This window comes from Vulpes lagopus, chromosome 23 (genome assembly GCF_018345385.1).
Source record: "Vulpes lagopus strain Blue_001 chromosome 23, ASM1834538v1, whole genome shotgun sequence".
NCBI classification, from domain to species: domain Eukaryota; kingdom Metazoa; phylum Chordata; class Mammalia; order Carnivora; family Canidae; genus Vulpes; species Vulpes lagopus.
The window spans coordinates 61,817,891-62,106,248 of NC_054846.1; the positions used below are offsets into that span (position 1 = coordinate 61,817,891).

The following is a 288,358-nucleotide window of genomic DNA, read 5'->3' on the forward strand; positions in this document are numbered from 1 at the left end:
TTTTGTGCAAAATGCTGAACCTCCTGTCATCAATCACAGTGGTCAACTAGAAGCAGCAGCAAGCAAAATTCTCAGAACCAGTGAGGAGCAGGCAGTCAGGGGTAAGCAAGCACCTTGGATTATGGTCCCCTGGGGTGGCTGCAGCAACAAGATGCAGAAGGTTGGCTTCACAAGTTCATTCCCTAAATCCTGAGACTTGAGAAGCACATTCTTTCATTCACAGGAAGTTATCATATGTAAAGATTTGCATTTTGCAATAAATAATGTGATAAATTAAAATCCAAGCCATGGGGGGCCTGGATGGCTCAGTCAGCTGAGCATCTGACTCATGATTTTGGCTCAAGTCTTTAACTCATGGTTGTGAGTTTGAGCCCTACATGTAGTGCTCTAAACTGGGCATGGAGTCTACTTAAAAAAAGAGAGAGAGAGAGACAGAGACAGAGAGAGCCCCCCAAGCCTGTTAGTCCCAAGTGTTTTCAGCTTCACGTGAAGAAATAGGCCAATAATATGACCCTCTGCTGTTTCATACAGAAATGCATTGATTCACCCCAAGAAGAGTTCTGTCAAGAGTTTGTGGGCCTAAGAAGAATAAAAATAAAGTATAAACATTGTGAACCAGTCTCACTTTGCAGTTGTTTTGAAGGATTGTTCAGTGGCTTCAGAATCTGACTTACTTAGTTGACATTTTTGAGTCTCTGAATCAACTTGATCAAAAATTGTGAGAATTAGGCAAAAGTACATTTGTGCAGTAATGGGTTAGCTCAGCAGGACTAGGTTCCCCAAACTCTGCACATTCCAAAGATACTTAGGACTAACCCTTAACCAGCTCTTGGAAGATGGCCTCTGAGCCCTTAGACCATGGTCCATGATGCATTAGTTTAATATGCAGAGATATGGAGATGGGGTTGCTAAGGCCAGTCAGGTGGGTGCTGCATCCCTAAGTGACTTAACCCAAATTAAAAACCCTGGACAGGGCAGCCCCGGTGGCGCAGCGGTTTAGCGCCGCCTGCAGCCCAGGGCCTGATCCTGGAGACCTGGGATCAAGTCCCACATCCGGCTCCCTGCATGGAGCCTGCTTCTCCCTCTGCCTGTGTCTCTGCCTCTCTCTCTCTCTCTCTCTCTCTCTCTCTGCATCTCTATGAATAAATAACTAAAATCTTAAAAAAAAAAAAAAAACAACCCTGGACACCAAAGCTAGCTGAGCTTCCCTGGTTGTCACCACTCTGCCTGTGTGTTCACATATCATTGTTGGGAGAACTAGGGCCTCTCTGGGTGACTCTATCAAACTAGGAGCTTGTGCCTAGTTTCTCCTGGACTTCTTCACCCAAGCACCTTTTTCCTGCACTGATTTTCTTCTATGAATCCCCTAGCAAATCAGAGCCTAGGGGCAGTCTTGGGATTTCCCCTCCAGTATTAATACACGTTACCAATGTTTAGGGACAAAGAAAAAGACTTTACCTTCAGAGAAGTGAAATTACTGGTGAGCTAACTTGGAATTATGATTTGAACCCTAAAAAGAAACTACTAAGACTGGTAGAGCAATGTCTGTGTATTCTGGAAGAAAAATTCATCATAATTTTAAAATACTTGACTTGAGAAAAGTACCATTGTATTCTAAAGCCCTTTATATTATTACCAGAAATTTCAACATTACATGTTGTCAACCAAAGAAAAAGCAGAACTGTTAGCTTTTGAGAACAATTGACTCATTCAAGTAAAATTCAAAGGATCCTAATTCTATTAAGAGTAAGAAAGGAGTTTCTGACAGTTGGAGGGGGAAAATTAGAGATGTTGCTGTCACTCACAGTATCCTCTTGTGAAATGTTTCTTGTCAATGGTGATGATCATGAATTAGAAGGGAGCATAATTGGAAAAACACAGTCAGAAATATTGTGGCCATTTCCAAGATAGAATCTAAGAGAAAACGTTCATAAAAGCAAGCTGAATTCCTATCTGACATTTGAAGAGACTTTGTTTGGAAGTTTTATTCTATTAATTTAAATCTATTAATTAATTTTACTCTATTAATTTAATTATATTAAATATTTACTATTTTCCTAAATACTTTGTATTTTATTTCCTTTCATAATTATGTACCATGAAGAAAATATAGTATTTTCACCAAGTTCTATATCAATAGCCCCAAATCTTTTTTTTTTTTTTTCAAAGGGAGAAATTTAATATGCTTCAAATGCTGGATACTTTATTGATTGAATATTTACATTATTTTTATTTTCATACAAATTGTATAATCTGATTATTACAACTGGCATTTTTTTTTTTTTATTTATTCATGATAGTCACAAAGAGAGAGAGAGACAGAGGCAGAGACACAGACAGAGGGAGAAGCAGGCTCCATGCACTGGGAGCCTGACGTGGGATTTGATCCCGGGTCTCCAGGATCGCGCCCTGGGCCAAAGGCAGGCGCCAAACCGCTGCGCCACCCAGGGATCCCCCAAATCTTGAGTATATTCTGATACTCCCTATAAATACTGCCATTTCCTATACGTCCCATGATGTGGAACATGTTTGGGAAGCACTGAGTTAAAAGAATTTGACTACTGTAAAAAGACTCAAATTATGGGGGCTTAAAAATACAGAATTATAGGGGCGCCTGAGTGGCTCAGGCAGTGACTGACTCCTGTTTGCAGCTCAGTTGATCTCAGAGTCCAGGGTCAACTCTCAAGTTGAGGTCAACTCTCAGCTCAGCTCAGAGTCTGCTTGGGATTCTCTCTCCCTCTGCACCCCCCCCCCCATGCTCTCTCTCTCTGTTTCTCTCTCTCAACTAAGTAAATAAATAAATCTTTAACAAATACGGAGTTGTATTGCCTCGTCAGGTAATGGTCCATCCGCAAGCAGTTCTGGGATGATGTGTTGGCTCCTTGGGTCATCACTTGAACACATGCCAGCCAGTAAGAAGGTGTGAGTTTGACCTTTGTCATTGTTGCATCCAGCAGGGGATGTTACTGATCTTCCTACCTGTCCTGTTCTCCTATTGACCACAGGCTTTCAGGGCAGGGAGCATCTCTCATTGGATGAAGCATCTTGGAGCCAGACAGACATGGGTTCAAACCTCATCTCTGCTGATTACCAGCTGGGGACTTGGGCAGTACTCATCGTTTCTTACTTTCAGTTTCTTCATCCATTACAATGGGGAGCAGAGAATGAAACTCAAAGGGCTGTGGGGAGAATTAAATGAGGAAGGCGGGTCAAGCACTCAGTATGGCATCTGGCGGAGAGCGAGGGCGATAAGGCTCAGGATTTGTCTCTACCTGGTACCTAGCCCGGAGCCTCGAACTGGTGGGCCTGCATCAGTGTTGGATGAGATGAAGGGGACTGAGAGCTCGGGGGAAGGACGTTAATCCTCCACCACGTCAGGTCTGCCCTGTGTGCACAGAGGTTCTAGGAGCCACAGGAAGCCCTAGGCAAAGATTTTTGGGACTGGACAGTGTATAGTCAAGGTAATGTGCCCTGGAGGGCTAAGCACATGGGCCAGGTGATGACAATATTGGCTACACTGGATGTTGCCTTTTGTTTTGTTTTGTTTTTAGATAGAAATGTCTGGGTGGACCCTACCTTTTGCCTGGAATGGGGAAGGAATGTTATGAGAAGCGGGCAGTGGTGATTATCTTCTAGGCCTTAGGTAGCAGCCTAGCTGTGGTGGACTTGTGGTTATCTGGCCCCCCCCACCCCCCCAATTCTATTCTCTGCTTCTCCTTAGTAATAAGAGCTTCCCTGTGCAGATGGTCACCCTGCTAGAGGGGACATTCCCTGGCCTTACCTACAGCCCACATGTGGCCCTCTGGCTCAGTTCTGACCCATGGAATGGGACAGAAAGACTGCAGGCAACGTCTACATTATTTTTTTTTTCCTTAAGATTTTATTTATTTATTCATGAGACACACAGAGAGAGAGGCAGAGACACAGGCAGAGGGAGAAGCAGGCTCCATGCAGGGCCCTACACGGGACTCGATCCCAGGATCCCGGGATCACAGTCTGAGCCAAAGGCAGTTGCTCAACCACTGAGTCGCCCAGGCACCCCAACATCTTACATTATTGCCTCAAAGGAAATCGTTGTCCTTCCCGTCCTTTCCGTCTCTGCTCCTGGCCGATGTGAACACAGACACTGCAGGAAGCCAGCCTGGCCCAGGCGGCCAAGGACGACGAAGGCAGAGTAACAAGTTGGCAGGAACCTGGGTCCGGGGTGGCTCAGGAGTCGGCCACCACTCGCCCTAAGGCTGTGATGCCGGGAGAGATAAACCGCCTCTTACTGAAGCCACACAGTTTGGGGTTCCCGGGGGTGAGGCGGTCCCCGCTGGAGGCAGGAGAGCCCCAAAGGGCCGTGCGGGAGCCTCCGGGGAGTGCCGGCAGGTGCGCTGGCCCAGCGCGGGGGCCCAGCGCCGACGCACAGCACGTGCCTGAGGAGGCGACCGAGGCGGCCAGCTGGCCAGAGAGGGGACAGGACATCCAGGAGCGTGTCCTCTCTGGGGCCCGTGATCTGCGGAAGGGACAGAGCCCCGGCTGCCGTAGGAGGCGCACGGCGGTGTTTCCTTCTCTGCCTTATGCCACCTGAGCGTGGGGGGCCCCGCATGGCTCCCTGGTGCCAGTCTGGCCTCCGTGCCCATGGTGCACCCCCGTGCCCAGGACTCCAGGCCTTACTTCCAAGCTGGGTGAGCTGGGGCTGCGGGTCCTATACCCCTGCCCCTGGAGGGCTCCACACGGGGGGCTGCAGATGAGCTGCCTCGAAGCCTGGGCAGCCCGAGTGAAGCTGGGACCACTGCTCTCCCAAGGGGGTTCTGGTGACCGATGGACGCCGAGGCGCTGGGTGGCTTCCAGCTTGTCCTCTGCTCCTCGGCCGGTGCCCCTGCTCCAGGGCTTACTGGCCCTGCTGACCATGGGGGCCCCAGGCACCCACCCCCCAGGCCTGGGTGCCCCCCAGAGCTCCCCTTTCCTGTGGCTGGCTTTTCCACAGCCCAGCCTGGATGGTTTTCTTTCTTTCTTTCTTTCTTTCTTTCTTTCTTTCTTTCTTTTCTTTTCTTTCTTTCTTTCTTTCTTTCTTTCTTTCTTTCTTTCTTCTTTCTTTCTTTTTAGATTTTTAAAAATATTTATTTATTAATGAGAGATAGAGAGAGAGAGAGGCAGAGACACAGGCAGAGGGAGAAGGAGGCTCCATGCAGGGACCCCGACATGGGACTCCATCCCAGGTCTCTAGGATCAGGCCCTGGGCTGAAGGCCGTGCTAAACCCCTGAGCCACCTGGGCTGCCCTGGATGGTTTTCTTCACAAGGATTCGTTAGTGACCCTTCTCTGATCGCCCCAGTCTTCCCACCCAGGGCCTTCACTTCCCTAGCTCCCCTGACAGTCTAATTCCCATAGCAAATCCCTGGAGCCTCAGCAAGTCAAGGTGACTCTCGATGCTTCCTCCACTGGCTGGGCTCTCGGCTTCCTTGAGTCTCTTAGGTTTTCACTCAGTCATCTGATTTCTTGCTGCCAGAGTTCCCCGCCAGCCCACCACCCCCCTCATCTCTCCTGCTCTCCTGGCTTTATACAGATTAACGGGTTTTTATTTGTATTTTTTAAAGATTTATTTATTTTTGGGGGTGGAGTGGGGAGGGCCAAATGGAAGAGGGAGGCAGAGAAATCTCAAGTGGGCTCCAGGGCTGAGGGAGGCTCGATCTCATGACCCTGAGATCATTCATTACCTGAGCCAAAAATCAAGAGTCAGACACTTAACCGACTGAGCCACCCAGGTGCCTCTGGATTAACGTGTTTTTAAAAACTTTTCTTTAGTGGAGTTATTTTTAAATAAAGATTTTTTATTTATTTGACAGAGAGAGAGCACAAGCAGGGGGAGTGGCAGGCAGAGGGAGAGGGAGAAGCAGGGTCCTCCCTGAGCAGGATGTGGGGCTCGATCCCAGGACCCTAGGATCTTGACCTGAGCCGAATGCAGATGCTTGACGAGCAGAGCCCTCCAGTCGCCCCTCTGTATTGTAGTTTTAATGAGGTTTCTTCAGTGGGGAGGGAAAGTTTGGCGTGTTTGTTCAATCTAGTGTTGTAACCCCGAAGTCTTCTCACCACTGAGGCCTTCGCAGGGAGCCAGCCTTTTACAGCTTCCTACCAGGATCTGTGACAGCATGTGAGGCCCTCCTCTGACCCCTCCGTCCCCCACCTCGCCAGCCTTAGAGATGCTGCTCTGGAAAGTTTTTTTGACATCTGGCTGCGTAAGGTGCCCCTCCATTTCCCCCAATCCTATCCTGACCTCGGTATGGTAATTGTTTTGTGACCCAGGCCCCTGGGACAGTGCCTGGCACATGGGGGAGGCCAATACAGGCGTCAGTGAATGAATGAAGTAGATATTTATTTTGCTGACTTTTTTGCTTTGTTTGCATAAAAGGAAACAGAGGAAGATGACTTGTTTACCTAAAAAGGAAGAGGATCTGGCATGGAGGGGGGAGAGAGGAGACAGCTACAACTTAAAGGAGCCGAACAAAATGTTGATTCTTGAAAAAAATAAGAGCTTTGGTAGATGAGCCTATTATTCCCAGTTTAGCTTTAAAAAGAGCCCGGAGAAAACTAATCTGTCTTGTCAAAAGTCAGGGTGGTGGTCATGCAGAGGAGGTGGGGGCTGAGGGACACAGAACTGGTAGCTAGAGGGGAACGAATGAGGGGGCCTTCTGGGGTGCTGGTAATGTTCTGTTTCTTAGTCTGGGTGCTAGTTTCATGGATGTGGTTGTACATTTATGACCTTTACAATTTTTTGTAAGTATGTTATACAAAATATATTTTTTAAAAGATATTTTTAAAGGTTTTATTTATTTGTTTAAGTAATCTCTACACCCAATGTAGGGCTTGAGATAAAAAATCTCATGCTCTTTTTTTTTTTTTTTTAAGATTTTTAAAATTTATTCATGAGAGACACAGAGAGAGGCAGAGACACAGGCAGAGAAGAAGCAGGCTCCCCTCGGAGAGCCTGATGTAGGACTCGATCCCCAGACCCTGGGATCACAACCTGAGCAGAAAGCAGATGCTCAACCACCCAGGCACCCAAGAGTCTCATGCTCTTCTGACAGAGCCAAATGGACTCCCCCAAAATAAAGTTAAAAAAAACAAACAATAACTCATCCCCAAACTTCTTCTTCCAGAATAACATCACTTCTACCTACCATATCAGCCTCATCCATCTTTCCAGTTATTTAAACCCACAAACATATGGGTGTTTCCCCCATACCTCCTTGAGATCAGATTAGCTAAATGTGTGTTGAATGCAGGTATTTTAAAAGGTTGAATCATTTTTAAAACTCTCATCATGTGCTACAGGAATCGAAGTGTTAATTATGCAAACGTGGGAGTTGTTGGAGATCTACATGAGTTGTCCCTATTTCCCCCCAGGTTTAAAAGGTGCCTTTCAAGTGATCCTGGCACTAAAGGCAGGAGTTGTTCTTGGAGACTGAAATAGATCTCTTTGAGAGATCGAGATACAGATGTCTGGAGCCTGGCCTCAGAACTTGAAATTATAGCTATGGAGTTTTATACACATATATGGCTCCACTGAGTGCTTCCTGGATGCAAATCTTTCTAAATCTCTCAAACTCCTGACTGTCCATCTTCTTTGTGCCAATTGATTAAGTCACTCAACTCTGTGGCAGCTGGGAGAATGCTAGATGCCCAGTGGGAGTCTGGAGAATATTGACATATTGACCCCCTTAGTGATTCTCAGTCCACAAAACACCTTGAGGCAACACTGCCTGGAAACATTTGAGTCGCTTGGATTACTGAGCTGGGCTGAAGTTGCTTTCGTGGTGTCTTCCCAACTGAAGTATAATTGGTTTTCTTGCAAGAACACTCATTTGTCTTGAACAAATAGGTGGGGAAAGTCCACACCATGAGAAAACTGAACATCACAAGGTTAATTTCATAATTTTAATTCAGCTCGTCAAATGTCTATTGAGGGCTTGCTATGTGCCAAGCACTCTGCTAGGCACTGTGGACAGAGCGCTCTGCCTCTAGAGTTTTCATACTGAAAGGGTGTAAGGGCCGCAGTTTGGTTGGAAACAAGTGGCGGGAGCTTGTTCTGAAGCTCTGTTTGCACAACGAGTGCAGATTTTTTAGGTAGATTAGATGTTTGAGGTGGTTCCGGGGGGCTTCTGAAGCTTGAGGGAGGCTTTGCCACCCCTTCCTGCAGCTACTGCAGCTGAAAAAAAGGCCTTTTTTTTTTCTCAGTCTAGAGAGAAGCAAATCCAGATAATCTCAATATAATGTGGTAAATGCTGGAATAGATGAATAAGAGCGTGCTCTGTAGATCAGAGGAGTAACAATCAACTAGCATGGGGAGCTGGGAGGGGTGCTAAACGGTGAGGAGACTGGAAATGAGTCCTGCTTGCCATGTTCTCTGAACCCAAAAGTCAAAATATATGGTCTGAAAAAGTAGTCACTTTCTTCTCTGCCTATTTATTTGCATTGAAAGTCTTATATGAGTATAAAAACAAAATGACATTCAGTTACACATGTAACACATTACTTTTCTTAAAAAGAATAAAGAGTAAAATTCCAAGAAATCAGAAGTGTCTTTCTGAATCTGGGATAGGTGGTGATGTCAGCTGTGTAAACGTATTTGTCAACTAAGAATTCATTATTATGCTTGCATAATAACATATAAGGTGTTTTTTACTTTGTCTTTTACTATGTTTTTCCCTAAACGTGTTATTGAGGTACTAGTGTATGATCATAGCATAGGATTATACATAGTACTAATGCATATTATTATATGCCCTATATGAGACAGATGTCTCCATCAGATTATAACATCCCATCATATTCTCATGAAGGACATCAATTAATTCTGAGGTAGATATGAATTTTACCCCAAGCTCAAGTAACTGTTGAAAGCCTTTGATTGTAACATGAATAGCTTTGTTCCATGTCTCTCTCAGAGTGTAATCATCGCCCCTTTCAATCTACCCAGCACTCAGGTTCGAGAACTTTCTTTATAGATGAGCACGAGAAGAGGCTTCATAATTTACTTTTGAATAAGCCAGGTTTTCCAGTGGCTTCTCCCCCCACACTGCATACTCTTGGCATCCTGTTGGCTCTCAGCAGAGCTGCTTTGCCTGAACTGCACTTTGCGGCACTGCCATCAGCCCTTATTGAGAATCATTCTAGGGAGGAGCCCTGTGACCAGAGGTCTGCTGTATGGGTGTGATTGAGACATTTTATCCATGCATTACATATCCTGCGTCCTCTCCATGAAGACTCTGAGAAGAAATTGATTTCTGATCTTAGTTACAGAAATAAAAGTCCTTTTAATTCATTCGGGAAACATTAACTGAGCACCTACTACTTGCAGGCAATGTGAGAGGTGCTGGGATATACTCCTAGATGAAATACAGTCTAGTAGAGAAGACATACATCAAATAACTAATTACCCCATCAGTTGTTATATTTTTGATAAATGCAACCAGGGAAAAATAGTGTCGGGGGCCCTTACGGTTGCCAGTAGGAGGCTCTAGGGGGGTAGCGAAGGGTTATATTTCTTCTGAGCAACTATTATACGGTTTTCTATAAATCATATTGACCCTTTTCATTTTGGCTACTGGGAAGTAAAAGTCAAATTTGTGACTCACCTCTAGAAAGCTTATAGGATTTGGGATCTAATTTAATTTCTAGATTCATTTATTTGTAGGGGAAAAATATTTTCCAAATGTGCACCATGTGCTGGGACCAGCTAGGCACTGGGCATATACCAGTAAATCACATAAACAGGTCCCACAGCTCAAGAGCTTGTAGGTAAGGGGGAGATCTGGACATGGAAATGAACTGTCAAAACGCGACTCGTAGGTGTTGTGCTTGGAGAGGTCCAGGCAGCAAGAGAAGAATGGAGAAGTGCTAGACCCAGCTTGGGGGAGGAAGGCTGTCCAGGAAAGTTATCTGGGCAAGTGAAGGCCAAGCTGCAATGTGACATTAGTAAGGCAAAGGGAAGGGGGTTTTCCAACAGAGGTCTATGCAAAGATCCAGCTGTGGGAAAGAGAATAAATGGCATATTCAGGCAACTGAAAGAGTCCAGCATGACTAGTGCATGGGGTGGGTCATATGGCTGGCGAGGTAAACTGAGGCCAGTTTGTGGGCAGCCTCATTAAATCAAATTATGATTTTGACTTTATCTTGAAGGCAGTGAGTGCCACTGAAGAGAAAAAGTTCCTACCTTAATTTTCTCTTTGCCTCATTTTTCTCACTCGTATTTTACACACAGACAGACAGACAGACAGACACACACACACACACACACACAGAGCTTTTAATCTGTTCATGTCCAAGTGAGGGTATAACCACGTAATTCACTAACCATCATTAAAGAAAACTGGCTCAAGTGAGGAAAATCCCGCATATCACAATTGTATGAAAATAATATATAGCCAGTAAGAGAGGATACAGACTATGCACAGAGTATCTCTTGAAAGACAAATAAGAAACTGGTAATACTGGTTGCCTCTGGGAGGAAAACCAGGTGGCCGGGGAATAGGTATGTGGGGAAAGCTTTTACTGTGTGTTTCTTTTTGCCTTCTGAATTTTGTACAATTTATGTATTTTTTAAAAACTAAAACAACCTTTTTATTTTAGTATAAGTAGCCCCCATCTGGGCAAACTATACAAATTTAAGTCAGCAGTTGTGGGCTCCTTCCTCCTCCGCAGCTCACCCAGATAATGTTTTTTAAAATTATTATTATTTATTTGAGAGAGAGAGAGAGAGAGAACAAGCAGGGGGAGTGGCAGGAGGAGAGGGAGAAGTAGGCTCCCTCCTGAGCAGAGAGCCCAATGTGGGGCTCGATCCCAGGACCCCAGGATCATGACCTGAGACAAAGGCAGATGCTTAACCGACTGAGCCACCCAGGCGTCCCTCACCCAGATAATATACTAGAACACTTGGCCAGGGTGACAGCATATTGATGTGAAAGTAAAGAAAGTCACTCCAAGGAGCCTTGGTGGGGAAACAATTAGCAAGATTTGGTGATGGGTGGGGAGGGGGGTGCTGAACAGAAAGGAGTCAAAGTGAACCTTCTTCATATGTGCTCTCAGGAGGGCATTTTTACTTTTCACTCCCAGTTTCGTGTCACATGGGATGTAGTGATAAGGATGGCATTTGCATCACAGGGTAGTAGTGGGAATTAAAGTTTTTATTTTTTTTATTTATTTTATTTATTTATTTTTTTAATTAAAGTTTTTAAAAGGTGAACAGGAATTATGTCTGATAAGGGATCTGAGACACAGAAATGTGAAGCAGTCTCAAAGAGATTACAATCGGGTGGGGAGGAGACGTCCAAGTAGACGAGCAATTTCAGCACCCAGCTGAATAAATGTCTTAGGGAAGCAGTGAGCGCCCCGTGGGAGGACCTGTAGGAGAGGCGCTGTCCTAGATCCCGTTCCGTAGAAACCAAGACTGAGATGGGGTTCTCGTGTAAGGGAATGCTCACTTTTCACTTGAGCAATGCTCACAAGTGAAACCCATAAGGGGGAGGCAGCACAGGGCAGCGAGGGAGCTAGACAAGACGAGGGGTGTGTTTAGTTCAGGGGTTGGCAAACTGTGGCCTTCAGATCTATTTCCATTTTTGGTGGCGCTTCTTTTGTTCAGGGATGACACTTTTTGTGCTACGAAGACAGAATTGAGTAGCTGTGACTCTGTGACCCCCTAAAAGCTTAAAATATTTATGATCAGGCCCTTTTCAGACAGTTTGCTGCCCCCTGGTTTAGGCCTCCCAGTGGGAGCTCTAGAGCAGGAGCCAGTATTGCAGAATTGTCCTACCTGGAGACAAGGTGCCTGTTTGTTTGAGCCGGTGACTTTCATGCTTAGAAGAGCCCCAAACCTGGAGGTCAGGAGACAGATCCAGGCTGGAAATACCAATGTTGGAGTCATCAGGGTATAGATGGTACTTAAAATCGGGATGAGATCATGTAGAGAATGATTACAGATGGAGACGGCATCTTTTGAGCCCTGGGGCATAGCAATGTTTACAGGTCAGGAACACGAACGGCTCTAGGAAGGGGCACCCAGAAGGAGAGCCCTATGAAATAGAAGAGAAACAGAAAAAGTGGTTTCCTAGAAGCCAGTTTTTTTTTTTAAAGATTTATTTATTTATTTATTCATGAGAGACACAGGGAGAGAAGCAGAGACATAGGCAGAGGGAGAAGCAGGCTCCCTGCAGGGACCCCGATGTGGGACTCGATCATGGGATCCCAGGATCATGCCCTGAGCTAAAGGCAAACGCTCAACCACTGAGCCACCCAGGTGCCCCAAGAACACGTTTTAAGGAGGGAGTAACTAGTTGTGACAAATGCTGTTAGGAAGTGTTCAGTTTAGGAGCAGGATCTGGGGGCAGTGCAGCTGCACCCACAAGCCCCCGGGGAGTCTGTGAGCTCAGGGCTGGGGGGGAGAGCAGCCCAAACACACACACACACACACACACACACTCACACTGTGCAAGTACAGCCACACTGGCATCTTTACCCGGGACTTGTGAGTCTAGCCTGGACTCCAGAGGTCTGGGAACACAGAGGTTAATTTTCGACAAGCCCAGTTTCATTGGAATTTCGTGAGCAATAGCCTGATGCGAATGAGTCCCAGAGACAGGGAGGAGACTAGAGGCAACAAGTACAAACAGCACTTTCTGGAAGCCCTGCTGAAAAGGGACACAGAGACATGAGGGGTAGCCAGAGAATTATGTACAGTTAAGAGAGAGCCTTTAAGATGGGAGAAATGGCATCATGCTAGTGGAAATGATCTGGAGGGGGGGACCTGACTGCTGATGCACAAGGGGAGAATCACCAGGGTGACCTTCCTGAGTTGAGGAGAAGACAACTATGGGGATAGTTTGTCCACAGCGCCGGGGAGAGCCAGAGCTCGTGCAGACAGAAGGGGGCTGGGGGACACGGCAGTGGGAGCTCAGGGGGCCTTTCCTGATGGCTTCTACTTTTCAGTGGAATAGGAAGCAAGACCACTGCTGAGAAAGAGCATCGGGCAGGAGAAGGTGGAGGTTCGAGGCAAGCAAGGAAAGGGTAAACTGATGATCTCGAATACAGCGTGGCTCATTCTCGGGTCTCCTACAGCACCTCGATTACTTCAGTGGGTATGTTCTCAGTGTCTATCATGTCCCAGCGCTAAGATAAACACCAAATGCTTCTCGAAAGAATGTGTGGCCATAGCACATCCTCAAACACATCCCAAGCATGTTTTCGATTTGGAGCTGAGTGCAGCTTGGGTAGCTTGGCAGGGTAGGAGCAATGGTGATCCAGATTTTGAAGAAGCCAGAAGCTCTCTCTGGGCCACTGCAGAAGCCTCCTAACTGGTTTCTTGGAAACCATTTGTTTGAGTCGTTTTCCTGAAAACAAACGTGATCATGTCACACCTTCCGTTTGAATCTTTCAATGAAGATTACAAGAGCTTGTGACAAATTGCTTCTAGGGAAGAAAACAGGAACGTTGGGGTACAGAGGTGAGATTTTCGAGTATATCTGGTGTAGTGTTTGAAGGGGCAAAAAAATTACCCATCTGCATGTATTCGCCATTCGAGAGGAAAACAAAATCCCCTCCTCAAAAAAATTTCTATGGCTTTCCACAGCCTGTAGGACAGAGAAAATCCGTCACTTGGACTATATAATGCTCTGCAAGGTATGGCCACGCCCGCCTCTCCAGTCTGGTCTCATAATCTCCCTTCCTTTGGCTCTTCCAATGCTGTTACGCTGGCCTTCCCATGCAGCTGTGCTGGGCTCTTCTGGGCCTCAGGGCCTTTACACTTGCTTTTCCTCCTGCCTCAATCATTCTCACTCCCAACCTCTCCCTTCCCTTTCGTTGCCAGTTAATGTCAGTTGTCAGCTTTAAACTACCTTTTCAGGGAAGACTTTCTTGCCTGCATCCCCGACCCCCACCAGGCTCGGTCAGTTCCCGCGCTGGGCACTCCCGCAGCAAGAACTTCTGAGAATCACGATGACCTGCAACTAGCTGATCGCTTTGCCCCACTACGTCGTCACGCCCAGGAGACGGGGTCCTCTGGAGCCCGGCCCAGCGTGGGGCACTCAGGGGGTGCCCAATGAGCGTTAGCCGGCTGGAACCCCGTCTCTGGAGCCCTCTCCGCCCAAAGCGGCCGCCCTCAGGTCGGATGCAGCTGCAAGGGAAGCCAGCTGCGGGGAAGGAGCGAGCGCCCAGGAGTCCGTCCTTCCGGGCTTTTGCATTCAAAGGCCAGCGGGGGTGGGGTGGGGTGGTGACACCGCCGCTGTGCCCCGGTCCCGAGGGCGTGGCGTGGCCGGAGAGAGGAGCTGCGGCCCGCGGCCGGCAGCCGTGAACCTAGTGCTCGCGAGGTCGATCGGTTCAGAGACGCGGTGTGACCATCTAGCCTCGCCTGGGAGGCTGCAGGAGCCCGGCGACAGCCTTGCCAGGTTGGAGAGCCTCCCCGGCGAGAGAGGCAGCCGGCCCCAGCCACCGCCGGCACAGCAGCGCCGCCGGGCCCCGCCCGCACGCCGCCCCCGGGCCGAGGAGCCCGGCCGCCCCGCGCCTGCGCACTCGGGCCGGCGCAGGCCCCGCCCCGGGGGCGGGCCCGCGCGCCAGCCCCGCCCCCCGCCCTGCGTGCGCACCGCCGGGAGCCCGCCCCCGCGAAAGACTGCCGGGCGCATGCGGCGGCGCCGGCTCACTGGCTGCCCGCGGCCCCGCGCGTCCCTCGCCCAGCGCCCCCGCGACGGCAGGCCTGCAAGCCGGCCTCAGGTAGGCTGCCTGCGGGCCCCGGGGGAGCCGTTCTCCGGGCGGGAAGCGGCGAGCGCCCGCCGAGCGCCGCGCGGGACGGCCACACCGCCGGCGGACAGACGGGGCTTCGCACCAATCAGGGAGAGGTGCCCCGCGGGCCTGGCCAATGGGCTGCGAGCCTCGCGGAGCGGGGCGGGCGGGCGGCCGGGCCGGCGAGGAGCCGGCTCCCGCGCGCGGGGCCGCGTGGCGGGGCGCCGCGAGCGAGCGGGGCCGCGGGGGGCGCGGGGGGCGCGGGGGCGGGGGGACGCGCGGGAGCCCCTACGCCCAGCCCTGCCCGAGCAGCCGCGGCGGCCCGGGAGCACGGCCTCGGCCCGGCCGGGGGGCGCCCCGGGTCCCGGAGGCGCCGCCGCGCGGGGGATGGGCTCGGCGCCCCCGGCGCGCCCCGACTCCCGCGGGCCGAGGGGCCTCGCAGCGCCCGCGCTCCGGGCTCAGGATGCGGCCCCCGCTGCCCCGCGGCGGACCTGCTGCGTTTTGCAGAAGTTCGCTACGTCTGCGTGGCCCGCTTAGGTGCACGCTCGTTGTAACGCCCAGCCCTCGGCCGCCCCGGTGACGGCCCCTGCGGGGCATTCTCACCCCATTTTTACCAGCTGTGAGGACCCGGGGCGGCAGGCAGCTCGGAGCAACCCGATGGGTCTCAGTGCACAAAGTGCTAGGGCTGGAGGTGGCTCTCAAACACCAATTTAACCAAAAAAAGCTTTCTTTCTTTCTTTTTTTCTTTCTTTCTTTCCATCTTTGTTGAATTCCCCTGTGCATTTTTTATCTAAGATTTTCTTATTTTTAAGTAGTCTCTACACCCATTGGGGGAGCCCAGACTCACAACTTGGAGATGCAGAGTTGCTTCCTCTACCTAGGTAGCCAGCCAGCGGCCCCTGAAGCATCTTGATTTATGTTAGGTCTGTGCTTGAGAACTCCCTGATGTGTTCACTGCCTTCAGAGTGAAGTTCAGATAGGACCTTCAGGTTTCCAAATGAATTGGTCCCTTGCTTACATTTCCAGCTTATTTCCCACCGTGTTCCCGTCCTCCCTTTCCGTCTTTCCCACTGTCTCCCTATCTCTCTTCTTGGCCCTACTTCTGTTTTCTGTAGATGGCCTTCACCTTCCTGTTCACTCTCCTCCCTTCCCGGTGCTTTATATCTGACAGTCAGTTCTTGAAGACTCCCTGCAAGTCTCAGGTCAGCAAAACAGGAGCAGTCTGGATCCTCTCCCTGCCTTAATTTTCTCACACCTTCTTCTGCTGGGCCACGATCTCTGCCCTGGTCTTGCCACTGAAAGCTTTCTGCTCCGCCTTCTCCACGTATGCCTTTCACATGTTGTCCCGGTTTCCCACCATCACTGGATTACTCATTATCTGTAACTGTTTTGTCTCTAACCAAACTGCCAGCAACTTGAGTTACGAGCCCAGATGTGATTAAGTTTTGTGGTCCCTGCTCTTCCTGTGAGTGGCCTGAGACGATCTCTGAAAATGGCTCGCTATTCACTTGACCCAGAAAACCCTACAAAATCTCGCAAATCAGGAGGTTCGCATCTTCGTGTTCAGTTTAAGAACACGCGTGAAACTGCTCAGGCCATCAAGGATAGGCATATCGAAAAAGCCACCGAGTATCTGAAGGTTGTCGCTCTGTAGATGTACTATGTGCCATTCGGTCATTACAGTGGTGGAGTTGGTAGGTGTGCCCAGGCCACATGATGGGCATGCACACAGGGTCGGTGGCCCAAAAAGCGTGCTGGATTTTTACTACATGTGCCTAAAAGTTCAGAGAGGGCTGCTGAACTTAGGGGTTTAGAGGGGACAGAGCAGTGTCCCCCCTAAATGTGGTCATTGAGCACATCTAGGTGAACAAAGTCCCCGAGGCGTGGTGTAGAATTTACAGGGCTTATGGCCGGATTCACCCATATGTGAGCTCTCTATCCGTAGTGAAAAAGAGCAGATTGTCTTTAAACCAGAAGAGGAGGTTCCCCAGAAGAAACTGAAGAAACAAAAACTATGGCCTGGGAGTAAATTTTGCATAAAATAAATGCAAATAAAGGTAAAAAAACCAACAAAACAAAATGGTTTTGTGGTTCCCAAAGTGTCCAGCACAGTAGCACCTACACATCAGTGTCGTGCATCAGGGTGAGTGAGTGGGTCCTGTCAGCCTCTCCCTCCTGGTCTTTGGGCACATTGGAATCTTTATTGTCAGGCACTGTGGGAGCCCGCAAGAATCATCCCTCAAGAGAGATTTAACCCTCTTTGAATAAAGTTGGGGCAAATCAAATGCAAATGGATGAGATGGGTCTTCTGTAAAAGTAACCTACTCTATAACCCACTCAGGGTGGCCGAGGAATTTCTAGGGACGTCGAAAATTGAGTCTGAGACTGGATATAGTGTCAGGGATATACCTGATTAGAACGCATCTAAAATGTAGCCAAGTCTGATATTTATGTGTCCATAAGGAGCCATTTGACTTCTGATATTTGTGTGTCCATAAGGAGCCATTTGACTGAGGTGACAGTAGCAGCCCCTCCCCCCACCAGGTATTAGGGACTTGGGAAGAATGCATACGTATACCCATTTGGGGAGATCACAATGTGCATTAAGTTATTAAAGGCTACTGGAGGTCTGGCATTAAACCAATTGACTGTTAAACAGCATTTCTCTGATTTATAGGTCTGTAGGCCGCCTTGTGGGAACCCCATATACGTTGTGCAGAAACCAAGGAGCATGCTTTTGGAAACGCTCTAACAGGATAGATCAAGTCCTATTCTAAGTGTCTTCCTTGAGGTCCAAGGGGGAAGTCACGTTGAGCGGTCTTACTTTGCCAAGCGTATTCATTCCTGCCTCGGGGAGGAGTGGGGCGGGGAATGCTTCAAGCAGAACTCCCCTGTTTCCTTGTTCTTTCTGAGCTTATTTTTATTATAATCTGGCTTCACATGAAGTGTTCCCGGAGGAGGAAAATGTCCTGACCATGCCAAAGCAAGCATTCTCTTCTGCTTGGTGATTGTGTGTCTCCCTTTGGTCACATTTGGATTTACCAACCACATGGTGTGTCTGGGCCTCTGGAGCTGGGGGGCCAGTGATAATTTCTCCCCGGCAAGCCTGTTGCTGTCGCCTCACCTCGAGCCTCTGCTCTTCCTGCGTGCATCTACCCCTTTTATCTCTCACCGCATCTGTTCCATTCCCGGCCACAGCTGCGCTGCTCTTTGGATTTAATCAAATCTGCCCTCCCTTTGCATCCTCTGCGCATTGTGTGCTTCAGACCGGGTGGGCATCCGATGTTCCTTCCCTGCAGTATATGCGCTTTCTCTTCCTGGCCCTACCTGGGCGAGACTGCTGGCAAGGAGTAAGTTATTCGAAAATTACAGGAGAGAACCACCTCTGATGAAGAGTTTGAGGCTTCATTGCGCCTCCTTTTCAACGTTGAAACTCTCTACTGTCTTCCGTAACCTAGAGAAGTTGTGTTTTCTTGGTGATACGTTGTAGGTTGGCCAGAGACGTTCTCTCTTTCGTGGCCAAAGTGCTCATCCAAGACTGAAACCCTTTCCACTTCCACGCAGGGAAAATAATGAGGCATCTGCTTCCAAACCCTGGGTCCGGTGACTATGTCAGCCAACGTTGGGGGCATAGTGTTCTCTGTTCACAGAGGTGTTGTTAAGTTTTTACATTTTTTTTTTTTTTAGGTTGTCTCTCAAGGTTGTTAGTTGTCCGAGCCTTCAACAAGAGCTTCATTATTTGATTAAGCGAGTTGTCTTTTTGACTCCCGTTTCACTAAAGCCATTCAGTGATTCCCAAGAAGTATTTGTTAGGGTCCCACCTGACAACCTTCTAGAGTGGTGTGGCTGATAGGGAAATAGGCTCCTGGAGGGTGCGTAGCCAGTAAGAGGCAGAGCCCTTGAGCCCAGATACGCATGCTTTGTGGAGATATACTTTATCTGAAATTTTTCCTTCTCCCACTCCCAGGTCAAAAAGTAAAATGAAGTACATTCTAGTCACTGGTGGTGTTATATCAGGAATTGGAAAAGGAATCATTGCCAGCAGCGTAGGCACCATACTGAAGTCATGTGGTTTACATGTAACTTCAATTAAAATTGACCCATACATTAACATTGATGCAGGAACATTCTCTCCTTATGAACATGGTAAGCACGATGCATTTCTTTTCTTTGATTAACATAATGATGGTGGAGTATATAGAAGCACATGTCAGCCTTTGGAAATTGTATATATTTTACATAAACATAACTTGCATTTCCTTCCTTCCAGAAAAGTCCTTAGTGTAGTGGAATATGCTTTTCTCACCTGAACAGAGAGCAGGAAGCAGAAATCTAAACAGGCAATGTCATGAGGAGAGTCTAGAGGTTTCTGAAAGAGAAAGGTCTTTCAGAAGGCCTCAGAGAGGTCTCTGAGGGTGGAAAAGAAGACATTTTTTTCTTTTTCCCATTTTTGAGCTCTTCTCCTTTTGTGATGGTGAGAATGAACCATCCTGGGCAGAACTTCTAGAATGACGTCTCAAGGAATGAATGTTAAACAAAGGATCGGGGGAAACTTTGAGTTTCACAACTTTGTTTGGAACCAAAGTGTAGCCCAGAAGTTGGTTTTTCTGATCAACAGGATCTTAATATCCGGCATGAGTTCTGAAGGAAATCATGCTTTGATCACATCAGAAACGTTTTTCTGTAGGAGGCTTTGTTGAAAGTTCTTTCTCTGTAGGCAGCAGATAGCACACTCCTGTCAAGCTCCCCGTACCCACCGCCCTTGAGGCTATGATTTCCTTCGTTCCTCGCCCTCTCATTACTTCCTGATTGAGACTGAGCTTGTTGATAGACTGGAAGTATCCTATTACCTTTTGCAGAATGGTTGGTGATTTTTCTTTCTTTTGTGTCATGTTTAGTTTTCTAGAAATAAATTTCTCTGCTTCGTATCAAGGTAATGCAGACTTTGTTCTGCTTAAGTGTTTATGTTTTGAGACTCGCGTTTGCCATGACATAACGTGTTTTTCACTTACCCTGACCATTTCCGCCGTTCATCACAGGTGAGGTTTTTGTGCTGGATGACGGTGGGGAAGTAGACCTCGACCTGGGGAACTATGAGCGCTTCCTTGACATCCGCCTCACCAAGGACAATAATCTGACGACTGGAAAGATCTACCAGTACGTCATTAACAAGGAACGCAAAGGAGATTACTTGGGGAAAACCGTCCAAGGTAAAACTGGGTTTGCCTTCAGGGTATAAACATCTTAACCAATTTGCTTCCTTTTTTTTTTTCCAATTTGCTTTCTTTTTCTTTTGTGTGTAGAAATTTACTATCTGTGCAGTTGTAGCCAGAAGTGTCAAGGTATTGTTACTGAAATATGCCTTCGGTTGAAAATTCAGAGTTGTGCAGCTGTTTACTAAAAAAAAATAAATGTGAAGAAGCCCCTGCTGTTCTGAGAATGACACGGAAGCTGTGAGTCCTGTGGCAGGATTTGAGTCCAGAGAGCTGTTGTTCGTACGCAGTGATGGGTGTGAATTAAGGACGGCAGCTAGGCCAGGGCAGCAAGCCAGGTGGTGTGTGTATATGTCCAGCATCTGGGATGGATTTCGGCAGTGGTAGGAAAAGAATGTCCTTCGTGTTCACTGGTTTGCAGGCTGCTCATTGGCGCACATGGGCCTGGGCGAGTCTGAGAGGCCGGTCTCTGGGTCCTCCTGTGCTTTCATCAGCCGGCTTCACCTGTGTCTGTCTGCTGCCCTGGGGTTTCGCACAGCACTCTTTTGAGAAAATTGCCACTCTTAAAAGGTGGGGTTCAAAAACCACTGGTTTAGTGTGTAATGGCCGAAGTCTAGATTGGGGGTGGCGTGTGTGTTATGAGAGTGACTCTCCTCTTGGCTTTAGACTTTGCTAAGCCGAGGGTCAGGCTGACAGGCTGCTCTAGTCTGGGGCCGCCCTGGTAAGATTCGGGGCTATCGGGGTCATGTGTTAGAGCCTTAGCCCTGCCACTTCCCAGCGGTGTGAAGGCAGGCTGATACCTAACCTCTGAGATCTGGTTCCCTTTTCTGGGAGATGGCGATAAACTACCTGCCCTTCCTGATTGTTCAGAGGGCAATAAAACTCTGGGCTCCTGACACAAGGAAAGGGGGTCAATTAGGAATTATGACGATCTCGATGATACAGTTAGTTGTTCTAGGCCTCCGGGGTATTCATTCGTGTACACATTAATTCGTCACATATTTTTTTTTTTTTTTCCGTCACATATTTTTTGAATCCTAACTGCAGTCACACCCGCCCTGGGGCTATGTGATGAACCAGACCAGTGAGCTCGTTGCCCCCATGGAGGCGGAGGCTACTGAGTGGGAGACACAAAAATACATGAAACACGGCATCTGATAAGAGCTGTGGAGGAAATAAATAGTGAGGAGAGAGTATGTGGAGATAGCCCATTTGGACAGGTGGCTAGGGGAAGTCTCCCCAAGGGGCATTTGTGATGAGAGGCCAGCCGGGGCCCGAGGGGATGGGGCACTGTACACAGAGGCCCCGGGCTGCAGGGGCCCTGTCATAGAGGTCAGGGGGTGGAGGGTGTCTTGCAGAGTGACCTGTGGTTGGGGGGATAGGATGCGTGGAGGGGGGGTCAGGTGGCCTGCAGCCAGGTTAAACAGGACCTTCTGGGCCATGGTCCCCGAGTTTGGATTTCAGAGCAGTGGGAAGCCGTAGAAGAGTTTAGAACATGGGAGCCGAGGAGCTCTGTTTTCCATTTTTAGAAGATCCCTTTGGCTGCTGTGTGTGGAATAGATAATGAGTATCCTTGTGCCCGAGGCACTGCTGGTTAAACACGAGCCAGTTAAACAGTAATCCCTGCCCCTTAGGAGGCTGCCTCCCGAGTCCTACAACTAGGATTTTAACAAGTGTTTAGCTTGGTAGCTGGCTCTGCTGAGCCCTGGCATGCAAGGCGCTCCGCCTAGCATCTTACCAGTGGTGTCGCTCACAATTTCCACAACTTCATGAAGTTGAAGCTCTTACTGCCCCTGAGTGGATAGGGACATTGAGCTTAAGAATAGTTCAGTCATTTGCTCAAGGATCCGTACCTAAGGAGCGGTGGAACTGAGGTTTGAATCCAGACATTCAGGCCCCAGATGCTGTGCTCCTGACCACCCTGCGGGACCCAACTGTCTCTCCTCGGGGGATTGTTTATCCTTCTGTAAACCGGAACACAATGGAATGGGGGCCTGGGAAGCCCCCGGGCGTGAAGCAGCCGCCTTCCACAGTCAGTGGTGTGGGGCTGAGTTGTGGTGCTGCCGGGGTAGACTCTGCACAGGGCCACAGTTCAGGATGCACGCTTGGCCTTACCCTCTTGTATGTTCAGCCACAACTTGGGAACCTGGAAGGGAGGCTGTGGGAAGTATGAGGAACCTAAAGATTTTTCAACGCCATCTCGGAGCTGTGTCAAAAATATGTTTATGACCCCATCACCACTCCAGGCAAAGCCTGCAGCACTTTATTGTCCTCGTAAGCATGTCTGCCTCCACCAGCACTGACAGAAAAGTTTAAGGTATGTATTTTTTTTCTCTCTTCCAGTTGTCCCTCACATCACAGATGCAATCCAGGAGTGGGTCATGAGACAGGCATTAATACCTGTGGATGAAGATGGCCTGGAGCCTCAAGTGTGCGTTATTGAGGTTTGTATGTCTCTTCTTTTTTTAAAGGTTTTATTTATTTATTCATGAGAGACACAGAGAGAGGCAGAGACACAGGCAGAGGGAGAAGCAGGCTCCATGCAGGGAGCCCGATGCGGGACTCGATCCCCGGACCCCGGGATCATGACCTGAGCCGAACCAGACACTTGACCACTGAGTCACCCAGGCGCCCAGTATGAATCTTTTCTAACCGAGTGTACATATTCCTCCCCTCAGGCCATCAGCTCCTGATAAGAGGTGCCCTGTGAGGCCCTTGACCCTCCTCACTGCAGGGGGCGGGTAAGGGCACAGTCATGGGAGTGGCCACACCACTGCGAGCAGTACTCTGTGCAAGCATGTGTCCATTCACTCTTTGTGGACAGTACCGCTGAGAGCGGCAGGACATGTTTTCCTCCATCTCTTGAGAAAGTCAGCTCCTTCAGCCCTCCTCTGGTAGGAATGTTGATCTCTCTCAGTGAGCCCCATTGCTTTCAGTTTCTTTACTCCTGCTCTGATGGTCCTAGATCCATGTTCCCACAAAAGTAGGGGACTCAGAAATTCCAGCAGTTTATGATTGATACATTTTTATACAAAAGTTATTTACAGCTAACCAAGTAGATAAGATTTAGGTTTTCTTTGCTTCGCAACTTTGTGCAAATAAAACCTCTAGTACATTTTTTCACCCAGTCTTTTTCTTGGCCAGATCTATAACCTTGGGAAATGGAGAGCCTGTCCAGGAAAGTAACCTTTCAGCATAAAGAAATGTCAGTTACTGCTTAGTGACATTATCTGGGCTCAGAGAGTCCACATTATGCTGTTTCTGATCACAGAGCTGAGCTGATGAGGTGCAGTGTTAGAAAACTAACCCACGAGAAAAAGGCTTAGTGCTTGACCTCTACGGTACCTTTGTTCTTGTAGCTCGGTGGAACAGTGGGAGATATAGAAAGCATGCCCTTTATTGAGGCCTTCCGTCAGTTCCAGTTCAAGGTCAAAAGAGAGAACTTTTGTAATATTCACGTCAGTCTGGTTCCTCAGGTAAGGCATTTAAGTTTTACTTTGGGGAGGGGGGGTTGTGGAAAAGAAAGAGAAGAGGATGGTTTTCATTCCTTATCTGTTTTAGATATGTGAGGTGAAGGGAATAAAGACCTTCTTTGTGGATTTAAAATTATTGTAATCCTACTTTTTGAAAAGATCGGATGGAAAACATTTAGAAGATTTTCCAGGGAAGCTGCAGTTGAGGATGGTGGATTGAAAATATTCGTTTGTCTCTACTACATGGTGAAAGCCTGCTACAACTAGAGTAAAGGGAATTTTTTTTAAAGAAAAATTCACAAAGATAATGCGAAATAATCAATGGGAACAAAACGTAGGCGGCCAGAAAGCAGGTGATGTGTACAAAGTGACATAGCAGAGGTGGGAGCAGAATCCTAATCCTGGAGCAGGGCCAGCTAAGAAGCAGCCCTGTTTGCCCTGCAGAAGCCTCAGGGCCCAGGCAGGGGCAGTGCCAGGTGCCGTGAGGGCTGGGGGGCGGATCATGGTAACTGCTATTTGAGAAGCAGCTAGAACCCAGCATCTCCTTCCCTAACATGCATAACTGGGCATCAGTCCCTTTCCCACCTAGGCAGAAGACTGAAGCTTTTTCTCTGGAGAGGAATTCTAGACGAGCAGATATTAGGAACAGTGAAGAGTGGTAATACTGAACTAAAAACACAGGGGTAAAGCTCACTTCTATGCTGTTGGGACACCCTGCCTTCTGTCCCTCGGTTTCCAGAATCATCATATCCAGTCTTGGACCATTTCCCACAAGGTTCATGATAGGGTATATGACTCGCCCAAGAGAAAACATAGTGCCCTTCGAGGCTCCCCAGTGACACAAGTGAGGACCCCAGGGCACAAGTCCACTCACTCAGAACTTCAAGTTAGCTTTTAAATGTCAACTGGCAGCCAGTGCTCACCAGACATTTGGGAAAAGCACCTAACTTCACAAGAAATCAAAACGGCAGGACAAAGGGGGAACTTAGAGGAAATTTGGGCTCTGGAGGAAGCTGAAACCTCCTAACTTGGAAGCCAGAACAACCTGTCGTTAATGTCCTCAGAGAGTCAAGGGGTCAAGGGGAAATAAACTGCATCCATGAAACAAGAATTGGGCCTAAGAAGGGGGCATTCAGAGAATAGAAGAGAATTCTTGGAAATTAAAAATGGGATAGCAGGAATGAAAAAGAGAGAAAGAAGGTGGAGGAACTACCCCGGGGAGTACACAAGAAGATCGAGAGATAGGAAATGTGAGAGAAGGGGTAAGAGAACGAGAGGACTGGGCTAGGATTTCCAGAAAATAATAGAGAAACGGAGGGGACGTGTAATCAGAACCAGGGGTCAGCAAACTGTGCCCACAGGCCCAGTCAGCTCACTGCCAGTTTTTGCAGATGAAATTACATGGAACTACAGCCCTGCCCACGTGTTTATGTGTTGTCCGTGGCGACTTCTTTATTTAAAACAGCAGAGTTCGAGTCCTTGTGACAGCCTGTATGGCTCACAAAACCTAAAATATTATCTGGCTTTTACAGGGAAAGTTTTCTGATCCTTTGATCTAAATGATTCAAGGAGATCTAAGGACATTAGTTTCTAGATTGAAAGGACCCACCAGATGCCCAGCATATTGAATGAGAAATGACCCACAGCAAGACACATCACTGAAATTTCAGAATAATGGGGCAGACATTCGAAAAGGCTCTAAAGAGAAAAACCAAGAGTCAGTAAGGCATTACACTTTCTCAGCAGCAATACTAGAAACTAGAAGACTATTGGAGCTATGTCCTTATATTATAAGTGCTCAGGGAAAAATGCTTTCCAACCTAGAATTCTATACCCAGCAAATCTGCTAAGTGTGAGGGGAGATAAGGGATAATTTAGTGCTTAAGAAACTCAGAATACCAAGAAAACAGAACAAAACAAACACCAAAAAGGAAAACAAACCAAATTTGGACAGAAAGGAAAAGCATGGTGCATGATTTATGGTGGGCAGTATTTAAACACTCAACACACGTAGCACTGGAGAGGTATCAGGAGATGGGTTGTAGCCAGAGGACAGGTGCATATGTAGTAGAGAGAGAAGGTTTCTCCTCTAACAGGGGAATCCATAGGAAATGTCTTAAGCTACAAATCAAGAAGTAGCTCAAAGCCTACCAGAAGGATCACGTAAGAGTGGGAGAGGGGCCGCCTCTGGGAATTGGGGAAGGGGAGTGGTTCAGCGGGCACCAGTACGCTGTCCTTAAAACAGACTGTGGAGCTCTTTGACTCTAAAATACATGCACATGTGCCTTTGACCAAAACAAACAAACAAAACACCACTAAATTAGATAATGGTCAATAAAAGGGGTACAGAGAACAATCATACCTGAAAATTCCTTATCAGAGAGAAATTAACTTTCTTCCTTTTGTAAAATAGCCAAGTTCAACAGGAGAGCAGAAGACTAAACCCACCCAGAATAGCGTGCGGGAACTCAGAGGGCTCGGGCTTTCTCCAGATCTGGTAAGATTTTTATGATTCCCTGGTTTCAGGGTAGTCTTGTGTGCCTAATTAAAATCTCTTCTCCATGTACCCTGTGACTTAACTTGGAATCTAAAAAACAAAGCAAACAAAACGCAGAAGCAGACTCATAAAGATAGAGAACAAACTGGTGGTTGCCAGAGGGGAGGGGAGGGAATCGGCCAAAGGGGAGACACAGGCGTCCCGTGAGGGAGTAAGTCACAGGGAAGAAGGGCACATCACAGGGCATGAAGTCAGTTGTGTTGTGTTGGCGTCACCTGGTGAGCCAGCTGCACGCCTGGTGGGCATAGCGTAGGGTATAGAGTCAAATCACTGTGTCGTACCCCTGGACCCCTGAACCCGATGTAACCTGTGTGTCAACAATACTTCAATTTAAAAGAAAAAAAGGCAAGAAAATCTTTGCTCCATGGCACATTGAAATCTTGTTTTCTTGGCATGCTTTTCGTTGATGGTGGGGAAACAGGGTTGGTGCTTTGCGCTGGGGCTGTCTCACAGAGATGTCCTCAGGGACAAGCATGAGGTCATGCCTGGTCTCTCCCCTCCGTCCATCATTCACTGTCCCCTCCCTCGCATCCAGGACTTAAACTGAGGAAAGCCCCAGTTCCTCGGTTCCAGTAGTTCCTTATCTGTGTGGTTGTCTGTCCCGCCCTCCAGTTAGTTGCTCCAGACTGAGATTTAGGAATTTCAATTTTGAAAAACGGGTTATATTTAAACAGTGGGTGTGCATTGTGCTAGAGTTAAAATGTTTTGATCCGGCTTCAAAAGGTGATGTTTATTTTAACTGTAGTCAGGGAAAAACCACAACTTCGTAATCCCTTTCTTCTGTCTGAACATCTTCCTCTGTTTACTGCTAGGTTGTGTGCAGGTGCTCAAACCCTCTTGACACGTCAGTGAAAGAGAAAATATCGATGTTTTGCCATGTTGAACCTGAACAGGTAAGTAGCAGTTCCGCCTTCGTGTAAGTCGTGCTTTGTGTCTAGTTATCCTGAGGTCTCCCAGCCACTTTCGTGAGGCTCCTGGCATTTCATAATTCGAGACAGCAGACTGTCCGCTAGAACTGATGTCTGTTGGCCCCGTGATTCTCATCACCTTATCGCTTGTGGTTTTCTGGACACACCTGACCTCTCCTGCCACTTCTCTCCCTTCTCCTTGTACTCTTTGCTCCAGCCATGCTGAATGGATGTCACCCTCCCTGTTGGCCTGGCCGTCTCCTATTCATTTTCATCCTTCAGGGCTTAGCCAGGACACAGGATTGTCCGTGAAGCTTTACTGGTCAAACTGCCTCACCCTCAGACCTCAAGGTGGATCCTCAGGGTGGATCCTTCTGGGGTGACCTCTGTCTCAGGGGTGCTGGTGGTGGGCCTGTTATACTGCCCCTCAATGTGTGTGTGTGTCCCTGTCCCCATATTTGTCTCTACTCATAGGCTTTGAACTTTTTTTTTTTTTTTAAGACTTTATTTATTTGACAGAGTGAGTGCATGCACATAAGTAGGCAGAGGGAGAAGGAGAAGCAGACTCCTCGCTGAGCAGGGTGCCTGACACAGGCTCCATCCCAGGACCCTGGGGTCATGACCTGAGCAGAAGGCAGATGCTTAACCAGTTGAACCGCCAGGTGCCCCCAGACTTTGAGCTTCTTCAAGGCAGGGACCACTTCATTCGGCTTTATATTCCTGGTGCCTGGTATTTAAGGTGGTGTAGGCTCTAAACGTATTTTAGTCGTTTTCATTACCTGTGCTAACGGAGGGTACCTATTAAATAGGAAATTCAAGATTTTGGGACCTCTCATCTGTCCAGTGTGGGGCATGGTAGGGGAGTCCTGGTGGTGGTAAGTTGAGATGTTGGCTGTAGTCAGGTTCGGCTGAAGGAGGGGAGCAGGGAAGTTGAGGTCAAGGAATTTGTGGTTAGGTTGTGAGTAGTTTGCTTTGCCACCAGGTTACTGAGGGTCAGTAGATGAAGCAGGAGAGCCTGGCTGGCCTAGTGAGGAGAGAAGAAAGCAGCAGAGTTGAAATAAGAGGAAATCCTTTTACAAAACTACAAGGAATACAGAAGTGAGGGCCCAAAAAGTTAAAGTCACTGGCATTGGAGTGAACAGAGCAGGACAGCCTCTGACCCGCAGCCACCCCCCACACCCCCCACACCCACCCCCCGGTCTCTGCAAGCACTCAGGTGTCAGCGTGTGAGCCTGGCCCAGGGCCTGAGATCAGTGTTCCCGGCGTGCTTCCGGAGCTGGGAGCTCTGGCTCAGGAATTCCTCTTCCTACTAAGTACAGATCTTGCTTGCCTTACGATGGGCTAAGTCCTAATACACCTGTTCTGAGGTTGAAAAAATCCTAACTTGAAAGGTATATTCTGAATAGAAGTCTTCTATCAGATACAGGATTTGCACATTTTCCTCCAAGTCCATGGCTTGTCTTACTGTTTTTGTACTCATTCATTCATTCATTCACTTATTTATAAAGATTTGTTTATTAGAGACAGAGAGAGAGAGGCAGAGTCACAGGCAGAGGGAGAAGCAGGCTCCATGCAGGGAGCCCGATGGGGGACTCCATCCCGGATCTCCAGGATCAGGCCCTGGGCTGAAGGTGGCGCTAAACTGCTAAGCCACCTGGGCTGCCCTTGTCTTAACTGTTTTAATGGTGTCTTTTGGAGCACAAGCTTTTACATTCTAATGAACTCCAGTTTATCCAATTTTTTTCTTTGTAATTGTGTTTTTGGTATCATCCAAGAACTCCACTTAACAAATGCCACAGAGATTTTCTTTTATGTTTTCTTCTAAAAGTTTTGTTAATTTGGGGCTTATATTTAGGCTTGGGATCCATTGTCAGTTAGCTTTTATGTATAGCAGCTTTCTAGTAAAAGTTGAAATTCATTTTGCCTGTGATAGCCAGTTGTTCTTTTTTTTTTTTTTAAATTAATTTTTATTGGTGTTCAATTTACCAACATACAGAAAAACACCCAGTGCTCATCCCGTCAAGTGTCCACCTCAGTGCCCGTCACCAATTCCCCTCCAACACCCGCCCTCCTCCCCTTCCACCACCCCTAGTTCGTTTCCCCGAGTTAAGAGTCTTTATGTTCTGTCTCCCTTCCTGATATTTCCCACACATTTCTTCTCCCTTCCCTTATATTCCCTTTCACTATTATTCATATTCCCCAAATGAATGAGAACATACACTGTTTGTCCTTCTCCGATTGACTTACTTCACTCAGCATAATACCCTCCAGTTCCATCCACGTTGAAGCAAATGGTGGGTATTTGTCGTTTCTAATTGCTGAGTAATATTCCATTGTATACATGAACCTCATCTTCTTTATCCATTCATCTTTCGATGGACACCGAGGCTCCTTCCACACTTTGGCTATTGTGGACATTGCTGCTAGAAACATCGGGGTGCAGGTGTCCTGGCGTTTCATTGCATCTGAATCTTTGGGGTAAATCCCCAACAGTGCAATTGCTGGGTCGTAGGGCAGGTCTATTTTTAACTCTTTGAGGAACCTCCACACAGTTTTCCAGAGTGGCTGCACCAGTTCACATTCCCACCAACAGTGTAAGAGGGTTCCCTTTTCTCCGCATCCTCTCCAACATTTGTTGTTTCCTGCCCTGTTAATTTTCCCCATTCTCACTGGTGAGGTGGGATCTCATTGTGGTTTTGATTTGTATTTCCCTGATGGCAAGTGATGCAGAGCATTTTCTCATGTGCATGTTGGCCATGTCCATGTCTTCCTCTGTGAGATTTCTCTTCATGTCTTTTGCCCATTTCATGATTGGATTGTTTGTTTCTTTGGTGTTGAGTTTAATAAGTTCTTTATAGATTTTGGAAACTAGCCCTTTATCTGATATGTCATTTGCAAATATCTTCTCCCATTCTGTAGGTTGTCTTTTAGTTTTGTTGACTGTATCCTTTGCTGTGCAAAAGCTTCTTATCTTGATGAAATCCCAATAGTTCATTTTTGCTTTTGTTTCTTTTGCCTTTGTGGATATATCTTGCAAGAAGTTACTGTGGCCGAGTTCAAAAAGGTTGTTGCCTGTGTTCTCTTCTATGATTTTGATGGACTCTTGTCTCACATTTAGATCTCTCATCCATTTTGAGTTTATCTTTGTGTATGGTGCAAGAGAGTGGTCCAGTTTCATTCTTCTGCATGTGGATGTCCAATTTTCCCAGCACCATTTATTGAAGAGACTGTCTTTCTTCCAATGGATAGTCTTTCCTCCTTTATCGAATATTAGATGACCATACATTTCAGGGTCCACTTCTGGGTTCTCTATTCTGTTCCATTGATCTATGTGTCTGTTTTTGTGCCAGTACCACACTGTCTTGATGACCACAGCTTTGTAGTACAACCTGAAATCTGGCATTGTGATGCCCCCAGCTATGGTTTTCTTTTTTAAAATTCCCCTGGCTATTCGGGGTCTTTTCTGATTCCACACAAATCTTAAAATAATTTGTTCTAACTCTCTGAAGAAAGTCCATGGTATTTTGATAGGGATTCCATTAAACGTGTAAATTGCCCTGGGTAACATTGACATTTTTACAATATTAGTTCTGCCAATCCGTGAGCATGGAATATTTTTCCATCTCTTTGTGTCTTCCTCAATTTCTTTCAGAAGTGTTCTATAGTTTTTAGGGTATAGATCTTTTACCTCTTTGGTTAGGTTTATCCCTAGGTATCTTATGCTTTTGGGTGCAATTGTAAATGGGATTGACTCCTTAATTTCTCTTTCTTCAGTCTCATTGTTAGTGTATAGAAATGCCATTGATTTCTGGGCATTGATTTGTATCCTGCCACGCTACCAAATTGCTGTATGAGTTCTAGCAATCTTGGGGTGGAGGCTTTTGGTTTTTCTATGTAGAGTATCATGTCATCGGCAAAGAGGGAGAGTTTGACTTCTTCTTTGCCAATTTGAATGCCTTTAATGTCTTTTTGTTGTCTGATTGCTGAGGCGAAGACTTCCAGAACTATGTTGAACAGCAGTGGTGAGAGTGGACATCCCTGTCTTGTTCCTGATCTTAGGGGAAAGGCTCCCAGTGCTTCCCCATTGAGAATGATATTTGCTGTGGGCTTTTCGTAGATGGCTTTTAAGATGTCAAGGAAAGTTCCCTCTATCCCAACACTCTGAAGGGTTTTGATCAGGAATGGATGCTGTATTTTGTCAAATGCTTTCTCTGCATCTAATGAGAGGATCATATGGTTCTTGGTTTTTCTCTTGCTGATATGATGAATCACATTGATGGTTTTACGAGTGTTGAACCAGCCTTGTGTCCCGGGGATAAATCCTACTTGGTCATGATGAATAATTTTCTTAATGTGTTGTTGGATCCTATTGGCTAGTATCTTGTTGAGAATTTTTGCATCCATGTTCATCAAGGATAATGGTCTGTAATTCTCCTTTTTGGAGGGGTCTTTGTCTGGTTTCGGAATTAAGGTGATGCTGACCTCATAGAACGAATCTGGAAGTACTCCATCTCTTTCTATCTTTCCAAACAGCTTTAGTAGAATAGGTATGATTTCTTCTTTAAACGTTTGATAGAATTCCCCTGGGAAGCCATCTAGCCCTGGACTTTTGTGTCTTGGGAGGTTTTTGATGACTGCTTCAATTTCCTCCCTGGTTATTGGCCTGTTCAGGTTTTCTATTTCTTCCTGCTCCGGTTTTGGTAGTTTGTGGCTTTCCAGGAATGCGTCCATTTCTTCTAGATTTCCTAATTTATTGGTGTACAGCTGTTCATAATATGTTTTTAAAATCGTTTGTATTTCCTTGGTGTTGGTAGTGATCTCTCCTTTCTCATTCATGATTTTATTAATTTGAGTCTTCTCTCTCTTCTTTTTAATAAGGTTGGCTAATGGTTTATCTATCTTATTAATTCTTTCAAAGAACCAACTCCTGGTTCTGCTGATCTGTTCCACAGTTCTTTTGGTCTCGATATCATTTAGTTCTGCTCGAATTTTAATTAACTGTCTTCTTCTGCTGGGGGTGGGGTCTATTTGTTGCTTTTTCTCTATTTCCTTTATGTGTAAGGTGAGCTTTTGAATTTGAGTTCTTTCCAGTTTTTGAATGGATGCTTGTATTGCGATGTATTTCCCCCTCAGGACTGCTTTTGCTGCATCCCAAAGATTTTGAACGGTTGTATCTTCATTCTCATTAGTTTCCATGAATCTTTTTAATTCTTCCTTAATTTCCTGGTTGACCTTTTCATCTTTTAGCAGGATGGTCCTTAACCTCCACGTGTTTGTGGTCCTTCCAAACTTCTTGTTGTGATTAAGTTCTAATTTCAAGGCATTATGGTCTGAGAATATACAGGGGACTATCCCGATCTTTTGGTATCGGGTCAGACCCGATTTGTGACCCAGTATGTGGTCTATTCTGGAGAAAGTTCCATGTGCACTTGAGAAGAATGTGTATTCAGTTGAGTTTGGATGTAAAGTTCTGTAGATATCTGTGAAATCCATCTGGTCCAGTGTATCATTTAAAGCTCTTGTTTCTTTGGATATGTTGTGCTTAGAAGACCTATCTAGTATAGAAAGAGCTAGATTGAAGTCACCAAGTATAAGTGTATTATTATCAAAGTATTTCTTCAGTTTGGTTATTAATGGGTTTAAATATTTGGCAGCTCCCACATTCGGAGCATATATATTGAGGATTGTTAAGTCCTCTTGTTGGATAGATCCTTTGAGTATGAGATAGTGTCCCTCTTCATCTCTCACTATAGTCTTCGGGGTAAATTTTAATTTATCTGATATAAGGATGGCAACCCCTGCTTTCTTTTGAGGACCATTTGAATGGTAAATGGTTCTCCAACCTTTTATTTTCAGGTTGTAGGTGTCCTTCTGTCTAAAATGAGTCTCTTGTAGACAGCAAATAGATGGGTCCTGCTTTTTTATCCAGTCTGAAACCCTGCGCCTTTTGATGGGGTCATTAAGCCCGTTCTCGTTCAGAGTTACTATTGAGAGATATGAGTTTAGTGTCATCATATCTATTCAGTCCTTGTTTTTGTGGATTGTTCCACTGAACTTCTTCTTAAAGGGGAATTTTAAGAGTCCCCCTTAAAATTTCTTGCAGAGCTGGTTTGGAGGTTACATATTCTTTCAGTTCCTGCCTGTCTTGGAAGCTCTTTATCTCTCCTTCCATTTTGAATGAAAGCCTTGCTGGATAAAGTATTCTTGGTTGCATGTTCTTTTCTTTTTTTTTTTTTTTTATTTATTTATGATAGCCACAGAGAGAGAGAGGCAGAGACACAGGCAGAGGGAGAAGCAGGCTCCATGCACCGGGAGCCCGACGTGGGATTTGATCCCGGGTCTCCAGGATTGCGCCCTGGGCCAAAGGCAGGCGCCAAACCGCTGCGCCACCCAGGGATCCCTGCATGTTCTTTTCATTTAGGACCCTGAATATATCCTGCCAGCCCTTTCTGGCCTGCCAGGTCTCTGTGGAGAGGGCTGCTGTTACCCTAATATTCCTCCCCATAAAAGTCAGGGACTTTTTTTCTCTTGCTGCTTTAAGGATCTTCTCCTTATCTTTGGAATTTGCAAGCTTCACTATTAAATGTTGAGGTGTTGAACGGTTTTCGTTGATTTTAGGGGGGGATCTCTCTATTTCCTGGATCTGAATGCCTGTTTCCCTTCCCAGATTGGGAAAGTTTTCAGCTAGGATTTGTTCAAATACATATTCTGGCCCTCTGTCCCTTTCGGCGCCCTCGGGAACCCCAATTAAACGTAGGTTTTTCTTCCTCAGGCTGTCATTTATTTCCCTTAATCTATCCTCATGGTCTTTTAATTGCCTGTCTCTTTTTTCCTCAGTTTCCCTCTTTGCCATCAACTTGTCTTCTATGTCACTCACTCGTTCTTCCACCTCGTTAAGCCTCGTCGTTAGGACTTCTAGCTTGGATTGCATCTCATTTAATTGATTTTTAATTTCTGCCTGATTGGATCTAAATTCTGCAGTCATGAAGTCTCTTGAGTCCTTTATGGTTTTTTCTAGAGCCACCAGTAGCTGTATACTAGTGCTTCTGAATTGGCTTTCTGACATTGAATTGTAATCCAGATTTTGTAACTGTGGGAGAGAGGGCTGTTTCTGATTCTTTTTTTTTGAGGTGAGGTTTTCCTTCTAGTCATTTTGCTCAGTGCAGAGTGGCCAAAAACAAGTTGTATTGGGAAAAGGAGAAAAAGAGAAGGAAAGAAAAGAGAAAATGAAAAAAGAAAGAAGAAAAAAAAAGGGGAAAAAGAAGAAAAAGAGAAAGAAAGGAGAAAAAAGAAAAAAAAAGGGGAGGGTGGGGTGGGGGAAGCAATCAGAAATCAAGAAGAAAGAAAGAAAAAACACAAAACAAAACAAAAAACAACAACAACAAAAAAACACACACAAAAAACACGGGGGAGTATCTTCCGATTCTGTGTACTTTAAGTCCCTTGACTTCCTCTGGAACTGGTCCGTCTCGCTGGTCTTCTGGGGAGGGGCCTGCTGTGCTGATTCTCAGGTGTTAGCACTTGGGGGAGCTGCTCTGCCCCTGCCTGGTGCAGGGCTCAGTGGGGGTTGTTCACCCCGTGAGGCCCCGGGAGGAAGCCACAGTGGCGGGGGCAGCTCTGGGACCCTGGAGTCAGCTCCCGCAGTAACTCCGGGGCTCTCCGTCTGCAGGGCCTGGGGGCTCCGGGGCGGGGCCGCTGATCTGCTCAGCTCCAGGCAGGAGCGTCCTCGCTGTCCTGGGCCCTCCCGGCCTCTGCCTGTCCCGGGGGAGGCCGGATCCTGGGCTGTGTCCCGGCGCCCTGTGCTCCGGGGCCTGCGCTGTTGGATTGGCTCCCGCCCCGCAGCCCCCTCCGCGGAGCCGCCGCCTGAGCCCTTCCGAGCTGCTCCCGGAGCCGCGCCGCCCCCTCTGCGGAGCTTCTTCCTCCGCCCGAGCCGCCGCCGCTGAGCTGTTCCCGGAGCCCCGCAGCCCCCTCCGCGGAGCCGCCGCCCGAGCCCCTCCGAGCTGTTCCCGGAGCCGCGCAGCCCCCTCTGCGGAGCTTCTTCCTCCGCCCGAGCCCCTCCGAGCTGCTCCGGGTCCCGCCGAGCGCTGCAGCCCTTAGGGAGCTCGGCGCACTCTCCCGGGGCGCAGGTGCCTGTTAGTGTCCCCGGGAGCCCGAGGGCATCCCCGCCCTCCTGGGTCCTGCTCTAACTCCCTGCGGGCCCCTTTCCGCCCGGGAAGGTTGGTGCAGCTCCTGCTCCTCCGGGACGGGGCTCTCCTGTCCTGGGGACACTCGCCCCAGCCTCAGCCCGGCTCCTCGCGGGGCCCCTCCCCCTTGGAGGCCTTTTGTGTCTTTATTTCTTTTTCCCCGTCTTCCTACCTTGATAGAACCCGAACTCTTCTCACTGTAGCGTTCCAGCTGGTCTCTCTTTAAATCTCAGGCCGAATTCATAGATTTTCAGGATGATTGGAAGGTTTTCTAGGTAATTTGTTGAGGACAGGTGACTTGGAGACCCTACTCTTCCGCAGTCTTGCCCCTCCCCCGCCAGTTGTTCTAACTCCATTTGTTGGAAGGACTGTCCTTCAATAGTAATCTATACTTTTCTTTATAAAGGTGCTTTTTAAGGATTATCTTTGTAAGGTTTTAGTCTAGATTTATTTATAGCTATTCATAATTTTTGTAACTGTATGAATGGTGTATTTTTAATAATTATATTTCCTAGGAGCACCTGGGTGGCTCAGTTGGTTGAGCATCTGACTGTTGATCTCAGCTCAGGTCTTGATCTCAGGGTTGTGAGATCAAGGCCCATGTTTATCTCCATGCTCAGCATGGAGCCTACTTAAAAAAACAAAATTATATTTCCTGGGGATCCCTGGGTGGCTCAGCGGTGTAGGGCCTGCCTTTGGCCCAGGGCGTGACCCTGGAGACCTGGGATGGAGTCCCACATCGGGCTCCCTGCATGGAGCCTGCTTCTCCCTCTGCCTGTCTGCCTCTTTCTCTGTCTCTCATGAATAAATAAAAATCTTTAAAAAAAAATTGTGTTTCCTAATTAGATACAACCTATGTATAGGAACCCTTCTGACTTCTACTCATTGATCTCAAGCTTAGCAGCCTTACTAAAATTCTGCTAGTTCTGATTATTTACCTATAAATTCTCATGGTTTTTATGGATAAGTAGTAATACTGTTTGTAGTTTTTGGCAGTATTATTTTCTGGTTCGTGTATATATATATATATTATTTAATGGTAGTGGCTGATATCTCTAGTACATTATTGAATAGCAGTAGTGATGGTGGCCAGTTTTACCTTGTTTCAGAATTTAAAGATTAAGCGTTAGTATTAAATATTGAGAACCAAACGAGGGGTTTTATTTTCTTTCTATTTTTTACATTTTCCCTCTTGGTCCTAATTCACCAAGAATTTTTTCGGTGGATTGGTTTTGAATTTTTATTAGATCTGCGTCAACTGAGGTGACTGTTTTTCCTTCTTTAATCTATTTGTGTAGTGAATTCCACTGTTAAGTATCCTAATGCAGTGGTTCTCAGACTCAGCCTGAAAAACTACTTAGGCCTGCCTGCTTCCACCTAGAGGTTCTAGTTTAAGTGGTACGAGGTGCTTTGTAGACTTGTGAATTTTTTTAAAAATTCACCTAAGTGATTCCAGTGTATAGCCAAGTTTGACAGCTGTTGTTATTGGGACAGATCCTACTTGGATAAGTGAATTTTTTTCTTTTTTTAAACTACATTTGTGGTTTGGTTTGTGTTTTTTTTTTTTTTTTTAATATTTTATTTAGAGACTGAACATGAGTGGGCGGAGGGGGGGAGGGAGAGAATCTCTAGTAGACTCTGCACTGAGTGTAGAGCCCGACTTGGGACTTAATCTCATGACCTGAGTGAAATCAAGAGTTGGATGCTTAATAGACTGAGCCACCCAGGCACCCCTGATTTTTTTTTTTTTAAGAATTTTTGCATTCATGTTCATAAGGGATTGGCCACTAGTTTTTTATTCTTGTGTTGAATCAGTGTTGGTAATGTATATTTTCCTAGAAGATTGCATTTCAGATTTAGAAGTTATTTTTTGAAGGTGACATAGCCAGTAGGAGGCTATCAGCCTGGTTCGTTTTTGTTTTTATTGAATAACCTTTGCTCATTTTTATGCAGGTGATCTGTGTCCACGATGTCTCATCTATCTACCGAGTTCCCTTGTTATTGGAGGAGCAGGGGGTCGTAGACTATTTTCTCCGGAGACTTGACCTTCCAATCGAGAGGCAGCCACGGAAAATGCTGATGAAGTGGAAAGAGATGGCAGACAGGTTTGCCTCTTTATGAGGAGCTGGGAGACCGGGCCTTTATTTCTCTTTTCCGGAGGGTTGCAAGGAATTTGCCTGTGCTGGCAGCTCATGCTAGGAAAGGACTTTGTGGTAAGAAATGCAGAGACAGGCTCTCCGCCCTCAGGTAGTTGCATTGGGGATGAAGAAGTCCTGGTGAGCTGAGTTCAGATCACACACCCATTGGCCTTGTGTCCCCCTGACTAGAAAAATCAGTATGAACAGGTGTCTAGTGGTGGAGGGCGAGCACTCCTATGCCAGGCCTGCCTGGATGGCACTGCTGGGTCCCCTGCAGATAGCTGAGCTGTGGTTTGGGCATGTGGCACTCCCCGCCCACCAGAAGAGGATGAGCAGGGGGTCCAGTCTTGTGTTACTACTGCTGCCAAAGCTCATCACTTCGAGGACCGTCCCCCTTCCTCTGAAAGTTGGGCGATGCTCTGGCATCACATCAGAAGTGTTTCCGCAGTGCCTGAGAGCACTGGCTGTGCCCCGCTGAAGCTGCACAGGGGAGGCGCTGCTCTGGCTCTGATACTCCCTTTCACTTTGACATTCTTCCTTTCAGTCTTTATGTGTTTCCACGTACATCCGTAGGTAGCCACTAAAATGCACACGGCTTTGTGATCTTTTTTTCATGCAGTATTAAAACGTTTTTGCTCTGTTATTAATTATGCTTTATAATGAACATTTTTAGTGAATATAGACAATTGTGTTAATGTCCTGTAATTTATTTGATTGTTTCCTTCATCAGGTTATCTCTTTTGAATTGTCTGTTACTTTTCTTTTTTTTTTTTTTTTTTTTTTGCTCTTTGGGATTTTAATTTTTTTTTTTTTTAAAGATTTTATTTATTCATGAGAGACACAGAGAGAGAGGGGCAGAGACACAGGCAGAGGGAGAAGCAGGCTGTATGTGGGGAGCCCAATGTGGGACTCGATCCCGGGACTCTAGGATCACACCCTGAGCCAAAGGCAGATGCTCAACTGCTGAGCCACCCCGGCCCTGGGATTTCAATTTTTAATTTAATTTATTTATTTATTTGGATTTTAATTTAATAAAGTTTTTGAGATTTTGAAGCCATTTCTTCATGCATGATTCTAAAATCCTCCTTTCTTTCCAGTCTGCTACATGGATTTGAAAGTTGCTTCCGCTTTACTGTTCTGTCCATAGAATTCAGATCATCCCTAGTCCCATTATATTTCTTCCCAGAGATGTTTTTCTTTTTAGAAAGCAATTTTGATCTCACGGTAGGTATATACATTCTAAATAATTTGGTGGTTCTTGGCCTTTGATAGATATGATCGCTTGCTGGAGACCTGCTCTATTGCCCTTGTGGGAAAATACACCAAGTTCTCAGACTCCTATGCCTCTGTCATTAAAGCTCTGGAGCATTCTGCACTAGCCATCAACCACAAGTTAGAAATCAAGGTAAGGAGAGGTGGCACGTGTACAGCCGAGGCATGAACAGGGAGGGCTTTTGTATTCTCATAGATGCTGCAGGCATATCTGCTATGTATTCCTGGAGCTCAGAATTTCTTTTTTAGAAATAAAATGTACTCATGGTTGGCCCCTGGCTTTGAGAAAGAACAGTATAACATTTTCAGGAAACAACGAACGGGAGAGATGATCAGAGTAGTAGTTGAGAAAGAGCAGACGGTTGAATCTGAGCATCAGATGATCAAGTAAAATTGCCCCACGAGAACAGGGGAGCCCTGGTGGGCCAGAGGCACATTACTATTCCCCTGACCTTATCTGTGAAGTGGGAATGCTAATCACCACCTCCTAGAGCTCAGCAGTTTCTTTGAAATGTGTGTTCAGTTGTCTGGCCAGTGCCTGGAGGATGGGTGGCACCCAGTGAATAGTACTTCTTGTGTTCTGCTCCATGACGTGATGTGCAGAAGCCGAACTGATGGAATGTCAGGGCCTGGCCCCTGCCTGTCTTCTTCAGGCGGTGAGGTCTTGAGGTTCAGGGCTCAGATTCTGGGTGTCCTCACCACTGGCATTGGGATTGGCTTCCTCCTTCTCCAGGTGTTTCTCTGTGCCATCACTTAGTTTGCTTTGTGCTGGCGAACAGATTACTGTATAATGACCTAGTGTATACGTTTTAAGAATTACGGGAGCTTATCACACTTCCCTGACTGACTTTTGCTAGTTATTTGGCTCATTCATCTGTTATATCCACTTGGACGTAATCTGTTAGATGATGGAGGCCAAGTAGGGAATGAGTCAGTGAGGTCTCGAAGGTGTGAAGGGAGCACGCAGGTGTGAAGTGGGGAATGAGTCAGTGAGGTCTCGAAGGTGTGAAGGGAGCATGCAGGTGAACCTGTCTGGGTGGATGTGTGAGGAGGGCCAACTTCCTCGAGGAGGGACTCTGGGAGAGTTTGGGATGATGGGTGAGGCGGAAGGGAAGGGATTCAGACAGAAGGTAGAGTATATCCATGGGCTTGGAGGCGGGGCTGGTTGGGCACTCAGTGGATGGAAAAGGGTGAACTGGAGGATGCCTGGAGACAGGCCTGTGAGATCCTGAGTCCCGTCAGCTGGGCCGCAGCAGGTCTTACCCTGAGGTTCAGGGAAGTCGTCGCAGGGTATTGGGCAGGAAGGAGTGGGGAAAAAGTTGAACCACATCATAAGAAGGTGGGCAGAAGATTTGAGGGGACACATCCCTAAATGACACACCTGATGTGTGTGGAAAGACAGTCAAATTCAGCACCTTTGGTTGTCAGGGAAACAAATGCAAATTAAATCACTGTGAGTCACTAACACACACCTGCCAGGGTGGCTAAGGGTGCTGGTGAGGGTGTGGGACTCGCAGCCTTGCTGGTGGGCCTGTGAGGTGTCACAGGCACCTTAGGACCCACACGAAGGTAAACTTTCATACACTTACTCCATGACCCTCAGCACTTCCACTGCCAGATGATTACCCTGAGAACATATGGCCACGAAGCATATTTTTATACAAGAGAACTATTAGGACTACTATTTTGATATCCAGAATCCGGGACCAGTGCAAATGTCCAGAATGAGTCCGTTTACATATGGTCCTCTGTTTCTATGGTGGGAAACCGCCCAGGGGTACAAAGGAATAAACTCGTGACATGCACAGCAATAGGATGATGAAGCTCAGAGACATCCTGAGCCAAAAAAGCCAGACACAGAAGGCTGCATGTTGTATGTTTTTATTTCTGTGAAGTTCTGAAAGAGGCATCTGCGGGGATAGAACGCCGAGCCAGGGGCGTCCGGGGCAGGAGGTGGAGAGGAGGCGGTTGGCAGGAGGGCAAAGCGAACTTGCTGGAACGACAGCCATTTTCTTAATCTTTGATTGAGCTGGTGGTCACACCTTTGTGTGTATGTCAGACACAACTCATTGGAGCGTATACTTAAGATGCTTGGATTTTGTCGTACGTGAGTCACGCTTCAGTAAAGGTGCAGACGTGGAAAGCCATCTAGGCAGGAGATGGGCTGGGGCCATGCATTCCAAGCAGAGCAGACGCTTTAGACTCCCTCCAGTGGGCTGAGGATAGGGCCAGTGGGGAGCCGGATTGGGGGGGGGGGGCACGGACTTTTGAAGGCAGCATTTATATTTTAGAATATAAGATTTTAAAGTTGATTTGAAAATTATTAAGTTAAAATATCTGAAGATTATGATTTTAGAAGTTTATTTTCAAGTCAAGGAAGATGGGGCATTGAGAGGGTTATGTGGGAGTGAGCAAGAACCCTGACCTTCTCTCTCTCTGTCTGAATAACCCCCAGTACATAGATTCTACGGACCTGGAGCCGAGCACGTTGCAGGAGGAGCCCGTGCGCTATCACGAAGCGTGGCAGAAACTGTGTAGTGCTCAGTGAGTGGTGCCCCCTGGCTTTGGGTGGGGGGCAGTGGAGGGCCGCAGCTTCCACGAGCACAGCGCTATGCTCTCCCGTGCCGGGAATAGGTTATCTCCCTTTTTTTAAAGATCTTTTCATTATGGCAAAGGCCACAATGTGTATGATGCCAGCCTCACAAAAACGTGGCTTATACACAGTTGGGTGTAGTTGAACCTGAAGAAAACATGTTCTGATTTTATTGACGTTTGCCATACACATCTACCGATGAGGCTTATTTAAAGATTTTCACCTGGGATGTTGGATAAGGGCCCATCAGCAGAATATTTTGGTTTGTTTTCAGCAGCTGTTATTTATAATGGTAAGAAATTGGCACGACAGCCTCAATGGCTGGAACGGTGGGGTGTTTCAGAGCCCTGCAGTGTAACTGAGACCGCCGCTCAGCAGGCACGCTCAGTTGACAAGGAGAGGCTCCCCTTCCGCTCAAGGGAGCACTTTAAGCCAGGAAGTAACAAGTCGCATTCTTTTTTTTTTTTTTTTAAACAAGTCGCATTCTTAACATATTTTTTACGTGCATTTTTAACATATGTTAATGAGAGAATCCACGTGTACCATTTTTTTTTTTAACTTTAAGCATTTTGTAACATCACTCAAAAACATTTAGTGCATGTTTTCTAAGTTCATAGTGTTTATGTACAGCTCACTGGCGATCTCGAAATCACCGTCAGAGCCCCAGTAGCAACACACACAGAGTGACTTGGTGGCACCAGTGTCTTGGGAATGGCTCCTTGGGTGGTGACTGCGAGTCAGGCTGGCGGGCAGGGCCAATTGCCTTGTGGTGTGCTCTCTCGTACAGTGGAGTGCTGGTTCCAGGGGGATTTGGTGTTCGGGGGACGGAAGGAAAAATCCAAGCAATCGCCTGGGCTCGGAAACAGAAGAAGCCTTTTCTGGGTAAGGAGTAGCGGAGATCAAGAAAAGGTGCCACGTGGGAGCCGGGGAATAAAACAGCCAGGTTACTGAGACCGAGCATTAGGTGCCATCTTTCTGGGTAGCAACTCAAGTAGAAGCATTTTGGTTCCTTTTGGGAGAAAATCAGACCGTCTTACCATGAAAAGTTTTAAGTTTTTTTTTTCTTTTTTTTAAGATTTTATTTATTCATGTGAGACAGAGGCAGAGGGAGAAGCAGGCTCCATGCAGGGAGCCTGACGTGGGACTCGATCCCGGGTCTCCAGGATCATGCCCTGGGCTGCAGGTGGCGCTAAACCGCTGCACCACAGGGGCTGCCCACCATGAAAAGTTTTAAGAGCTTGTACAACCCCGTGTAGGCGTCCTGGAATTTGGGGAGAACGGAATAGCAAGCAGGAAGTCTTGGCCCCTCGCTGGTCCCAGTTGCGTGGCAGGACACGTAGTGCAGAGTTTCACGTTGTCCCTTGGAATCGGGCAGAGTGGTTCTGGATGCTCTCTGGTGCTGCAGATTTGAATAATTTTCAACATGATCGGTTGTAAATGGGGATGTCACGAGAGAGAGGAAAACTTGAATTTTTTAGTATGAATAGAATATTGCTTAATTCTAAGTGGAATAGCTTCTAAAACCTGGAATCTTCATATGAGAAGTTTTTGAGAGCTGAGACCCCCAGTGTTTGAAAGCTGATACAGCGGGGGTGGGGGGCTTGTTTGTGGCAGGAAAGTATGAGAGTTTGCAATTGTCCTCCTGGGAGCACCAGGCCGCAGGGGCCAGGGCAGGTTGGGGGCAGGGGGGAGCTGCCTTTTCGACGGAGCTTCACGTGTGTTTTCCCTCCACCTGCAAGGTGTGTGCTTAGGAATGCAGTTGGCAGTGGTTGAATTTTCAAGAAATGTGCTGGGATGGCAAGGTAAGTGTTCGTTAAAAACCTTGCTAAATTCTTGCCGAAGCGTTTCATGGAGGGTCTGAAGCCTGGCGCCCAGAGGGTGACGGGGGCCGTGGAGGGGGCCCGGCCTGGCTTCGCGGGACGTCGTGGGGGCACAGGGAAGGGGAACCGCCGGGTGCACCGAGGGAAAGCGCGGCTCCTCCAAGCCTACTGACTGCAGGAAGGGGGGACCGCCTCGGCTCTCTGCCTGTGTTTCCTGCCCTGGACGGAGTGGCCTGCACCCCCCTCGCCGTAGCCACCGTTTCTGAGCTGGTGCCGAGCAAGGAAGCTCTGGCCTCCCTGAGGCTGTGCGGTTATTAAGAGCTCGGGCCCCGGAACTGGTCAGACCTGGGCTCACATTTGACTCTGCCTCGTTGCGGGTGACTTTAGGTAACTCACCTAGCCTTTCTGGGCTTCTGTTTCTTCCGTCAAATGGAGTGATGCTGGCCCCTAGTTCTCATGCTTGTAAGAAGGAAATGAAAACGTGTGTAAGTAGTCCCAGCATGCTGCGTGGCAGACAGGAGATTCTCTGTGCCTCCAGCCCACCCGAATGCTCCGTGGCCTCCCACCACGTTGTATCAGGTATCACGAGGCTGTGGGGCGACTGGGCTCAGCAGGCTGGTTTCCTGCTCCCGGTCGTGCATCAGATCACCCTGCCGAGCATTCAGCCCTGCCCAGCAGGGACATAGAGATGCTTCTCTCCACTCAGCGAGGCTCATCATTCACTAATTCAGCCGCAGCCTCTCACAGCATGGCGACCTACCAGCCTCCAGAATCGCAGGCCCGGTGTGCACGCGCTCAATGAGCTTGCTAATATCCCAGGGCCAAGCGTGGTTGGCGGGGGAGGGGACCACAGTGCCCCTGAGGGGCGAGGTGCTATGGGACCACCGATGAAGAGCCCCCACAGCCCCTCTCGTCCCCGCAGCCCAGCCGACAAGGTTTTCAGAAAGACCTCATGAGTTGTAAGAAAGAAACCAAGCATCCTGAGGAGCGTAAGCAGTGGTCCTGCTCCACAAAGGACAGGGGCTATCCTGTTAGGGTTGGGCTCCTTGTATGCCTCCCAGGTACCCCGAGGGGCTGGTGGCCGTTCTGTGGGCAGCACCACCCTTTAGCTGTGGCTCCCGAGCCCCTGGCAGCCGGTGTCCTGACCACCCACCACCCTGGAGCTGGCCCTCTGGGCCCCTGGACCCTCCCAGCCACGCTCCACCGCCCACTCGGGGTCCCAGGTGGGTGAGCAACCCGGTGACGAGCCTCTCTTCAGCGGGGAGCTGGCCCTGCTGAGGCCCAGCAGGGAACGGTACCCGGCCTGTCACACAAGGGGCCGGGCAGGACCAGGAACTGGGTCCTTTTCCTTTTAGTCTTTAGTGGTTTTGCTCACAGCTGGACCATAAATTCAGTAAAGGAAAGGGAGGTCACAGGGTTCTGGGATCAATGACTTCCTGCTGCACGAGGCAGTTAGGCAGCGTGAGGTGCTGCGGATGAGAGACGGCCTGAAACAAGAAGGGGAGAGTTGAGGCACCCGCGTAAGAGCTGCCGTACAGAACTGTTCCCTGAACAAACATGACGAGGTTGTGCTGCTGGTTCTGATTTCCCCATTTTTGCAGCTTGGCTCCAGAGAGCCAGCAGGTGGAAAACGTTCCCCGCGTTTGTGCGCTCGGTGCCTCGGGCCTTCGGGTTACCCCTGGTTTCATTGCGATCGCTGAATGGTCACGTTGAACTGGGGAGGGCATTTGTGGTTCAGAGCCAAGGAAAGACCCTTGGAAATCATCAGTGTTGTTGGTAACCGTTGTCGTAACGTAAGGTTTTCGATTTTTCAGATGCCAATTCTACGGAGTTTGACCCTAAGACCAATCATCCTGTGGTGAGTCCAGTGTTTGAACCTCACCAGGGCTCAGAAGGGCGTGGATGGGGGCGGTCGCTGGAGCCGTTAATGCTCAGACACGGGAAGGGGACCGCTGGGCCCATCCCTGGGACCCTCAGCCCGACCGGATGGGAAGAACTTTCCATTTTCATTGCGTGATCTCTCACTTCTCTTCCCAGTTTGCAACAGAAAAGGTTTAAGACAGGTAGCAGCCCGGTGGTTCCCAGCTAGGATAACGCTCTGTCCGCTCCCCCTCGGGCCCCATGAGGCTGTAACACCACTGCTGTAACGCAGCTGCACCCAGTGCACACTCGCGGGGCACCCAGTGCGCCATGCGCTGCCCTCACCCCTCTAGAGACCTCACCCCCTCTAGAGACCTCACCCCTCTAGAGATGCCCGTTCGTTTCATCCTCGACAGCCCGGGGGATGGGCAGGTTATTCGAGAGCTGAGAATTGTGGTTCTGACGTGCTTAGTGGTAACCGGAGCCCATGGGGGCCGCATGCCTCCTGTGATTGGGGCTCCGGGGGAGGGACAGTGACTCTGGTCCTCTTCAGACTTCGCCAGGGGGTGACAGGTCTGCTCTTGATGACAGCAGCGATGCCGTGATACAAGGTGGTCAGAGCTCTGGATCTCAGGGCATTTAAACACCATCCGTGTGCGTGTGTTGGCCTGAAACTGAACTTTGCTCACGTGAAGAGCTCAGGAGAAGAGTGTAGGGTTTGAGGTGTGCAGCCTCTCGGCGGTGGGAGAGCAGGGCCCAGAGACAGTCCTCAAGGCCGGGAGGTGCCCACGGGAGCCCAGAGGAGCCCGGGACCGAGCTCCGCACTGTCCTTCGAGCGGCTCATCAGTCCAGGAGAGGAGACGTGTGTTCGAACCTATCCCATCTCGCATCCGTGCTGCTGTGTTAGGCTCTAGAAGGTGCTGTGGCCCAGCAGCCCTCATGATCCAGAGTGCTGAGGGCCGGAAGGGCCACGGGCGAGGGCCGCTGTGTTCCTGCAGCCCAGGGCGGCCGCCTGAAGGCTTAAGCCCCACCCAGCACGGGGTAGAGAATGCCGAGAGGGAGGCCTTTCCCCAGCAACGAGTGTCACACCCCACGAGTGTCACACCCCCGCCACGCAGGGAGATCAGAGCTGCTCACAGGCCCCGGCCCCTGGGCAGGCGGCCTCTCTGCCAGCGGAAGCAGAGTGTGGTAGCGTGTGCTTGTTTTTCGGATGCCTCCAGGTCATAGACATGCCTGAGCACAATCCCGGGCAGATGGGCGGAACCATGCGGCTGGGCAAGAGGAGAACCCTGTTCCAGACCAAGAACTCGGTCATGAGTAAGCGCTGCCTCCCCAGCCCGCCTGTAGCGGGCACGTCCAGGACGCACGTCTGGGGCTGCTGCTGGGCTGCGAAGGGCCAGGCTGAGGCGTCTTGGGTTTTCTCACTTGGCGAGTTCTTTTCTTCCCCTTCCTACTCAATAGCCGAGGAAGCGGCGTGGCTCTTAGCCCACGGGTGGTGCGGTCAGGGGCCTGGGGGCCTCGGGTGCGGGTGGGCCGGGAGGGGGCAGTGATAAAATTACTAATCGGTGTTAAAGATGTAGGGAAAATTGGGGGAGAAAGATATTGAGAATTACTCCAGCGTCGTTTCCTTGCTCACTGGGAAAATTCTGTCCCAGTGTCTGTCGTAGTTCGCGTCCCTGGAGTAGGCCACCTTGCAGTCTGGCTGCGAGTCCGCGGGCTCGGGGCCTCCCCCGGCCGCCTCCTGAGCAGGTGCAGCGCTGGCGCCAGGGCGCTATGCGGACCATCGCTTAACTGCACGGCGCTCCCCAGCCCCCGGGTCCCTGAGGCCATCACCGTGGCTCTGGGAGTGTCTCTGTCAGGGCTTAGCTGTTGGACGTGTCGGTGGGGGCGCTTCCCAGGCAGTTGCCAGGAGGAAAGGGCTTCATACCCCAGTAGTCCCGTGTTGGGAGCTGGTGATGGGAACGTCTGTTTTTGTTACGGTTTTCCTGGCGTGGTCAGTAAAACTAAGCCCGAGAATGAGCCTAAGCTGCGCTGCTGCGAGCAGGCAGCCGGGGTTGGCGGGAGCTGCCGAGAAACGGCCTCCAGGGGCCTGGCTGCTGGGTGACAGCTGTACGCTGAGAAGCAGGTGCGGTCGCGAGTAGCTCGTGAGCCGGGATCCCCTGCATTGGTGTGCTCTCTCCTGTCAGGGAAGCTCTACGGAGACCCGGACTACCTGGAAGAGCGGCACCGCCACAGGTTTGAGGTGAGGAGGCGCTTTGTGACCTTTAACTGCTTCTCCTCTGGAAACACAGGAAGCCGAGAGGTCTGCCAACTTCCTCTTCACGTGTCCGCAGGTGAATCCAGTCTTGAAGAAGTGTTTGGAAGAGCAGGGCCTGAAGTTCGTTGGCCAGGATGTTGGGGGAGAGAGGATGGAGATCGTGGAGCTGGAGGGTGAGCGCGGCGGCCATGTGGGGGGGGGGGTCAGCGGGTACCGGGCACAGGGGTGTGAGCACCCAGCTGGTGGCTGGACGGTGAGCGCGGGCAGCCCTGCTCTGCGGGGGGTGGTCTCGGGGACCAGGCCTTGGGAGCTGGGAGCCCGGCCTCGGGCCTCGTTGTCTGGAATGAGGGCTTGCACTTGCTGCTGCTCGGAGGAGCTGCGCACTTGGTCCTGTGGCAGCGCCAGCTGGGGTGGGCTCCCTGGGAGGGGGGCAGGCTCCCTGGAGGGGCGGCCTCCTGAGCCCTCCGGGCACCAGCGGGCAGGGCCAGGGCATCGTGTGAGCCCCCTCCGTCTGTGTCCCACCCCCCGCCCCCACTTTGTGGCTGCCTTCACCCAGGTCCTGATTACGATGCTATTTTTAGATAATTGTAGGGTCTGTAGGAACAAACGTTGGACGGGGTTTGCTCCTTTTCTGTGTGGATACACAGGACAAAAGTGCTTTTGCGTCTGTTTCAGATCATCCCTTTTTTGTTGGGGTTCAGTACCACCCGGAGTTCCTGTCCAGGCCCATCAAGCCTTCGCCTCCGTACTTTGGGCTTCTGCTGGCCTCCGTGGGGAGGCTCCCACATTACCTCCAGAAGGGCTGCAGGCTCTCGCCCAGGTGCGGTCACTCTTCTCTGGTCCGTCGGGGTCCCCGGCTTGTTGCCGTGGGCGTGCTCTCCTCCCTGGGGTCCTTGGGCTGCTTGTGTGCCTCCTGGCCCTCATCTGGCCTCTGGGATCGCAGGTGGTGGGAGCACCCTGGGGTCCCCTTCCCGCTGGCAGCCACAGCCCCGCCCTGGCGGGTCTCCTGCCCCACCACCAGCTTTATCCAGGCCCAGTTACTACTCATGCTGAGCTGGTGGTTAGAGTTTCAGGGGTGAAGTAGAAATCGAACGTGTATCTCATCTAACCAGAAGCAGAAAATGCCTCCTCCGCATCTCTGTGCTAAATACGTGGTGCAGGGGAGCATCTTTCCAACTCCTGCTGCGTGCGGACCATGTCCCTGTGGTGCTGGTGGTTGGGAGGATGGAGAGGAAAAGCATGTCTTCCTTTGGTGGGAGACAGTGAATAAACTGCCTGAATTCCACAGGGACACCTATAGTGACAGGAGTGGCAGCAGCTCCCCGGACTCTGAAATCACTGAGTTGAAGTTCCCGTCCATAAATCACGACTGATGGTCACGTAAGTGGTGTTCCTCATCTCTAGTATTTGCGTGCGTTGGTTTTAATGGCGGTAACGCTGGAGTTAAGATACCACGAAAGTTTGGCGTTGAGAGCTTTACCTGCCGGAGGATGTGGGTGGTAAGATCCGTGTGGGCATCAGGTGGGTGAGGCCGCTCTGGGTGGCGGCGGTGCACCTGTCCCCGGGGGCTCCAGTCACCGGGCACTGGTCTTGTCGCCGCTACATTCAGGTGCCGGTGTGACCTAATCCCAGGGGAACTGGGCTCTCAGACCTGGGTACCTCGTGTAGCCGCGAACTCGGAGGTCTTGAGGGAGGTGACCACGGAGACAGAATGGTCACATTTGCAGCCACTCGGGCATCTGTCAGGGAGTGCTTAAAAACTGACACAACACACAACACTTTTATGTTGGTTGCTATTTATTCTGGAAATCCCCTAAGATCCGGACAATCACCGGGCGTGCTTTGAACGTTGATCTTTACGTTGACAGGGTTCATATGCTTATGACATGGGGTAGCTGTGGGCACTGCCCTAAAATTATGCTAAGTATTGTGACAGTGGAGCCAACCGTGTTGGCCGCCTGCTGTGAGTGCACCTCCTGGTGGGCGTGGAGGGAGGGGGTTGGGGTGTCAGCGGTCTGTGGGGTCTGAAAGGAGAAGCAGGGATGTGGTGTGGGCCCATGTGGGGGGGTCCCACCACGGGCGGGGAAAGCTCCCACCAAGCGGCCCGGGCGCGCGGCCTCCTGAATCCCGCACACCTCGCATTGACCACGGGGCCTCTGGCTGCGTGCATGGTCCCACAGGCACACACCTGTGCCCTCCTGCCCTGGACACTGAGCCCCCTGGCCCGTGGGTTTGCCCGGAGGAGGGCCGTGTTGTGTTGGCACAGATGCACCCCGTCTCCCCACCGGCGGTTTGCTGCCTGCGAGTCGGAGAAACCGCCCTAAAGAGAAAGCGAACGTTGTCAGGGGCTGGATGGTCGGTGGAGCCTGGATCCTCCTGCGTCGCCACATGGGGGCCTCCGTGCTGGTGGCCGTGAGGACGCTGATGCGTGGACAGGAGTGCAGGCATCGGGTGGAGGAAGGAGCCTTGTGAGATTTGGAAAATGTGTGATTGTGCAGGAATTACAGATTTAGCTTCTAATTATTCATATTAGGCTCCCACCACTGGCTTTCACCGGGGGCGGGCGTGGTTTGCGGTAGCAGCTGACTGTAAACTCCCTTTCCTACCTGAACGTGCATCACGTAACTGCTCTTTTTGTTCTTGTTTTAAACAGGGGCGATCTTCGGGAGAGCCTTCGGACTCTGAGAGTTTACAGCTTTGATTTTACACTCAGCTTTTGACACTTCCTTTAAATTATGTTTTTATTAAGATTATTTTATTATGGGGCAAAGGTATTTGGAAGACTTTGTGACTCACGTGGCCCATCCTGTGTGTCGGCCCCTGGACAGTGTGCGCCCGGCATCCACACCCCACGTGGGCCGAGGAGGAGGAAGAGGAGGAGGAGGAGGGCGGCCCCTGGGCGGGAGTGGAGGATGCCCCTGCTGGGGGAGCGCCCGTCGGTCACCTCGTTTCTCCAACTACCTCCCGTCGTCGTGGATTCATGTGGGTAGCCGTGGTTTCCCTGGAAGGCCGAGGCCGAGGCTGTAGGAGGCGTTGTGCAGACCCAGTGCCCGAAGGGGCAGCTCGGGATGCTCGGTGCTGGTAGCCGGAGGGCAGCGCCGCCCCCGGGAGCAGTGAGAGGACCGGGGCCTGGCCGGCGGGGCGGTTCATTCACTGCAGCGTGGTTTCCGAATCCCCATCCTCTGGCCGCGCCTCTCCTCCTGGGGCTGGGCCATACTCCTTGCATCAAGGGGTTGCTTAAAAAAAAAAGAACAAAGCATCTTTGGGGGAAACTGCCTCTAGAAGCCTCTCCTGTACTGACAGCTTTGCCTGAGGGGAGCTCTTGCTTCCAGAACGATGTTACTGCAGCTGAAACGCAATCCGAAAGCTATTTTCTTATCGTGGTGCATCAACAGGCACCGCGGTGCCCGCTACCCCTAGCCAGACTCCGTGTATTCTCTAACTTAAGAAATAAATGATGCAGAATGGGACCCACTGCGTGTGTCGTGCTCCTGGCGTGGGACGTGGCCGCGTGCCCCGGACCCTCAGCACCTGCCTGCCCTCTGGTGGGGCGACCTCAGTGGGGGAGCCGAGCTTTGCTCAGAAACCGAGAGGAGCCTTTCCTTCTTCCAGGGCTCGACGCCGGCAGGACGGCTTTATCCGCCCCAGGTCCTCCTGTCCTGGCCTTGTGCGTCCTGGGCCGAGTCCATTCCCTGCATGTGCAGTGACCTTGGCATCCACCCACCCACTCTCTGGCTGCTGAGCCCACGTGCTGGCGGCAACATGGTGTGCGGGGCAGAGGCTCAGCCTGCACCGCCTTTCCTCGCAGCCGGGAGAAGCCGGGTCCCCAGGTTGGGGAGAAAACCGTTTCTTTGTTACCGTGTGGTGCGGTTCCTCCGTGGATCCAGAGGAGTGGACTTCCCCGGACGCCTGTCCCCGCTGGGGCCCCAGAGCTGGGGTCTGCCCTCCCCTGGCAGGGGCAGCCGCGCCCCCTCTGTCCCCATTCCCATCTCCCCAAGCCAGGCGTGTCCCAGCCCGTCACGCCGGCCTCATACCTCGACTGCCTCGACCGTGGCTGATGGGGTGAATTCTAAGCCTTGCTGCCCCGGGGTCGCATCACACAGTCGGGATGGTTTCCGAGAGAGCCGTTCCCCACACTGAGGCTCTGACGACAGCTGCGCGCCCTGCAGCAGCGGGGCCTCGGCTGGGCGTGGGGTGGTCTGCAGAGCCCCGTGGTGCGCTGATGTCCTGCCCGTGCCAGAGCGTGCCACAGCTGACCCGCCATCGGGTACCGGCTCCCCGGGCCTGGGGGCCTGAACAGCCCTGCCCCCTGCCCACCCCCCCCCCACCAAGGTGGCAGAGTCGGGCCGGTTCTGAGCCCCACATCCGGGAGAGCTGCCCTGGACCCAGCGCGCCTGCGACTCTGGCTTCCTGAGCAGCACCTCCTCTGTGCTGTCCTCACGGAGCCTCTGCAGACCTGTTCAGGCCCTGGGCCGGGGTGACCGGGGACCCAGGGGCCAAGGAACAGGAGGCAGTAGGTGACCAGTCAGGACACATGTCCATTGTCTGCATGTCTGGGAAGCAGTGGGAGCGTGGCGCCAGCCCTGGCAGCTGCACAGCCCTGGGGCCCCGGGAGGGGCAGCTGTGCATTCCGGGGCCCTGGGCGGTGCCCTGTTCCACCAGGTTCCGTATTTCCCCGTGGTTCAGACCCTGAGTCCAGGGGCATCCTTGTGTGTTTCCCCTACTACCTGCCTGATGTAGGTTCTGGACGGCAGCCGCGACCCGACGCCCCCGCTCCCTGAGGTCTGGAGCCTGAGCTGGGCGAGGGGGCAAGGAAAGGCTGCAGAGCGCGATGGCCGGCGCTGTGGCAGGAAGCTGGAAGCAGGAAGGGGAGTTCGGGGGGCTCCTGGAAGCAGGAAGGGGGTTGCAGTGGGGCAGGGCAGGGGGAAGTTGAACCCAGAGCGAGCAGGCTCCTGCAGCGTGGGGAGGGGCCCTCCGGGGGGGAGGCGGCCAGTCAAAGGCCCTGCCGCAAGTGTGTTCAGGGGACGGGGTGGCCGTGTGGCCGTGACGCGGGCGAGGGGCAGGAGGGGGCGAGGGCAGAAGGGCCGGGCTGCGGAGTTGCGGGCCCGCTGTTCCGACTTTGCCTCTGGTGGAACGGGGGCTCCTGCGGGGCCCTGTGCCCTGACGCCACCCGACGTTCGCTGGCCATCTCCGCTCTGTGTGTGGACCTGACGGGGGTGGCCTGAGCGGGGATCCTCGCCCGGGGCTGGAGGGAGCCTGGCGTGGAGGTCAGACCCCTCCTGGCAGGCGCTGGTGGTGCTGGGGAGACACGGGCATCAGTCTGATGGTGACCGTGGGCCCCCGCCCGTGCCCATTTCCCATCTTTCAGAGGAAGAAACTGAACAGCGGGAGCACTTGGCCACCGAGGGCCCGTCTCTAAGGCCAAGCGCACCTGCCCGGGCCCCACGCTCTGGGCGGGAGGAGCCCCGCGCTGGCTGGGCCTCGTGGATGGGGGCGGGCACGGGATTCCCCACTCAGCTGCGCGCAGCGGCTCACCGGGCATCCTAGAAAGAACCATCCTTGTCCCAGGTGCGTGGAATTTATTAAAGGGCTGTGATGGTCACAGGTTCCAGCAAAGGCCGCAGTGGGGGCTGCAGAGTGGCCTGTTGGCCCCGGAGCCATGTGACCGAGTGGGCCCTCCCCAGGCTTTCCCAGTGACACATTCCTTCTGGTGCGTCTCGGCTGCATCCGAGACCCAGGCCGGGCAAAACCAGCCTCCGAGGAAGCAGGGCGGTCCTTAGAGCTCGGCCCCAGGGTGGCTCCGGCCAATTTTAGCAGCGCTTTCTGGAAGCACGGTTGCTGGGGTTTCGTGCGAAGAGCCATTTCTCGGCTCCGCGGACCTGGATCTGCTCAGGCTCGAGGCCCCCGCACGGGCGGCCAGTGGGAGGCCATCGGGGGAGCGCCCCCTCCAGGTGGAGCTGGCCTACGCCCGACCGCCGCCGGGACCCTCACAGGACGCAGCAGGTGCAGGAGATGGGCCGGCGCCGCTGCAGCTGCTGCTGGAGCTGCTCCTTCTCCGCCATCAGCACCTTCAGCCTCTGCTCCAGGTTGCCCAGCTCGGCCGCCCACTTCTGCGGGCACCACAGAGCCAGAGTCCACGGTGGGGCCGCCTGGGGGGGCCTCCTCCACCTGGCCTTGAACCGATGGAGGGGGTCGAGACCCAGGGGCCCCGGGTGGGGGTTGAACCGATGGAAGGGAAGACCCAGGGGCCCAAGGTGGGAGGGTGATTCCTGGGCCACTGGGAGGCACGCCGTCCCCTCGAGGTGGGAGCCAGTCCCTGCTGTGCCATACCCCTGACAAGTCAGGCTTGAGTCTGGAGGGAAGCCACCTGACCCGACTCCCGCCAGCATCCCAGACCCCGGCCCACCCAGCCTCTGGTGCCTCCCAGTTCCGCGCCCACGTGCCCCCCTTCGGCCATCAGCCCCTTGTCCCTCTCTGCTTTCCTGCGCCCGACGTGGGACTGAGTCCAGCACTGACTCCCGTCGTAAGGGCCTCCCCCAAACGCAGTACAGTCTTCGGGTGCTCCTAAAACTTCTCACCAGGCCCCCTCCCCTGGCTGGCCCAGCCCACGAGTGCGCACACAGGGGCGGGGTCACAGCCCTCAGCCCCTGGGGGTGGGGAGGGGCGGGTGCGGGGCCGGGGAACCCACCGGCCCTCCCTGGAGCGCACCTGCCGGCACCACTCCTGGATGGCGTGGACGGACAGCGGGCCCTGGATGCTCCCGTCCCGCCGCAGGAACACCTCACCCTGGTCGGTCTCGTAGAGCTGCGGCTGTGCCGGGGCCTGGGGGCCGTGCACACTCAGGCGGATCACCTTGGGGGGGCGACAGCAGCTCTGGCAGGCTCCTCGGGGTGCCTGGGGCCACCTGGGGGGGCGGGGGGCTTCGGGGCCCTCCTCGGGTCATGGCCCCACCCCTGCCCTGCCCAGCAGGGTTGAGGCCCGGATGGACCTGGACCCTTTCCGGGGGGCCCACCTTGAGGGGCGTGCTGGCGGCCGAGGTGCTGACCACGGGGATGAAGGAGAGCGTGTAGGCATCGGGGAAGACCTGGGGCCGGAAGCCCTGCAGGACCGAGTCCACCAGCAGGCGCACGCGGTCCTCGTCGCGGTGGCCGCAGCGCACGCCCTGCACCAGGCCGCTGTCCTCGACGCCCACCAACAGGCTGCCGCCCCCGCTGTTGAGGAAGGCGCACGCATAGCGCCGCAGGTGGTGCTTGAAGGCCAGGCTCAGGTACTCACCGCCGCCGCGCTTGAACTCCACGCTGCGCGTCTCGCTGCCCAGGAAGGCGCCCTGGAAGAGGCGCTCCTGGCCCAGGATCTCCTGGTGCGCGATGGCGCTGTCAGAGCGCGTGCCCCCCGCCTGGCCCCGGGACCCCCGCAGGGCCCGCCCTGGGGTGCTGCTGGGGGGGCTGGGGCAGGGGCTCGGGCCGCTGTCCTCCTCCTGCGGGGGGCGGGGGTGAGCCGGGAGTCAGCAGCCCCGAGCCCGGCTGCTCCCCCGGGCGGGGAACCTGCGGGGTCCAGCTCTGAGCTGCCCCTGCTCCTTCCTGCCAGGCCGCGGGTTGTGTGGCGGGTCCGACGGGCTCCCCCGCCTGCGGTTGGCACTGCAACTCCTGTGGCCAGTGCCTTCCTACTAGGGTACAGACCCGGAGGCCCTGCGACAGCGAGTGAGGGCGCTCCCAGAAGCCCGCCCCCTCCTGGTCTCCCTGGGATGCCCGCCTCTTGCTTTCCGGACCACGGACCCGTCCCCCGCCCCCGAATCTCCAGCCTCCTCCGGACCCCTGACTCCACCGTTTCTGCTCTGTTCCGCTGGCCTGGCCCGGGCCTCCTCGCGGCCTCCCTGCCTCCCTCCCTCCAGGCCCACCCCCCCATCCACCCTCATCACTGACCCTGGGATGCAAGGGGACTCTCTGTCCTCCCTAACGGGGTTCTCTGCTGCTGTCCCTGGCTCCTGGTGGCCTCCAGTCTCCAGCCAGTGTGTGTGGGGGGCTTGGTGGCGAGGGGCACGCCCCCACCCGCCCCGCAACCCCCAGAGAAGACAGCTTATCAGAAACCTGAGGAAACTGTCCCGCACACGTGCGCACGCGCCTTGAAGTGCCAGCCACAGAGCTGTTTGGCTCTGCAACAATCTAAACACAGAGCTTTCATCCCAAAAGAAAAGGAAAACCAAGTGCCCTGGCGTGGCCGCTCCCACCCCCGTAGAGGCCCCGCTGTGGCCCCTGGGGCCTGGCTCTTGCCCCCTGGCCCAGCTCTCCTTCAGCCTGAGCTCTGGAGGCGCCAGATGGCTTGTCCTTATGCACGCAGGATGGTCCCCCCGCCTAGGACGTCCTTCCACTCCCTAGTCCCCACTGGGGCCTAGGTCTTGCGTATCTGTCCCTACAGCTCTGTGACACCCGCAGCTTTGTGACTCGCTGGGTCCGGCTCTGCTCCGAGCTGGGGGCTCCTTGAGGGCAGGGCCGAGCAGCCCACGCTCTCCTGCCCGCCGCAGCCAGCATGGATTCTGCCCCGGAGTGGACAGTGCATACCCTAGGGCCTGGGCTGGCCCGAGGAGGATGGACAGGGGGCCCAGGGAGGATGGAGAGGGGGGACCCAGGGAGGATGGATGGGGGGCCTCAGGGAGGATGGACAGGGTGCCCGGGGAGGATGGACAGGGGGCTCAGGGAGGATGGCCAGGGGGGCCAGGAGGATGGACGGGGGTCCCAGGGAGGATGGACAGGGGCCCAGAGAGGATGGACAGGAGGCCCGGGGGGGATGGACAGGGGGCCTGGGGAGGATGGACAGGGGACCCCGGGAGGATGGACAGGGGGCCCGGGGATGATGGACAGGGGGCCCGGGGACGATGGACAGGGGGCTCAGGGAGGATGGATGGGGGGCCCAGGGAGGATGGACGGGGGCCCAGGGAGGCCCTGCGCGGCCCCTCTTCCAGGCTGGAGCTTCCAGGCTGCAGCCAACGACCGCCTTGTGCTGAGGGGGCAGCGTGCAGTGCCAGCCGCAGGCTGTGGTCATTGGGGTAGCACATCCAACCCTGGCTCCTCAAAGACACACCTGTACCCCCGCCCCCGCCCCTCCCCCAGGGCGAGGCTCTGGAGTTCGCAGGCCGCACTTACCTCCCTGCAGTTTGGGGGCCTCTGGCCCTCCCCCAGCACCAGCTCCTTCCCACGGGCCGCCAGCTCCTTGGGGATCTGCTGCTCCTCCCAGGCTGTTTGTAGGAGCCGGGGGAGGGAGGCCAGGGTGTCCTCAGGAGCCGACACCTGCACCAGCGCGTAGGCCCTGCGCGGTCGCCTCACCACCTCGATGTGCTCCCGTGGCACCCTGCAGCTCCAGCCGCTCCAGGGTGTCTCGCAGCAGGCAGGTGAGCACGGGCACGGAGAACTGGGGGTTCAGGTGGCCCACGTAGAGAATGTGCGTGCCGGGTGCGGTCTTGAGGCCCGAGTCCTCGGGCAGGGACTCGTCCCCTGGGGGCTCTTGCAGGGGCTGCTCGCCTGGGGGCTCCATGAGGGGCTCCTGCCACTGTTTGCGGCGATCTCTTCCTGGGGGTCTCTGGAGAGGTCTCTCTCAGAAGGGCTTCTGGGACTCCTCACTGCCGCCTGTTCCTCCCAGGACCGCCCAGGGGGCGCAGGGGGCACTGACACTCCTGGGAGGTTCACAGATGGGCAGAGCTGGCTGGGCAGGAGCAGAGGGGGGGAGGGTGGAGGGCCAGCCGAAAGGGGCCTGCGCCCCGCTGAGGCGCAGGAGAGGAGAGGGGAGCCAGGGCCGAGGCGGACAACAGAGCGTGTGGGCCTGCCCCTCCATCCCACAGAGGGGAAGACGGAGGGGATGTGCCCCCCAGAGGGCAAACGGCCCAGAGCTCAGGTCTCAGGGCCCTGCCACGCCCCTTCACGGGCCCCAGGTGTCCTGTCTTACCCCCCAGTCCACAGGCTGGAGGGAAAGCTTGGGATTCCCTGGCTACCAGAGATTCCTGCTGCCTCCAGACCTCAGGGAAACCTTTTCAAGGGGACCTCGGAGAAGCAGCCGCCACCCAGGGGTCTGAGGACTGGCAGCAGCTGCAGTGCTGCTTGCCCTTGCCTGGTCTGAACCTGGTGTGAACCTCGTGAACCTGGTGTGAGCCTGCTGTAAACCTAGTGTGAACCTGGGGTGAGCCTTGTCTGAACCTGGTGTGAACCTGGTGTGAGCCTCATCTGAACGTGGTGTGACCCTGGTGTGAGTCTCATCTGAACCTGGTGAGCCTTGGCTGAACCTGGTGTGAACCTGGTGTGAGCCTGGTATGAGCCTGGTGTGAACCTGGTGTGAACCTGGTGTGAGCCTCATCTGAACCTGGTGTGAACCAGGGGGTTTTAGAGCAGACATCTTTCTGCTTCAGGCAGGCACACTGACTGCCCCTCCCCAGAAAAACGGCCTCCACCCATACATAGCTAATTTGAGGCGGCTGTGGCCCTTCTTAAGAGCTCCTGGTCTAGACGGAGGCCTCCGATCTTGGTCCGGAGAGCATAAGTGAGGGGGGGCAGAGCCGGGGCCCTGAAGTACGCCCCTCCCGCCGGGCCAGGGGCCTCACTCCTGAGCTGTGCCCTGTGTGGCCCACAGCAGCACCTCCACTCACCCCCACACGCCTGGCCTCTGCTCTGTGTGGCGGGTGCCACCGGCCTGCATCTTTCCAGAGTGGATCCTTGGGACAGTCAGGGCCGGGGGAGCAGTGCGGCTGGGGTGGGGGCGTTCAGGACCAACAGGAACAGGAGGAAAGGACATGACCCTCATGTCCTGATGTTCCTGGGGGAGCGTGGGAGGTGCCAGCCCTCAGCTCCCACAGACCCCTGACCCCCAGCCAGCAGCTCCTGGGGACCCTTGGGGGCTTGGCGGGGCAGCCAGAGGGAAGTTGGGGGGAAGTGGGCGGGGCCAGGCACTGCCTGTGATCTCACAGGAGTCAACAATGCCTTCCTGGCCGCCTCAGGGCTGGGGGCCACAGGTTCCCACCTTCCTCTTTAGTCCCCAGTCCCAGGCTTCAGGAGCGCAGATGGCCCAGCTACTACCAAGATGAAGCAACGCGCACGGTTGGTTCCAGGTCCTTCTCCCTGCCCGGGGAGGAGGCTGGTGGCCAGAAGTGCCCCAAGAAATAGGTCAAGAATTGCCATTCCCTGTCAAGGACAGGCCTGTCACCTGCTGCTCGACCGGGGCCTGAGACATGGGGGATACACGGCCTCTGCTAGTGCAGCTGGGGGTGGGGGGGGCAGTAAATGCTTCCGCTGTGCAGATGTGGGTAGCCCAGTCCACGCAGCTTCCGGAAGCCCTGAGTGGGCGGCCGAGGCTTCGGCCGGGGAGCCTGTGGGGCCGTGGGGGCGCCCCCTCTCTGCACAGCCATCCCAAAGAAGCTAAGGGCATCTTGTTTCCCCTCGGGATGGAGGAGAAGCTTGGCAGGGGAGGCGGTGTGAGGTGCCGGGGCATGGGGGTGAGGGCCGCGGCTTGCCCTGCCCCGTCCTGGGGGCCATCCGGAGCCACTCAGGTGGGGACCGTGTGGCCTGGCTCTGCTGCCGGGGAGGGAGGCCCTGGCGCTGGGACCTGGCGGGCCTGGCCGGGGGTGCGACTGCGCAGCGTGATGCTTGTCCCAAGGCCCGTGGACAGGCCACCTTCTGTGCGAGGTCTGCACCCCTGAGTCCCTGAACAGCCCCCGCGCTTACTGGGGTCCCTTCGAACACTGGATCGCGTGTTTCCCGGGATCTCTCCTCACCTTATGTGAGAGGAACGTCCGTTCCACGTCCTTGTGTGGGGAGGGCGCGAAACGGTCACCGTCAGCACTGAATACATGTAGGAAATAGGATTTCAGACGCTGGAGTGTACTGCAGTGTAACCGGGTTATTTGCAGCATCCGCTTCCTAACTGCAGTGGCCGACATGGGCTCGGTGTTCCAGGACAAGCAGCCCCACGTCCCCTCACCGGAGGGCTGTGACCTTCCTGACACTCTCTACTTGGCACCTAGAGGGAAACAACTCTTGAATTTAAAGTTCAGACCGTGAGTGGACCCAAAGCTGAGGGAGAGGGCAGCTGCGGATACAGCTGTCTTCGTGCTACCTGGGGAGTGTCCACTTGGTGGCCCCACGTGGTCGTGATCCCCGAAAGCACAAGGATGGGTGCGTGAAGGGGCAGGGGCAGCGATGGCACCTGAGCTCGGCCATTGGGTGGGAGAGGCCAGGAGAGCAAACTGGACCTCAGGGGAGAGGTGGTGTGGACACAGGCCTTGGCCACCTGGGCCCCGGCACTCCGGCCTGTCTTGAGCCCTCCTGTTGCGTATGGGCACCTGCCTGTGGATTCCCACCCACGTCCCACAGGGCCCAGCCCCATCCTCCCACAGGAGCCTTGGGTCCAGTGTCTTCACCCTGGGACTTGTCACCTGTGGGCTCCTGAAGCACCCGCAGTGGCTGTGGTGTCACAGGCCGGGCATTAATTAATGCAGTTATGACGCTTGGTTGCTGTGGTGCCTGGACTGGTTTCCAGCTGTGGAGCTTCCTGATGACTGGGGTGACCTGGGGTATTAGGGTAAGGAGGTTGCACAAAGCTGAGGGCAATGGAGGGAGGGGAGTCTGGGCTCTCCAAGGCAAGAAGGTTCTCAGCTTTGATTGCAGGGAGGAGGGGGGAGCCACCTTCCAGCTCTTCCGAGGAGGGGTCCACGTGCACCACCACAGCTGCAGCCCATGGAGATCTTGGGTGGTTTCACGAAGGTGCCAACGAGAAGGGCTGTGGAGGCTCCAGCCTGACTGCAGCGGTGACAGGGACGGCGTGGCAGCGGCAGGGAGCGGTGCAGATGGTTCCCTAAGTAGTGTCTAGACTCTACTGTCCTGATGGTCCTCAGCGCTGGAGCCAACGTCCTGTCCTTGTCATGGTGGGGGGCGGGGCACGTGGAGCTTGTGTCAGGAGGCCTCTGTCCCCCAGTCCCAGAGGCCTTCCCGTCTCGTGGGTGGCTGGACTGGTGGGGTTGCTGGAGTGGTGTCCCCCGCCCTGCAGCACGTGGGTACGGGCCTGCCAGAGGCCACTTCAGCCGCTCCGCATGACTGTGGGTCACTATTAGAAGGCTTGGCTTCAGGAGATCATTTCAAAAGTGTTTTTTTTCTTAGAAGACATTCAATTCTGATTCCAGGGGTGAGGGCAGAGTGAAGGGGGAACAGATCCTCTCCCCTCCTACAGCAGCTGACGTTTGGTTACCTCTCTAGTTCGGTTCCCTTGGAAACCAGGTAGAAGTGGGATGCCAACCGCTTCAAGGCGACGTTGCTTACGGTGAGTGAACCCTCCCTGTAAATCACCTGGATGGGGACGCTGGCTTCAAAGCCACGGCCCTGGGCCTCCCTATGCAGAGGCTCAGTGGGCCCGGGCCTCGCAGGGACCCGGAAGCGATGCCTCCAGAGTTGTTATGCCTACAAACTAGGGAGTTACGGTCCCTCGGGGCGTGATGCTGCTAGGCCAAGGTGAACCCCGCTGCTCCCCTTGCACCTGAGCTGTCACCTGGATGATGGTGGGCTCTGCAGGGACTATCCCAAACAGGACTGCTTCATGCTGTCCTGCGGTGGCAGAAGTTTCCATCTCACAGCCTTCAAGGTGGCCTGTGGAAGCCCTGAGTCTGACTGGTCAGCAGGATCTGGGACGGCGGCCCGGGAGGGTGTGACAGGCACCCCTGATAAGCTGTGGAGTTTGGGGTCAAGTAGCTGTCCAAGCTGTAGCTTCCCCCCTTGAAAAGGGTGTGTGGGGGTGCGGGCACGGTAGTCCCTCAGGGTGACGGTGAGGTTTAAACAAGACTGTGCATGAGTAAGTCAGCACGAGCAAGCTGGTACACTATGCTCTTGGCGACCAGAGGGCAGGAGAGGCAGGAGCTGGCCGGCTCCACCAGGGCAGCCCTGCAGGGTGTCTGGCCTGCCTCCACGTGCTGGCACTACCTCCAGTCCCTGCGTCTGTCTCTTGGGGAAGGATCACACCCAGAAGTTCATTGTCAGGGGTCAGTAAGGCTGTCTCTGGACGGACGGCACGCCTACCACACCCCACGTCCAGGAGCCTGTGAAGAAGACGGTTCTGCTCTGGTTCGGGAGCCTGGACCCAGACCGCACGACCGTGGTGAGAACTCACAGGGGCCAAGTGTAAAAGACATTATAAATTACTCCCCATGTTGGCGCCAGCCATGGCGAGAATTGGCAGGGCCATCATCTGAAGCCCTCATGGCCACGTGGGCCCAACAAAGGGAAATGACCCAGCCAAAGCCTTACAATAAACACACTCACTAGAACTTCAACCTTGGCCTTGGTTTCAGAGTACTTGGCTCAAACACCTGCTTTGGTGCTTCCTGGGACCTGACCTTACATTTCCTCATCCAGAAGATGGGTTTGCTGTGAAGATTTAATGGGCCAATTCTAATTCCTGTGGAGTAGTTCACGGGCCCACAGTGACACAAGAGTGTCAGCTATTATCAGATTTTCCTGCATGGCGCCGCTGCCCCTACACCACCTCCGGTGACCCCAATAGAAATGAGGCCATGTGGCCCTGGACTGGAGTGTCTGGCCCCAGGTTGCCACAAAGGGTACAATGCAAGCTGGGCGAGCCTGCATCTCACCTCAAGGCGGTGACGATGAGATGAACCCAGCCACGGAGGTTCTCAGAGCTGCTGACCCAAATACTGTTCTTCCTTTTTCCCCCTTTTTTCTTTTTAATACTGTTCTTCCTGCTTGGACGTTGTGTGGCTTCTGTGCTCCCCACTGTCTTGCTGCACCAGAGTGCAGCCCTCTGAGGGCAGGAACGAGCTCCACACGGCCTTCCCAGTAGGCATCGGGCAGACAGTCTGCTTCTGGGGACTGCTGGAATCAGAAGGACTCTTGGGGATCACCTTGTCCACACACCTCCTTTAAGAATGAGGAAACTAGGGCAAGAGAGGGGAGTGCTCTGCCATTGGAAGTGCAGTGCTCTGTCGACTGATTAAAACCACACTGGCATCTATATTGGTTTTTATTTATAAACAGATTGACATAAAAGAAGTCTGGATGGCAGCAGGGGCAGCTGTGCTGCTGACTTGCTTATAAAGGAAGCATCTGGATGACGGAGAGGGTACAACTAGACTCCAGCCTGCAGACCCTTCCCTTCCATCCACCTTACGGCCTTCGTGACCTAAAATCATGGGGCCTAACCTCCTTCGGCAGTAGTTCTGGCCAGGCCAAGGAGCTATGGGGCAGGGGACTCCCATTCCCACAGTGGAGGTCCAGGGCTAAAGGGCCCAGAGGCAGAAGAGGGAAAGGTGACAGGGACCCTCTCCTCTCCCTGCTGAGTGATATGGTTAAGGCCCGAAGGATCTGTCCATCCTACAGACAACGTGCCCTCGGGGGATGGCCCTGATGGCCTCTGAAGAGGGCCCATGTCTCTTGGGGACCAGGGCCAGGCAGTCTCCCTTCTCCTGAAGCCCAGTGTCGGGAGTGAGAGGAGTATGAGCTGGAGGGCTTGCCCAAGTGCCAGAAACAATACATTTAAACAATAAGAAAAGATCTTTTTTAAAAAAAGGTAGAAGTCTGCACCATGAGTTTGGAGTCTGGGGCTCTCATGAAGTGGTGGTGGGAGCTGCGGGGCAATGGGGTGCCACGCCAGGCCCAGCAGGTGGATGGGCCCAGGTGTCAGTCGAGGGCCCCATCCACTGAGGCCTCAGGGGTCTGCCCCTTCCTCCATCACCTGGAAGGTGTTCAGTCTAAACACCCTGTGAGAAGCCAACCAGGCTTGAGAAATAAATACAGAGGGACCTCAGAGCTGAGGCAGGGCTAGGGGAAGAGAAGCGCCAGCCCTGGGCCTGCACTCTCCCCTTGGTCCTTCATGGAAGGACATATCATGGCAGGAGGGGGAGCGGTGGTGGCTCCGCACAGCCTCCAGAGTCCTGAGGCGGCCCTGAACTCCACTGAGGCGCCGGCAGTGGGCTGCTGGCCCCCCTTCCGGGGAGAAGAGTGCTGGCCCGTTCTGGGTGACCCCTTGGTGGTCTAGGCTGCGTCTCCCGGTTCAGAACTTGCCCTGCTTGAGCCGGTCAATGTGGAAGGAGAGCTTGAGTGCTGGCCCCAGCTTCAGCCCCATGTACTTCATCATCATGTCGCTGCGCAGCAGGAGCAGGGCCTTGCCGTCGATCTCCTGTGGGGGAACGTGCCATCAGAGGCCTGGTGGCCTGACCCCCTGGGAGGTGCCAGGCCCATGGGGCCCAGTGAGTCAGCCGCCGCCCCGCCCCCCCACCCGCCACTCCTCCTGAGCCCAGTGGGTGCTCCTCACAGCTTTACTGCCCTGCTGCAGCCTGAGGCAGTGTCCCCGCCCTCCCAGCGGCTGATGGCTGACCACTGATGGCTGACAGGCTGACCTCTATGTTCCAGTTCCTGGGAGTCCCCACCCCCCCAGTCCTGTGCTGGAGCCCCTCTCCCAGACTGTTCCTCTGGGAGCCACCTTCTTCCTGGGGGGCAGGGACTCCCCTGTGTGAGCTAGGCCCAGAGCAGGCCTTTACTGAGCAGCTGTGAGACTTTCAGGCTTGACCCAAGGGTACCCCCAAACCCACCAGCACGGAAAAGTGAAATGATTCATGAGAGGCAGCACATCTGTTCTGAGCGCCCAAAGGGCAGAGCAGCACCAAGCAGTGGGGGCTGTGGGGAAAGGGGTTTGCACCCCAGATCAGGAGTATGGTCGCTGCTGGCGGGTCCGCAGCAGTACCTGGCTGCACAGCCAAATAGTCACAGAAGAGATGCTGCAGGCTCACAGAAGAGCAAGGACAGGATGGGGGCTGAGGAGGTCAGACAGTGGGAGCCATGTGGCAGGAACTCTATGTTGGGCTGAGGCCCCTGGTTCTCAGGCCATGGCAGGCAGATGTGCGAGCAAGCACTCCTAGGAAAAGAGGAGAGTCCTTGCTCTGGCCCTGAGGCCCCTGGCCATGCAGCCAGCAGGAATGTGACACTACAGGCACAGGCTGGACTCGGTGCCCAACCAGGGATGCTTGAGACCCAAGATTCTGGCTCTCTTTTCATCAGGGGTCAACTGTGCTCAGTTTCATGGGAGCTTTAAGCGTCTACAAGTTGCGGAAGCAAGGCTGGGGACTGGTCGGGCAGGGGTACCTACATGTTTGCGAAAAAGGTCAGCGTGAGGTCCAAGCTGAGGATCAGCTTCCCGGACAAACTGCATCACGTCCTCCACTGTCCATGAGGAGGGGTCCCGGCCACTCAGTCGAGAGGTGTCCCGGCTTTCCAGGTATCGGTCCGACCCTGCAGGACAGGAGGAAACCTGCCATAACGGGTGGGGACTGGTTTGTAACGCCCCACCACTCTCCGTGGTGTGTCCCAAGGGCCCTGTGGGTGAGGCTCGTGGCAGTGCCAGAGCAGAGGAACTGGAGGTGACCGAGGGAGGGATGGGTTTTTCTGCAAAGGGATGAAGCTCTGAGACTCTTCTTCAGTCAACTCTTTGTTCTTTTAGATCTGATTTTGGAAAGGGTCAGAAGGAATTTTACATTAAGGTTGTGAGTCAGCCTAGACCCGAGTCTGGTAACAGTGAGTAAGGGGATGACTTGGGTTCACTGGGGGCCTGGTAGGGAAGGCTGCTTTTGTCCTGGCTCTGGAGACCATTTCTGGGGAGACTTTGGGAGATGGGGAAGGTTAAAGCCAAATCCTTGGGATCTAGGGAGAAAAAAAGTGGTGGCCAATACCCTGTGCCTCCTCCAAGGCCTGGAGAGTAGCTAACCTCGTCACAGCCTGATGATGCACAGAGGAAGAAGACAGTTTTGCCTGGGCTGCGAGGAACCTCGTTAATGTAGTGCTCTGCTCAGAGCTTCTGTATCAGTCTTGGCTCAAGTACAGATCCTCTCCTTTCCCTGATGGGCTCTCTGAAATCTGAACTCCTTACCGCATGCATGGTCTAGAAGGAACCCCATCATCTGGCCCTTTCTACCTCTGACCGCATCTCAACCCCCTACTCCCACCCCTTCCTTTCCACACTCCAGACACGCTGGCTTTCCTCCTGCTTCTTGAATAGGCTATGCTTTTATTCTTTGACCTTTAATTTCCTCTGTCTGCAATGTTCTTTTCCTAGGACTTTGCATATCTGATTCCTTCTCAATATTTATCTCAAATATCAATTCCTCAGAGATCGTCACTGACCTCCTAGTAAAAGTACTCCATTCCCCCCAGAGCCATTCTCAATCCAATTACTCTTCTGTTTTCCCAGCACGTATCACGACCTAGAATAATTCATGTATTTATGTTTATTGTCTGTAGTCTATTTTCTGCCCTATTTCCTGGTGATACTGTGATTTTTTTAAATACACTATTTTTTTTAAAGATTTTATTTATTCATGAGAGACAGAGAGAGAGAAAGAGAGAGAGAGGCAGAGACACAGGCAGAGGGAGAAGAGAAGCAGGCTCCATGCAGGGAGCCTGACGTGGGACTCGATCCTGGGCCTCCAGGATCACACCCCGGGCTGAAGGCAGCGCTAAACCGCTGAGCCATCCGGGCTGCCCGATACTGTGATTTTTAATAAGAAACATACACATGTGGTCTTTGTCCTGTTTCTGGCACAGAACCCTAAAATTCTTGGCATTTCCTAAATGGTAAGAGAAATAAAGATGTCTTTTACTATGTGTAATAAGCCCCTTTCAGTCGCACCTATGTTCATGAGCTCACTTCTGGAAAGCCCCTGAGGATGGGGGCTGGTTGCTGACCTCCCTGGGAAGAAGTATCTATCGCCAATGACTTCATCAATTGTGCCTGTGTAATGAAGGTTCCATAAAAAAACAAAAGGACAGGGTTTGGAGAGCACCTGGGCTGGTGAGCACATGGAGGTGTGGGGAGAGCAGCACCCCGGGGCGGGGCAGGGTGGGTGGGGCGTGGAGGCCTGTGCCCCCCCTTCAAGCCTTGCCCTGGGCAGCTCTTCCATATCCTTTCATAAAAAGCTGGTCACCTAAGTAAGGAACGGTGTTCCTGAGTGAACCCGAGGAGGAGATCGTGGGAACCCTTGATTTACAGCCAGTCAGAAGAACAGGTGACAACCTGGAGTGCTGTGTGGCCTGGGGTGGGGGGGGGGCAGGCTTGTGTGATGGAACCCTTACCCCGTGGGATGGGACACTCTCCCAGGTGGAGTGGCACAATCGCTTGGTGTGTGGAGAACCCCCATGTCTGGTGTCAAGGGTGAGGTCCTGCTGAGTAGAGTACTAGGAGTAGGGGAGACACAAGGAGGCGCAGGGTCTTCCTTCACGGTCCCCAACACGTGAAAGATGCCTGGTCTGCCGTGGCAGATGTTCAAACAGGTTTGTTCAATGAATGAATGACCGCACATAATAGTTACTTGTGTATTTTTGTCTCCCCCACCAGACTACGTCGGCGTTGAGGCAGAGACCTTGCCCTGCTCATGTCTGTATCCTCACCACCCAGGAGATGCGGCACACAGCTGAGAGGTGGGCTGAAACACAGCTAGGAAAGCAGAAGGGTGCACTCTTCACCTATCTCTTACAAAGGCTAAAAATCTCCTCCATTTCCCTTCACTCTGGGTCCCAGGTCTAAAAGTTGAAGCACACTTGGCTTGGCCTGCTCCGTGGGGAAGAGACTCCAGCATGTTCTATCTTAGACTTCTAGCTGGGCACTGGCCAGGGGAGAGGTGTGCTGGAGCAAGTAGGGTGTTACAGCCACAGAGACTCCAATGGCCTTCATAGCTGGTGGTCGGCAGGAAGCTGGAGGGCTCTGTGAGCCAGCCACTTCTCCTGGCCCGCCCTCACAGTCCACCGTGACGCTAACAGAGAAACCAGCTAGAGGTCACGGACAGCAGAGAGAAGATACATCTTGGGTGTGTCCTTGGACCATCTCAGCCAATTCCTAAGCCCCTGGGGGCCAGAAATAAACACACACTCCACAGTCACATATACTATACTATTATATATTATGAATTTGTCTGTCAGCCTTCTTCTGTTAGAATACACGCCCCAGGAGGGCAGGCGGCAGGTTGGGAGAGATATCTCTGAAATGATGATACCTGAGCAAGACCCTGAGGCAGAAGAGTGACTGGTACGTGTAAGGTGGAGCCAGGAGTAGAGTGAATGAAGAGAAAGGGGTAGGGGATAACATCTGAGAGGCAGTGTGTGTGACGGGGTGGGGGGCCTGGGGGTGCAGGTAACAGAGGACCTTGTAAACCACTGAGAAGCCCTTGGCTTTTCTATGAAGTAGGTCGGCTCTGAGCAGAGTGACTTGAATCAGCTCACAACGGAAAGAATCACTCTCAGAGTCCATGCAGATAACAGGCTTAGACTTTGGGCAAGGGCAAAGTGGAGACCGGTACGCTGCTGTCATGGTCCCAGCGAGACATGGCTGTGGCATGCCCCAGGTGGTGGTGGTGCCGGTGGGGAAGCAGGGTCTGAATGTGAACATCACCAAGGAACCCTCGCCCCCACTGTCAGCTTCTTTGCCCCTTAAAACATCCCTTGAAGGAAGTAGCATCATCTTCAGTTTGGAGATGGGGAAACAGAGGCCCAGAGAAGTGAAGTGACTTTCTCAAGACCACACAGCTAGGAAGAAGGCAGGTTGGTGCCCTGAATCTGTCTTTTCCCATTCCTATTTCTACACACAGACTATAGCGGGCCTCTCCCCCGCTGCCCAGTGAGTACGGCTGCCCCTCAAGGAAGAGAGGGAGTCTGCGTCTGAGAATGACTAAGGCAGGTGAGGTGCATCTAAGGCAGGACACCAGACTAACAAACTGATGCCTACTCATCCTCCATTAGTGAAATAAGAGGGACAGACAGACTCAACAGCCGAATACTTTGAGGGAAAAAATCCTAGTGCCAAACGTGGAATCCTTCATAGCCTTATGAGGTTCTTCGAGGTCAGAAGAGATGTAGACCATAACCTGGTCAGCAGACTCAGGCATCCCACAGGGGGAGTGGAGGTGTCCTGGAGACAACAGTGGCCTCTGAGGCCAGTGCTGCACAGGGCAGCAGTCAAGAAGCACGGCTAACAGAGAGGGTCCTGGGAGGCAGAACACGGACAGTAATCCTCACACCTGGGCAACGATTAAGCTTCCCGAGGGACCCCATATCCCTGCTTCCATCGTGAAAACACCAGGCCACTATCAGCACGTCTGCTGTGCATGAGAGGAATGTAGGGGCCTGAGAGGGGAGTGGACGTCCCTCAGACTCAAGGCAGGGACTGCAGAGCTCCCCACGTTGCCTTGTGGGGTGAGGGCTAGGGGGTGTCCCAGCCTCTTGCCACCCTCCTCCTGCTCAGTCTCCCTGAAAACTCTCTCTCCTGAGGCCACTTCTCTCCTCTGCAGGCCTTGTCAATGGAATCTTCCCCCTGTTCCACAGCTGGAGCTGCAGGAGGCCACAGCGGGGGTGTGGAGGTGGCATTCTCCTGTCTCTCCATGGCTGCTTTTAGGCTGTTCTCCTAGGAAAGTTCATGTTCTTCAGAGGCCAGATATGTCCCCAGCCATCTGCTCTTCCTCATCACTGCTGCCTGCAGACCCCTGGGCTTCTATCCCTTGCTAAATGAAGACTGTTTGCTACACTGGTCACTCCCTCGTGCTCCAGCCAGGTCCTATCATCATCTTCAGAGGCACACACCATTAAGCCACCGTGCCTCCAGTGACCTTCACCTTGACTCTACTTCATTTTTTTAAAAATATTTTATTTATTCATGACACACACACACAGAGGCAGAGACACAGGCAGAGAGACAGGCAGGCTCCATGCAGGGAGCCTGATGTGGGACTCGATCCCGGGACTCCAGGATCATGCCCTAGGCCAAAGGCAGGCACTTAACCCCTGAGCCACCCAGGGATCCCCCTCGACTCTACTTCAAATACCTCCTGCTAAGGCCACTGTCTGCTTCTTGCCATCACTTGGAACAGACCCACTTCAGAAATTCAAACATCCCTTTCTCTGATCCCAACCTTCCATCTCTGCAACTGTCCTGGATGTAAGTCCGCTAAACCCGTCACCTCACAGGGAGATTTAGCACACCAGACTTACAAACTCCCCCATCCTTCAGCCTTGTCCCAGCTGTGCTTCTTCCCTGCCCGGCCCAAATCCGGTGCTGCTAACCTAAACAACTGTCCCTCCATTGCTATCACTCCTTCGCACACTCCCTCAACCCAGCCCTCTGGCCCTCCTAGCTCAACAGAAAACTTTAATTCTCAGGCTTTTCTAGGTTTCTAAGAACCATAGAGGAAAATCACCTCTCTTGCAAACTGGCAAACTAGTGTCCAAGCACAGCTGGGCCTTTGGTATTTCCTGCAGGCCATTCCCTTCTCCTCACTCCATTTCCTCCCTCTTCTCTTGACCAGTCCACTCTGGGGGCACCTCTAAGCCCTCTCCTCCTCGGCCCCCTCTCCATGCCCTTGTGGCCACCGTCAATCTTCCCTCCAGTCTCAGAGGACAATGCTTAAGACTGACCCATCTTTCTGTCTGTACCCTTGATCCCTAACTCTTCCCACCACATCCATACCTTGCTCTCTCCTCTTTCCTGTATCTCTTCTTCTTGGAAGGCTCAACTTGTCTGCTGATAGATTCACCCAATGCACTCCTGCTCTTGAAGACCTTCTTTTGAAGGTCCCTAAACCCTCCCTAATAGCCCGCCATGCAACCTGTCCTCATCGCCTTCCACCACCATCAAAGCTGCTCTTGCTAAGGCTGTCAGCTGCCCTCTAATCTCCACATTGCAGGGGCGGGGGGAATCCTTGCTTTACCAAACCTTTGTATGGCTGTGCTATCTTTAAAATACTCTGTCATCCTGGCCACTGCCATATCAAATTTTGATTTTCCTCACATTTGGTTACTCCTTTGTTTCTTTCTGGGATCCTCTTCCTGAACCTTGTTGGCCCCCAGGACCTTATCTTTGGTCAATTGTTCTTTTCATTCTACAATAATGCTCCTGGAAAGTGGCTGTCATTCACCCTACAGCTTCAACTACCATCTAGATGCTGATGACTCCCAAATATTTATCTTTGATTCGGTCCACTTCCCTGAGAATCAGACCTGCAGAGCCAGTGCCTGCTGGGTATCATCTAGATGACCCATGGCCTCCTTCCCCTTCTTTCTCTTCTGTGGTTGGTCTCCTCTCTCCAGTGAGGGGCACCACCATCCCCCCCTGCCACCCTCTAGAAACCGAGGAGACAGTCCTGCTGCCTTCTTTCTCACAATCCTTAAATCTGTTTAAATATACCATGTGAATTGTTTTTTAATCGATTCAATCTTCTATAAATCTATCACCATCCTAGTCCAGGCCTTTATTTGTTCTGGTTTGGTCCACTCTACAACCTCCTAACTGGTTCTCTGATCTGTCCTTCCTTAGATGCACCTTCAACACAGTAGCCGATGATCTACTGAAAACACAAACCTGTTTAGGTCTCACCTCTAATTAGAAGCCTTTAGCAGCTTCACATTGCCTGCAGGATCCACTCCAAACTCTACCATGGCATTTGGGTCCTCTATGAAGTAGCCTCTGACCTTTCAGGCTTTTCTGCTTGAAGTCCCAGTATGACATTTTATGTTCAGCAATACCAAAGTGCATGCAGTTCCATGCACACCACCTGTACCGGTTCTTATCCCTTTGCCCTTGTTCCTGCTACACTCTCTTTCTGGAGAGCTCTCTCTCCCCTACTACCCTTGAGATCACCATTCATACAGTCAAGCTTTTAAATCAGAGATGGTGTCACTTCCTCAAAGAAGCTTCCCCTGGACACCAAGCTTGGGTTAGGTGATTCTTACAGTTTTCATACTACTCACAGCATATCTCTGAATTCAAGATGATGTTTTACAATTACGTGTTGAAGTACTGTTTGTTTCTCCCCTAAGACTGTGAGCTCCTTAAGGACAAGAAGTGATCCATTTTTGCATTCCCATGCCAAACACAGATGATGTTCAAATAAATGGGTAATAAGTGAATGTGTATCCTTCCCTATCCCTTTGATTCTAGGTCTTTGGCTCTTAGTTTCCATTATTCTCAAGCCAATTCCAGAGCTTCAGTTGCCCCCCAGATACCTAGTCAGACACAAATGGTAAGTCTAGACCCGAGTCCAACTACCAGATGAGGGGCAATCAGATCTGAGTGAGGAAGAAGGAAAGAGTGAGGGAGGGTGGGAGTGCCGGAACTCTGGTCAGCTTACCCCTGGAGCACAGCCTGCGCACAGCTGAGGCAGTACTCAGTGGGAGGCCACAGGATGGAAGCAAAGGCCGGTACCCATGGGTTCGAAGGTTTTGGGAGCCGCTGACAAGGTTGGTGGGATTCAAGGTAGAGTCCATTGAGTCTGAGTGTGGTTCCAAAGACCGAGTCAGACTATTCCCCAAGACAAAGCTTTCACCTGGAAAACAGTAAAGCCAGAGTTAGAGCAGGAACTACCCTGGAATGATTGGCAGGGTGCTGGCCTCCCAGGTACCTGTTTGGAGCAAGAGGCAGCAAAACAGGAAGCCCTGGGCTGTGTCTCAGGTTCTCACTAGGTGGCCTTGGTCAAGCCCAATGCCACTCTTTGGGCTTGGATCTCCTTAGAGATTCTTCGTTTTAGACTAGTGGTCTTTGTAGTTTCTTCCAGACTGGCTGTCTTATGCTTTTTATGGATAAGGAAAACCTTAAAACAAATAGAGCTATTAGGAAGAGGCTGCCTCCCTGCACATGAGATGCAAGTGCAGGGGACTGGTGCTGGAGAAGAGATACACTTGCTTAGATGAGGGTACTTTAGAAGGTGACCCTCTCAGCCAGCAGGACATTTAATGTTGCTCTTCAATGCCTGGCTAAAGGTCTATCTGTGAAAGGTCTGCTCCTATGTTCCCTCCCCTCCTTTCTTATTTGCCTTGCTCAAGAGAAACACTCCAAGGAAGCCAGGTTTCTGCAATTGTGAGAGTAGGGCTGTGGAGATCAGAATCAGGGTTAAAACTTGGCTCTGGCACTGAGTAGGCAAGGTGCTTCTCTAGGAGCCACACTCTCATTTAGAACACGGGAAGTGCCTTTCTTTTCTTCTGAGGTCCAGCAGCAGGCAGCAGCCCCTGACAGTGCACTCCAGAACCTGAAGCAGGTTCCCTCTCATGACTGGGGTCTACCTGCAACAGGCCAGTTTCTCACCCTGGTCACAGCATCTCTGCCTATGGAGGGCATCCTGGCTCCTGGGGCATCATACCACTGTCCTCTGTGGTTTTTCTTAGAGGTCTCGGCTATTTAGGTAATGCTTGGGACTCACTTAGGGCCTGTGGTCAACACTACGGTTGAGCACAATGTCTGGCACATAGTAAGACCTCTGTGGATTCTAGGACTACTTTCTAATACTCCCCTGAACTTGCTTGGTAACCAGGGGCATAAAGTCAAGTCTAGCAGGAGAGAGCTACTGGCCCTTCTCTCAGGGACTGGGACTGATGAAACCCTTCCCCAGAAATGCTTCTGAAGAGAGAAGCTTTGGGTACCCGAACCACAGCCCACCCCTTTTTGCAGATGAGCTTTCAGATTCCTGTTTTCTAGAAGAGATGACCATAGCAGCATCTCATTTTGAGACAAGAACAGGAGCACAGACCCTCAGACAGGAGGCCAGCATTCTAGGCCTGAGCTCCTGCCTTTCACTAGGTATTTGACCCCAGGCAAGCTGTGTTTTCTCAGCACCAGCTTCCTCATCTGTAAAATGGGGGGAAAAAATCACCCTTTGTCATGCTGAAAACATCAGATGAGAAGATGCAATGGGACGGACTTTATCAAGGTGGGGACCTGCCATTTTATTTATTCTTCACTCAGAGTTAGAATGGCAAACCCAAGTCCTCTGCAGTAACTCAAGAAAAAGCTGACATCTAGTTTCTGCATGTGTTGGCAGGGTGATATCACCTTTCTAGACCTCATCTTACCCGGCAAAGCCTGGGGCCAGTACCACTTGCCTACCCTGCGTTAACAGATGTGAAGAATTATTATGACAGTACCAGGGCCTCACCAGCTGCTGATGGAAGTCAGTGTGTCTTCCTCTCAGCAATGCTAGGAATGGCACCTGAGCCCTGGAGTCTGAATTGAGGGGCCTGGAAATCTGGATGGGTAGCACCTAGACTGGCAATGTCATCAAACCTCCACTAATGAGATGTAGTGGCCAAATGGAAGAATCATGTCTAGGGCTCTGGGAGGTTCTAGTCCACTTAAGGCCAACTGAACAAGGCCCTGGCTGCTTCAGTAAGACAATGCTGTATAGAACACTGCAGTGCTTTCAAACTGCTCCACAGAGCCCTGAGGACTTCCACAGGGAGGCCAGCTTCTAGCAGAATAGCTCTGGTTTTAACTTTTATAGACCAGAGTTCTCATATAATCTTAACTTTGCAAAAAGGAGTTCTACTATGGAAACAAAAGAAACTTTGCAACCACTGGCCCAGGGCTCAGAAGTTAGGGCTGAAAGACTTGAGTTCAATTTCTGGCCTGATCACTGGTTGGTGATCACTGCCTTTTTTCTGGGATTCAGTTTGGCCATCTATGAAAAGGTGCCTCATAGGGTCAATTTATATTAAATTTGCTATGGATGTGCTAGAGACATGAGAAGAGTCAGTATGAGAGGGAGCTCATTCCTACATTCAACGAACATTTGTGTACTAGCTGCTATGCTAGGGAGGGGGTGTGTAGAGGTAAACAGACAGGTAAGGAGCTTTCCTTACCCACTGATTTTCAGTTAGAAGCAGATTTTCTCTAAGTATCACCTTGCAAGGCTACCTTAAAAACTAGAGTTCCCAGGGGAAGATGGCAAGACTGGTGGGGAGAAGTCTAGAAATCATGCAAAGGAGAAAGAGCCTGGGAATATAGAGTCTGGAGAAAAGTCAGGGGAGACAAATACCCTAATAGCAGTCATAGGAAGGGAAGAGAACTGGAGGCAGATTGGCCTTTTTGAAAGGCAGAGAGTAAAATGGGGGAAAGGAGTTATAAGAAGACTGATTTTGGCTCAAAAGGGAAGTCATTTTAGCTATCAGAAGTGTTCAACAAAATCGACTGCCGAAGGTGAGGGTGAGCAACCTGTCATCGGGAGCACTTAAGCAGAAGTCAGATAACTACCCTCATCTGTTGGGCTAGACGCTAGATCACCTCCAGAGGACTCTCCACTTGAGATTCAAGGACTCTGTGCTCACAACCACGCTTTCCTCTTCCAGGGGTGAAATGAATGAATGGACTTGTGCTATGTATCTAAGAAAATTCTTCCACCAACACAGGACCCAGAGTTCTTGTGTATGCTTAAGTTTGTCTCATTAAAAAAGAATCCTTCTCTGAACTGTATGTCTGACATTCTCTACTACACTTTCATTCAACAAATATTGTTAAATACTTGCTATGTGACAATGATGGATATGGAGAATGATGCAAAAACCAGATACTGTCCCTCCCCCTCCTCATGGAATAAGTAACCTAAGTGGGAAGGATGACAAGCACAAGTTTATAAAAAGTGAGAACCTACTATAAATATTACTAAGCAGGGCAGCCTGGGTGGCTCAGCAGTTCAGCGCTGCATTTGGCCCGGGGAGTGATCCTGGAGACCCGGGATCGAGTCCCACATTGGGCTCCCTGCATGAGAGCTTGTTTGGAGGTTCTAGCAGGGGAGCGCAGCTACTCGTATACCCTTGACGAAAGAACGGTCCTCCTCTATCGGGGATGGTTGTCCTCTTCGACCAAGCATGCAGCTTCAGGAGGGACGCACATGGAGCGGTGAGGGAGGAAGGGGACACCCGCCTAGCTAGCCAGATTAGCCAAATCAACCCTGGCGATCAATGGGGTGACAGATGTTACAGCCAGATCGTCCTCACATCCCGGGTTCCCTGCATGGAGCCTGCTTCTCCCTCTGCCTGTGTCTCTGCCTTTCTCTCTCTCTTTAACTCTCTGTCTCTGTTTCTCATAAATAAATAAAATCTTAAAAAAAAAAGCTCCCCTTGTTATTTTCTGTCTTAATATCCTATTCCTTTGCTTAGTAATATATTTTTTAAAGATTTTATTTATTCATTCAGGAGAGACAGAGAGGGAGAGAGAGGCAGAGACACAGGCAGAGGGAGAAGCAGGCTCCATGCGGGAGCTGGACGTGGGACTCGATCCCAGGTCTTCAGGATCCCACCCTGGGCTGACAGTAGCACTAAACCGCTGAGCCACCAGGGCTGCCCAAAGGGAGTTTTTTTAAGATGAGGAGACCTTGAGAACTGTTCCTGACAAATTGATGTTTAAAAGCTGTGGCCTGAAGGAGAGTCCAAGTGGAGGTGTGCTAGACAATGCTTGGTTTTAGGATTCACTGGTGGCCCCAAAGAATCCCAAGAATTACCTAACCACTTGATCCCTAAGAAAAATTGCAAAGGACAGAAGCATGACCCAGGATGCCAACGAGAACAAAATCATTAAAAAAACAAAACAAAACACACACACACACACACACACAAAACACAACTGGATTAATCCACAGGAAGGCAGAAAAAAAACACAGGATAGATGGAATAAATCTCTCCACCAATAGCTTTTGTCTTTGTTCTTTGAGTTGCTGAAAGTATAGATCTGTGGGCTACATGGTTCTTTCATTTATATAATTACATTGTTTTATTTATATAATTATGGTTATGAAAGACAAGGTCAGGGAAAACAGAGACCAAAGGAAATGAAATGATTGTGTATGATAAATTAATTTGGAGTTGCCTGCTGGTAGCTGGAAAAGGAGGAGGATGGAAGGAATAGAAAATAGAGAAGAAAATCCCCCAGGCCCAGAGTGGGTCCTGGAAATGGCAGCAGACTGAGGCCTAAGGTGAAGGAGGCCAGTAAGATATATCCTATAATAGCTATAGACATTAAGTTTTTTTTTTTTGAGGGGGGTTTGTTTCATTTAAGAGAGAAAGAGAGAGGGGCACCTGGGTGGCTCAGTTGGTTAAACGTCTGCCTTTGGCTCAGGTCATGATCCCAGGGTCCTAGGATGGAGCCTCACACTGGGCTCCCTGCTCTGAGGGGAGCCTGCTTCTCCCTCTCCCTCTGCCTGCTGCTCCCCCTGCTTGTGCTTCCTCACTCTCATGCCCTCTGTCTAATAAATAAATAAAATCTTAAAAAAAAAGAAAGAGAGAGCACATGAGTGTAGGGGGAGAGTTAAAAGAGAGGGAGAGGGAGAATCTCAAGCAGACTCCCACCTGAGTGCAGAGCCCAATGTGGGCCTCAATCTCATAACTCTGAGATCGTGATCTGAGCTGAAACTAAGAACTGGATGCTTAACTGACTGAATCCCCTAGGTGCCCCACTGATAAACATTAAGATTAAAACAAATATGTTAAAATGCTTTCTGTTCTTTGTGACAATTCTTTTTTACCTCCTGAGCTTCAGTATAAGTTTATTACACTTAGCAGCCTTGTATTCATTTTCCCTTAGGGAAATGAAGGCTGAGGAACTGGATCAAAAGTTGGGACAAAGGAGCTTAGGGAGAGATGGTCAGCTCTGAGAGTGGTCAGGGAAAGAAGAGGATAAGAATTGAGTCAGAGCAGGGAACCTAGTCTGAATTACATGGGGTGGGGATTCATTTTATGTTATTCAGATTTGGATATCAAAGGAAAGGATCATCCCCAAATCTAATAGGACTCACAGATCCACAAAAACCTCCAGCCAGTCTCCCTGCCTACTGTGTCTCTCCACACCAAGCCATTTACCCACACAGGATCCTGAGTGACCTCTCTGAAGCACAGGACTGACTGTGCCCCTTCCTTGGGTCCTCACTGCGCAATGAGGTAAAGCCGCTAACGTGGTCAGTTAGAGCTTTTCCAACTCGGCTGCTACCTCCCTGCCACTGTGGTTCCCAGCCCTACAGACACCCAGTTCCTCTGACCTGGGTTGTGCTCCCATTTGTCCCTCATGGTCTCACGTGCTATTGAGTCAACCGGAGCATTCTTCCTCACTCCCCTCCTCCATCTCCTTGGGTCTGTGGCATCTTCACCTGATTATCTTGCTCCTTCAGGGCCAAGCTTAGATATATCATTTCTTCTGGAAAGTCATCCCTGACATCTGGCTTGAACTGCTGAACTCGGAACTTGTCCTATTAAAGTATATCACCACAAGTTCACTGTTCACTTGTTTGTTCCTCTTCTTTACTAGGCTGTAAACTTGGTGTAAGGACCTGGACACCTAGTTTACTGTGGAACTCTCTGTGCCTAAACCAGACCTTGGCATTGTGCAGTGAATTCTGATTGACCGACTGATAGGGTAATGGACTAAATACAGGTTTAATGAATTATGTGTCATCTTAGAATTGACAGTTCTACAAGGAAACTCTGTATGGGGATGAAGGGGCATCTTAACAGAGTTCACAGTTATTTGGCTTTAATCCTGTGAATGTTAGGATTTTGAAGGAGAACCACTTTATAAGCTCAGAAGACCTGGCATGGCAATTTAGAAAGACAGGCACAGGGAGCTTACCACCATGGGACAAATGAACCCCTTCCTCCAGCAGAGAGGAATCTGGGCAGTCTCTAAATAGAAGACCTAGAGGTTAATGCTGGGTAGTTGTAATAAGATTAAGAGTCTGTAGGACCAGCTATATTAGCTATCTCCTGTCTCACTCAGTCTGTTCTGAGGGCTGGAAGGAGCTCCTTGTGACCTCACCTTCACAGGCCTCTTACCTGACACTGCACCCCTAATCTGGCACTGCCTCCCCCAGGAACTCTTTTTAACCTCTTCTTTCACCTTGCCCATTGCTCATCATTCCTGGCTCACACCACAAGTATGTCTACCTATGCCTCTCTCTCAGCTGGCACGCTTTCAGAGAGGGGATGGAGTCTGTTTAATCTCTGGCTCCTCAGGATCTGGCACAGAGTGTTTGACAACCAGCTTGGACTTGTAAAAATGCCAGTGTCATGTTATGGAAGGTAGAAAACAGTTTGGAAAACTGCTGTAGATATAAGGGAACTAGAGATAGAACAACTAAATGTAGTGGATGACCCTTCACTGGATCTTGGATTAGGGGGAAAAGTAGCTAAAACTACATTACTGGGACAACTGGGGAGACTTGATACAAACCATATATATATCAACTAGTAGAGCTGATTAACGTTACATTTCTTTTTTTTTTTTTTTTAAATTTATTTATTTATTTATGATAGTCACAGAGAGAGAGAGAGAGAGGCAGAGACACAGGCAGAGGGAGAAGCAGGCTCCATGCACCGGGAGCCCGATGTGGGATTCGATCCCGGGTTTCCAGGATCGCGCCCTGGGCCAAAGGCAGGCGCTAAACCTCTGCGCCACCCAGGGATCCCTAACGTTACATTTCTTGAGTGAGATAATAGTACTGTGTTCCCTACTCCTAGGAGATACATAGGAAAGTTATTAAGGATTAAGGCTCTCATCTGCAGTTAACTCTCAAATGGTTCAATAAATAAAAATACACAGGCACTAATATATGTGCATGTACTTAGAGAAGCAAGTACAGTAAATATTGCAAAAAGTTAAGTGGTAAATCTAGATGAAGAGTGCATGGTTGCTCACTCTACTATTTGTACAGCTTTTCTATAGGTTTGAAGTTTTTCAAAATAAAACACTAGAGGAAAAAAGTGAAGTCTCAACTTAGATATGGAAGCCTAATGGGACCTGCTATACCAGAAATGCATGGTCAATCAGGTCCAAACCCTGAGGGCTAGGGTAGTGTGGAGACAAGCTGTAGAGAAGGGGAGGGGGGGCTCCAGTAAGTACGTAGATAAGAGAGCTGGTAGCTTTGGGTGCTGAATTAGTAGAAGTACGTAGCCAGGTAGAAGGGCAGCAGTGATAAACTCCAGATCCAAGGGGCAAAGCAAAAGACCGCCCTGTGCAGACCAAGCTGTTTGGCAGAGGCTGGGGTAAGTAAACAGGAAAGTACAAGAAATAACAGATGATCAGAGGTGGAGCACAGGGTCAGTAAGGCAGGCAGGCAGGTAAGCAGGCAGGAAAGATAAGCAAAGGAGCATAGAGGAGTGAGAAATCTAGGCAAAGCTCTGGCTTGTCTGGGCACAATTAGAACGCTCACTTCAGGGAAGTAAACAGAAACTGGGGTGAGAGCAGCCAAGTTGCTGAGCACCCAGGATGGGCCACAGAAGTTAGAGAGTGGGCAGAGGAAGAAACAGAGTTGGCTGAATCATCTGGAAATGAGGGCAGGAATAGGGGCAGCCAGTGGCGGAATGTGATAACCCTGGTCTTTGTCTCTTAGTTGATGAGGCAAGAGGGCAGAGTGGCCAAAGCTTGCTTTTTCCTATCTGGCAGCTGAATCAGAGAGATGCAAATTGAAACAATTCCCAGGAAATACCAGGCCTTGATTCCAAACTCCCTCCATGACTGCAGGCCCAATACACCCCTCCTGGCTTCTCCATGCTGCTACCAGTGTGATTCTCTTCACTCTTAGTGACGATACTCCACTTAAAAATTCTGGATTCCTGGTTCTTTGAGAAATCTCTTTAGACTAGCAGCTAGCCTTGGTGTACACTATCTCCTCTCATGATATTCATCTTCCAGAATCTCAGGTAGGCTTCACTTTCATTACTGAGTGCAGCTCAGATTTCCTGAAGGCCACCAGCTAGGGATATTTAACAACTGCCTTTATCTACCCCCCTCCCCGCCATGCCCAGCCCAGATCCCAGTGCAATATGATAAGAAAGCTCTTTTCTGTTCTCAGATTCTAATGATGAAAGCAAGTAGGGGAAGAGGTTAAAGAATAAGTTTCCTCCCAAGAAATGGATCAGTGAGGGGGGCACAGACATGTCTGCAGGACCAGATGGTCTGGCCCTCCCAAGGAGTACCTGAAATTCAGCTTGTCTTTTTGCCCTGCAGGTAAGTCATATGAGCAGCGGTCTTTGGGGTGCACAGACATAGATGAAGGCAGGTTTGGGGAGCTGGGTGAGAAGTCACTTCCCCAGGCATGTTCTCTAGAAGTGGCACTTTTATCAGGAGTGACTCCATTAAGATGACGATAAAAAGATGCTGTGGAACAAGACTTGGGCAGGTCAGAGGGGTGGGCACCTCTCTGACTTTGGCTCCTTCAGCAATGAGCACAGCCCTGGCACTGATGGCACCACCTCTCTGCTCCTCTGCCCAGGATGAGTTCCACGAGACTCTTCTCAAGGGCCTTTGCTCCCTCTCTCCACAGTGACCTACCTCACTATGTGTGGGGCCGAGTTCTCCTCCCCTCCGTTCTGTGTCCGGGGCAGCAGATAAGCGATGCTGATCTCCTTTCCCTCTGTAACCTCTCTTGGAAGTGCTTAGTCACTGATCTGGCCAGGGCCACGTGGCCTCCGCCTTCCCGCTGTGGGTCTGCTCTACTAACTGAGAAAGTTATTTTCCACCTCAGGTCGAGATGGCAGGAACTTGAATTGACTTGCTAGACAGGCAGTGCTAGAGGAGCTAGGGCCACGCGCCAAAGGAAAGAGTGAACGGCCAATCACGAGGGAGCGCATTTCTCAATCTGTAGCCTGAGACTAAACCTTCCTGTTGGCAAGGGAGAGCTCCCTTAGGCCTTTGCTGCCGGCTTCACCCTAGGAGGGGTGCTGTGACTTCATGGTGGCTTCACGTGCTGCGTGGGGCTCAGAAAGGGAATTGTGAACCACCATTTTCTAGGGATAAAAATCCAGAGGAGAGAAGGTTAATCCTAGAGATAGGAGACAAAATCCTGGAAAGAACAGAGTTTGGAAGAGACCAAGGAGTCCCAGGAATGGCAAAGGCAAGGAACAGAAGGCCAGGTCTCCGGAGCATAGGTACCAGGCTGGCAGGTGTGAGGGCCGGCCCCAGGGCCCTCACTGGCGCTGCTACCAGCTAGCCCTGTGCCCCGTTCTTAGCCCCGGCCCCATCCCAGCTCCTACCTGGTAGGTACCTGTCGTGGCTGTGGCTGTACTCAGCGGTGGTGAGTGGCAAGTGAGTCTGTGTAAAGGGCTGGTTGCCAAACAGATTGTCACTGCGAAGGTTGTGGCAGAGTTTCTCCAAGAAGCGCAGGACGTAGGTGATGCTGTTGACTGCTGGGAGGTTGAGAGTATGCTGCTCACGGTCAAACACGGCTGTGGAATTAAGGAAACAGGGCCGAGCACGTCAGCCTGGCAGTGCAGGGCAGAGCGGGGCAGGAAGAGCCCAGCCTACTGCTTGCCTCCGGCTTACCTGGTTACACAAAGCAATCAGTGCCCAGGATTTTCCCCTCCCTCCCTCAAGGGTTTGGTTTTTGCCTCCAACTCCAAAGGCCTGACAGTAATGGGAGTGGCCAAGCCAGGTCTGTTGCAGGGGCTCTGGTGTGATTTCACTCCACTTGTGAAAATGACTGTGAACATGACTCTATCTGCTCCATCAGCTGGCTGGGCCTCCTCCAGGAAATCTGCTCATTTCGGGTTCTATTTCCCTAAGAACTGCCAGAGAACAGAGAAGCTGGGCAGATGAGAATACAGCTGTTGCCAGTAATGGTTTAGGTGCACAATCTGATCTGTATAAGGGTGCTAGAGTTTCAGTAACATTTGGAAGCATCCCACGCCTGGTTTTATTTTACTCCCTATCTATTTCTATTCAAGAAGTATCTGTATAAGCCTTACAAAGCAGGCTTTTGCATTTGTCTCTAAGGGCAGCAAGGTAATGAGGAGATAGGCCATTCCCAAGAACCAGTTTTGGAGCAGAAGAGGAACCCTAGAGAAGGTGTGGGCAACAGTAACTCCACAGAGGTAGCAGGGAAGGCCGGGTTCCCGCAGACTATACGGCACAGAAGTCTTCCTCAGAAGGAGGCTTGATTTCCCAGCAGTCCCTCAGGCTTCTAGAACAATGCCTTTCATGCCTGCTCCCATCCTCCACACAGCCAACTGCTCCCTAGCCTGGGCTCCCACACCACCCTATACACATTTCTCATACATCAGAACACCTCTCACCTATCATCTTTCCTTCCTCTCCCCTGGCCAGGATCTGGCAATAACCTCAGACATATAATAAACGCTCACTAAAGGTTTGCTAACAAAATAATTATTTATGGGGTCTTCTAAAAGAATACAGGTATTCATGGAGTCTTCCATGATAGCTGGGTTTCCTGAAGCTGATACTGCAACTTGTTAGAGGGAAGGGGTATGAGACTATGTAGTATCATGCGGTTGAGACTGAAAGGCTCCAGGTCAAATCTTCATGGGTTTGATGGGTAAGGAATAGGGTTCTGGACTTGGAAACACTGAAACAGAACCAGGGCACAGGAGAAAAAGTGAATATTCTCAATGACAACAAAAAACACAGTGCAGTTGAATCAGACACAGCAGGAGAAAGAGAGGAAATGGTTTTTCCCACTCCGCCCTGGGATTCAACTTCCTTGTAACAGGGCTGGCTTGGGACCGGGTGGCTAAGGAGTCAGAAGCACATGACAAGAGTCCTGTGTGGTCCCTCCAAGGCTAGGCAGGAGGCTGTGGCAGTCTGGAGAAGCTCCTGTTGCCACAATGCAGCCTCTCTGGATTCTTTCTTCTGGAAAGCAATACACATCTACTTTCTGTATGCAGGGGCTGAGCAGGTAGCAGGACGGGAGTCTGCCCAGGGGCTTATAAGCAGAGTCTATGTGGGTATTCTGCTTGGCAGAGGTGTGTGTAACGCTCAGAAGGGTCCCAGGAGTTGAAAAGCAGGACTCTCAGAGGAATGGAATCCCTTCCCATTTCAACAGAGCCTACAGGCACGGAGTAGGAACCGGGATACTTTGCCAGAAATCAGCCAGTGGAGAAGGCCTGCCCCTCTGACTAGGAGGCCACACTGGCCCAAGGGCACTTACCTGAGATAACTTCACCACCGTGGCCCTGTTTGAGGAAGCTGAAGACGGTTTTCTGATGATACGCACAGTCGATACAAGCCTGGACAGCCTGCTGCAGCACCACGGAAGCGCGGGCCGGCCCAAAATGGTCAGGGAGCAGCTGGACCTTCTTCTTATCTAAGTGGGGGCCTGGGCTGCCATTCTTGTTCAAGTAAATACAAACTGCAGGAGACAAAGAGCCAAAGCAGCTTACAGAGCGTCTGGGTTACAGAAGTGATAGAACAGTGCTCTCTTCTGTCTCTTGCACTCTGGGCTCTGGTCCCTCGCAAGACTCTCAGCTGCTAGGCTGGTGGAACACCAGGAGGGGGGTGGGGGTGGGGGCCTGCGTCCAGCTGCAGCCATCCCAAAATGCATGACCAAAGGCTCTGGGAACACAGCCTGCTGGAAGAACAGTCCAGGCCAAAAGCCAAGGCCCAGAACTTGTACTTTGTCTTCTGTGCACGGAAAAGGGAATCTAAACAATTCCTGCAGATGTATGCACTTTCATGTTCAATACTTGGTCACCTCACACATTCTTTGGATCTCTTATGTTATGTGTGTCGGAGTGGTAGGGACCATGGCAATGTTAGTGTGTGCTTGTGTGTGTTTGGCCTTGCACTTAGAATGGTCATGCCACAGGTCACCTGCCTTGATTTTTGTTCTGGGGCTGGGAATCTATTTGTTATCTTCTGCATTAGTAGTCAGGCCCAAAGAAAGTGGTAAAATAGACAAATATGGGAATAAAGAAAACCATGGAAAGGGCTAGAGGGTCCCATGTGGAGAGTGTTGCTCATTTCAGGAGTCTCTCCTGTCAGGCCAGCAGGGCTCTCTCCTACTGCAGCCCTCTACCTGGCATGGTGCTAGGCAGGGAACAGAGTGGGCAATGGAGGTACTTTCTTGGTCTCCAGAGGGGACCCACGGCAGCCTGGTCAGTTATGACATTCCCTCTTCTGATGTGCCTTTAAGGCCCCATTTGAGCAGGGGTACTCTGCTTTCTCACACTGCCATGGATCACTAACTAAAGGAGGAGGTGGGCAAAGGGCCTTTCTTGCTATTAAAGGCAAAAAAAGCTAAGCGCATAGCTGGGTTGGCTATGGATGGACCACCGTTCTCATGCAGGGGGGCCTCAGCTTTAGCTAGCCTCTGGAAAGTGAGGGGGCTAAGCCATGTGCTGTCCGAGGACTCCTCACTTAATTCTAAGGCAAAGCAAGATGAAGAGAAGGAAATGGAAAATAGCGAGAAAGGCAGGGTGTGGAAGGTGACAGGTGGAAAAAGAAGAAGGAAAAAAGGTAAAAGGTAAGCAAGAGGAATTGAAATACACATTCAACTCCCTTCTCTCCTAAAACCCTCTAAAGTGAGTCAGACAATAAGGGAGATAGCTAAAAACTTTGGAAGCTGGAAAGCAGATAAACAAAGTAGCAATTGACTGAGTGACCCCAAAAAGCGGAATCCTTAACCAACAATGGAGAAAAATAAGAATCAAGCTGTTTTTTCTTATAATTCACAAAAGACCCAAGAATAGGCAGGTGCCTCTGGAGGTGGGTGTGAGGCAGATCTACTGAAAGTAGCAGGTAAAGTGGGTGATATGACTCTCACTGCAAATAAAACAAGTAAAAATGTAGGAACTCAAAGGAGTAGGAAGAGTAGTTAAAATAAATGAAGACACAGATCTATGAAAAGACACCCATAAGAATGGTCATAGCAGCTTAGTCATAACAGCAGAAAACTAGAATCGACTCAAATGTCTGTCAACAAGAGAATACATATACAAATTATGGTGTATTCATTTATCAGAATAGCACTTAGCAGTACAAAAGAATGAACTATTGATAGGGTGCTTCTCAAAAACATTATTTTTAGTGAAAGAAAGATACAAAAGGTATATATAATTCTATTTATATATTAAGTTGAAGAATAGGAAAATCTAATCTACAGTGATAGAAATCAGAATAAAGGTAGGAGAGAAGGCTGGTCATAAGGATGTATGATATGACTTCTAGGGGCAGTAGAAATGACTTTTATTTTGATTTGGGTTGTGGTTACATGGTGCTTACACAGATTAAAACTCATCTAATTGTACATTAAGATACGTACACTTCACTGCATGTAAATTTTACTTAATTAAAACATATGAAAAGAAAAAATATAACCAGCCCAGTGATGATTATAGAGAGAAATTCTACATGGACTGAAGTGTGAAATACAAAACGCAAACTATAAAACCTTTAGTATTATTTTTAAAGATATATTTGTTTATTTGAGAGAGACAGAGTCAGAGTGAGTGAGCATAAGTGGTGGGGAGGGGCAGAAGGAGAGAGAGAATCTCCAGCAGCCGAAGTCTGAAACTGGGCTTGATCCCACGACCCTGAGATCATGATCCGGACCGAAGGCAGATGCCTAACTGACAGAGCCACCCAGGTGCTCCTAAATTATAAAACCTTTAAAAATGTGGCCCTCCCCACAAAACAACTTTCCACTTTCTTGGGACATTCACTCTTAGAACCCAACTACCATGTGTGAGTAGAACCCACCACCTTGTGGTGAAGTCTACGTGGAGTGAAATCCATAGCTACAAGTGACTTGTTAGCCACTTGGTGGAAGTGGGTCCTCCAATCCTTGTCAACCATGTCAGCTGACACTGCGTGGAGCAGACACAATTGGTGGTGATTTGCTGTGTAGCAAAGGATTAGTGGAAGGGACTGTGGTACCAGAAATAGGGTGCTGCAGTAATAAAAGCATAACACACATGGCTTTGGCTTTGGGACTGGGAAGCAGAAAGCAGCAATACAGGGCCATGAAAAGGGTAGGAGTGAAAGCATAAAGGGCTGAAGCAGAAGCCTGTAGAAGGTGGCGGAATCAAAGGATTCTTTTTGTTTTGTACTGTTTCTGTCCCTGATAATGCTTTTACCAGAAGGCTTCTTTTAGAAACTTGAGAGTGGAAGCCTACAAGGTTTTGAGGAGGCTGCCAGTGAGCACTTAAGGCAAGTGACGAAAATCTTATTGGAAGATGAAGGATGGGAGACACTTGCTAGGTAGTGATGTAGAGTTTGACAACACTGTCACCTGCAGTAACGTGGAACCAGGAAGTAAGTGTACCCGGTGGACTCAGTGAAGTAGATAGAGATTTCCAGACGAAGTAATTAAAGTGCCAGGTGGCTTCTTACTGCCTATGATAAAAATGCAAAATGAGAGAGATGAGTTTAAAAAAAACATAAAAAATAAAAAAGCCCAGGACTCATAGATTCCACAAATAAAAGTGCTTCTCATTTCTAGTCCTTCCAGAAGACAAACAATTCTAAATTAAGAAAGGATCAAATACGGAGTGGGGCAATAAAATAATTTATTAAGGGGCTAGAATGACTTAAGACTATGCTTCATAGATTCCTTCTGACCAAAAGGCCCTCCAGGAATCTTAAGGATCAGCTTTGCAGATTCTTTCCCTTAAACGGTAAGTTTTTAAGAATCTTAAAGGCATTGTCTCCTAGCAGCCATATTGGAAGCCCAAAGTAGGGAAGGGCTTACCTTTAAAAGATTCAAGGTTGTGACTTTTGTCTAATGAAGGAAATCTCAATGGTAGTCACAGAAAACCCCTCAAGTTTCTAAGAGAATCATTCATAAACACTGTCAGCTCAGATTAAAAGGGACAGAAATGGTACAAAATGAAAGAATCCTTTAGACCCAAACCTTTTCCAGATGGGATGAAGACCAAGAAAGCAACCTTAGTTTTCTTATGGAAAAGGAAGGATGATTCAGAAGACAAAACTAAGACCCATGGAAAACCCCAGGAAAGTAGTATTGGATCTAATTAAGGAACTGGCAACATGTGCCCAGCTGGATTTCAGAATTTCTACAAACCAGTGACTGTTCCCTTTTGAATGGGTATATCTGTAAGTTATCCTATACCTGTGGGGAGTGGACAACATTTTTCTTTAGTTCACAGATCTTCAGATTGAGAAGTACACTCAAGGAGCTACTAAACTTGAGAATTGCACCTGAGAGGTTTCATTTGCAACTGGATCTGATATAGCTGATGAGATCCTAGATCCAGAGCCTGATGTTGTAAAGGGATGGGACTTTAAATGGAGAATCTTGCAAGAAGAATAAATTTCCCAAGCAGGCAAAATGTAAATAATTTATGTCCAGAGAGTAGAGTGAAGGGATTTAAAAATATGGTCCATAATTCTTTGACCCTCTTCTCATAGAAGAGTACGGTCTATTCTTCTCTTGAATCTGAACTCTGTGACTGCTTAAGTAGAATATGGTGAAAATGACACTATACTAATTTGGGGGCTTAAGTCTTAAACGGAAGCCTCCACTTCCTGTCTCCTGGGACACTTGCTCTTGGAATGCAGCCACCATGGTATGAGGAAGCACAAGCTACCCTTTAGAGAGGTCTGTGTAGAGGAACCAGCACCAGTTTTGCTAGCCATGTGAATGAACCTTCTTGGAACTGGATCCTCTGGCCCCAGCTGAGCCACCCCAATGATGCCATGTGGAAGAGAGATGAACTGTCTTAATTTTAATACAGTTGAATATATTGATATTACTCTTTTTGGTATATGAAAGGTTATATACCTTTCTTTTATGGGTCATGCTTTTGTCTTGTTTTGAAAGTCTTTCCCTATCTTAAGGTTGTAAAGATATTTATAACTGTCATGTTTTGGTTTTGTGCTGTGCCCATGAAATTAGAGGTTATAAAAAAATTGGAGAAGGATTCAGTATATAAGGAGCTTGGAAGTGGCCACTCCATCCTAACAACAAATGAAAAGTTGAACAAATGAAAAGATTAACAATCCTTTTTAGATCCATCAGAGGAGTGAGGTTACAGGATAAATTGCAGCCACCCAAGTTTGGAGAGATAGGTGAGTACAGAAAATCACATTTTGCCAAGCAGAAACCTCCACAGTAACCAGTGCCAAGGTAGGAAAATCTAAACTGTAACTGACCAATTGCTGGAAGTTTAGTGTGGACGAGTCTAAGAGTTAAAGACTCCAGGGGACCCACTCAGGGCGGGGGTGGGAATTTCCCATACTTTTCTAAGAGTTTTACCTTCAGGAGATCAACTAACATTCTCATAGTGAATATTGGAAAAAAATCCCCTCATGCATTGGGCATGGAAAAGCATTGGGCATGGAAAAGGAACCATTTAAAAACATGCTAGAGTGTTCTACTCTTCTTAACAAGGCCTGCCCTCTGGAAAAATTATTTTACCAGAGCTTGCCCTGCGAGGATTTGGTCAGAGCCTAACCTAACTAGGAGAAGGGAAATACCCAATTCCAGCCCTCTCTAGTCATCCTGTCCCATCTAAGGGCAAGGGAGGATAAGAAATACTGGTGAAGTTCACAGCATGGGCCCCCTAAAAGACTGAGACCTAATCACAGGACTATAGAATACTTTCTCCCCCAGCACCTTATCATCATATTACTAAAGCCTATTTACAACAATTCCTTTTACCTACTACTTCATGTCTGGCTATCAAGAGTAAAATTACAAGGTATACTACAGGACAAAAACTACAATTTTAAGAGATAAAGCACAAGCATAAGAAACTAGTCTTAGACTAGAAATCATAAGAACTAGACTCAGACATGGCAGGGATGCTGTATTAGATTGGGAATTTATTTTTATTTTTTTTTTAATTTTTATTTATTTATGATAGTCACAGAGAGATAGAGAGAGAGGCAGAGACACAGGCAGAGGGAGAAGCAGGCTCCATGCACCGGGAGCCCGACGTGGGATTCGATCCCGGGTCTCCAGGATCGCGCCCTGGGCCAAAGGCAGGCGCCAAACCGCTGCGCCACCCAGGGATCCCTAGATTGGGAATTTAAAACTAAGATGAATATGCTAAGGGCTCTAATGGATAAAGTAGACAGCATGAAAAACAGATGTGCAGTGTAAGCAGAAAGATGGAAATTCTGAGAGACTCAAAAAGAAATGCTAAGGATAAAAAATACTATAATAGAAATGAATGCCTTTTTTAAAAAAGATTTTATTTATTTATTCATGAGAGATACAGGCAGAGGAAGGAGCAGGCTCCCTGCAAGAAGCCTGATGTGGGACTCAATCCCTGGACCCCAGGATCACAACCTGAGCAGATGCTCAACCACTGAGCCACCCAGGTGCCCCAGAAATGAATGCCTTTGATGGGCTCATTAGTAGACTCATTAGGGGGCATGAACAAGAAAAGAATCACCAGGCTTGATGGTATTTCAATAGATATTTGCCAAACTAAAAAAGGAAAGAGAAAAAAGACTGCAAAACAAAACAAAACAAAACAAAACAAAACAAAACACCCAAGAGACTATCTAGGAATTATGGAAACACTACAAAAGGTATAATATACACACAGTAGGAATACCAGCAGAAGAAAGGAACAAAGAAATTTTTGAAGACAAATGACAGAATTTCCCCAAATTAGTATCAGACACCAAATCACAGATTCAGGAAGATCAGAGAATACCAAGCATGAAAAATACCAAGAAACCACCTACAATAAGGCATATTATATAAAAATGCAAAAAATCAAAAATTAAAAAAAAATCTTGAAAGAAACCAGAGGTGAAAGCCCCCTTACCTACATATGAGCAACAATAAAAATTAACATCCTTAGAAACCATGTGAGCAGGAAAAGACCACAGGGAAATACTTAGACTGTTGAGGGAAAACACCAACCTAGAATTCTGTACCTTGTCAAATTATCCTTCAAAAGTAGAGGAGAAATACTTTCTCAGAGAAAAAAAAAAAAAGAGGGAGTTTGCTGATAATAGGTTACCTTGGAAGAAAGGTTCAAGGGACTCCTTAGAGGGAAGGTAAAGTAATACAGATCAGAAACTCAAATCTACATAAAGAAAGAAAGCACTGGAGAAGGAATAGATGAAAGCAAAAAAGAAACTTAGTTTTCTTATTCTTAACTGGTCTGACAGATAACAGTTTCTTCAAAATAAAAATAACAACAATGTATTTGTGTATGCTTATGTGTGTGTGTATATGCTTATTTATACTTATGTATAAGTAAAGTGAATGACAGCAATCATACAAGGGATGGAAAGGAGGAATTAGGATTATTTGTTATTATATCTGTGATGTGGTACAGTGCTGTTTGAAAGTAGACTTGGATTAGTTATGAATGTATATTGTAAACTCTAAGGTAATCACTAAAAAATAAAAAAGAAGTATAACATATACTAAAAAGGAGAAAAATTGGACTCCTATAAAATGCTCAATTAAAACCACCAAATACAGAGAAAAAGGGGCTCCCGGATGGCTCAGTCAGTTAAGCATCTGCCTTAGGCTCAGTTCATGATTCCAGAGTCTTGGGATCAAACCATGCACTGGGCTCCCCGCTCAGTGGGGAGTCTGCTTCTTCCTCTGCCCCTTACCCTGCTTGTGTTCTCTCTCAAATAAATAACTAAAATCTAAAAGAAAAAGGTAGAGAAAAGTGGAAGACAAAAATAGACATAAAGAATAAAGACAACACTGTGATGCCTGGGTGGCTTAGTGGTTAAGTGCCTGCCTTCAGCCCAGGGCGTGATCCGGGAGTCCTCAGATCGAGTCCCACAACAGGCTCCCTGCATGGATTCTGCTTCTCTCTCTGCCTCTCTCTCTCTGTGTCTCTGCCTCTCTCTTTCTCTGTGTCTCTCATGAATAAATAAAATCTTTTTTTAAAAAAGAATAAAGACAACAAATAGAAAACTCAACAAATATGGAAACTATTTAACCAACTATAGCAATAATACCTTTTTAAAAAAAGATTTCTTTATTTGAGAAAGAGAGAGAGAGAGAGAGAGAGAGAGAGAGAGCAAGTAAGCACAAGCAAGCAAGGGGAGGGGCAGAGGAGAGAATCTTTCAAGCAGACCTGGCACTGAGCTCAGAGTCTAATGTGAGGCTCAATCCCATGGCCCATGAGATCATGACCTGAGCAGAAACCAAGAATCAGACACTTAACTGCCTGAGCCACCCAGGTGCTCCAATAATCATTTTAAATACCAATGTCCTAACTACACCAATTAATTAAAAAACAGAGATTCTGAAAGTGAACCAAAAAACAAGATCCAAGTATATGTTGCCTACAAGAAATCCACTTTAAATATAAAGAGACATATAGATTAAAAGTAAAGAGGTAGAGAAGGATATACTATGCTTACACTAATCAAAAGAAAGCGGGGATAGTTATATTAATTTGAGATGGAGTAAACTTCAGAGCAAGGAAAGTTACTGCAGATAAAGAGAAGCATTACATAATGATATAGAGGTCATTTATCTAAGGAGATATATCAATTCTTACCTTATATGCAACTAACAAAGGACCATCAAAATATGAAAGGTAAAAATTAATAGAACTCTAAGGATAGACAGATGGATCTACTATTATAATTGGAGACGTCATCATCCCTCTCTGAAATGGACAGATCCAGCAGGCAGAAAATCGCTGAGGACATTGAAGAACACAATCCTACCATCAATCAACTGGATATAACTGATATCTATACACATATTCTTCTCAAGTTCATATGAGACATCATGAAGATGAACCATATACTGGGCTATAAAGCATATCTTAACAAATTTAAAAGAACAGAAATTGTTCAATATTTGCTCTTAGACCACAATGGAATTAAACAAAAAAATCACCTGTAACAAAGGCAGGTGGAAAATCCCCCAATACTTGGAGGTTAAACAACATATTAATAAATAACACATAGGTCAAAGAATAAATCTCCAGAGAAATTTAAGTATATTTTGAACTAAATGAAAATAAAAACACAAAATTTCTGGGATGCAGCAAAAGCCATGGATGGGAGGAAATATATAGCACAGTATGTGTTAGAAAAGAAGAAAGATCTGAAATCAACAATCTAAGCTTCTACTTTAGAACACTAGAAAAAAGAGCAAATTAAAACTAAAGTAAGCATAAGCAAAGAAATAATAAAAATTAGAGCAGAAATCAGTGACACTGAAATTGGAAATCTATAGAAGAATAAAAATATTGGGATCCCTGGGTGGCGCAGTGGTTTAGCGCCTGCCTTTGGCCCGGGGCGCTATCCTGGAGACCCGGGATCAAATCCCACGTCGGGCTCCCGGTGCATGGAGCCTGCTTTTCCCTCTGCCTGTGTCTCTGCCTCTCTCTCTCTCTCTCTCTCTCTCTCTGTGACTATCATAAATAAATAAAAATTTAAAAAAAAGAATAAAAATATCAATGAAACCAAAAGCTGGTTCTTTGAAAAGATTAACATCAATAACCCTTTAGACTAATTTCTTAAAAAGATGACACAAATTACTAATATCAGATATAAAAGAGAGGACACCACTATGGATCCATGGTCATTAAAAGGATAACACAGGAATACTATGAATAATTCTAGGCCCACAAATATGATAATCTAGATGAAATGGACCAATCCATGAAATCCACAATCTCTCAAAACTCATAAAGAAGAAAAAGATAATCTGAATAGGCCTATATCTGTTAAAGATATTGAATCAATAATTAACCTTCCAAAATAGAAAGCACCAGACTCAGATGGATTCACTGGTGAATTCTACTAAGCATTTAAGAAATACATTTTACCAATTATCTAGAATCTCTTAGAAAATAGAAGCAGAGAGAATACTTCTTAACTCATTCTAGGAGGCTGGCATTATCCTAATACCAAAACCAGACAAAAACATTACAATAAAATTAAAGATCAATGTCTCTCATAGACATAGATGCAAAAATTATCAGCAAAATTATTAGCAAATCGAATCCAACAATATATAAAAAGAATTATACATTACAACCAAATGAGATTTATCCCAGGTGTGCAAGGCTGGTTCAAAACAGTTAAAAATCGATTAATGTAATCTGTCACATGAGCAGGCTAGAGAAGAACTATCACATAATCATATTAATAGATAACAAAAAACCTCTGACAAAATCCAAGACCCATTTATGATAAAAACTCTCAGCAAACTAGGAATACAGGAGAACTTCCTCAGCTTGATAAATATCTAGAAAAAAACTTCAGCTAACACACTTAATGGTAGGAGACTAGAAACTTTCCCACTAAGATCGGGAACAGGGTAAGCATGTTCCTTCTAACCATAACTTCTTTTAAAAAAGATTTTACTTATTTTAGACAGAGAGAGTGAGCAGGAGGTCAGGGGGAGCAAAGGCGGGGAAATCTCAAGCAGACTCCATACTGAGCATGGAGCCTGATGCAGGGCTCAATCTCATGACCCTGAGATCATGACCTGAGCTGAAATCAACAGTTGGATGCTTAACTGACTGAGCCACCCTGGTGTCCAGTCACAACTTTTGATCATTGTATTGGAAGTTCTGACTAATGTAATAAGATAAGGAAACAGATTGGGAAGGTATACAGATTGGGAAAGAAGAAATAAAACTATCTCTGTTCACAGATGACAGAAATGTCTATGTAGAGAATATGAAAAAATTGATCAAAAAATTCTGGAACTAATAAGCAATTACAATAAGGTTGTAGGATACAAGGTTAATACATAAAAGTCAATTGCTTTCCTATATAACAGTAAGGAGCAAATGAAATTTGAAGTTAAAAACACAATACCATTTACATTAGTACTTCTAAAAATGAAATACTTAGGTATAAATCTAACAAAATATGTACAGGACTTATATAAGGAGAACTACAGGGGCACTTGGGTGACTCAGTCAGTTAAGTATCTGCCTTTGGCTCAGGTCATGATCCCAGGGATTGAGCCCAGCATTGGGTTCCCTGCTCAGCAGAGAGTCTGCCTCTCCTTCCCCATCTGCCTCTCTCCCTGCTCATGCTCTCTCTCATTCTGTCTCTCAAATAAATAAAATATTTTCAAAAAAGGAGAACTAAAAACTCTGGTGAATGAAATAATAATAATAAAAAGCTCTTAATACAGTTAATACTATAATTAATATTATAATACAGACTAAATATAGACTATTAACTATAGAGAACAAATGGTTTGGTTACCAGAGGGGAGGTCGGTGGGGGGATGGGTAAAATAGGTGATGGGGATTAAAGAGTACACTTATCAAAAAAAAAAAAAAAAAAAGAGTACACTTATCATGATAAAATAAAATAAAATATAAAAGAAGAGAAAATGAAATAAATGGAGAGAGATCCTATGTTCATGGACGGGAAGACTCAATATTGTCAAGGTGTCAGTTTTTTCCAATTTAATCTACAGATTCAATGCAATTTCAACTGAAATCCCAGCAGGTTATTTTATGGCTACTGACAAACTGATTATAAAGTTTATATGGAAAGGCAAAAAAACCTCTAAATAGTCAACACAATTTTGAAGGAGAAGAACAAGTCTGGAGGACTGATACTACCCTACTTCAAGACTCACTATAAAGCTATAGTAGTCAAGATAGTGTGAAAGAATAGACAAATAGATCAGTGGCACAGATAGAAAGCTAAGAAATAGTCCCACATAAATATAGTTAACTGATTTTTGACAAAGGAAAAAAGGCAATATAATAAAGAAAAACGTAGTCATTTCAACAAGTGGTGCTAAATAACTGGACAGCCACATGCAAAAAAGAGACTTAGATATAGACTATACACAACTTTTTAAAAAAGATTTTATTTATTTATTCATAGAGACAGAGAGAGAGAGAGAGAGAGAGGCAGAGACACAGGCAGAGGGCAAAGCAGGCATCATACAGAGAGCCTGACATGGGACTCGATCCTGGGTCTCCAGGATCACTCCCTGGGCTTGCAGGTGGCGCTAAACCGCTGCGCCACCGGGGCGGCCCTATACACAACTTTCACAAAAATTAACTCAAAATAGTTTACAGACCTAAATGTAAAATTCAAAACTATAAGACTCCTAGAAAATAAACTAGGAGAAAAATGAAATGACCTTGCGTATGGCAGTGACTTTTTAGATACACCACCAAAGAAATAACTGATAAGCTGGATTCATTAAAATGAAAATATTCTGCTCTGTGAAAGACACAATCAAGATAATGAGAAGAAAAGCCATAGAGTGGGAAGAAATATCTGCAAAAGGCACTCCTGATAAAGAACTGTTTTCCAAAATATACAAAGAATTAAAAAAACCCTCAATAAGAAAATGAACAACCCAATTAAAAATTGGGTCAATGCTGTTAAACAGATACCTTGCCAAAAAAGATATGCAAATAGCAAATAAACATATAACAAGATGCTCTCCCCTGTATGTCATTAGGGAGATGCAAATTAAAACAATGAAATACCACCACACATCTATTAGAACAGCCAAAATCCAGAACACTAACACCACCAAATGCTGGCGAGGGTGTGAAAAAAGGAACTCTCATTCATTGCTTATGGGAGTGCAAAATGGTCCAGCCACTTTGGAAAAGACAGTTTGGCAGTACCTTGCAAAACCAAACACACTCTTACCATATGATCCAGAAATCTTATTCCTTGGTATTTATCCAAAGAAATTTAAGATTTATGTCCACAGAAAAACCTGCACATGAATGTTTATAGCCACTTAATTCATAATTACTCAAACTTGGAAGGAACCAAGATGTCCTTCAGTAGGTGAATAGATGAACTGTGGTATAGCCAGACGATGGTATATTATTCAGCCCTAAAAAGAAATGAGCCATGAAAAAGACATGAAGAAAATGTAAATGCATATTACTAGGTGAAAAGGCTATACATACTGCATGGCTTCAACTTTATGACATTCTGAAAAAGGAAAAATTATAGAGACAGTAAAAAGATGAGTGGTTGCCAGGGGTTAGAGGGCAAGGAGGGATGAATAGGCATAGCATGGAGGATTTTTAGGGCAGGTAAACTATTTTGTATGATCCTAGAATGGTGGATACATATCATTATACATTTGTGAAAACCCATAGAATGTACAACCCCAAGAGAGAACCGTAGTGTAAGCTATGGATCTTGAATGATAATGATGTTTCAATGGAGGTTCATCACTTGAAACAAATGTAGTTACTACTCTGGTAAGGGATGTTGATAATGGAGAAGCCTATGCATGTATGGAGGCAGGGGTATATGGAAAATCTCTGGACCTTCTGCTCAATTTTGCTGTGAACCTGAAAAAACTGTCTAGTAAAAAATTCAGAAAACAAAAAAGAGCTAGCAGATGCAAATATCCAAGAGTGGAGAAGTAGAGCATAAGCCTTTTCTAAATGTATGTGACAAATATCCTAAATGTATGTAAAATTCTTTTATGCAATCATTTTGCAGGACTGGTTTTCCACTAAACACCCATTGGAAAATGCCACTAGAGTAATGAATAGTGATACTTAAAAGTAAGATGCTAGACATGAGAAACTCAATACAAAATTTGGAAGATAGAGTTGAGAAAAGCTTTGAAAAAAGTTGAGCAAAAAGTCAAAGAGAATAAGGAGAAGATTAAAGAGGGTTAAGAATATTATAGCGCAGGTTCAAGAGGTTCAACATCATGAACAATGTGTGTCAGGAGGAGTGCAGAGAGACAAAGAAGAAGGAGAAAATCCCTGACGAAAGATTTTAAGAAAATTTCAAGAAACTAAATGAATGGGCACACACAAGGGCCAGCATGGCAGTGTCTCATCCTAGGTAAGACTGCAGAACACTAGGGATGAAGACAACATCGAAGAAAACAAACAGGTTTCATGTAAAATTAAACATGCAATGTAAGATTTACATGGGAAAACAAAGACAGGGGAAGGAGCAAACTGGGAATAATACGAAAGGGAGGTGAAGAAGATGTCAAGGAACTCAGCAGGCTTCAGAAGAGACTTCTTCATGACAGTATGAAATGATAGAATATATAAAGTGCTTGGACATAAAGAGATACGTACACAGTAATGAGAGCTTAAGGTTGAATTAGTACTAGCAAAATAAACACATAAAGAAATCAACAAGATTTACTCTGAAAACAACATGTGCAACAAAGGAAAAGTAATCACAGTACACTACTTGGCTCAGCTGAGAACAGTATGCCACAAATTACAATGACAAAATACTGGGCGGTCCGGGTGGCTCAGAGGTTTAGTGCCACCTTCAGCCCAGGGCATGATCCTGGAGACCCGGGACTGAGTCCCACATCAGGCTCCCTGCATGGAGCCTGCTTCTTCCTCTGCGTGTGTCTCTGCCTCTCTCTCTCTCTCTCATAATAAATAAAATCTTAAAAAAAAAAAAAGACAAAATACTGAAATCTAATCAAAATTATAATATCATGGTATTAAAATAGGGAAGTATGTGTGGGTGGGTAAGGGACAAGGAGATTAAGAAGAGTTAAATCTTCAACTTCTAAAGTGGGTTGTCAGTTAAAAAATGCCTGAAGCATAAAAACAATTAGCAATATCAACATGCCATTCACACATCTGGAGGTAAATAAAAGAATAGCTGAATTAAAAGTGATTGCATTTAGTGAGAAATGACGGGGGAAAAGGTGGCCAGTCTGTTTTGTTTTTGTCGTAATTCTTAAAAACATATTGTTCCTTTAAATTATGAGCACGTATATAACTGAAAAAAAAACTTAACTCTTAAAAAGTGTTGTGCAGTTAAAAAAATGAGAGGGAGGTATAAAGGATACAGTGTGGCACTTAGCTTTCAATCCATGATAGCTTTTACTGTTCACATTTGAAGAGTCTGTAAACGGTAACTTCATCTAATGTTTCCACTGCATAAGTGTGGAAACTGAGGCTTAGAAAGGGAAGTGATGTCAAGGACACACAGAATGAGCCAAGGCCCAGGTAGAGGATAGCCACACAATGAATGGTCAAAACTGCTTAGACTGTCCAGGAGCAGGAAACAGAGATGGAAAGCAAGTTCCCACTTTTCTTAGGCTGTGAGAGTCTGGTTGAGGAAGGGACGCCAGCTCAGTGATGGTCAGATTTAAATGGAACCTGCATCACTTAAATGGAATAGTGAGGTACAGTCATTGCTGTGGGTCTTCTAGGTAAGGTTGAAAAGGTACACAAGTCCCTTAGTGGTATCTAGAATGATGTGGATAAACCAAGCAAATATATAGGCATCTAGGGGACATGCCATGACGTTGGAAAACATATAATCAGTATTGTTACCAAGGTGTTTATCTGTTTTTTATTCCTCATCCATGGGACTTAGGAGCAAAGGCCACTGTTCATTAATTTAATGATACTCTTGCATGAAGCTAACCCAACAACTGGCTGGGCTTAGATGCAGATAATATATTTGGAGAAATTATGTAATAGGACCCAAAGGTTATGTGGAGAAGAAACCAGAGCTGGCCTTCCCATGAAACTCAAATGTTCCAGGATTTGGGTGGAGACATACTTAACTCCTAAGAAAAAGACTCTGCTAACTTCCCTGGAGATCATTCCAATTGCTTAAAGAAGGTGGAGGATCTACAGAATAACCAGAGTGAGGTTTCACATGTCTCTTTACAACGTAAGAAATGAGTCTTGTTCTTTACAGTAATCCCATTGGGATTCCAGCGGTGTAGCTCTTCTAAAGTTACCTTCATAGACGGCTGGTTTATGAAATGGAAAAAGATATACATAACCCTCGTTGACTACCTGCCCACTGCAGCCACCACACTGCTCTGAATCAAATGTTCACTGGCTGGTCTCCAAAATCAAGTTCACTCTCACAGTACCAAGGTTTGCCACCATCAAGGACTTAAAAGAAAAATTAGCCAGAGTTTTGTTTGGGATTTTAGAGACTGGTTTTTGCCCTCGTCATCCTGAAAAGAAGGTGAAGGCTCTCACTGGAAATGAACTGTAGCTCTGAATTTCAGTGTTGGTGGACGTTCTCTCCAGCTTTCAACAGACTTTGTGGAATCCCATCCTAAAATGTCAGCCAGTGCTCTCACGTAACTGTCCCATGACTTCTTCAAGAATGATTTTCTAGAAGTTGTGGATTTCTTGAAAAGTTTAACATTGAAGAGTAAAGATGAGAAAAATGGAATTCTTCAAGTTTCAGCTGCTAGTAAGAGGAATTAATAGCATTGTGGTTGGTGCCTCTTCTGCTTAATCAGTTGGTGTGTGCAGAGCCAGCAGCCTTTAAGAGTTTTCTTCCTCCCCTGCTTGGCCCCATAAAAACAATGCACTGGGAAAAACCCCAGAACCCCACTGCCTGTTCTTGCTGGCCCTGTTCCAGTCCTAGGTGAGCCCCGTGCTGCTCCAGCTATTGAGGTGAAGCACATGTGGAACAAGCTGCTGTCCCACCTGGAGGCCGACATGGAGCGATTCATTCAGGAGCACCTGAAGAAAGTCACCTTGCCACACGTGTCACCAGGCTGGCGGGATGCCAGTGATTCCATTGTGGCAGTTACTCTTTACAGCCCAGCAATGCTGGTCTACTTGGATTAGAGGTGATGGTAGGAGGAGAAAGATATCTTCAAACACACTGCCTCCAGTTCTATGAAAACTATTGACCCTTCCTGACGGTGGATTTTCTTAGCCTATTTAATTTCCCATGAATGGAATCCCAGATGTAAAAAGTACCTCAGAACACAGTGAAAACTCCTTCCCATCAAGGTCTAAAAAGGCTGAAGAGGGGCCTTATTAGAGTGAGCTAAAGGGGTCGGCAAACAAAACTGTCCATGTATATATCTGCCCCAGAGAAATGCTATGATGCTCCCAAGTCCTCGCTCACTAACGAGGAGATGCGGGATGACTTTGAGCTCAGCAGCTAAGACACTGAGATATACTCTGGAGGTGGAACCACGGCTGCAAAACCTATTACCTTGGGGAGCAAAAGGCATTTCCTCCTCTGCTTCCATTCACTGAAGAGTCCAAGCTTTTGAGATCAAGCTTACCCCAAAAGACCAGTCTTGCGCAAAGTGGGGATGAGCCAGATCAAACCAAGCCACTGAAATGTGTCACAAGAAAGGAGGCCTAAGGTTCCATCAGAACTGAGTTTAGGAGAGTTTACCAATTCAAGTAAAAAAGAAGCCAGTACAAGATCCTGAGTTGGACTGTTTTGCTGATACGATCCCAGAAATGAAGCCTGTAACTGCTATTCTTATTTTAACTGATTGAGGGCAAAGATGATGGTTCCCAAAGATGATGTCTCACCAGTCATGCAATTTTCCTCAAACTTTGCTGCAGCACAAATTACTGAGGGAGGGCCTGAAGACTGGGGAGGGGAAGGGACCTGAGCTAGGAAAACAATAACTATGACACTGTGTGGCAGTTACACTATAGGAAAAAGGATTCCTTTAGGGGAAAAAAATACCACATGAAACTAGTACCTCAAAAGCAGGCTCTGCAGACAATGCTCCCCAGAGCATCCTGTTTCTGCGGTAGCAGGAGCTCTGTGCTACCCGCATGTGCGCCCCTGAGTGCAGCTAAGAGCCCCAGGCAGTGAAGAGGCTCACAGCTCTGATTTCTCTGAGGAAAGGCTGTGTGGGTTTGACTAGAGCTCTGTGAAACACAAGTGGCTGTTGAAAGGCTGAATTCACTGTTACTGTTTTTCCTCCAATAAAGAAAGAAAATAAATACAAAAAGCCAAGCTGATTAGCTTAGTTCTGTGCCATTTCTTTAAGTCAGAAGAGTAAGCTCTACTATGAAGTAAAACTTACAGAAAAAATTTTAGCTATAAAGTATATGAGTGATTTTTAAATTGCTAAGCTTTTCCTATGCAGCTACTGGGTGTCTAGTTGTGCTGTCGAATGCATAGCCCTGTGGGCACTGGGCAGGTACAGACTGTCCCACATGTGTTATATTGTACCAAAGTTCTTAATGAGCAACATGTCCCACAGTCCTGTTTTCTAAATATTCTATAAAGACTATTTTCACTAGAAAAAAAATCAGAGCAGTTGCACACATATTGGAGGGATGGCAGGATTATTGTAATGCTGGAAGGATTCTGGAAGGGATCGGTAAAAAGGGAGCACTCAGAACTGGAAAGGATGGGTATTAATACAAACTGGGCATGGGGTGGGGTGGGATGGGGGTGCTCCTGGTGCTAGCTCCACTTCTGCCCTATCCCCACACCCCAACTCCCCAATTCCGAGTTCACAGGATATCTATCCAAGTTTCTTTCATTGTTTTGAAAGGATGAAGGTTTCTCTGAAACGATTTTAAATGCCAAAGATAAAACATCTGTTTAAAGATTTGATTTAGGTTAACTGGGGGGCTAACTGCTGGTGCAAGATAAGATAAAGGACAGATAGGGGGGCCTGGGGCTTGTGGCAGCTGATCCCATGATCTGCTCTTACCTGTGGGGGCCTGCATGGCTGAGCTGGGGATGGTGGCAGCATCTTGGGGTACAGTGCTGGTATCCGGTTCGGGGGTGCTGGTTGTTGGTGAGGTGGGTGGTGGGTTCAGCAAAGTCCGAGGCTTCCTCTGTCAAAATGGATGGGGAGAAGTTTGCTACCCGTGACAGGTAACTTGTCTTCTGATTCCTCTATTCCTAGCCCTTGATTTACCCATGGGATGGAAATATTTCTGTGGACGGGGCTGTGTTTTATCTTGGTTTTCCATACAGAATCTTGCTCAGCACTTTACATATAGTAGAGGCTTAGTAAAAATTTTCTAAACTTACGTATAAGATTCTGGGCTCCTACTGAGCTGGAGCTTAATGCACAGTCTTTTATACTAGATTCAATACTATCCTTTGAAATTCCAGGTTCTTTATCAGTTGAGCAGACAACAGCAAAAATGGGAAAAAAAAAATGCTGAGGTTTTAAGTCTACTTTGATGTTATTTTTACTTTGCTTCCCCTTCCCCTAACTACAAACTCGTTCTTCTGCCTACCTCTAGCTCATCATCTGCCATTTCCAATCTTAAACTTTATACTCTAAGGTTTAATCTCTAACTAAATTACTTCTCTAAAAACCCTGTGGTTTTACCTCGGCCATGCCTTTACAGTAATAAACTGTCTTTTCTTCCTGGAATGCCCTTTCTTTCTTTTTTTACTTCATAAATATATGTTTTTCCAGGAAATATTTCTAGATTTCTTCTACTGTCTCTTTTGTGCTACCTCTGTACTCTGTGTTGAATCTGTCACAATGTATTGTCATATATATTTAGACACTGGTGTCCTCTATTAGCCTGGAGCTCCTTGAGGTTCTGAGTCTGAGTACCATTTCTGGCACAGCAACTGCCATATAATAAGTCTCAATAAATATTTTCAATGAAGCATACAGTACAGAAACCCAATAATGGGGGAAGTAATGAAAATGATTCGAGAAAAATCTAGTATCTTCTCTATGCTGTTCGGGGCAGTCTCTAGGGGAATAAGATCCCAGAAGGTTCTTTTCAAGAAATAGTTTTCTAAAAGCCGTTCTGAGTGCAAGAAAAACATAATCATCACTGAGATCCAGAAATCCCTTTTTTACTAAATGTCCTATGTAGGGTCCACTGCTGGGAGGTATATAAATCTGTCTGCCTTCTAGGAGTGTATGATGTAAAGCAATAGTACCAGTGACAACGGGCATATATAAGATGGCCTTGTCTGTGGAAGCTATCATGCAAACACTTAAGAAACATTCAAAGCATATGTGGGACATGGACATTTCCTCCTTATTTTTTTTTTCTGATACTGCTAAAAGTAAAAGTCTAAATATGCAAGGGGTCAGGGAGGAAAGGAAATGGCAGTTCATCTTCATGGAATTAGTGGTATGATTTCATGGGGTCCCTGAAGGAAAATGCCTGGTGAGTTTGGTGCCCAAATATTGTAGTAGAAAGCAGAGAGACGGAAGGCATTACTGTTTTGAGATAGGTGCATTTAGACTCATTATATCTCTTCATATATTACCTCATCTCCACTTTATTGGTGAGAAAACTGGGGCTCAGAACCTTATTCAAAGTTTCACAGTCACACATGTGGTAACAAATGGAGATGAGATATAAACCTGTTTGTTGGCTTCGAAGCCTCTGCTCTCATCATGAAACCACTCTGCTTCAGAAAGGAACAGAAAGGTCATGGGTTAAGTGGAAGGCATATTCATTTATAAAAGTAGGCAAAAGGATAGGAGGGAGAATTAGCGAGTCAAATGCCAGCCCATAAAATACTGGATAAGAGGAGAATTATTGTTTTCAAGAGGGTTGGAAAGAAAGGAGACTTTGGTTATTACTATGTTTAGGACTGCTTGAGGAAGCAAAGCAGAGGCAATCATAGAATCATAGTGTTTAGGTTTTGAAGGATCTTAAAGGCCACTTAATCCAACCATCCCTCTCCTACTTCCCTCTTCCTGAAAACATCCCTCCCATACGGGTCATCCAGTCCCTGACAAAATGCCTCTAGTGATGGTACATCACTATTCCTCTCTCCTTCCCTCTCTCTTTCCTTTCCCACTTTTTTTTTTTTTCAGATCAATACATCTGTTTTGGGATAGATTTAACTATTCCTCATATGTTGAGACAAAGCCTGTCTGCTTGAGTTTCTACTTTTTGGTTCTGGTTCTGTCTTTGAAACCTTATAAGTTTTCTCCCTCTTTAATCTGATGTCCTCAAAATGTCTTCACATCATCGAACGCATGGCTTTTCTGGACTTGGAATCTTTAGAGCCTTCAGTCTCTCTCCATAGCAGAAGAATAAGAAGAGAGTAGTAGAGACAAAAATGAATCAGGACCTGGGTTAGGGGTTAGTGGTAGATAGATCAGGATCATATGTGTTACACAGAAAGATCAGGATGCGATATCAAGAATTCAAAGCCAAAACAAACAAACAAACAAACAAACAAAAAGAATTCAAAGCCAATTAAGAGATAATCCCAATTAGAACATCATAACTAAAATCATCCATCCTGCACATATTGAACATCTCCAAAGAGACTGAGATATAAGGTACTACAGGAGAAAAAGAGAAGAACAAGATTAGGTTCTTGACCTTGAGCAGCTTATATTCTAGAGGAACTGAAGTCAGCTGAAGTTAATAAACAGAACAAAACCAATCAATCAACCATTTAACCAACCAACCAAACTTAGGAAGGAACTCATGAGATTAGGATGGGGTGCCCAAAGAGAACTAGCTATCATTTTCACATTAAAATTGAGGAAGTCTAGTTCAGGAGGGATCTGCAAAGAAATGCCTTGACGAGAGGTGAGTGGAGAAGGTGATGCTAAAGGAAGCTGTAGAGAAACAGCTGAGGAACTTTCTTATCAATGGTTTCCCTAGGGAAGACATGCATGAAAAACTGGTCATGACTAAAAGGTGGTACTTGCAGTTACAGTGCTCAGTGAAGCTTAACTCAGTAGTCTTTTCCTGCACTAGAGATAACTGTTATCTTCTTCAGGAAATGTGGGAGAGTGCTCATGGTACCCATGGTTGGGCAGCAGTGACCATGGAACCAGAACACCTGTAGCCCCATCTCTGGCGCCTTTGCCATTTATTAGCTATGTGACCTTAGGGAAATCTTTTCACATATCTAAGTCTCAAATTTCTTAACTATCAGATAACATAAACACTAACTACTCATCTCCTAGGGTTTTGTGATCATTATGTAATATGTATGTAATGGTGTCTGATACAGAGTCTGATACTTACAAGTTATTCAATAATTCTTTCTTTTTAAAAAGAAGGGGCAGGGATAGAAAAAGAAATACATTTATAGAGTCAATTTTCTCTTTCTTTCTGTTCATGTGCCTGGGCGTCCACTCTGGGTAGCTTAACAATTAGGAGTGGGGTCTTCCATCTAGGGAAGACATTAGACCAGAATTCCCGCAAATGTGAGTAGCTTTCAAGGTCAAAGTTTGTTTCTTATCCATACCATCCTATCTCTGATATTACTAACACCCAGATAAGTAGCTAAGCAGGGATGACAATCTAGGAGATTCCTGTTAAAAGCATACACAAGGTGGAAAATAGGGCCAGACATGCCCCTTTCCAAGATGGATGGATATGGGTGAGTTATCCCTTTAAAGCCCATTATCCCTTTCTAGGAAACCCGCATTTTTACCTACCTTACTGCCAGGTTTGGGACCCCTCTTCTTTGGGAATTTCAAAGGTTCAGCTGACTTGGATGGGGTAGAGATGGGGTGGGGAATTAGGGGCTTGGGTGTCCGGCCCCGCTTCTTTCCTGGTTTACGCCCCCTCTGCCCTGGTTGATGGTCCAAGATAGTTTTGGTGCTGCTGTGGATGCTGGGCTTCTCAGTGTTCACATCAGATGCAGGATAGGGATTCTTTGGAATCACAACTGCAAGAAAAAGACTCATTCTATCACCCCCTCCTCCCACCTGCATTCCCATCCCAAAGAGAGGGGGAAAAAAACTTGCTACTTCTGCTTGGGTAGTTTTATTCCAAGAAGCTAGTTTCCTGGCATCTGACCTAAATGTTAGAAAATCTCAGAGGAGAACTGAATTTAGATTGGTTAGAATGGGAAGTTTTAATTATTTCTGACAGATGCAGAGAAAATATTAAATTTTTCTCCCCAAGGCATCTAGTTAAAGCATATAAACAGAACCATAGGCTCAGAGATGGAATGACTTTTAGAAGCCTACAATCCCTTCCTGCTAAGAATGAAGTTCCAAAGCTCAGCAGAGGAAATGATGCCTTATCCGGGTTATACAGTGAACTAGGATAAGGACTTATATTTTGAAACTAGGCCCTGACAACCAAGTTACACATTTTCTTCACCAATCTACTTAAAGTTTTAGTACGATTATTGCAATGAGGAGTAGTGAAACACATAGAAATACTTGACAGCATCTCTCCTTACTTCAAAAATCTTTGCTCCATATTACCTTTAAGGTAAAGTCCAAATTCTCTATCCTGATATCCAGGGACTTTTGTGACTTTACCCTTGCCTTGCTCTCTGGTGATGTCTGTTGTCACTTCTTGACACACAGCCCCCCTATATTCTAGCTCAATTGTTTTCTGAAAACCAATTTATTCATATATGTTGAGTTCCCTATTATTCCTAGTCAAGTAAAAATCAATACTCAGATTCCAGCACTCAGTTCCAGGGCCACCTCCTTACTGAGGTCTTGTCTGATTATTCCCCAAATAAGTCAGTACCACTCTACCCCCAAAGCATTCTGGAGACATTTATGTTAGAGTACTTTCAATTTTACTCCAACCATTCATCTATTCTTTAAACCGAGAATGCTTCAAGGTAAGCACATCTAATTCATCCCACAAATAGTTACTGAGCACTTATTATAAGTTAACAAAACACAGTTGCCACTCTTGTGGAGCTTACCTCCTAGTTGAGGAGACAGAAAACAGACAAATAAATATACTGTATAATGCCAGGTAAGTGCTATGATGAAAATTATGTGGGGTAGTAAGGAAAGTTCGCTTTGAGGAGATGACATTTACACAGAACTTCCAAATGAAATAAAGGCAAAGCCATGTGAAGATCTGAGAAAAAAACCCTCCCAAGTAGAGGGTACATAACAAGTGCAAAGATTCTGAGATGGGAACATGTCAATGTATTTGAGAAATGGTAAGGAGGTCAGTACAGCTAGAATTGAGTGAGCAAAGAGAGGAGTGGAGGGGATTCAGGTTAGAAAGGAAGTAGCAATAAGATCGTGTAGGACTTTGCAGATGGTGAAAATGAATCTGAACTTATTATAAGCATGAAAAGAAGCTGCATGAGTAGAACTAGAGAGGCTACTTTACAAACTAATTACAATGGGCAGGTAGAGGGTAACGTTGCTTATGCTTCTAGGTAGAATGTAACAGATTACAGCAGTGCAGTGTTGCTGATTCAAAAATTAGGAAAAGTCAGATACTTCTTTGAAGAGACACTGGAGTGTTGTAGAAATCACAAGGACTAGATGAACTGAGTGAGTAGGGCTTCTGAGATAGTTGTCAATGTTTTCTTTCCTGAGGACATTTGTCAATTTGGGGCATGAATGGAGGTCAGAGGACCTCTACTGGAGGAAAAAGAAATCCAACAGGCTGCTGTGACAGATTGGGACTAGAACTCCGTGTGTGGCCAATTCTCCCCACGGGACATTTGCTGAGTTCTGAGCCTGCACATTGGACATGTGAAGCTAGGCTGAGAGCTTCTAGAAGGCAGAATGAAATCTCCCATAATCCTGTGATTTTAGGGGATAAATAGAGTCCCACTAGAAGGAGGGAGGTCTACCTCAGACATGTATCTCCTCTTCAAGATAAATGTCATATTTTGAATTTAAGAGGTTAAAGAACTAAACCCCCAACCTCTAAAGGTAGGACAATCTCTTGCAATTTTTCGGGGCTGAGGAGATAGAGAGACCTATTAGGTTCTCAAATCAAGAGCCCAGGAGGGCCAACATCCAAGAAACAGATATAAACTATAGGTATAATCCAGACCTGAACTAGCTCAATCCAGGATTAGATTGAGAGGATCAGCCCTTATCCTATTAGCTTAAATAGGGGAAAGGAAGAATTCTTTCTGATGGAAGATATTAGCTGATGCCTCGACAGTTCTTTTATATAAAATATTCGTATATCACAAAAAAATATTAGATGTAAAAAGAGGCAGAAACAAGTGATTGGTAATCAAGAGAAAATACAAAACAACAGAAGGAGACTCACATATGATCCATGTAATGGAATAGAGACTTTAAAATAAGCATAATTAATGTGTTAAAGAAAGTAGAGGAAAAGATGAACAAAATGCAAGAAAGGAAAATGCCCAAGAAAATAGGAATCTACATAAAAAAAAAAACCAAATGAACATTATGGAATTATAAATGTAACATGAGAAATTAAGAACTCATTGGATGGATTTAAGGGAAGATAAGATCTAGCAGAAGAAAGGATTAATAAACTTGAAGAAAAATCACAGAAAACATCTAAAGTGAAGCAAAAATATGGAAAAAACATTAGAGGATTAGAGACATGTGGGTATGGTCAATGGATCCAAAAATATGAGTAACTATAATCCCAGAGGAAGAAGACAGAGAGAATTAGGCAAACATAATATTTAGAAACAAATGAAAAGAGGAGCTCAGGAACCTAACAAGCAGCAAAAATCCAAAAAAAAAAAAAAAAAAAAATTCCCCCAACTATATCATGTAACTGTTAAACTGCTGAAAATAAAGAAAATAAAATGAAATGACAGAAAAAATTTTTAAAGTAGTCAGAGAAAAGAAGCATTACTCTTATAGAAACACCAATAAGACTGATGGCTGACTTTTTAACAGAAACTATAGAAGTCAATATAATGATAAACAAAAGGGCTAAGATTTATAAACTGCCAACCTAGAGTTCTATACCAAGTAAAAGTATCTTTTAAAACTGAAGGTAAAATAATATTTTCAGACAAATCAAAGTTGAAATAATTTATCGCCAGCAGACCTAAACTACAGGAAATAAAAAGGAAGGTCTTCAGACTGAAAGAAGGTAATCCCAGATAGTGAGATGGAATTGCAGGAAGAAATGAAAAGCATAAGAAAGGGCAAATATGTGCTAGATACAAAAGAACTTAGAACAAGAACTGACTAAAACAAAAACTTATAAAATGGTTTATAGAATTTATAATGTATATATTATAATTATACTAAATTATATGAAAGCAACAGCACAAAGGATGGAAGTAGGGGATAAATTGAACCAAACTTTGTTAAGAATTTTACATTATTTTGGGAGTGGTTACAAAGCACTTATTTAAAGAAGATATTGATGAGTCCAGAATACAAGTTTCATAGGATCACTAATTAAAGAATGTATCACTAAAAGCTAAGGAGACAGAAATGGAATAATAAAATACACCTGATTAATCCAAAGGGCAAGAAAGGAGGAATAAAGAAATGAGGAAGAACTCTGACAAATAGAAAATAAAAAGGAAAATGGCAAACTTAAATCCAAATAAATACTTAAGATTAAATACAAGTGGATTAAGTAAAACAACAGGAAAAAACTAACATACTGCACCAAAACCCCTCAGTACCTAATTAAATCTGTTTATAAGAGGGCCTTGAAATATAAGGACACTTGAAATATGACACAGATAAAAAGATAAAAACAAACAGATGGAAAAACATATACCCTGTAGACAGTAACCAAAAGAAGGCTCATGTGGCTATATTAATATCAAACAAGTTAGTCTTTAAGGGAAGAAGTAGGTCTAAATTAAAATGGAACATTTCATCAAGATAGTTAAATTTATATATATGTAATAACACAAAACATATAAAGCAAAAATTTAGAGAATGAAAAGGACAGACAAATCCAAATTATGAGTTGGAGATTTTTAACATATCTCTCTCAATAACTGATAGGTTAAGAAGTTGAAAAAAATCAGTAAGGATAGGAAAAATTTGAATAACTCAATTAAATGACTAAAAACATAACCAATTAACCAATCAACTTAATTGATATCTGTAGGACACTACACCCAATAAGTATAGAATGCACTTTCTTTTCAAGTACTTGTTATATGCTGGGTGAAAGAGCAATCCTGCATAAAGTTCAAAGAACTAAAATCATACAGAACATGTTCTCTAGCCACAGCAGAAATAATTAATTTAGTCTCAGCCACAATCTTCAACATTTACTTTTAGAAAACACTACTGCTTTGGTGTTTTAGGAAAAGTTTTATAAATCATTCTATATTAATAAATTCCGATACAGCAGGAAGATAAACAAGTTAGTGTGTTCAGCTCTACTACCAGTAATGCAGAAAGACTTATAGCTCTAAAAACAAAGACCTGTAAGCAGGAACATAAGAATTTGCAGATTTTTTTTGTACTAACTGATTCAATTCATAAATTTGCATTCATTTGTTTATTCTAATCACTGCTTAATAAGTTTATGTTAATATAGCTATGCATAAACTATATGTCTATCTTAGAAGAGAAATGCAAAGTGTCAAAAGGAAGAATCTTAATATATTTCTGCTTTGATATCTTGCAGCTTTTTCTTTTTTTATTTTAATTTTTTATTTGAGTATAGTTGGCATACTGTGTTACCTTAGTTTCAGATGAATGCAGTGATTCAACATCTCTGTATGTTATGCTATACTCACAAAAAGTGTGGCTAACATCTGTCCCCATATGGCACTTTTATAATATCATTGACTATAGGGCAGCCCAGGAGGCTCAGCAGTTTGGCTCGCCTTCAGCCCAGGGCGTGATCCTGGAGACCTGGAATCGAGTCCCACATTGGGTTCCCGGCATGGAGCCCGCTTCTCCCTCTGCCTGTGTCTCTGCGCCTCTCTCTCTCTCTCTCTCTCTCTCTCTCTCTCTCTCCCCTGCATGGAGCCTGCTTCTCCCTCTGCCTCTGTCTCTGCACCTCTCTCTCTCTCTCTCTCTCTCTCTGTCTCTCATGAATAAATAAATAAATCCTCCCAGACTCCCTTTCACCCAACCACAGTGGAATTTAAATAGGAATCAGTAACAAAAAATTAATTGAAAACCCCCAAATGCTAAGAAATTAAGTAACATATCCTTGTAAATAGCTTAAATATCAGAGAAATAAAAACAGAAATAAGAAAATTCTTGGAACTTAAAATTCATGAAATATGACAGATCCAACTGTGTGAGATTTAGTTAAAGCAGTGCTCAGAGGCAAATGTATAGCTTTAAATATTTGTATCAGAAGAGAAGAAAGGTTAAATATCAATAACCTAAGATTCTATTTCAAAAAGCTAGGAAAGGAACAGCAAACTAATCTCAAAAAAAATAGAAGTAAGGAAATTATAGAGATGAGTGGATAAGTCAATGGAAAAAAGAAAGCGGACATACTACAGAGAAAATCAACAGCCGAAGTCTGATTCTTTGAAAAGATAACCATTTAACAAGCCTTATTAAGAAATATAAAAAGACAAATATCAAGAATGAAAAGTAGATTTCATTATAGATAATTCAGGCATTAAAAAGATAGTAACAGGACATCATAAATAACTTTATGCAACTACATTTGAAAATTTAGATGGAACGGTGCAGCTTCCTTGTAAAAGCAGCTTATTAAAATGGAGAGAAGACCACAGAATATGAAGAGCTGTATACATAATAAAGAAATTGCAATTGCAATGAAAAACCCCTCTGCAAAGAAAATTCCAGGCCCAGATGCCTTCATGGGTGAATTTAAGCAAACATTTAAAGAAGAAATAAAAATGACAACAAATTGTATGATATCTGTTCAAATAAATGGAAAAGGAAAGATTCCCCAACTCATTTTAGGGGCCAACCTAATCCTCATGCCAAAACATGACAAAGATATTAAAAGAAACCAAAACTATAGACTAATATCCTTCATGAACACAGATGCACAATCTTTAACAAAGTATTAGCAAACTGAATCCAGCAATATATAAAAAGGATAACATATCATGACTAAGCAGAATCTATCCCAGAAATACAAAGATTTTTTTAACAATAGAAAAAAAATCAGCTGAATCTACCACATAAGCAAAATAAAGAAAATCCATATATCATCTCAATATATGCAGATAAAAAAGCATTTGACAAACTTTAACACTCATTCATCATAAAAAATATCAGCAAGTTTGGAATTTCCTTATAGAAAAGGTCATCTATAAAAAAAATCAATAGGGGCGACAGCAAACTTAATGGTGAAATATTGAGTACTTTCCTACTGAATTATGGGACAAAATAAAAAAACATCACTATCACCACTTCTATTCAACATTGTATTGAAGGCCAATGTAACAAGGAGAAAAAAAAAGAAATAAAAACTATAAATACAGGTTGTAAAAAAGAAGCATTATTTGCATATAACATAATTTTTTTTTACATTAACTGTACCCCCCTCCCATCTACAAAACCTATTAAAAATGAATTTGGAAGGGCCACTAGATAGAATTCAAAATACAAAACTTTATTCTAGGGATCCCTGGGTGGCGCAGCGGTTTGGCGCCTGCCTTTGGCCCAGGGCGCGATCCTAGAGACCCGGGATCGAATCCCACGTCAGGCTCCCGGTGCATGGAGCCTGCTTCTCCCTCTGCCTGTGTCTCTGCCTCTCTCTCTCTGTGACTATCATAAATAAATAAAAAAAAAAATTAAAAAAAAAAGTTTAAAAAAAAAACAAAACAAAACTTTATTCTATTTCTATATATAACAATTAGAAAATGAAATTTAAAAACCCCAAGTCAAATATTCAGTGAAAGACATGCAATATATCACAGTAAAAACTGTAACACATTCCAAGAGAAATTAAATAAGATCTAGATACCACATGGCCATGAAGAGATATATCACAATCATGAATCAGAAGATTCAAGTTGTGCTCTCAATACTCATCAAACTGACTTAAAGAGTCAATGCAATACCAATCAAAACCCAGCAGTTTTTCTTTAATGTGCATGTGTACAAACTGACAAGTTAATTCTAAGTTTTATTAGGAAATGCAAAGGATCTAGAACAGCCAAGTTAATCTTGGTAAATAACCGCAAAGCTGGAGGGAATATTTACATCATTAGAAATTAAGACTTATTATAAAGTTAGAGTAATTAAGACATGTGGTATTGGTGTTAAGGATAGTCAAATGGATCAATGGAGTAAAACAGAGTCCAGAGATAGAACTAAAATATACACAGTTATCTTATTTATAATAAAGGTGACCCTGTAATTCTGTGGTGGTGGTGGAGGGGAACACTTCTTCAATAAAATTGTGGTGAGTTGGGCAGCCCGGGTGGCTCAGCAGTTTAGTGCCACCTTCAGCCCAGGGCGTGATCCTGGAGACATGGGATCGAGTCCCACATCCATGCAGGGAGCCCGCTTCTCCCTCTGCCTGTGTCTCTGCCTCTCTCTCTCTCTCTCTGTACCTCTCATGAATAATAAATAAATAAATAAAATAAAATTGTGTTGAGTCAAACATATCTATATGGAAAAAAATGAGACTTGAACCCTGCATTTTATATCAGATACAAAAATTAACATGAAATCTAAAACATCAAACTTTTCCAAGAACACAGAGGGGAGTATCTTCAAAACTCTGGGGTAAGCAAGATTAAGCAGGACAAACAGGACACACAAAGATTAATTATAAAAAGATTGATTTCTTTTTTTTTAAATAAATTAATTTTTTATTGGTGTTCAATTTACCAACATACAGAATAACCCCAGTGCTCATCCCGTCAAGTGTCCCCCTCAGTGCCCGTCACCCATTCACCCCCACCCCCCGCCCTCCTCCCCCTCCACCACCCCTAGTTCATTTCCCAGAGTTAGGTGTCTTTATGTTCTGTCTCCCTTTCTGATATTTCCCACACATTTCCTCTCCCTTCCCTTACATTCCCTTTCACTATTATTTATATTCCCCAAATGAATGAGAACACACACTGTTGATTTCTAAAAAAGATTGATTTCTTTTTCTCAAAAGATACTAGGAAAGTGAAAAAGAAAAAGAAATCTTGCAAGTGGGGAAGGATACACAAAACACATGTCAGAAAAGTAATATGCAGAAAATATGAAAATCTCCTAAAAATATGTAATAAAGACTAACAATTAAATTTTCAAAAGATGAGACTTGAAGAACCATGTCACAAAACTGAATATACAAATAGCAGATAAAGATATGAAAAGTTGCTGAATATTATCAGTAAAATGCAAATTAAAACTATAAGACACTGTATCTCCACCAAAACTGCTAAAATTAAAGGGCTGACAGTGCCTATATTGGTGAGGAATACAAAGCAACTAGAACTGTTGTGCATTGCTGATGGGAATATAAATCACTTTGGAAAACCACTTAGCTTTATACTCTCACCCAGCAATTCCACACCTTGGTACATACCCAAGAGCAATGAGTGGCATGACCACCAAAAGACATGTACTAGAGTGTTCACAGCAGCATTTTTCTGAAGACTCTCTGGGAGACATTGTAGGCATTATCTAAAAAGTCTAAAAGATGTACATATTCTATGATTCAGGAATTCCAACTTTAGGTATAAACTCCAGAGAAATTCTTGAACATGTAACACTTCAGATATGTGTAAATGAATGTTTACAGCAGTGTTATTGTAGTAACTGAAAACTTGAAATGATCCTATGTCCATTATTAGTAAAATGCACTTAAAAAACACAGTTTTTGGGCAGCCCGGGTGGCTCAGCAGTTTAGCACCACCTTCAGCCCAGGGCCTGATCCTGGAGACCCAGGATCGAGTCCCATGTCGGGTTCCCTGTATGGAACCTGCTTATCCCTCTGCCTGTGTCTCTGCTCCTCTCTCTGCCTCTCTCTCTCTATCATGAATAAATAAATAAAATCTTAAAAAAAAAAAAACACCATAGTTTTCAGAGTATGCTCTGGGAGCTCCTTCAGGACCTTGAAATCCTTTTAGGGGTAAAATGAAAATTATTCTCATGATACTGAAACATTATCTCCCCTTTTCACTCTCAATCTCTCACAGTGGAGTTTTCCAGACTCTATATGTGATATCATTATTTTGACAGCTAACAGAATATACACTTGTATATTCTTATATCTTGAAAATTCTAAGTTTTCATTTCTAATATAGTGATATGGATAATATCCACAAATAGAAGCTCTTTGGGGTCTGTAAAAATACCAAAGTTTCCTGACACTAAAGAGTTTGAGAACCACTGACCTATAATTATAATCACTTCCTTGCCCCTCTTTTCCCAACACGCATGCCTAGAAAAAGTCCCAGTCTAATTCTCTACTTATTCTACACCCAAACCTGAGTAACTAGACATGCCAAATAAAATATTTATTTATTTACTTTAAAAGATTTTATTTATTTATTCATTAGACACACACACACACACACACACACACACACACACAGACACAGGCAGAGGGAGAAGCAGGCTCCATGCAAGGAGCCTGATGTGGGACTTGATCCTGGGACTCCAGGATCACGCCCTGGACCAAAGGCAGGCACTTAACAGCTGAGCCACCCAGGTGTCCCCCAAATATTTAAACTGAGTTGTCCTCAGTTGTCCTAAAATCCTAAGTTGTCCCCTGTATCTCTAGTAAGACTATGGAGTCCGAGTTGGGCAGGGAAGTAAGGGATTTACTTTGGAGTTCCTGCCATCATATGACAAGGTACCAAGTTCTTAGCTGGGACCCAGCACGTGTTTGTAGAATAAAAAAAGAAAACAGAGATAAGAGATGAATTGAGCAGGTCTTTATGTGGCCTTCTAACAATCAGAAGATAGTTCTTCCCTTAAAGCTACACATAAACGTCCATGATGCCAACTGTCAGAGAGGCTGCCCTCTCTGATCTGAAAGATCTGGGCTGAAGAACTAACCAATTACATTCAATAGTTCAGAAAAATCAGGGCATTCAGGTCATGTGTGAGAAGCCAGCACTGAGATTAAGCTTCATACTAATTTAAAAGCTTCTTAATAATGGATTTCTTAAACTATCCTGAGGGAATCCAGGATTTGGAAGTTCTTCCTATCAGGAAGTCCTCTTCTGCCACATTCTAACTTAATTATCCTAGTTGGGGAAAAAGAATTGGAGTGATGTCAGGGGACTGGGGATCTAATTCTAGTTCTGTCCCTTATGGTATGACCTTGAGTTTGTCACTTAAACACAATCTTTTCTTATTTTTCCAAATGTAAATAATTAAATAATTTAATGACTGTCCTACTTCAGAGAAATTTCTGTTAGAAAGATCAGAATATTCTCCAACACATTTGATGCTACTAAGTTTGACAGGATTACACTCTTAATCAACAAAACTTTGACAAAATTCTTGCACATTCATATAGCCTTCGTAACAATCCTGTGAAGGTGACGTATCATCTTTCTTTGACAAGTAAGGAAAGCAAGCCTCAGAGAAGTGAAGGTGGCAGAGCCATGCAAGATTCTAGTCTTTGGTGTCTTAGGTGCACACATTCTGTCTGGTAGCCTAGGAAGAAAGAAGCAGTCTCTCTTCCTTCAGGAGTCCAGGAAGGGGCAATTCATATGTTAATTCGTTTGACCACATCAGTTGACAATTTAGTAAATGCTAAGTATCAAGTTTGCCAGTTGTCTAAGGTGAAAACCCAACAGGATTGTTGTCCTACAAAAGCACAATGTTGAGAAGGTTCGTAACCTTTACACAATCACAACTCAGTGGGTACGGACTGGGATCGGGAAGGTACAAGACAAACCTGGAACGTACTGGTCAGAAAGTAATGGGGATGCTCAAAGAGCAATGGGGACATGTCAAGAGGACACCAGGAGCCAACTTCAAGGGGCTTCTACTGGCCAAATCTGGGACAGTTTGAGCATCAAAACAAATAATGACAATAAACTATTACTGAATCAAATAAGTGTGAGACCCTACTAAATGTAACTAATGCATTGAAAAAAAACATAGAAAAGGGGAAAGCTGTTGCTTATAGTAGAACCCCAACTAATAAATATGAAAGTGGGTGAAAACTTGGTGAGACACAGGATATTTATAGTCTCAGAATATTTCTCCACAAAGGAATGAAGTGAAGAAACTTGGTAGATACTGCCTGGACCAAGTAACCAAAGTTACTACAGTAATGAAACAAAGAGATTATCATGTGCTTTAAGAAAGTCACTTCTAGAATATGTGTGTCAAAAATATACACTCTGAATCTAATCATGAGATAATACCAGACAAACCTAAACTGAGACCCAATCTATAAGATAACTGAACAAATATTTATAAGGAAATATTAATGAGACAAGTAAGAATGATAGAAAAAAACGGTTCCTGATAAGTGGAGACTACAAGGACATGATAATTAAGCATAACTCATGAACTCCAATTTTCTTATCCCCAAAGGACATCATTGGGACAACTGGCAAAATATGAAAAAAGTTTATAGATTAGCTACTGGTATTGTATGGCTAGTAATTTTCTATTTGAAAAAAAATTTTTTATTGGAGTTCTATTTGCCAACATATAGCATAACACCCAGTGCTCATCCCTCCAAGTGCCCCCCTCAGTGCCCATCACCCAGTCACCCCAACTCCCCGCTCACCTCCCTTTCCACTACCCCTTGTTCGTTTCCCAGAGTTAGGTGTCTCTCATGTTTTGTCACCCTCACTGATATTTTCACTCATTTTCTCTCCTTTCCCTTTATTCCCTTTCATTAATTTTTATATTCCCCATAATTTTCTGGTTTTAATAACGTTAGAAGGTCTACAGATTATCTCTAAATACTAGGTCAACATTAATTTTCTGGTTTTTAAAAAGATCTTATTCTTAAGAAATCTCTATACCCAACGCAGGGCTGGAACTCACAACCTGGAGATCAAGAGTCACATGCTCCACCAACTGATCCAGCCAGGTGCCCCTAATTTTCTGATTTTAATAATAGTACTATGCTTACAGAAGAGCATGCCCTTGTTTTAGGAAAGTATACACTAAAGTCTATAATAATAAAGGGACATTATGTATACAAGTGATTGTCAAATGGTTCAGAAAAAATATGTATTATTTATTGAGAGAGACTACTAAGGCAAATGTGCTAAATGTTAATAAGAGAATTCTTTGTATTTTTGTTACAATTTTTCTGTAAGGCTGAAATTATGTCAAAATAAAGTTTTATTTATTTATTTAAAGAGGCAGATGGATCCCTGGGTGGCGCAGCGGTTTGGCGCCTGCCTTTGGCCCAGGGCGCGATCCTGGAGACCCGGGATCGAATCCCACATCGGGCTCCCGGTGCATGGAGCCTGCTTCTCCCTCTGCCTGTGTCTCTGCCTCTCTCTCTCTCTCTCTCTGTGACTATCATAAATAAAAAAAAAAAAAAAAAAAGAGGCAGAGACATAGGCAGAGGGAGAACCAGGCTCCCTGTGGGGAGTCTGAGGCGGGACTTGATCCCAGGACCCTGGAATCACGACCTGAGCTGAAGGCAGACGCTCAACCACTGAGTCACCCAGGTGTGCCCAAATAAAGTTTTAAAAGTGATTCATGAGTGTAGTACCAAAATGTATCCATACGCAGGGGTTTTAAGAATCTGGAGGAAGGAGTGACTAACTCTGCAAGGGAAGGGAGAGGGTGCAAGGGAGACAGGCAGGGGAGACTTGTCAGGCAAGGTTTCATAGTGACATTTTAACAAACCTTTGAAGAATGACTAGATCTTGCATTAGGAAAAGGGCAAAGGTGAAGGGTGAGAGTACTTCAAACAGAGGAGAAAGTAGATAAAAAAAGCACAGAGCTATAGAAAAGCATGTTCTGTGTGACTTACGTCCATAAGAAGGAGAAACAGATAAGGTTTAGAGAGAGATGCTAAAGCCAGCTTGAGAAGAGTCCACAGGACATTTAAGGGGTGCTAACATACAATGATTCTGCCAACAGATGCAGGGTGGGTACTATGACCCTACATATGGAAAAAGTAATGGTGAGGTTCATCATAAAGGCAAAAGCACATCTAAGGCAGGTAGTAGCATATAAAGTTGTATAGAAATGATCTCTCCTTGATGAACTTTTTTTGATCTGTGCACAAATGTGTATATCTAATCCTTATTCCCTTGGCCATAACAATGACTAATAAAGTTGCTAAAAGGCAGACAAACTGTTAAGGCTAAGAATGGAGAAAAGAAGCAGCTTACAAATGGGTATCTCCTAATGATGCAATTAAATTTACTTAAATGGAACAGACATTTATTTATTGGGCACTTATGATGAAAGAGGCAGTAATGCAATATGGACAATTATCATTGTCAATAAAATTTATTAGGGTGCGTAAGACCTGTATATACTGGCAGTTAAAACAATGGGCTTTGAAGCCTTGCCTATGATGCAAATGTCATTATTTCTATTTAATGGATGAGGCTACTAAAACTTGAGTAACTTGGCCAAGGCCATGTAACTAATGAGGCAAGGCTGGAATTCAAATCCAGAATGTCTACCTCTAAAATCCTTGCTCTTTCCATCATACCATTCACTCATCTGTACATTCATTCATCCAACAAACATTCTCTATTAAGAATATATTATGTGGAAGGCTCCAGTATGAAGCAGGAGTATAAGTACACAAATTAATCTCAGATGGCGGTTAAGTGCTATGAAGAAAAAAACAGAGAGAATGACAGAGATCATCAAGAAAAGCTCTTGAGAGGGTGACATTTGACCTGAGCCTGGCATGACAAGAAGAAATCAAGCATCTGAGGATCTAGGGCAGTGTTCCAGCAGATGAGACAGCAGGTGTATAGGCCCTAATAAAATAATGAGCTTGACTTCTTTAAGAAACTAAAAGAAGGCCAGAGAGACTCCAGCAGAGGGAATAGAGGAAATAATGGCACAAGAGGGAGTCAGAAAACAGGTGGGGTAAGATCATGCAGGGTTTTTTGGGTCATGGTAAGAACATGATCTAATTTGCTTCTGAAATATATCTCCCTGGATGTTCTATGAAGAATGGATTATGGGAAGGCAAATATCGGAACCAGGGACATTGAGTAGGATGCTAACTGTAGAAGTCCATGCAAAAGGTAACAGTGATGGAGATTAATGTGACAGCCATGAAGGTACAAAGAAGTGGATAAAGACAAGACAGGTTTTGTAAGCAGAGCTCACAGATGGAACAGAGGGAGGGAAAGAATGATTCAGGATGAATTTTAGGTTTTTGATCATTCACCAAACAGGGAAGACAAAAGGAGTTGGAAGTTTGGGAGGAGGTGATTGGGACTTGAGAATCTGTTCTAGTTGTATCATGTGCATCATTTATGACTTAGATAGTAGAGATAACAAGTAGGTAGTCAAATAAATGAGTCTGGAGTTCTACAGAAAGGTCAAGAGTAGAGATAATTTTGGTATTAATTAGCATACAGACAGTATATAAAGACAGGGGACCGACTGAAATCACTTGGGAGGAGAAAGAGTATGTAGAACAGTACAGGAGAGGGCCTAGGACTGAGCCTTGGAGCCCTTTCCCAACCAGAGGCTGAAAAGTGGAGAAGTCTAGCTGAAGGAAACTGGCAACGCATAGTGAGTGGGACAGGAACTGACAATCCAGTGTGTGTAACATCCCAGGAGCTAAGAGAAGGTAATGGTTCAAGGAGGAGGGAGTGCTGGAAATACTGCACAAAATGAGGTCAGAGAAGGCTTTGTCAACAAGGAGGTCAATGTGTTCTTGCTAAGTGCAGTTCACCAGAACAGTGGGGACTGAAGAGCAATTGGAAGGGGCTGCGGAGCTCATGAAATAATAGAAGTAGAATGATTACAGATCAGGTTTTTTTTTTTTTTTAAAGAAGTTTTATTGTGTATCGCTGGCAGAATGGCCCTCAGCTATTCATGCCTTAATTTTGGAATCTGTAAATATGCTACATGGCAAAAGAAACATTGCAGATATAATTAAGGTTGAATTCTTAAAATAGGGAGTTATCATAAATTATTTAAGTGGGCCCAATCTAATCACATGAAGAATCCTTACAAGCTGAGGTCATTCCCCAGCTGGAAGTAGGGGAGATGAGGCATAAAGTGGAAATCAGAGAGATTCAAAATGTGCAAAGGACTCAATCCTCTGTTTTGACTTTGATGATGAAAGGGGCCACAAGCCAGGGGATATAAGAAGCTTCTAGAAGCTAAGATTCTCCCTTTTCCCAGCAAGCACCCCCCCCCCCCCCCCCCCCCAGACATCAGATAGCAGGGAAATGGAGACACAAGCCTACAACTGCATGGACTGGAATCCTCCCAATTCAACCCAAATGAGCCTGGAAGCAGATTCTTCCCCAGATGCTCCAGGCTAGCTAATACCTTGACTCTGGCTGCGTGAGACTGGAACAGAGAACCAATGATCTCACTCAGACTTCTGACCTGCAGAACTGTGACATCATAAGTTTGTGTTGTTTTAAGCCACCAAGTTTGTGGTCATTTACGACAGCAGCCATAGGAAATTAACACACTGTGAAACTTCAGAGATGCACGGCAGAGCAGTCAAGGGAGAGTTTTGAAAGATGGAAGTCATCACAACTTGTCCATATGCTGATGAGAATGTTTCAGAAAGGAGAGAACCACTCAGTAAGAAACCACTGAGGTAGATGAAGGAGAGGCAAGAGAGGATGCAGTAAAGGGAACAAGTGGAGGGTTGGCCTCTGTTAGGCGCAGAGGCTCTTCATCTATTGTAGTAACAAGCAGGCACCATAAACCATGCCATGGCCTCCCTATGCTGCTCTGCCCAAGCCTGTAGCTGGGCAGTCAATGGTGATACTGAAACCCTTCTCTTCCAAGTGTTCTTTTGGCCCTTTAAATGTAATTCATTCAGATCCAAAGACCTTTTTGGAACACAGTGTAGGAGTGTACCTGATATTTCTTTGGGGCTTTTTTTGTAGTGAATCAATTCCAATTTAACCTGAATCAAGAACTAACACTAATGCTTGTGCTTTGGAGTCAGAAAGACTTGGATTCAAATTCCAGCTCTACTACATAGTAGGTGTAGGACAGGGGGCAAGTCACAAACTCTGGGAATTTTTTAAAAATTAGGATTATAATATCTACCTCACAACACTAAAAGAACTAGGGATAATGTAAATTACCTTATATAGTACCTATCACAGAGCAGATACTCCTACTCAGCCTGTTCTTTTAAATGTTTGCAGTACTTTCCTATGGTGCAAAAATATTGGCAAAAAATAAACTGATTCTTAGAGCCTAGTAAGACTGGTATGATTCAAAAGTCAGACTTAGTGAAAAGTTTATGGGTTTTGGAATCAAAATGATCTGGTTTCCACCTTGAATCTGCCATCTCCAAGTGGTATGATTTTGTACAAGTCATATCTCATTTCTGAGCTTTCTAAAATGGGGGATAATCTCACTCACGGAATCACAGCATTGTTGGAAAATTATATATGAGCAGTTATAGTAAAGTGCCTGAGACATATAAACTCCACAACCAATGTTTATTTCCTTCAGTTCTTTCAATCTTCAGAACAACTGAACAAACATATACATGTTCTCATTAATTTTCTCTTGAGGTCTTGGAATCCTGATAAAATAAAGTTGATGTTTTGCTTTTTAGTTTTTCAAATTGCTAGTACTAGGCATTTCCTTTAGGAGGAGGGAAGAAACAGCAAGAGTAGATAGATAATTCAGGTCTCTTGATTCTTTACTCAATATTCTTTTCCCATCTAAATGGGTACACGCATGTGCGCACACACCCACATATTTCCTTTGGTATATTGGGTCTAAATCCACTCTATTGCTTTTTTTTTTTTAACTTCCCAGCTTTGCCTGTTTCTTATCAAACTCTTAACTGTTCTAAACTTTAATTTGCATGATGGCCTCATTAATCTAATAGTATTTTGGCTAAATACTAATATTAACATAACTTCACATCTTGGGGGAATAGGAGGGGAACTGTTCATTCTCTAATTACTTCCACTATTATTAAGTCTTATCTCTCCAACTAGCTATATAATTTAACCAGAGCATATTTTTTTTAGTGCTAGGAGTATCCCCACCCATTTCAAATCTGCAACAGCAGGCCCACTGGATCCATAGTACGGCAATGTCTGGGAAACATCATTTAGACTTCCTTCATGTTTTATATGTTCTTTGAAATTTGTTATTAGCCTTTGGTATCTAGGCCTTGCTAATGCCTAATTCATGTACTTGGCTTGCTCTCCGACCTATTCTTCAACACAGCTTGGGTGACTGGCCTAGAGTTCCTAAGGTCTGATTTTGGCCTATGGTTTGTTTTCGGCCATACCATTCTCTTATCTATGTTGATATCCCAAAAGAACCCTATGGCCAAAGTTACATGGCATGTATCCTAACACCCTGAATTATGCCAAGCACATGTTATAGTAGTTCGTTCGAATGTATCAAATTGGCGGTGGGGAGCAAGAGAAGGTATAATCATTAAAGTAGAGGTTGCTCAGTCTCTCCGCAATAGGACAATGTGTAAAAAACAGTGTGTGAAGTCAGCCTAAAACTAGTCTAGAAACTGGGAAACTAATCACACTTTCTTGAGAAATAAGACATAAGGGAATAAAGCTTATAGCTATTTCCATGGAAACATATGATGGCTCTCTTTGGTATTATATAACCAACAAATTAAATAAAGCCAAATATATTGGAAAAAAAACCAAGAGACTTGGGGTCTTAGGAAAACTATTACATAAATCCAGTATTCTGGAAGATCCCAAACCAAAAGATGAAAAGAAATCAGGGAAGGAAGAAATAAAATAAATCTCCAGCAATAATATTCCAATGAACTGTGGTACAATAAAAAGAATAGTGGCCCAGGACATAGCAAACATAATTCTGTTTCTGAAGCTAAAGTGTTATATCACTTTGGCAAATTTGAGCTCCATTTTTATGTTCTGCTATTCCTTCACATGTATCTCTTCAGAATAAGGTAAGGGTACTATTCCATATAAGCATCATAAACTTGCCACATGGAGTTATAAATATTTCTATATTCCCACCAAAATAGCAATTATTAGAGAGTAGAAATTATAGGAAATGCAAGGAAAAACAGAGTAACACTAGTAATACAATACTTTAACACACCATTTTCAGAATAAGACAGGTCAAGAGGACAAAATAAAAGTAAAGATAAAGAAGACCTAAACAACACAATCATCTGAAAATCTATTAGTTATTCTGAGCATATGTCTATAGCTAAGCTCCTAGTTCTTCCACCTCTTGCCTTCAAACTTGTTCTTAGTCTTTTCTGCTTCATTTCATCTTCTAAAATGGCTCAGGCTAAAATCCTTGCAGTCATCCTTGACTCCTCTCTTCTCATATTCCATGCCCCTTCAGCAGTAAATTCCATTGGCCATAATTTTCATATGTCCAAATTTGGGCCACTGCTCACCACTTCCTCTCCTACTTCCTTGGGTCTAAGTCATTATCACCTCTAACCTGAGTTATTGCAATAGCCTCCTAAATGGTCTATCCCTGCCCCTCTAGTCTAATTTCAATACAGCTATCAGAGTGAGCCTTTTAAAAGATGTCTCAGGTATCAGCATTCCTGTGCTCAAAACCTCCAATAGCTTCCTGTCTTACCCAGAGTTAAAGCCAAGTCCTCATGCAGACCTACTAAACCCAACATGATCTGATTCCTCATTACTTCCTTGACCTACTTTCCCACCACCTTCCCTCAATTACTCTACTCAAAGCTAGGGATTTTCAAACTGTTTGGTCTTGGGAACTCTTTAAATGCTTAAAATTTGGGGGGATTGCAAGGAGCTTTTGTTTATCTGGGTTAGATCTATCATATTAGAGATTAAAATTGAGAAATTATTTAAACATATTAATTTTAACCTAACATGTTTACATAATATATTTTTATGAAATTTAATGTATCTTCCAAAAGAAAATAATTTAGTGAGAATGGTATTGTTTTACATTTTTGAAAATCTCTTTAGTGCCTGACCTAACACAGAAGACTGCTGGATATCTCCACTTCTGCATTAATTTGTTGCTGTATATCTTTTTGGCTGAAGTATGTGAAGTATACGAAGAAAATATTCTGGAAATATGTAGTTGGAAAAGGGAGGTGTGTTTAAATAGAATTTTCAGGTAATCGTGTATATCATCCTTTACTATTATACCAAAACTCACCCAGTGGTTGTTTTCTTACATGTTAGCTGAAATATGAAATCTGAAACCTTACTGATGAACTTTTCATATCCTGTTAATATTAATATCCACTGGTCAACCTTATACTTTGAATGGATCTTCCATCCAAAGTATACATGCATGGATTTCGTAACATCATGCATTGGTCATTTGGAAAATACGGTTTCACTGAGTTATGCAGATTTCCCAATGTTGGCACATTTATTATGCAACATCGAAAATTTACAATACTTGACATCATCATAATCCTAACTTAAAAATCTGTATTAATTACTAGGAAGCTGTCAAGATCCATGGTGGCAGACACAAGTTTTCCAAAATTCAAATTTACATTTGAAAGCCTGAATTTTATCACTGTCAACAAATGCTATTAGTTATCTTCCTTGAAGTGGCAGGCTCCCTTAGTTCATTTTTGAGAAAATGTCTGCCAGATACCAAATCTGAATAATCACAGTTTGCCTGTTAGTCATTCTTTTAAGTAAAAAAGGTGACCCATAAAAAAAGTAAATAATTCAACTGACAGCTCAATTTTACAAGTGCTTTTTCTAGAGACAACCAAGTACTTTGATGTAAAGCAGAACTGCTTTATTCATACTTCCCATTTCTCATACAGAATATGAAAAAGATATGTACTCACAGATTGGAATTTGATAAAATTAACACATTTTACTGCTTCATCAAGAACACTCTTAGTGAGTCTGGCATCTCTGCCTTGCCCCAAAGTGTGGTCATTGCCTTAATTTGTGCCAAGGTTCCAGCAGTTTTACTTTTACTCACTGTTGTATTTGCACTGCCAGTGCAAATATCAACTCAGTGAAAAAGGCAAATAGAGTTAGTATTATTATGAGAATACTTTCGATCTTAGATCCTGTGAAAGTATCGTGGGGATGCCAAAGATCCAAGGATCAATTTGACAACTGCTGTACTAAACTCTCTATTGCTTTTGTACAGTTAAATTTGCAGCTTCCTTTGCCAGGAAAGAATTTCTTTTGCCCAATTATCCATATGGTACCTTTCAGTGAGGTTTTCCCTGATCATCCTATATAAAATAATACCTCCACTCACCCGCTGGATCCCCCATCCTCTGGCACACTCCACTTCCCGCCTTCCCTTTACTCTACTCAATCTTTCTACAGAGAAATTATCACTTGCTATTTATTTTCCATTTCCCCCAATTAGCACAGAAATTTCTAAGGAAAATGCTGTTATTGCCACCTTCTAGAATCATCCTTTATACAAGGTAGATGCTCAATAAATCTTAGTTGAGGAATTAATCTAACTCATAATCCAGCATTTGATTCCAGTATTTTGGTTTGCTTAGATTGATTTTTTGGTTATTTATATCTTATTTCCCTAACAGAATATAAACTCCAAGACCAGAGGCTAATCTACATTCCACATAGTCTCCAAAGCTTCTGGCACTTGTCTTGGACATACTATGTGTATTCTCTTCCCTAGGGAATATTTGTAGTCCCATAGTCAACTCTGTTCATAGCCAGTACACATGTGGAGGGGCAGAAAATTGGCAAAACTTTTTTACCTACTTCTTTCTGGTTTGCAACAATTTCTACTGTAGAAACACTGTAATTGGTATATAGCAATGATGACCTCAGCTCAGTGGCTCTGTGTTTCCTAACCAAAAATGTGGGAATCAAAAAAAAAAAATTGCCATTCTGATGTTTTCTGGTTGGTCTTAACCAGAAGGTTCTTGGTTTAACATGCAAAGGTTTATTTTTTAAATGAGCACACTTGACTCTGTGCAGCCAAGACCTTTAAACATATTCTAATTCTTTGACTTAATCTTGTATTTCTGGGAAGCTAACTTAAGAATATGTTCTGCAGCACTGAAAAAAATGCTTACATGTTTATCAAAACATTATTATAAAAGTTGGACCATCAAACTAGGGGAAAAATTAAGCAAACAGTTGCATATCCATTCAATCAAATTATGTAATCATTAAAAATGATGGCTATAAAGACTGTGTAAAATAACAGAACTAGGCAGATGACATCCTTTAAGCGAAAAACTATAAAACTTAATATTCAGTGTGATTAAACTGTATTTCAAAAAAGTATTTGTAAAGAATAAAAATCAGAATAAAATATACAAATTGTTAACAATGGCAAAAGAGAGGAGGAAGATGGGAAGCTCAAATGAACAGAACAGGTCCAATAACAAAAACAATTAAATGAACTAATAGACACTAATGTATTATGCCTTATTCCAATTACTAACTCGATATATCCAGAAGAAAGTCAAATCAGTAACAACTGTTTCTACTTCATATTCTATAGTCTAATAGTCTTAGAACTATTTAGAGTTGGTCGGGACTTGACATATCATGTAGTTTAATCTCCTTCTTTTAAAAAAGAAGAAGAAACTAAAGATGATAGAGAAAAAATACTTGCTTAAAATCTCCCAGGAAGTTAATGGCAATGCTGGAGTGGAACCATGGACATGTGGACATGATGTGTGATTTTGAGGAAGTAACTTCTTCACATCTTTGCACTATGGCTACTTCATTTGCAAAACAGATAGTAGTATTTACCTAAGTGGCTACTGCCAAGGTAAGATGAAATAACAGGATGGGACCACTATAGTGCTGCCTGCATGGTATTCAATAAACATTAGCTCTTTCCCTTCTGATTCTAGAGAACAGTTTGTTACTACGCTGCTGCACAGGAGGTAGTAGGGGAGAGCAGGTTGGGGAGGGCTGGAAAGAAAAAGGAAGAGAGGAAAGCAGCCAAGGGACCATGCATAGCTGTTATAGCAGAAAAGACAGCCAAAGGGAGTCCTGTCCTAAGACTAAAGACGGCCACTCAAGACTGAAGAGGACAACCCAGGCCATCCTCCTATCTCCCCTTCCCTTGCTTTTTTGTGCTCATTCTCATGCTGATAATTACTATAAAGTCCTTCTAGTGCTTTCCACTTCACGGAGAGTAATCTGGGCAATATTTGGGACCAGCTGCTTTAGGGGATATGCACATTAGCAGCAATTTCTAGCTTTTTTAACCTAGTTAAAAGAAATGCCATTTCTTCACATGTTAGCTTTTAATCATTCTGGGAACCTTCAATTCTGCTCCAACTCTGGTAATGTGCAGGATATCTAAGTGAGGAAAGGGCAAGTATATCTTATTTAAAACAATGGATGTACAGTAGTTATTTTAGTGTCTTTGAAATAAAAAGTATGTCTAGAAACCAAATTAGCCTGTCAGGAGGTGGTTCAAAGTGCTATGCCTTTAAGGTTGGAGAAATTGTATCTTTCACCACAAATTCATCTGAGCAACTGATCTTCTTGATTTGCAAGAGTTGACTGATTTCAGATTTAGTTTTCTAGTTTTTCTGTCTGCCTATAGATCTGGCATATTCTGCTGATAACATGGTCTAACTTAGCATTTATTCTATTTACTTAGTTTGACATCAAGTCCACGATTTATAAGATTCTCTAGCACTGGAAGAGCAAAGCAATATGGCTCAAGAAGAGCATGGATTTTCCCAGAGAAACTGTCCCCTGAATGTTTCAAATTCATTTCTTTCACGCTGATCCCACCTGACATTACCTTAAATCAGAGTCTCATCATCTTTTGCCTTAATCACTGAAACGGTCAACTAGTTGGTTTCCCTCCTTCTAACTCACTTGCACTAATCATTATCTCTATCCCTTACGTGACAGGTCATAGAGAGCTGTCTACAACACATATAGGATCACATCATTCCTTTGGTTAAAATCCTTCAATGGTCTCTTCTTATCTTCTGGGTCAAGTCCCTTTGAGCAGGCTTTGTTTATTATCCTATCCTTATTATCTGATTTTAGTTTTCTGACATATGCCTTTTTTACCTTGTGTCTTGTGCCTGTGAAATCCCCTCAAATATGCCTCCCCAGCACTTCCTCAGGTGGCTATCAATTCTAGGTGTCCTTCAGTAAATGACACAAATCCCAAGAAGCCCTCCCCAACTTCCCTCTTTTCACTGATTCAATCTGAATGATATTTTGAACTTCATTTATTTATGGGTAACTCTTAAATATTTTGTTCTATTTTTGACAGCTATTTTACAAGTGCTTATGTAACATGTAACTTACAAGTATTTATGTAAGACACATAAACTGAAAATTTTCATATGACCCATGAAAGACCACCTTATTTATCATCATAGGGAAAACACACATCATCTAATAGCTAATCCAAATAAAACCTGATGAAATGACTTACTCTTCCTAGACCTCAATGTTCTTATTTAAAAAATCACAGCCATCAAGCGAGGATGACTTAATAACTCACATTTTTTGGAGAGTTTAGTAGGTGCCAACTATTGTTCTAATATACAAACTCATTTAACTTCTTACAACACTGTAAGTAGGAACTATTAATGCCTCCAATTTATAGATGACGAAACTAAGGCTAATAGAGGTTAAATAATTTGTTTAGTCACACAGCTAGTAAATCTCTAAAAAGCCCTTCCATTTTGAAAGTTCTATGAGAATTCTATGGTTCTAAAAATACTCCAATCTAAACTGAATGCAGAAGAAAGTCCAATCAGTAACAACTGTTTCTACTTCATATTTTATTTATCTATATCTCATCTCCTCTAATAAAATTATATCCCCGTTATACCTAGCATACTGGCCAATACATATATGAACTCAGTATTTTCTAATAAATTAGTGAACCTTCAATTTTTAGCATCGTATATTACACTAAAAGCCAGGTACAGGTCAAAAGACATTACTGGGAAAGATAAGATAAAGAAAATCCAACTATTCCTCAATGTTAATGTGGAAAGTAAAATTAACACTGTTTAAAGATTTTGATGGGGTTGGGGGTTAGCTCCTGCCAAGTTAATTAAGATGAGAATATTATTTCATTTGACATATGTTAACATGATTTTGAAAACAAAGACATGCATAAACAAATGAAAAAAGAAAGTGGTGATACACTGTCACTAAAATGTACAAGTAACTAGATAAGTGTTGTCAGTCCCTATCCACATAGGCTTCCAGGTGGTATAAAGCAGAAAAAGGTCATGGACAGCTAGAGCAAGAGTAGGAAGAAGAAATAGAGAAACTTGCATGTACTCAAAATATCCTTGGGGGGTGGGGGGATCCTACCCAGTGTCCCTAGATGGCTTTCTCCTTCTATTTTACTTCCATGAATGTTAAATTTCCCAGGAATATCTCAATTGACTGCATAACTATATAATATATACAGGTGGCTCTACTCAATTATGAATGATTTTCCCTGTGAGAGCTACTATATTTCATTTTCCATGGATGAACAGCTGGCTATGACTGGCCTGGAAAACTGACTTCTGATGTTCAGATGTATAGTGACTAGTTATTGGTGCTTTGAAGGGTCTATCTTCCCACTCTCAATCCCTCTCATTCTACCCCAAATACACATTTCAAATTCATCCCACCTCAGCTGCTAGGGTGAAAATGGGCCCTGGAGTTTCTGGTCAATTTCACCATGCATTTCCAAAATCACTGATGGAAACCTCTCTCACATGAGAATCACACATCACAATTCTCAAATTACTCTGACATTCATTAACTCAATCTTATTCATAATTATCTCAGGCTTATTTACCTAATGGGTATCTCTAAAACTTGTTTGAGGCTTAGAGAAGTGTGGTACAGTAGAAAGAGCATAGATTTTGAAGTTAGAAACCCATGGAGATAGGTTCAAGTCCTTACAAATAATTTAATCCCTTTGAGCTATGGGTTATTATGAGGTTTGAGAAAGTTTGATGATGTGGATATGATAAGCACTGTGTCTGAGATGACCTAAGGACTTTACTTCTTATTCCTTCTGGTAAACTTCCTGGCCTCAGTTTCTTCATATGTAAAACAAGGTTAAATATAGTAGTTCCCCTTTATCCACAGTTTTGTCTTCCATGGTTTCAGGTACAAGCAAATGATCCTCCTGATGTACGGTCAGAAAATCAACTATGTAACACTATATCACAACGTCCATCTCATCGTGTATGCATTTTATCATCTCGCATCATCACAAGATGAGTGAGTGCAGAACAAGAAGATACTTAGAGAGACAGAGACCACATTCATATAAGTTTTATTACAGTATGGAGTTTTAAGTGTTCTATTTCACTAGTCCTGTTAATCTTTTACTATGTCTAACCTATAAATTAAACTTTACCATAGATATGTATGTACAGGAAAAATCATAGTATATATAGGGTTCAGTATCACCTGGGGTTTCAGGCATCTACTGGGAATCATGGAACATATTCTTTGAGGATAAGTGGGGGACTATTGTACTATAAACCCTACAGGGGCAGTTGGGAGATTCACTGAGATAATGTATCAAAGTGCTGGCTGTATTTGGAACCATATATGGGGCACTGTAAAGGTTAACTTCCTTTCTTATTAGAATGGTGCTCATTAAACATTCTTCTAAACGACATTATAAAAGGTTTAATGTAGTACTAAAATAGCAGATACACAGAAAGGTAAGCATTTTTGTTGGGAAGCCTGGGTGGCTCAGCAGTTAAGCATCTACCTTCGGCCCAGGGCATGATCCTAGGGTACTGGGATAGAGTCCCACATTGGGCTCCCTGTATAGAGCCTGCTTCTCCTTCTGCCTATGTCTCTACCTCTCTCTCTCTGCGTCTCTCATAAATAAAATCTTAAAAAAAAAAGGTAAGCATTTTTGTGATCTACATCCTTTTCCATGGAAAGTTACAAATAAGACTGTTTTAAAGTATACTCTATTGACCATGGGTACATGGGCAAATTGAGCTCTAAGGCCACCCTCCATGTTTCTACACAGCTGATACCATATGATCCCTACGGGTCTGAATGAGGAAAAACTATTCTTGGGAAAAAGGTGGAATACATTTATCTGGTGAAACTTCCCTGAGGAAGATACTTGGGTGTACTGCAATCTGGACAATGTGATTAAAAAAATTTGTAAAAGCATGTTCCAAATCTTGTATTTACCATCCCTTTAGTGGCAAAGATAAAAAACCACACTACCAGAAAATCCCTTCTCCAACATGGCCATTATGTTCTGAAGTTTGTTTCAACTTGTGCTGAGACTTGATAAGGGGTAACATTAAACATCTACTCTAACCTTTTTAAATATATAAAAAGAGACACAATGTAATCCCTTATCTTCAAGAAGCTAGACTAGTAGAGTCCCTCTTAAGGGAAGTATAAGTGCCACTCCATCCTGCACTTGTTAGACCATCCCTGAGGTGTTGAGTTCACTCTGGGCACAACACTGTAAGCTGAAATCAGTCAAGAACCGAGACGAAGCTGATGAAGGGCTCAGAAACTATCCAATTTCAGATATATCTGAAGAAAAAAGGTCCAGAGGAAAAGAGTATCAAGAGCTATCTGAAAAAGGTTTCAGGTGAATTAAGAAACAAAATTAGAGCCAAGAGATAGATACTGGGGGAAAGCAGATTTTAGCTCAAAATTTAAAAAAGAATATTTTTGGTCATTAGAGCTATCACAAATGGAAAAGGCTCACCTTTGGGAGGTTACGATCTCCCCATCTCTGGAAGAACTGAGGTAAGGGCTAGATGCATAATTACAGGGGATGCTCTCAAACGGAGCCCTCAATCAGGTGGAAGTTGAATTTGATGACTTCTGAAGTTCACTCTAACCCTGAGATCCTAGGCTTCTATGACTTTTTACTCCCTGACACCTCATATTTAATATTTTTTTATTTTTTATTTTTATAAATTTATTTTTTATTGGTGTTCAATTTGGCAACATAAAGAATAACACCCAGTGCTCATCCCGACAAGTGCCCACCTCAGTGCCCGTCACCCAGTCACCCCCAACCCCCGCCCACCTCCCCTTCCACCACCCCAGTTCATTTCCCAGAGTTAGGAGAACTGAAACTAACCAAAGCAACTTCGAGATAGAAGAGAACATGGCAAAGAGTGACTCTGAAGCCTTTACATATTGGGAAGATAAGCTCAGGTTGGCAGGTACAAGTATCCCCAAAATCTGATTTCACTTGAAACTTTAAATTTCTCATTTATAGTAAATGCTTATAGGTTATCTTCCTTGAAGTTACCAGCTCACTTAATTTTGAAGGAAGAGTGTCAAATATCCAAGTCAGTTGTTCTTTTAATTAAAGAGATGATGTTCCATGAAAAAGTGGCTACTTGAGCTTGCAACTCAAACAATCCCACAAGTGCCTTTTCCTGAGGCAACCATTCTACTCGGTATCTTAAAGATGGAGAAACTGAACTCACAGAGGTTGCCAAAGCACACACAGCTACAGCAAAGATTTGAACCTAGATCTTTTTTGATTTTCAAAGTTCATGCTCTTTCCACTATTTTACCCTGAAACTGATAAACAAGAGTGTATCCCCCAAATAAAGGGTAGAAGATAATGAACCTATAATATGCCTAGTTATAATAATGAAGGGTATCAGGGTATTACTGATTTCTAGGTTTCTCCAATAATCCTTAGTTAGGAGTCTTAGTTACTCAAAAGAATTCATTATCAAATCTCTCCTCTCTCTAGCAACAACACAGTATATGGGATTGGAAACTGATCTGTAAAATGTAAGTAAGTGCAGCTTGTGTGTTTGTGGGTATGTATGTGTCTATATGACATAGAACATGAACAATGGAAAAGAAAAAGGAACAGGGGGAAACCCATTTGGTTTATCAGTTTCCTGGACTGGGATCTTGTTTTCATTCACAGCAGTATATCATTGGCCTTGGCATAGTTACTTAGAGGATGTGTTCTTTATTAGCTTTGCTCAACTTGGCTGGGTTCAGCAATGTGCTTCCAGCTGGGTTGATGCCAAGGCTGAAACTCCAGTCCTCTAAATTCAAGTTCACTTAATAAAGCATGGGTTTCCTTTTGCTCTGATCTAGCCCAATTAACACTTTCAGTTCTCCAGATCTAATTCCTTCTCTCCCTTCTGACTCTAATTCCTACAGCATGAAGAGAAAACCTCTGCAACTATAAAGACATTTCATGTGTTCTTGGGGATTTTTTAGGCTGATAAATCTATAGAGAGTGAGGAAAAGAGAGGATAACAAAATCATACATGATGGGACCACAAGCCAAATTTAAGAACCTTCTACTACTGACATTCAAAGGAGTGATTGACCTTAGCTATCTAGGACAACAGGTAAGAGGATTTGGGAGCAGTTTCTTCAAGTGTAGGGCTATTTGTTTTCAGAAGAAGATCTGCAAACTGGTCTCATGAAACTCACAGCCCTCCGAGAGGCAGTGTGAGAGCACACTATGATGAACCACACGCTGGTCAGCCACACATCACATGAGCACATTCCAGCTGTCTTTAGAGTAAAACAATGAATCCCAACCTGTGTGCTGGTGGCACACAGTAGGTGCTGTAATAAAAGCTTGCCAAAGAAAACCACATGGGTCTAAGAATTCTGAAGACAACAGCAAGTGTGGCCAAATCTATGAACTGCCTAAGTCGCATCCCACTATTTTCAGGAGTTTGAGAGATGCCAGTTGTTTCATTACATGTGCCAAAAATTTGCTACCATTCTCAGGCATCTGTGGCCTTTACAGCCAGGGAATTGCGCAGAACCTACATGCAGCTTAAGGAAGCTAGAAGAGAGGCCTGGGACAGGATTTTTCTGTCCCTTAGCAGACAGAATCAAAGGGAGAACCCAGATCCCCCACTTCATAATCCAGTGTCATCAGGTCTCTTCCCCATTTACCTATTTCTATTTGTGTACCATAAGCATCCAATCAAGAGAAAGCCAGTTATGGGAGTACTGGTTCACTGTACAAACCTTATCTCTTAAGTATATGTATTTTTTTCTAACCAAAATAGAGCATTTAAATGCTTCTGTGCATAGTTCCCTTTTCTTGGGATGTCCATGCATCTCAATTCGGATAGAACTAACATATAGTGGGCATCTACCATGTGCTACTTGGTGCTATACATTTGCATGCTCTTTCTCTTATTTCAATTACTCACTCAACCTGGGAAGTAGGCACTTCTCTATAACCTCCCCTGAGCCCAGCATTACTTAAAGGAGACTGCTCTACAACTGTCGGGCACATGGATGAATAAAAGCCAGAGCTCGTAGGTGTGAGTCGAGTACCAGGCCGAAGCTGGAATAATGACAGAGATTGTATGTGCATGCATGCAAATGTGTGGAGGGTGGAAATGATATATCAAAGAAAGGCAAGGCCTAGAGATAGAATATCTGAGAGGGTAAAAAAACCAGCCAAACTGCTGAGAGGCTGTCCTCATTAAAGGTACCAAAGAATTTGTCTCACTTATTAATCAGTGTGCCTGCACCTTTTCTAACATGGTTTAGTGAACACACCTTCTCAGAGGACAAGCGGGGTATATTGGCTGTGAGAAGTTTCCTAGAGAGAGGACATTCTCTTGTTTGCTGTGGCTTAGTAGCAAAAGAAGTTGGGTGGAAAGCAGCTATAGAGCTGTACTAATGTTTCTGGAAATGAGTGCTCTTTCTTTCTTTTTTTAAAGAAAGAGTGAGTGAGAGAGGAGGGGAAAGGAGAGAGGGAGAGAAAGAATTTTAGGCAGGTTCCATACTCAGCACAGAGCCTGACACAGGGCTCCATCCTGTGACCCTGAGGATTGACCTGAGCTGCAATCAAGAGTTTGTTTCATATGTTTATTGCTAGTGTGTACACATCTAAATGATCTTTCTATGTTAATCTTGTATCATAGGATCATCCTGAAATTACTTATCATCCTTGGAATTTATATAGTTATATGTACATTTGCAGTGTTCTTTGTATTTTTCATGTAGATCACTGTCTCACCTGAAAATGGAGAGTTGTCTTTTCTTTCCTTATGGTTCTTTCTGGAACATCCAGTCCTGTGTTGAATAGTAATGGAGAGACTGGACATGCTTGCCTTGGTCCCTACCCTAGGGGGGATGTTTTCATCTCCATGTGTGGAAGCTATAGGTATTTTATACTTTTGTTTAACAAGCGGAAAATGTTCTCTCTTTCTCATTCCCTGAGATTTTTTGTCACAAATAGGTTTTGAATTGTGTCAAATGCTTTTTCTGTATTGACTGATGAGATAATGGATTTTCTTCTATAGCCTGTTAATAAAGGAGATTACATTGATTGATCTGAGTATTGAACCAATCTTTCATCCTTACAATAAACCCCATTTGGTCACAGAAAAAAAAAAAAAGAGTTGGTCACTTAACTGACTGAGCTACCCAGATGCCCCTTGCTACTCTTTTGGTCGTGAGGTTTCCCAAATTTAAATAACAAGACATTAATTTAAATAGATTTGAATCTGCTATTAAAATGAGAGTAGTACTCTCACTCTTGTAATTAAGTGATTAGTGGCTTTAGATGTTGAATAGAAATGGCATCAGAAATAGCACAATCTGGGATGCCTGGGTGGCTCAGTGGTTGAGTGTCTGCCTTCCACTCAGGGCGTGATACTGGGGTCCTTGGATAGAGTCTGGCATCAGGTTCTTTGCATGGAGCCTGTTTCTCCCTCTGCCTGTGTCTCTGCCTCTCTCTCTCTCTCTCTCTGTCATGAATAAATAAAATCTTAAAAAAAAAAAGAAATAACAATCTAGTTCATGCAGTAACCTGGGAAGTAGGCACTTCTCTAGTGCCTCCACACATCTGCAACAAATTATTACTGAATAACTACCATGTGCTAAGTGCTAGGGATATAAAGATGAAATTAATAAATTAGTTCCATATAACGAAGACTCCAGGAAGTAATGAATCCTAACTTCCTAGACAAAACAAAAAGAAGAATTTTATTTTTTTTAAAACCTGAATTTTTTTTTAAATTTTTATTTATTTATGATAGTCACACACAGAGAGAGAGAGAGAGGCAGAGACATAGGCAGAGGGAAAAGCAGGCTCCATGCACCGGGAGCCCGACGTGGGATTCAATCCCGGGTCTCCAGGATCGCGCCCTGGGCCAAAGGCAGGCGCCAAACCGCTGCGCCACCCAGGGATCCCCAAAAAGAAGAATTTTAGCTCTCTCAATGTGCATACTGAAAAACTGGCAACATTTTACGTTATAGGGGTAACTACTTGTTATATAAATAAAATAGTTATGACAGGTGTTGAACTGTAAGAACTCATATTTTGGCTTCTTTATTCAAAGAATATGCCCCTCCCCCAATCGTTTTTCCCTTTTTTACCATAATGTCACTGCCTCAATTCTTTCACTGGAACATTATAACAGCTTGTGAATGGACATCTCTGCCTCCAACTTCTGGAAGCCACCTGTCGTCTCACTGCTACCAGAATGATTCTGGAACACAAATGTGACTTGTAACTCTACTAATTAAAGCCCATTCAATGGCTTTCACTGCTTTTAGGGCAAAGACTCTGATCTTTAAAATGGTCTAAAAGGGAAGCTGTATATTTCCTGTGCTACTTCTCCAGCCCTTCCTCATTCTATTCCTCTCTTTATACTCTGCAATCTAGTTTAAACATTTTTCAGTTCCCCAACACATTTTTTTAAAAAAAATCTTGGGCCTCCACTCCTCTGCTAGCTAGAATTTTTCCCACTGCTAGCTAGAATTTTTCCTCTACCTCCCCATTCTTTCAATTTCAGCTTAGAAGTCACTTCCTTCAGAAGCCTCCTCTGACCTTCACCTTCTATCCTCCAAACTAGGTTATGGGCCCTTCTCTACTTTATTACTTCAAAGCTATAATTCTCTACTTATCTATATGCTCCCCAATCTGTAAACTCTAAAGGGAGAAGCTCCATTGATTAGGCCAATTACTAGCACTCAGCTGTGATTTGGTAGAACTTGAATGAATGGCTGGCTGGCTGAAGAAAATCAGCCTATCAGCTAACCTACATGCCATGACCTATAGATTAGCCTGGGTTGTGTTATTCTTGCCTCTATCCTACTTTCCCCCTGCATATAGTTTAGGGTTACAATTTAACCAATTCTTTTTCTGACCCAGAATCCCAAAGTGACTATAGTATAGTTTCCTATGTAGTTTTACAAGATGAAGAGGCCATCCATAAAGTATGGGAAATACTTTTTAAACGTTTTACAGAAACAATTGGAAGAGACAGTCTAAAGTTTTGTTTTTAAGCTCAAATTCTTACTCTCTAGACCAGGGAGTATATGGAGAGCAGCTGGCCCCAGCTCTACAAAGTCACAAGACAGTGAAGTATAATCCAGAGAGGAATATATTAATTTATAATAAAAATGTAAATGTGGAATAGTTTGTATCTCATGTTCTCTTCCTATTGTAAAATTGCACAGGAAGCTAAATCAAGACTATAATCTAGAACGGGCTTGCCCAGCTTGAAAGCAGTGTGAGGGGGAGTTAGGTGGATTGTTATGATGGTGAAAAGTCTAATTTAGCATTATAGTCATGCCAAGTGGACTAAACATTGTTTTTCAAAATTTAAAGAGTAAAGCTTGCCTCTGTTTCAGTTTTAAGTCACATACACACACACACACAAGCAATGTTTAAAAAAAAAAAAAAAGCTTCTACCTTTTATAATCAACTACACCCTGGCTTAGTTGCAAGCCTGGTATTTGCTGCTTATGAGTGCTGGCTGGGCCCCAGGAGTTCAGGAACTCTAATAAGGATACTACTTCTTAGCAGAGGAGAAACAGCCAGCATGCAGGAATCCCTGAGAGAGGCAGAGCCCAAGGCCAGTGTGGACCTGGAACCAATCAGGAGACCGTCACAGGAGACACTTGTTACCCACCCATCACAGGGTGGGAGGGCCCTCAAGGGTCATCTAGTTCAAACTCTCACATTAGGAATCACTTGCTAAAAGATATAAGACAAGTTTATGGCCCAGTTGGGATGAGACCCGATTTAAAAGCTCTTATCGTATACAACACCACTTTTTTTTCTATTTTGTATCAGGAACTGGATGCCAAAATCCAGGATCTCATATGGAGCTTTGAAGAAAGCCTGAAAGAGAATGGGGGAGGATACAGGGCATAAAGGCAATATGACTCAAACCCCAACAGCTGGCCCTACTGGAAGATCTCCATGACTTCTCCCTCTAGACTCAGTTATCAAGAGAACTAGGTCACTTAATCCTCTGGACCTCACTTTTCTCATAAATAAAAGTATTTGAGAATAATTATACTACTGCAGAGTTACCAGAAATATAAATGAAATAATGCATGTAAAACAACATTAAATAAAATCGGTATTTCTTCCTACTCATTGTGAGCAAGAAACTATCTCATATTACTTTGAGGGTTTTTTTTTTTTTTTTAACATTTACACACTACTGACTAGAAGGCAGAAAGGGAAGAAGAGACAGTATGATTAGAAAGAGAACAGGCTTACACAGAGAGAACATCTTGTTTTGAGAAATGAATTGAGTAACCACATTTTTTCCACATTGGATCACTTGCTCCCTCGCCACGACACTGAGGTGGCTAAAGTTCCGCTCTTACTGAAAGCTACACTACAGAACCTACTGAGGGCATGAGGAGGGGGGCAAGGGAGTCATTGGAGAAGCCCTGGCTGCTGGAATGATGACCAAAGGACCCGCTGTGGAAATGCCTACAGAAGGTGGAAGAAGGTCTCTCTCCCTTCTGAGCCTGGTCCTCCTGGTCACCTTCTGTTACAAATCGAAGCTATCCACAGACACACAGCAGAGGATGAAAACAGTCAGCAAACACCTCTGGAAGCATCAACCACAGAGTGAGTCATGCTTATCAGCATGGTATACAGTCAGAAAGGAATGCTCGCCCAGCAACTCCTGGGCATGAAGGCTCCCAGCATTTCTGGCTTTCGAGAACAGCCTAATTGCTCTAAGACATTTGCTGATCAAAATAAAAAATTCTCTATGCAAGAAAGTGAGAAAATCAACCTACACACTGAACACAGCCTGGAGCACTGAGGGTTATCCTGTTTGTCTCAAGTAAACAAAAAATGACTCCGCTACCACCTCCGAGGCACGTCTCTTCTTGCTGCTTCCACAGAGATACTGCCTCACAGGGCTTGCAGAAGGACAGCAATGGAGTTCTCATAGCAACCTCAGGGCACTTGTTTCTTGAAGCATAGAGAGGAATAGCACTTTCCTGAGGCAAGAAATGTGTCTCCTCACCTGCCTGCCCCCACCTCAAGGTCTCTCAACTTCAGTGCCACCCACCTAATTCCAGCAACCCTCACCTCTTTCTGTCCACTTAGCACGGCGCCATCCAATCTCCATAGCAGCCCAAGTTGTTTATTTTTATTTTTATTTATTTTTTAAAAATATTTATTTATTCATGAGAAACACAGAGAGGAGAGAGAGAGAGGCAGAGACACAGGCAGAGGGAAAAGCAGGCTCCATGCAGGGAGCCTGACGTGGGACTCGATCCCAGGTCTCCAGGATCATGCCCAGGGTCGAAGGCGGCACTAAACCTCTGAGCCACCTGGGCTGCCCCCAAGCGATTTTTTAAATGACAGCTTTATTGATAGATACTTTACATACCATAAGATTCACCCCCTTTTAAGTGTATAATTCAGCGTTTTTAGTAGATACACAGAATGTATGACCCTTATCTAATTTTAGAGCATACTTATCATCCCTGCACCTATCAAAGTCACTTCCCATTTCCTCTCTCCCTCAAGCTGCTGGCAACCACTAATTTACTTTTGTCTATTTTTGCCTCTTCTGGACAACCCATACAAATGCAATCATGCCATGTGTGGTCTTTTGTGATTGGCTTTTTTTTTTTTAAATAAGGTTTTTCAAGGTATATCTGTGGGTGTAGCATATTGCAGGACTTTATTTCTTTTTATTGCTCAACAATATTTCATATGGATATACCACATTTTATTTGTCTGTTTGTTACATGATGGACACTTGCACTACTTCGACTTTTTGGGTACTATGAATAATGCTGTTGTGAACATCCATGATATATTTTTCTGTGGAAAGGTTTTCTATCTCTTGGGTGTATACCCAAGAGTGGTATTCCTGGGTCACAGGTAACCCCATGCTTAACAATTTGAGTAACTTCCAAACTGTTTCTACAGTGGCTGTATCACTTTACAATCCCACTAGCCATGTATGAGCACTCCAATTCCTCCAGATTCTTGTCAACACGTTACTGCCTTTTGGTGAGATCATACCCACAGGTGTGAAGTACTATCTCCTTGTGGCTTTGATCTGCATTTCCCTAATGGCTAATGACCTGGAGAATCTTTTCAAGTGCTTATTGGCCTTTTATACATCTTCTTTGGAGAAATTCTATTCAAACCCTTTGCCCATTTTTTTAACTGGGTAGTTTTTTTCATTGTTGAGTTGAATTCTGTATACAAGGACAAGTGACTCTTTAAAAGTAAGTCAGATTTTGTCATTCCCTTACATAGTGCCCTTTAACAATTCCCACTATGTTTGGAATAAAATCTGAATTCTCACTCTGGCTTTTGGGGTCCTACTGGGTTTTGCCACTTTCCTCCTTACACAGTGCATTACAGTAGGAGTAGGCTTCTCTCTGCCCCTGAAACACATAAGCTCATTCATGCCTCAGCACCAGGGTGTATGTATGTCCCATCCCTGCTTGGAATGCTCTTTCTTGTCATTCAATTCAAATATCACCCTTTCAGACAAATTTTCCTGAAAAGAAACTCTATCTAACGAATCTCCCCCTCCCACCAAGAGAAAAAAGAAAACTTTTGGCCATGATGGATATGTTCATTATTTTGACTATGGTCATGGTTTCATGGATGTACACATATGCCAAAACCTTTCAAATGGCATACTTACAATATGTGCCATTTGTTTCACTTCAATTACACTTCAATAAAGCTGTTAAACAAAAACTCCCTTCACAATCACTCCTTCACTGCCACTACCTCACATACTTTAGTCCCAAGGAGAAACTGATCTTAAATCAGCTTGTTTATTTCTTGATTTCAGTGCTTATCAGCTATCTCATCCCTCTAGAACAGAAGTTCCAGGAGGGCAGAAATCTTTTTCATCTTTGTAACTGCTGTATCCTCAGCCTGGCTCACAATTAAGTGCCAATAAATATCAGGTGCCTTGAATGAATGAAATTGACAGAGGTTTAGAAAAGAGACTGACAGACCACAGGAAGGGTGGCTTTCTATCCCCTCAGATTAACTAGTACTTTTAGACTTCAGGAATGAGATGCAGCTACCTCAAACTCTAACCTGGATGATGTCCAACTCTAATCATCATTAGAAATATAATTTACTATTTAACTATCCTGTGGTACTCTTCCAGTATTTCATATATACTCTTCCATTGGGAGCATTTTTATAATAATAGCATAATAATAATAATGTGGCATAATATATATTATATAATAATTATAAGAAATATAGCATATAACTATAATAATAACAGAATATAATAAAACCATTTGTTTAGCATTGGCTATCTGTCAGATAGTATGTAAGCATTTACCCACGTCATCTCATTTATTCCTCACAATAACTTTATGAAGCATGTGTTCTTTTACAGACAAGGAATTTGAGGTTTAAAGAGGGTGCCCAAAGCCACACAGCTGGTGAAGAAAAGGCAGAGCTGGGACTCAAATCTAGGTCTCAAAACTCACACTTTTCCCACTGTGCTACAATGCTTCTCAAGTGTTCTGACGACACGGTGATACTTCAGCTCATATACAAAGCTGAGACCCAAGACAGAAGTGCACCCTGAGACAATACTACTCAAACTCTGAAACAGGCCAGGAACCAAAGTCACAGAGAGGAAAGGCTGGGAGCCTGAGAATAAACCAGGATCTCTAGAGCAAAGAACGTTTACTTTATCCCAAACTCCACGTCTAGCTTCGATATTTAATTCTTATTGTTTCTAATTACTCTCTGGTAGACCTTGGTTTTTACCTCAGTTGCCTACTGGTGAGGTTTACTGAAGAGATGCTGACTATGGGAGATCCAGACAATACCCCTTCCCGACTTGGGTCCTGATTTCAAGAGCTCACAGATGAGCCTTTACCTTTCGTGCCAGGCGGCTGTAGGTTGTCTCCAGTCAAGGAGCACCAGCCCACAGGGAAGATGTCCCGGGAGTCGAAGCGGCACCAGTAATCAAAGGCCCCTCGCCACCCGTCAAAAGTGACAAGCACCTCTGAGCCCCGCACCTCCCCAATAGTGGCTGGGCAAATGAAATGAGGGTTCTTCCTGTCCACAGCTTCTAGCTTCATTCCCATTTTGAAGAAGTTGTGGGAAGGCGATGGTGGTTCCTAGATGAGAAACAGAAATATGCAAACCTAGAGGCAAAGACAGAGGCTGTGTATGCCAAAAGACTGTCACCATATTTGGATGATGACAAAGTGACTGGCTGCTCTTGAAGACCGATCACGAAGGTTTAGTCTTAGTTTTAAAATTTAAAGTTTTGAATTTCAAAGGGTACCAAAGTATTACTTAAGTCCTAATATTTTACCACTTTTGATTCATACTTTTAAGAAATAAAAGGTAACTGATAAAGTTCAATCCCTTTTGTGCCCATGCCTCATGCATGTTTTCCTATTTTACTATATATACATACATATATATATACACACACACACACACACACACATCCATTTACACACTTTAAAATTTCATATAAATGATATTATACTGTACATATTCTACACCTTTTTTTGGTGGTAACATTATGTTTTTGAAACTTATCTCTGTTGATAAATGCTAAGTGCTAACAGTATTCCATTATATGTATATATCACTACTAATTCATTCTCTTCTGATGGACATTTAAGATTCTTTCTAATTGTTCACTATTTCAAGATTTTTAATGACCATTCTTGTACTTGTTCCTCTACACACATGGGGAGGGTTACTGTAGGAGCAGAATTGCTGGGTTATAGGACTGATATATACATTTTACACTTTATTAAAATATTGTCAAATTGCCCTCTTAAGTGGTTTTAACATCGCACACTTTCTCCAGCAGTGTGAATTTGCAATGTAGTTCCAAAGATAAAGTTCCCAAAAAGTACTATACACTCTATTCTTTCCCTAGACTTAGACTCTGATCCTGCACCAATAATACTGTCTTACAAAATGGGTATCTGGGAGAAAAAGTCCCCTACTTTGTCATTTTTTGTATGGCTTTGGCTATTATTGATCTTTCACATGAATTTCTTATGATCTTTCATATAAGAGCTGATTTTAAAAAATCAGCTTTTTAAGTCCATAGAAAACCCCTATTTGGATTTTGACTGGAATCCTAATGAATTTATAGATTTAGGAAGAAACCTTTGTAAAAATAATATTTAGCATTCTCATCCATGAACATGACAGTATTTTCCATTTATTAAGTATTCTTTAATGTAGATTTCTTCTTTAATATGAATTTAAACATTTTCTCCACAAATATCTCATGCTTTTTACTAACATTTTTTCTAGGCATATTACAATTTTATTGCTTTCTTCTAAAATTTTTATTTTCAACCACTTGTTGCTGTTAAATAACAATGCAATTGATTTTTAAAAACTCATCAGCCAATTTAGTACTGAGTAGCTTATGCTGATATATCAATTTCCTCATCTACCTGATTTATCAATTAATGAGAGACCTGTACCAATATATCCCGTAGCAATTGTGGATTTTCCAATTTGTCCAAATTCTGTCAAATTTTGCTTTCATATCTGAGGCATTGTTTTTCAGAAGCATGTATTTTTTTAATTAGATGGCGGCCTCTTTAGAATGTCTTTCACTAGCAAAGTCTCCTTTGCCTAATGTCAGTATGGTTAGGACTGGCTTCATTTTGATGAAGATTTTCCTGGTGTTTTCTTTTCCTCCCAACATTTTGGTATCATATTTTAGCAGTGTCTCTTGTAAATAGCATGTAGCTAGATTTAAGAACAATCTAATGTATTCTGAAGTGATGAGTTTAAGCTCATTTTTTATAACTGATGTATTTAAATTTATTACAATTATCATATTGCCTAGATTTCTATGTAACATGATTTTTCCAGGTTCCTTTACAATCAATTGAATTTTCTTTCCTTTCCACCTCTCCATTGGTTCAGATGTTAATCATTTTCTTTATAGTTCTTTCAGTGGATCCCCTTAAGATTGTAACTGTATAGTTGACATAATTAAATCTAAGCTCATCTTTATGTACAGTCCCAAACAATATAAAGACTTTAGACTATTTTACCTACTCCTGAGTTAATAGGTGTTTGATAATTTAGTTCCACACTGTTATTATATTTAGTTTATATAGTTACAGGCAATGCTTGATTAGGTTTACCCACATGTTAAGCAATCTTTCCTCACCACTACTTCTTCCATTCTTACTTTCTGAGCTCACTCACCTACTTCCTGAAATATATTTTGTTGTTCTTTCTGCATCTATGTTAGCAGTTACTCGTATTAGTTTGTTTGGAAATGTTTTGATTTTACATTCATTTTGAAATAACATAGGTAGATATAAAATTGTAGGTAGACAGTAATTTTTTCTCAGTACTTGGAAAATACTGTTCTAATATCTTTTGGCTTGTACTGCTGTCAGGAGATGCGCTGCCAGCTGACCAGGAATCCTCTGGAAGGTGTTCTGTGTGATTATTTGCTCAGATCTTTTCTTCGGACTTCAGTCATTTTGTGATGTTTTAAAACATACTCGTACTTAATACACACTCTGGAGAATTCTGTTAATACCTTCTTGAATATGACTCTTCCCTATCTTTCTTACTAATCTTTCTGAAGTTCATGTTCAGCATATATTGGACCTTCTACTATTCTGTCTTTTCTCTTTAATATTTTCCATCTCTTTATCTCTCTGCACTGCATTCTGGAGAAAATCGTTACATATGTCTTTCAGTTAAGGACTTCACAGAAGTCCTAGTTTCTTATATTCCTACTCATTAATTTGTTCTTTTAATCATTAAGTTCATTTCTAGATATTCAATTTGCTTGTTTTCAAATATTTTTGGAAATAGGGCTTTGTATTTCTCTCAATTTTTAAATTCCCTCTTTTCATTCTTTATTTTTAAATACTGAATTTATAATCTCTATCTGATATCTCTATTATCTGAAAGTCCTTGGGTTTATAGCCTTACTGCTTGTTGGGCCTACTGATGTCCCATTGTGTTGGATCTGTTTCAAGAGTTTTTGAGGGCTCTGGAATTCTGAAATGAACTCTCATTTTCAGGGGTGCCTCACTTTTGGGACTTCTAGGACATTGGGTTGAAAGCAACCAAACCATGTAGAGAGGCTTTGGGTTTGCTTCTGTAGGCACTCAGAAATATCTCCATACACCTCTGAAGTTCCCAGACAACACAGGCACTATATCTGAACCATGGACCGGCATGGGCGAAGACTGCTTTATTGGAGAAAGTGACTCCATTTTCACCCCTCCCTAGAACCCCGGTGGAGACTTCCCTTGCCAGTGTTAACAGTCCTTCCAGTAAGGAGTTACCAGCTGAGGGACCTGATCTGGTGGTCTACATGGTAGTCTCAGGCCCGTTTCCCTGCCTTGCATGGGCCCAAGCACTCATCTATCCTACTATGGCTGTTAAAAGACTAGATCCTTAGAAAGTAAGACTGGCAATGCCCCTTAAGGCATCTACAGATGTACTACATACATTTAACTCTGGTTCTCCTTCATTCTGGCCTCTGGAGAGTTTTCTACCTTTCTGATAGCTTGACAAAGCATTTAAAAGAGTATTTGTTGGTCCCTCCAATCCCACCCCACCATTTTGATATATTCTGTAGTGAAAGGGTTTTTTTTTTTATTTTTTTTATTTTTTTTATTTTTTGTGAAAGGGTTTTTAATTTGCCCAGTACACTATATATTCTGGTAACCATATAGTGCTCTTAGGGCTTAGACTTTACTAGCAGCACAGGTAATGCTAATTCAGTCCCCTCTACCTCATTAAATAATTCAGCTGAGAGCAGACTGATTGCTTCATGCCTTGAAAAACAAGCAAGAATGGATACAGGTTTTAATCCCTGTTCCACCCTACTAGCCATGTGATCTTGGGCAAGTTCTTTATTCAAAAGTATTTGTTTCCTTAATTATTAAATGAAAATTGTAATTCTTGCTTCAGAAAGTTAACTGTGGATATTAAATGAGATGGTGTACATCAATTCCAAACATACTGTAGACATTCAAAAAATAGTCTCCTTCCTCTTTGTTTAGCATATGGACCTTAGGGAATTCCAAGATCTAGGATAAGAATAGCTCCTTCAGATTTATATTATATTTTATATGTTTTACCGATAAACACATTTTAACTTCTTAACAACCCTGTGAGACAGAATCCCACTTATAGATGATGACAAAAGGGCAGATTATTATTGGCAGAGCTGGGACCCAAACCCCAGGAATCCTGACTTATAGTGAAATTTCCTCCAGGGATAGTTGCTGCTTCCTAAGATACTAAAAAATCCTCCCACTGAACTAGTTTCTGAAAAGGCATCCTCAGGCCATAAATATAAAGTAGACATCAGGGGCTTAGTAAAATGCAAGAATGGAATCATGTGACCTTAAGCAAGTGGTGATAACTGAAGGACACCATACCTTGTGGAAAATCCTGATGGGAGCCATCTCTGCTCCATTTAGTGTCTTCAAAAGGAACATGGGCCAAGAGGAGGCATTCAGCCGAAATCCTGCAGCAAACATAATGGGCAACAGATAAAAAATACGTTTCAAAGGGACTGGTGATATTAAGTTTTCCCTTGGCAATCCAGCTACTCCTGCCACAACCTATGCTGTGATAGTTACAGAATCACAGACTGTTAGGAAAGGACTTAAAGGTTAAATAGAAGAAATGCCTCATTAGACAGCCGAGGAAATGAGGCACGGGAGAGGGAACGTAACTTGCCCAAGGTAATGTTGCAGAGTAAACAGTGGAACAAAGTCCTCAATAAACTTTTCTGACTCTATGACAAGTATTATAAAATATGTATTATGATGTCTATAAAGCTTTTCTTGAAAAGTCCAAAATAGATGTGAGATAAGATTAACCAATACTTAGAAATGATCTAGACAGTAAAGTGTGAAAGGGGATAGGACAACATCTTAAGAAGAAATCAAATATGTGAACCGATACACCCAATATATCAGTAAATCTTTTTGGTTTATTTCAATATAAACTAACTCACTATTTCTCTTTCTCACTTTCTCTTCCTTTCTCTCTCTCTCTCTCTCTCTCTCTTTCTCTCTCTCACATGCGCACACACACACAAAAACACAGAGTACAAAACACTTTTTGATATTCATTTTTACTTAAACAATTAAGGATCAGACAATAATGAAGATTTTTACTCATTTTCCAAAAGAGTAAAAAGAAGCCCAGGGAGATTAACTGTCCATTGTCTTTCATTGTTATCATAGTTAGGTCTTCCAATTAGAGCTCCGAATGCTTCCTTCTCTTTGGCTCCAACTCTCTATTCTGAGATATTCAAAACTAGTGCTTTTTGAGAGTCTCCCCATTGCCCTCAGCTTTCCCATCCCTGACAGAAGAACAGACAGGCTGCATCAAAGCTGCGGGGCTGGAAATAACAACAACTATTATTACTGAGGAGCCTACTGTGTGCACAACACTGTGCTGATCACTTTCCATAGACCACCTACTCAAGACAACCCAAGGAAGTAAATATTATCTTCATTTAACAGACAAGAAGGGAGGTATAAAATAAACTTCTTAAGATTTCGAAGTGAGCAAATAAGAAAGATGGAAGTGAAACCCAGTCCCTTAAGTCCACACTATGGACTATGCTAAACTATCAGCATGCAGGTAAAATGAAAAAGGAAGAATCAGCTTTGGGGATTAAGTATTAATGACTATAACTGAGGAGGAGGTCATGAAAAGAGAGAAAAAAAGAAATAAGAGAGTTACTACCCCATTTGATTTAAAACTTTACATCTCAAAGCTGGCTAGGCTAAGCCGAGCTGCCCACAGTGAGAACTCATTGATATCAACAATGTTGACAGCAATGCCACGTTCCTATCACTTCATCTAAAACTGCTATTGTTTACTTCCTTGCTTGCCTAGTCTTTTTTCCCCTCTGGAAAAACCCTATGTGATTTGATGTCTATGGCATGACTCTACCAACCTGGCCATGGAGTAGAAAATCATGCCATTTGAGGGCACCAGACTGCCCCACACCAAGTTGACCCAAGCTGGGTCAACTGTTTTCTGACACCATAGGCATGTCAGATCAGAGTCTTTGGCTTGGCACTGCTAAATGGAAAGCATAACTGAGAATAAAGCCAAAGTAGAGCAAGAGACAGGGAGCCATGAGAGTGTTTAAAATCCTGTGTCCAAACACACTCAGCAGCTGACCTTAACTTCTTCGTTATACAGTTAGTAATTCCTCTTTCCTCCTTTTCTCCTCCTCTAACTTGGTGTGAGTTGAGTTCTTGCATTCACAGCCAAAGGAGTCTTGACTACTTTTCCTTTGATCAGGGTAAAAAAAAAAAAAAAAAATTAAATTTAAATTTCTTCAGAAATTCAGGCCTAATACGTATTGACTCCTTACTACATGTTAAATTCTTCACATGCAATTTCTTTCTGGATATCTGAAATAATACCACAAGGTATGCACTATTATTACCTTTAGTTTGCAGAAGATGAAACGGAAACTCAAGATAAATATCTTGTCCAAAGTAGTAAGTGATGAAGATTGCCAACATATGACAGTCTTACTCTAGACCTCAGGGTTTCTAACTATTCTGTTTCACTACCTCCTAGCGAGAGTAGCAGGGCAACACAGAAATGATACCAAACCAAAGAATTACTGAGGTACCTTATTTCCCCAACCCCCAAGGTGATGTGGGGCCAAATTAAAATGTATCCATAATCTGTCTCGGGCAGTCACAGATAGCATTTTAACATTGAAAGGGCCCTCAGAGACCATATAGTAAAAAGATTTTATGTTGCAGACTATAAAACTAAAGTCCAGAGAGGCTAAGAAACTTATTTCTGGTCACATAAGTTGCTCTTGTAGAATCAGGCTGGACCCCTAGGACTTTTCATTTGCTCCTCTTTCATTACACTATGCTACCTTCCAAAGAAAACATTTATTATGCACATATGATATGATAGGCTCTATGTGCTATGCACTTTAAGTGGGTTACCTCATTTAATCACTACTACAACTCTGTGAATCAGCTATGAGAAGAGCAGCCAGGGAAGTTCAGGAGCCAGGCTGCCTCGATTCAAATCTAGCTCTGTCACTTAACTTACCTGATGTGCAACTTAACGGCAAATTATAAAAACCTCTCTCTGGTTTTAGTTTCTTCAACAATAAAGTGGGATAAAAACAGTAACTAGCTCAATGGGTTGTTCTAAGGATTAAAATAGGTTAAGACATGTGAAAAACTTAAAACCCAGCCTGGTATATAACAAGTGTTAGATAAATGCTAGCCATTATAGATGGAAATACTGAGTTAGAGAAATGAAGTAAAATATCTGAGGTTATTATGCTAGTAAATAGCAGAGGCAGGATTTAAGCCCAAGTCCTCTGTCTCCAGAACCTTCATTATCAATCAGCAAGTTAAGGTCTTCAAATATTTCAACACTCACCCTGCCATAGCATTTTCACTGGTAAAAGGAGTTTGGGTCATAAAATTGTGCAAGAGGGAAGAGAAGAATAAAAATAGTGATTTGAGGATCTCCTCAAATTAAGCAGTGGCCTGAGGTGCTTGTGAGGAAAAGAACAGGTGGGTCAGAAATCCCAACCTTTGAGAATGGGAGCACCTCGGTGCTCGGCCACCCATTTTCCTCTTCTTGGTCTCCAGTCTCCTCTTGGCAAACAGAACTACCAATTTATGTCCTGAGCTTAAATCCCTGCCCTGAGTGTCATGCTCAGATTTCCAACTGCCTTGTTCTGTAAGTCTACTTGCATGCTAAGAGGTCTCAAAACGAGTAAGTCTCACGCAGAACTCTGGATTTGCTGCCTGCCCCCAACTTGCTCTTTTCTCCTGTCATCTCATCTCACTTAATGGTATCACTTATTTAAATCCAGGTGGCTGAGATCAAAAGGCCTAAAAATCACCTAGGATTCCTTCCTTTCTAGCACCCCTCAAACAATTAGTCAGCAAGGCTTGATAGCATGTGCATCTTCAAACCATTTTCTCACCATTCAAGATTTCTCAACAACCAATGACCACCTCTGATCTCACTGTACCTAAAATGCTCTAACAACTTTCTAGCTGGATTCTCTGCCTCTACTTTTGCCTCTCTATGGTATGTTTGTATTTAAAAAAAACAACTATCAATCAGATCATATCACTGCTACGCTTACATCCCATTAAATAAATCTACGGTCTTCAGGTATGTTAACAAGGCTTACATGGTCTGGAACTTGCTTACTTCTCATAATTCATCTCCTGACACTCCTCTGCACCCCGTTCACTGATCTTTCTGTTCCTCAGACACTCCAAGCTATGTCCCTCTGCCACAAACACCCTCCCTTTTCTCAAATCTTTGTTAGTTCTTGGCTGAAATATCATCTCCTCAGAGAGGCATTCTTAGACCATTTTCCCTAGAATAGCCTTCTAAATCCTGCTCCCTTTTATTTATCCTTAGCCCTCACTGTTGTCTGAATTTCCTTTCTTTTTTCATTGTAATGTGTATGCATTTTCCAACTAGAATATAAACTCCATGAGAGTCTTACTGAACAAAGGAAAAATGTCCATTTAGTAAAAAGGTTATCAAGAATTGATGGATACTTTGTTATTCCATTTAATATTCACTAAACCCCGGTACGGCAGAGTTTATGAATGATCTAGCAGATGAGGCAACTGAAGTTCAAGGTTAAAAGTCAAGGAAGAGCAACTTATCAATGGCCACATAACTAAACTTATAAGTGGCTGAGCTAATATGATAAAGCCAGGTCTCTTTAATTCTAAACCCAGGCATGCTACAAGTGTTCTGTGTTTGTTTACCTAGGATTTATTTTAAAAAATATTTATAAAGAACCAGTTATAAAGAGCTTCTAGATATTCCCAAGACGATGGGACACTGAGTGAGTTAGGATCCAGCTGTTTAAACAAACTTTGACCTGAGGAAGCTCTGGACTTCGACACAGATCAGCAGGTCTATAATTTAGTCATGGTTCATGCCCTCTGGTGGCGAGTGCCAGAACAGCACTCACACTCAGCAGAACCACTTGGGTATGGGCTCCACTCTCTACCAGGCCATTGTCCCATCTAATAATTCCAAGCTTTGTGAAGTTATTAGACTTTATCCCCGTCAAAATGATGCTCAACTCATTCTCTTCTCCCACAGGAGCTTTACATACATACACGTCTACAAATTCATGTACAGAAACATGCCACTCACTGTACGGCCCTGAACAACTTATTTCCCTTTCCTTGTTTCTGTATTTGTCAGATGACGACACTGAACTAAATAAAGCTATGCTTCCAAACCGAGGTTGAGTAGACTATCTCAATTTTACCATACACATGAAAGAAAGGAGAAATGAAACTGACAGAGAGGTGCTGAACACACAGGGTGTCTTCCCTGAGGAAGAAGTGATCCAGCAGGACTATCAGGGAAGACTGGATTCCTTTTAGCTCTGATAGGATTCCATCCCTATATTGCTGTTACACTCCCAAATATACTATCAAACACAAGTTAACTCAGATTAATTTAATTAATTTAATTGGTTGTGACTAATCTTGAGATAGGTATATACATGGGTCTGGCAGGGTCCTTGCTGTAAAGAAGAGGGAGTTTAGTGAATATTTTTTAAATTGTCTTTGTAAAATAAGCATTTAAGACAACATGGTTAAATAAACTTCCAAAGTTTTGGGCTATTTCTACCCCCACAGTGGGTAAAGAGTTTTGTAAAGAGTTCAAATTCTGTGATTACAAAAAAAGATGTGTATCTTTTTAAAACCCCTTTTCTATTGACAGGCCCTGGAGGTTACTTAGCATGAAAAGACTGGTCAGGGACAGAAATATACAAAGAGTTCCTTTCAAGTCAAGGTACCACATATACCCCAGAGCATGTGACAGCTTACTGACTAGGCCCTTGGTACTGGGATTCTGACACATTTCACTGGGGGCAGGGTGGGGAAGCCTCACCAGAAGCCAGCCTCTGTTATAGACCAGGGACTCTCAAATGTGGACACTGGAATCCCCTGGGGGAGCATTAAAGAATACACTGGTTCCACCCAGAATCAGAAATTCTGATTTAACTGATCTGAGGTAATGCCTAGGCACTGAAAGTTTTACGAGCTCTCTGGGTGATTCTAACTGGCAGCCAAGTTTGAGAACCAGTGATCCAAACAGTCTTGTTTAGAAGAAATAATCACAGTCAGAATAGGTCAGTAAAACAAAGGAGTGTGAGGAAAAGGTTGGCAGCATTGAGCTAATAATGTCACCTGAGGGTCATTCTACCTTTCCACCTTTTCCCCTGGAGGACTCCGTAAGGGAGTATGAATCTTCCTTTTGTGAACAGAACACACATACATACACATATAAATCATACAAGATTTTACAAGAGAAGAAAGCTCTTCTAGAGCAATGTTTCCCAAATATAGACCAATTTTGTTAAGAGTCTCGGGAGAGTCATTTTACCATGCAGAATCCCAAGCCCCATTACCTAGAGATTCTGATTCAGCAACTCTGGGGAGAGGTCCAGAGGAGGCCTGGGGAACATGAACACACACACATATATATGTATAATTACATACATAATTTATTTAAACTTTTTATTTTGAAAAATATTAAACCTAGAGAAAAGTAGCAAAAACAGTACATGAACTATGTACCCTTCACCTAGATTCAACAACTAATAACATTTCACCATATTTGTTTTCCATCTATCTACATACTTTGTCCTCTGAACTATGAGAAAGTCAGAGACATAGTGACACTTCACTTCTAAATACACCAGTACATTTGTCCTCAGAACAAGGACATTCTCCTTTAAAACTGTAATATTGTCATACCCAAGAAATTTCATTAAAAATATCCTCAATTCTCTCCAAAATGTCCTTTATGGCTGTTTAATTTTTTTAAATACAAGAATTGATCAAAAATTACATTTTGCATTTGGCTGTCAAGTTCCTTTAGTCTCCTTTAATCTACAGCAGTCCTGTTGGCTTTTGTTTTTTTCATGAAACTGATATTTTTGAAGACCGTGGGTTAGCTGTTTAACAGAGTATCCCACAACTCAGATTTTTTTCTGATTGTTTCCTTATGTTTACATTCATACTAAACAGTTCTGACAAAAACACATTGAATACTTCTCACTTCATTACTTTAAGAAGCACATAATGTCAGTATGTCTAATTATTGATGATACTAAATTTGATCACTTGTTAAGGAGTGACTGACAGATTTCTTCATTATAACTTCTCTTTGTAATTAATAGGTAATCAGTGGTAGAAAAACAGTGAGACTATGTGAATATCCTATTCTCTGGTAAGCTTTTCTTACTCAATACTTTTAGCATTCATTGATTATCCTCACCTGAATCAATTAAAATGGTGGTTGCAAAATGGTAATTTTCTATCATTCTTTCTATATTTATTAGCTGGCATTCTGTAATTAGACGTTTTCCTGAAACTCTAAAATTTTTTGTGTCTACACTAGGGACCCATGGATGTCAATACCACTGTTCTTTCGCTTTCATTATTCTTTCTGATATTCATATTGTTCCAATTTTGGCTGGTCAGAGCTCCTTCAAGCTGGCTCCTGTGTCTTTCTGCTATGTCCTCATTATTCTTTGAGACTTCTTTTCTTTCTGGCATAATAGAATGTTCCAAATTCATCTTACATTTTCTCTTCTGCTCAGCCTTGGAATAAGTCATTCCTCCAAGGAGCCATGATTCCATCTAGTGAAGAATGGGATTTAGAAACCACATTGCTACTGAGGTGTCATTACTTCTAGACTTTTAAATGAACAGAACTTATAAAATTATAATACAACTATATATAAAATTATATACATTTTTTAAGTTTAGGAGTTCATATAGATACCTCCAATTTCAAATTCTATACTACAGGGTTCTTCATCTTCCACATCTCTCATTTGTATCTTATTTACTCATTTGCTCTATCTTCAATGCATGCACAATCACTTCAGATTATTAAGGATAACCCACTAACATTAAGAAAACATCAGAATTTATCTGAAGTTTCCATTTTTTCTTTGAAATATATTCCCTTAAGGGTATACTGTGAAGGTTCTGTTTTCAAGGTACTGGAATTAATTCTTTCTTCAATGTTGTTATAATATCCATTTGATACACAGTTCAGTTTGTTTCTGTTTGTAATCAATTTTAGGTTATGATTTGTTCTTGTTTCTGGTTTAATTTTGTTTTTTGAGTAAAATATTTATATAACACAAAAGTCAAGAGACTATAAAAGAGTATTCTTAGAAAAGTCTCACTCTCATTGCTATACTTTCGACCCTATTCCCAGACACTCCCAATAGGTGATCTTTTCTTTATTTTCTGACTTAACATTCCTATGTTTCTTCTTATAAAAGTATGTATGCAAAATATATAATTTCATGTATAAGATGTACATGTGTTTATATATATTTCCCTTTCTCAAGAGTGGCATCAAGGACATTCACATTGTTGTACAACTATCACCACCATCCATCTCCAGAACTTTTTCATCTTCCCCAAGTGAACTCCGTACCCATTACAGAATAATTTGCCATTCCTCCTACACTACCAGCTCCTGGCAACCAGCATTCTATTTTCTCTATGAATTTGCCTTAATTAGGTATCTTGTATAAGTGGGATCATACAATGTTTGTCCTTTTGTGACTGGCTTATTTCACTTAGCATAATGTCTTCCTCCAAACTCATCTACATTGTAGCATGGGTCAGAATCTCTTTCCTTTTTAAGCTTCAATAATATTCCATTGTATGCATATGACACATTTTGTTTAACCATTCTTCCACTGATAGACACTTGAGTTGCTTTGATATTTTGGCTATTGTGAATAATGCTTCTAAATATAGGTGTACAAATATCTGCTTGAGTCCCTACTTTTGTTTTGTCTATATACCTAGAAGTGGAAACACTGAATTACATGGTAATTCTGTATTTCATTTTTTGAAGAAATGCCATATTGCTTTCCATAGTGGCTGCACTATTTTATATTCCCATCAATAGTGCGCAAAGATTCCAATTTCTCTATATCCTCACCAATACTTCTTATTTTCTATTTATTTGATAATAGCCATCTCAATGGGTATGAAATAGAGTATCAGTGTAGTTTTGATTTGTATTTTCCTAGTGATTAGTGACGCTGAGATCTCTTCATGTGCTTATTGATCATTTGTATATCTTTAGAGAAATGTCTATTCAAGTCCTTTGCTCATTTTTAAATCAGGTTGTTTGCTTTTGTTGTTGAGTTGAAGGATGGTCTTTTTGGTTTTGTTTTTTAATATTCTGGATATTAACCTCTTATCTGATACATGATTTGCAAATATTTTCTCTTATTCTGTGAGTTCCTTTTTCACTTTGTTGATATTGTCCACTGATGAAAAAGATTTTAATTTGATGTAGTCCAATTTAACTATTTTTTTTCTTTTTGTTGCCTGTGCTTTTGGTGTCATTTCCAAGGAATCACTGCCAATTCCAATATCATGAAGCTTTTCCCCTGTATTTTCTCCTACGAGTTTTATAGTTTGAGCTCCTACATTTAGGACTATCATCCACTTGGAATTAATTTTATATATATGGTCCAGCTTCATTTTTTTTGTTATGTATATATCCAGTTGGCTCTGCACCAGTTACTGAAAATCCACTGAACTGTCGTGGTACCGTTGTTGAAAATCAACTGAGCATAAATGTATGAGTTTAATTCTGGACACTCAAACCTAATCCACTGATCTGTAAGTCTATCTTTATAACAGTCCCACATATCTTGGGCACTGCTGCTTTGTAAGAAGTTGTGAAAACAGGAAATATGAATCCTAGGTAGTATGCTAATTTCTGTTAAAGGTCAGATGACTTTCTTGCTTAGCTATCTTAATGTGGTGAATTTCACTAATGATTTCTCTAAAGTTAAACCTTCTTTCATTCCCAGAAAAAAACCACTACTTTGATTTGATAAATTGTTTTTTAAATATGATGAATTCTAATTCCTAATATTTAAGACTTTTATAAAGATATTCATACGAGGAATTGTACATATACGTGTGTGTGTGTGTGTGTAATTTAAATTATGCTTGGGTATCAAAATTCTACCTGCCTCATAAAAAGAATCTGGATGTTTCCTACTTCTCTATTACCTAGAACAGCACTGTCCAGTAGAGTAGCCACCAGTCACATAGGCTTTTTAACTTTATTTTTTTTTTTATTTTTTTATTTTAAATTTTTTTTTTAAAATTTTATTTATTTATGATAGTCATACAGAGAGAAAGAGAGAGGCAGAGACACAGGCAGAGGGAGAAGCAGGCTCCATGCGCCGGGAGCCTGATGTGGGATTCGATCCCGGGTCTCCAGGATCACGCCCTGGGCCAAAGGCAGGCGCCAAACCGCTGCGCCACCCAGGGATCCCCGCTTTTTAACTTTAAATTGCAATTAAACAAAATTAAAAATCCAGGTGCTTCTTTAAAAAAAAAAAAAAATCAGGTCCTTAGTTGCAGTAGCCTCATTTCAAGTCTCCTTTAATTTTTGGAAAATTTTCTTATAAGTATTAGTTGTTTCATGGTTTAGTTCGTCTTCTTCAGAGGCTCTAATTATACATGCATATATACATTCACATATATGCACTGAATCTTTGTTGACTATGTTCTATATCTAACAGCTCCTTTCTGATAACTTTTAAACCTTTCCTAATATTTATTTTTATTCTCTTGGTTGTTTTTATTTCTCTTCTCAATGTCCCTTACTATATTTTCAGTTACATCTACTGTCCATTGGGCATCCTAGAATTGAGTCTGCAATTGAGATTATTTTGTCTTTAATTTTTTTCTTGAGCTTGGACAATTCTATTTTCACATCTTCCCGTATATTGTACATTTCTAGTCTGACTTTTAGAATTTATGATTCATGGTGCTTTCTTCATACCTCTCAATACTTATTTAATTCAAATTGGGTTGTTGTGCAAGAGTTTTCTTTTGGTTAGTCATTGATTTTGGCAGAATTTTCAGTAGTAAAAATGGTTTTATCCTCATCTTTGGTTTTTCATCATATAGAACCTTTTAACAGATGTTGACTGCTGTTTCTTAATAATTTGAAATGTCTTATATTTTCCTGGACCAGCAAAAACAGGAGGTTTTATTTTGGCAGGGATCTCGGGTTATGAATTTTCTGTTGACATAGTGAAATGCAGTTTCTTTAGTAGATGAGCCTGTTGGGATAGGATGGGAAGACTGGTGTGCCTTTTGACTTTATGATTCTCTTCTGTTTCTGTATAATTCTGAATTACAACCCCTGCTTCCTTTTTCTCCTTTAACATAGATCTACCCTTCCCCAAAGACAGTTATCTTCTCAAGAGTGCTCTCCCTAGTCTCTCACACTTTCAATTTACTCTCTTCCTTTGGATTCCTCAGTAGTCAATGCTCTAATCAAGTAGGTCTTAGGTCTGTTCTCAGTATTTCCCACTCTAAATTGGACTATCTTTTCCTGGAGGTGATTTTGATTGTGTTAGGCCCCCATTGCCCTCCCCTGTTTAAATGCAATTTCTACCCACATAAAACTATTATTCTGGTATAGTTCCTGAGTTAGGAACTAGCTCTAATGGTTTCAGACCTTGATATCTGAACAAGTAGACAACATGTAATTGAAATCTGTGGTATTTTTGACTCCCAGTAATATTTAAACATGAATTATGGGTGCGTTGGTTTGGTTTCCTTTTTGATCTGTTTATTTCTAGAGAATTTATCAAAAGATTGTGATTTAAATCATCACCATTATCCTCGGGAGCTTATTAGTTGATCCTTGAATGAATTGGGGGTTAGGGATGCTGACCCTCCCTGAAACCCATGCACTAAAAAATCATGTGTAACATCTGACTCCCCTAAAACGTAACAACTGAGCTTTAGTAGTTAAAACCTTAATGATAAAAAAAAAACTTAATGATAATGTAAAGATATACTTATCGAAATAAATCTATGTATAAAATGGAACTGTGCAGTTCAAACCTATGTTGTTCAAGGGTCAACTGTATTTTTAATAGCCTATCAAGATGCTTCTAAATCGCAATTCATAGAGCAGATTGAGCATTATACAGTGCTATGCAGGAATGAGAAATATTTCCATACTACTAAGAAGTCATCTTTAAGATATTTCATTAAATAGAAGAAAACAAGGTTAAGACAGTATGTATAGTATGCTGTCATTTGTATTTAAGTGGGAAATATATATGTAAATATGTACACACACAGACACACACACAAATATATTTGTATTTTTAATAAATGGAGTATAAACTATAAAATTAAAAGAAAGTGGCTGCCTATGGTAGAAGAAAGGAATAAGGTGAAGGGGATTTCTCTGAACATACTTTGTTTTATGGATTTGACTTTAAGAATGATGTGTATAAAAAATGATGTATTCCACATATATATTTATAAAGGAACATTTCTTAAAAGCAATCTCTAATAATTTTTTAAAAATACAAGCAGGGATCCCTGGGTGACTCAGCGATTTAGCACCTGCCTTTGGCCCAGGGCGTGATCCTGGAGTCCCGGGATCGAGTCCTGCGTTGGGCTCCCTGCACGGAGCCTGCTTCTCCCTCTGCCTGTGTCTCTGCACCTCTGTCTCTCATGAATAAATAAATAAAATATTTAAAATAAATAAATAAAAAAAAATACAGGGGCTCTTGGGTGGCTCAGTTAGTTGTGTTTGACTCCTGATTTTGGCTCAGACTGTGATCTTAGGGTCGTGGGATTGAGCTTCACATTGGGCTCTATGCTCAGCAGGGAGTCTGCTTGAGGATTCTCTCCCTCTGTCCCTTCCCCCACTCACATGCTCTCTCTCTCTCTCTCTAAAATAAATAAATAAATCTTAAAACATGCAATAAACGAACCTAAGTTTATATCAAGTTGGTGGCACTGCCACCCAGATAGAAACCAATCCAAACAACCTTATAATGTATTATTGACTATACTTCACCTGAGGGTAAGAAAAAAGAAATGCAAATAACTCAAATACTGTCAGTAATGATTATAGTGGTAAGTGTTTGTATTATTATTCTGAGACTCTTGTATGTGTACTGTAGGATAAAACAAATGGGTTATTTTGTTAATGACATGGAAAACTAGGGTTTTGTTGTGATATAGAGGAGAGACAGACTTAAGACAGTAAAGACAAAGTAAATAAAAACACCATTTGTCCTGAATTTTGGCAGGAAGTATCAATTATGAACTAATGATTTTATCTTTACTACTACTAATAAGGCAGTTCTTATCTATGCCAAAAAGATGCAGAAAGAACGAATTAACCCAGTAGAGGTGAGCACTCTAGCGTTCAGATTATAGTCTCTAAATATCATTTCCCACTAAAAGGAACCCAGGCACTTAAAAGATAACTGACTCCATATTGGGGGTAGATAATATAGAAGATGAGCCTGGAACATTTTGAAATTTTAAAAATCCAAGAGAGCTATCAAGCAATAAAGAGTCAGGAGACCATTTGATGACGCTCCTATACAGCCAATGATGGGACAAATCAAGAATCAATAAGAATAATTAGTGTAATGTAATAAAACATCAAATATGTATTAATTCTTGGATTTATGATACTAAACAGTAACAAAAAAACCGTCCATAAATATTTTTGGAGGATGGTATTAAGCCAATTCATTATTTTGAATATTGGTAAAGAAAAGAATCAAGCATTTAAGCTTTCTTCCATGAATGATATCCTCATAATATCCAAATAAATGATGTAAGTTTAATAGACATATTCCATTTAATTTATGTGGATGGAATTATAAGACTAAAATTCCCCATTTTGCAACCATAATGAATTGATTGATCTAAATCAGGGGTCAGCAAATTATAGCCAGAAGGCTGGTAATCTGTTTTTGTAAATACAAGATTTTGTTGGAATACAGCCTTGCTTATTTGTTTGTGTATTGTCTATAGCTACAATGACAAAGGTGACTAGTTGCCAACAGAGAAATGTATGGCCAGTAGGCCTGAAAGTTTTGCTGTCTAACCCCCTCTAAGAAAATGTGTCAACCCTTGATCCAGACCACAAGTAGTAATGGCTGCTACATTATAAAATGAAAGATAACAAGACCATATATGTTTCTTATTAGAAATAAACTCCACCACCACCTATGAAATATTCTTATGAAAAAATTAAACCTGAACCTGATCCATCCTCTAGATCTAGCTGCCAATTTCTAGGAAAGAGAGAACAGAGAAACATGTCAAATGATACCACAGAGATATAATCAGCAAAATCTAATTGTGAGAGATATCAAAGACAAATTATTTAGGTTCTTTAACATGTAAATTGTGAGAAAAAATTAAGAGAGAAGGAGAACTCATGGATTAAAAGAGACTTAAAGGACATATCAACCAACTACAATATGTGGATCTTATTTGAATCCTGATTCAAAGAAACTTAAGAGAGAGAGAGAAAGAAGGAGAGACAGACAGACAGACAACAGGTAAAATTTAAACACTGAGTAAATATTTGTGGTTATTAAGAAATTATCATTAGTTTATTTACATATGATGTCATTATGATTACATTTTAAAAATATTATCTATGAGACAGAGTTACTAAATATTTAATGACAGAATGATATGATGTTTGGGCAATTGGGCAGGAGGGGGCAGGGAGTATGTGCAGGTACAAATAAAACAAGATTGATTATGTACTGATAATTATCAAGGATAAAGAATACATGGGCATTCACTGCGCTACTCTACTTTTATGTTTGGAATTTTATATTACAAATATATTTTTTTTAATGGGGGATAATATTCAGTAACTACCTGTGGTCTCCTGCAAATGACAGCTGTCTCCTAATGCTCAATTTACTACAACCTTCTGAGGGGAACATAGCCCATAGCTCATCACCCATCTCTCTCTCTCTCTTCTCTGTTGAGACTCACTCCAACAGTGATTGATAGTAATTGATAAGATGGGCTAAATCACTTCGATATACTGAGGAGAAAAAAAGGTAAAATCTAGTGGGGTTATTAGTTTAAGTAAAATAATACAAATTAATTCAAAGTGAGAATATGACAAGGACCAAGTGAGAATTTAGGGGAAAGGAAAGAAGGAACCCCAATAACAGTCATCATTTTACTGGGAAATTTTCTCTCACCTCTTATAATCACTGTAGGATTTGGCAAAAGCTCTGTGGTTTTCTGAGGCAGGTTAAATGGTAAGACCTCCTTCCATTCTGTCTCTGAGGGTAAATAGGAACTGACAAAGAAGGATGGAAGGTGTGGTTTCTAGTTGGAAAAAGGACAGCTTAAGTGAAGTTTGGATATCATAAGCTAATGTAGAGAAGAATATGTCCAGATTTTACAACTCATTTCATTTTGGGTGGGCCTTTTCTTTTGGTCATATGAGAAAGAAGGAATAGGTGGGGGATCCTAGGCTTTCCCATAATAGGATGTACAATTTTGGAAGATAACTAATTGGCTAAGGAGAGCTTGGGTCTATTTACTCACCCAGAGGGGGCTGCAGCATACCCCCATTCTTCTCACAGTTCCCAATAGGCTGGATTTCAGCTGAGTCAACCAGCCGCCAGAAGTCATTCTTGTTGTCGCTACCATCAAGGCGAAGGCGGAGGCGGGCACCTGTCAGTCCAACTACTGTGGCAATACACGTGGATGTGGTGTTCCTGGGGTCCTGTGCTTCCAATTTCATGCTGATCTTGAACTCGTTGCTTGGAGGTGTGTAGGACTGAGAAAAACAAGCCATGGGGATTAGGAAGACTAAGAGTAAATGGCATTTTCAGTAAGGATGTTACGAGATGGAACCTGACAATTTATGTTTTGGACTGAAATTGGTTAGAGCTGGCCTGAGTCAACTGCCTTAACTATTCCCTAATCCTTAGGAAGGGTTTCATGTAAAAGAAAGACTAGAAGGTAAGATGAAGGGGAAAAAAATTACTTTCCAAAGAAGCATCAAATACTGACTCTCACTAGTAAGAAAAGCACAGCAGTGTCTCAAATGGTCCTGATTTAAATGCTTTCTCATCCTATCTTCTCCAGCATCTTAACTCTCCAGGTAGTCATAAAATTTTCTTCTCAGAAATCATCCTATTAAAATCTCATATCCTTAGTGTCTCTTAATGGAGCATTTCAGTGTATTGGTTTGTATACTCACCACACAGATTATTGGGGGTTAATATTTTTCTTCTCTTGACACTAACTTATAAAATCAATTCATATTTTAAAACAATTTTAATTATAATTGACATACCATAAACTATACACTTTGTTAAATCTGGACATATGTAGACACCCATGACACCATATATATCACATACACCCTTGAAGCCATCACCACAATCAAGATAATGAAAATGGACACACTCCCAAGGTTTTTCATGTCCCTTTATAATCCCTGTCTAGCCCTACCCAGACTCCTGTCACTTTCTATCACTGTAGATTGACTGGTTTGCATTTTATAGTCTTAAGAGGAATCATAGAGAATATATTCTTTCTGTGTGTGTCTAGCTTCTTTCACTCAACATAATTATTCTGATATCCATATTGCTGAATATATCAACAATTCATTTTATGTTTTAAAAGACTTTATTTTTTAGAGCAGTTTTAGGTTCAGAAGAAAACTGACAGAAAGGTGAAGAGATCTCCCATACACACCCTGGCCCTACACATGCATAGTCTCCCGTTATCATCCCCCGCCACAGCAGTACATTTGTTACGATGATAATTACCCAAAGTCCCTAGTTTATGTTAGGGTTCTCTCTTGGTATTGTACATTCTGTATGTTTGGTCAAATGTATAATGACATTTATTTGTGATTATAGGATCATACAAAATAGTTTAAATGCCTAAAAAATCCTCTGTGCTCTGCCTATTTATCCCTCACCCACTCAACCACTGGCAAACACTGATCTTTTTAGGGTCTCAATAGTTTTGTCTTTTCCAGAACGTCACATAGGTGGAATTGTACAGCATGCTTTTTCAGACTGGCTTCTTTCCCTTAGTAATATGCAGTTAAGTTTTCTCCATGTCTGTTCATGGATCAATAGCTTATTTCTTTTTAGGGCTGAAGTACATCCCATTGTTTGGCTATACCAGTTTCTTCATTCACCTACTGAAGGGTAGCTTCCAAGTTTTGGCAGTTATGAATAAAAGTGCAATAAACATCTATGCACAGGTTTTTGTGCAGATAAAAATTTTAAAATCCTTTGGGTAAATACCAAGGAATATGATTGCTAGATTGTATTTAGTAAAAGTATGTTCAGTTTTGTAAGGAATCACTAACCTATCTTACAAAAATGGTTGTGTAATTTTGCACTCCCACCAACAATGAACAAGAGTTCCTTTTGCCCCACATCCTCACCAGCTTTCAGTGATGTTAGTGTTCTGGATTTGGGCCATTCTAATAGGTGTGTAGTGGTATCTCACTACTGTTAATTTGTGTTTGTTTCTCTGAGGATACATGATGTGGAACATCTTTCACATGCTTTTTTGTCATCTGCCTGTCTTCTTTGGTGAGGTATCTATTAAGATCTTTGGCCCATTTTTTAATCAAGTTGTTTTCTTTTTTTTTTGAGACTTTAAGCATTCTTTGTATATTCTGGATAACATTCCTTTATGAGATATGCCTTTTGCAAATATTTTCTACGAGTCTATGGCTTAACTTCTTATTCTCCTGACACTGTCATTCTTAGAGCAGAAGGTTTTAATTCTAATGAAATCCAGCTTATCAATTATTTCTTTCATGGATAGTGCCTTTCTAAAAAGTCATTACCACACCCAAAGTCATCTTGTTCTTCTCCTATGTTATCTTCTAGGAGTTTTATAGTTTTGAGTTAGACATTTAGTCTCTGGCCTGCTTTGAGTTAATTTTTGTGGTGTAAGGCTGTGGTGTAAGGGTGTAAGGCTTCTATCTAGATTCCTTTTTTTTTTTTTTTTTTTTTTTTTTGCATGTGGCCGTCCAGTTGTTTAAGTGCTATTCATTGAAAAAACTATCATAGCTCCAATGTATTGCTTTTGCTTCTTTATCAAAGATCAGTTGTCTTTACTTATATGGAACTATTTCTTGACTCTCTATTCTGTTCCACTGATACATCTGGCTCTTTTGCAAATACCACACTGTCTTGACTCCTGTTTATTTACAACGAGCCTTTAAGTTGGATAATGTCAGTATTCCAACTTGTTTTCCTTCAATATTATGTTGGTTATTCCAGATATTTTCTCTCTCCACATAAACTTTAGAATCAATTTTCCACAAAATAACTCGCTGTAATTTTGATTAGACTTGCATCGAATCTATAGGTCACACTGGGAAGAACTGACATCTTGACAATATTGAGTCTTTTTTTTTTTTTTAAGGTTTTATTTACTTTATTTATGAGAAAGAGAGAGCGAGCAAGCAAGTGGGAGGAAGTGCAGAGGGAGAGAGAATCTCAAGCAGATGCCACACGAAGCCTGATGTGAGGCTCAATCACTACACCCTGAGATTATGACTTGAGCCAAAATCAAGAGTTGGCCGCTTAACTCACTGAGCTGCCCCAGAACCCCAAGTCTTCCTATTCTTGAACATGAACTGTTTTTAGCTCTTTGATTTCAACACCAGAATTTTATAGTTTTCCTCATATAAATCTTGCATATATCCTGTTAGATATATACCTAAATATTTCGTTTTTGGAGGTGCTAAATGGAATTGAGTTTTTAATTGCAAATTCCACTTGTTCATTACAGTATAAAGCAAAATGACTGACTTATATATATTAACCTTGTATCTTGCAAACTTGCTATAACTGCTTATTAGTTCTAGGAGGGTTTAATTATGTCATCTGCAAAGAGTTTTAATTTTTCCTTGCCAATCTGTATATTTTTTTATTTCCTTTTCTTGTGTTTTTGCAGTATCTAAAACTACCACTATGATACTGAAAAGGAGAGGTGAGAGGAGACGTCCTTGTCTTGCTCCTGATCTTAGTGGGAAAGCTTCTAGTTTCTCACCATCAAGTGTAATGTTGGCTATAGGATTTTTGTAAATACTATCACTCCACAAACTATTCTGATTTCATCCATATTGTTGAAGGCATCAATAATTTACTTCTTTTTATTTCTGAGTAGTACATGTTGATAAGCATTTGGTGTGTTTCCAGTTTTTGATTATTAACAAATCTTCTACGAACACCCATGTGTAAATCTCTTTATGGAAATGTATTTTCTTTTCTCTTGGGTAACTATCTAAAAGTGAAATGGGTGGATCATATGGTATGTATTTGTTTAACTCACATACCAGAAAATTAACCTTTTTACAGTGTATAACTTGGTGGTTGTTAGTATATTCAGAGTTGCGCAAACATCACTTCATCTAAATTTAGAACATTTTCATCATCCCTCCAAAGAATTCCCATACCTATTAGCAGTCTCTCCCCATTCTGCCCTCATCCCAGTCCCTAGAAACCATTAATCGTCTGTTTCTATGGATTTGCCTATTCTGAAGATTTAATATTATATGTGAGTGGTTCCTTTCTTTACTTAGCATAATGTTTTCAGGGTTAATCTATGTTGTAGCATTTATCAGTACTTCATTTTTATTGACGACTAATATTCCATTGTATGGACATACTACATTTTGCTTAACCATTTATCAGTTGATAGACATTTGAGTTGTTTCCTCTTTTTGGCTATTATGTATAATGTATGTAACATGTACAATATTATATAACATACAATATATGTATAATGATGCCATTTGTGTGTGTTTCATGTGGTCATATGTTTTCCCTTCTCTTGTGTATAACTAACAGTGAGAATCCTGGGTCATGTGCTAATTCTATGTTTAAAATTTTGAGGAACTTCTAAACTTTTCTAAAGAGGCTACTGCATTTTACAATCTAACCAGTAAAACAAAGGTTCCAATTTCTTCATAGCCTTTTTATTTTTTAAAAAGATTTTATTTATTTATTCATGAGAGACAGAGAGAGGCAGAGACATAGGTAGAGGAGCAGCAGGCTCCCCATGGAGGGATTCTGGGATCACATCCTGAGCCGAAGGCAGACTCTCAACCACTAAGCCACCTAGGCATCCCTATTGTCTGCCTTTTTAATTTCAACTACCCTAGTAGATGTGAAGTGGTATCTCACTGCAGTTTTGATTTACATTTCCCTACAGATTAACGATGTTAAACATCTGTTATGTGCTTATTGGTCACTTGTGTATATTTGGAGAAATATCTATTCAAATTCTTTGCCCATTTAAAAATTAGGTTGTCTTGGGATCCCTGGGTGGCGCAGTGGTTTGGCGCCTGCCTTTGGCCCAGGGCGCGATCCTGGAGACCCGGGATCGAGTCCCACGTCGGGCTCCCGGTGCATGGAGCCTGCTTCTCCCTCTGCCTATGTCTCTGCCTCTCTCTCTCTCTCTCTCTCTCTGTGACTATCATAAATAAATAAAAATTAAAAAAAATAAATAAAAATTAGGTTGTCTTAACTACTGAGTTTTAAGAGTTTTTCATATGTTCAATTTACAAGTTCCTTAACAGATATGATTTGCAAATATTTTCCCATTCTGTGGGTCATATTTTCACTTTCTTGATAGTGTCCCTGGAAGCACAAAAGCTTTTAATTTTTATGAAGTATAAACTATCTTTTGTTGTTTGTGCTTTTGGTGCCATATCTAAAAAACCACTGCCTAATCCAAGGTCATGAAGTTTACTCCTACATTTTCTTCTGAGGGTTCTACAGTTTTAGCTCTTACATTTAGGGCTATCATCTACTTCGAGTTAATTTTTGTATATCATGTGGAGGTAGGGTGCAACTACATTCTTTTGTATGTGCATATCCAGTAGTCCCTGCACCAATTGTTGAAAATACCACTGAACTATCTTGGCATACTCATCCAAAATCAATTGAACATAAATGCATGAGTTTATTTCTGGACTCTTGAGTCTAATTCATTGATTTATATGTTTATCTTTATGCTAGTACCACAATGTCTTGAGTATTGCAGCTTCATAGTAAGTTCTGAAATCAGGAAATGTGATTTTGTTCTCCATTTCCAACATTGTTTTGGCTATTTTGGTTCCACTGTGTTTCTTTAAGAATTTTAGGATAACCTCAATTTCTAGAAAGTAGCTACCTGGGATTTTGATAGGAATTACACCAAATTGATAGATTATTTTGGAGAGCACTGCTGTCAGCTGTCTGATTTGCCAATATTTTCCAAGACTATGGCTTATATTTCCTTCTTTTACCAGTGTCTTTTGAAGGGCAGAAGTACTTAATTTTGACAAAGTCAAAGTCAATTTTTTTACTGAATCATGCTTTAGGGTAAGGTGCTTTGCATATCTGTCAGCTTATTCATACATACACACACACACACACACACACACACACACACGTAATATATTTGGAAGTTTTCCAGATAACTTTTTCATATTAATTTTTTATTTAATTTCAATGTAACCTGAGAATACACTTTATATTACATATATCTATATGTATATACCTACTGTAAATGCTGCTATTGTAAATGAGAGTTTCTTTTCTATTATGTCTTCTATTGAGTTACTTTTAACTATAGTACTGAGGTATAAACATTTTTTCAAGTTAAAGATGTATTATTCAATTCCTAATTTAGTGGATTTTTTTTGGCTCAGTAGTTTGAAGTTTTTTGCAAACTACATTTTAAAGCAATTAAATAATTTTATGTTTTCATCAGTACTTTATGAAAGTTCCATTTACTCCACATCCTTGCCACTATTGGTTATGGTCAGTCCTTCTTATCAGAGGCATTTAAATAAATGTATAGAGATATCTCATTATAATTTTTTAAAAGATTTTCATTTATTTATTCATCAGAGACACACAGAGAGGGGCAGAGACACAGGCAGAGGGAGAAGCAGGCTCCCTTCAGTGAGCCTGATGTGGGACTTGATCTCACAACCCTGGGATCACAACCTGAGCCAAAGGCAGACACTCAACCACTGAGCCACCCAGGTGTGCCTCTCATCATGATTTTACTTTGTAGCTCCCTAATGAAAAAATGTTAACCATCAATTTACACACTTATTTGCCACCCACATATTTTCCTTGGTAGTTGCTCTAATCTTTCAATCAGAACCCCTTTCTTTCTTTCTTTCTTTTTTTTTTTAATTTTTATTTATTTATGATAGTCACAGAGAGAGAGAGAGAGAGAGAGAGAAAGGCAGAGACACAGGCAGAGGGAGAAGCAGGCTCCATGCACCGGGAGCCCGACGTGGGATTTGATCCCGGGTCTCCAGGATCGCGCCCTAGGCCAAAGGCAGGCGCCAAACCGCTGCGCCAAACCGCTGCGCCACCCAGGGATCCCCCTTTCTTTCTTCCTTCCCTTCCAGCCTCCCTTCCTTTCCTTTTTCTTTCTTTCTTTTTTTTTTGCCTGGTCACATTCTCAGTACAATATTGAATGAAGTGGCAAGAGCAGACATCCTTGTCTTGTTCCTGACATTAAGGGAAAGCATTTAAATTTTTACCAATAAATATGATATCTTTAAGTTTTACATAGATGCCTTTTAGGGTGTAGTATTTACGAAATTCTCTTCTATTTCTTATTTGTTGAAAGTTTTTATTAGTAATAGACAGTGGACTTTGTCAATGCTTTTTTTACATCTATTGAGAGGACCAGACCTTTTCTTCATTAGTGTGTTCATATGGTGAAACACTGATTGACTTTCGGTTTTTTTGTCTGTTTGTTTTTTGCTTTTAAAGATTTAATTTATTCATGAGAGACACAGAGAAAGAGAGCCAAAGGCACAGGCAGAGAGAGAAGCAGGCTCCATGGAGGGAGCACAATGTAGGACTCAATCCCAGGACTCCAGGATCATGCCCTGGGCTGAAGGCAGACTCTCAACCATTGAGCCACCCAGACGTCCCACCAATTGACTTTTGAATGTTTAATCAACCTAGCATTCTTGGAATTAAGCTCCACCTGGTCATGGTTAAATTATTACATATCATTAGAATTAATTTCCTAGAATTTTCTTTAGAATTTTTACATGTATTTTCATATGGGATGTTGCTTTGTAGTTCTTTTCTTTCCATATCTTTACCTGATTCTGGTATCAGCATTAATACCCGCCTCGTAGAATGAGCTGGAATGATGTATTCCCTTTTCTTAAACTTTTTGGAAGAGTCTGTGTAGAATATGTTTACCTTTTCCTTAAATGTTTGGAACAATTCACCAGTGAAGTCATCTAGGCCTGAAATTTTCTTTGTGGGAAATTTCTTAACTACGAATTCAACTTCTGTAACAGAAATAGTGCTATTCAGTGAACTTTGGTAATTTGTGTTATTCGTGAAAATTATCCATTTCAACTAAGTTGTCAAATTTAAAGGTATAAATTTGTTCATAATAATCCTTTATTATCCTTGTAATATTCATAGAATCAACAGTGATGTCACCACTTCCAGTTCTGACATTAGTAATCTGTATTTTATTACTGATTAATCTAGTTAGAGGTTTATAATTTCTATTGATCTTTGCAAAGAATCAGCTTTTGACTTCAATGATTTTTCTCTATTATTTTTGTTTCTTCTATCATTGGTTTATGCTCTGATCTTTATTATATCCTTTCCTATGCTTACTTTGCAGTTAACTTGATTTATTTCTCCCCTTCATTATTTAAAATGAAAGCTGAGGTCAGAAAACGAAACTCTTCTTTTTCTTATCAGTGTTCGGCACTATAAGGACTGCTTTAGTAGCAATCCACAATTTTGAAATGTTCATTTCCATTTAGTTGAAAATATTTTCTTTCTTTTTTTCTTAAAGATTTTATTTATTTATTCATGAGAGACACACAGAGAGAGAGAGGCAGAGACATAGGCAGAGGGAGAAGCAGGCTCCATGCAGGGAGCCCAACGTGGGACTCAATCCCGGGTCTCCAGGATCACACCCTGGGCTGAAGGCGGCGCTAAACCAACCGCTGGGCCACCTGGGCTGCCCTGAAAATATTTTCTAATGCCCATTTTTAATTTTTCCATACCCAAGGAGTATTTAGAAATGTGTTACTTAGTTTCCATATATTTGGAGGTTTTCCAGATAACTTTTGCATTAATTTTTTAATTTAACTTCAATGTAACCTGAGAATATACTTTATATTACTTACATCCTTTTAAATTTATCAAAACTTACCTTATGGTCCAGAATATGGTCTAACTTGGTTAAACATTGTGTGCACTTGAAAAGAATGTACATTCTGTTGCTGGGGGTGCTCTCTACCTGTCCGTTAGGTCTGGCTGGTTGACAGTGTTGCTGATGCCTACTATTCATTTGTTGATTTCCTACTACTTGTTCTTTAATCATACAGGGGAGTATTAGAACTCTATCTATAAATAAATTTAGATGTATTCATTTCTTCTTATATTTCTATCATTTTTTTGCTTCATGTAAAAATGCCTGTCCCCTTTTCAGGATGAAATCACCTTTTTTTTTTTTTTATCCCTGGCAGTATTCTCTACTCTGAAATATACTTTGATATTAATACAGTCATTTTAGTTTTATTGTGGCTAACCATTTTCCATCCTTTTACTTTTTAAGTTATTTATGTCCTTATATTTAAAGTATAATTTCTTGCAAGCAATATATAATTGGATCTTTTTTTAAAATTCAATGTGATAATCTCAACCTTTTAAATGGGCATTTAGACCAATTATAATTAATTTGATTACTGATATGGTTGGATTTAAGTCTACCAGCTGCTATTTATTTCCTACTATTTTAGTGATTGCTTTGCTGTTTATAGTTAACATGTTTAACTTATCAGTCTGTCTTCAAATAATATCATACTGTTTCAAATATCTTAACAGTATGTTTAAGATTTCTCCTCTCAAAAAAAAAAAAAAAGATTTCTCCTCTCTTGGGCATTTATGCTATACATTTTATTTATACACCTATTATCACCTCTACAATAACAATATGATTATTATTGTTTACGCAATTATCTTTTGTAGAGATTCAAATAATAAGGAAAAATCTTACGTATCTGCCGTTGTAATTACAATTATCAGAGACTTTTACTCCTTTTTATAGATCTGTAATTCCACCTGGTATTGTTTTTGGAAGATCTTTTTACTAGGTATAGAATTCAAGGTTGACAGTTTTTGCTTTTGGTACTTTCAACATGTCATTCAACTTTCTTCTTTGCATCGTTTCCAACAAGAAAATACAATGTTCTCATCTTACTTACCCTGTATGTAGTGTCTTTTTTCTCTGGCTGCTTTTAAGATGTTCTCTATTGCTAACTTTTGAGCATTTATGATGTGTTTATGTAGTTTTCTTGTCTTCTATTTGGGGGAGGGGATTCTTAGAGCCTTATCAATCTGTGGATTTACATTTTCCTCAATTTTGGAAATTTTTTAGCCATTAGATCTTCAGATACTTTTTCTGTCCCTTATCTCCTTTGCTTTAGGCACTCTAATTAGATGGTCTATGAAGTTATTCCATGGAAAGGGAAGTTATCCTTTGGCTCACTGATGTTCTTTTTCATCTTTTTAAGATTCTTCTCTGTGTTTCATTTTGGATAGCTTCTACTGCTATGTCTTCAAGTTTACTGATCTCTTCTTCTGCCATTAATCCCATCTAGAGTATTTTTTATTTTGCACATAGTAGTTCAATATGAGTCTTTTTATATCCATGTCTCTGCTTAGCTTTCAAACACATGGAATTAAAAGAAATGTTTTAATGTTTTTGCCTGCTATTCTAAGATCTATATAGGTTCTGAGTCTGTTTCAACTGGATGATTATTCTGCTCATGACTGATTATGTTTTCCTCTTTACGTGCCTGGTGATCTTTGACTGGATGCCAGACATTTTGACTTTTTCCTTGTTGGTTACTGTTCATTTTTGCATTTTGTCTTGTGCTGTGCTCTTAGGTGCATTTAAGTTACCTGAAAATAGTTTGATCATTTTGAGTCGTGTTTTTTTTTAAAGATTTTATTTATTTATTCATGAGAGACATACAGAGAGAGAGAGAGAGAGAGGCAAAGACACAGGCAGAGGGAGAAGCAGGCTCCATGCAGGGAGCCTGATGTGGGACTCGATCCCGGGACTCCAGGATCACGCCCTGGGCCGAAGGTGGCACTAAACCGCTGAGCCACCCAGGGATCCCCTTGAGTCGTGCTTTTATAATTTGTTAGGCAGGTCCAGAGAAGTGCTCATTCTAAGGCTAATTATTTCCCATTACTGAATTATTTCCCACATGAATTATGCGATTTTCTAGTCTGGCTGGTAGAATCAGTCATTATTCCCAGCCCTGTGGGAGTATGGGGCTCTATTCCTTCCAATCCTATCAGATTTTTTTTTTCCTGGATTTCGGGTAGTTTCCTCATCTGCATACATGGAACAACATCACTCTGCTGAATACCTAAATAGGGCTCTCTGCAGATCTCTGTGGTTTTCTTTCTGTGCAGCTCTTGGCACTCTGTCCTCCAAATTCTAGCCACCTCGGTTTCCCCACTCAGCTCCATTTCTTCAAATTAGAGAGCTACTGGGCTCACGCTGGGCTCCTCTTTAATGGGCCATTGTCTCTAAATTCTCTTAAGACAGCTGGGAAATCATAAGGGGCTCAAGTCATTGTTTTCATCCCTCAGAGATCACTGTGCTTGGCTGCCTAATATTCAGTAACTTGAAAACCACTGTTTAACATATTGTCGTTTATTATTATTATTTCAGGTGGTATTATGATTTTAGTCCCTATTATTTAAAATGAGCAGAAGTCCTAGATTTTTTATTTAGAACACAAAATTCAAAGTGAAATGCTGACAATTCGAGGAAATAAACACTTGGATAATAAAGGAAGGTATAAATAGCTTCCTGATGTTTAGCTCTGTTTAGCAGCAGTACACTTCTTTGTTTACCAGCCTTATCATGCTCTGATACAGTCAACATTATCTATGCATTGCGTGGGACACTTAATCCTATGTGGGAAGCTCAGAGTGACCTTAGTAAGGTCCTAACATACTCTCCATTATGTTTGCCATTATTCTTATGGAAAGGTAAGACTGGCTGGGGTGTTGTGCAAAGAGAAATGAATACTGCTCCACTTGCAAGAACTGTCAAGGGGCTATAACTCTGTTTCCTATCTGTCTGAATTAAGAGCTATCATAAAAATTGGGTATTGTTCTTAGTAGTAAAACATATTCTCAAAGGGGTTAAGAAAAGAAAAGGTATTATTTGGGAAGAAGTTGGAGAGACTGCTGCCAAAACTCATGAGTTTTGAGCCTTGAGCTGTATTCTTACCATAGAAGTTTACTCTAGAGCCTTCAGGTGAGAAGTCTAAGGACTCCTACCTCATTTTTTACTTGTCCTAAGGACCAGAACAAATCTACTTGCCTCCCACCTACTAAAGATGTTGAGAATCAATTACCTGCTTGAAGCAATGGACAGGCGCTGGGACTGAACATGTTTCTTTTAGGTATTTGTCCCAGGTAAAATGACCTGTAAAGGAAATAGAAATCTCTATCACAGTCAACTTCCTAAAAAGTCCTTTTGGGCTGTAATCTAGACTAAACATTAGGTGTAAGAAAAAACTTATTTTCCCCTACTGGGCTCAAGAGTAGAAATCTAGGGGTAGAAATCTAGGTGACCAGAGTGGATCATTTTAGGTCAATGTTTTAACATCATAGTCTGAAGATGACCTTACATGTTCTTCATGTTAGTCCTTAAAGTGATCCAAATGCCAGAGCAAGATATATCAGTATCTCACAGAAATGTCCAGGAAGTTTGTGGACAGCAGAACAGCAGACATAGTGTGTGGGTGAGGAGAATCTTTCTGAACACCTGACTCCTGAACAGATCCCTTAATACCATCAAATGAAAGCTTTTAACACCAATACAATTGGATCCCATCATCTTAGCTCAGAAAGAATGAAGGAGAGAACAGGGTAAAATGGTTTGATGGCATGAAAAGCCAGAATAAGTGAGATTATACTTGAATCCTTGCTCTCTCTCTCTTACCCATCCCCAATCCACTCCCATTCTTGCCACAGCTGTGCTGCTGAGGTGCAAAATGACAAAGATCTGGTACTTTACAGAAAAGTAGGTCCTTGGTAGCATTTATGATGAGAGTAACTAAGAATAAGTTAGGGAGTCTACAGGATCTTTTAGCCTCTTAAAGTGGCTTTCAGAGCCTCTCAAAGTTTGAGGAACACTGTGCTAGAGAAAGTCTTCAAGGTAACACTGCTGGGGTCAGGGAAAACATTTTAATGAACAAGCTGTTAAATATATATATATATATTATATATCTTATAAAATCACAAAAGATGACTAAGTTCTTTATTAAAGGTTAAATCAATTACCAATCTCCCCCTAATACCCACCTAGAGGTGACCCCATGATGGTGCAGGGAAGATCCCAGAGACTCTCACAAACTAAAATACTGTAGCAAACCAGCATTTCTTGATGTTTCCTCTGCAGTGGAGTAGCACAGGGCCACTTTGGACCATGTAAAAAGCACTAGATGCTGGGAATAAAAATGATTCACTGAATGATGAAATCTAAATCACTTCAAAGATGTTGCCAAGACTTTATATACTCTATTGACTTTACAGCTTCTGTTTTAAAACTGGGGTCCCTTTCCCATCATCCTTAAGCAAGCCAAATAGATTTGGCCAGAAATCACAATCAGTTCTGAACCACTTAATGAACTGGCCAGTGATTAACTATCGTGAATACAGAGTCCATAAGGTAAATGGGATAGATATTTCTTGGAATCAAGATTTAAAGAGCTTATCAGAATGTAATAAAGAGTTTGCTCTTAGCTGAGATATCCCTACACCACAGAATGAATATACTTCATCACTATTTGCTGTTAGAAAAAGAAAACATTAAAAAGTACTATCCCATTCTTACAAATAAAGGTTAAGTCACATAGAAAGTCTAGGATTTGAGTGAACTGCAACTCCTGCAAATTCAGCATCTATGGCAGCACTGTCCACTAAAACCTCCTGTAATGACAGAAATGTTTTGTGTCTGTGTTGTCCAGCAAGGCAGCCACTAAGCCACGGGTAACTACTGAACACTTGAGATGTGTGAGTGAGAAACTTAAATTTAAATTAATTTGATTTAATTTAAATTTCTACATCTAGTTAACAGCTACTGTATCAGACAGTGCAGGTCTAGAGGTTTGGTCAGTCCTGGGTAATTGCTTGTAGTAGCTTGAGTTTTGACCACAAGCACCCAAGAGACTTTGGTTTTAAAAATTATGGCAGTAGCAGGGGTACCTAAATATTGAGGTATTAATTATAGTTCTCTATTACACATCAATTATGGTAATCAGTCCCTTGTTAGGCAAGAAACCTCACATCTTTCTCCATTTAGAGAACACCCTATTACCAACTGAATGAAAATGAATCTGTTTGTTAAAACAGTTCACCAACTGTAATTGAACCATACCTAGATTAGTATTTTTCTTAAATTTTGCTGCTTATGCTTCCTAGGGCTTAGTCTCTTAATTTCAGGTAAATTGCAAACAAGTTAATTTTTATTGACTCAATAAGAATGTTTGAGCACCTACTGTAATGCCCATAATGGAGCCAAATGTCATCTCCATATGTCTACTACATCTCCAACTACACATACAAAAATAGGACAGGCAGCAAGGTATAGATCAGGGAGGGGTCGGCAAGCATTCTGTAAAGGACCAGACTGTAAAAATTTTACCCTTTGTGGGCCACACAATCTCTGTCACAAATACTCAACTGTGCACTGTAGCCTTAAAATGACCACAGATAATATGTACATGAATCAACATGGCTGTGTTCCACTAAAACTTTATTTATAAAAATAGGCAGTGGGCTGGATTTGTCAACCCTTGGCATATATCACTGATTCCCAAATGTTACTTAGCACCAGAATCTCCTAAATAATTTTTCTCATTTCTTTCAATCAAGTTTTTGGGCCCCATCCTCAGAGGTACTCATTCAATGGGCTTTGGGTGTGGTCTGAAAATCTGTATTTTCAAAGGTTCCCTAAGTAATTCTGATTCATATCTGTGTCTAGGAATTACTGGTGTAGTTAAAAGAATATAATATTGAGAGTCAGAAGATGCTGGATAAAGTCTTGGGTTTTTTTTTTTTTTTAAGATTTTATTTATTTGAGAGAGAGAGAGAGAGAATATAAGGAGGGAGGAGGGGCAGAGGGAGAGGAAAAGCAGACACCCCCGCCCCCCACTAAGCAGGGAGCCGAATGAAGGGCTCAATCCCAGGACCCCAGGATCATGACCTGAGCTGAAGGAAGATGATTAACTGACTACACTCCTAAAGTCTTGTTTCTATAACTATCTTGGATAAATTATTTAATCCTTCCAAGTATCAGTTTGCTCATCATAAGGATAGAGATAGTATCTATCATGCAAAATTGTACACACACTTATTCATTCAATAAATATTTATTAAACTCCATCCAAGTACAAAAGCACTGTGTTAAATGTAAGAGGAATAAGACAGACATGGTTCCTAAATTCATGGAGCTTGCAGTTTAGAAATAAGCAGAGATATTAAATAAATAATAACAAATAATCTGATATAATTATGATCAATTTAAATTAATGAGGTAGTATAGATTGCCTTGAGAATGCAGAACAGGAAAATTTGATCTGTTACTGGGGTCAAGGATTACTGTGAAGATTAATATTATTAACTCATGTAAGTATAATGTTTTATAATTTACAAAATGATTTCAATTATTCATTCAACTAATGTTTGAATATTCCTCTGTGTGCCAGGCAGTATTCTCAGTGCTGGGATAAGACAGGTGGTCCCTATCCTCATGGAATTTACATTCTGGTAGATGAGGCACAATTAACACATAACCAAATAAATAAGTTAATAAGTGGTAAGTATTTGAAGGAAATAAAATAATGTGATGGACAGAGGCTAGGAACTATCTTAGATGGCGAAGTTATGGACAGATGCTCTAGAAAGGAATCACTGGACCTGAGACTTTACAGATAAGAAAAAAAACAGTCATCTCATTTATATTACTGAATAATGCTTATGAAAGTATCTTCTAAACTCTAATGCATATGACTTGATAGTTATACTTATTAGGAAGTGAAATCCCTGCCCTGAAGAGACACACTACATAGAAGTACCTTTAAAAAATTAAAAATCCCCAAAATGTCAAGCACAAGGATCCACCAAGTCGAATGCATAAATACCTTTCTCTAATACTCGTTCATTCAACAAATACTTACTGCACACCTACTATGTGCCAATCCTAGCTCTAGGCACTAGTGATATATAGTAAAGAATAAAATAGCCAAAGTCTCTGTCCACATGGAGCTTACTTTCTAAAGGGGAAGAAAAACAATAAATAAATAAATAAATATGTCAGTTGCTTTAGAGGGCAATAGAGAGACACCTTTTATGTGGCCCCTATTTGGCCTTTTTCAAATAAAGAAAAAAGAAAGCAAGGTAAAAGGGAAAGAGTGCTGAGGTTATGTGTGTCCTATGTTAGGCAGATAGTCAAGAAAGGCATTTTGATGGGGTGATATAAAAGTTGAGACCTCAAGCTCCCTCTAGCCTCTGCTTGAATACTTCCAATGATGGCAAATTCCTTATTTACTTATTATTCCATAGTACAAATGGATAGACCTTAACCTTTATAGTCAGTCAAAGTCTGCTTTCTTTTAACCTCTACTTATTGGTCCCAGGCATTATATACACAACCTCTCTTTCTAAATATGTCCCAAATCCCTCAAATGCTGCTAATTTGACCTGGTTACATGAGGCACCTCTACTCATGCTGGTTACTATTTGGCCACATTTCTCTACAAGAACTCTACCCTCATTCCACCTTAAGTGTGGAACCTAAATTCCTAAGAGAAATAAAGATAATCATAGTCTTTAGATCAGAAATTCTTCCCCAAGATTACTGTCTGAAAACTGTTCCATAGTTTATATGTGCCATAATTTATATCAGTTAACAAAAGTATCTGTTATATGCTCTCAATGGTCATATAAGCATTTTCTAATTTTTTTTAGCATTTTCTAATTTTTGATGAGTATTTTTTGTATATATCCTTTAACATTTTTAAGATTATCACTTTAGGGCAACTGGGGGGAATGAATGGACGAAGAGCAGACATATTTTATATTTTGATACAATATAATTCCTGCCAATAGTGCATAAGAAAATGTTTCTTTTTTTAAAGAGATTGATTGATTGATTGATTGATTTATGATAGAGAGAGAGAGAGAGAGAGAGAGAGAGAGAGAGAGGGGCAGAGACACAGGAGGACGGAGAAGCAGGCTCCATGCTGGGAGCCCAATGTGGGACTCGATCCTGGGACTCCAGGATCGTGCCTTAGGCCAATGCAGGCGCTAAACCGCTGAGCCACCCAGGGATCCCCAAGAAAATGTTTCTTATATCCTTGATAAAACTGCTTTAATAAAAAAAATAAAATAAATAAAACTGCTTTAATAATCTCTATATTTTGGTTAAATCTTACCAGAGAAAAAACAAAATACTATTACACTTTTATTTTCAATTCTTTGATTACTAATAAAGTTGAAGATCTTTTTAGGCTTTTTAGTCCATTTGTATTTTATTTTTATCATTTTTCACTGAGGTATTCTTTGGTTTTCTCACAGATTCTAAGAGTCCCATGTAGATTAAGGATATTAATCCTTTGCCTGTCATGTATCTTGAAGACATCTGTCTCTATCTGCTAGGATTTGCCCTTCAATTTCTCTGTCTTATTCTTTATGACTTCTTGGCTTTTACATCATGCTTTCTTCAATATTTAAGAAACACTAAACCATGTTTTCTTCTAGGATTTCTCAGGTTTCACTTTTTTTTTTTTTTTTACATTTAAATGTCTGATCTATCTCAAATTTATTTTCAGAGATAAGGCAAAGATGCTGCTTTCTTTTCACCTTTATTCAATAAATGTGCTCACCACAATTTATTGAATAAATCACCTTCTCCCCATTGATTGGGGACACTGAAATGTCACCTTGATCACATATTAATTTCTTATATACATTTAGACCTATCTCTGGTCTCTGTTCTGTTCCTCTCATTAGTCTGTTCCAGCACAAGGAGCACTTCGTTTCATGTAATTTCAAAACCGATTTAAACAGAGCAAGTATTTTTTATAAGGCATACCCTAAACCATGTTTTTTTGGCATTTTCAAATGATTAGTAAGTTATGGCATATCCAGCACTAATAAGACCTAGACATTTTTAAATGCCCAAAGCTTAAGTTTATGAGATACACAGTGGTTTATTCTCAAAACAGTGTCCATAGGCCTTTGAGTTTAGTAACTTGATAATTTTTAATCCATCATCTAAAGATAAAACACCATGCCAAAAAGAAATGTCTGTTTCCCAGAATAAATCCCAACATTTCCTAGCTTCTGTAACATCCTGTTCATACCTTCATTTTCATACTTTTCACATAATTCATTTATTTAAGCTCTTTACAGATAGCAGCTATCTTTATTATTATTATTTTTAATCTTCATTGTTTAACACAGTGCCTGAACTTACCACAGGCTCCATAAGAGTTTAGTGAAATCACACCTGGGATATCAAATTTAGTTCTAGGAACTAACAAACCAAAGCCTAAATGAAGCGACACAAAATCACATCACCTGAGGAACAGCTGAAGGATCAATGAACATTCAGCTTGAAGAGGCAAGCAAAGTCTTGGAGCCATTTTTTCATCTAACCATCCATTCATCTATCCATTCAACAAATCTATTTATCATGTGTATCAAAGCATTGTGCTGGGCGCTGAAGATACAACTATGATCAAAATATTGTTCTTGCCCTTACAGAGCTTCACTGAGGGCCAAACAACCAACTATAATAAAGTATGATAAGTACTATAGTTGGCTACAGAGGGTGCTCTAGGAGGGCTTGTGGAAGGATTCCTAGAGAAAGTAACCTCTACACTTGTAATTTAAAGTGTTAAAATGATAAACAGCAATCGGCCAAGACAAAATTTTTTTTAAAGATTATTTATTTGAGAGAGAGAGAGAATGCACAAGCAGAGAGGAGGGAGAGGTAGACTCCCCTCTGAACAGGGAGCCCAATGTGGGGCTGGATCCCAGGAACCTGAGATTATGATCTGAGCTGAAGGCAGATGCTTCAACCGATTGAGCCACCCAGGAAACTTGAGAGAAAATTCTTGGAAGAATCTTTTGTTTTAGATTGAAAGAAAAGCATGTATAAAGACCCAGAAGTAAGAAAAGGTACCTCTAAAGACTGAATATTTTGGTATGGCTAATGGATAGAGTTTTAAAAAAGAGAAGAAAAAAAAACCCAAGACGAAATCAGAGAGGGAAACCCGTAAGAGACTCTTAATCATAGGAAACAAGCTGAGGGCTGCAGGAGGGGAGGGTGGTGGGGACAGGGTAACTGGGTGATGGACATTAAGAAGGGCACAGGATATAATGAGTATTGGGTATTATATAAGACTGATTGGGGATCCCTGGGTGGCTCAGCGGTTTGGCCCCTGCCTTCGGCCCAGGACGTGATCCTGGAGTCTCAGGATCAAGTCCCACATCAGGCTCCCCGCAGGGAGCCTGCTTCTCCCTCTGCCTGTGTCTCTGCCTCTCTCTCTCTGTGTCTCTCATGAATAAGTAAATAAAATCTTAAAAAAAAAAAAAAAGACTGATCAATCACTGACCTCAGCTTCTGAAACCAATAATCCATTATATGTCAATTAATTGAATTTAAATAAAATAAAAAATAAAAGTAAAAAAATAAATAGAAACTCATGCTAAAATAAAAAAAAAAACAGAAAGAAAAGAGGTTTTAGATCAAAGTGGTGTTCAGGTATCAGAAAGTCTCCTACACCACATTAATAAGAAGCCCTGAAGGCTCTGGGGGAAGAGTCATTCTGTCTACAGTGTGAAGGATGGATTAGAGGAGGACAAGGCTGAAGGCAGGAAGACTAATTAGGAAGCTATTCTAATAACCCAGGTATGAGATAATGGTGCTTCAACTAGGAAGGTAGCATGGTAGTGAACAGGCAGTCCCTAGAGGTGCTTTCTAATAACTAGAGGCTGGTGAGTGAAAAATTGGCTAAACTATTCCATATTGCCCTAAAAGTTGTAAGTATGGTTGACAGAAAATTTACAAAAAAACAAATCAGGGGCCCAATAAATATCTGTCTGAATATGAAGAGAGTTCCTGAGGATGCTATAAGTCCCCAACAACTTTGAGGATTTCAAGACAAGGCATTTTATAAGATACTCAAAATGTCAAATTTGAAATGCTGGGCCAAGTTAGATTACCTTAAGGTCTTTTCCAAACTTGGAGATTCTAAAAATCTACTGAATTTAATTTCAGTTTGATATTTGGGGTTGCCCTCTATGCCTGATGGGCAAAATGAAACCTGCAGGATCAACTCATCAGAGGCTATGCCTGGCTATGCTTGTGTTATGTTAGCACAGCTTCTACTCCTTGTACAAGGAAAAATATACTCTCAAATTTTAACATTGCTCTATGTACTCCATGCTAAATTGAGTATCCACTTTTTACAATTACCTACCAACAAAATAGATTGTTCACAGCATACCTTGTCACTGAACCATATGTAATTGTTACCATATTAGTAATAGAACCAAAATCAGCAGCAGCTCTGAGTACCTTCCATTTGCCTACACCATGCCACACAGTGTTCAATATCTCCTAAGTTCATTATAACCAGAAAAGTATGTTTTATTGCCAGTTTAAAGATGAATAAATAGGCTCAGAAAGATTAGGTAATTTTCTCAAAGTCACAAAACTGGTAAGTAGGGAACAGGGATTTGAATGAAGGGCTATCTGATTCTTATGTCTGTGCTATTTCTATCATACACCAATGCCTTAGCTTGAGGCAAGATTTAAGTCCTTAAAAAGTGATTCTCATTTATTGTTTATCAAGTGCTAGGCCCTTTACCTACATTATTTCATTTCAATCATTTTTTTCAGCTCACATTCATAGAACACTTCACTTCAAAGTATGTTCCAAGATTTGACTTAGAGTAATTATCTGAGGATAGTTCCTCAACCGAATGAAAATAACAACCTCCAAAGGTGAAAAGTATTTGAGAGGTTTTAAGATGCTTTCACATCTATTAGCTCACATAATCTTCTTAAAAACCCTGTGAAGTAGGGAGAATGGGATTATTATCCCCATTTTCCAAGTTAGAAAACTAAGGATCGGCATCACAAAGTTATCAAGTGTAGCTGACTTTCGAAGAACCCAGGAGTTCTGACTCCTAGTCTAGTATTCTACGCTATCTTTTTTGTCAGTTGGCAATAAAAGTAATGGTTTTGGAAGAAAAGGCAAGAGGGAATAAAAAGACAGTGATCATAATAGAGCTGAACACATGAAGTTGCAGTAACAAAATATATAAAAATATCTGAACAAAAACTGATAAAGGCATTAGGATAATAATATTTATATAATATAAAGAAAGATTTTAAAGGACTAAGAAGTTAAGACTGACGTTTATGTAGAAATCCTGAAGGCTGATTAAGAATTATTAACATTAACATTATTTCTTGAATCCTAGTCCTGAGAGGTACACCCTGTAGGGATGAAAACTAAATGTAGTAGCACTTTGATTCTTGCTATTTCAATTGTTAATATTTCTGATTGTGTTTAGTTAAAATTTAAAGAAAATATTTAGGTTAAATTTCAGTTCAATATAACTCATGAATAATTTCTTTTGGGAAAACCCCACCAAATTCTGATTTATGAACCATCAGGGTTTGTTTTAGTTCTAGATTCAGTGAATTAAGAGTAACTTCCAGTTTGGGTCAGCCCCTGTGCCTCCCCTACCCCTCATCTTTGTTAGCTTGGTCTGCACCTCCTGATAAGGACTGGCTGCAAAGGCTCCTAAAGCAGATGAGCACAGGACTCACTAGCCCATGGGACACACAGCATAGCATTCTTTTCCAAGTCACACTCTAATCTCTGGTTTGGTTAGTATTCATATTTAACAGAAATACAAGAAAGAAGTCTTACCTAGTTCCAGGATGTCAGTAGCTTCTATTAAAGAAAAAAATGTTACAGTGTAAGTCATCATGACAAACATGCCAAAATGATAGAAAGGTAAAGTTCTGGGGTAAAATGAAGGCTTGAGAGTTTGTGTAATCCAACCCTCTCATTTTAAAAGATACTGAGTGTGTTACTAGTAGTTGTGGAATATACCACCTAATTCTGCCTCACTCCTAAGGCTAAACTCTTAGAAACTGGAAATGCAGACAGGCCAAGCAATCAGGCCTAAGGCTGGGAAGCTAATTTGGAATTAACCTGTATTTAGAGTCCTGATTTCTGGTTCAAAACAAAGCAAATTGCTTTTGATAGACACCACTACAAACTCTAATGTTTGCTTGTGCTTTAATGAGTTCTTTGTACCACAGGCCTCTAAGAACAGAGGTTTCATGGTAAGAGATGGCAAACTAAATTTTTCCATGCTACATAATTTTTTTTTTCCTTACCTTGATATTGGGATGCAGACTCTGAGAGATGACCATATTTGTGTTTTCTAACATCATTCCAGTCTATTACTGCAGGAAGAGAGAAAACAGTCACGTGAAAAGAAAATGCAAGATTCAATACTTCTCTAATTTAGCAGTATGTATTAACAGATTTTGATAAAGTAATCCACTTCTGAGATCGTATTCTAAGGAAATGCTCCTTTTCCTTGTTTGAAATACAGAAAAACGGCTTTATTTAAAAAGCATTAGTTTTGTTTATAATAACAAAAAACTGAGGGGATGGCACCTAAATGTCGGGAAGACTGATGAAGATACCACAATACATTGATCACTTGATAAAGTATTTTGCAGCTGTTAAATTTTTACAAAGACTACACAATGAAATAGGAAAATGCTTAATGTTATCTGGTAAAATATCAAATCAAAAATTATATTTATGGAATAATTGCAATTATGTAAAAAACTGAAAACAAAGAACAGCCCTGTTATGAACTAAATTGTGTCCAACCTCCTTAATGTTCTAATGTGATTGTATTTGGAGATAGGGTCTGTAAGGAAGTAATTACATTAAAATGGGATCATTAGGGTGAGCCCTAATCTGGTAAGACTAGTGTCCTTATAAGAGGAAATCTGGACATACACAGGGACAAAGAAAAGACCATGTAAAAAAAAGGGAGAAGACAGACATCTACAAGCCAAGGAGAGAGGCCTCAGAAAAAAATAACTCTATACCTTGATCTCTGACTTCCAGTTTCCAGAATCATGAGAAAATAAATGTCTGTTTAAATGACTAAGTCTATAATTTTTGCAGCCCTAGCAAACTAATACAACCTTACAAAGTTACCACTAGAAAAAAAAGAGGAGGAGGAAGAAAAAGAAAGTAGAAAGAAGAAAGAAGAAAGAAGAAAGAAGAAAGAAGAAGAAGAAGAAGAAGAAGAAGAAGAAGAAGAAGAAGAAGAAGAAGAAAACACAGCAAATCTAAACATCTGGTTATGGTTAGGCGGTGATCCTATTTTTTCCCCCTATCTTCTAATCTCATATATTTTCAAATTTTCTATAAAGAGTATAAGTTACTTACATAATAGAGATATATTTTCCTTGTTTGAAAATTTAGATTAATCTACTGACCCTACCACTTTCTTGCCATTAATTACCCATCATTTTTTACTTTGCTTCTTACACAGTTCAAATTCCATGGCCCCTCATTAAAAACACCTCCTGGCAAACACTCTTCTTTCCCATCTCTTTTTTGTCAAATTTGCCTAGGAAAGCCTCAGTCTTAACTCTGGTTAAAGCCACTTGTCCACTTATCTACCATGCCTACCCCAACAGCTCACAAATGCTGAAGAAAAACAAACGCAAGCTTACTGGTCTCACTTTAAACTCATGGCCATAATTCTCAAATGCAACTTGACACCATCGAGAAATCATACATTTCCCTACTGTGTTTGCTTTTCCACCTTCAAAAAAAAATTCATGTATTTTTCTCTCTTCTCGTACTCCAAATATTCCCTCCCTCACTTTCACTCTTAGAGATGATGTTTTCAGTGTTCATTGAGAAAACAGAAGAGACAGGAACTTTCTATATGACTCATTTCAGGAAGGTAGAGATCTGATTATGTTTAGTGGTATATCCTCCATGCACAGTATAGTAAGTAGCAGGTGCTCAGTTAGTGTTTGGTGAATGAATAATCTACTCATTCATCATTCTTTCTGACTGCTTCTCTATTGTTGTGGATGAAGTATCTATTTTTATCAAAAAGCAACCCTCCAGTTTTGCTCCAGATCTCATTTTCTCGCATCCTCTCAAGGACTTTGCAAGTATTCTCTTTCTAATAGACTGTTTGCATCCGCATCCTTACTGCTCCATCATCTCCTATCAAAACAAACACACAAAACAAACAAATACCCCACCTCCTACTCTCAATCCCACATATATCCCTCCTGCTATATCCTTCTATTTCTCAGGGAAACTTATTTTAAGAGTTGTTTATCATCATTGCCTTCTCCCTTCTTCACGTGATCTCTTCATCCAAATAGGTTTTTTTTTTTTTCTGGTTGGTTATTATTCCACTGAGATCACTCCCAAATCTATATTTCTAGCATTGGCCTCCTCTTGGAATTCCATGCTTACATATATGACTACCTATAGGTCATATATGACCCATAAAATCAGACATTTCAAACTTAACATCACTGAAACAGAATGCCATGTCTTACCAATCTGTTCCTCTTTTGTTTTTTGAAGTTTTTATTTAAATTCTAGTTAGTTAACATAGAGTGTAATATTAGTTTCAGGTGTACAATATAGTGATTCGACACATCCATACAATACCTGGTGCTCATCACAAGTACCCTCCTTAACCCCCATCACCTATTTCATCCAACCCCCTAACCCCCTTCCCTCTGCTAACCATTATAGATTGCTCTCTCTATATATATAGTTGAGTCTGGTTTTTGGTTTGTCTGTCTTCATTTTTTTTCCTTTGCTCATTTGTTTTGTTTCTTAAATACTGCATATGAGTGAAATTATATGTGATGGAGATGCCATTTACTGGTTTTGGGGAAGATAATCTGTTCCTTTTTGTCTTCTCCAAACCAGTAAATGGTATCTCTGTCACCGAGTTGCTCAAGCAAAAAAATCCCTGAAGTTGTCTGTGATGCCTCTATTTCTTTCATACTCATACCCACTCAGTAAACTCTGTTGGACCATGTCCCAACCCATCTGTCACTCTCATCCCATGGTTCACACTCCAGTTCCAGTCACTGTCCTTCTTACCTGGACTGTTATGACAACCTGCTAACTGGAATCCCTGCTTCACTCTTGTTCTATTCCAATCTACTCACCATACAGGGCTCAGAGTAAGCATTTTATTTATTTAAAGATTTTTAAATTTATTTTAGAGAGTGAGAGTGAGAGAGAGCAGGGGGAGAGGGAGAGGGAAAGAATCTTAAGCAGACTCCCTGTTAAGTGCAGAGACTGATTTGGGGGAGAGGCACTCAATCTCATGACCCTGAGATCATGACTTGAGCTGAAATCAAGAGTCAGATGCTCAACCGACTAAGCTACCTAGGTGCCCCAAGAGTGAACATTTTATTTTTATTTTTTTATTTTTTTTAAATATTCTATTTATTTATTCATGAGAGACACAAAGAGAGAGGCAGGGACATAGGCAGAGGGAGAGGCAGGCTCCACACAGGGAGCCCCATGTGGGACTCAATGCCCAGACTCCAGGATCACGCCCTGAGCCAAAGGCAGACACTCAACCACTGAGCCACCCAGGTGTCCCAAGAATGAGCATTTTAAAACACAAAACAGATGTCATTCATCTGCTTATGGATGGCTTCCCAATAGCTTCCCACTGAGTTACAGGTGCCTTGCACAGCAAATGCAGGATTTGGCTGCTGACACGTCTCTGATCTCAGCCTGTATGGCTTTTCCCTTTTCCACTATACTCCAGTCACACTGGCCAGTGTTCCACCCTAAGTGTCTTCTCTCCTAGTTGGATGTCCCCTGTCTTTCTAATACCTGCCATGTTTGTTCTCCCCTAAATCACTGATAAAGATTACAAATTTGATCAGGCTAAAAAACTGGTGACAGAGACAAAAGATATTAGGGTATCATAACTAATTTTATATTAAAAAGTTTTCACAATTTAAAAAAAATTTATGCTTAGGATGTATTCTTAAAAATTAAATATATAATATGTATTTCCACTTATGTACAAAAGTTTTCACTATCATCACTCAAGTAAAGATGAGCTATCAGTATATGCAAAACAGATTCAGGAAGCCACAATAAATAGAAACCAGGCTATAAGATCACTAATAAAACAATTCAAAAGCAACCAACCCAATTTAGGAAAAAAATTCTCTAGTAAAGAGAAAAAACAAAAGCCAGACTCAATGATGAAGCAAAATGAACAAAATAATTAATAAACTTAACTGGGCAGAAAGGCATCAAATAAGGCTCCACAAGACAATGATAAAAGGAACTCCTGAGAAGAAATACTTGAAACTCCTGGCACAAAAAAGTGGAACCTGGAAAGCAGCCTCCAGAGAAGAAAAGGAGACAACAACTACATTCATTACAAATTGCTTAATTTTTAAGCATCATGATAAATTACTCAGTAGATTAGGGAATCATCCCTGTATCAATTCCTAAATGAACAGAATGCAGCCTCTGATAGGAAAAAAAAAAAAAAAGGAGCTAGTTATTTTTCAGAGCATTCTAAGATTAATGGCCATGTTTCAGAATATATTATGATATGTAGCTACTATTTTTAAACAATCAGTTTTATTTTATTCTGTCTCCCCACGCAGTATATTTCTTCTCTGGTCTTCCCTCTTCTAGTTAACAGTGACAAATCAGAAGCCTGGAGACCTCCTTAATTGTCTGTTCTCTTTTGTCCTCCAGATCCAACCAGTTACCAAATCTGTCAGTTCTCCCTCTGAAATGACCATCTCCTCTGTTCCTACTCTGAGTTTAAGATTTCATTCTCTCTCACCTGCCTGACAGAAACAGTTACTAAAGTCCTGTGTGGGACCCCATCCCTCTCCAATCCATGCTCTACTGCTCATTTTCTAAAATACAGATTAGATAAAACTTGTCACTACTCCTTTAAATATCTTCAAAGATCAAAATCTAAACTGTCTCCATAATGAACATGCCATATTGTTTTCTGTGTCTGGACTTTCACTTTTCTACTTGGGAGATTCCTATTTATTCACTATGGTCCAGGATAATGTTACTTTGTAATAGCTTTCTGGCAATATCTCTAAGCAGAGCACTATTGCTACCTTCCACTTCTATACCAGCTCTACAGTGTCACAGCTAAATACTACTAATCCAGTTTTTGGGGCTTGGCACACAACACTCAAAAAAAAAAGTTTGTCTTTTTGCCAAACTAAGAAATATTATGCAATTTGAGAAAATCACACATATTAAGAAGTCAATGTTTATTTTTAAAAAAGATTTTATTTGAGAGAGAGACAGAGAGACAGAGAGAGAGCAAGCATGAGCAGGGGGTGAGGCAGAGGGAGCAGGAGAAGCATATCCCCACAGAGTAGGGAGCCCAACTTGGGGCTCAATCCCAAGACCCTGAGCTTACGACCTGAGCCTAAAGCAGCCGCTTAACTGAGCCACCCAGGTGCCCCAAGAAATCAATGTTTAAATGCAAGCTTTTATCAAAACAATTTTGACACATAAATGGATACTTAGATACAGAATCCAGCACAATTAGATATTAATTATTCATGTTAAATAGGAATAATAATAATTTAAAAACAGGTCATCTAAAACTGCATATAATAGACAAATCATTTATATACTGATTTTGGAACTTTTTCCAAACAGATTTATTATTTCAATACCTAGGCTAATATTAAAAACGTGCTTGCCATCATTTAATGCATACAGAGTTTTGGTTTCAGTTTTGCAAGATGAAAAAAGTTTGCAGATGGAAATGGTTGCATAACAATGTGAATGTATTCAATGGCACTAAACTGTACACCTAAAAATGGTTAAAATGGTAAATTTTAAGTTCTATGTCTTTTATCACAGTTTTAAAAAAATATTTTATTTATTTATTTGAGAGTGAAGCAAGAAGGAGAGCCTGAGCAGTGGGAAAGCAAGGAGACAGAGCAGGGAGCCTAAGCAGGGGCTGGATCCCAGGACCCAGGGGTCATGACCTGAGCTGAAGGCAGATGCTTAACCAACTGAGCCACCCAGATGCCCCTTTGTCTCAGTTATTAAGATTCATTTAATTTAAAAAAATGGACTTCCATTTCTGCGATGTCAGGAGGCCATACTGATTCCATTTCAGATTCTACCAATACCTACCATTACCATATACCAGGCCCAGCACTTTCACACATATCATCTCAGATATTACCAATATCTATTTGCAGGTGAATAATAAGAATCTGGGGCACATAAAGTTTAACAGTGCCACAGAGGGGAAGGGTTGGTGAGGCAGCAGCAATGAAAGATGTGCAATAATTGTTCACAAATAAAAAACTGAATTGAATTAATGCCTGAATCTGGTTTATATAGACTTATTAATTCAATAAACATTTATTATTTGTTATTTGTCAGGCACTGTTCTAGGCACTGAAGATAGGTCTTTAAAAACAGATTAAAAACTCCTGCTTCTCATGAAGTTTACATTCTATACCACAGGTTCCACAAAATGTGATCTTTTGACTGGACGCATTTGAAATAGCATTCATTGCAGGGAAGCAGATGTCAGAATGAGAATTCCTGGCAATGAGAACTATTCTACAGAGAATGGGTTATTCATTCCTCAAAGAGTACGAATAGGCTGGATGATCACTTATCACCAAAGATGCTGAAACTTTTCCAAGCTGTGAAGGAATTTATGGGTAGGAAAGGGATTAATTACCTAACTTCTAAGATCCTAATTCAACTTTGGAATTCTATTTCACTAAGCAACAAACAATATTATGAAGCAGCAATACACAACTATATCTTGTGTGTGTGTGTGTGTGTGTGTGTGTGTGTGTGGTTGAGCATATGCACACATTCTATGAACTATTTAGCTATAAATTATGTCTTTTTTTATATCAATTATGTCTTATTCCCCTTTACATCTCATGTGTTTAAGTCCATGAAATGAATGAATGAATGCGATGTCACAGGCCTGTAAGACAGTGGATTGCTTCCTATTAAATCCTGTTCAATTTGACATTTAAATTCTATTTCTAATTGCTATTTTCAAAATAACCCTCTAAGGTCTTTCCTATTTCCAGACTGAAATTATATTCATTCATTCTTTAAACAAAAATTCTTTGACTATGCATAGGTTCTAGCCTTGTGCCAGATAATGGGGGGTTCAAAAAGCAATAAAGTCTCCTTTCAGTCTAGAAGAGGGAGAAAGATACATGGCTAAGTGTGATAAAGTATTATAGGTGCTGCATTAAAAGTATATGGGGGCTCAGAAGGTAGAGGAGAGGGGAGGAGACAGTTCTGTCCAGGGAGAAGGTGGAAGGAGGAAGGAAAAATTAAGGCTATGAAAAAGTAATTGAGTCTTGGGGTTGGAGTAATAAAAGTTTATCACAGAGAGAATAATGTAAAGAAAGAAATGATGTCATAAAGCACTACGTTAGACCTGCTCTAATACGGTAGCCACTAGCCATATGTAGCACCTGAAATGTGTTTATGTAACTAAGTAAATATTTAATTTTAATGTTTTATTAATTTAGATTCATAAATGACATTCAGTTACAGCTATAGGAAAAACTTTTTTTTTTTTTTATTAGTTCCACAGGTAGAATTTAGTGATTCATCAGTTGCATATAACATCCAGTGCTCATTACATCAAATGCCCTCCTTTCTCCCACCTTGTTTGGAATAAAACTGGGTAAGAGAATCTACTTTTTCCATTGAAAATTATTGAAATCTTTAAAAAAATTGTTGAAATCTAAATATAGATAAAGTATTTCTGATAAAACTTGGTGTCTGAATTGAGATGTGCTATTATTTGTAAAACATGCACCAGATTCTGAAGACTGAGTATGAAAAAAATGAATGCAGAATAGCTCATTATGTATCGTTATATTGGTTACATGTCAAAATAGTATTTTAGATACACTAGGTTAAATAAAATAATTATTAAAATTAATTCCTGTTTCATCTTTACCTTTTTCAATGTGGCTATTAGAAAATTTAAAATTATGTATGTGACTTGCCCTCTATTTCTATTGGACAGTGCCATGTTGGGCAACTGTAGTATAATGTGGCTGGAGGAAAAGGCATGTTAGTGGGTATGCCAAGAGAAGTAAAATGTGGTCAATGTCAGTGACTATATTTTTTACTATAATGGAGAAAGCAGATCTACTATGAGCAAAAATAAGCCAATGGGCAGAGAAGTAGAGGTGAGGGACAATGGAAAGAATACACTAATGGCTATGGGACCTTGGTTCTGGAGGCTCGCTACACTCTTGCTTTTCACATGGCTTAGTTGTTCAACCTGTCTAGTAATTAAAGGAATCCTAACTATTTCAGATGTACAGATAGATGAAAAGACTTTAGAGAAATTCCCATGATTTTCATGTCAAGTAGAAGAGCAAGATTAACTTAATCTTAGACAAGGCAAATCATCTCACCTCAGGAAATCCAAAGCAAAGGATAAAAAAAGGAGTAAGACATAATAAACTAGAAACCTATGCTTAACAGAGAGATTTTATATATTTGAAGATTCTTGATAAGGTTCTTAATTTCTATAAAGCTAAAACTTTATTTAGAATCTATAAACTTAAACTTATGAGATGTTTTTATTAAATTCAACTAATACTATTAAAAATATTGCTATAAAAATGGCAAGAATACACACCTTCCTGATATGGCTTTAAGTTTTAATGACATTTAAATATTTAAACACTAAAGAGTCTAGCGGCCTAACAGAGAACAAATTCATTAAATAATAGGTTTTTCTTTCATTTCTTAATAATCTTGAGTGTTACAAAAATATCTTTAGGAATTTAAAAAGCAAGTTCCTTCCATGAACTGAAAAAAAGACATCATGGCTAAAAGAAATGGATAATGAATGACAAAATTAGCAACAAGAATTCCTAGAGTCAGTCCTTGCTAGATCTCTTAATCCCTCTTACCTCCAGAATAGGGTAAAAAGATACTTACCACTAGGCTGCATAGTCAATGGACTTAAAACTGGTCAAGGAATTAAGGAGTTTGGGATTTATCCCTGGATCCACCAATACCTTACTCTGACCTCTGACAAGTCAGTTTCTCTGTATGTTAATTTCTCCATCTGTAAAATGGGGGTGGAAGGAAGGAGGACACTTATTACCCCTTAATGTACTGAGACTTAAGTATTAACAAGTTGGCTACATTATTTAAAAAGTAAGGACAAAAATAAAAAAATAAAATAAAAAGTAAGGACATTTAAATATATCTTTTTTGCTTATTAGAATAGCTCAAGGTGGGACAGTACCTTATAACAAGTTACCACAGGTTTAACTTAACTAAGCCTCAATATTCACAGAAATAAAAAAATACAGATATTTGCTACATTTGGTCCCATGCAAATATTGCATATGAATATAATTTCCAACTAACCAGGTTAAGCCAAAAACTCAAAAGATACTAAAAATCCATTATGGACTCAATGTGCTCCCTCACAATTCCTATGTTAAAGTCCCAACTCCCAATAAGACTGTATTTGGAGACAGGACTTTCAAGGAGGTAACTAAAGTTAAATGAGGTCGTAAGGGTGGGGTCCTAATTTGTCCTTATAAAATGAGGAAGAGACATCAGAGATCTCTCTCTCTCCACAAACATACAGAAAAAAAGGCTAGGTGAGGATGTGGCCAAAAAAGTGATTGTCTATAAGCTGAGAAGAGGCCTGACCAGAAACAAACCCTGCTAGCATCTTGATCTTGGACTTCCAGACCAGAAACTGTGAGAAAATAAATTTCTGTTGTTTAAATCACCCAACCAGTGGCACTTTTTTTTTTTTTTAAGCGAAAGTCCAAGCAGACTAACACACATGGTCACAGGACAAAAGAGGCTGTAGTCACTCTTTTTTAGAATGACTACCCCACGCAACACTATTCAGTTTCCAAGTTGCCCTAAGAATCTTCACTCTTTTACTATAGTCTGACTATAAAATAAAGCAAAACAAAATAAAAACAAAACAAATATCAAATTTGAAATTAAAATTCTATCCTGTTTTGAATGTCAGCAGTATTTTCCCTTTAAGGGTATTTTCCTTTAAAGATTTTAGGCAACTAACTTAACTGCACCAAGCCTGTTTTCTTATTAGTAAAATAGGGATGATAATCCCAATGCTACTTACTTTTACTAGGTTGTTGTGAAGAACAAATGAAAAAAAAAATGGCTTTAAGAGTAAATAACACAGGGCAGCCTGGGTGGCTCAGCGCTGCCTTTGGCCCAGGGCGTGATCCTGGGGGCCCGGGATTGAGTCCCGCATCGGGCTCCTTGCATGGAGCCTGCTTCTCCCTCTGCCTGTGTTTCTGCCTCTCATAAATAAATAAAATCTTTAAAAAAAAAAAAAAGCGCAAATAACACAGTTAATAGGGATTATTAAGAAAAACTTGCTATTTGCTACTTTTCTAAGAAGGAAAACTGAGATCCTGAATAATACAATGTACTTTAGAACATCCTATTACTAGTCAGCCCCTAAGAATTAAAACACTTGATTTTTGAGCAGCGACTCTAAGGAATATCTGCTAGAATTATTTCTACTTTGCCTCTTCTCCCTTTGGCTTCCTCTTACTGTTGACTGGAACCTTTAAAAAATTATCATGATGCAAAAAAAAAAAAAAAAAATTATCATGATGCAATCTTCTTGGGGGAAGCAAAAGTGCCTATATTTATTCCAAAAGACTGTAATGACACTAAGAGACTGGAATAAGAAGAGTAACCTGAATTCTCAAAATGCATGTTTGAAGCCCTCAAACACTAAGAGAGAAATCTGTAGAACATTCTAGAAAACATATCCTCTTTGCTTTCTGAGAAAAGAGCACATGAGCATAGACTAGTAATATAAAGTGGTGGTGTCCTACTGAACTTTCTTTGATGCCAGAAATGTTGTGTTATCTAATGGGTAGATGCTGTGGCTCTTCAGCACTTGAAATATGGCCTGTGTGACTGAAGAGTTCCATTTTTGTTTGCATTTAATTTTTACTAAATTAAAAAATTTCATTTAATTACAGTGGTGACTATACTGGATAGTGCAAGATCTAGAGGATGTAAAGATTCTTTACATTCTACATCAAGAAACCCTGGAGAGAAAAATAATATGTAAAAGAAAAATTTACAAGGCTATGGAAGCATCCTTTCAACACGTGGCAAAACAATCATAATAGGTCATCCCCTGAAGCAGGGAAAAGTAGAAGAAATTCTTCATATATTAAGAAAAAAATTTAATTATAAATTATAATTTATATATTATAACAGCAGTATTATTAATATTATATAGCTATTATTTTAAGTGTTTATTATGTACCAGATATTGTGCTAATTATTTCAATAAAACCTTCTTGTTAAATCCTCACCAGTATGATACCCCTTAGTATGGTATCATTATCCCTTTTTAACCTAATGAGGAAATAATACCCAGAGAGGTTGAATAAGTTCCTAAAAGGCTACAGTCAATAGAAAAGCCAATATCTGAACCCAAACTTTGCTCTTAACTACACTGCTTCTCTCTCAAAAGAAAAAAAGAAAAAGAAAAAAATACAAGAAATAAACCTTACAAATGCTTCTAACATAAAATAGCCCAACTTAGATATTCTACCCACTTTACTACAGTAAAGACTGAAGCACTGATCCTTATTAGTTTGACCTGAACACTGAATTAATATTAAGCATAGTCTGGGATTTAATGAGGCAAAACTCGATTAAATGGAGGATGTTCAAAGGTACCATGTTTTAAATATTCATTGAGCTTGGAAAACACAAAAGAAGTAAGGCAGGCTTACATGCACATATCAATGAGTGGGGGGGGGGGGGGAGAAAGGGAAGAAGGAACAGAGAAGGAGGGATGTTTTTCTCAGAAATATAAACTGGAAAAGAGAAAAAAGAAGCATCAAACATACCCCTGAAAACTCATGAAGACAAAACTCTTTCAATGTTAGCAATGATAGTAGTTATGATTTTAATAAGCCATAATCCTATGCCAATAAGCACAGAGATAAAAAAGGAAACGCTGGGAGCAGCATACCTGCCCCACTGTGGTCACGGAGGACAAGCTACAAAGGAGGCAAGAGACAGACAAGGGACTAGTCATGGATGTACCACTCTCTCTGAGCCACTCTCTCTTATTAGCAACTATTCCTAGTGCCTTTTAACTGATTCTCTGCCTCCAGCTCTCCTTCATTTACTTTTATTCTGTTCAGAGATAAGTGTGATGAGATGGTAATATTCCTCTGGGATGATCTGCCAGAAGAGGGGGAAGGGGAAGCAAGCTAGGCAATCTCTTTCTCAAAGAGAGCAATAAATCCTGTCTTGTGCATGCAGCAGTTGTGAACAAAGAAGATAGAACAGATCTCTCCATGGCAATCATCCCTGCCCCCACTCCCTCTGTAGCAATTATACATCTCTGCACGTGCACAGAGAGAGAAGAACCCCAGAGAACATCAGCATTTCCTTTAACAAGCAAGGCAGCTAGCAATGAATGGCTAATGAAAATGCAGAGAAGCCATAACTCCCTTTGTCTTGCAGGCAGACCTAGGAGACTTCAACTATGTATAATGTGTACCCCTTCCAGAGGCTTACAGAGGTGTGATCCAGAGCATAAGAGAGGCTGATGCTTTCTATAAAGCTTCTGGCTTATGTTTCCTGAACAGGGAAGAAGTTTAGTGGTACCAGTGGTGCCACATCATACTTCCTGGCAGAAATATATCGATCTCATGTCATGAACTAAGTAAGGCATCACCACCACCAGCATCATTCCCATCAGTATCCAGAAAAAAAGGAAATAACAGTACTGGATGATCTACACTGCCAGTTAGAACACTTTGGAGGTAGAGTTTTATGTTCAAATCTAGTTCCTATACTCTGAATGAGATACAGGAATACAATTCTATTCAAAGGAAAGCAACAAATAAAGTAAAGGTTTAAGAAACTGTGGAGGTTTAACCAAGAGAAAAGACGACTTGGGGGAAACAGGAGAGTGTTTGCAAAAACCTGGTGTGTTCTCATGTAGAGGAGAGATGAGATTTGTTCTATTTGCTTAATATTACCCCAAGGGACAGAATAGGACTCGTGGGTAGAAGGTACAGGTAGACAAGCTTCAGCTTATTACTAGGAAGGACTTTCTGGCAGTCAGAGGTATCCAACTATCAGATAAACTGTTGGAAGGACAGGTGTGAATCTGCTATCATGGAGGGTATAGAAGCAAAGGTAAAATAACCTCTCAGTCAAAGTATTAAATCATGAAAAGGAAGAGGGGTTAGACTAGGTAACCTTAAAAGGCCTTCCAAATCTGAGATCCTACAATTTTATGGAAGTATGGACCTCCTGATTTCATCATTTTAACACTGTACAACTTTAGGTTTGTAGTATGGACAATACATATTTCTACAATACCAACTTTTCTCTTAAGGCTTACAGAAATGTAATGTAGGGGCAGAAGAAATAACATCATCATCATCTTCTTCTTTCCCTTCTGTGTCTTCATCTGCCATGTACTGGCACCACAGAAGGCACTTTACATACCTTAGCTCTCATCTTTGAGAGTCAAGTTCCAGCTAGGCTACTGTGAGACTGAGCCAGTAACACATCATCTTTGGTTTTTCTTTCTTCATTTGTAAAATAAAGAGGCTGAACTTCACTCATGATCTGTAAGGTCCATTTTAAGTTCTATCATATTGTGAGTCTATGAGCAGCATCAAGGAATCAGGCCAATTATTTACTCTGTATTTGTTACAACTTAACACCAAGCAAATAACCTGAAATAGTTTCTTTCTTTGAAGTAATGAACAGTGTGTGATGCTTTTATTTTACATAATAAATACAAAATTTAATGTAAATGGAATTCTTTTATAAAAAACGAAGTCTATTTTGAGCACAACGAGATGTTAAAAGAAATCCTATTAAAATAAGCTCAATGTCTTACTACAAAGTAACTTGTTCTATAAATTTGGATTTTATACATTGGATTTTCTCTTATACTACTCCGTCTTCCACTCAAGTCATCCATGCCAGTCACATTGACGTCTTTTCCTTTGTGCTTGATAATCAGTCAGATGGTATAACATAGGACTACAGGTTTGGAAGGAACAGTAAAAGCCATTTAGTTCAATGCCTCCTCCTCCCCTGCATCCAATTCCACCAATCCTAGCCAGCGTTTGAATCTTCTTTCTAGCATTCCTACCAAGTCTCTTCTTATACCGCCATTGATAAAAATTCCACATCTCCCCAGGAAGTTCCTTCCATTCTTGGCTGTGGATCTTGGCCTTAGGAAAGTGATTCTTAGTATTTTTTCTATCTCAGTAACCACTAGGGAATGTCAGCATACTTTCATTAGTAACAGTAGTTTCATCTACAACTGAACTTTTAAAAAAGGTCTCTCAAGAGAGCAAAAGAGTAATGGGAAGAAAACTTTCTCTTCATTCAGTATACTTCTGTTGCCAAATTTTTCACAGTGCTTATACATAATTTTAACACATACACATATTAAAAAGAAAAGTGGTTCAAGGAGTAAATGTTTATCACAGCAGTGGTAGGTAATTAGACAGGAACAAGTCCCCTTAGGGAAACAAAACTGAAAGGGAGAGAATGGCATGTGTTTGATGTGACACCTCCCTTAGGACTCTAATATACTTGGGTGGGGGGAGGGTGTTGAATGTCACCTCCTTCCTTGAAAATCGCTGCTCATCTCTATCACAATTGAGTATGCCTGCTCTTTAGGCATTATGAGGCAGCTCTCATGTGTGCAGGGAAAGTTACCTGCTTCCTGGTCTTATCAAGGTGAAACTCAATGACTAACTATATAACCTGTCTCATTGTATAATGTATCTGCTTCTTGGTCCCTCTCATTCCACTTAATCCAGAGTAAACTATTCTTATTGGACACTCTGCCTTCCAACATTACTCATCTATGGTCTGTTTATTTTCACTTCACTGTGATGGGTTAGCACACTTCCTAATTATTCAGACTAATTACCTTAGTTCAATCTCAAGGATATTTTTACCAAATATCCCTAGATTTCCTTCCTCTCTTATGAAGATTCTACAGCAATACTGCCAGGGTTTGGATCTGGTTCTATCACTTACTAGTTGTATAACCTTGGCCAAGTAACTTAACCCCCTGTGCCTTGGTTTCCTCATCTGGAAAATAAAGACAATAATAGTAATTAGCACATTTAGGTGCAAGAATTAAATAGGATACATAGAAAGCACTTAGACCAGTTCTTGGTCATTGTACACACTCAATCAATGTTAATTTGTATTGTTGCTTCCTTCTTCTCTGTCATCATCACCCTCATGCCCTGCTATTAATTAAGAAACTTACTACAGACCCAGACTGTTTAGTTGGTCATTTCTTTCCATTGAATTTCTATGTCCCTTCTTTACCAATCCAAAGCATTCTTAATACTTCAACAAAGCTCTTGTTGATAAACCCAATTAAAGTGGAACTTTCTCACTTAGCATATCGACTACTACAACCTGTTTTCATTACATTATGATATACACTCATGCTTCACCAATTCACGTTCCTTTTCTCTTCAAACCTCTATTCAAAAGGGCCAAAGAGTAAATAATTTCAATTTTATGGAACATATAGTTTCTGTTGCAAGTTCTCAACTCCACCACTGTAGCATAAAAGCAGTCATAGGTAACACATTAACAACAAACGTGGCTATGTCCCAAAAAACCTTATTTACACAACAGGCAGCCCACAGGATTTGACCCATGAGCCACAGTTTGTTAGTCCCTGATCTAGAGGAATTCGTCCCTAAATAATCCTGCTTGGCTATGATCATCCCTCTGTTCTACTTCAAGCATGTACCATGTTTATTTACAAGCTTCTAAGTTTTGTATGTGGTCAGTCTCCCACTAAGATTGGTATACATATATTTAAGGAGAGCTAGTATTCAATTCTTTAAACAAAATGTATCTAAGCCTAGAAGTAATGTGGGGGCAGTAAGGACACAAAGAACTCACTGATTAGTAGGACAGATAGCAATACAAATACACAATCATAACATAACATGAATTTTGCTCTAATAGTGATGTGCTATACAAAGCACTCTGGGAAAACAGAAAGGAATGATTAACCCTGTTTAGGGAAGTGGGGAAAGCACCACAGAGATCAAGTTTTACTAGGACTGTAGAAGAAAGATGAATAGGCATTTTAGGCAAAGGGAATATAAAAGGTAGTAAGGCATGAAAATGGACAGTGTGTGTGGACAACAACCAGCAGTTTATTATAGGTAGAAAAGGGCAGGGTAAGCTACAGAGATAAAGTGAGAGGAGAATCGAAAAGTAGGAAGGCAGCAAACACAGAGCTTCATTTGTCACAGTAAGACAATGGTATATTACATATTGAGGCATCTCATGTCATCTCAAAGATTACGTTAGACATTCAATATCATGAACTGACTTAATTAATGATATTTTACATCCATACAGGGATTTTAACTCTTTTTCACAGATTTTTACATACATTATTTCCCGTATTCATACAGCTGCCACACTTACTACTTCCATGCCTTCTAAATTCTGATACTGATCATGAATTTGTGATGGAGTGAGAAGAAAAAGATTTAAAGGCAAAAGATCTAGAACTAAATTATACAGCAGCACATAGTAACAAGATTTTGAATGTCTCTTAACCCCTCATTGTTTCCATAAAACAGGAAACGTAACTGTACCTACTTCACAAGATTACTGTAAAGACTATGTAAGACAATTACATGAAGAGTACTTTGCAAACTATAAAGAGCTATATAAATGACATGCAGGATTTGTTAAAATTGCAGGATAAGTTGGCAAGAAAGGGTGAGATTCTTTTATTCGCTCTAATAGCTTTTTGAGACACATACATTCATATACAATCTAGTAGAGGAAAACTCTCTATTTCCATTATATATAAATACAGGTTCTGACCTTTTCGAGGATCTGATTTTTGCATGGTACCATCAGCTATATCAAATAGGAAAGTGTTCCTCCTTAGCAAGATGGAGAAATCTGGAAGTAAAGGCAGAAAAAATTAGAAATGTGAACTACTGTAGATCAAAGAAGACATGCAGTAAAACCAGGTTTTTATTAGAGGAAACCAACAGGCAGGACACCCAGACAGGGCTTCCCAAAGGAAAGGAAAACCTATCCAAATAGGATCCAATTTCCAGGATCCTTCCCTCAGCTTTGTGGGTTCAGAACACTGATTCTATTAAATACAATATATTCTTGAGGGTAGTTCTATAGGTCATTAAACAACGATGGGTAAATTAGAATGTTAATTTATTAATTTACTGTAGAAATAAAATAGCCACATGAAGTAAAATACTGTATGATGAAAACTACAAAACACTGCTGAAAGAAATAAAAAAAAAACATAAATGGAAAGACATTCTGTGTTTATGAATTAGAAGACTAACATTGTTAAGATGACAATGCTACCCAAAGTGATTTAGACTCAATGCCATCCCTCGCGATATCCCAAAGATGTCTTTTGCAGAAATATAAAAAGCTATCCCAAAATTCATGTAGAATTTCAAAGGACCCTGAAGAGCTTAGGCAACCTTGAAAATGAATAAAGTTGGAAAATTCACACTTTGTGATTTCAAAACTTACTACAAAGCTAGAGTAATCAAAACAGTGCGGTACTGGCATAAGGACACACACACACACTGACCAATGGAATAGAATAGAGGGCCCAGACACAAACCCTAATATATAAGGTCAAATGATTTTCAACAAAGGTGCCAAAACCATTTATGGGAAAAGGATATTTTTTTCAACAAGTGATGTTGGGAAAACTATTCTCATATGCATAAGAATGAAGTTTAAACTTTCCTTATACTGAATTCAAAAATTAACTCAAAATGCAAAGACCTAAACACAAGAGCTAACATTATAGAACTCTTACAAGAAAACATAGGGGAAAATCTTGACATTGGATTTGACAATGATTCTGTAACATCTAAACCACGGGCAATGAAAAAAAAAAACAGATAAATTAGATTTCATCAAAATGAAAAATATTTGTGTATCATACAACACTATCTGAGTGTAAAAGACAACCTATACAGAATAGGAGAAAATACTGGTAAATTATATATTCAAGAAGAGATTAATACCTATAATATATAAAGAACTCCTACAATTCAACAACAAAAAACCCCTCAAACAACTCAATTTAAAAAAAATGGGCAAGGGACTTGAATAGACATTTCTCCTTTTTCAATACAGATAGCCAATTAGCACATGAAAAGATACATTAAGCATCATTAATCAATAAGGGAAATGCAAAACAACATCAGGATGAGATACCCCTTCACCCATTCAAATGGCTATCATAAAAAAGGAACAGAAAACAAAAATAACAAGTCAGAATGTGGAGATATTAGAATCTTGCAAATTACTAGTAGGAATGAAAAGTGATGCAGCTGCTGTGGAAAATCTAAAAGAAATAAACATAAAATTAACATATGATCCAGCGACTCCATTCCTGGGTATACATCCAAAAGAAGTGAAAGCAGGGACTAAAACAGATACTTGTACACTAATGCTCATAGCAACATCATTCATAATGCCAAAGGAAAGGAACAATCCAAGCGTCCATCAGTAAATGAACAGATAAATAAATATGCTTTATACACACAATGGAATATTTATTCCATAAAAAGGAGTAACATTCTGATACTTGCAACACAGACACATCTTGAAAACATCATTCTAAATAAAATAAGCCAAACACAAAAGGACAAATACTGTACGATTCCACTTATACTTGGTAACTAGAATAAGCAATTCAGAAATGGAAAGTAGAAGTACTAAGGCAGGGCAGAGGAGGAAAAAGGAGTAACATTCTGATACTTGCAACAACACAGACACATCTTGAAAACATCATTCTAAATAAAATAAGCCAAACACAAAAGGACAAATACTGTACGATTCCACTTATACTTGGTAACTAGAATAAGCAATTCAGAAATGGAAAGTAGAAGTACTAAGGCAGGGCAGAGGAGGGAATGGAGAGTGATTTAATGGGTACAGAGCTTCTGCTTGGGATGATGAAAAAGCATCTCCCCTGGAGATGGGACGCCTGGGTGGCTCAGCGGTTGAGTGTCTGTCTTTCACTCAGGGCAAGATCCCAGAGTCACCGGATTGAGTGCCGCATCAGGCTCCCTGCGGAGAGTCTGCTTCTCCCTCCGCCTGTGTCCCTGCCTCTCTCTCTGGGTCTCCCATGAATAAATAAATAAAATCTTTAAAAAAAAGAAAGAAAAAGAAAAAGTTCTGGAGATAGAGAGTAGTAAAAGCTAAACAACACTGTATATGTACTTAATGCCTTTTAGTGGTTAAAAATGGTAAATTTTATGTTTTATATATCTTACTACAAAATAGAAGAAAGAAGAGAAACAGGTAACACGCAGATTTGCATCACAGTCCCATTCAACCATCTCATAAGAGAAACACAAAAAGCTTCACAGGGACTTAAACTTACGTTCTGGAGTCATAACATTCTCTTTCCTGGGTAATTCTATATGCAATCAGCCATCATCAATTTTCTTTATGACCTTCCATTTCACAGGTTTCCAAGCTATCTTCCCATAGATACATCCTTTCTTTGGATAAAATTACTATCTATATAAAGCATGTGGTACAGATGAGCTTTGAGTTTGAATAACAACTCTGTCACTAGCTTTGTAAACTTGGACAAGTTACTAAATGTCTCTAAGCCATAATTTCTGCATCTTTAATGTAGAAATAATAGCGTCTACTCCAAAGGGTTTATGAGGGTTGAATGGCATTATCTATTTTAATCAATGTATATAAGTAAGTATCTAACAGGTAATAGGGTATCTAATCCCTGATGAAGTCAGTCAGGTCTCTCTCTATTGGCTCCATCAGCATTCACACAATCATTGCCACAGCTCTCTGTGGATTCAGTTAGGGCCTTGCTAGTCCTGGGATGGAGCCTCCATTAGGCCCCCTGCTCAGTGGAGAGCCTGCTTCTCCCTCTCTCTCTGCTGCTCCCCCTGCTTGTGCTCTCTGTCAAATAAATAAAATCTTTTTTAAAAATAATAAAATAAAGGGCCTTGCTAGTCCCTCTGTGAAAAACCTTCTCTTTGAAAGTCCAAGTTTTCTCTCCAAGACCAAAGACATCCAGAAGACCAAAAGTAAAGACAGGTTCATTTTCTGCCTATCTCACAGACCTCTCCTGCAGGATTCTACCCCCGAGGGCAGAGACTCTAAATAGGCTTATTTTATATCCCACACATAGCCTGTATGAGAAGAAATAACTTTCTGAGTTTTTAAATTGACTTTTTAACAATTCTACGTTGTTTTTATAACAAGGCTTTGCATAAATTTCCAAGTATATAAGTTCTGTTTCTATACTTATAGTACAAAGCAATAAGGTAAAAACAGTATGTATGGTTTTCTTTCAGTGATGAGAACTAAAGCAAAATATATGAGGGGTAACAGGGTGTGATGGTGACTATTTCAAAGCCTGCTATACTATAATGGACTTGTATTAAAAATGCCAGAAATAAGAGAGTAAGTCCAATGTCCCACCATTAAAAAACTCAATAATGAACTTGATTTGATATCAGGCAAAATTAAAAATTCATTTAATCTCCACTTAAAAAGCAAAATATCGGGCAGCCTTGGTGGTGCAGCGGTTTAGCGCCGCCTGCAGCCCAAGGGCGTGATCTTGGAGACCCTGGATTGAGTCTCACGTCAGGCTCTCTGTATGGTGCCTGCTTCTCCCTCTGCCTGTGTCTCTGCCTCTCTGTCTCTGTCTCTATGAATAAATAAATAAAATCTTTAAAAAAAGAAAAAAGCAAAATATCACATCAAGTAATCATCAGAGAATAGCATCAAATCAGAATTCATATTGCTGATTTACTCCTAAATCACAGTGGTCAGACATTCAATTGCACCTTATCTGACTGATCTAAACCTTCAGCTACACCAGTTGGGATTATCACTGTATATAGTTATTAAACATGCCTAGGTATAAGATGTTATCAGGAGATAGAGAACTGTAAGAGAACAAAGAAACTGAGAGGTTACAAGGAAAAGAGGTTAGGATCAGTTTGTTAAATAGACTTTCATAATGTGAACTTAAAGAACCATCATAGGAGAAGGGAATCAACTATGTGCTACTTTCTGTACCAAGCACTTTAAAAATGACTTTTTAATAAAGTATAACATACTGAAAAGTACACAAATCATAGTATGAAACTCAATGAACTTTTACAATGTGTCGTCAAACCAAGAAAGAGATTGTTACTAGCACCCAAGGAAGTACTCCTTTGTGTCCTCTCTCAGTCAGTACTCCACCCAAGAGTAAACACTGTCTCAACTTCTGTCATTATAGAATAGTTTTGCTTGTTTTGAACTTTAAATAAAACATATCACATATATTCTTTCATGTCTACTTCCTTCCACTCAACATTCATCCGTGTTGCCCCTAGCAGGCACTTTTACTTTCATTACTTGACTTAAAGGATCCAACAATTCTAGCATTTCCCATTCAGTTTAAAAAAAAAAAAAAAGCTGAGGTTCTGAAGTTAACGGGGTGAATTAAGGCATCCAAGGCCACATAGCTACTAAATGGAAAGGCTAAAATTAAAGACTAAAGGCTAATGTCTAATTGGAAAGTCCATGCTCTTTCTGGTTACATTATGCTTGCTTACTGTATTTAAAAACAACAAAAATTTAATTCTTTCCCTGGTTTATTTATCATAGGCCATATATATGTACGGAGGCTTGGCAAACAGTCAAGTACTATGCAAATGGAAGAAAGTGTTGTTAGCACAAGGAAGGAGTTACCTAGTGCAATGGCTTTCAAATCTTTCATGACTGTGACCCACACAGGCTTAACTCCAGGCATTTATATACAACGATATGCATTCCTGAAAACCTTGCACTTTGTAAACATTATGCACTAAAAATGGTTTTGTGGGAAAAACAGTTAGGAATAGACTAAAAAACCCACAGAGCTTTGTATCCTTTACACATACACATACCCCATAAGGATCTGAGTCATTAAGAAAAGATTAAATTAGGCTCAACAAGCTAAATTAAAAAGAAGAAAGAAAGGTACAATTCATTTTAGGATAATTTCCAACTAAAATGATTTTTAAAAATAAAGATTTAATGTATAATCGAACAAACCTGTAGCTATCCAGAACCTTAAGCTTCTAAGAGTCTTATTTCCCCAAGGTTTCCTTGGAGTGAAGATCTGAATGTATGTCACCATCTACAGACAGGAACCACTTAATAACAGCCTTTCATAGTGACAAAATTAAAATCTGAGGTCAGACTCAGATGGCTTTGGGGACCAGTAAAAGACTATTAACCCGTTTACCACTTTTTATCTGTTCACACTGCCCAAGCAGCCAGCCCTTTGAAAAATATCTATCAGGTACCAGAGATCTCAAGATCAACTTAGAATCAAGTTAATAAAATTGAAGTCTAAGAAGATAGAGTCCCGTACAGAAAACTACCTCCTCCCTAACCCCTCCCCCCCCCCAAAAGAAAACTAGCTCCTTAGACATAGAGTCTTGAGAGTAGATTAAATCCTCACCTGCTTAGGTCACTGAGAGAGGTACATAAAGTAATTTGGGCTCCAGGACAGAGTGGCATCTATAAACCATTCTAGAAATCCCCCCAAAGTCTAGGGTCTTTTTTTTTTAAGATTTTATTTATTTATTCATGAGAGACACACAGAGAGAGGCAGAGACACAAGCAGAGGGAGAAGCAGGATCCCTGTGAGGAGCCTGATGTGGCACTTGATCCCAGGACCCTGGAATCATGCCCTGACCTGAAAGCAGATGCTCAACCACTGAGTAACCCAGGTGCCCCTATCCAGGGTCCTGTATGAATCTTACAGAATTACAAACTTGGGATAATTATGGTTTCTCTGTAAGAAGGAACTGAGCTGCAGCTTAGGTCTAAACTTGGGCTGGTTCATTCCAGGTCACCGAGGAGTCCCTTCTTCAGGGCTTCAAATTCTTCACCAGAAAACTAGGAGGTGAAAACTCTATAGTGCATTATTCCCAGGCAGGTCCCATATTTACTACAAACAAGCTGCATGCCTGTTTTCTCATTATCCACCCTCCACAAGTGTCTGATTTTATGGCTTCATAGAAAATTCTGTTGTTAATGAAATAAGGGAACTTTATCAAGTGCAGTTGTCTTCCTGCAAGCAACTTGGGCAACTGCCCTGACACCCACTTCTGGTTGGGAGTCTTTGAGACTACCTCTTTCGTCTCTGTATCAGTAAGGCCAGAGACAAAGGGGCTTCCAGTGAAATGTGTCCTCTGTGAGTCTGAAACAGTATAGCAATCTTAGAAAAGGGTTCTCTTCTCTAGAAGAGACTGAAAGGGCATGGAATAATCTTTGAAATGTGGTATTAAATTGAGGCAAACCACTGATTTTATAAAATTATTTGGGGATAATAAAGAATATAAACATTCCAAACAGCAAAGGCAGAAGAGTGGTGCCATTTGCTAATAGTCATCCATATTTACTAGGAACCTTTTTTGTGCTAACAAGTCAGAAAACCTTTCTATATAACCACAGAGCCGGCAGGAACCAAGAGGCATGAGAAGAAAAAACATGTTTTTTTCAGAAATTTATTCAGAGATAAATTTCTGGTTGCTTACCTTTTTGAGTGGGTTTTTTTTTTTTTTTTTTTAATCCTGGAAATCTAGCTTTTAGGACACAAGATGCTTTTCTCAAATTCCTCAGCTTTTGACCAGCAATTCACTTCTTAATTAAAATCTACTTTAATTCTTCCTCATTTTAAGTCGCTGGGGTCCACTGGGCCAGGATTAGTGGTGGATTTTATTTCAGAGAACAATCTTACATGATGATACTATTCCAGAGAACTCCAGAAATCTACTTAATCAAAACCATTGATAGATGTAAAACCAAACAATACACTTTAACACAGTGCAGTGATTCATAATTTTTTTCCCCACTCTGACACACCTGAAGAATACAAAACACTATCAGGATGGCAGGTTCATAAATGCACTGATTTTCAGCAAAAGGGTAAGAGAAAGGACTTCTCTGATGGGGAGTCTCCACTAGGTAAAAGTGTTTTGGAATCTCCAAGGGTATTTGTGTAATTACGAAAAACACCTCCCTCAGCTCAAATGCTTCTCCCACTGCTCTCCCCCCTGACCCACAGTCTGGAGCAATGCTGCCCAACAGAAATATAATTCAGCGGGTGCTTGGGTGGCTCAGTTGGTTAAGCGTCTGACTCTTGATTTTGGATCAGGTCATGATCTCAGGGTTGTGGGATTGAGCCCCATGTCAGGCTCCATGCTAAGTGTGGAGTCTGCTTAAGACTCTCTTTCTCCCTCTTCCTCCACCCTGTCCCACCACTCTCTCTTTCTCTCAAAAAAAATTACATGTAATTCAAATTAAAGAAAATTTACAATTCAGAATTTCCTGGCTGTCGTGGCTATCATGTTAGATCACCCATATCTAGAGGAAATAAATTTTAAGCTTAAACATTAAGTACTTAATGTGTTCTTACCACTTTACTTGCATTAAGTTGTTCAATTCTCACAACCCATTAAGGTAGGGTCATTCATTCATTCATTCATTCATTCACCTAGAGAGTGAGCCTGTAAGCCGAACGGAGGGGGAGAGAGGGAGAGAGACAATTTCAAACAGACTCCCTGCTGAGTGCAGAGCCTGACACAAGGCTCAATCCCATGACCCGACCAGAAATCTAGAGTTGGATGTTTAACTGACTGAGCCACCCACGTGTCCTTGGGGGTACTATTATTATCTTCACTTTATTGAGGAGAAAATCCATACAGAGAGAGGTCTTAGAATTTGCCCCAAATTACACAGTTAGTAAAAGGTGGAGCTGTGATAATTTGGCCAATCTCTTGTCTCTGAGGCTTGGGTTTTTTCCAGAAAAACTAGGCCATTTTAGTATGCCCTAGGAGTAAATGCAATCTTCTGCCTCCAGTTAGATGCTCTCGGCACTGGCAAATTTTCTCCATCATATGGCCCTATCCTGGTTATTTGTTAATATAAGTTAGATAATGTCCCTCTCCTGTTTAAAATCTCCCAAAGGTTCCTCCTAGCTCTTCAAATTAAATCCAAGTCCTTTATTACCCTGACCCCCATCATCCTTCATGCTCTGACCCCTCCCCCTACTCCTTTGCTCCTACATTCCTCCCACATTCCCGTTGTTCCAGTCACACTGTCCTCTGCTCCAGAAGCAAACTAAACTCCTCACTATCAGAGGGCTTTGGCACTACCCAGGATGTTCCACCCCATATTCATATGGCTCACTTCTTATCATTTAGGTCTCAGCTTAAATATCACCTCCCCAGGAGAAGCCTTTCCTGACTACTCTATCTGAAGAAGTCACCCAGACTTCCTTTGATACCACGTTTAGTTCTCCCCAACAGTTAGCACTATGTAATATTTTCTCTTAAGATTTTATTTATTTGAAAGAGCACGCATGTCAGAGTGTGTGAGAGAGAGTACGAGCAGGCAGGAAGGGTAGAAGGAGAAGCAGATTGCCCACTGAGCTGGGAGCCTGACATGGGGCTCTATCTCAGTACCCTGGGATCATAACCTGAGCCAAAGGCAGATACTTAACTGACTAAGCCACTCAGGTGCCCTATGTAATATTTTCCTTGTCTATTCATTTGTCTGCTCCACTGAGACTTCGTGTTGTCCATTCAGCACTGTATTCTAGCACTTAGAATAGTGTCTGGAATGGAAGAGGTACTCAGTAAGTATTTTTGAATGAAATGAATGAATGCTAATCATTAAAAGAAAAAAGGCATAAAATATGAGAGAGAAACAGTTTAGGGCAAATCTCTCAAAATGGATCAAAACAAGCTGGGTCCTTTTAATATCTCTAAGTCAGTCTCAAATCTGACAGGACCATTACAAACAGGTAAGGAGAGGATGAAAGCAGTTGAGAGACATAATTATGAATACAACTTGGTTTTTCAAAAACTTTTCTGAATACAGTCCTCATAGCCCATTAAGGAAATCCACCTAACACTTGGCAGCACTGGAAAATAGGGAAGAGTACCATCAGAGAATCAGAAGCTCTGAAGAATTTCTGTCATATGTAATCTAAATATGGCTATGTAATGGAGAAAATCAATCAATGCTAAGGACTTATAACCAAACATAGGTAAAAAGGTTATATTTACTGGCAGGGCATACTAAATAGACTAACTATCCTGGGAAAAAGCAACACTCAGAAACAAAAAGTTGGAGATAATGGGAAGTGCTGGGATACCTGAGCTCTGAAGACCTGGGCAGGCATTCCATTCTACACAAACAAAGCTTCTAGCTGTAGTGGTTGCCACCAGACACAGAATGCACACCATTGTTTCTTATTAATTTTTATTTTTATTTTTTATTTTTTTTTATTATTTTTTTTTATTAATTTTTAAAGATACTTTCAAAGGAGAAAGAGACAACAAAGAAGACTATCTAAAGCCTACTTTAAATATGACACTGCAAAGAGGATCAACTGAAGGCATTCTCAGGAAAATTCAATGGAACAATTTAACGTTGGAAATGATAATGCAAGAGTACAAATAGTAGAGACAGATTCAAAAAATAAGTAACTCAAAAAAAAATAAAAAGAATAACTCAGTAAATAAAATTCTTCAGAGGAGCAAAGCAATGTAAATAAGAAAACTGTAATTTAATTACAAATATCTAAAACGGGGGCAGCCTGGGTGGCTCAGCAGTTTAGCGCCGCCTTCAGCCCAGGGTGTGATCCTGGAGACCCGGGATCGAGTCCCACATCAGGCTCCCTGCATGGAGTCTGCTTCTCCCTCTGCCTGTGTCTCTGCCTCTCTCTCCTCTCTGTGTATTTAAATAAATAATAAAAAATCTTAAAAAAAAAAAACAACAAATATCTAAAACGTATTTGTACTCCTGGCTTCCAAATTAGTTAAAATACCTCCATTAAAAAACCTCCTTCAGCAAAGTCCTAGAGAATCACCAGAGAAATTTCAACATAGCTGGGTGGGTAGAGGGACAGATAAGCAGATATGTGACATTTACAAGTAATGGTAAAATTTTGGTGGTAGACATGGGGTTTTTCATTGCAAATCCTTTTTGATTTTGTTGTATGTTTAAAATTTTTCATAACTAAAAATAAACTTGAAAATATCCCAAAGAGGCTGCTGTCTCAAAGCTTAACATCAGGCAATAGTGAAAAGGTAGGTAACATAATGGAAAGAATGAACGTTGTTGTTTTAGCACTTTTACATATAATGACCATTCATCACAACAAACCTGAGGTACATGACATCATCTCCATTACACAAACTACACACATACACACACAAACACACAGACTCTGTAGGCTCAAAGACTACTTTTGACATTTACTTGGATATCAGTGAAAATATTAAAAAATGCATATATGCTTAAAATATACCTAAAACCTTAATCTATCCTTATCATTTATTTTCCACAGGTATCCAAGAAAGTGACTCTATTTTACCTCTGCTTGGAGAAGCACTTTAAAAATAGTGAGAACGTGTAAAATGCACTTTATAAAACAGTTATTTTTTACAATATATTATACAAAAATATGACTTCCAGTTTCAAAGTCCTTTATAATGTTCAGTGTTAACTGATTCACATATTATCTTCTTGGTACTAGAGTTATTTATGTACATCTTTTATAGTTCTTTTAATGCTATAAATCCCTTGAAATTAGGATCCACATCTGATTCATTTCTACATTCTTTGTAGTAGTATTACCTTGAATAGTAGTTTAGTGAATGTTTACTTATGGAAAGGATGTGACCCTCACAATAGATATACAAGGTAGCTAGGAAAACTGTTCACATTATTCTTATTAACACTTGAAGAAACAGAGGCAGAGTAAACTCTGCTGCTATTTCTTAGCTAAAAAGCTCATTTATTGAACTAGGGCTCCAGTCTTTTCATATTGCACCACTGACTCAAAAGGACATTAAGCTTAATTCTCCAACTCAGAGTCTAGCAGGTTGTCCAAAAGAATAAACTTAGGTACATTATTTTTTTTTAAGTATTTGAAAAATCCTGAAAGATGGATCTAATGTAGATAAAATGTTGATTTCTTTCTATTTTATTAAGAGAATGATACAAAGAAAATGAAAGTGCTTCTTGAAAATCGTAAACTCAGTTATAGGTTACCTAAACTCAACAAAACTAGAAGTTGATATGTAACAGCTAATATTTATATTCAGCTCTTTGGACCAATTCCACGTATACAGGTTATTTCATATGATTTTCCATAATACCTAGTGAGAGATTACTATTATTCTCATTTTACTGATGAGGAAATTTCAGAGTTGGAGTTAGTAGGTGGTTAAACTGGGATCTGAAACAATCTCAGTCACTGTTCTTTGCCGTATACTATGTTGCCATTTGCTTGCACAAAACTAGCCTTCTAACTGGTTTCTCTCTACTGTCCTCTATCATGTGTATGGCAACTGGAGTAATCCATCAAAAATAAAAATTCCATAACGTCATTTCTCTGCTTAAAATCCTTTAACGGAGGGACGCCGAGTGGCTCAGCGGTTGAGTGTCTGCCTTCGATTCAGGGCGTGATCCCCAGGGCCCTAGGATCAAGCTCCGCATCAGGCTCCCCACAGAGAGCCTGCTTCTGCCTCTGCCTATGTCTCTGCCTCTCTCTCTGTATCTCTCATGAATAAATAGTATCTTAAAAAAAAAAAATCCTTTGATGGATCCATGTAGCCTATGGAATGAAATCTACCAAAGTCCTTGGCATTGCATACATAGCCTCTCAAAACCAAAATTCTTTAAGATTTAGCCCCTGACTACTTCTCTGGCCTCATCTGCCCATCTTCTCCTTCTTACTTTACTTTCTTTAAGTTATTCTAAATGATCTACAGTCCCTCAACGCATCTGCAAGCCTCTCTTCCCATTATGCACTCAACTTACCAACTTAACAACTCATCGTTCAAAATTTAACTCAGAAATCAATGAATCTCTCCTTCCTCAGCCCTCTTGGATCTTTTCTCTAGATAATCATTTCCTTTTCTATTCTATGTTTATATCTGGTTCATACTTACAGCATTTAAATACTGTATTACAATGATTTGTTTACATATCTCCCCCACCTATTTGACAGCAAAGCTAAGGGATGTCTTAGTCATCTCTACATCCCTAGGGTCTAATACAGTGCCTGACAGTAGCAGGCATCAGATACATACATGTTTGTTGAGCTGAATTCAAATAAACTCACCTAAAAAGTACAAAAATATTAAAACAGGATTGGATTTTTTTAAAAATATAAATGTTTCAAAGGAAAAAAAAAGGAGCCTGAAACTCTTTAATAGAAAAGTGTGTAACAATGGCAATTGCCTGAAGGTCCCTGCTAGCACTCTGTGCCCCAGCTGGGCCTCCAGAAGGTTCATTACTTTCATATTATCACTGTGGCAATTTATTAATGAGCTCAACACAAGCAAGACAAATTGAAATGACAGCCCTGGCAACTAGCATCTCTTATTTATCACTAGAGCTAGTCTCTCACCAGCAGTGTCATGGGTAAGCTATTTTAATGCAAAACAATATTTATAGAGTATCTTCTAATAGACTTACACTGTGATTGGTACTAAGGGGAATTCAAAAAAAGTACTGGTCCTCATTTTGATAGAATGTGTTCTTGAAAAATAACTAACTCAAAACTGAAAAACATAGACATCTATTAGAAGTGATGGTAAAGGACTCATTATGTAATTCATCATTTATGGGTCAATTACCTATACAGGGGCTAAGTGAAGTACCACTGGGGTTCCTCTTGCTTCACCCTGATTAAGGCAGTATGCCTGAGAACCAAAAACCAGTACTAGGCATTCTGGCAGAAGGAAGGTCTGTAAAACTCAAGCCACCACTCCTCTAAAAGTTAGAAGGCTTCTTGTTACCATAGTATTCCTACCAATGATTTAAAATTGCTTTCCTGAGATAAAAGAAAGGCAAATCATAAGCTGTCAGCACACAAAAGTAAACTTTAAGTACAACTGGATATAAATATGGTTTTAAAAGAGGAACAGCAAGAAACCCTGAGGATATAGGCAGATACTACACACTCACGGTCTTTCATTGATGACTTAGTACCTCCCAGTAATACCCCTGTTTTGGCTTCTTAAGCCTGCCATAACAAAGTACCACCAACTGGATATAATAAAGGAAATTTATTCTCTCACAGTTCTAGAAGCTAGATGTCTGAAATCAGTGTGTGCTGGCAGAGTCAATGTTCTCTCTAAACCCTGTGGGGTAAGATACCTTTCTTGCCTCTTTTAGCCTCTGGTAGTCTCAGGAGACTAATAGATTTTGGTATTGATGAGAGTGGGGTGCTGCTCTAACAAATAGTTAAAAATGGAGACGTGCCTTCGGAATTGGATAATGATAGAGGCTTAATTAAAAAAAACCTATACTGCCTTGAAGCAATGTTTAGTACATATATGAACATTAAAGATGCTTCTTCTGGTGAGGCATTAGAAGGAAACAATGAACACGTTATTGGACATTGGAGGAAAAGCAATTCTTGTTATAAAGTGGCAGAAAATTTGTCTGAATTGTGTTTGGTCATCGGGTGAACTTGTGATAAACTTGGATATTTAGCTGAAAAAAATTTCCAAAGAAAGTGTTGAAGTGTGGCCTAGTTTTTCCTTGGTGCTTACAGTAAAATATGAGCAGAGATAAATTGAGGAATGAACCATTAAGAAGGAACCAGCACTTGATGATTTGGAAAATTCTCTGCCTAACCAGACTACTTGCTCTGGAAATAGGGCCAAGGGTGTGGCTGGACAATCGTTTGCCTGTGACTCATGGATATAATCAACCATCTCAGAAGCTAGGAACAGAGATATGGTTATCCAGGAAACCTCTTGTCAGATGGTTTGGATCCCTAAGAACTACATGGAAGACTGAAAGGTTTTTGAGAATTTAATACCAGCAGAAGTGCTGTCAGTCTGGACTGAAGGGAACAAAGATGAGATAAAATGAAGGAAGAATAACACAAAGGGCAAAGTCACAGAAGTCAAGGTCTGGGCCAGTGGGACCTTCTAGGTGTAAAAGGGTGGGGCTGCCCTATCAGGCCAGAAGACAGAGCATCAAGTTACAGAGAATTACTCTCAGGCCTTGAAACCTAAAGGAATTTGCCATGATTGTGAATTTGCTTTAGACTGGTGGCCTTTTTATTCCCTCCATTTTCCCTTTGTAATGGAAATGTCTTTCCTATGCCTGTCCTACCTTGTATCTTGGAAGCAGATAACTTGTTTTCTAGATCTAAAGGTCCACAGATGGAGAATTTTGTACCAGGATGGACTACCAGAGTCTCACCCATACTTGATTTAGAAAATGAGATTTGGGACTTTTTGAGTTGATTATATTTAGATGAGATGCTGGACTTAAGAGCTGATGCTGGAATGAGTTAAGACTTTGGGAGGATGTTGGGAAGCTTGAATGTATTCTGCATAATGAGGGGTCATGAATTTTGGGGAGCCAGGGCGTGGATGCTATGTGTTGAATTCACTATCCATCATATTATAAGTTGTATTCACCAAAATTATGTACTCCTGGTACCTCTGAATGTGACCTTATTTGGAAACTGGTCTTTGTAGATATAATCAAGCTAAATGAAGTCATAGGGTGAGCCCTCACCCAATCTGTTTGGTGTCCTTAAAGGGGAGGAAAGCATGTGGAGATAGACAGCAGTTTGTTACAGCAGTTCTAGGAAACTAAAATACTCCTTAATACTAATATATACTCAGGACTTAATAAGTACGAGGTACTGTGTTAAGTGCCTTACAATTCATGAGGAAAATAAACCACTGAGCCTCCCAGGTGCCCCACCAAAATAGATTCTTATTAGAGTCAGTTATTACACATATTGACTTTAAGTGGCTCATTTAAAAAGTCATTTTGTATTTCAGTTACTTCTTTATTTTTTTAAGATTTATTTATTTATGATAGACAGAGAGAGAGAGAGAGGCAGAGACACAGGCAGAGGGAAAAGCAGGCTCCATGCCGAGAGCCCGACGAGGGACCCGATCCCTGGACTCCAGGATTGCGCCCTGGGCCAAAGGCAGGTGCCCAACCGCTGAGCCACCCAGAGATCCCCTGTATTTCAGTTACTTCTAAGGCTTAGTTCATATAAAAAACATTTCAGGGGAAATTAACCATCGTTACTCCATGAGTCAAGGGGTTGGAAACAGTCCCTCCAAATACATGTACATATCCCCTGGTGAAATTCCCTCAGCTGCTGCCTGCCCACAATCCAGTGGTACTTGCCACTCTGGAATCAGTGAAGAGTGACTGAGTCAGGCAAGGAGTCCTCCAGCTGAGGATGAGGTCCTTGTGTTGTATGAGCAAATGAGCCTCAATCCTCAAATACCTAGTAAATGCCCCAGTTCCATTCCCTGGTAGACATTCCACTACACATTAGCTAAAAACCATTATTTCTTAAGAGAAATAATGAAAAGCCTGATTCTACATATGATAAGGTTTAAGAGTTGATTAATATATAATGTATGAAGGAATGGTACATGAAAGTTAAATAGCAGAGAGACCAAGTGACTTTTTTCTTGATAGCATGTTTTCTCTTTTTTATCACTGGTTACTGTTACGTATACCAGGCCACCATAGGACTCAGTTATGATATTCCATTTTAACCCAACTATTCTGACACCACCTGGTATAATCCAATTCAATTCTGATACTAACCACCCAGAGTTAGTGTCAGATTGCATAGGTTTAAGGGAACATGATGCCCAGCAAGATTGCCTCCACTTCATATGCCAGCCTCAAGTGAGGTCCTCAGACTACCTACACTTCTAACCAACTGGCTGCAAATCTGATGGTTCCTATGACCTCCCAAGTTTTGTAATTCACTAGAACAATTCAGAATTCAGGAAGGCACCATACTTATGATTACAAGTTTGTTATAAAAGATATAAATCTGGTACAAATGAAGAGACATATAAGGTGAGGTCTGGATGAGTCCCAAACACGGAGCTTCCGTATCCTCTCTCCATGGAATCAGGGCATCCTCCTGGCACATTGATGTGTTTACCACACCAATTTTTACCTTTACCTTACCAATTAGGAAGCTCCACTGAGCCTCAGTGTCCAGATTATTGATTGGGGCTCTATTATATAGGCCAGGAAGGTAGGCTGGCCCAAAGCCCCAATCCTCTAATCCCATGAATGGTCTTTCTGACAACCAGCCCCCATTCTGAGCCATCTTATTAGTATGAACTCACGTGTGATCCAAGGGGCTTATGAATAACAAAGATATTCTTGTCACTTGGAAGATTATAGGAGTTTTAGAAGCTCTATGCCAGGAACCTGGGACAAAGACCATACAAATTATTATACAGCATATGTACATGAGAGAAAGTTTAGCATAGTGGTTAGGAATAGTGTGTTAGAAAGTTACTTATGCAATTCATAAAACTGCAAGAACAGATAAATGCAATTAATATGAAACAAAACAAGAGTGCTATTTAAAAAATCAGACTGAAAACTTTTCAATTAAAACAATTTCAAGGCTACTTCACTTTTACCCTCCTCTGTACACCTCCCACCCTCCTCCCTGGGAACTTTAAGGCATGTCCACACAAGATATCTGGCCATAAGGTTCTTACTTGTATCTTTTTCTTTAAAGTAGGCTCCAATGTAAACCTTGAACTCATGACCCTGAGATCAAGATCTGAGCTAATATCAAGAGTTGGTACACTTAACCAACTGAGCCACCCAGGTGCCCCTGTATTTTCTAAAATACATATTTCAACCCATGTTATATATGTCATTTTGAATATACAAGTATAGGTTCCCTAGAGAGAAGAAAATCATCCAGCTTGTCCAAGACCAAATAAAAAGTTTCTCTGTCTGACATATGTACCAAATATTGATGACTTTCCCTTTATCCAATCAATACTTATTGAATACTCTATGTATCAATCTCTGGGTTAGGGATATAAGGATGGATAGGACTTGAACCATGTTAATTTAGAAGTGGAGAAAGTGCAAAATACATTACAACAGAATCTAACATATAGTTATCATAGGTATGTGAAATGTGGAGACCAACTTCATCTAAAGGAATTGAAAAAACCTTGATAGAGGAGGTGACTTCTGAACCAGAATTTGGAGAATGCATCTTATTCCAGACAGAGAAGGAAGTTTAGGAAATTCTAACCAAGCAAAGGGAAGTAGAAAAGCAATAAGTAGTGAAAGGGCTTCTATGATGTCCTGTGGAAAATGATAGATAGCTCAAGCATAGGATATATGGCAGAAGGCAGTGACAGAATTAGAAAATCAAGTTAGAGTCAGGGAAAGATCCAGGAATATATTCTGCAGACCTTTTTAAGTCAAAGAACCATCTTCAAACAAATTTTTGTGCAAAACACAACAATATATAATGACTACAGAGCTTATTAGATAGAAGGGAAGCAAAGATTCAGTCTATACATTCTGTCTCACCTTGACACCCCATCATTGGGGCTCCCTTCACAGAGACCTGAAGTGGTGCTAGTATTCAGTGTTGTAGTCCTCCTCTGCAAATGGTTATTAATTTGTAATAAGTAATTAAGAATAGGCATTCTGAAACTTTGTACTACAATTTAACAGAATACTTTCATGTTAATCAATAAAATTCTGAAGTCTATACTTGGATTTTTAAAAGTTTCATCTAATAATTTATTTTTATTTTATTTATAAAAGTATCAGTCTAAGATGAATGGAAAATACTGCTCCTTTGCACCAGGTGTTGTATGTTAAGTGTTGAATCACTAAATTCTACTCCTGAGACTAAGTATTATCCTGTATGTCAACTAACTGGAATTTATTTATATTTTAAAGATTTATTTATTTATTTGATAGAGAGAAGGTGCACATGCATGAGCACGTGAGCTGGGGGTGGGGTTAGGCAAGAGGGAAAGAAGCAGACTCCTGGCTGAGTATACAGCCTGATGTGGGGCTCGACATGGGGCTCCATATTACGAGCCTGAGATCATGACCTTATGCAAAATTAAGAGTCCATTGCTTAACTGACCAAGCCACCTAGGCACCCCAACTAACTGGAATTTAAATAAAAATTTGAAAAAAAGGGCACCTGGGTGGCTTGGTAAGTTAAGTGTCCTCCTTTTTTTTTTTTTTTTAAGATTTTATTTATTTACTTATGAGAGACAGACAGAGAGAGAGAGAGAGAGAGAGAGAGAGAGAGAGAGGCAGAGATACAGGCAGAAGGAGAAGCAGGCTCCATGCAGGGAGCCTGACGCGGAACTCGATCCCAGGTCTCCAGGACCAGGCCCTGGGCTGAAGGCAGCGCTAAACTGCTGAGCCACTCGTGCTGTCCCAAGTGTCTGCCTTTAAGCTCAGGCCTGATCCCAGGGTTCTGGGATTAAGCCCTGCATTGGGTTCCCTGTTCAGCAAGGAGTCGGCTTCTCCATCTCCTTCAGCCCCTTCCCCTCCACACATGCTCTCTTTCTCTCTCTCAAATAAATAAAAATCTTAAAAAAAAAAAAAAAAAAAAAAAGAACTTGAAAAAAATTATGGCTCCTTCAACATGCATAGCTTAAAAAGCACTGCCCTAGAGGTGCCACAACTGACCAGATCTGTAATTTAGAGAATTAGAAAAATAACTTTAGTGGCTATTTAGAGGAGGAAGATCAACTGGAAAACATAAAGCATAAATAATATAAAATAACAGAACATTTCAGATGACATAAGGATAACCTATGTAAATGTTAAGCATCTGGCAAATGAATAAAAACATTAAAGTTCACAGAAAAAAAGATCTCTGCAAACTAAAATAGTCAAGGAAGGCTCAGACATGTTAGTAGATTTTTAGAGGAAGAAAGACCTGAAGCCATCAATTTCCAAGCCTATGGACACCTGGGTGGCTCAGCGATTGAGCACCTGCCTTCAGCTCAGGACGTGATCCCGGAGTCCCGGGATCAAGTCCCACATTGGGGTCCCTGCATGGAGCCTGCTTCTCCTCTCTCTGCCTGTGTCTCTCATGAATAAATAAATAAAATCTTAAAAAAATTTTCCAGGCCTAAATTCATGAAGTCAATAGATTTTAATATTCTTTATTATATATGGATGTTATTGACTGAAACACTGACTATATACCAGGTGCTGGGGATACATACTGAACATAATGTATGATCTCTGCCACCAGGGCAGACATTAGTCCACCAAAATACATAAATAGATGTGTCATTTAAAACTATTATAAGTACTAAGGGGTGCCTGGGTGGCTTAGCTGGTTAAGTGTCTGACTCTTGATTTCGGCTTAGGGTTATGAGATTGAGACCATGTGGCTTGATCTGAGTGTGGAGCCTGCTTGGAATTCTCCCTCTCCCTTTCCTTCTGCCCTTTACTAACCCCCTCCCCCAACTCTTGTTCAAAAATTAAAAAAATAAAAAACTATTATTATAAGTACTCACAGGAAAGTCACATGGCACTATTAAATCATGTAACTTAAGAGATTAAATCGATTCTGGGAAATTAAAGCAGTATATCCTAAAGAAATGATGTTTTAGTTGAAATCTGAAGGTTGAGTAGAAATTAACCAGGCGAGGAAAGGAAAAGAGCATTCTTGGCAGAGGGAATGAACAGGCATGAGAAAAAACTGTGAGGTGAGATGGGGCATTGACAGTCCACGGAACAGAAAGAAAAAATCACTAATGCACAGAAAGCAAGAAGCAAAGTGAAAAGAGGTCACAAAGGTAGATGGGCTAGGTCATTAAAAGTTCTAGAAGGAAAAACATTGATAAATCTTGAAGACATAAGCGAAATAAGGCAGTCACAAAAGGACTATACGATTTCACTCATATGAAGTATGTGGAAGAGTTACAAGGACAGACAAAGTTCTGTCATAGAGACAGAAAGAATCGTAGTTGGAGGGGTGGGAGGGAGATACAGGCAGTTAGTTCTGCAAGATGAAAAAAGTTCTGGAGAGGAATGGTGGTGAAGGTCACACAAAGTGAATATACTTAATGCCAACAAACTGTACACTTAAAAATGGTTAAAATGATGTATTTTATTATGTATATTTCACCATAATTTTCAAAATTATTTTTTAAAGTTCTATAAACTACATTAAGATCAACAGGAAGTATGTGAATAATTTTAGTGTAATTATCAGACTGTAAGTTTTTATTTCAGACTTCAGGTCTTTAAAATTTTTACCCTAGAAACAACACGGAAAATGTATTAAAGGGAGTCAGAACAGTTGAAGGCAGAATAGTTAGGATGCAATTGTACTAATTCAGGGGAAAGAGGACAGAAGCTTGAACCAGGATGGTGGCAACGAAGATTCATTCATTCATTCAACAAATATTTAATGAATGCCATTATATGCCAAACACTGTGATAAATGCTAAATATAAGACTGGCAAGGGGATCCCTGGGTGGCTCAGTGGCTGAGGGTCTGCCTTTGGCCCAGGGTGTGATCCTGGAGTCCCAGGATCGAGTCCCACACTGGGCTCCCTGCATGGAGCCTGCTTCTGTCTCTGCCTGTGTCTCTCATGAATAAATAAATAAAATCTTAAAAAAAAAAAAAAACTGGCAAGATCCCACTCCTGTGGAACTTAAAAAATAAATAATTACTTTTTGTCATTAAGAGCTAAAACAGAAATAAATAATCTGTGGTGACTACAGTGATGGCAGGGAGGAGAGTAAGATGCAAAAGTAGAAGCATGAAAAATAGTTAGGGGGTTAATACGATGGTCCAGAAGGAATTATGACACCTTAGGCTAGAACAAAAGATACAAGTGGAAGACTTGGAAGACTCATTAGATATTTAGGATAGAGACCTAATGGGTATTAGTAATAAACTGAAAAAGGAGAAAAAGTAAAAAAACAAAACATTTCACAAACGAGTTACCAGGTTTAGGCTGGGCAAATAGATGAATTTGGAGGTTGTTCACTGAAATAGGCAACAGTGGGTAAGCATCATAATCACCTAGAGAGCTTTTTAAAAATACTAACTCATGTTCCATTCCCTTGGAAATCCTAATTTAATCCTTTTTTGTGGGGGGGTGTACATGCGATTTTTAATTTAAAAATTCCTCCAGGTCTAATAATCAGCAAGGTCTGGCAGTTACTGCTATAGACAGAATTGGTTTCTATTGCTTGCAACCCCAAGTACCCTTGATAAGGAAATTGGTATTTGGAAGAGGGGGTTCCCTAAAATGTAGAATTGACTGGATTAAGGTTAAGAACAGAACAGTGCAAACCTCTATTTCATGCTGAGAGGCTGGTCATCCATATGTGGTATGAGAAAGCTGATAACACTGTGGTCTGCTTTGTATTAGGACTCATTATTGGGAACCCTGGGTGGCGCAGCGGTTTAGCGCCCGCCTTTGGCCCAGGGCAAGATCCTGGAGACCCGGGATCGAATCCCATGTCGGGCTTCTGGTGCATGGAGCCTGCTTCTCCCTCTGCCTATGTCTCTGCCTCTCTCTCTCTCTCTCTCTCTCTCTGTGTGTGTGTGTGTGACTATCATAAATAAATAAACATTTTTTTTTAAAAAAAAGGACTCATTATTGTTGAGGTACGTTGCAAAGAGACATGGTAGGGAAAACGCAGATGTGATATGAATTGGCTCAATAGGTGGCCTTCAATCAGTTCTTATAAAAAAGAAATTGCTTAATATGAAATAAGGGAGATACTAAAAATATTAAATAGCCTATAAGACCATACCAGTGAATAACGAGGAACATCAATCCTGAGTTAAGCTGGTCAATCTGAAAACACTGGGTAAGAAATACAGCTTTTCTTAAAAAGTTTCATTCTGCCTAGAACCTGCATAGGAGGCTTGCTGAACTGTAAAATCACCCAGGGCTAAAAATGGCACAAGGAAAGACAGAAAGGCAGGACCTACAACTATGGATAAGACTGAGACATAACAGTCTTGATTCCCCTAAGGTCCTTTCAAGCACCTCTGTCTGTTATGCACTTCTTGCCTGATAAAGTTGAGATACAATCTAGAAGGAGTTTATTAATAACTCCCTTCCCCAGGCCCTATTTCAAACTAATTGAGCCAATAATTTCCTTTTTTCGCTTCAATCCATGTTAGTTGGGTTTCTGTTCTTTACAATCAAAAAGTGTTAATATACTACCAGCATTTAAAAAAACTAGTGCACATTTAAAAAAAACTAGTGGATCACCAGAGGCACTAACCTCAAATCTACTAAAAACAGAATTTCCAACTCAAGGTATCTGTTAATTCTTAATGTGTGCTCCAGATGATCAAACAAATTGGGAAAACAAAAGTCTGGTTGTCTCTTCCCTTATTCATGAAAGAGTAATTGTTATTTCCCAGCAATACAAAGAAAGAATATTATAATAATTATTTATTTATTTACACTAAGAGCCCACCACCATATCAGAATCCACATAGTATGCATATAGTGAGGCATGAAAAGTGTAAGATGTGGCCTTGCTTAACTAGGATCTTGTGGCCTTTAAGTCATGGAAAAGGCAATACGTACATATACATACAATGCTAAATGTGTCTGATCAATGGAATAAATTAAGTATCTTTTTGGTAGATTAGGGGTGAAAGACATAAGATTTAAAGCCCTTTCCATCAGACAACAAATCCATTTCCAAAATATGGTCAGGGTAAATTCCACTTCCCTCTTACTATAAGGTGAAGGAGCACAAAAAAGAAAAAAATATACATAATGGAAACAGTTCATTAATTCCAATTTTGATTTAACCAACATATATTTGAGCACTTACTATGTAAACATTTACTGTATTAGGCACCTAAATATAGGTTTTCATTGATTACTAATATTCAGAAACACCAGCAAATTAGCAAATTGTCTGAATTGACATTTCTCTATTCAGTCTAATGGTTTATTTAAATACCATCATTAAGGAATTTAACATATCAAAAGAAAATTGTCAGTGAGAATAAAAAAGTCAACAAAAACATTACTTAACATTTTACCAAATTCAAATAGCAGGTTCTCAAAAAGACAACTTTGACACCTAAATGTCCAGGTCAGCATAAAACATCATCCACTCATTGTTAAGGCTGTTAAGAGAATTCAGCCCAAACAACCAATTCTTGTTTATTCACTAAGTTGCATTAAGTAATTAAGTCAGAGGAATAACATCTCTTGGAGAGTAAATTCTGAAGCAAGAAAGAAGCAAAAGAATTGCTGTCTCTGATGGTATTTGTTTAGCAATATTTTCTAAGCTTTCTATATAGAGAGAGGATATCTAGGGTCATTAATAATTATTTACAGAATATGTTCTTAAAGATAGATTTCTATGGGGATCCCTGGGTGGCGCAGCGGTTTAGCGCCTGCCTTTGGCCCAGGGCGCGATCCTGGAGACCCGGGATCGAATCCCACATCGGGCTCCCGGTGCATGGAGCCTGCTTCTCTCTCTGCCTCTCTCTCATCTCTCTCTGTGTGACTATCATAAATAAATAAAAATAAATTAAAAAAAAAAAAGGATAGATTTCTATGAATGGTTATCTTTAAATGTAGGTACAACTACAACTGATGATTAAAATATACTTAGTAGAAAACTATAAACTCTGTAATTAAGCGACTTCTCAAGTTTTTTCTTGGGATGTCTGGGTGGCTCAGTGGTTGAGCGTCTGCCTTTGGCTCAGGGCCTAAGGAGTCCCAGGATCTGATGAAGTCCCACATAGGGCTCCCCGCAGGAAGCCTGCTTCTCCCTCTGCCATGTCTCTGCCTCTCTCGACATCTGTGTCTCTCATGAATAAATAAATAAAATCTTTCTTAAAAAAAAAAAAGTTTTTTCTTAAAAACTAAATCCAGGACTTCTTATCAACTTATATAGCATCTGCAGAAAAAATAACTATGCAACTCATATATATATATATATATATATATATATATATATATATACACACACATATACACACATACACATACACACACACACACACACACACACACACATATATTGGCAATAGGTATTAGCACTATTTTAGTGTCGCTCAAATAGCTCAAATACGATAACATTCCTGTATGAACAGCATCACTTTTGTTCAGAAGCAAATATGGGAACTTATCTACAAAAATTCTACCAAATAATGGCATGGTACTTTCAATTAACAGGCAATATTATGCAGTAAGAATCTTTTACATTTTTCTGAGTCCTCCCTGTTGAGTAGCATTTGGCATATTTTTGTCATCTACATGTATGAGACACTGAGATTCAAAAAATTTATATGGATAGTATATGGATGGGTATCTCTGAATGGGAAGAGGGGAGCAAAGACTGGACGTAATGCTGGGAAGAGCACAATGGGACTTAAATTACACAGAAGTCCTCCCTTAACTGTGGTTTCAGTTAAAAAAAAAAAAAAAAGAGTTAATTCTTACAAGTCAACTTTGCCTCCTGTACAGAGAGTCTTAGAACTACATCACACTGCTTGTGAGGAAGTGTGCAAGGTGAAATGCAAAGAGGTCTAGGGTTGAAGTGAGCCTGGTCTGGTTTTGAAACTGAGTCCTATCACTTATAAATGCATGATTTGGGCCACATATCCTTTCCGTTTCAGTTTGCTTACGCATAAAGTGGAGCTAATAATACCTTTTTGCAGGTGGGTGAGAACAACATACACCTGCATGTTGGAATATGTCTGAAGGATACTCAAAAAAAGTTATTCTCTTTGTTAGTATGGTACACTACACAGAGTTGATATGCTTTAAATACATCCTGGAATAAAGTGGGATATATATATATATATATATATATATATATATATATAGACACAGAAGATACTGGCTGTTACTTTTATATTGGATAAATAAATTGTGAGACAATTTCACATGCCTTCATGTTTTTTTCAGGTACCAATTATGTGCCTGACATAGAGAAGCCACTCAAATGTTTGATGATTCCTCTATTAGATTTCTTTGGTCAAGAGAATGAGATTCCTGTTTTATGACCCTGGACAAACCACATCCCTTTTCTTTTCTTTTCTTTTCTTTTTTTAAGATTTTATTTATTTATTCATGAAAGACACAGAAAGAGAGGCAGAGACACAGGCAGAGAGAGAAGCAGGCTCCATGCAGGGAGACCGATGTGGGACTCGATCCCAGGACCTGGGATCACGCCCTGAGCCAAAGGCAGACACTCAACCGTTGAGCCACCGAGGCGTCCCCCACATCCCTTTTCTAAGCCTCAATTTCTTCACTGAATAGTTGACTTAATAGTCATGGAACTTACGAGTTGGAAGAAATTTTAGACATCACCTATTGCAACCCCCTTACCTAAATTAGATACAGTGAGGGGCAGACTGGGACTTCACTGGAACTCCCAATCACCAAGTCATAATTCTTTCCACACACCTCAGATCTCTTTCACCTCCTTATCTATGAAATATTGGAGACTGAAGTACTGATTGTTGGAATATTATCCATTTCTAAAAATCCACTAAGTCAATAACATCCTTACTTCTACCTTTATTAAAGCCAGAAGGCAAAGAAGAATAAACAAAGTTGTCAATATTAATCCTAGTTAGCTAAAATGCTAACTAGGGAAACTATGATACAGACTGCAGAGGGTTAAAATTCTTTCAATTGTGTTGATATTTCAAATACTTAAATATAGAGACAATCTATTTTGAATAGTCTGACTCCATCAGACTGTAAATGGAATTACAATCACTAGTTCACAGAACTGGTAGACGGAATCACTACTATTCTGAGTTATCCATCTATTATCTTGCTATCCCTTTACAAGATCTTACTCCTTCTGCCTTAGCAGTCAGTTGTTCTTGCCCTTGTGTTCCTATAGCACTCAATATTTCAATGAGAACACTATTTATAATAGATTGAATGAGGTTGAACCATTTGAAATTGCTTATTAGACCATTTTAGACCAATAAAAATAGCAATTTTACATGATTCATCCTAATAACATCTCTTTATATTTCTGCTACTCCCTCCCTCCCTGCATTACACTCATAACAAGAACTACACACTATTATTTTTTAAAAATATATACATAATACTTTATATATAGAAAAAGTTATAAAATAATGGACACCCATATATCCACAGCCTAGCTGAAAAAGTATTTGCCAATACACTAGTCTCCCTTAGGTGTGGGGTAAATATGTTCCAAGACTCCCAGTGGATGCCTAAAACCACAGATAGTACCAAACCCTGTATATACTCTTTTCCTATACGTACATACATACATACATACATACATGCCTATGGTAAAGTTTAATTTAAAAATTAGGCACAATAAGAGATTAACAACAATAACTGATAATAAAATAGAACAGTTATACTACAATAAAATGTGAATGTGTTCTCTCTCTCTCTCAAAATATCTCATGGTACTGCATTCACCCTTCTTCTTGTGATGATGTGAGACGATAAAATCCCAGTGTGATGAGATGAAGTGAGGTGAATGACAGAGGCATTGCCACATAGCTTTAGGCTACTACTGATCTTCTGACCATACATCAGAAGGAGGATCATCAGCTTTCCGACCATAGTTGAGTACGGGTAACTGAAACAGCAGTTAAAGGAGGACTACTGTACCATGTAAGCCTCCTGTGTGCTCTTCCCAGCATTCTTCTCAGTCTTTTCTCCCTGACCTGCCATTCAGAAATACCCACTATACTTAAATTGATATTTATCAGGACCATGCAATTGTTCAAACAATTAAGATTTAAGTATGCTTCCCTAAATAATATATGCATGTTAAACTTCATGTAAACGTGTTCTGCCATTTGGTTTATTCACTCAACCTTTTATTTGTGATATTCATCCAAGTTTCTAGATAGGTCTAGTTCATTTTCATTATTGTATAGACTTCCATTAGGTAAATACACTGTAATATTTTCTCTCTTTTATTGATAGACATTTGGAGTAGTCTTGAAGTTTTTGCTATAATAAAGTTGCATGAATATTTTATGTCTCTTTATACATACACTGGAGAGTTTCCAAAGGGTACTGACCTAGAATTGTTGGACTATAGATTATATGTACTTTAGTTTTAATAGATACTGCTCAAATTGTTCTTTGCCATGATTGTACAATTTCTATTCCCATAATAGTATCCAAGAGTTCTAACTTCATATCCTAGCAGTGTTTGAAATTATCAGACTTCTTCATTTTGCCTAATAGCTATGAAATGACCCCTCATTAGAGCTTTAATTTCCCTTTAATTATTGGTCAATGGCTAATAAATATTTAGGTTACCTCCTTTATGCCTTGTTATTTTTCTATGAATTTGTCTTTTTCTAATCTATTTGTGGGAATCCTTTATTATCACAGATAGTGATATTTGGCTGATTCATGTACCCTATATATTCTTTAATTTTGTGACTTGTTTTTGCATTTTAAAAATTATAGTATTAAAAAAATATGGCACTCCTCTTTGTTACTGTATGTAGCACTATGTCTAGCAGTCAGTAGACAGTGAATATTGAATGAATGAATGAATGAATGAAAAACTGAACAAATACAAAGAAATTAGATGTTTTAAAACTTCTATATTCCCTTAATTTGGAGTTATGATGGGTGGCTCAGTCAGGTAAGTATCTGCCTTCAGCTCCTGTCAGGATCTCAGGGCCCTGGGACAGAGCCCCTGCATAGGGCTCCCTGCTCAGCTGTTCCCCAGTCCCACTTGTGCACTCTCTCTCTCTTACTAAAAAAATAAACTTTTACACTCCCAAATTCATATTTAAAATTCATTTATATTTAAAGAAAAAAAATTTAATCTGGTTTGAAGACTTTCTGGCAGTCCCTGCTAACTGGAGGTAACTGGAGATAAAATAGAATACTAAAATATCAAGGTTGGAAGTCTAAAATTCTAAATCATCTAAGACAAATGATTGCTCCCTTCTTAAATATCTCCAAGAACAAGTATACTGGCTCTCATGTTTTCTATTATACTTTACAGGACATAATGACTAAAATAGCCTTTATTTCCATCATGTTTGAATGCCCCAGAGGAAAATCTACACAAGCACGAGTGTAAAGCAATTATAACAAATAAGAAAACACTTGGAAATATGTTATAATATGCCAACGAGCAACAGACGTAGTGATTAAAATGAATGTACAATATGCATATGCTTTAATTTTGATAGCTAACAATTGTAGTAACATTTACAGTAGATGCAGAGGGAAAAAACAAATGCAGCAGCCTTAAATGTTTCAAAATATACAGAAATTAATACATGATGACTTGCAACAGAAACAGTAAGAAGTTCAGACAGCACAGGTCTTAAAAAGGAAGTCACAGGAGGCAATGAATCATTCTGGACAAAGTACAAGATTTGTAGTAAGACGACATAGTTTTGAGTTGTTCTGACATTGACTAGCCATTTGATATTGGACACATCATTTACTCCACCTGCACCTCAGTTCTTTATCAGTATATAGAGTTCATAATGATCTAGCATCCTACCTAACAGGGTTATTATGCATTGCAATTTAAATAAGAAAATGTATGTGACATCCTTCAATAATAACCTTCCTCACATCCAGTGTCATCTACATCATCCCTGAAACTCCCAGGCAGAACAAGATATAAAGTCCTCTGGAATGGATATTGTATTTGTCTGCTCAGGCTGCCATAACAAAGACCACAGACTGGGTGGCTGAAACAACAGGAGTGTATTTCCTCACAGTTTCACAGGCTAGAGATTTAAGATCAAGGTGTCCACAGGGTTAATTTCTTCTGAGGCCTCTCCCCTACGCTTATACGCTTATACAGACGGCTGTTGTCTCCCTCTCTCTTCATTCACATGGTCTTTCCTTTGTGTCTGTGTCCTAACCTCTTTTCTTATACTATGACACAAGTCATAATGGATGAGGGCCCATCCATATGACCTCATTTTATCTTAATTACCACTTTATAGGCCCTATCTCCAAATACAGTCACATTCTGAAATACTGAAGGTTAGGACTTCAACATAAAAATTTTGAAGGGAGTGGGAGTGCAGGAGACATAATTCAGCCCATAGCAAATACGTAGAAAGCAACCATGCAGCACCCACCACTGCTATAGCACTTAGTATATTGTAATATAACTACCATTTTTGTCTCCTCTAGTAGGCTATAAATGCCTGCACAGAACTGAATATTTCTTTTAAAATTTTTAAAAGATTTTATTTATTTATTTATTTATTTATTTATTTATTTATTTGAGAGAGAGCAGGGGGTGGAAGGGAGAGGATCACAGGGAGAGAGACAAGCAGATTCTGCACTGAGTGCACAGCCTGACGTGGGGCTTGATTTCATGACTCTGAGATCATGACCTGAGCCAAAATCGAGAGTTGGATGCTCAACCAATTGAGCCATCCTGGTGCCCTTTGAATATTTCCTATTAATCTCACAAGTGTCTAACAAAGTGTATGTTCAACAGAAGGCTCCAATAAACTGCTGGTAACAACCTATGACACTTTTTATCAAGGAACAATTAGAACTAATCTAGCCTACGAGAATTGTTTTTTAATGGAGTTTGTAATATGCCAGAGATTTAAAAGATAGGACAAATTTTTCACTTTTATCTTTCCAAAAACTACTTTGTTGCCAAGTTCTCATCCTTTCCATCCCAGGCTTTATTCTCAGATTACGTATGTTGAACTTTCGTTAAGCAGTGAACCTGGAGACTTTACATGACCACCGCAGAAGTCAGTGACTTCTCCTCCACTCCGCTGAACTTCTGGAGTGTTTAAAGAGTTGCATGGGGGATCCCTGGGTGGCGCAGCGGTTTGGTGCCTGCCTTTGGCCCAGGGCACGATCCTGGAGACCCGGGATCGAATCCCATGTCGGGCTCCCGGTGCATGGAACCTGCTTCTCCCTCTGCCTATGTCTCTGCTTCTCTCTCTCTCTGTGTGACTATCATAAATAAAAAAAAAAATTAAAAAAAAAAAAGAGTTGCATGTAAGAGTTAGTTATGTGTCTTACCTTCCCCCTATAAACAGTGAGTTCCCTGAGAGAAAGGACTATGCCTTAAATGTCTCGGAGTGATCAGCAATAACTATTTACTGAATAAATGTAAATTTCTCTAAAACAGATTCACTCTTGTGGAAGAGAAATATTCTTAAAAGAGGTGGGGCAGGAAAAGTGGCAAGGTTGAGTTCAGTCTGGGACATACTGACTTTGCTTTAAGCATTATCTCTCAAGAAATATCTCTTTATTAGGTCCATTTCAGTGTCGGAAGATTTTCACATAGTATATTAGGACCTGTAGTGATGGGACATAGTGATTTTAAAATACGTATGATACCTAGCTACTTGTGAAGCTGACTATAGGTAGCTAAATATATTGTTCTAACACTCAGAAGAGATTATCTTGACTATAGATAGAAATTTGAGTCATGAGCATATAGATGTTACTTATAAGTCAAGTGAGTGGATGAGATTGCTAAGGGAATGTACAGAAGGTGGCTTAGGACCAAAGACAGGCAAGAGAAGGGAGGCTCTCATCTGGGATGAGAATGGCACTGGATGAAGTGGCCAGGGAAGAACCAACACGCTGAAGCGCATCAAAGCCAAAGGGGGGTGGGGGGTGGGAATACCATTCTGAGGAAGAGGGAATTATCATCAATGTAAAATGCTGCTATTAAGTCCTGAAAATCCTTGCCTCCCCCTGGCATTAACAACAAGGAGAAGGCTGATGACCCTGATGAGAACAGTTCAGAGACTATACGATTTGGGCAAGTTTCTAAAACTTTATATCTTAGTTTCCTTTCTTTGCAAAATAAGGAGACTTGTCTCCTCATGAGTGTTTTGAAGATTAAATAAGTAGCAATAATAGCAAACGTAACATGTGAATGCAACATATATAGCATTCAACAATATACTGGACACTGTACAGAGCTATTTAATACAGATTCTCTCACTTAAAAAAAATCACGCATACACACACAAAAACCACAAAAATCTTAAGGTACTATAGTACTTAATAAGTACTATTATCATCCTCATCTTCAGATAAGGAAACTGAAACTTACTGATAGAGACTAGAAACCAGAAGTCAATGAACAGGTAAAAATGAGAGTTTATATATTAAATGTATATAACTCAAGAAGTTTGAGTTAAGAGTAGGAGACTAGATGGTACCTGGAGGGAAACATGGACTTAAGATTTTATTTATAAGATTTACCTGAAGATGGGAGACATCTATAAACAGATTTTGGGAGATTTAAATAAACAAAGAAAAGAGCCGGAAGAGGGGGAAAAAGGTTGAAGGCAATGAAAAGACAGGGGTCAGAGATGTAGCCTTGGGAAAGAAGCAGCAGCAAGAAAACACAGGTATGGTTTTAAGAAACAGGTTTGACGTAAGATCTCATAGAGACCAGGCAAAGAAATAACTAGGTATTGAAGGGCCCAATGGCAATAATCTGTATAAGTGTGTGATTTTCTCCAGTAGGCCTCAGAGCTGTAACTACTGCTAAGAAGAGGTTCAATTCAACAAGGTTTGAGATTTTGCCCAGAGAAGGACAGAAGAACAGTAGAGCAAGGGAATAGAGGACTGATGGCAAGAAAGTGAATGAACTAAATTATAGACTGAGGAAGTAAAGCTGGATAGGGAAGGAAGTGAAGACAGGCCTCAGTGAGAACAAACAACAGAGCTGGTGGGGACAGTCAAGGTCAGGCAGAGGCACTGTGAACAAAGCTGCATGTCTTCATTTATAGTTTCAGAGGCGGGCCATCTCTGGGTGATAAGGCTCATGGTGTGACTATGAGAGTTGATAAGCTAAAAACATGGTCACTTGAGTTGAAGAAGCTATTGTGATAGAGTCATAATAATCTGTGTGAATATTGAAGTCACTCAGGGTAAGGATGGAACCTGAGGTGGAGAGGAAGACTGTACCAGCTAGGTCCTAAGTGATGGAGAAGATCTACATACAAGATGACAAGAGTTACCATATAGCCCCCGTGCACCACAGAGCACAGGGATTTTAAGAGGATGGACAAGTAATGGTCCGTTAATAGTGGTGCACAGAAAACCACAGTCATCCTTGTCTCTCTCATTTTGTACAGTGTGGGAGAATGCACTGCCCCCTTTTAAAAGAATTACAGTGCAAGTGACAGTGCTCTCCATGACTCCTCAGATGAGAGGCCTGACTTCCATTTAAGGCCAGAACACACAAGAAACCTAGTAAGATGGGTAACAGGGTAGGAAGGAGGGGTTTGAGAGAGCAAATGGAAAGGTATGAGAGGGAACAAACAAGCAGGGTTCAGAGAGAGGAGGAGGAAGCCGAGGCAGCACAGGAAAAGCAGTACAGAAGACAAGTGAATGGAAGGGATAGGACAAAGATAACAGATGAGAAGACTTGCTGGCTTTATATAGCCATAAGGTTATCAAAATAATTAGTTCTAGCAGTGCCCTGGTGGCAAGGGGGTTAGCACTAAGACCTTGGCAATGGTTTGAGGGGAGGGGCAACATCTGAGTGCCTATTATGTAACTGACATTATGTAAAGTGCTTTACACTTCCTATCTTAGTTAAACCTCATACCTAACAAAAATGCAGGAACTGAGGACCAGAGAGGCAAAGTGACCTGCCCAGGGTTGTACAATTAATATTTAGTGATATTTTGCATAAAAAGACATTTTGAAATCAGAGCATTCTTAGTCACTTTCAATACCAATAAGGGCTTATATGTTTCTTAACTCCATTATGCCTACACCAAACAAGGTTATCTCAGGCATTAAGCTACAACTATAAAATCTGGGGCAGCCCGGGTGGCTCAGCCGTTTGGCGCCGCCTTCCGCCCAGGGTGTGGTCATGGAGACCCGCAATCAAGTCCTGCGTGGGTTCCCTGCATGGAGCCTGCTTCTCCCTCTGCCCCTCTCTCTCTCTCTCTCTGTGTGTGTGTCTCTCTCATGAATAAATTTTAACAATCTTTAAAAAAAATAAAAACAAATCTGAAGAGTTATTTTTTTGAAGCTAAAACTGGCCGACATATGAACTTATTTTCAAATGTGGAATTTCCTACTTGTTTTACTTCAAATAAAAATCCCAAGTTTCTGAAACTATAAATTTTAGATAGGAAACTGAGGTAGGGGAAAGAGAATGTACAATCTATGGTTCCCTAGTCTTATCTAGAACCAAGTCCAAACTCCATAGTTACAGGTGTTTAATACTATGGCCCCAGCTCATCTCTCCAGTCATACCGATCATTGCTGACTTCCACAATAATACTGAGATCTGTGGCAACGATCAATTTTTAACAAACATACCTGCACTTTTCCCTCTTTGTAACTCCACCTAACTACTTAATCTATTGAAATTTGTTCTCCAAAACCCAAATGAAATTTATTTTTAATGTGAAGCCTAACCTTGCTTCCAAATATTGAGGAATGATGGCTCCCTTCTCTGAACTCTTTGCTTTTTCTCTCTTAGTACTTATTGCCTTATAGTTTAAATTAGCATGAGAAAAGTTCCACCAGCAGAGCGTAAGTCCCCTAAACGTAGCTGAAAGAGAACATTTCCTTTAAATTGCTTTTCTAATGACTTTATACACATAATTTCATGTAGAATTTGTGACACCCTATGAAATAGGAATTTATTTTTTACACGTAAGGACACTGCAAGTCACACAGGTCAGATAATATGCTTATATCCTAAAGTTAGTAGGTGACAGAGCCTATATTTGAATCTTGGTCTTTCTAACTCAAAATGTAGGCTCTTTCCAGAAACCATGGGTATAATCTCACTGCTTTATCTGACTGCTTCCTACCTACCTACTAATCATCAGTGGGGAAACCTCCATTGACTTTTGTCATTAACAATCAGCAGAAAGGATTGATATAGGGTACTCGCCTTCCTACTTTTCAAGACAAAGAACAGACTCTTGAGAGCCAAAAAAAAAAAGATTAATATGAATCCTAAATAAAGCTGAAGAAATCAGAATCCTGCTCCCAAGAAGGAAAGTAAAAAAACACTACTTTGCCACTCTTTAAAAACTCCTCTTCCTTTGAGGTGTCCACCATCTGGCTATATCACTCTCTACCCCTTCTCCTCATCTGTCATCCGCCACCCTCTCGATTAATCCCTTCCATTCACTGCGCCTGGGTCACAATCTTCCTCTCTTCCCTAAATCACTTCACTATCCACACAGATGACCCATTCAATACAACAGCCTCGCAGTTGCTGTCACACTTGGTTTCACCAACCTTTACCTCTGCTGTACCTCAGCACAGAGACCGAGCTGTCACTTGGAAGGGCTCCACACCACACAAGTTAACTCCAATATCCCACCTTCTGACCACAACCTCCCTTTTTTCTGGCTTATTTCTGCCACATCTATTCACTAATTTAACTCAAGCTACTGAAAAATCTTCGAATTCCAAAATCGAATTCATCATCCAGTGTTTCTTGTCTCAGTTAATGTCACCACCATCCCCCTAGTCACCCAAACCAAAATCTGAGCATCATGCTGGACTCCTGGCCCTCTCATCTACACATCCAATCAATCATAAAGCCTCACAGATTCTCAAAACTTCGATCTTTTTTCTTTTTTAAAAGATTTTATTTATTCATGAGTGACACAGAGAGAGGCAGAGACACAGGCAGAGGGAGAAGCAGGCTCCTTGCGGGGGATGGGGAGCCCCATGTGGGACTCGATCCCAAGACCCAGGGATCACTACCTGAGCCAAAGGCAGACACTCAACCACTGAGCCACCCAGGCGTCCCCAATCCTTTTTCCTCATCCCTATGACCACATTTTAAAAGTGTTATTCCACCACGTCGGATAAAAAAACCTCCAGTGATATAAAAAAAGAAAAATCACCTGCGTATACAAGTACAAGGTCTACTATGATATGGTCTCCACCTCTATTTGCAACTTTATAACTTACCATTTCTGTCTTTACTGTTATATTCTTAGCTTTCAAACTGCTTGTGGTTTTCTATGCAAGCCATGCCTTCTCACACTGATGCCTTTCCTCGAGCGCACTTTTTACCCTTCTCTGCTTGCCTGTCTTCCACTTAACCATTTATCCTTTGGGTCAGGTGTCCTTTGTTTTCAAAAACTTCCCTCAAGTCCTAGGCTAGTCTAAACACCCCAACGGTGGGGCAATCACAGCATCAAATGCATCTCTCTCACCTTTTATTCTGAGATGAGTTATTTGGGCACTTAATTTGCCAATTCCACAAGGACTGAAAATGTAATTTACTCATCTCAGTATACCCAGCTAAAGGCAGTCCATAAACATAGTGTCAGACGCAAAGTAGATACATTGGCTTAGAGCACTAAGTTTAGTAAATGCCAAGTGTAACTCTGTAGCAGTATCTTCACACCAGTTCTTTCTCATAGAGTTTTCAGTATTTCCAACCATTAACTTCAAGTTCTGTGAAGGGAAGGAACCAGAGCCTTTCCTGAGCCTTTATGGCTCTGTACAGAATGGTTCTATATAAATTTTACCCAAGTGACGTAAAAGGAAATAGCATTTGCACAAACAAACCAGAAATCAAAACCTGACATGTGTGCTACAAACTTCAAAACCACTGACCAATTTAAAAAATAAAGACATAAGAACAAAGATAAAGAGCCAATTCTGACTGCTGGTATGTGCTTGCCTACATCATAAAAACAGTGAAAGTTTGCTTAGAATTTGAACAGGATCCCCAGACACAAGTTTGGCATTTTATCTACATGGCCATCACATCTCTGCTGGACTTTTAAAAATTACTAACCTGCAGGGCTGCTTAGGGTTGGACGTTAGGACGCTGGTAAAAGGCACTTTTCAAAAACTTAACCCTCACATACCAAGGCTGAGTGATGAAAAAGCAAGCAAAAAATAATGCTGGTAAATGACCAACAGAAAATGTTCTTTTTCATAGTAATTTTGGGCCTTCTGCTGGCAGTTAGAGCAAAGAGTTCGATGTAATAAGCATTCCCCTCTCCAACTAAATATTGAATTGCAGTCTGGCCCCAAACTAGGTCTCAATCCTTTTTCAGGGTAAAAATAATCAGCTCTCCTATTCGTGCGCTGCACTGTCTGCCACACTTTGATACACATCGGCTCGCTTGACAAAGCGTTGACACAGTTGTTTGTTTTTATTTTTAATGAGGGGGGAAACCCAAATAGCTTCCTAAAACAAGATCTCTTTTTAGTTCGTTTGAACACAGTACTGGTCTTTTTTTTTTTTAAAGTTCAAACTACAGCACAGAAATGAGGAAGGGGGGGCGGGGGGGGGGGGGCAGCCCGGGTGGTTCCGCGGTTTAGCGCCGCCTTCAGCCCAGGGCGTGACCCTGGAGACCCGGGATCGAGTCCCACGTCGGGCTCCCTGCGTGGAGCCTGCGTCTCTGCCTCTGCCTGTGTCTCTCATGAACAAATGAATAAAATCTTTTAAAGAAAGAAAGACAAGAAACGAGAAAGGGAATACTTTTTTTTTTTTAAGCAGGTCAATCCGTGGGACCAAGGAACTTCTTGGGGAAACTTGTGGGTTTTGTCTCCTCACACACAGCGAGAAGCCCTCCTTCGAGGCGGACGCGGGCAAGCTCCTTCAGAGGAGGGACCGGAGTAAACCGCGTTAAAAACACCCGAAGGAACTGGAATTAGTTGAAGAGAAGACACGACTCCGGGGACGGGATCCCTACCTCAGACACCTCCACAGCTGCCCATGAGGGCGAAGAACCGCTTAGAACGTGCGACCGCGGTTTCCCTCAACCAGAACCGGCTTTCTGGGACAGAACGGCTTCCCATCCACCACCTGGACGAGGTGTTCGGACAGGTTCGTCAAACGAGGAGGGTGTTTTGGGGTGTTTCCCCGGGGCCTCGGGACGCGGCGGGAGCTCCCCTTCCCGTCAGGCGCTGTTCTGGGGCTCACCCCGCGCCCCCCCAGCCCCTCTCGGGGCCCTCGGGCCGGCGCTCCGCGGCTCCACACCTGCTCTCCCCGCCCGCTTCCGGCCCCGCCGCCCGCGACCCCCGGGCAGCCCTCGGCGCCCGAGCGGAGCGACCGACCGAGCGACCGACCGACCGACAGCCGCTCGGACGGCGACCCGCCGCGCCCCCTCCGCACGCGCCCCCCCGCGTCAGGGCCGCTGAGGCGCCGCGGCCGCCGGGGCGGGGGGCGGCTGCGGCGGCCGCCGAGGGCCGCGCTCGGGGCGCAGCCAGGCCCCCGGCACGACAGGCAGCGGCCGGCCGGCGGGCCCTCGGGGCGGGGGCGGGGGCCCGCGGGGCCCGTCGCCGCCTCTTCGCCCCGGGCGGCGCCCGCCGGCCCAGGCCCCTCAGGGCGCGCGCCCGCCGGGGAGCGGAGGCGGCGGCCGAGACGCTTACCTGCGGGCGCAGCGGCGGCGCGGGGCGGCTCACTCCCTTCCCGCCGCCATGTTTCCGCTGCGCAGGGAGCCCGAGCGGACGCGCGGAGGGGCGGGCGGGCGGCCGGGCGGGGGCGGCTCCGGGGGCCGGCGGGCGGGCGCGCGGGCGGGCGGCGGGGGGCTCGACCGCGGCGGCGACGGCGGCGGCGGCGGCGGCGGCTCCCGGGCCCCGCCCCTCCCTCCCGCCGCGGGGTGGCGCGCGCCTCGGCCGTTGGGCCCGCGCGCGCGGGGGGCGGGGCGGGGAGGGCGCCACCGAGCGGCCCGGCCCTCCCCCCGGGGGCCCGACCCGGGCGGGTAAACTGAGGCCGGCAGAGGGCTCAGGGCTCAGGTTCGAGTCCCGCCGGGGGCGAGACGGCCGGGCCAAGAGCGTTTAGGTCTCGGCCCCGCAGCCCGACTGACGGGGCTCGGGTGATGGATGACCTTGAGCCAGTGACCCCGCTCCTCGCCCGCCGGGGGCCCGCGTGTCACGTGACCGTGCTGTGCTCGGTCAGCGCAGGACCCGCCGCCCCCGCAGGGCTCCGCGGGCGCGCGTGGGCCCCCAGGGTCGTGGTTCCGGCGCCCGCTGGCGCCCCGCCGCGCTCCCCGCATCCTCCGCCCCCAGCCGCCCCCATCCGCCCGGATGGCCCCACGCACAGGGGGACACCGCTGGCCCGGGGTCTGCCGGCGAGTGAACGACTGAGTGGGGAAGACTGATCGCCGCCTGTCTGACCTCCACGCCTGCGTACGCTCCGCGCGCAGGGAGTGGTCGGCTCCGCGGGGGTCCAAGGAGGCACCCGAGAGCCCAACAGGGTCCAGCTGGCTCTTAGCGGAGCCTGCGGGGTGGGGGTGGGGGTGGGGGGCTATTTTGGGGGCAGAGAGAGGAGGATGGATGCAAAGGCGTAAAGATGTGACACCGTGTGGCTGGCTGGTGGGAGCGGCGTGGCAGGAGTATGGAGACCTATGGCCGGGGTGGGTGGTGATGCGGCTGAAGGAAGCCAGAACCCGGGAGGAGGCGTTTAGAGGGTCCAGAATGACCTTGAATGTCCTTGTCTGTCTACCTTAGAAGTCACCCTGTAGGCCAGTGGTTTTCATCGCGTGGTCCCCCGCGACCTCTGGATCTCCCTCGGATCCTTCCCGGGGTCACTGAACTCCGAATTATTTTCAGAATAATGCTAAATGTGGTTTGCTTTCTTTCTTTCTTTCTTTTTTTTCACCCATTCTCCCACGAGTGTACAGTGAAGTTTTCCATAGAACATAGGACATACTGGGAAGCCTGGGTGGCTCAGCGGTTGAGCATCTGCATTTGGCCCAGGGCCTGATCCAGGAGTACCAGGATCGAGTCCCATGTTGGGCTCCCTGCATGGAGCCTGCTTCTCTTTCTGCCTCTCTCTCTGTGTGTCTCTCATGAATAAATAAACAAGAATCTTTAAAAAAAAAAAAAAAAAGAATATAGGGCATACGGTATTGCAACAACTTAAATGCAGAAACAGATTTTAGGATCCAGCTGTCTTCTTTTAAGCCAGTCGTTAAAGAAATTGGCACAAATGTAAGACGCCACTCTTCCCATTAATATTTTGTTATAATAGAAAATGTAGATTTCTTTTTCATTAAAAATGTGTTTATGTTAACATGTAATGAGTTTATTACTGTAATTTTTAAATAAAAATTTAGAAATTTCTCAGTTTTAATTGCTAATGTGGTTAATCTTGACAGAAGGAACAAACTGCATAAAAACAAAAAAGCCCCTCAAAATCCTCAATAATTTTTTCAGTGTGGAAAGGGGTCTGGAGACCAAAAGGTTTCTGAATGCCCCTGCTGGAGCATTAAGAAGCTACTGAAGTGTTAAATGGGGGAGTAACTTAATCAGCTTTCTTTCTGAAAACTTCTTCAGAAAGAGCTTTCAAGACCCAAGCCAGGGCTTGAGGGATATGTTCCCAAGGCACCTGCATACCAGGCAGAGGGATAGAGAAAGGAAAGTGCAGGGCTGGTAAGCAACAGTGCTAGGACACTAGATGACATCAGTCTTTTTATTCCTAATTTGGTGCGGCCTCATCCCCTGACAGGTCAGCACCAGGGCAAGTGTCTTATTCCTTTATTTCCACTGGGCCCCATGTACTGAGGATTTTGCTCATGTTTTCTGTGAAAGCTACTCCTTCTGACCCCAGTACACCTTCCTTCTTATTGCCTGTTTTCTTGAGAAGCAAGTTGTCATGGAGGTGGATGAGAGGAAGGAAAGAAATTGCTGAAGACAGCCTGAGTAGGCCTGGGAGTCCTGGCAGAGGGTCCTCTAAAGCTCCACAGCCCAGGCTATCCTCCACAAACCTCTAGAGCTCTTTAGGTAGTGAGGGGGGGAAACAACTGAATTAAAAGCTCTGCTGTCTGGAAAGCTGCTTTTGAGGAGAAGTTCCCCCACAGTGCTGAGAGTCTATTCCTTTAACATTTAAAAGAAAAAAATCCATACCAGATGAAAATCTTTTAAAGGTGTATTAGGAACTTCCTAGCCATACTAAGTATGCAGAAATAGATTCATTATTTTCTTGATTTGTTATATGTTTTGGTAGCAATATCACACTTTTTTACAAAGAAATCCTCTTGAGCTGTTGGAGAGTGAAGGATTATATTCCACTTTAACAAATACCCCAGAATGCTATGCTTTGGGGTTCTCATGATGGCTTCTTAAAGTTTCAGGTTGTTAGCTGCCACTTATGGGCATAATGGTCATTATGCCCATCCCCTTCCTACCTGCTTCTAATTTGCTAAAGCCAAGAAGGTAAATAGTCCAAGCTCCCCGGAGCATCAGATAGTCTGAATAAGGGTCTGAGGGACTGTCCTAGGGTGAAGCCCTGTGAAAGTCAGCTGCAGTGGCAGTAGAGTGGGGTGGTTGATGATGAGCTGTGGGGTTGGTTAGCCTTAACTTCTCTGGTTTCAGTTTCTTCCTCTCTGGGATAGAAGGGGGATAATCATGTACCTGTCACATCAAGTTGTTGGAAAGAGTAACTCAGAGTATGTCATCTAGGTCACCAGCCCCCACCCCAACCTTTTTTGTTCTTAGCTCCGTTCCATTAGACAATTCCATCCAGAGTCCTTAAACTTCATGGGTTAAAAAAAAAAACAAAAAAACAAAAAACAAAAAACCAAAATCATGACTCTCCATCCTAAACCTTCTCTTTCTAGGTGTGTTCCCCCGTTTCAGACAATGGTACTGCCATCCTCCCGGTCAGTCAGTCTTAATGCCATGATAGTGCTTTTTAAAATGCTTCCCTGTTGTCTGTCCTCCGCATCCAATCCATTTCCAAAGCACCCTGCCTTTTCCCTAGTGGAGGCTCCATTCCATGGACTAAATTCCAGTTAGGTTAGGAATTGTAACCTAATTCAGACTCTTCTCCCAAACTTACCTCCTACAAGCTTCATGCCAGTCCCCAGTTTCTAAAACTCAGTAAGTCCTCAGTACCTATAGGACAAAGTCCAATGCCTTAGCCTTGAACTCAAGGCTCTCCATGATCTGGCCATAACTTTCCTTTCTAAATTCATTTCTCCCCATTCTGCTTTACTTGGCTCACTTGTACTTTTCTACATTTGTCCTTTGCTACTCTGGGCTTTTCCAGGAACTGCTCTGTCTTCTAGAATGCCTTCCTCTCTATTTCTTATATGTCCTGATTCTACCCATCTTTGAAAACTCTGATTTCATACTGCCTCCACAAAGCCTTCCCTGATCTTCCAGTTTGAATAATAAAAACCAACATTTTATGTAATGCTTACTTTGAATCAGGTACTTTTCTACATGCTTTACATGTACTATCTTAATTCTTGTGACAATTTAATCTTCATAACAAACCTAGTTAGTAAGCATGACTATGACCTGCATTTTACAGATGAGAAAACCAAGGCACAAGAAGGGAAAGTAACTTGTCCAAGGTCACATAGCTAGTAAATGGTGGAGTCAGAATAGGAACCCAGGCAGCCTGGGTAGAGTCAGAATAGGAACCTCTACAGCCCATTTTCTCAATCACTGGACCAAAATGAAAGGACTTTTCCCACCTCCACTCCTGTTAGCGCCCGTGGCAGGCCATTCAAACATCTATTAGGGTCTTTAACCTTTTCTACCTCATTATCAGTTAGCATGTTTTATCTTGCCCTCTTACATAGTGAACTTCTTAAGAGCAGGACCAGTGTCTGATCTAAAACAGTGCCTACTAAATTTCTTGACCCTCTAAATATTTAGTAACTTTTTTAAAGGCAGACTATTCCATAGCAATAAGAATGAATGATTTAAAGCAGGATTGAGGGACGCCTGGGTGGCTGGGACACCTGGGTGGCTTAGTGGTTGGGCGTCTGCCTACGGCTCAGGGCATAATCTCAGAATCCGGGATCGAGTCCCACGTCGGGCTCCCTGTGTGGACCTTGCTTCTCCCTCTGCCTGTGTCTCTGCTTTCCTCTCTCTGTGTCTCTCACGAATAAATAAATCTTTTTTTTTTTTAAAGCAGGATTGATAAATCATGGGTCTTTGGGCCAAATCTGGCCTGACTCCTGTTTGTGTATGGCCCAGAAGGTAAGAACATTTACCTTCTTTAATGGTTGAAAAAATCAGTAGAAGAATATTCATGACATGTGAAACTTATATGAAAATAAAAGTCTATTAGAACCCAGTCAGGTTATCTATGGCTGTTTTTTGTGCTACAATAGGCCTTATGACCTACAAAGCCTAACATATTGACTCTGTGGCCATATATAGAAAAATTTGCCAAACCCCGATCTAGAGCCACATGTAATATTATGAATATATCCTAGAAGTAACATTCAACCAAAAAGGAATAAGCAGCATGTTGCCACTTATATAAAGTTTAAAAATAAGTGAAGCATTATCAGTTTTGTTTAGGGATCGCTTCTTGGCCTTTTGGCTAAGATCAAGTGTAGTTTTGTTTAGGGACATACATACACATGTAGGAAAACATAAAGACAAACATGGAAACTGTAAGTTCAGGGGAGTGGTTATCTCTAGAGGGCTGAGGGTGGAAATGCTATCAGGGAGAATGCACAGTGAATTTTAACTATTTTCAAGCAAGGTGGAGGGTGCACAAGTGTTCACTGTGTTATTTTTTTAATATGAATAATAATGTTTCATAAGAAATGAATAGATGAGATTCAAGGGCTTATTTACTTTTATTTTGGCTGATTGAAAATCTATTTGGCTTTCACCTATAGCTGAGATCTCCCAAGAAATAGAAATCCCAAGAGCCCCGCTGAGATGGGTGTGGGTATTATTTAGAACATGGTGGGACACTTGGGTGGCTCAGCAGTTTAGCACCTGCCTTCAGCCCAGGGCGTGATCTTGGAGTCCCATGATCGAGTCCCCCACGTCAGGCTTCCTGCGTGGAGCCTGCTTCTCCCTCTGCCTGTGTCTCTGCCTCTGTCTGTGTGTCTCTCATGAATAAATAAATAAAATCTTTAAAAAAAAAAAAAAAAAGAACATGGTAACTCTCAGGTCACACAGGGACTCCTGATTAACGATGCCTCTGTGAACAGTGCTCCTTGAAAACAAGTCCACCTAAGCCAAGTTTGGGGCTGCAGCTGGGATAGCTAAGGCTGAGTTACTTGCTTTGTCTGTAAAATAGGCCTTGGAGCACTGGAGAGAATGGGGGCCTCCTTCTTTTGTCTGAGTGTTGGGCCCAGCATCAGTCTCCCCGCTTTTGGGAGGAGGGAGTGGGCAGAGTGTCTCAGATCTTGATCTGCATCCGGGTCCTCATCTGCATCCTCGAGTTGCCTTTAAACATTCATTTGATGGAATTTCAGGGAGTACCTGTCTTACTAGTAGCCTAAGGTTGTGAGGATAATTAGATATGGCCTGGATCCAAGGAGCACACAGTTGGGGAAACTGGTATATAAACAGCCAACAAGAAGACAATGTTGTTAAGTGCTTATTGCTTCATAACAAATTACTACAAATTTAGCAGTTTATTTATTTTAAGATTTTATTTATTTATTCATGAGAGACACAGGGGCAGAAACACAGGCAAAGGGAGAAGCAGGCTCCCTGTGGGAAGCCCCACAAAGGGCTTGATCCTAGGACCCCTGGACCATGACCTGAGCCAAACGCAGACACTCAATCACTGAGCTACCCAGGTGCCCCACAAATTTAGCAGTTTAAAACACCACCATTGAGCAGCTCACAGTTCTGTGGTTCTGAAGTCTGGTGAGGCATGGCTGAGTTCTTGGCTCAGATATCATATAGCTAAAGTTAGTGTTGACCAGCTACCTTCTTATCTGGAGACTTGACTAGGAAAATGTCCACTCCAAGCTCCTTCTGCCTCTTGACCAAATTCATTTCTTTATGGTTATAGAACTGAGATCCCCAGTGCCTTGCTGGCTGGCAGTTGAGGACTTTCAGGTCCTTAGCACGTGGCCCCCCCTTCCATTTCATCGACAGAGACTCTCTCACATCAAATCCTGCTCACTCTTTGTATCTCTCTGGTTTCCCATACTTCAACAGTCAGAGAAAGCTCTGAGCTTTTAGAAAACTTGTAATAAGGTCAGGTGAAGCCAGGTAACTCCTCTAGTAGAGGCCAACAATGCCACAGCACGTACACCTAATCTGGAGAGTAAAACATCATATATGCTGTCTTGGGGATTATGCAAGGTGCACAGACTAGGGGCCAGGAATCTTGGAGACCTTCTTAGAAGTCTGCCTACTAGGGACCCCTGGGGGGCTCCGTGGTTGAGTGTCTGCCTTCAGCTCAGGTCATGATCCTGGGGTCCCAGGATCGAGTCCCACGTCGGGCTCCCTGCATGGAGCCAACTTCTCCCTCTGCCTGTGTCTCTGCTTCTCTCTCCGTATCTCTCGTGAATAAATAAATAAAATCTTTTAAAAAAAAATTCTGCCTACGACACCCAGGGAGAAGCATTCCCTTTAACGGTCTCTATGAACTCCCCTGGTGCTTTCTTCTGAAACTACGTGGCATGATATGTGCTGTCTTGCCATTATTAGGGTACATTTTTAAACTCCTTTTCCGGGCTGAAAGTCTCTTGGGATCGGGAACCTTGTTCACACCTGCAGCTCCAATGTCTCAGATGAGGCTTCTTCTGGAGCTATGCCTCTGTGTTTTCTAAGGAAATAGAAAAGGGCAGATACTGTCTTTTGGATTCTGGCTTCTATTCTGTCCCCAGGTCAAACCGTCTCTGACACTCCTCAGAAAGAATTCCTTGCTCCCTCCTCTGTGCTGTCACTTGGTAAATATGTCTGCATGAAGTGTGTCATATTGTAGTGGCTTAGTCCATAGGGGAGCGCTTCCCGTTTATTCCCTTTCGTATCCCAGGGCACAGTGCATCATAGATTTCATTGTTTAATGTACGAATTTCTAGAAAGGAGACATAGTTATTAAAACCAAGAGGCGATGGAGAGTGGATTCGGGCTGAGAGCAGACCAGACCCTTGGGAAGGATTGCAAGAGAGGCAGAAGCCCAGAAGTGCTGAGGCAGCAGAGAGGGAGGAAAATAGGGGGAATTTTTCTTTCTTTTTTTTTTTTTTCAAGAAGGAATGCTAGCAACCCCCAGGCCTGCTGTTTTATACATCGCATTAAGGACTAAACTTGGCAGAGCTGTCCATAAGGGACAGCAAGAAAGTGATTATTTGGGGGCTGACAACCAAGGAAACAGTAGTTTACTTTATAGTCCAACATTTTATTTTCACTTTTGGGTGGCAATGATCCCCAAGGGAGAAGTGGTGAAAGAAAAGGAAAAGATGGCTTCTGGAGCTTAAGACAAGTGGGGTGGAGGGGGCTGGGGGGGTGGGGGCAGCCCTGAGACGTAGCAGGCTCTTGGCCTCCACCTTGATATGGATGTTTGCCCTTTCACACCTTCCTCTGGTTGTGAGCCTTTAGTGACTCCTTTTCTGCGTCAAGGCTGCCTAAGATCATTACGTCAACAGCTCTCATCTGTATACTAAGTCTGGCATCAGAGGAGCAGTTGGAAATTTTCTGATCAGGTTCACCAGGAGCCCTGAACCTCCTAGAAGCGATTATGAGGATAGGAGAACAGAGTGAGCTGCAGGAGCCAGAGGTGAGCTCCATGCCTCCCATGGGTTCAGGACGAGAATGCTAGATGGCCAGCAATGAAAGAAGTCCCGTTCTCCTTAGATGAAGGTCCAAGGACTGGTTTGTTTACCCAGAGGCACTTCGCTTACAGCCTTTGCCGGGCAGCTGACCATCTGTTACTGAGTGCCCCTGTGCAAGACCCTTGGGAGAGACACCCACATAGCTCACGGAGCTTACAGTCTTGTGAGGAAAAGTATTACTATGCAAGGCCAGAGTTATTTATTTATTTATTTACTTACTTATTTATTTATTTAATTTATTTATTTATTTATTTATTTATTTATTTATTTATTTATTTATTGTGTGATAGAGAGGAGGAGCAGGAGGGAGGGGCAGAGGGAGAAGCAAGCTCCCAGCTGAACAGGGAGCCTGATGCAGGGGATGTGGGCTCCATCCCGGGACCCGGGGACCATGGCCTGAGCTGAAGGCAGACGCTTAACCGACCGAGCCACCCAGGTGCCCGAAGGCAGGAAGCTTGAAATGCAGTCAGAATGTTACGGTGTTTGGAAGAGATTCAGGGAAGGTTTTATAGACAAGGTGGTAGTTTCGGTGAACCTTGAATGACGGGTAGGAAAGTTAGGGGCAAAGTAGGGAGTGTTAGTGGAATGAAGCATTGTCTGGAGAAGAGAGAGTGAGATAGGGACAGAAAAGTGAGGAAGCATGTAAGAAATGGTGAGGAGCTGTGTGTGGCTGGAGCAGAGGGTCCACGTAGGAGCAACGTGGGTCAGTAGGCTGGACAGAGAATGAGGCTCAGCTCTGGAGAGTCTCAACTGTCAGCTAAGAATCCTGAGAACAGGCAGTGTGGGGTGAGCAGAGGACGTGCAGGGGGGAGTGGGGCCGCAGGTGGGGGGAGCAGGACAGTTTTTGATTGGTTTGCAGGCTCTTGCTGCTTCCTTCACCTGGGCTGCCTCTGCTCAGCATCTTCCTTGACATTCTGTGCACCCTGTGCCCATCACAAATGCCTCCTCCTCCAGGAAGCCCTGCTCCAGCCTTTCAAGCTGGCTCTGATCTCTCCCAACCCTGAGCTCCCCACAACTCACCATCCTACCCTTGTCAATGACATTTATCATCGCCCACCCTGCCAGATAGAGATTTTAATCTGGTGTGTGTGCGTGTGTGTGTGTTTCTCTCCTGAATCCTGCACACATTAGAAGCTTGGTAAACATGTTCAAGTCTAATAGAATTTACTTCCTCTTGAATACTCGGCCTGTAACTTGGGGAAATGGGACCATGATGCTCCATCAACCTGACTAGCATTTCTGTAAACATGGTAGACAGACCACAGAGTAGAATGCCTTCCCCTTGGTTAGGCCAGAGCTGAGATTAGGTGGGACCTTGGAATCCATCTAGTCCTCATTTTACTCATGAGGCCCAGAGAAGTGCAGCCACTCCCTCAAAGTCACACAGTTGAGTTGATGATCTGAAATAATGTGTTTTGCATGTGAGTGTTCTATCACAGTGCCTAACACGCCACACGCACTTGATAATCCTGTCTACTTCCTCGGCCTCTTGAACTATAATCAAACACCGAACTGCCTGTAATTTTTTTTCCACACTCTGGGAACTTTATGCCTCTGAGGCTCTGCTCATATCTGGAACTTCTTCTTTCTTCTGTCTCTTCCTCCCCAGGTTAACTTCTGCTCATCCATGAAGCTAAAGTTTCTTCTGATCCCTTGTCTTCCACCCTTGCCCAGGATAGCTTAAATACCCCTCCTCTTGGGGATCCCTGGGTGGCTCAGTGGTTTAGCGCCTGCCTTCGGCCCAGGGCGTGATCCTGGAGTCCCGGGATTGAGTCCCACGTTGGGCTCCCTGCATGGAGCCTGTTTCTCCCTCTGCCCGTGTCTCTGCCTCTCTCTGTGTGTCTCATGAATAAATAAATAAAGTCTTTAAAAATAATAAATAAATAAATACCCCTCCTCTTGCTCTCCTAGTAGCCTGGGCACATCCTTTCATCATTATATCACTAGGTCATGTGCATATCCTTTGCTTCTGCACCTGTCTTCCAGCTGATGATAAGCTCCAGAAGGTTGGAACTGACTCTGCATTCTTTATTACACGCCCAGCACCTCACACCATACCTGGAACAGAATGATGCTCTGTAGATATTTATGGAATGATGTGTGTGTAGGGTCCTCGCAGGCCCAGGCCATAGACCAGAGGGGCAGCCTCCTCATTGCCTACTCTATAACTCACAGCCCCCGGCCCTCCCCACCCACCCCCACCCTGGGACTGGCTGCTCAGATTCTGATGTCTGAGGGCTTTGCAGAGGAGTGCTGAACCCAAATCTCACTGTTTATTAAGACACTTCTGCTCCTTTTCCTTCTGTAAAATACCAAATAAAAATAGTTCCAGGAAGCTATGTGGCTGAGAAATTCCAGACTCTCTCTGAGGTCCTAGATAAAGGCTGTTATTGTTAGGAAGTTGGTCATTAATCCAACCTGCCTTTTCTCTGTGCTGGGGTTCCACACTCTTCTAAAGGCATGGATCCTGTTTGTCCTCAGTTACTCTTAAGCCTGTCACTAGCTGGTAACAGGAAAAAAAATGAAAGCAGCTGACATCAAAATGAGCTCAACCTATCAGTTGGCCACAAGTTCACTTTGTGCTCTGGGCATGTGACTTTTAAGTTAACTTGCTCTCAAAGTACCTTACCAGATGGCTAACATCCTCATCTATAAGGCAGGAAAAATAGCACCTGCCTTGCCAGATTATTGCATGAGTGAAAGAAGATAAGATAGGCAGAGATGCCTGGCACACAGAAATGGTTAAAGAAATGTAACCTCTGAATCAAACAGTAGAATCCTCTTACTTTGTTCTGCTGTAGCCAGACTTTATCTAAGCTCCTGTTTGTCCTAAACATCATATTTTAAAAGAGGGATATTGACAAATTGTCACCCAGAAGAAAATGACCAAGATGATAAGACTCTGGAAATCAGACTTTTTTAAAGAATTTGTTTATTTGAGAGGGAGAGAGAGAGAGAGAAAGAAAGAGAGAGAGAGAGAGCAGGAGCAGGAGGAGGGGCAGATGGAGAGGGAGAAGCAGACACCCCACTGAGCGGGGAGCCTGATCCCAAGACCCCACAATCATGACCTGAGCCGAAGGCAGCCACTTCACTGACTGAGTCACCCAGGAGCCTTAAGAACCTGGAAATCAGGCTTTGCAAGAAACAGCTGGAGGAACTAGGACTCTCTGATGTGAAGAAATCACTAGGAAAAGAATGACGTAGACAGACCTCAGAGGGGTCTTCGAATAATGGATTCACATCCAGGAAAGGAATAAGCATCAGTCCTATTCCACAAATATTTATAGTATTCACTATTAAGTGTCAAAAACTGAGAATGCAAAGCAAAGTAAAATACAATCCCTGTTCTGAAGAGTCTTCTTAGACGATGCAGGACCTAACAGTGCAAAAGCGGGCATGTGTGATGTGCTGGGGGAAGGCAGAAAAAAAATGAATTCTGCAGGGAGCCTGGAAGGCCCACCAAGGAGGTGACATCTGTGTGGAGCTTTAGGCAGAGGAAGAAGGGAAGGGCGTTCAGGCAGCAGGTGCAGACGGAAAGGCATCCTCATGGCAAACCTCAGATGCCCTGGCAGGGTAGAGAGAAGCGAGCCTGCAAAGTCCGGCAAGAACCAGATTGTCAAGGGCCTTGGATATTAAGGTAAAGAGCTTGGACTATTTACCTCGAGTGGGTATTGAAGAGCCATCAAAGGCATTTAAGCAGGGGATTTTTATTTTGAAAGGATGCTGTAGTGTGGCACGCCGAAAGGCTTTATGGAAGAGAGACAGAAAGCAGAGGAGACAGGACACTCCAAAGAGTTACATGTGGGCTTGAATCTTCCACTTATTGTGAATGAACTTGAGCACATTATTTAAACTCTCTATGAGTCGGTTTGTCTTTTGTTTTGTTTTTTTTTCCCCAGTCATGTATTGAGATGATCACATCTGCTTTAGAGAGACGTGTTAAGAACCAAATGGGGTCATCTACCCAAGCCCCTCACCTATGCCTGGTACATGAATGGTGCTCAGTAAGTTAGCACCCTTTCCTTCCTTCCCTTTCTCTTAATGGATGGAGTAGAGGGAGAAACAGAGCTCTACTCAATGATAAGTGGATTCCTGGCCACCCAGTGGGATAAATTCCCTTGGGCAAAGTAAAAGCATTACTGGATATGCTCAAGAAGGCTGTTTCTCTGGTGGAAGGGGAGTTGAACAAGATGCACCTCTAAAATCCCTTTGTACTGTAAGTTCTATCACCTTCAGGGCCTGAGTCCTAAAGGCATGGTCAAGAGCTTGAGGCTGAAAAAACCTTTTGGTATTGACCATGTTAAAAACGACCAATTGGACCTAAAGGAAATGAATCCTTTTCGAAACATACTGAAGTATACAATTTGAAAAGACCCACCCTAAACTTTTAACAGCCCCTCAGGAGTAGGCAACCATCATAGAGGAGAAAGAGCCCTGCCCAGACTTGATGTTTACAGACCTGCATTCCAGTGTCAGATTTTGCTGTATGGTCTTAAGCAGCTCATTCCCCATGCCTTGGCCTCAGTTTCTCCATCGGGAAGATGTGGAGGCTGAACTTCTGTGGGGTCCTCCCTCGCTAACATTCTAGGATTCGGGGAGTTATAGATATTAGGATCATGCAATTATAGATGTAAAATGTTAGACGGTTCTAAGAACTCCCACAGCAACGACCTCCCCCACAGGTCATAATATGTCTCAATTTAATAGCATCACACTCTGTAAAACATATTTTAAGATGTATCACATACATGTGATTGAGAATGAGATTCATTTGACATTCTTCTTAGAATCAGAAACTTTAGAATTCAGTGCATTTCAATTCTCAGCATTAACTTAGCTGCAAATTGGATTATTTCATATTTCTGGTTGAGAGAGAAGGCACTTTCTCCAGTGTGACAAAGAAATAAAAATGTCAGTCATCTGTCACAGACGGAAGATGCCGTCTTGTCTCTGTTAACATCAGGGCCTAGATGCTGCCCTGGATGTCTGGAAGCAGACAAAATGAAGACTAGGTGTTAGGACGACTGCTTTGTGCTTGCTGTTCCCTCTGCCTGGAAGGTCCCCCTGGCCATTACTGCTCATCCTGTCTGAAGCCTTTCCTTTCCTCCTCCTCCTCCTCCTTCTTCTTCTTTTTAAAGTTTTATTTACTTATTCATGAGAGACACACAGAGAGAGGCAGAGACACAGGCAGAGGGAGAAGCAGGCTTCATGCAGGGAGCCTGATGCAGGACTCGATCCCAGGACCCCGGGATCAATACCTAAGCTGAAGGCAGATGCTCAACCACTGAGCCACCCAGGCACCCCTCTTCCTCCTTTTCTGTATAATAGAACAAATCCCTCCACTCACTCTGCTCTCCCAGCACTTCCGATCTGTTATAGCACTTGTCACAGAGGGTAAGTATCGCCGCGTGGCGAGTGATTCTCCATGGGTCGGGCAGGGACACAGCACCTGCCATGGGCTAGGAGCCTATATCCTCTCACGTAACCCACACTGCAGCGCTTAGGAAGTGTACACTGTTATTCCCCATTTAGCTGCAGAATCTGAGGTCAGAGAAGTTAAATTACTTCTTCAAGGTCATAGAACTGATAAGTAATGGCATCTGGCTTTGAATCAAACTTTTTTATTCTAAAGCCCATGTGCTTTAGATTTTTTCATGTCCTTTTCTTGTCTTATTTGTCTCTGTAACCTCAACTCTTAGAATAGGCCCGGCCTTTGGTATACATCAATTATGGCTATTGAATGACAGTCTAATTCTATTCAATCAATCAGTGAAGATTTACTGGCGGGAGCAAAGGGCTAGGGGAACTATTGAGGAGAATGTAATTGGGTGGGGATCTAGCTTGCCTTTCCTTGACTTGCAGTGAGCTTCTGGAGACATCAACTTTGAAATAAATACTCTCATTAACCTTGGTGGTGTCTCAGCTCAGCAGGAGAGACTGTGGTAGTCTCTTGACAAGGCCAGCTGGCAGGATAGACTTGTTTAAACCAAATTAGTTTCATATCTTTCTAATAACCCTGCTCTAAGGTCCTAGTTTCACAGGAGAAACAGAACTCAAAAGCAACGATCACACATATGAAAAGGTATATACAGCAGACTGAACGAAATCCCAGGACAGCAGATTGGAGGGGGTGATTAGTTCTGCCTATAAGAATTAAGGAGGGTTTCACCCAGTTTAATGGTGGCATTTGAGCTGGGACTCAAAGGATCAGTGGGTTTATTTGTTGCTTTGTTTTGTTTATTTTCCAGGCATAGAAAGAGAAAGGCATTCCTGGTGGGAAAGTGCACATAGTTCTCTGTGATGGAACATACCAGGGGGAGATAGTAAAAGCTAAGACAAGAAAGCTTGGTTGGACCAGACAGTCAAAGGGCCTTGAATGTCATGCCAAGAATTTGGATTTATCCTGTAGGTGTTCCAAGACATTCCAATATCCATTGAGCTAGAATCTTCAAAGTGTCACCTAAATTTTTGTTTGTCTGTTGGCTTCAAAGTCCTAACAATAAGCGGGGAGAGAAGCAGTAGAGTGGAAATTGGGTGTGTGTGTGTGTCCTAGATTCCAGTCTGATTCTGCCATCTACTTACCGGTGACTCAGTCTCTCTGGGCTTCCGTTTTCTCCTGTGGAAAGTGAAACGGTTATAGGGTATCCCTCAGACCTCTACTGTCTCCCAGATCTGTCTGCCAGCTTTACAAGGAAGATCCTTCATGAGTTTCATCTGAGGTCCTGTGGTGGACAGAACTGCTGGCATTCATGGCTTTGTGCAATTCCGCCCACTTGAGCATAGGCAGGATCTGGGACTTGCCACTAACTGGTAAGAATATAACAGACACGATGGATTGGACAGGATATGCATTATTACATAAGTGGTTACCTGGTTACATGACTTAAAATTGTAGGACTCATCTTGTGGCATCTCTCTCTAAGTCCCTGGCTGGCTTTGAAGAAACAAGCTGCCGTCTATGGGATGCCTATGTTGGGAGGCGTATGTGGCAAGGAGTTGCAGCAACTCTAGTTGCTGAGGGCAGCCTCTGACTCATTGCCAACAAGAAAGTGAAGTGCTCAGTCTTATGGCTGCAAGGAACTGAATTCTGTTAGTTGCCCTGAGTACAGAAACAGACCCTTCCCTAGTCGAGCCTCAGATGACACCGGAGCCCTGGCTAACTCCTTGGCTGTCTATTTGTGAGGCTCTAGGCAGAGGGCTCAATTAAGCTACACTGGATTCCTGCTCCACAGAATCTGTGAGATCATAAATGTGTGTTGTTTTAAGCCTCTAAGTTTGCGATAATTTATTACGTAGGCGGTAGATTCAGCTTCCTACCCCACTACTTGAAACTCCTGCCCCCAAGCCCTGTGCTCTATTTACAATTTCATGTCACCTCTCTGTGAGTAATCCCATGCCAGTATCTGTGTGCATCTATGTGTGGGAGGCTTTATCTGTCTATATCCACGTGTAGGCCATACATTCATATTCAATCACAGATCTTTAGGAAATACTTATTATGTGCGGGACACACACAGAGATAGGCAAGCCCAGAGCCCTCTCTGAGGTGCTCATAGCCTGGAGAGGGAGCCGGTTCCATGGTGCTAGAGCTGGGGAGGGCCCACCCCGCAAAGAAGAGGACGCCAAGGAGATAAATGCGTGTCTAGCATTGTATAAACAAGTCTGCCTTCCCCGGGTTATTTCACTTAAATCTTATAAACCCCTGGGGAGGATGCTAAAGGCAGCTAAACCCCAGAGAAGTTAAGGGACTTGCCGTAGATCACACACCTAGGGGAGACCATATCCAGGACTCTAACTTGATCCTTCTGCTTCAAATTATTTGGACAATTGAAACTCAGCTATACGTTTTCTAGATTCTACTAGAACTTTCCAGCAGGCAAACTTACACGGAACTCTCTGGGAGGTAACATAGGTGGAATTTTGCCCAATTCTAGTGTCACTGTATCCCTGAACTCTCTACATCACCTCAGAGACAGGGGAAAGCAGCTAAAAGCAGACTTTCATCCACCCTCAGCTAACACATGGCGAACATTCAAGAATGGAGGCTGAATTGAATATTTTTGTGGGCCTAAACTCTGCCCTCTGTGTCTGAGCACTGTGTAGTATGGCAGTGAGGATGTACAGCTGTGATACTCAAACTCAGGAACCAAGAAAAATTCACCTGAGGAGACCTATTGAAATGCAGATTCCAGAGCCCCACCTGCAGAGCGTCTGATTCAGTGGGGCCCAGGAGACATTTTCATCAAGACCCTCGGATTATTCTGACACAAATAAATCACCAAGCATATGGCTATTAGTGACAAAATCACAGCCACGCCAGGCTGAGGTTCAGTTTGCCTGTACTCTGGTGGGAGCTGTTCTCAAACACATCCCCCGTTACTGTTCACAATTCCTTTTCCTTATGGGAGGGAGGAAGCCAGGGCTGTGCTAGTGAATGTTTTAACTGGCTCTCTTCAGAAGGAATAAAAACAAACAAGCAAAAACTCTGATTTATAGCATTTGCCAATATCCATGGTGTAAATGCTCATACCACGGCTGGTAGCAAGCTACCAAAGGGACATCGCTGAACACTGAGTTGGGATATGTGGCATGGCCCCTTGCAAGCTGGTAGGAATCAGCTCTGGCAGCTGTTGGAGGAAGCCCCGGTAGGGGAGGGCACTTACTTCCCTGGGCCTCAGTTTCCCCACTTATAAAATGAGAATGCACAAAGGGCTTCTGATCTCTGATAGAGTATGCTTTACTCATTTCTAATTAGTAGGCCTTACCCAGGTCTGTAGGTTTAGAGAAGCCAGATTTAGGGGGTCTGGTGTGCCAGGGCACTCAGAGACAGGGACACAGACTGGTCACAGTTCTGCTCATCCCTTCGTCCTTAGGAGGGCAGAGGAGCTCACAGGCTGGATGGAAGGAGCATGGGCTTCAAACCCTGGCCAAACACTTACCGAGCTTCTATAAGCCTCAGTTTCCCTATCTGTAAACTGCAGGAAATAACACTGTACCTACCCCCACAGAATGGCCATAAGGACCAAATAAGATAAAGTCTGGCACATGGTAAGATTTCCATAAATATAAATCTCTCTCCTTGTCTCTGTTTCTCCCCCTTACCTGTGATGGTTATTTTCCAGATTTTACTAGAGCCTGGTTGGACCAAATAGCCAATTTCATTTATAAGCAAAATAGAGAATCACCCACACTGTATGATTTGAGGTGAAGATCCTTCAGACAAAAGCTTAAGATATATATAATGTATATGCATTTGGATATACACACATGGGGTGTGTGTGTGTGTGTGTGTATGTGTGTGTGTGTCCCTCCACTACTCTAACACGGGGGCTGAACTCCCAACACTTAAGTCTTTCTAAATGACTTACAAAGCAAAAGACCACTAGGAACACACCTGTAGTGAAACAAACTTGGGGTCGTTACTTGCTGCGTGAAGGACACGGCACTCCGTGTGGCCACTTGGGCTGTGTCAGGGGGTCTAGGAGGGGCTGGTTGTAAGCAGGAGTTTGCTCTGCGTTGGGTGTTGTCCGAAGGCAGAGGCAACCCAGTGAGTAGGCATCTTTTTATCTAAGACACAGAAGAATGGAGAACTAAGTCTATAATTGGTAAAGAAACCACCACCACCACCCCAAGATTGCTAGAACTCATACAGCAATTTGGTAGCGTGGCAGGATACAAAATCAATGCCCAGAAATCAATGGCATTTCTATACACTAACAATGAGACTGAAGAAAGAGAAATTAAGGAGTCAATCCCATTTACAATTACACCCAAAAGCATAAGATACCTAAGAATAAACCTAACCAAAGAGGTAAAGGATCTATACCCTAAAAACTATAGAACACTTCTGAAAGAAATTGAGGAAGACACAAAGAGATGGAAAAATATTCCATGCTCATGGATTGGCAGAATTAATATTGTAAAAATGTCAATGTTACCCAGGGCAATTTACACGTTTAATGCAATCCCTATCAAAATACCATGGACTTTCTTCAGAGAGTTAGAACAAATTATTTTAAGATTTGTGTGGAATCAGAAAAGACCCCGAATAGCCAGGGGAATTTTAAAAAAGAAAACCATAGGGATCCCTGGGTGGCGCAGTGGTTTGGCGCCTGCCTTTGGCCCAGGGCGCGATCCTGGAGACCCGGGATCGAATCCCACGTCGGGCTCCCGGTGCATGGAGCCTGCTTCTCCGTCTGCCTATGTCTCTGCCTCTCTCTCTCTCTCTCTGTGACTATCATAAATAAATTAAAAAAAAAAAAATTAAAAAAAAAAAAAAAAGAAAACCATAGCTGGGGGCATCACAATGCCAGATTTCAGGTTGTACTACAAAGCTGTGGTCATCAAGACAGTGTGGTACTGGCACAAAAACAGACACATAGATCAATGGAACAGAATAGAGAACCCAGAAGTGGACCCTGAAATGTATGGTCATCTAATATTCGATAAAGGAGGAAAGACTATCCATTGGAAGAAAGACAGTCTCCTCAATAAATGGTGCTGGGAAAATTGGACATCCACATGCAGAAGAATGAAACTGGACCACTCTCTTGCACCATACACAAAGATAAACTCAAAATGGATGAGAGATCTAAATGTGAGACAAGAGTCCATCAAAATCATAGAAGAGAACACAGGCAACACCCTTTTTGAACTCGGCCACAGTAACTTCTTGCAAGATACATCCACAAAGGCAAAAGAAACAAAAGCAAAAAAGAACTATTGGGACTTCATCAAGATAAGAAGCTTTTGCACAGCAAAGGATACAGTCAACAAAACTAAAAGACAACCTACAGAATGGGAGAAGATATTTGCAAATGACATATCAGATAAAGGGCTAGTTTCCAAAATCTATAAAGAACTTATTAAACTCAGCACCAAAGAAAGAAACAATCCAATCATGAAATGGGCAAAAGACATGAACAGAAATCTCACAGAGGAAGACATAGACATGGCCAACATGCACATGAGAAAATGCTCTGCATCACTTGCCATCAGGGAAATACAAATCAAAACCACAATGAGATACCACCTCACACCAGTGAGAATGGGGAAAATTAACAAGGCAGGAAACCACAAATGTTGGAGAGGATGCGGAGAAAAGGGAACCCTCTTACACTGTTGGTGGGAATGTGAACTGGTGCAGCCACTCTGGAAAACTGTGTGGAGGTTCCTCAAAGAGTTAAAAATAGACCTGCCCTACGACCCAGCAATTGCACTGTTGGGGATTTACCCCAAAGATTCAGATGCAATGAAACGTCGGGACACCTGCACCCTGATGTTTCTAGCAGCAATGTCCACAATAGCCAAAGTGTGGAAGGAGCCTCGGTGTCCATCGAAAGATGAATGGATAAAGAAGATGTGGTTTATGTATACAATGGAATATTCCTCAGCCATTAGAAACGACAAATACCCACCATTTGCTTCAACGTGGATGGAACTGGAGGGTATTATGCTGAGTGAAGTAAGTCAATCGGAGAAGGACAAACAGTGTATGTTCTCATTCATTTGGGGAATATGAATAATAGTGAAAGGGAATATAAGGGAAGGGAGAAGAAATGTGTGAGAAATATCAGGAAGGGAGACAGAACATAAAGACTCCTAACTCTGGGAAACGAACTAGGGGTGGTGGATGGGGAGGAGGGCGGGGGGTGGAGGGGAATGGGTGACGGGCACTGAGGCAGACACTTGACGGGATGAGCACTGGGTGTTTTTCTGTATGTTGGTAAATTGAACACCAATAAAAATTAATTTAAAAAAGAAAAAAGAAACCACCACCATCCCTTGTGTGCCTGAGAGGGGGACGTTGGTCATTTTTACGATTTTTCACAGTGCTCTTGCTTCTGTCTGCACTCAGATGTGGCTATGGAGTGGTATGTTTTTGCCTTGCCATGTCATGATTACAGTGACCTTGTCTGGTGTTAGGATTCTGTGAACTTGTTTATATTCTGCAGGAGAATGCCATGGCCTAGCTGCGAGTGCCAGGCCAGCAGACCCCTTACAGGGCCGCTATTTTCCTTCTCATTTTATTTATTCACAGAACCTTTATTGATGTCTTTTAGGCACCATCGCACCTACCATCTCATTTAAACTTCATAACATAATCCTGTGAGTGACAATTGTCTCCATTTTATAGAAGAGGAAACTGATTCTGCAAGATGAGTGACTTTCTACATTCATCCAGAAAGGAAAAAAAAGAAAGAAAGAAAGAAAGAAAGAAAGAAAGAAAGAAAGAAAGAAAGAAAGAAAGAAAGAAAGAAAAGATAGTCCCTAGGGACTTGAATTCAGAACCTTCTGGCTCCAAGTCCAAGGCTCCTCCAATCAAGCCACTCCCTAAGGAGTGAGGCCCGGAGAGGCCAAGGACCACCCTGAAAGAGATGGCTGGTCCTGGGAGGACTGATGGGCACTCCAGGTCCCTCATGAAGGCGACAGCTCAAAGGGAGTCCTGGGCAGGCCAGTGAGGTGCACAACTGACTGTTAGGCACGCAGTGGTTTGCTATAGCTGAAGAGGCAGGCACCTGGGCTGTGTGTCCCACACTTGCCAGTAATTCCCCATGTGACCTGGAGTTCAGTCATTTCCTGGCCTTGCGCACTCAGCTTCTTTGTCTAAAAATGATCTAAGAACTCCTGAGCTCAGGAAATCTATGAATAAATACTGAGTGAATGTGTGAAATGGAGGAAAGAAGGAAGAAAGGAAAGAAGGAAGGAAGAAAATGTAGAGGAGAGGAAAAAGAAAATAAAACTTAACCATTAATTCTGCAAAAAAAAAAAAAAAAAAAAAAAAGAAGGAAGGAAGAAAGAAGGAGGGAGGGAAGGAAGATGGAAGGGAGGAGGAGGAAGGAGGAAGGAAGGAAGGAAGGAAAGAAGGAAGGAAAGAAGGAAGGGGGAGGGGAGACTGACCAGAAACAGATTTCCTACAGTCAGTATTCTGTTTTGTTCCCTCTTTCTCCTCTATCTGGTGTGGACGGTTCCAACCTCTGCTGCGGCCCCGTCCTGCGGCCCCCTGTCCAGGGCTCCCCCAGCCCAGTGGCCCAGCAGCAGCTGCTGATGTGGTGGCTTCTCCTGGCACCCCACCCCCCTTTCCCGCAGCCCCCTCCAGCTCCGCCCTGGTTCCTGAGTCCAGGGTCCTTCAGATTCAGACCTTAGAGGGGGCGGACTCCTGTCCTGGAGATGACCCAGTCCTACCCCCTCAGGCCCAGAGAGGGGCCACGATGGACCCATGGTCACCTAGCAACTGAGCACGAGCCACGATCCCAGGCATCCCAATTCCCAGCTCCACCTGCTTATATCTGGGGGAAGGCCTGTTTTTATTTGGAGGCTGCCAGTTGTAGTACATTCGGTATGTTGATCCCACACGTGTTTGTTGACCAGTCTCCTGCACTGGATTCTGGAGACAGAGAGAAGAATAAAACACCGCCTGTGCCTCTAGGGAATTCTAGTCAAGTAGGGAGGCAAATAAATAGGTAATTACATCATGAGTGCTCTGGGAGCTAAGACAAAATGCTGCCGGAAGATGAGGAGGGAGCTGGAACTGCCAGAAATGGAGAGAAAGTCAGGATGCTTGAATTTGAAGAATGGGTAGGAGTTGGCCATGGGGAGAGAGGATGTGAGGCAGGTAGGCCTGGCAGTCCTGGGTGGCCACTTAACCTGTGGGAAGATGTTGGAGCCATTGAAAAGCATGGCGGAAGTCTCCAAGACTCCACCATGGTGGTGGTGATGCAGGAAAAAATGGTCTTGGAATAAGAAAAAACCGTAGGTTCTGGTTTCAGTTCTCCCAGGGAGTCACAGGATGCCTTTAAGCAAATCACTCAGTCTCTTTGTGTCTCAACTACCACCTCTTCTCTCCATGAAGATGTCCATAGACCTCAGCTGTAGAGCTGCTCTATCCAATATGGTGGCCACTAGGCCCAAGGCACTACTTACATTTAAAATCATTAACATTAAATTAATTTAAAATTCAGCTCCATGTTTCAAATACACAAAAGGCCCTGGTGGCTAGTGGCCCCAGATGGGACAGCACAGATACTGAATGTGATCATGTCGGAAAGTTCTATGGGCAGTGCTGTACCAGAGGCCTGTGGTTCTGAGAAGGGAAGAGATATGTCCCATCACAGAGCAGCCTCTCCAGCCTCCCCACTTGCCTGTTCAGAAGGAGATCCCCCAAAAGAGGGTGGACACACCATTCTACTGCCCAGCCCCTGGTTCCTGTCACACGATGACCCGGCCCAAGAAGACAGGGGTTCTCTGTCCCTTCGTCAGTACATGCTACGTTCTGACTTCACCAGATGGAGACCTCTCACGGCACCTTGCCCATAATAGGGGACTTCATAAATGTTCAGCTAGTCCCCCCTACCCTGCCTCAGTTTCCTCCTGAGGAAACCAAAGTCCAGAGTAGCCTTGTTCAAGACTCAGACCTCCAGATTTCCGAGCTATCTAGAAGGATGAGATTTTGGGTACTTTAATGGTCTTAGGCCATTAAGGGTCTCATTTTATCTTAGGCATTTCGGGTTTTATTTAAGTCGTAATCCAAGTGATGCCACTTGTATGGTCAATCATGTGACCTTTAGTGTTGCTTTATCTGGGGCTACAGGTGTGACCGTGCGCTGGAGCTCGCAGGAATCGAACAACGGAAAACGTTGTTTGTGCTGCACAAGACTCGTATAGGATGTGGCTCAATGGCTTAACAAAAAAAATGAAGTAGCAAGTAGAATCCATATTTTGTTAAAAGGACAGGAACTTACTACCTAGTCTGTCTGAGAGGGATAAGTCAGCACCCTGTAAGGGAGGGAGCGAGCGGCCTCATCGTCCTCCCTCCACAGACAAGGGCACAGAGGCTGGGGTACGCGATCTGCCCAAGACCTCACAACTACCAGGTGGTGGAGCTCAGTCTCACACACGCAGTGGCCTCAGCACCCAGAACATTCATCTGGACCAAGAACTCTCTTGACTCTGCAGGTGTTGAATATCAGGACTTGAGGGAGGTTCCAGATCATCTAGTCCAACCCATTTCCTTAATCACATGGATGCTGAAGACCATGGAGGGGGGCATCCTTACTCAGCACGCTTTTCAGGGCAGACTTTAAACCTGAGCGTGGGTCTCCCGACTCCCGTTTGGTCTTCCTTTTGCTTCACTACTTGCAAAGAGCCTAATAACTAAAATGACCCCTGAGCATCTTCTGGTTGCCCAACTTGTGCTGGATGCTTTTGTGGGAAAACCAAACCCAAACCTTGGACTGGCAGAGAGAAGCCCTGGCATCAAATCTTACCTTATCCAGGGACCTTAAGGGACTCGATTTACATCTCAGCCTCAATTTCTCCAAATAAAGAATAGAGATCTGATTACTGAAGCAGAGTGCTTGGCACAAAGTAATTGCTCAGGAAATAGGAACAGGTTCTGAAGATGCAGGGCCTGCCCTTCAGGGTATGGAGGCAAGAGTCACAACACGCAAGGAGGGATTGGGGGACCTCAGGCTCGCTTGTCAGGTCAGACAATGAATGTTAGGATGATCAGGGGGCAATGGGGGTTGGCTCTGTCTGGCACAGGAGCCTTTAACCTTGAGCTGATGGGTTCTGGAGAAATCCTATGGAAAAGGCTGGCCTGCAGGAAGCAGATAGGACACTAGGTGGCACTGGTGGCCCACCTGGGAACGGGAGAACTCAGCAGGCCGCCCCAGCCGGGTGACCAGCGCTTCCATTATGGCTTCAAGGAGCAGAGGGATCTGGGGGTCTACAGAGGGAGGGACCCCGGGTGCTGTGCCCCGGGAAAGGATAAACAGGAATTTCACACTCCCTACCAGCCACTCTGTCAGGTATTATCTCAGTGTTCCACATAAGGCGCTGTGACTCACAGAAATTAATTTTCCCCAAGGGATACTATGAAGAAGTGGATTCGGGATTTGAATCCAGGCCCTCTGCTTGCAAAGCCCACCGTCTTTCCAGGAAAATAGGTTGCTACCAGCCAGTGGAAATCCCTCTATTGAAAGAGGCCACCCAGGATGTTACGGGAGGTAAGACCAGGAATTAGGAGGCAGAATTAAAACCGCCTCCTCTCCTGTGATCTTTCTGCACCAATTCCCAGCCCCTTTCACCTGGGCTGCTGCAATAGCTTCCTAATCTACTTCCCTGCTTCTGTTCTTACACCCCTAACGGTCTGTTCTCTAAGTGATTGTATTAAAATGAGACCACATTATTCCCCAGTTCGAAACCCTCCAATGGCTTCTTATCCCAATTAGAACAAATTCCTTACCAACCCTACAGGCAGTGGTGTGCTGGTAAATGCTTAATAATGGGCTCTCAGGGGTGGGGAGCCCTGATTTGTAACATTTGCTAATTGTAGAATGCCTTCTCCCTCCAAGGCCAGTTTCAAGCTTCCAGTATGACATCACTGGACAATGAGTGCTCCAGAGCCCGTCTGAATTGGCTCCAGCACAGTGCTTCACCAAGGCCCCATGTGAAGGAACTGGTCCCAGACTACTTCTCCAGAGGAACTTCTTTTCCTACTCCCTCTGTTCCCTCTGCTGGATCCCTAGGTTTCTTAATGTTTCTTGGATATAGCAAGCACACTTCTACCTCAGGGCCTTTGCACTTGCTCTTCTCTGTGTTTGGGTTGCTCTTGCCCCAGATCTGTGTGTGACTTGCTGGACTTCATCCAGTTCTCTGCTCAGATGTTGCTGAGAGGCCTTCCCTGAACAACTCACCTAATATATATATATGAACCCCTGCCCTCTGTCACTAACTCTGCTTTATGTTTCTGTAAGGGCACCAATCAGTGGTGATAAATGTTAGACTTTTTTATACTTAGTTGTCTAGGTCATTATTGTATTCCCATCCCTAGAACAGGCCAGACTCAAAGAATGCACTCAATAAATATTTATTGGATTAATAAATGAGTAACTGTCTTTCCTCTACATGGAAGGGGACCCACTTGCAGCTTGGGTCAAACCCCACTCAGGCTTAATGACTAGACATCTGAGACCCCACTAGCATCACAGCGTGGGAGTCTTGAGTCATTGGCATTAAATGTGGTATGGATGAGGCCCCAGAGGCCTGAGGAGAAACCATCAAACCACAAGACAGGGTGATTATGTAGAGAAAAATTAATCTCGCTTACGAAAAGTCTACATACTAAAATTCCAAAACACACGAGGAAAGCTAAAGCTGATAATGCCAACAAAATCAGTAACTGGTAGAATGACTCCACTACAGACAAAAACAAGTAAAAGAATTATCTAAAAACAACTTCAAAATCGATGTTGAAGCTCTTCAAATAACATCCACCCATAAAAAGAGAAACATAAATTATAATATTAAAGCAGGAAGAAATGAAAACCATTTCTAAACTCTGGGGATGAGAAATACGGTCATGGAAATTAACTGGGGAGACAAAATAAATCTGGCTTGAACACACTAGAAGATAGGATTCATTATTTGGAAGAGAGAATTGGGGATCTCACCTAAGATGCAACAGGGATAAAGGGCAGTGGAGAAGTCAGAGGGGCTCTATGGGCCGCAGAGAGGTTGCAGCCCGGGTTGATGGGTGCCCCTGTTCCCTTGGCTGATCCTTGCACTCACCTGAAGACCGCTCTGTACAGGACCACACCCTCGGCCTTTCCACCTGAGAGCATTGTCTGGCTGCAGGAGCCTACTCAGCTTGCACAAAGAGTGGGCAGAGTCCTGGGGCATTGGCCCCAGGAAAGACCCTCAAGCAATAGGGGACATTAACTAATGTTAATGGATAAATGCTTCACCTTCCTTGCCCCTTAGTGGGACAATTATGCAGCCTATTTCACACAATCTCCCATAGCCCCCCCCCCCCCCCTCCATAGGACCTCAGTGACTCCCAACAGGAACCTGCTCGTGGTCAAATCCTATATCTCTCCTCTGTCTCATTTCCCCACTTCTTCACTGCGCTTCCTGGCCTCATTTCCCAAATAAATGACTTGCATCCCAATCCTTGTCTTGGGATCCATTTTGGGGAAACCCAAACTAAGGACAGGAAAATAACTGTGGCTTACACAAGATACAAATCCATTTCTCGCTCATGGAGTAGTGGCCCATCATTAGGAAGTTTAGGGCAACCTCATAACGTCATGGAGATGCCTTCTATCTCAATTCTACTTTAAGGTCTAAGATGACTCCACCAAGCTCCAGCCATCTCGTGCATTTTCCAGATGGCAGGAGGAAGGGCAGGTCAGAGGGTAGCACACACGCCTTTGCTTTAAAGACATTCCAAGGAAGTTCCCTGAGACTCATGCTTTTACCCATTGGGCAGAACCCAGTTATTTATCCATTAAGTAGATAGAAGGAAGAAGTATAGTCATTATTCCAAGCGGCCGTGGGCCTAGTTACAAGTCAGAGATTCTATTTCTAAGGAAAAGGGGGAAAATAGATACTGGGGAACAACTTGCATTGTATGCCCCCAAGCAGTGAAGAAGTTTAGGTCTACAGAATGCCATACAGGAGTTCCAGGAGGGCACGGGGAGTGCAGAAGAAGCAAGATTAAAAAAAATAAGGCTGAGAATTTTCCAGAATTAAAGACAGACACGAGAGCTCAGCACTGAACGGAGCAAGGAGAAGTAAATTCACACCCAGACGTGCTGTAGTGAACCTACAACATACCAAGGATAAAGAGAAAGCACCAAAGCCACAGCAAAGACACCTCGGCCTCCTGGGGCCCCTCATCCAGAACCAGGCCTCATGCCGAGGGGTCACACGTCTGGTCACGGAACCTGAGTGGAGCCTGGCCCCGGCCCCACCTGGGGGTCCTTCAGTCCCTCAGCCCCCCAAGGGAGTTGAATTCCTGGCTGCTCCCCCGGCTTCTGCACCCTCATCTCTAGCTTCCATGTTACCTAGCCCCTTGGGTGTCTCTTACATTTCTGGGCCTTAAAAATGTTTATCTTGGATTTGAGCACGACTTTTCCTGTTTTGAATTTATCTTTTTTTTTTTTTTCTTTAATCATTGCTCTAAGTTTAATGCATGGAGGTGGGATTCAGAACATGAACGTATAGTACCGTCTTGACCAGAAGTCTCTGGATCCTTTGGATCTTCCCAGAGTGGAGACCCTCTGCCTATGAAGAGGACTGTTTCCAGCAGCCAGGCAGGCATATAGGGGGAACGAAGAAACCTGCCCTTCTGGAAGCTTCTATTTTCTTCTCCAAGGAGACACAGGCTCTGGAGGACCCGGAGAGCCCCCCTGAATAAAGCTTCTTTGGGCCTCCTGGCCTCTCAGTCTCCTGGTTCATTGCCCCCTGACTGTCCCAAGTCATTCCGTCACAGGGCTCCCTGCCAACACTCCACCTCAAAGGTCCTCACTGATGCGGGGCTTTAGGTGTTCATGGCCATATTTGAATTTCAACAAGGGACTCATAAAGATGTTTTCATCTTTAAAATGTACAGGAATGGAATTCAAATGGTGGAATGACAGGCTGTGTGTGGGGTCGATTGGCTGGGTCAGAGACATCACACCTGGCTGGCGGGGAGAGCTTTCTGACGACAGGAGCTGTCCAACAAGGCGTGGGCTGCTGTCACTGGAGGAACTCAAGCGGTGGACGGCTGACCTTCCACTGGGCGCCAGGCGGGGCCCTGGATGGAAGGATCTGGAGGCAAGACGGAGGGTTCTGGGAGAAGCAAAAGAAGCAGCTGAAAAGTGTCACTAAGATGTTCTTACTGCTCTGAAGCCAGCCTCGCTCCCCACGCTGATACGTTTCCAAAAGCGTATCCTACGCTGCTACCCTGAGAACGGGGTGCCTAGGTCACCTTTTGGGGGTCTGGCCCCTGAATGACAGGGTTGGACTCAAGCACAGGGGTTCTCAGAGTCTCCGCCAGCAGATCTTAGGGTCCAGGCCACGAGGAGCTTCCCCTCTGCTCCCCAGAACTCAGCCCCCTCAGTCTACCCCACGCATGCTCACCCACCTGCGTGACCCGTTCAGAAGAGGTGATCCCACCTGCCAGTGCGGCTGTGCTTCAAAGCCTGTGTTATCTTTCATGTTTCACAGTTACCATAGCAGTCAGATTTATCTTCATCTTTTACAATTCAAAAATACTAATGGAATTACTGGTTTTGTCTGTGTTTTAAAGCCATAGCATCTTTTTCTTTCACTGCTATCCCTTAAAATGTCCTCAAAGGGATAAATGTAATCCCAGAAAGACCTTTTCAGGAAAAAAATGGGTACTTTTCCCCCAACTTTACTGGGGTTTATAGCATGACTGGCAGCACAAAAGAGTTTCTATAGCATGATTGGTGTCATACAAGGGGGTCTCCTAAGGGCCCTTTCACTGTCCACCTCTCTTCTGGGTCCCGGCAGGTGAAAGCAGGGTCCCTGCTGGCCATTGCATTTGTCATTGCTGGTGGCTTCTTGGAGGAAGGAATTGTGTGCTTCGTCTTTACAGTGCAGTCCCGTTCTTCCCATTTTACAGATGAGGAATCAGGGCTGAGAGAGGTGAAGTGACTTGCCCAAGGTCACACAGCCAGGGAGAGGCTGAGTGCCCTACTCTCTCTCAACCATGTTCTCTCTACATCCTCTAGTTGGTCTCTGGCCTTTTCTCAGGATTTCTGCCTTTTTTTTTTTTAAATAGTCTCCATAGAGACTGTCAAATATTGCCAATGCTGACCGTATTTCAAGTCCTCACCGCAGGGTATTGGGAAAAGTTTTCAAATAGCAATGATTGCACCTGAGAGAAACCGCATTTGCTGCAATCCTGCCACTGCGCAAAGCTTGGGAGGATTTTTGTTCTGCTTACGCAAGAATTTCTATGTGGATTTTTTTTTTTTTCAGGATTGTATTTATTTATTCACGAAAGACACAGAGAGAGAGAGGCAGAGACACAGGCAGAGGGAGAAGCAGGCTCCATGCAGGGAGCCCGATGCAGGACTCGATCCCAGGACCCTGGGATCAGGACCTGAGCCGAAGGCAGACAGACGCTCAACCACTGAGCCACCCAGGCACCCCTTCTATGTGGATTAGAGCCCTTAGGTCATGACACAGTGTCTTCAATTTTAGCTTTCAGCTGTGTGGCACTTTGCATTTTGAGATACCTCTTCTGATTATCAGTATAATATGCGATCTGTTCTTTGCTAACTTTTGGAGGGTAACTCTTTATTTTAAAATAATTATAGATACGTAGGAAGTTGCCAAAAATAGTGCACAGCGGTCACATGACCCTTCCTCCAGGTTCCCCCTGCCAAAGGGTACCTATCAAATCAAACCCAGGAAATCCGCACTGGTACAATGCGTGGGTACAGTTCTGTGTCATTTTGTCACACGTATAGATTTATGTCACCACCATTGTAACCGAGATACAGAACATCCCATCATCACGAAGTTCCCTCATGCTGCCCTTGACTCTTACATCACGGACTTTCCTCCCACTCTCTCGAAGCCCTGGCCATCGCGAATCTTCTCCGTTCCCGTCATTGTTTTCATGTCTAGAATGTCATATAAATGGAATCCCACAGTCTGTAACCTTTTGAGATTGCCTTTTTTCACTCAGCATAATGCCCTTGCCCTCTGTCTGGGTTGTTGTCTCTATCCACAGCTGGTTCCTTTTTATTGTTAAGTAGTACTCCACAGGGCCGGGAGTGGGTACAGTTTTGTTTTGTTTTTTAAGAACTTGGACGTCCAGAAAATATACAGAAAAATATAGGGGAAACAATCCCAAGCCCCCAGATTGGAGGGGGGAGTCTCCTGGTCTCCCTCTGGCCCAGGTGAGGACTGGCATAGGGAGAAGACAAAGCCGCGTGGCTGCTCCCTCTCCTCCCCTCCGTGGAACTCCAGCTGGCTGTGAGGACTCTCTCTCTCTCTGCATCTCTCTTTTCTTTTTTCCCCTCTCTTTCTCCTCACCCCGTGTGTCTCCATCTGCCTCTCTGAGTCAGTCTCTCTCTTTTTCTCAAACCACAAAACATGGCTAAATGCAATTTCCATTGAGTGCAAAATCTTGTGTCTGTGCTTCATTATTCTGTCTGGATTCGTACATGTTTTCAATTGCATAATTCCCCTCCTTCCTCATTTTCTCCCCAAGACTTTCTCCCACATAATATGAGCATTTGGGGGCCAGCTTTTGACAGTTCTGCCTTTGAATGTTGTGAAAAGTGGAGCGAGTGCCTCTTTCAGCCCTGCACCACCAGGGAAGCTTGGTTGGCAAGCTCCCCGGGGCTGCTGCAGTGCTTTGTCCCTTAGGCCAGGCCCGGGTGGGTGGCGGGAGTGTCCCTTTACCAGCCCGCAGGAAGGCCAAGGTTGCAGCACCTGCCTTAGAAGAGTCCGAACAACATTCTGACCCTCCTGACCCTCCACCCTACTGACGACCACATCGTCAGGGCCAAAATCCCCTCCCTGGCTACTCAAGAGTCTTAAGCATCTGGACCGACCCTCTTCGTTCATTTAAGCCTTTGATCTTTTATGACTGGAAAGTATAGTCTTTTGCTCCAATAGCCACTGCAGCTTTGAAATGGAGTGTCTCAAAAATAACCTAGACATCCAAGAAGTGAATAGTTAAATACATCGTGAGATGTCCTATATAGGATCAAACATTAGAAAGTCACTAAAAATCATGGTTTGGTAACTCAACAGTTGAGCATCTGCTTTCAGCTCAGATGGTGATCCCTGGGGTCCTGGGATCGAGTCTCTCATGAGACTCTCCCTGCAGGGAGCCTGCTTCTCCCTTTGCCTGCATCTCTGCCTCTCTGTGTGTGTGTCTCTTGTAAATAAATAAAATCTTTATAAAAAATCATGGTTTGGAAAGTTCTCAGAATAGGAAAGTATGCACAATATACCGTTAAAATCCCAGTGATGTAAAAATACTTAAGTATGGAAGAATGGCTTAGAGAAAAAGCACCAAAGTGTTAAAGGTTCTTACTTCTGGATCGAGGGATTATAGACGACTTTTCAATTTTCTCTTAATGTTGGCAATAAACACGTTTTATCTTTACAATCAGAAACAAATATGCGTTATTAAAACTAGATGAAGCCTGCTGTATACAAAGTCACTTCCCTAGCCCTCCAGTCAAGTGGTGTTGGAGAGCATCTCCTCCCCATGGGAGGACCCTTGTCCAGGCACCTTTCCTGGAGCTTAGGCACCTGCTGCTGGGCCAGGCAGGTGAAGAGCAAGTGCTGGCTGCCCTGTCCCCACCCTCCCCACCACTTGTATTTTTAAATGGACTTTGCAGCAGAGTGGGCAGGTCCTGCCTGGCAACTGCATTTCCACATGGCACTTCTGGAGCCAGGGACTGTCCCACACTCCTGATGCAGTGTCCTTGATTGTCCTCATGGCCTCCAAGTGGATTAGATGATCCCCTTCACTCAGGGCAGCCATGTAGTCTGGCCTCCTGGGAGCTGGCATAGGCATTGGCCTTCCAGACGTATGCATAGAACCCACAGCTCCCTGGTTCCAGCTTGATGTCCTAGAAAGAGCATGGAGTTCTAGAAGCCTGGACCCTGCCATTAAGTCCTGCCTGAGAGAAGGGAACCTGAGAGAGGACAATCAGTCCCATTTGCAGTAGGAAAGTTACATCTAGTGTCTGGGGACCATTTTCTTGACCCAGGGATTTTTAAGCCAGTTCTAAGTGCAAGCGACAGTCTGTAGTCTGGCTGCTGTGGTAATGACTTAGGGCTGGGCTCTGGGGCCAGCCTGCCTTGGCTCTAATCCCAGCTCCACCACCTTGGGCAAGTTTTCTTCCCCTCTCTGTCCCTCAGGTCCCTCAACTGCAAATCGGGGGTACCTACTTCATAGAATCATGGCAAGGAGTAATGAAGTTGATTCGTGTAGAGTCCTGAGAGCTGAGCAGCGTAGCCCACAGCAAATGTTAGCTATTATTCTTATTATCCCACCATGCGGTCATGGGAATGGGAAAGCAGGATATTTGACACTGGGGCTCTCCCAGAAAAGCCCAGATGTAAGTCTCTGTGATGAATGCCAAATGAGGATTACCAATTAAAAGCCCTGCCTCAAATCTGCTCCAGAGTAGGGGGGGTGGTATGAAGAAATACAGGCCTTGGTGTGGGTCTGGGGGGTTCCTGAGCAGGAGGGAGGCCAGGGGGCACAGCCGGCTGGGACTCGAAGGAGGCTGGGGACAGATAAAGGGGCTTGGCCAGGACGACGGGTAGGCGGGCACCTCTGCCAGCAGAGCAGGGGGGACATACCAGGCGCCTTCAGAGAGGATGGAATTCCAGCTGGGGCCGGTCTCCATGGGGCAGGGACAAAGCCTCTGCTTGGGACACCTGGCCCTTTGCAGCTGCTGTCTTGTCGCAAGGGCCCTGCGGGGTAGATTCGCATACAGAGGAGGACATCAGGCTAGATGGGACCAGGACTGGCTGGGGACCCTGAGACTGGGAGGGAAGGAACTGAGATTTGAATCCAAGGTTGCCTACCTTCCCCCTGGGGGTGGTGTGTGTGTTTTGGGGGGGAATGAGGCCAGAAGGCTTCGGCTCTCTGGTGGGGGTAAGGAGGGCTGGGGCCTTGCGAGTAGCCTGCTGCATGGATGGGGAGTGGCTGAGGGAAACCCAGCCCCAGGTGTGGGGAGCCCCCGCCTGCTGGGCAGCCACGTGGGGGAAGAGCAAAAAGTAGGTCAGTCACACGGGAGACAGAGCGTGAAATTAATGAGCACCCAGGAGCTGGAGTAGTCACCTTCCAGGCGGGTCCCAGAAGAGGAATTCGATCCCCCAGGAAAGGTAGTGGGGTTGGGGATGGGGGCACTCAGGAGCTGGAGTAGTCACCTTCCAGGAGGGCCCCGGAGGAGGAATGCGATCCCCAGGGAAAGGTAGTGGGGTCTGGGATGGGAGTCCGGGGTGGGTGGGGGAAGGAGGCCTGCCCTAGCACTGCTTTCTCTCCTGGCCCCTCTGCACTGGCGGAGCTTCGTGGGGCAGGATGGGAAACGATGACAGAGTTCAAGGGGTAGAGACCTCCTAGGCAGGAGGGGCCTACCTGTAGAAGCCCCGTGAGGGTAGAACCATGATGGCTTCCTTTGCAGCCGGCTGACCCCTGCTGCCTAGGACAGTGTCAGGTAACTGCTCCACCTGAGTGAAGACGTGATCAGAGAGACGGCTTTGCTGTGTACGTTGTGGGTGACCCAAGGAAGGGAGGCCTTTGTTCCTCACTGACATTCAGGGAGCTTTAACTGAATTTGGTAACATTTGCCAAGTACCCCCTGCATCCTGGGCCCTTCCCTTATGAAGCTCACCATCTAATGGAAAGACAGGTTAGCACGTGATTATAATACCATATGCTAAGCAAGGAAATGGATAGAGACACAGAGAAGAGACAGTTCTGTTGGGGGTGGGCTCTTGGTATGACTTCTTAGGAGAAATGACTCAATAGCTGTGCTTGGAAGTCAAGGACAGGGCTACATTGTGATTTTTGTGGTCTGAACTTGGCCTCTGTGGACCATTCCTTATGCGCGTGCACACACACACACACGTGCACACATGCAAATAAATATACATTATTCAAACTAAATGATGCAATGATACACACAGAATTTAAAAGTACATTAAAAACAGAAAATATACATGAAAAAGGATATTTTACAACCGTACTAGTGTAAAGGCAATTTATTAATGTTACATCTTAAAACATATTCTTTCACCTGAAAGTTTATTTTTTTTCTTCTGATTTTAAAATAAATCAAAACAGGGACACCTGGGTGGCTGGCTCAGAGGTTGGGCACCTGCCTTTGGTTCAGGTCGTGATCCTGGAGTCCCGGGATTGAGTCCCACATTGGGCTCCCTGCATGGAGCCTGTTTCTCCCTCTGCCTGTGTCTCTGCCTCTCTCTCTCTCAGTCTGTATCTCTCATGAATAAATAAATAAATCTTTAAAAATAAAAAAAGGAAATGAAAACATTTTCATCGGTTGCTAGAAGTGTTTTAGGCCCGAAGCACGATGCCTGTTAGGCCTAATGGATAAGCCAGCCCAGGTTAAGAAGAATTGGCTCAGCCAACAGGACAGGGAAAGGCATTCATTCCCAGGTAGAGAAAACAGGATGTGGAAAGACGGGGAGGAGTGAGGGTGCCAGCAGGTTCTAGCAAGAGCATGTGGTCCTGGGAGGTGGAATGGTAGGTGTTTAAAGAGACTGGCAGGCAATGGATAGGAGACTTCAGGTGGAGGTGCCCAGCCTGGAATGCCTTGTTATGCGCATCCCCAGAGGTTCTGGAATAGGAGCCAGAGGTTGCCTGTGAGAAGGGCCAATTACTGGACCTGGATTCCAGAGGCTGTGCCAGAAATGGTGCTAGGCGCTTGCTGAAGCCTCTCCCAGCTCCAGGGACTCCCCCATACTGGCTGGGACTGGGTGTGGGGGGTGGAAGAGAGAGCATCCTAGCTGGCTCCTGGTTTCTCTCCATAGGACAACATGGAGTCCCTTGGGGCTGGAGGGGCTTTCTCCTAGAACTGCTTCTCAAAGGCGCTTCTGACCCCTGGCTGGAGGGCATGTAGGGTGGTTCAGTGGGAAGGTGGTGGGCTTTGGTAAAAGACCTGAGCTCAAATCCTGGAGATGCCACCTATGAGCTCTGTGACCCTGGGCCTAATGCTTCACCTGTGAACCTCAGCTCCTTTGTGAAAGTGGGATGTAGCTGTTCTTGGCAGGGCTGTTAAGAGGATTAAATGGGCTTGCATACAGGGCCAGGACAGGGACCAGACACAGTCTGGAGCAACAGAAATATGCATTTGTTTTACCAGGTTCCAGATATTATATGATGGTGAGCACCAGGGATGTGCCCTTGATCCCTGTAGACATGGTCCTGTTCTCAATGGGCTCCTTCCTCACCCCCACATCACCTCCAGTCGTCATGTTGGGGCCAGTTTGTTGTTGATTTGGGCCGGATCCTGCCTCAGAGGCGACCCAGACGCTCATAGCTTGACTGCGGCCGAGGTAAGTGGAGATTCTCCAAGAAGCATCCTTTCCAGCTGGGAAACTGACTCTAAAGCCTATTGCTGGCTCTGAAACAGGGAAGACGTGGGCAGAGCTGGGGAACTCTGAGCCTGTGAACTGGCTTATTCGAGCCCCCTTCTCCTGGGAACTCCTCCTCACCTCCAAGCCCAGTTCTATCAGCCCTGCCAATGAGAAGGCGGGCGGGCCTGCGGGGGACCCAGAGTTTTCTGGCCCTCAGCAGTCAGCAAACAGGAGGCCTTACACATGCCATGGTAGGCACTGGGTATGCAGAGAAGAACCTGACACTTCTTACCCTTCTGGGAACTCACAGTCTAGAGCAAGCTTTCTTACCTTGGCTCTCTTGACACTTGGGGCTGGATAATTCTCGAGGGAGGAGGCTGTGTATTACAGGATGTGTAGCAGCATCCATGGCCTCTACCTGCTAGTTGCCAGTAACAGCCCCCCTCCAGTTGTGACAACCGAAGATGTCTCCAGACGTTGCCAAATGTCCCCTGGGAGACAAACTCTCCCCACTAGTTGAGAACTGCTGGCTTAGAGAGGGAAGGAGGCTGACCCATCAGTACAGTGTGCACTGTGGTGAGCATGGGTGCCTCGTGGCCCAGAACCCAAGAGAGGCTTTTGGGAAACTGGACCTGAGTGATGGCAAGGCCTCAGGTTGTACAGAGCTGGGATTCCAGCCCAGGATCCCTGTGCTCTGCTCTAGTGTTTCCCTCCTGGACACCTGACTTCTCTCCAGATCCATCCACTCTCCTGGACTACCCCCGCAGGAGCAGCTTCTGTCTAGAGAGCTAGCCACACTGGTTTGAGCAGTCTGGCTGTCTCTGCCCTGGGGTTGGTCTCATGGCCCTGCCATAGAGCTGGTGCCCAATAAGCTTTCACGCATGTTAAGAAAGGCTCTGCTTGTCCCTTGGGATAGCCCTCTGAAAGCTGGCTGGGTGGCCACTTAAGTACTGTGCTTATGCTAAGAACAATCCTTCAACCAAGTACTTCAGTGTAAGCATTTCCAGGTTCTCTGCTCCACAGAAGCTGCTGGAACGTGGGAAGCAGAAAGCTCTGGAGCCTCTGAGCCTGAAGACTGGATCCTCCTGGCTCTGCCCGGCACCAGGGGTGTGAACCAGACACAAGCCCTCCATCCTGCAGGGCTTCTGCTCCCTGACCTTCAGAGTAGGCATGGCCACTGTGCTCTTCACAGTTTCCTGGGGATAATGCTCAACGCTTTATAGGAAACCAGTTTTTATAAACAGAAAAGTCTTATACGTGTTCATTATTTTCTGAGTTTCCAAGAGGCATTGAGGGTTGATGTTCTGATTTTTCTCTTTCTTTCTCTTTCTTTTCAAAATTATTATTTGAATATTTGAATTGTCACCCACACATTTAACAAATATTTATTGAGCCCCGCCTATATGCCAAGAGCTCAGCAGTGAACACACGGAACAAGAGAGAGAATAAATAAGAGAAGTGAGTTACGTATAGATAATGTGTTAGATGGTAACAAATGTGAAAGGAGACAAACCCAAATCCTGTGGGTTGGTGGGGGCATGTGTTGAAATTTTAGGCAGGGAAGGCCCCTCTGGAGGCTGACATTTGAGTAAAAACCCAAAGGAGGTGAGGGAGCAGCTTATACCAATGTCATTCCAAACAGAGGAACAGTAAACAACATACCCAGATGTTTAGGGATGGTGAGGAGGCCAGGGTAGGGCGTTGAGGGTGGGCTGGGTAAGTGAGGTTGGCAGGATAGAGGAGGAGCATGGTGAGGGAGGTGAGGGAGGCAGCTCCCAAGTGGCCTCAAGGCCGCCAGAGGGACTTTGGCTCTTACTCTGGGTCAGGAGGCCAGGGGAAGGTTCTGGGTGCAGAGGGTTGGGGTGGCTCTGACTAACTTGCTGAGGCTGGTCATGTGTCCCCTGTTTCTCATACTTGGCTGCTAATCCTTCCAAGAACCCAGCAAAAAAGTCAAACCTTCTTTGCAGGTTGTTCTGAGACTTCTCTTAGGTGGGGGATCAGGATAGCTCAGCTGAGCCCTTGCTAAGGACCAAGACTTGACCCCTAGTCTATCCCCAGGTCCTGGTGTTTCCACAGCCAAGAGCAAGGCCCCACTCTGCTCCAAGTGCTTGTCACAACGAACAAAATACATTTCACAGCGATTTAAGATGAATTATGCCCCACTAGAGGGTGGTTGTTGAAGACTTACTCATCACTTATGTGTTAGCTATCACTCCACCAAGAGATACCCTTGGAACAGGGGGAGGAAGGAAAGGCAGAAAGAGCTTGCTAGAATCTGGAGGCCTGGGCTCTGGTTTGGACCCTGCCACATGGTGGCGGCTTGACCTCCTCAGTGTCCTCATCTTCAGAATCCCTGACCGGCCCTTCTAGAGGCTGTAGTGAGGACCCTGAAGACAAACAAGGGTCAGGAGCGCAGAGGAAGGAACCCCCACATCCCTTCCTCCTTCCTACCAAGCTGCAGTGGGGGCCAACTGCCCCTAGGTGGCGCAGTTTTTCCAGGCTGAACCTAGCTGCTGCCTCCCAAGGGGATCGGAAGATTTGGGGGACGTTGCAGGATACAGATAATACTGGAAACCAAGGAAGTGGGCATCTGAGGTCAAAATCTGCAGCCGATGATCCCAGCTGCTCCTCCACCGGGCGCCACAGGAGTTAGTGGAGCAGGGCACGCATTGCCACTCTGGCCATCAGACTCTGCACCTTAGGGCCCACAGTCCTTGGGGTCATGGGATGAGTGGCCAAGATGTATGCAGGGCAGCATCCATTCTCTTCTGGATGAGGAAGCTGAAGACTGGAGAGGAGGAGGCTTGCCTCATCACCCTATGACTCAGGTGCCCAGCTGGTCCCTCTGCTGACTGAATACAGGACACCTGATGAAAGCATGAAGTGCCACCCCCTTGGGTGGCCATCCTGCCTCTTGAACTTCTTCCCGGGCTGGCCTTCCTTCCTTAGCCTCTGTGGATGTTCTCAGAAGAGGCTGGGAGAGCGGTCTTTTACTCCTCATATAAAGAATGGGTCTCTGGGCAGTGGAAGAACACAGGCTGAGGGACAGGAGGCTTGGGGGTACCAGCCGCTTTGTCACTACCTTGGGAGCATGTGCCTTTAGCACATGGCTCTTTTCTTCCTGCCTCCTGTGTCCTTATCTGTAAAGTGCAGCGGGAAAGAAAGAGAGGGTTGGGTTGGAGAGCCCCAAGGTCAGTTTCCGACTGGGATAGTCTGGGTTGCACTTGAAGCTCTGGGTTGTACTTGAAGCATTGCTTCTGTCCATCAGGGAACAGGTAGGGGAGGGAAGGGCTTTGGTTCTCTCATTTAAAAATAGGGGGAGTGGACTAGATGATGTGTCATTCTGGCTCTGACATCTGCTTGGCAAGGATGAGAGGCAGTCACAGAGTCAAAGAAACCCCTCTGGGCTGCCAACACATGACGACCGCCCTGGAAGGTGCAGACCTGCTTCCTACGAAGGCCTCCAGGAGAGGCCTTGCAAAGTGGAACTGCAGGCCCCAGCAAGACTGGCCTCCTTCCGGAGGCTCCCTCCGGAGGAGAAGCTCTTCCTCCCCCTTGTAGAGCTGAAACCCATCAGCACCTCCAAAGGGTGTTCCTTCCTGGGCTTGATTACTAACTGTCTGCCTCCCTGGCCAGACGACCTTGGGATCTTTCCAAAATCAAATCTTCCTTCGGAGGAAGCAAGAGATTGGTCACCACTGAAGAAATTCAGAGATTGACAGCTGGCGGAAGATCTGCTGGGGGGGGGGGGGGAGCAGCACTCACTGTCAGCAGCCTGCTGGTGCTAGGCTCTGCAGAGGCCCCTTCCTGTCTATTAACTCGGTTAATCCCATCACCCACAGATCAAGTATTAAAATACCTTGTTTTCAGATGAAGGACCATTGCACAGCTAGTTAAGGAAGGAGTTGGGCTTTGACCCAGGTCTCCGAATCCACAGCTCACCCTTGTGCCACTTGAACCTTCTACCGCGGGGGGAATAATAGAACATGGATCTGGAAGCCTGGCTCCTGGCTCCAGTCTGGGAGCCAAAGGGTCATGTGATGGCTAACGCTTGACAGCATTTTGTAGTTTCCAAGTGCCGAACTACTTAGTGTCTTGTTTGGTTCTCAGATCAGTCCATTGTACAGATGAGGAAACCGAGGCTCACTTGGGTCTACTGACTTGCCCATCTGTGCCCATGCAGTGGCTGGGCTGGCTTTAACCAGATCTTTTGAGCCTGTGCAGCTCACAAATAATTTTTTGACAAGTCAAGCCTTCTTGTCTCTTGGATTCATTTTCCCAGTCTGAAAAATAAGGGGCTGGATTAGATTAGTAGGCAATCGGTAGTTCCAGACCCCTTTATTTAAAAAAAAAAAATCGAGGAACTCATAGAATTTGGCAACTTAAAATTGTGTTGAGTAAGAATACTTAAAACAACATTTTACCTTCAAAAAGCTAGGAGGGGGATCCCTGGGTGGCGCAGCGGTTTAGCGCCTGCCTTTGGCCCAGGGCGCGATCCTGGAGACCCGGGATCGAATCCCACATCAGGCTCCCGGTGCATGGAGCCTGCTTCTCCCTTTGCCTGTGTCTCTGCCTCTCTCATTCTGTGACTATCATAAATAAATAAAAATTAAAAAAAATTAAAAAAAAATGCTCTTATTAACTAGTACTTTTCTTCCATGGGTCTTATTATAACTGTAGTTGAATATTTAAAAAAAAAAAAAAACAAAAAACAAAAAGCTAGGAGGATGTAATCACAGTGTAGCATGGAGGAAAAAAAAAAAACAACTGAGAACAGAATTCCTCTTAGGAATTAAGTAAGTTGTGTTTAGCATAACACCTTGATGAGCCATTGTATTCATACCTAATAGATCCGTGGGTCTGGCTGGAGTAGGCCAGAGGGGAAATGGAACTTCTAGAAGAATTCTTTGCAAAAGGATTACTCTGCAGCTGAGGGCTTGGAAGGATGACCAAGCCAGTGACTTGAAGCGAAGAGGCTGAAAGGAGTCTAGACATAGAGCAGCGGTTAGACATGGGGTGTCTGGGTGGCTCAGCGGTTGAGTGTCTGCCTTTGGCTCACGGGATCCAGGATCCAGTCCTGCGGGCCTGCTTCTCCCTCTGTCTGTGTCTCTGCCTCTCTCTGTGTGTCTCTCATGCATAAATAAATAAAATCTTAAAAAAACAAAAAAGAGACCCAGAGACAACAACCCTGCAAGCTCTCAGTGGAAGGCAGAGAATGACCAGAGGACCCTTAGGAGAAGGGTGTCTGGTATGCAGTTCCAACTAGCAGGTGTCTGCTCTCCTGCACCAGTCACCGGGCTGATAGCCTCCCATCCGGTCCAGGGGCCCTTGCTGGGTGCGTGCAGGGTGAGCAAGGAGGGTGGCCCCTCGGTGGGAATGCTTGGGGTCCGTCCCAGCTCCATCATTGGAAGTTACACAAGTTCTCTGAGCTTTAGCTTCCTTCTCTGTGAAATGGAAATAATATTCCCTGCCTGAGAGGCTGATCCGAGGAATAAGTGGGACCGTGAACTTAGCATAGTACTTGGTACTCAAGCCCTCAGTAGTAGCCACTTAGCTGCCTATTATTATTAACCACGGTTGTTTGGATATTCACAATTTAACTCACTGAGGTTGAGCTTGTGGGAGGTTTTTGTTTGTCATGTTTGGGGAAGGGGGTAACTTTTGCTGCTCTTAGATCCAGCCAGGATTCCACAGGAGCCTCATCTAGAAGGAGAGGGAGGTGGGTGGGGTATTAAACTTGACACTGCATGCCTCCCCCCCCACAACCCCCCCCACCCTCCTTGCTTTTTCTTTTTTTTTTTTTTTTTTCCCTCCTTGCTTTTTCAAGGCTGAGTGCTGTCTGTGTCTGAGAATCTGCTCCCTTGGAGATGACAGCATCTCCTTCCAGGGCTGAGCCCAGAGGGCAGGGCTCCTGCCAAGGACAAGGCTGAGGGTTGGGGGAGAGGGGGAAGAGACAGAGCAAAGGGGGAGTTAGCAGGACAAGATGTGACGAAGAAGGGAAGGCGCTTCCAGGACTGACAAGCAGTCGCAGAGGCAGAGAGAGGATGCATGTTTGCACGCGTGCTGAAATATGTGACCACACGCGTGCATCAGGTAGCAGGTGCGTGTGGTGTGCGTGTGTGGGTGTGACTGTGTATGAATGAGTGTGCACGAGAACCCATCAACCTATGAGCTTATCAGTGTGTGACTGCCGGTGAGTGGTATGTGTGTGTGTGTGTGTGTGTGTGTGTGTGTGTAAGGAGTTCATGTGCACATGTGCCTGGGGTCAGTGTGAGCTGGGCTAGTCAGTGGGGTCCACTCTCTGGGTGAGAGAGGAACCTCAGCTCTGTCCTGTAAGAGCACCTGGGCGGGGGGGTGGGGGGGGCCCTCATATGTGGGGGGTCTAAAAGGAGGGACCATCTGTAGCTTCCTTTGGGATCCCCTGACTCCCCGCCTCACCCCACCGCCACCAACTGACAGTCTCCCTTCGGGGTCTAGGCCAGCCCCCCCATCGGCCCCCCTGCTGGCGGCTGGCCTCCACACTGGGTGGGGAGTGGGAAGGAAGGGAGGGAGGAGGGGAGGAGTGACCAGCCTCCTAGCCCCAACCAGCCTTGCTGCCAGGGAAACATCCTCCTCCCACCCCCACCCCCAATCACCGTGATTCCTGCTGTGAGGGAGAGAGGAACCCTCCGTTTCCATGGCAACCTAGCAGCCCTGCTTCTCAGCCTGAGCCCAGGCTCCTCTGAGCCATGGAAGGAGTGGGAAGAAAGCCCCTCCTCGGGCTGTGGAGCCCCCACCCAGCGCCTCCCCTCTATCTCCAGACCCCCTTGCTCCTCTGGCGCCCACGGCCCCGCTGGGACGGTGGTGTGCATGCCCCAGCAGCACCCCTGGGGCCTGGGGACCTGTCTTGTCTGCACAGGACCCGAGCTGAGCTGAGCGGGAGCTCTGCAGAGTGACAGGATGGGCTGAATTCCAGTCCTCGCCTGTGAAATGGTACTGATGTCACTACCTCGCAGGGCTCTTGTGAGGAGAAATAAAATAGTGCTTGTGGAAGTGCTTCGTGAAATCAGAGCGCAGGGTCAGGTGTGGGCCGTGCGGTGGGCAGGGCAGCCCAGGCCCTTTGGAGGGGGGCAGCCTCTCCCCTGCAACCCCACCCCGGCCTCCATCCCGGCCTCCCTGCCTCCCTCCCTCCTGCAGAAACCCGCAGCACCTGCGGGGCTGCTGGGGCAGGGCACCCTCCAATAGTGCAAAACTGGAAACAACCCCAATGTCCATCAAGAGAGAAGTGGTTAAATAAATCATGGCCCAGCCACGCCGTGCAGTCTTCAAAAGGGAGTCGGTGCTGACAGGGCACAATCACTGAGACATACTGCTAATTCAAAAAATCAGGTTGAAGGAGAGGTACAGCATGATCCCGTCTACTGGGGTGTGGGCGAGGGTAGGTGTGCAAATGCCTGGAGGGGCGTGAGCGGTCAGGCCAGACTGCTGGCAGGGGTCACCCCACGGAGGAACGAGCCTGGACAAGGGCCAGCGAAGGGGAACTTCGACTTTTCCCTCTATAGCTCTCTGATCTGTTTGGCTTCGCAGCAAACGTAATTTAAAAATTAGGTGTCACTGTTGTTATGGTTGAAGAGGGAAAACACCCTAGAGACACTCCAAGAATGGCGCAGGGGAGTGCAGAATGCAGTACGTGGGAAGCTTGGAGGAGAGAGGGAAAGTCAGGCCGGCTTCCAGGAGGAGGAGGAAAGCGTGGAGGAAGGCCAGCTGGTTCTCAGAGCAAGAGTAGGGCCTGGAATCAGAGCAGAGCTGAGGGCGATCCAGGCACAAGGAAGAGGTTGGAGGTGAGGGTGTGGTCAACACTGACCTCAGTTTGGGGCAAAATGTGAAGAATCAGATAGATGTGAGTTTGTGGTTAGTTTCTTTGGGGGCCTAGGGAGAAGCAGGCTGGGTTGCACCTTGGCAGTGGTCAACCCTTCCCCAGCCCGATCTGGTCAAGGCCCACACTCACTCGAGGCGGTAGGACATGCGGAGCCAGCAGGAATTCTTAAGCATGGGAAGGAAGGGAAGATTCCCAAAATGACAAAAATCTTCACTGAGGATCCACGTTAGGCCAATCATGAGCTAGGCAAGTCGTTTACCTATTTTTCAATCTGCACAGGCACTTCTTGGGGCCAGGATGCCCATTTTTACAAGCGGGGAAACAGAAGTTCAGGGAAATTCATTCATTCAGCAAACACTGATTGAGCGGCTCCCATCCGGACACCGTTCTGGTTGCTGAGCAAATGGGAAGTCCCTGTCCTCATGGAGCATACAGCCTGGTAGAAGAGGTGGACATGAAAAGAAACATCTGTCACGTGACATCAGGTGACAATGAATGCTGTGCAGAAAACAAAGCTGAGTGAGCATCGGGGGTGGGAGGTGGGACAGGTTGCTTTGACTTTAAGAAGAGAACTGATGGGAATCCCTGGGTGGCTCAGCGGTTCAGCACCTACCTTCAGCCCAGGGCGTGATCCTGGAGTCCTGGGATCGAGTCCCACATTGGGCTCCCTGCATAGAGCCTGCTCCTCCCTCTGCCTGTGTCTCTGCCTCTCTCTCTCTGCGTCTCTCATGAATAAATAAATAAAATCCTAAAAAAAAAAAAAAAATGAAAATAACTGAATGAAGCAATTAGAAGAACACCCGAGCAGAGGGGATAGCTGGTGGAAAGGCCCTGAGGTGGGGGCATGCTCATGGCAATCTAGGTGGTTAAGAAGCAGGTGTGGTTGTGGTGTGGGGGAGCAGGTGAGAGAGAGTGGATGAGGTTGGAGGGGACTGAGGGATGTAGGGGTACAGATTGTACAAGACTTTGGACGTCAAGCAAGGACTACGGATTTAATCCTATACATGTTGAGAACTGGAGGGGTTTCGACCAGGAAGGTGACATATCTCAGCTTTATGTCTTAAAAAGATCGCTCTGGCCACTGAGAGTAGATAAGACTGTAGGAGCCTGCGTGTGAGTTCAGGGGTCATTTGGGATGTGAACATATGTGTCCTGGTGAGAAGAGAAAGATGGTTTGGACCATAGCGGCAGATGTAGAGGTGGTAAACGGAGTCAGATTTGAAATATATTTAAAAAATAGAACCAACAGGTGTTCCCGTTGGCGTAGATGTGAGCCACGAGATAAGGAGGGGTGTAAAGGGTGACTCTAAGACTTAGGGCCTGAGCAACTCGGGTCAGCATTGGTGCCACTTTCTGAGAAGGGGGAGATGGAGGAGGAGCAGGATTGGGAACAATCAGGATTTAATTTTGAGATCCTGGAGACGGCTACATGGGGATGTCAGGCAGGTAGCTGGATGTATGTGATGGGAGTTCACGGGGGATGTCAGGACTGAAGATATAAATTGGGAAGTTGTCAGCATATAAATGTTTAAAGCCAGGGACGGGATGAGATCACCCGGAGAGACAGAGAGTGTAGACAGAGAGAAGGGTCCCTGGGTGCATCAGCATTTGCAGGCCTGGAAGAGCGGGGCCTCAGAAGGTTCATTGCATCCCGGGAATCATTCGTGCCTGCCGGTACCCCCGGGGCCGCTCCCCCAGGTGCGAGGTGGGGCCCAGGACTTGCCGGGTGATGCGGCCACTGCACCTGCTGCTGTGGAGACCACCCCTTGGGGCCCACCGCTTGGTCGAGGGGCAGGAAGCGTTGCCGTGAGAGCGTAGATTTTGAAGCCGTGCGGCACCGATTTCCAACCCTGACTCTACCACGATCTTGCTCTGTGATCGTGGGCAGGACGCTGCCTGTCCCTGAGCCTTATTAGTGTCCTTCTCTGTAAAATGGGGACAAGAACAGCCGTTACTCGGGGTTATGGTGAGGGCGAAGCCCATGAGCTGGTTCTCAGCTTCGAGCTTGGGCCGTAGACAAGCGAGGGTTCAGGAAATGTTATCTCTCCCCCCCCACAGGAAACACCGGGGATCTGTTCATCCACGAGGCTCCGGGAGGTCAGCTGGAACCCGGGGAGAGGCAGCCTGGAGAGCCCGAGGTCGCCCAGGGCGTGCCTGATGCCTGGGCCCCCCGAAAGATGTGCAGTGCACTGCAGGGTCACCCAGACCCGGACTCCGCTGTCCTCCAGGAAGGACCCTCTGCTGTCCAGTCTCTCTCTCCCCTGCCCAGGGCCCTTCCTGCCCTGACCCTTGGAGGGCTTCGTGTCCTCTGGCCTCCAGTGGCCAGTGGCTGCTTCTCCTCACCCTCCGCCTCCACTGCCCCCGGACCTGGGCACTCAGCCTCCCCAGGGAGGGAGCATGGCCCTGCCTGGAGTCAGGCTGAGGAGGCCGGAGACAGCAGCGAGGGACGGGGCCAGCTGGCTCTCCCAGGGCCGGGGAGGTGGGGGGTGGGAGGGTGGAAGGGATGGGGGCAGGTGGGGGTGGGTGGGTGGGAGGGGTGGGGGGGCTAGGGCTACGTGGCCAGCGGCCAAGGGCCTGTGAAGGGTGCCAGCCTCACGGTAGTCAGCGTGGGGCCTGGGCTCCCCACCCCCCCCACCTCCCCACTGCTCCCCACCACCCCCAGCAGGCCAGGCCTTCCTCCCTGCTGTCTGCGGGGGCAAGCGGGCCTGGGTGTGCTGAGAGGAGCCTGCCTCCCCATCCCCCGTCGCTATTTAATGCCGTTAACAATGGATTCATTAACTGGGATTAATCTCATATACCAGCTCTCTATCCCCTTGGCTATTAATCACTCACTTCATTAACAGGACAGCATTAGCCAACCTGGGAGCGAGACATGGCGCCCATACCAAGTACCTGCATCTGCACCTTCGTGCCTTCCCTCCTCCCTGGTTCACCTGCTTGGTACCTTTTTGCGTCTGGACCGGTTTCCGTCTCGGTCAAGCAGGGTGTATGCATCGCCTTCCCCACGTTTCCCGCAGTGGCCTTGTCTCTGCCCCCCTGATTCATCCAAAGAGGGTCCATTTCTCTCTTTTTCCTCCCAGTCCGAGGCCTCACAGGTCGTCGTGGGGACTCACGGCAGGTTGGCCGAAGGACGTGGGGAGGTACAAACAAGGGGGCGCCGGGAGGCTCATTTTTCTTAAACTGCCTTTGCTGTTTACAAAGATAATATATGTCCACTGTACAAAATCCAAACGACACAAGAAAGGGAGAAAGGAGAACATCAAGGTTCCCTGAAATTCCCACCATCTCGAGATAATAACCTTTAGCGTTCGGTGAGCATCCTCTTGGATCTTGAGTGATATATATATAATTTTACCTAAATGGGATCATACGATGCATGCTGTTTTGCAACCTGCTTTTCCACTCAACAATATGTTGTTGAGCTCTTTCCGTATCAGCGAATATAAATATACTCATACTTTTTTAATGGTTGCGTAGCATTTCTGCTTCACGGACACAAGACAATTCAGTCAATGGATCTCCTACTGATGGATATTGATACCGTTCCCAGTTTTTCTCTGATACATTTGACATGGGGAGCCACATCCCTGTATATATATCTCTGTGCGCTTGCCTAATTAACTCCTTAAGACTGATTCCCAGGAGTGGAATTTCTAGGACAAAGGGTTTGCACGATTAAAATTTTGGTATAATGTGGCATAGCAGAGCCAGATGCCGGTACCAGTTCTGTCATCGTCTAGCAAAGGGATGGTGGGCAAATTACTTAACCTCTCTGGGCTTTGGTTTCCTCATCTGTAAAATGGGGATAATAATAGGATTTATCCTGTGGGATTACTGTTAGGATGATGACGTGCTGGGCACTTAGAACGATGCCTGGTGCGCGGTAAGCGCTGTATCTGTTAGCAGCTGCTACGGGGACACGGGCCTGCCGGCCTCTGGAGCCCCGGGACCCAGGCTCATGTCTCCCTGCACCAGTGTGGGAGGGACCCCCTGTCTTTAAACCATTGCCACAGGTGGACACCCTGGTCGGGTTTGGTTTCTTTCTTTTTTAGATTTTCTCCCTCAATTTTTTTTAAAAAAGATTTTATCTATCTATTTGAGAGCAAGAAAGCATGACAGAGTGAGGGGCAGAGGGAGAGGGAGAGAAGCAGACTCCCCACTGAGCAGGGAGCCTGATGTGGGGCTTGATCCCAGGACCCTGGGACCATGTCCCGAGCTGAAAGCAGACACCTGACTGACTGAGCCACCCAGGCACCCCTCATTTTTTTTTATTGTGGTAAAATACATACAACACAAAATTTACCATATTAACCATTTTTAAGTGTATAGTTTTGTGGCGGTTAGTACGTTCTTGCACAACCACCCTCATCATTCAACCCCAGAATGCTTCTCATCCTATAAAACTCAAACTCTGTATCCATTAACCACTAGCTCCCATTCCCCACCCCACCCGCCAGGCCCTGCGACCACCATTCTAATTCCTGCCTCTGTGATTTTGACGACTCTCAAGGCCTCCTCTCAGCCGAATCATATATTTGTCATTTTCTCGCTGGCTCTTTGCACTCATCATAATGCCCTACAGGTTCATCCAGGTCGTAGCCTGGGCCAGATTTCTTTCCTTTTTAAAGCTGAATAATATCTCATCATATGTATATACCACATTTTGTTTATCTATTTATCCATCAGGGGACACTTGTGTTGCTTTTACATTATTCACATTTGAATAATGCTACCATGAACATATTTTTTTGAGACCTTACTTTCAACTCTTTTGGATATATACCCCAAAATGGAGTTGCTGCATCATATGATGATTCTATTTTTAACTTTCTGAGAAAACGATTCAGTGTTTTCTGCAGTGGCCGCGCCATTTTATGTTTCCTCAACAGTGCACCAGGGGTCCAATTTCTCCATATCCTTGCCAACACTTGTTGTTTTCTGTTTTGTTTTGTTTTGTTTTGTTTTTAGTAGCCATTCTAAAGGGTGTGCAGTGGTATCTGATCATGGTTTTGCATTTTCCTGATGACGAGTGACGAACATCTTTTCATGTGCTTATTGGCCATCTGTATATATTCTTTTTTTTTTAAGATTTTATTTATTTATTCATATGAGAGAGAGAGAGAGAGAGAGAGAGGCAGAGGGAGAAGCAGGCTCCTCACAGGGAGCCCGATGCAGGACTTGATCCCGGGTCTCCAGGATCACACCCTGGGCTGGCGGCGCTAAACCGCTGGGCCACCGGGACTGCCCCCATCTGTATATATTCTTTGAAGACTTGTCTTTTCAAGTCTTTTGCCCATTTTTAAATCTGGTTGTTTTATTCTTGTTATTGTTGAGCTGTGGGAGTTCTTTATATATTCCAGACATTAACCCGTTATCAGATATAAAATTTGTAAATATTTGTCCTAGTCTGTGGATTGCTTTATTTTTTTTTTTTACTCTTTATAGTATCTTTTGATGCACAAACTGTCTAAATTTTCATGAAGTCCAATTTCTCTTTTTTTCTTTTTCCACCTGTGCCTTTGGTGTCCTATACAAAAAAATTATTGCCAGATCCAATGTCGTGAAGTTTTTGCCTTGTGTTTTCTTCTAAGAATTTTATAGTTTTAAGTCTTACATTGAGGTCCTTGATCCACTTTGAGGTAACTTTAAAGGACATAATGGTAAGTAAGGGCCCAACTTCATTCTTTTGCATATAAATATCCAGTTTTCCCAGCACCTTTTATTGAAAAGACTGTCCTTTCCGCGTTGAGTGGTCTTGACACTTCTTTTTTTTTTTTTTAATTTTTTTTTTTTTTATTTATTTATGATAGTCACAGAGAGAGAGAGAGAGGCAGAGACACAGGCAGAGGGAGAAGCAGGCTCCATGCACCGGGAGCCTGACGTGGGATTCGATCCAGGGTCTCCAGGATCGCGCCCTGGGCCAAAGGCAGGCGCCAAACCGCTGCGCCACCCAGGGATCCCCCCAGCACCTTTTATTGAAAAGACTGTCCTTTCCGCGTTGAGTGGTCTTGACACTTCTTTTTTTTTTTTTTAATTTTTATTTATTTATGATAGTCACAGAGAGAGAGAGAGAGAGGCAGAGACACAGGCGGAGGGAGAAGCACGCTCCATGCACCGGGAGCCCGACGTGGGACTCGATCCTGGGTCTCCAGGATCGCGCCCTGGGCCAAAGGCAGGCGCCAAACCGCTGCGCCACCCAGGGATCCCCATGGTCTTGACACTTCTGTTAAGAATCGTTGGACTGTCTATATCTGGGCTCTCTTCTATTCCATTGGTCTATATGTCTGTCTCTATGCCCCTACCACACTGTTTTGACTATTGTAGCTTTGAAATAAGTTTTGAAATCAGGAGGTGCAAGTGAGTCCTCTAGCTCTGTTCTTTTTCACGATAGTTTTGGCTTTTCAGGGTCTCTTGAGATTCCAGATGCAGTTTAGGATGGCTTTTCCCTTTCCTGCAAAAAAAAAAAAAAAATGTCATTGCAATTTTGGTGGGGATTGTACTGACTCCGTAGATTGCTTTGGGTAGAATTGACATTTTAACAAAAGTGAATCTTCCAGTCCATGAACACAGCGTGGGAGACAGCTCCTTTCCTTACTCAGTTGCCAATGACAGACCCCCTTGTCAGATTTTTTTTTTTTAAGATTTCATTTATTTGAGAGAGAGAGTACAAGTGAGGGGAGCAGCAGAGGGAGAAGGAGAGGCAGATTCTCCGCTGAGCAGGGAGCCCAGGGCAGGGCTTAATCTCAGGACCCTGCGATTATGACCTGAGCCGAAGGCAGATGCTTAACCGACTGAACCACCCAGGTGTCCCTACCCTTGTCAGTTTTTTAAAAAACTTTTGCCCACCTGCTAGGTCACAGCTGATACCATTTTTAAATTTGCATTTCTTTGATCACTATTGAACTGGAACGTATACTCAGTTCTTAACGGGCAATCATATTTCACTTCTGAATTGTCTGATCATGTTCTTTGTTCATTTCTCTACTGGAATATTTATCCTTTTTTTAAAAAAAAATTGTATTTGCAGGACCTCTTTTACGTATTAGAGAGAATAGTCCTAATGTTTTCTACTTTGTCCTAACTTTCAATCTTATTTATTTTTTGTCTTTCATAAATACTTGATTCTTTTGTGGTCTAGCCTGCCAAGCTTTTCCTTTAGAACTCTTGTATTTTGTGTCATGCTTAGAAAAGCCACCCTTCCTTTAAACAATACAAATATTTACACTTTGCTTTAGTACTTGTGTGGCTTCACTTTTTTACGCTTGATGTTTTCACCCTTTTGAAATTATTTTTTGTGTAAAGACTCCAGCTGTATTGTTTTCCAAATGGTTGGTCAATTATCTCCACAACATTCGATTATTCGATCTTTCCCCCAGTGAGGACAGAGAGGGAAAAAGGGTAAATAAACAAGGTTCCAAGACAGAAAGGGATGCCAGTAGGTCAAAAGAGCAGTTCAGACAGGATTCCCCAGTCCACTAGCAGCCAATCCCTGTGGAATCTCTCTTCACTGTGGACTCCCTCACTCTTAATGGGCAGAGGCAGGATGTTACAGGGTTTGAGACAGACCCTCATTACTATCAGAGCCTTTTCCAGAAGGCTCTACATGTGCAGCCTTATTCCCAGCTCTCAGCAATTAAGGAGAAAATCCGACCTTCTTGTTTTGGGCTTAACAGTAGATTGCCGTGTAACGTTGGATCTCTGTTAGACTGTCACCTCCTCCATCACCTCCCACCTTCATCTGCTCCAGCCACCACCCAGATCCTCCACACCACCACATGAACATATAAGGAAGTTGTGCCATCTTACTCATCCACCCTGCCACTGCCCTCCCAGTGAGCATTAGGCCCATGGATGACTCAGGAGCTGCCTGTCCTCCGGCAGGCCACAGCCAGGGAATTCTGTGTGTGTGTTTGGAGGTGGGGAAAAGGGAAGGCAGAGTGATGGGAGCAGTGGCTTCTAGGTTGCTCATGCAGTAAGAAGTCTGGGTTCTCACCATTGGGGCTTACAGCCAGGTTCTGGCTGCCGGCATCCTCTTT

General features: G+C 43.6%; 3 protein-coding genes, 1 non-coding gene and 1 pseudogene across 15 annotated transcripts; 2 read left to right on the forward strand and 3 right to left on the reverse strand.

Annotated features, from left to right (window-relative positions):
• The first annotated feature begins 14,601 nt into the window (after positions 1 to 14,601).
• CTPS1 (CTP synthase 1) lies at positions 14,602 to 50,494 on the forward strand. The gene is made up of 19 exons (XM_041737957.1): positions 14,602 to 14,741; positions 18,718 to 18,896; positions 19,790 to 19,960; positions 22,307 to 22,407; positions 23,323 to 23,439; positions 25,850 to 25,933; positions 26,806 to 26,886; positions 37,038 to 37,189; positions 38,495 to 38,627; positions 40,950 to 41,038; positions 41,875 to 41,969; positions 42,827 to 42,889; positions 44,722 to 44,765; positions 45,988 to 46,084; positions 46,954 to 47,009; positions 47,101 to 47,197; positions 47,700 to 47,844; positions 48,313 to 48,404; positions 49,678 to 50,494. The coding sequence occupies exons 2-18, from the start codon at positions 18,731 to 18,733 to the stop codon at positions 48,395 to 48,397; spliced, it is 1,776 nt and encodes a 591-aa protein (XP_041593891.1). The 5' UTR covers positions 14,602 to 14,741; positions 18,718 to 18,730; the 3' UTR covers positions 48,398 to 48,404; positions 49,678 to 50,494.
• SLFNL1 (schlafen like 1) lies at positions 50,109 to 56,552 on the reverse strand. The gene is given in 6 exon segments (XM_041737958.1): positions 50,109 to 50,260; positions 51,059 to 53,134; positions 53,733 to 53,876; positions 54,037 to 54,501; positions 56,165 to 56,368; positions 56,370 to 56,552. Coding segments are annotated over 5 exon segments (1,119 nt in total). The 3' UTR covers positions 50,109 to 50,260; positions 51,059 to 53,011.
• Positions 56,553 to 62,030: 5,478 nt separating this feature from the next.
• Positions 62,031 to 237,604, reverse strand: SCMH1 (Scm polycomb group protein homolog 1). 12 transcript variants are annotated; one of them, XM_041737949.1, is made up of 16 exons: positions 200,101 to 200,181; positions 192,142 to 192,271; positions 183,483 to 183,551; positions 183,007 to 183,030; positions 174,356 to 174,498; positions 173,404 to 173,474; positions 161,523 to 161,757; positions 146,469 to 146,557; positions 141,935 to 142,178; positions 104,590 to 104,822; positions 100,903 to 101,029; positions 82,732 to 82,932; positions 80,822 to 81,013; positions 71,167 to 71,361; positions 64,149 to 64,291; positions 62,031 to 63,182 (listed from the first exon to the last, which is right to left on the reverse strand). In XM_041737949.1, exons 5-16 carry the CDS (start codon positions 174,429 to 174,431, stop codon positions 63,057 to 63,059), a joined length of 1,932 nt encoding a protein of 643 aa, XP_041593883.1. In that variant the 5' UTR covers positions 174,432 to 174,498; positions 183,007 to 183,030; positions 183,483 to 183,551; positions 192,142 to 192,271; positions 200,101 to 200,181; the 3' UTR covers positions 62,031 to 63,056. The 12 variants fall into 12 exon arrangements, with proteins under 12 accessions (XP_041593883.1, XP_041593888.1, XP_041593880.1 ...); XM_041737954.1 differs by lacking the exons at positions 174,356 to 174,498; positions 192,142 to 192,271 and adding an exon at positions 237,465 to 237,604; XM_041737946.1 differs by lacking the exons at positions 174,356 to 174,498; positions 200,101 to 200,181 and adding an exon at positions 237,465 to 237,484.
• On the forward strand, positions 85,757 to 99,840 carry LOC121481367 (annotated as a pseudogene).
• A 28,558-nt stretch (positions 237,605 to 266,162) lies between the features above and the next one.
• On the reverse strand, positions 266,163 to 266,303 carry LOC121481715. The gene has a single exon (XR_005985380.1). It is a non-coding gene; the product is annotated as a U4 spliceosomal RNA (small nuclear RNA).
• Between the last annotated feature and the right edge of the window lie 22,055 nt (positions 266,304 to 288,358).

Coding starts and splice junctions, on each gene's coding strand:
- CTPS1 (XM_041737957.1), top strand. CDS start 18,731: ATGAAGTACATTCTAGTCACTGGTGGTGTTATATCAGGAATTGGAAAA. Junction 18,897..19,789: donor ATTCTCTCCTTATGAACATG/GTAAGCACGATG, acceptor CGTTCATCACAG/GTGAGGTTTTTGTGCTGGAT. Junction 23,440..25,849: donor ACGTCAGTCTGGTTCCTCAG/GTAAGGCATTTA, acceptor TTTGTAAAATAG/CCAAGTTCAACAGGAGAGCA.
- SCMH1 (XM_041737954.1), bottom strand. CDS start 200,125: ATGCAAAAATCAGATCCTCGAAAAG. Junction 173,475..183,006: donor TACTGACATCCTGGAACTAG/GTAAGACTTCTT, acceptor TTTCCTTTACAG/GTCATTTTACCTGGGACAAA. Junction 161,758..173,403: donor CTGTCCATTGCTTCAAGCAG/GTAATTGATTCT, acceptor TGTTTTTCTCAG/TCCTACACACCTCCAAGCAA.